At 51.6% G+C, this 252,379-nt stretch overlaps 85 protein-coding genes across 85 annotated transcripts in view; 34 read left to right on the top strand and 51 right to left on the bottom strand.

Annotated features, from left to right (window-relative positions):
• BDW74DRAFT_143179 (60S ribosomal eL27 domain-containing protein) overlaps nucleotides 1-120 on the top strand; it is a 1,094-nt gene extending 974 nt beyond the window's left edge. Inside the window, exon 4 of the mRNA XM_073722830.1 lies at nucleotides 1-120. This exon is cut by the window's left edge and continues 124 nt beyond it. The gene's annotated coding sequence lies outside the window, so the exon portion shown is untranslated.
• A 2,401-nt stretch (nucleotides 121-2,521) lies between these two features.
• On the bottom strand, nucleotides 2,522-3,419 carry BDW74DRAFT_143177 (uncharacterized protein). Its single transcript, XM_073722829.1, has one exon. It carries the CDS (start codon nucleotides 3,166-3,168, stop codon nucleotides 2,731-2,733), a length of 438 nt encoding a protein of 145 aa, XP_073590285.1. The 5' UTR covers nucleotides 3,169-3,419; the 3' UTR covers nucleotides 2,522-2,730.
• Nucleotides 3,420-4,197: 778 nt separating this feature from the next.
• Nucleotides 4,198-5,051, bottom strand: BDW74DRAFT_173017 (uncharacterized protein; the record flags this gene model as incomplete). Its single annotated transcript, XM_073727715.1, has 4 exons — nucleotides 4,198-4,314; nucleotides 4,601-4,727; nucleotides 4,787-4,871; nucleotides 4,919-5,051. The coding sequence occupies 4 exons, from the start codon at nucleotides 5,049-5,051 to the stop codon at nucleotides 4,198-4,200; spliced, it is 462 nt and encodes a 153-aa protein (XP_073590284.1).
• Nucleotides 5,052-5,622: 571 nt separating this feature from the next.
• BDW74DRAFT_143174 (uncharacterized protein) lies at nucleotides 5,623-6,983 on the bottom strand. Its single transcript, XM_073722828.1, has 2 exons — nucleotides 6,366-6,983; nucleotides 5,623-6,301 (listed from the first exon to the last, which is right to left on the bottom strand). The coding sequence occupies exons 1-2, from the start codon at nucleotides 6,528-6,530 to the stop codon at nucleotides 6,041-6,043; spliced, it is 426 nt and encodes a 141-aa protein (XP_073590283.1). The 5' UTR covers nucleotides 6,531-6,983; the 3' UTR covers nucleotides 5,623-6,040.
• Nucleotides 6,984-7,537: 554 nt separating this feature from the next.
• BDW74DRAFT_173015 (uncharacterized protein) lies at nucleotides 7,538-8,317 on the top strand (the record flags this gene model as incomplete). Its single annotated transcript, XM_073727714.1, has 1 exon — nucleotides 7,538-8,317. The coding sequence occupies one exon, from the start codon at nucleotides 7,538-7,540 to the stop codon at nucleotides 8,315-8,317; it is 780 nt and encodes a 259-aa protein (XP_073590282.1).
• A 230-nt stretch (nucleotides 8,318-8,547) lies between these two features.
• BDW74DRAFT_173014 (uncharacterized protein) lies at nucleotides 8,548-9,303 on the top strand (the record flags this gene model as incomplete). The annotated part of the gene is made up of 1 exon (XM_073727713.1): nucleotides 8,548-9,303. One exon carries the CDS (start codon nucleotides 8,548-8,550, stop codon nucleotides 9,301-9,303), a length of 756 nt encoding a protein of 251 aa, XP_073590281.1.
• Nucleotides 9,304-14,109: 4,806 nt separating this feature from the next.
• On the bottom strand, nucleotides 14,110-14,998 carry BDW74DRAFT_10010 (uncharacterized protein). Its single transcript, XM_073721455.1, has one exon. The coding sequence runs from the start codon at nucleotides 14,901-14,903 to the stop codon at nucleotides 14,274-14,276; it is 630 nt and encodes a 209-aa protein (XP_073590280.1). The 5' UTR covers nucleotides 14,904-14,998; the 3' UTR covers nucleotides 14,110-14,273.
• A 3,494-nt stretch (nucleotides 14,999-18,492) lies between these two features.
• On the top strand, nucleotides 18,493-22,889 carry BDW74DRAFT_173012 (DEAD/DEAH box helicase; the record flags this gene model as incomplete). The annotated part of the gene is made up of 2 exons (XM_073727712.1): nucleotides 18,493-18,746; nucleotides 18,806-22,889. 2 exons carry the CDS (start codon nucleotides 18,493-18,495, stop codon nucleotides 22,887-22,889), a joined length of 4,338 nt encoding a protein of 1,445 aa, XP_073590279.1.
• Nucleotides 22,890-34,048: 11,159 nt separating this feature from the next.
• On the bottom strand, nucleotides 34,049-36,166 carry BDW74DRAFT_9832 (uncharacterized protein). Its single transcript, XM_073734229.1, has one exon. The coding sequence runs from the start codon at nucleotides 36,013-36,015 to the stop codon at nucleotides 34,246-34,248; it is 1,770 nt and encodes a 589-aa protein (XP_073590278.1). The 5' UTR covers nucleotides 36,016-36,166; the 3' UTR covers nucleotides 34,049-34,245.
• Nucleotides 36,167-36,537: 371 nt separating this feature from the next.
• Nucleotides 36,538-39,119, bottom strand: BDW74DRAFT_143159 (translation elongation factor EF-1 alpha). Its single transcript, XM_073722827.1, has 6 exons — nucleotides 38,887-39,119; nucleotides 38,745-38,815; nucleotides 38,491-38,688; nucleotides 37,431-38,441; nucleotides 36,793-37,364; nucleotides 36,538-36,734 (listed from the first exon to the last, which is right to left on the bottom strand). The coding sequence occupies exons 1-5, from the start codon at nucleotides 38,889-38,891 to the stop codon at nucleotides 37,264-37,266; spliced, it is 1,386 nt and encodes a 461-aa protein (XP_073590277.1). The 5' UTR covers nucleotides 38,892-39,119; the 3' UTR covers nucleotides 36,538-36,734; nucleotides 36,793-37,263.
• A 15-nt stretch (nucleotides 39,120-39,134) lies between these two features.
• On the top strand, nucleotides 39,135-39,602 carry BDW74DRAFT_143155 (uncharacterized protein). Its single transcript, XM_073722826.1, has one exon. The coding sequence runs from the start codon at nucleotides 39,181-39,183 to the stop codon at nucleotides 39,427-39,429; it is 249 nt and encodes an 82-aa protein (XP_073590276.1). The 5' UTR covers nucleotides 39,135-39,180; the 3' UTR covers nucleotides 39,430-39,602.
• A 34-nt stretch (nucleotides 39,603-39,636) lies between these two features.
• BDW74DRAFT_143153 (DNA-directed RNA polymerase III core subunit RPC11) lies at nucleotides 39,637-40,839 on the bottom strand. The gene is made up of 4 exons (XM_073722825.1): nucleotides 40,629-40,839; nucleotides 40,362-40,571; nucleotides 40,193-40,287; nucleotides 39,637-40,132 (listed from the first exon to the last, which is right to left on the bottom strand). Exons 1-4 carry the CDS (start codon nucleotides 40,639-40,641, stop codon nucleotides 40,097-40,099), a joined length of 354 nt encoding a protein of 117 aa, XP_073590275.1. The 5' UTR covers nucleotides 40,642-40,839; the 3' UTR covers nucleotides 39,637-40,096.
• A 79-nt stretch (nucleotides 40,840-40,918) lies between these two features.
• On the top strand, nucleotides 40,919-42,156 carry BDW74DRAFT_143151 (ankyrin repeat-containing protein ANK1). The gene is made up of 3 exons (XM_073722824.1): nucleotides 40,919-41,308; nucleotides 41,359-41,536; nucleotides 41,605-42,156. The coding sequence occupies exons 1-3, from the start codon at nucleotides 41,297-41,299 to the stop codon at nucleotides 41,928-41,930; spliced, it is 516 nt and encodes a 171-aa protein (XP_073590274.1). The 5' UTR covers nucleotides 40,919-41,296; the 3' UTR covers nucleotides 41,931-42,156.
• Nucleotides 42,157-42,322: 166 nt separating this feature from the next.
• Nucleotides 42,323-44,574, bottom strand: BDW74DRAFT_164985 (uncharacterized protein; the record flags this gene model as incomplete). The annotated part of the gene is made up of 4 exons (XM_073726361.1): nucleotides 42,323-42,939; nucleotides 43,009-43,381; nucleotides 43,991-44,455; nucleotides 44,524-44,574. 4 exons carry the CDS (start codon nucleotides 44,572-44,574, stop codon nucleotides 42,323-42,325), a joined length of 1,506 nt encoding a protein of 501 aa, XP_073590273.1.
• A 7,302-nt stretch (nucleotides 44,575-51,876) lies between these two features.
• On the bottom strand, nucleotides 51,877-53,516 carry BDW74DRAFT_9662 (putative L-serine dehydratase). The gene is made up of 3 exons (XM_073734186.1): nucleotides 53,293-53,516; nucleotides 53,189-53,242; nucleotides 51,877-53,136 (listed from the first exon to the last, which is right to left on the bottom strand). The coding sequence occupies exons 1-3, from the start codon at nucleotides 53,367-53,369 to the stop codon at nucleotides 52,191-52,193; spliced, it is 1,077 nt and encodes a 358-aa protein (XP_073590272.1). The 5' UTR covers nucleotides 53,370-53,516; the 3' UTR covers nucleotides 51,877-52,190.
• Nucleotides 53,517-53,777: 261 nt separating this feature from the next.
• On the top strand, nucleotides 53,778-55,103 carry BDW74DRAFT_164984 (chalcone isomerase domain-containing protein; the record flags this gene model as incomplete). Its single annotated transcript, XM_073726360.1, has 1 exon — nucleotides 53,778-55,103. The coding sequence occupies one exon, from the start codon at nucleotides 53,778-53,780 to the stop codon at nucleotides 55,101-55,103; it is 1,326 nt and encodes a 441-aa protein (XP_073590271.1).
• A 209-nt stretch (nucleotides 55,104-55,312) lies between these two features.
• BDW74DRAFT_173002 (glutaredoxin) lies at nucleotides 55,313-55,766 on the bottom strand (the record flags this gene model as incomplete). Its single annotated transcript, XM_073727711.1, has 3 exons — nucleotides 55,313-55,470; nucleotides 55,555-55,653; nucleotides 55,715-55,766. The coding sequence occupies 3 exons, from the start codon at nucleotides 55,764-55,766 to the stop codon at nucleotides 55,313-55,315; spliced, it is 309 nt and encodes a 102-aa protein (XP_073590270.1).
• A 251-nt stretch (nucleotides 55,767-56,017) lies between these two features.
• On the bottom strand, nucleotides 56,018-58,457 carry BDW74DRAFT_9659 (uncharacterized protein). Its single transcript, XM_073734185.1, has 2 exons — nucleotides 58,003-58,457; nucleotides 56,018-57,930 (listed from the first exon to the last, which is right to left on the bottom strand). The coding sequence occupies exons 1-2, from the start codon at nucleotides 58,108-58,110 to the stop codon at nucleotides 56,458-56,460; spliced, it is 1,581 nt and encodes a 526-aa protein (XP_073590269.1). The 5' UTR covers nucleotides 58,111-58,457; the 3' UTR covers nucleotides 56,018-56,457.
• A 1,413-nt stretch (nucleotides 58,458-59,870) lies between these two features.
• BDW74DRAFT_173000 (uncharacterized protein) lies at nucleotides 59,871-61,220 on the bottom strand (the record flags this gene model as incomplete). Its single annotated transcript, XM_073727710.1, has 6 exons — nucleotides 59,871-60,199; nucleotides 60,255-60,322; nucleotides 60,374-60,577; nucleotides 60,627-60,805; nucleotides 60,856-60,960; nucleotides 61,014-61,220. The coding sequence occupies 6 exons, from the start codon at nucleotides 61,218-61,220 to the stop codon at nucleotides 59,871-59,873; spliced, it is 1,092 nt and encodes a 363-aa protein (XP_073590268.1).
• Nucleotides 61,221-62,509: 1,289 nt separating this feature from the next.
• On the top strand, nucleotides 62,510-64,800 carry BDW74DRAFT_9606 (GMC family oxidoreductase). The gene is made up of 3 exons (XM_073734168.1): nucleotides 62,510-63,055; nucleotides 63,117-63,199; nucleotides 63,249-64,800. The coding sequence occupies exons 1-3, from the start codon at nucleotides 62,732-62,734 to the stop codon at nucleotides 64,663-64,665; spliced, it is 1,824 nt and encodes a 607-aa protein (XP_073590267.1). The 5' UTR covers nucleotides 62,510-62,731; the 3' UTR covers nucleotides 64,666-64,800.
• A 348-nt stretch (nucleotides 64,801-65,148) lies between these two features.
• BDW74DRAFT_9608 (uncharacterized protein) lies at nucleotides 65,149-66,586 on the bottom strand. Its single transcript, XM_073734169.1, has one exon. It carries the CDS (start codon nucleotides 66,403-66,405, stop codon nucleotides 65,191-65,193), a length of 1,215 nt encoding a protein of 404 aa, XP_073590266.1. The 5' UTR covers nucleotides 66,406-66,586; the 3' UTR covers nucleotides 65,149-65,190.
• A 427-nt stretch (nucleotides 66,587-67,013) lies between these two features.
• BDW74DRAFT_143117 (LMBR1 domain-containing protein) lies at nucleotides 67,014-69,464 on the bottom strand. The gene is made up of 2 exons (XM_073722823.1): nucleotides 68,915-69,464; nucleotides 67,014-68,847 (listed from the first exon to the last, which is right to left on the bottom strand). The coding sequence occupies exons 1-2, from the start codon at nucleotides 69,214-69,216 to the stop codon at nucleotides 67,107-67,109; spliced, it is 2,043 nt and encodes a 680-aa protein (XP_073590265.1). The 5' UTR covers nucleotides 69,217-69,464; the 3' UTR covers nucleotides 67,014-67,106.
• A 1,755-nt stretch (nucleotides 69,465-71,219) lies between these two features.
• Nucleotides 71,220-76,166, top strand: BDW74DRAFT_9568 (uncharacterized protein). Its single transcript, XM_073734161.1, has 4 exons — nucleotides 71,220-71,577; nucleotides 71,640-71,742; nucleotides 71,802-74,612; nucleotides 74,672-76,166. The coding sequence occupies exons 1-4, from the start codon at nucleotides 71,384-71,386 to the stop codon at nucleotides 76,043-76,045; spliced, it is 4,482 nt and encodes a 1,493-aa protein (XP_073590264.1). The 5' UTR covers nucleotides 71,220-71,383; the 3' UTR covers nucleotides 76,046-76,166.
• Nucleotides 76,167-76,392: 226 nt separating this feature from the next.
• BDW74DRAFT_9533 (putative nucleotide-sugar transporter) lies at nucleotides 76,393-78,665 on the top strand. Its single transcript, XM_073734150.1, has 4 exons — nucleotides 76,393-76,823; nucleotides 76,887-76,963; nucleotides 77,025-77,906; nucleotides 77,967-78,665. Exons 1-4 carry the CDS (start codon nucleotides 76,740-76,742, stop codon nucleotides 78,235-78,237), a joined length of 1,314 nt encoding a protein of 437 aa, XP_073590263.1. The 5' UTR covers nucleotides 76,393-76,739; the 3' UTR covers nucleotides 78,238-78,665.
• On the bottom strand, nucleotides 78,553-80,819 carry BDW74DRAFT_9539 (putative sterol o-acyltransferase (APE2)). Its single transcript, XM_073734151.1, has 5 exons — nucleotides 80,580-80,819; nucleotides 79,373-80,518; nucleotides 79,054-79,309; nucleotides 78,950-78,991; nucleotides 78,553-78,894 (listed from the first exon to the last, which is right to left on the bottom strand). The coding sequence occupies exons 1-5, from the start codon at nucleotides 80,702-80,704 to the stop codon at nucleotides 78,868-78,870; spliced, it is 1,596 nt and encodes a 531-aa protein (XP_073590262.1). The 5' UTR covers nucleotides 80,705-80,819; the 3' UTR covers nucleotides 78,553-78,867.
• A 533-nt stretch (nucleotides 80,820-81,352) lies between these two features.
• Nucleotides 81,353-84,537, top strand: BDW74DRAFT_143097 (AP-1 complex subunit gamma). The gene is made up of 5 exons (XM_073722822.1): nucleotides 81,353-81,547; nucleotides 81,642-81,765; nucleotides 81,833-82,021; nucleotides 82,075-84,175; nucleotides 84,229-84,537. The coding sequence occupies exons 1-5, from the start codon at nucleotides 81,538-81,540 to the stop codon at nucleotides 84,322-84,324; spliced, it is 2,520 nt and encodes an 839-aa protein (XP_073590261.1). The 5' UTR covers nucleotides 81,353-81,537; the 3' UTR covers nucleotides 84,325-84,537.
• An 846-nt stretch (nucleotides 84,538-85,383) lies between these two features.
• BDW74DRAFT_172992 (uncharacterized protein) lies at nucleotides 85,384-86,947 on the bottom strand (the record flags this gene model as incomplete). Its single annotated transcript, XM_073727709.1, has 2 exons — nucleotides 85,384-85,493; nucleotides 85,540-86,947. The coding sequence occupies 2 exons, from the start codon at nucleotides 86,945-86,947 to the stop codon at nucleotides 85,384-85,386; spliced, it is 1,518 nt and encodes a 505-aa protein (XP_073590260.1).
• A 4,770-nt stretch (nucleotides 86,948-91,717) lies between these two features.
• Nucleotides 91,718-95,048, bottom strand: BDW74DRAFT_172991 (transcription factor domain-containing protein; the record flags this gene model as incomplete). The annotated part of the gene is made up of 6 exons (XM_073727708.1): nucleotides 91,718-92,724; nucleotides 92,806-92,898; nucleotides 93,288-93,421; nucleotides 93,473-94,185; nucleotides 94,234-94,881; nucleotides 94,947-95,048. The coding sequence occupies 6 exons, from the start codon at nucleotides 95,046-95,048 to the stop codon at nucleotides 91,718-91,720; spliced, it is 2,697 nt and encodes an 898-aa protein (XP_073590259.1).
• A 346-nt stretch (nucleotides 95,049-95,394) lies between these two features.
• On the top strand, nucleotides 95,395-96,973 carry BDW74DRAFT_143092 (intradiol ring-cleavage dioxygenase). The gene is made up of 2 exons (XM_073722821.1): nucleotides 95,395-95,671; nucleotides 95,728-96,973. Exon 2 carries the CDS (start codon nucleotides 95,773-95,775, stop codon nucleotides 96,859-96,861), a length of 1,089 nt encoding a protein of 362 aa, XP_073590258.1. The 5' UTR covers nucleotides 95,395-95,671; nucleotides 95,728-95,772; the 3' UTR covers nucleotides 96,862-96,973.
• A 461-nt stretch (nucleotides 96,974-97,434) lies between these two features.
• Nucleotides 97,435-99,434, top strand: BDW74DRAFT_184825 (uncharacterized protein; the record flags this gene model as incomplete). The annotated part of the gene is made up of 3 exons (XM_073730903.1): nucleotides 97,435-97,512; nucleotides 97,626-98,759; nucleotides 98,825-99,434. The coding sequence occupies 3 exons, from the start codon at nucleotides 97,435-97,437 to the stop codon at nucleotides 99,278-99,280; spliced, it is 1,668 nt and encodes a 555-aa protein (XP_073590257.1). The 3' UTR covers nucleotides 99,281-99,434.
• A 319-nt stretch (nucleotides 99,435-99,753) lies between these two features.
• BDW74DRAFT_184823 (putative AMP-binding domain protein) lies at nucleotides 99,754-104,182 on the top strand (the record flags this gene model as incomplete). The annotated part of the gene is made up of 8 exons (XM_073730902.1): nucleotides 99,754-99,774; nucleotides 99,884-100,019; nucleotides 100,206-100,518; nucleotides 100,595-100,688; nucleotides 102,261-102,456; nucleotides 102,516-102,962; nucleotides 103,019-103,648; nucleotides 103,702-104,182. The coding sequence occupies 8 exons, from the start codon at nucleotides 99,754-99,756 to the stop codon at nucleotides 104,007-104,009; spliced, it is 2,145 nt and encodes a 714-aa protein (XP_073590256.1). The 3' UTR covers nucleotides 104,010-104,182.
• Nucleotides 104,183-105,039: 857 nt separating this feature from the next.
• Nucleotides 105,040-110,346, top strand: BDW74DRAFT_164972 (uncharacterized protein; the record flags this gene model as incomplete). Its single annotated transcript, XM_073726359.1, has 7 exons — nucleotides 105,040-105,318; nucleotides 105,397-105,771; nucleotides 105,829-106,512; nucleotides 106,568-106,837; nucleotides 107,005-107,197; nucleotides 107,459-109,139; nucleotides 109,170-110,346. 7 exons carry the CDS (start codon nucleotides 105,040-105,042, stop codon nucleotides 110,344-110,346), a joined length of 4,659 nt encoding a protein of 1,552 aa, XP_073590255.1.
• Nucleotides 110,347-111,237: 891 nt separating this feature from the next.
• On the bottom strand, nucleotides 111,238-112,797 carry BDW74DRAFT_9311 (uncharacterized protein). Its single transcript, XM_073734102.1, has one exon. The coding sequence runs from the start codon at nucleotides 112,520-112,522 to the stop codon at nucleotides 111,422-111,424; it is 1,101 nt and encodes a 366-aa protein (XP_073590254.1). The 5' UTR covers nucleotides 112,523-112,797; the 3' UTR covers nucleotides 111,238-111,421.
• A 5,541-nt stretch (nucleotides 112,798-118,338) lies between these two features.
• Nucleotides 118,339-120,518, top strand: BDW74DRAFT_184819 (TauD/TfdA family dioxygenase; the record flags this gene model as incomplete). The annotated part of the gene is made up of 5 exons (XM_073730901.1): nucleotides 118,339-118,705; nucleotides 118,811-119,041; nucleotides 119,107-119,162; nucleotides 119,236-119,405; nucleotides 119,499-120,518. The coding sequence occupies 5 exons, from the start codon at nucleotides 118,339-118,341 to the stop codon at nucleotides 119,959-119,961; spliced, it is 1,287 nt and encodes a 428-aa protein (XP_073590253.1). The 3' UTR covers nucleotides 119,962-120,518.
• BDW74DRAFT_143075 (uncharacterized protein) lies at nucleotides 120,293-123,183 on the bottom strand. Its single transcript, XM_073722820.1, has 7 exons — nucleotides 123,065-123,183; nucleotides 122,050-123,008; nucleotides 121,817-121,984; nucleotides 121,250-121,759; nucleotides 120,828-121,196; nucleotides 120,556-120,769; nucleotides 120,293-120,498 (listed from the first exon to the last, which is right to left on the bottom strand). The coding sequence occupies exons 2-7, from the start codon at nucleotides 122,677-122,679 to the stop codon at nucleotides 120,395-120,397; spliced, it is 1,995 nt and encodes a 664-aa protein (XP_073590252.1). The 5' UTR covers nucleotides 122,680-123,008; nucleotides 123,065-123,183; the 3' UTR covers nucleotides 120,293-120,394.
• Nucleotides 123,184-123,378: 195 nt separating this feature from the next.
• On the top strand, nucleotides 123,379-125,673 carry BDW74DRAFT_9169 (uncharacterized protein). Its single transcript, XM_073734072.1, has 2 exons — nucleotides 123,379-123,513; nucleotides 123,586-125,673. The coding sequence occupies exon 2, from the start codon at nucleotides 123,618-123,620 to the stop codon at nucleotides 125,358-125,360; it is 1,743 nt and encodes a 580-aa protein (XP_073590251.1). The 5' UTR covers nucleotides 123,379-123,513; nucleotides 123,586-123,617; the 3' UTR covers nucleotides 125,361-125,673.
• Nucleotides 125,498-127,869, bottom strand: BDW74DRAFT_164967 (uncharacterized protein; the record flags this gene model as incomplete). Its single annotated transcript, XM_073726358.1, has 10 exons — nucleotides 125,498-125,634; nucleotides 125,684-125,818; nucleotides 125,877-125,951; nucleotides 126,001-126,214; nucleotides 126,270-126,317; nucleotides 126,362-126,646; nucleotides 126,703-126,851; nucleotides 126,922-127,003; nucleotides 127,152-127,427; nucleotides 127,483-127,869. 10 exons carry the CDS (start codon nucleotides 127,867-127,869, stop codon nucleotides 125,498-125,500), a joined length of 1,788 nt encoding a protein of 595 aa, XP_073590250.1.
• Nucleotides 127,870-129,181: 1,312 nt separating this feature from the next.
• On the bottom strand, nucleotides 129,182-130,251 carry nut2 (mediator complex subunit NUT2). The gene is made up of 3 exons (XM_073722819.1): nucleotides 130,108-130,251; nucleotides 129,949-130,045; nucleotides 129,182-129,870 (listed from the first exon to the last, which is right to left on the bottom strand). Exons 1-3 carry the CDS (start codon nucleotides 130,157-130,159, stop codon nucleotides 129,522-129,524), a joined length of 498 nt encoding a protein of 165 aa, XP_073590249.1. The 5' UTR covers nucleotides 130,160-130,251; the 3' UTR covers nucleotides 129,182-129,521.
• A 59-nt stretch (nucleotides 130,252-130,310) lies between these two features.
• BDW74DRAFT_143059 (putative serine/threonine protein kinase) lies at nucleotides 130,311-133,880 on the bottom strand. The gene is made up of 3 exons (XM_073722818.1): nucleotides 132,702-133,880; nucleotides 132,553-132,650; nucleotides 130,311-132,506 (listed from the first exon to the last, which is right to left on the bottom strand). Exons 1-3 carry the CDS (start codon nucleotides 133,600-133,602, stop codon nucleotides 130,542-130,544), a joined length of 2,964 nt encoding a protein of 987 aa, XP_073590248.1. The 5' UTR covers nucleotides 133,603-133,880; the 3' UTR covers nucleotides 130,311-130,541.
• A 23-nt stretch (nucleotides 133,881-133,903) lies between these two features.
• BDW74DRAFT_143058 (uncharacterized protein) lies at nucleotides 133,904-134,333 on the top strand (the record flags this gene model as incomplete). The annotated part of the gene is made up of 1 exon (XM_073722817.1): nucleotides 133,904-134,333. The coding sequence occupies exon 1, from the start codon at nucleotides 134,072-134,074 to the stop codon at nucleotides 134,330-134,332; it is 261 nt and encodes an 86-aa protein (XP_073590247.1). The 5' UTR covers nucleotides 133,904-134,071.
• Nucleotides 134,334-135,295: 962 nt separating this feature from the next.
• Nucleotides 135,296-137,716, top strand: BDW74DRAFT_9136 (uncharacterized protein). The gene has a single exon (XM_073734066.1). It carries the CDS (start codon nucleotides 135,402-135,404, stop codon nucleotides 137,634-137,636), a length of 2,235 nt encoding a protein of 744 aa, XP_073590246.1. The 5' UTR covers nucleotides 135,296-135,401; the 3' UTR covers nucleotides 137,637-137,716.
• Nucleotides 137,717-137,821: 105 nt separating this feature from the next.
• Nucleotides 137,822-138,906, bottom strand: BDW74DRAFT_9152 (uncharacterized protein). The gene has a single exon (XM_073734068.1). The coding sequence runs from the start codon at nucleotides 138,549-138,551 to the stop codon at nucleotides 138,006-138,008; it is 546 nt and encodes a 181-aa protein (XP_073590245.1). The 5' UTR covers nucleotides 138,552-138,906; the 3' UTR covers nucleotides 137,822-138,005.
• BDW74DRAFT_9143 (DnaJ and TPR domain protein) lies at nucleotides 138,476-140,806 on the bottom strand. The gene is made up of 3 exons (XM_073734067.1): nucleotides 140,181-140,806; nucleotides 138,963-140,124; nucleotides 138,476-138,906 (listed from the first exon to the last, which is right to left on the bottom strand). Exons 1-3 carry the CDS (start codon nucleotides 140,683-140,685, stop codon nucleotides 138,654-138,656), a joined length of 1,920 nt encoding a protein of 639 aa, XP_073590244.1. The 5' UTR covers nucleotides 140,686-140,806; the 3' UTR covers nucleotides 138,476-138,653.
• A 980-nt stretch (nucleotides 140,807-141,786) lies between these two features.
• Nucleotides 141,787-142,689, bottom strand: BDW74DRAFT_9130 (uncharacterized protein). Its single transcript, XM_073734065.1, has one exon. The coding sequence runs from the start codon at nucleotides 142,548-142,550 to the stop codon at nucleotides 141,831-141,833; it is 720 nt and encodes a 239-aa protein (XP_073590243.1). The 5' UTR covers nucleotides 142,551-142,689; the 3' UTR covers nucleotides 141,787-141,830.
• BDW74DRAFT_9129 (uncharacterized protein) lies at nucleotides 142,690-143,328 on the bottom strand. Its single transcript, XM_073734064.1, has one exon. It carries the CDS (start codon nucleotides 143,238-143,240, stop codon nucleotides 142,830-142,832), a length of 411 nt encoding a protein of 136 aa, XP_073590242.1. The 5' UTR covers nucleotides 143,241-143,328; the 3' UTR covers nucleotides 142,690-142,829.
• A 7-nt stretch (nucleotides 143,329-143,335) lies between these two features.
• Nucleotides 143,336-143,996, bottom strand: BDW74DRAFT_143051 (uncharacterized protein). The gene has a single exon (XM_073722816.1). It carries the CDS (start codon nucleotides 143,652-143,654, stop codon nucleotides 143,451-143,453), a length of 204 nt encoding a protein of 67 aa, XP_073590241.1. The 5' UTR covers nucleotides 143,655-143,996; the 3' UTR covers nucleotides 143,336-143,450.
• BDW74DRAFT_143050 (GPI anchored serine-rich protein) lies at nucleotides 143,966-145,087 on the bottom strand. The gene is made up of 2 exons (XM_073722815.1): nucleotides 144,459-145,087; nucleotides 143,966-144,406 (listed from the first exon to the last, which is right to left on the bottom strand). Exons 1-2 carry the CDS (start codon nucleotides 144,974-144,976, stop codon nucleotides 144,304-144,306), a joined length of 621 nt encoding a protein of 206 aa, XP_073590240.1. The 5' UTR covers nucleotides 144,977-145,087; the 3' UTR covers nucleotides 143,966-144,303.
• Nucleotides 145,088-145,180: 93 nt separating this feature from the next.
• BDW74DRAFT_9116 (uncharacterized protein) lies at nucleotides 145,181-145,943 on the bottom strand. Its single transcript, XM_073734055.1, has one exon. It carries the CDS (start codon nucleotides 145,838-145,840, stop codon nucleotides 145,385-145,387), a length of 456 nt encoding a protein of 151 aa, XP_073590239.1. The 5' UTR covers nucleotides 145,841-145,943; the 3' UTR covers nucleotides 145,181-145,384.
• A 2,943-nt stretch (nucleotides 145,944-148,886) lies between these two features.
• On the top strand, nucleotides 148,887-150,542 carry BDW74DRAFT_172973 (uncharacterized protein; the record flags this gene model as incomplete). Its single annotated transcript, XM_073727707.1, has 4 exons — nucleotides 148,887-149,594; nucleotides 149,648-149,939; nucleotides 149,987-150,356; nucleotides 150,413-150,542. 4 exons carry the CDS (start codon nucleotides 148,887-148,889, stop codon nucleotides 150,540-150,542), a joined length of 1,500 nt encoding a protein of 499 aa, XP_073590238.1.
• A 764-nt stretch (nucleotides 150,543-151,306) lies between these two features.
• On the bottom strand, nucleotides 151,307-154,420 carry BDW74DRAFT_9085 (secretory pathway Sec39 family protein). The gene is made up of 3 exons (XM_073734048.1): nucleotides 152,874-154,420; nucleotides 152,669-152,822; nucleotides 151,307-152,610 (listed from the first exon to the last, which is right to left on the bottom strand). Exons 1-3 carry the CDS (start codon nucleotides 154,390-154,392, stop codon nucleotides 151,443-151,445), a joined length of 2,841 nt encoding a protein of 946 aa, XP_073590237.1. The 5' UTR covers nucleotides 154,393-154,420; the 3' UTR covers nucleotides 151,307-151,442.
• A 129-nt stretch (nucleotides 154,421-154,549) lies between these two features.
• On the top strand, nucleotides 154,550-155,396 carry BDW74DRAFT_143043 (uncharacterized protein). Its single transcript, XM_073722814.1, has 3 exons — nucleotides 154,550-154,608; nucleotides 154,733-154,869; nucleotides 154,982-155,396. Exons 1-3 carry the CDS (start codon nucleotides 154,581-154,583, stop codon nucleotides 155,093-155,095), a joined length of 279 nt encoding a protein of 92 aa, XP_073590236.1. The 5' UTR covers nucleotides 154,550-154,580; the 3' UTR covers nucleotides 155,096-155,396.
• Nucleotides 155,397-156,350: 954 nt separating this feature from the next.
• On the top strand, nucleotides 156,351-162,408 carry BDW74DRAFT_9073 (DNA-binding ATPase). Its single transcript, XM_073734042.1, has 4 exons — nucleotides 156,351-156,462; nucleotides 156,514-156,531; nucleotides 156,589-161,976; nucleotides 162,024-162,408. The coding sequence occupies exons 1-4, from the start codon at nucleotides 156,452-156,454 to the stop codon at nucleotides 162,316-162,318; spliced, it is 5,712 nt and encodes a 1,903-aa protein (XP_073590235.1). The 5' UTR covers nucleotides 156,351-156,451; the 3' UTR covers nucleotides 162,319-162,408.
• Nucleotides 162,409-162,530: 122 nt separating this feature from the next.
• On the bottom strand, nucleotides 162,531-163,585 carry BDW74DRAFT_164955 (SDR family NAD(P)-dependent oxidoreductase; the record flags this gene model as incomplete). Its single annotated transcript, XM_073726356.1, has 4 exons — nucleotides 162,531-162,581; nucleotides 162,640-163,057; nucleotides 163,143-163,420; nucleotides 163,517-163,585. The coding sequence occupies 4 exons, from the start codon at nucleotides 163,583-163,585 to the stop codon at nucleotides 162,531-162,533; spliced, it is 816 nt and encodes a 271-aa protein (XP_073590234.1).
• A 264-nt stretch (nucleotides 163,586-163,849) lies between these two features.
• On the bottom strand, nucleotides 163,850-164,760 carry BDW74DRAFT_9067 (uncharacterized protein). Its single transcript, XM_073734039.1, has one exon. It carries the CDS (start codon nucleotides 164,669-164,671, stop codon nucleotides 163,946-163,948), a length of 726 nt encoding a protein of 241 aa, XP_073590233.1. The 5' UTR covers nucleotides 164,672-164,760; the 3' UTR covers nucleotides 163,850-163,945.
• An 80-nt stretch (nucleotides 164,761-164,840) lies between these two features.
• BDW74DRAFT_164954 (uncharacterized protein) lies at nucleotides 164,841-167,440 on the top strand (the record flags this gene model as incomplete). The annotated part of the gene is made up of 4 exons (XM_073726355.1): nucleotides 164,841-165,045; nucleotides 165,096-165,867; nucleotides 166,167-166,315; nucleotides 166,365-167,440. 4 exons carry the CDS (start codon nucleotides 164,841-164,843, stop codon nucleotides 167,438-167,440), a joined length of 2,202 nt encoding a protein of 733 aa, XP_073590232.1.
• Nucleotides 167,441-167,767: 327 nt separating this feature from the next.
• Nucleotides 167,768-169,249, top strand: BDW74DRAFT_172966 (fungal specific transcription factor domain-containing protein; the record flags this gene model as incomplete). Its single annotated transcript, XM_073727706.1, has 2 exons — nucleotides 167,768-169,024; nucleotides 169,076-169,249. The coding sequence occupies 2 exons, from the start codon at nucleotides 167,768-167,770 to the stop codon at nucleotides 169,247-169,249; spliced, it is 1,431 nt and encodes a 476-aa protein (XP_073590231.1).
• A 536-nt stretch (nucleotides 169,250-169,785) lies between these two features.
• Nucleotides 169,786-172,045, top strand: BDW74DRAFT_143035 (fungal specific transcription factor domain-containing protein). Its single transcript, XM_073722813.1, has 2 exons — nucleotides 169,786-171,493; nucleotides 171,582-172,045. The coding sequence occupies exons 1-2, from the start codon at nucleotides 170,180-170,182 to the stop codon at nucleotides 171,816-171,818; spliced, it is 1,551 nt and encodes a 516-aa protein (XP_073590230.1). The 5' UTR covers nucleotides 169,786-170,179; the 3' UTR covers nucleotides 171,819-172,045.
• A 314-nt stretch (nucleotides 172,046-172,359) lies between these two features.
• Nucleotides 172,360-174,638, bottom strand: BDW74DRAFT_184808 (Zn(II)2Cys6 transcription factor; the record flags this gene model as incomplete). Its single annotated transcript, XM_073730900.1, has 7 exons — nucleotides 172,360-172,469; nucleotides 172,515-173,010; nucleotides 173,060-173,527; nucleotides 173,591-174,067; nucleotides 174,116-174,143; nucleotides 174,200-174,544; nucleotides 174,628-174,638. 7 exons carry the CDS (start codon nucleotides 174,636-174,638, stop codon nucleotides 172,360-172,362), a joined length of 1,935 nt encoding a protein of 644 aa, XP_073590229.1.
• Nucleotides 174,639-175,001: 363 nt separating this feature from the next.
• On the bottom strand, nucleotides 175,002-177,475 carry BDW74DRAFT_184806 (Zn(II)2Cys6 transcription factor; the record flags this gene model as incomplete). Its single annotated transcript, XM_073730899.1, has 5 exons — nucleotides 175,002-176,157; nucleotides 176,204-176,340; nucleotides 176,385-176,594; nucleotides 176,646-177,362; nucleotides 177,413-177,475. 5 exons carry the CDS (start codon nucleotides 177,473-177,475, stop codon nucleotides 175,350-175,352), a joined length of 1,935 nt encoding a protein of 644 aa, XP_073590228.1. The 3' UTR covers nucleotides 175,002-175,349.
• Nucleotides 177,476-177,743: 268 nt separating this feature from the next.
• Nucleotides 177,744-182,526, bottom strand: BDW74DRAFT_164951 (calpain-like protein; the record flags this gene model as incomplete). Its single annotated transcript, XM_073726354.1, has 8 exons — nucleotides 177,744-179,166; nucleotides 179,728-180,773; nucleotides 180,824-181,015; nucleotides 181,064-181,169; nucleotides 181,216-181,476; nucleotides 181,527-181,791; nucleotides 181,838-182,024; nucleotides 182,080-182,526. The coding sequence occupies 8 exons, from the start codon at nucleotides 182,524-182,526 to the stop codon at nucleotides 177,744-177,746; spliced, it is 3,927 nt and encodes a 1,308-aa protein (XP_073590227.1).
• A 1,310-nt stretch (nucleotides 182,527-183,836) lies between these two features.
• On the bottom strand, nucleotides 183,837-185,782 carry nimX (cyclin-dependent serine/threonine-protein kinase CDC28). The gene is made up of 4 exons (XM_073734024.1): nucleotides 185,331-185,782; nucleotides 184,721-185,229; nucleotides 184,501-184,664; nucleotides 183,837-184,446 (listed from the first exon to the last, which is right to left on the bottom strand). The coding sequence occupies exons 1-4, from the start codon at nucleotides 185,365-185,367 to the stop codon at nucleotides 184,185-184,187; spliced, it is 972 nt and encodes a 323-aa protein (XP_073590226.1). The 5' UTR covers nucleotides 185,368-185,782; the 3' UTR covers nucleotides 183,837-184,184.
• Nucleotides 185,783-188,746: 2,964 nt separating this feature from the next.
• On the top strand, nucleotides 188,747-190,415 carry BDW74DRAFT_164949 (uncharacterized protein; the record flags this gene model as incomplete). The annotated part of the gene is made up of 3 exons (XM_073726353.1): nucleotides 188,747-189,421; nucleotides 189,470-189,604; nucleotides 189,717-190,415. The coding sequence occupies 3 exons, from the start codon at nucleotides 188,747-188,749 to the stop codon at nucleotides 190,413-190,415; spliced, it is 1,509 nt and encodes a 502-aa protein (XP_073590225.1).
• Nucleotides 190,416-190,570: 155 nt separating this feature from the next.
• Nucleotides 190,571-192,714, bottom strand: BDW74DRAFT_8931 (uncharacterized protein). Its single transcript, XM_073734010.1, has 3 exons — nucleotides 191,712-192,714; nucleotides 191,404-191,659; nucleotides 190,571-191,345 (listed from the first exon to the last, which is right to left on the bottom strand). The coding sequence occupies exons 1-3, from the start codon at nucleotides 192,544-192,546 to the stop codon at nucleotides 190,727-190,729; spliced, it is 1,710 nt and encodes a 569-aa protein (XP_073590224.1). The 5' UTR covers nucleotides 192,547-192,714; the 3' UTR covers nucleotides 190,571-190,726.
• An 842-nt stretch (nucleotides 192,715-193,556) lies between these two features.
• Nucleotides 193,557-196,882, top strand: BDW74DRAFT_164947 (putative alpha/beta hydrolase; the record flags this gene model as incomplete). The annotated part of the gene is made up of 4 exons (XM_073726352.1): nucleotides 193,557-193,718; nucleotides 193,766-194,710; nucleotides 194,760-194,888; nucleotides 195,281-196,882. 4 exons carry the CDS (start codon nucleotides 193,557-193,559, stop codon nucleotides 196,880-196,882), a joined length of 2,838 nt encoding a protein of 945 aa, XP_073590223.1.
• A 98-nt stretch (nucleotides 196,883-196,980) lies between these two features.
• Nucleotides 196,981-198,108, bottom strand: BDW74DRAFT_164946 (MYG1 family protein; the record flags this gene model as incomplete). Its single annotated transcript, XM_073726351.1, has 2 exons — nucleotides 196,981-197,986; nucleotides 198,047-198,108. 2 exons carry the CDS (start codon nucleotides 198,106-198,108, stop codon nucleotides 196,981-196,983), a joined length of 1,068 nt encoding a protein of 355 aa, XP_073590222.1.
• A 59-nt stretch (nucleotides 198,109-198,167) lies between these two features.
• On the bottom strand, nucleotides 198,168-200,455 carry BDW74DRAFT_143016 (SDR family oxidoreductase). Its single transcript, XM_073722812.1, has 2 exons — nucleotides 199,866-200,455; nucleotides 198,168-199,818 (listed from the first exon to the last, which is right to left on the bottom strand). The coding sequence occupies exons 1-2, from the start codon at nucleotides 199,894-199,896 to the stop codon at nucleotides 198,575-198,577; spliced, it is 1,275 nt and encodes a 424-aa protein (XP_073590221.1). The 5' UTR covers nucleotides 199,897-200,455; the 3' UTR covers nucleotides 198,168-198,574.
• A 347-nt stretch (nucleotides 200,456-200,802) lies between these two features.
• BDW74DRAFT_172955 (transcription factor domain-containing protein) lies at nucleotides 200,803-204,142 on the bottom strand (the record flags this gene model as incomplete). Its single annotated transcript, XM_073727705.1, has 8 exons — nucleotides 200,803-201,752; nucleotides 201,823-201,841; nucleotides 201,894-202,053; nucleotides 202,113-202,343; nucleotides 202,406-202,747; nucleotides 202,802-203,788; nucleotides 203,920-204,002; nucleotides 204,059-204,142. 8 exons carry the CDS (start codon nucleotides 204,140-204,142, stop codon nucleotides 200,803-200,805), a joined length of 2,856 nt encoding a protein of 951 aa, XP_073590220.1.
• A 289-nt stretch (nucleotides 204,143-204,431) lies between these two features.
• BDW74DRAFT_143013 (uncharacterized protein) lies at nucleotides 204,432-205,299 on the bottom strand. The gene is made up of 4 exons (XM_073722811.1): nucleotides 205,156-205,299; nucleotides 205,057-205,097; nucleotides 204,930-204,998; nucleotides 204,432-204,867 (listed from the first exon to the last, which is right to left on the bottom strand). Exons 1-4 carry the CDS (start codon nucleotides 205,168-205,170, stop codon nucleotides 204,774-204,776), a joined length of 219 nt encoding a protein of 72 aa, XP_073590219.1. The 5' UTR covers nucleotides 205,171-205,299; the 3' UTR covers nucleotides 204,432-204,773.
• A 292-nt stretch (nucleotides 205,300-205,591) lies between these two features.
• Nucleotides 205,592-206,730, bottom strand: BDW74DRAFT_172953 (lactoylglutathione lyase GLO1; the record flags this gene model as incomplete). The annotated part of the gene is made up of 4 exons (XM_073727704.1): nucleotides 205,592-205,767; nucleotides 205,817-206,527; nucleotides 206,595-206,630; nucleotides 206,697-206,730. 4 exons carry the CDS (start codon nucleotides 206,728-206,730, stop codon nucleotides 205,592-205,594), a joined length of 957 nt encoding a protein of 318 aa, XP_073590218.1.
• Nucleotides 206,731-207,082: 352 nt separating this feature from the next.
• On the bottom strand, nucleotides 207,083-208,392 carry BDW74DRAFT_172952 (TauD/TfdA dioxygenase family protein; the record flags this gene model as incomplete). Its single annotated transcript, XM_073727703.1, has 7 exons — nucleotides 207,083-207,436; nucleotides 207,482-207,553; nucleotides 207,617-207,702; nucleotides 207,749-207,867; nucleotides 207,915-207,973; nucleotides 208,023-208,097; nucleotides 208,147-208,392. 7 exons carry the CDS (start codon nucleotides 208,390-208,392, stop codon nucleotides 207,083-207,085), a joined length of 1,011 nt encoding a protein of 336 aa, XP_073590217.1.
• Nucleotides 208,393-209,045: 653 nt separating this feature from the next.
• BDW74DRAFT_164943 (MFS transporter) lies at nucleotides 209,046-210,697 on the top strand (the record flags this gene model as incomplete). Its single annotated transcript, XM_073726350.1, has 3 exons — nucleotides 209,046-209,270; nucleotides 209,324-209,565; nucleotides 209,614-210,697. The coding sequence occupies 3 exons, from the start codon at nucleotides 209,046-209,048 to the stop codon at nucleotides 210,695-210,697; spliced, it is 1,551 nt and encodes a 516-aa protein (XP_073590216.1).
• Nucleotides 210,698-213,222: 2,525 nt separating this feature from the next.
• On the top strand, nucleotides 213,223-214,914 carry BDW74DRAFT_8829 (uncharacterized protein). Its single transcript, XM_073733980.1, has 2 exons — nucleotides 213,223-213,859; nucleotides 213,911-214,914. Exons 1-2 carry the CDS (start codon nucleotides 213,471-213,473, stop codon nucleotides 214,614-214,616), a joined length of 1,095 nt encoding a protein of 364 aa, XP_073590215.1. The 5' UTR covers nucleotides 213,223-213,470; the 3' UTR covers nucleotides 214,617-214,914.
• A 26-nt stretch (nucleotides 214,915-214,940) lies between these two features.
• Nucleotides 214,941-217,436, bottom strand: BDW74DRAFT_143003 (PH domain protein). The gene is made up of 4 exons (XM_073722810.1): nucleotides 216,850-217,436; nucleotides 216,653-216,778; nucleotides 216,490-216,582; nucleotides 214,941-216,438 (listed from the first exon to the last, which is right to left on the bottom strand). The coding sequence occupies exons 1-4, from the start codon at nucleotides 216,982-216,984 to the stop codon at nucleotides 215,212-215,214; spliced, it is 1,581 nt and encodes a 526-aa protein (XP_073590214.1). The 5' UTR covers nucleotides 216,985-217,436; the 3' UTR covers nucleotides 214,941-215,211.
• Nucleotides 217,437-218,278: 842 nt separating this feature from the next.
• BDW74DRAFT_164957 (arrestin family protein) lies at nucleotides 218,279-220,276 on the bottom strand (the record flags this gene model as incomplete). The annotated part of the gene is made up of 4 exons (XM_073726357.1): nucleotides 218,279-219,562; nucleotides 219,619-219,937; nucleotides 219,999-220,142; nucleotides 220,215-220,276. 4 exons carry the CDS (start codon nucleotides 220,274-220,276, stop codon nucleotides 218,279-218,281), a joined length of 1,809 nt encoding a protein of 602 aa, XP_073590213.1.
• A 4,481-nt stretch (nucleotides 220,277-224,757) lies between these two features.
• BDW74DRAFT_172948 (SNARE domain- containing protein) lies at nucleotides 224,758-225,229 on the bottom strand (the record flags this gene model as incomplete). The annotated part of the gene is made up of 3 exons (XM_073727702.1): nucleotides 224,758-224,916; nucleotides 224,998-225,106; nucleotides 225,204-225,229. The coding sequence occupies 3 exons, from the start codon at nucleotides 225,227-225,229 to the stop codon at nucleotides 224,758-224,760; spliced, it is 294 nt and encodes a 97-aa protein (XP_073590212.1).
• An 802-nt stretch (nucleotides 225,230-226,031) lies between these two features.
• BDW74DRAFT_8692 (putative telomere silencing protein Zds1) lies at nucleotides 226,032-229,203 on the bottom strand. Its single transcript, XM_073733940.1, has 3 exons — nucleotides 228,914-229,203; nucleotides 226,410-228,683; nucleotides 226,032-226,357 (listed from the first exon to the last, which is right to left on the bottom strand). The coding sequence occupies exons 1-3, from the start codon at nucleotides 228,917-228,919 to the stop codon at nucleotides 226,145-226,147; spliced, it is 2,493 nt and encodes an 830-aa protein (XP_073590211.1). The 5' UTR covers nucleotides 228,920-229,203; the 3' UTR covers nucleotides 226,032-226,144.
• Nucleotides 229,204-230,470: 1,267 nt separating this feature from the next.
• Nucleotides 230,471-231,045, bottom strand: BDW74DRAFT_8704 (uncharacterized protein). Its single transcript, XM_073733946.1, has one exon. The coding sequence runs from the start codon at nucleotides 230,942-230,944 to the stop codon at nucleotides 230,636-230,638; it is 309 nt and encodes a 102-aa protein (XP_073590210.1). The 5' UTR covers nucleotides 230,945-231,045; the 3' UTR covers nucleotides 230,471-230,635.
• On the bottom strand, nucleotides 230,927-232,501 carry BDW74DRAFT_8688 (SYLF and SH3 domain-containing protein). The gene is made up of 4 exons (XM_073733939.1): nucleotides 232,367-232,501; nucleotides 232,183-232,286; nucleotides 231,058-232,121; nucleotides 230,927-231,001 (listed from the first exon to the last, which is right to left on the bottom strand). The coding sequence occupies exons 1-4, from the start codon at nucleotides 232,407-232,409 to the stop codon at nucleotides 230,980-230,982; spliced, it is 1,233 nt and encodes a 410-aa protein (XP_073590209.1). The 5' UTR covers nucleotides 232,410-232,501; the 3' UTR covers nucleotides 230,927-230,979.
• Nucleotides 232,502-232,859: 358 nt separating this feature from the next.
• On the top strand, nucleotides 232,860-235,274 carry gem1 (ERMES complex Ca(2+)-binding regulatory GTPase GEM1). Its single transcript, XM_073722809.1, has 2 exons — nucleotides 232,860-233,115; nucleotides 233,176-235,274. The coding sequence occupies exons 1-2, from the start codon at nucleotides 233,106-233,108 to the stop codon at nucleotides 235,065-235,067; spliced, it is 1,902 nt and encodes a 633-aa protein (XP_073590208.1). The 5' UTR covers nucleotides 232,860-233,105; the 3' UTR covers nucleotides 235,068-235,274.
• A 134-nt stretch (nucleotides 235,275-235,408) lies between these two features.
• Nucleotides 235,409-238,104, top strand: BDW74DRAFT_142970 (WD40 repeat domain-containing protein). Its single transcript, XM_073722808.1, has 7 exons — nucleotides 235,409-235,814; nucleotides 235,955-236,097; nucleotides 236,210-237,146; nucleotides 237,202-237,487; nucleotides 237,553-237,756; nucleotides 237,809-237,884; nucleotides 237,936-238,104. The coding sequence occupies exons 1-7, from the start codon at nucleotides 235,810-235,812 to the stop codon at nucleotides 238,040-238,042; spliced, it is 1,758 nt and encodes a 585-aa protein (XP_073590207.1). The 5' UTR covers nucleotides 235,409-235,809; the 3' UTR covers nucleotides 238,043-238,104.
• Nucleotides 238,105-238,491: 387 nt separating this feature from the next.
• On the top strand, nucleotides 238,492-242,699 carry BDW74DRAFT_164936 (uncharacterized protein; the record flags this gene model as incomplete). Its single annotated transcript, XM_073726349.1, has 10 exons — nucleotides 238,492-238,674; nucleotides 238,805-238,931; nucleotides 238,996-239,296; nucleotides 240,005-240,345; nucleotides 240,423-240,846; nucleotide 241,094; nucleotides 241,256-241,344; nucleotides 241,489-241,615; nucleotides 241,747-242,064; nucleotides 242,274-242,699. 10 exons carry the CDS (start codon nucleotides 238,492-238,494, stop codon nucleotides 242,697-242,699), a joined length of 2,337 nt encoding a protein of 778 aa, XP_073590206.1.
• Nucleotides 242,700-243,023: 324 nt separating this feature from the next.
• On the bottom strand, nucleotides 243,024-245,298 carry BDW74DRAFT_8611 (TPR domain protein). The gene is made up of 2 exons (XM_073733917.1): nucleotides 243,199-245,298; nucleotides 243,024-243,152 (listed from the first exon to the last, which is right to left on the bottom strand). Exon 1 carries the CDS (start codon nucleotides 244,932-244,934, stop codon nucleotides 243,384-243,386), a length of 1,551 nt encoding a protein of 516 aa, XP_073590205.1. The 5' UTR covers nucleotides 244,935-245,298; the 3' UTR covers nucleotides 243,024-243,152; nucleotides 243,199-243,383.
• BDW74DRAFT_8636 (SOS response-associated peptidase) lies at nucleotides 245,044-246,576 on the top strand. Its single transcript, XM_073733924.1, has 3 exons — nucleotides 245,044-245,270; nucleotides 245,316-245,835; nucleotides 245,886-246,576. The coding sequence occupies exons 1-3, from the start codon at nucleotides 245,244-245,246 to the stop codon at nucleotides 246,503-246,505; spliced, it is 1,167 nt and encodes a 388-aa protein (XP_073590204.1). The 5' UTR covers nucleotides 245,044-245,243; the 3' UTR covers nucleotides 246,506-246,576.
• On the bottom strand, nucleotides 246,322-247,588 carry BDW74DRAFT_8629 (uncharacterized protein). The gene is made up of 4 exons (XM_073733921.1): nucleotides 247,417-247,588; nucleotides 246,967-247,364; nucleotides 246,841-246,920; nucleotides 246,322-246,792 (listed from the first exon to the last, which is right to left on the bottom strand). Exons 1-4 carry the CDS (start codon nucleotides 247,504-247,506, stop codon nucleotides 246,758-246,760), a joined length of 603 nt encoding a protein of 200 aa, XP_073590203.1. The 5' UTR covers nucleotides 247,507-247,588; the 3' UTR covers nucleotides 246,322-246,757.
• A 31-nt stretch (nucleotides 247,589-247,619) lies between these two features.
• Nucleotides 247,620-250,890, top strand: BDW74DRAFT_142957 (RNA polymerase II mediator complex middle subunit MED1). Its single transcript, XM_073722807.1, has 2 exons — nucleotides 247,620-249,594; nucleotides 249,645-250,890. Exons 1-2 carry the CDS (start codon nucleotides 247,981-247,983, stop codon nucleotides 250,245-250,247), a joined length of 2,217 nt encoding a protein of 738 aa, XP_073590202.1. The 5' UTR covers nucleotides 247,620-247,980; the 3' UTR covers nucleotides 250,248-250,890.
• Nucleotides 250,891-252,379: the final 1,489 nt, after the last annotated feature.

Raw genomic sequence — 252,379 nt, 5'->3', positions numbered from 1 at the left:
TGGAGGAAGAATTGGAAATGTCTCGGTGTACAAGTCAAGGACTTGAGCATTTAATGCAGGGTGCCACCATGATCCGGCGTCCGTCTCGAAATGAAATGGAAAAATGAACAATTTCTTTTCACGTTTTATCGGTTCCATCTGCGACTCTTCAACAGCCACACGACGGCAACCACGTTTGAATACTGGACACGGCCGAAAGACAGACCCGTTCATCTGGATTTCCTCGGCGCTTTGCGGAGCCCATCCCATACGCGACAAATCGGCACGCCTTCTATTGCCATATCTCGGAACATTGAAGCGCCCAACGAGCCTTGTAGAACCACTCCTAAATTTTTGGGGCACCGCCAAACATTGCCCGGACATGAAATCTCCCCGCACAAACACTAAGCAACTTATTCCCCGCACTTTGCGCTGCAGGCTCCTCCAATGTCTAGGCCTAGACTGAATTCCGTTCGACAGCTCAGGCCAAACCAACGTCAGCGTAGATCACATGTGGTATTGAAACTCCTTGCGGTCCTAGCTCATGGTCTCCGAGTTCATGAGTTCTGCAGATAGAGTGCATGATTCTGATGGGTCCCCCGAGTATAGTCATACATCAGGGTCACGGCCCAAGTATTCTCGAAGGCGTTATGATTTTCGGCTCACGGTGTCTTTTTCACCCGTAAGTCCATCAAAACCGATGTTTCTTTTTCCACGGGCATACTATTATCATTATCATAACCATCAGCATCACTTTATCCTCTTGCTTTCCCGCCCTACTTATTACACGGTCACTCAACAACGCAAGCTCAGCCGTTTCCGCATCCCACAGCCGCAATTGAATCTACTCGCTAAGGTAAGTGAACAGATACCAGTCCTTCGTATCAGACCAGGCAGCAGCGAAGCTCGCCCCTTTCTGAGTGATTTCCTCTTCGAGAGACTTTTAAGACGACGTGAACGAGCTTTGGGTTAATGATCATGGCGTCAATATTATGACCATGGTCGGACTAGACCGTATACCGCTAGTATCAATGGCTGATCGACACGGCTACTTATCCAAAACGTGGTCTGTGACTTCTGGCCCTGTTACTTGCAGGCAAGAAAGTGTTTTGACTCTCGCATGAATCATGACCCTGATGCTTGATTCTCAGCCGCAGGGGTTTGCCCTATGCGGATGGCTTGCTTGTGTGCCTTGCTCGCTTGATGGGCCGATGATGGTGAAGTCCCGCCGGAACAAGAGTGCCGGGTGGATTGGAACCCTGATGCAACAGAACCCTCCGCTCTACTAGGACATGGTCAGGGCTCTAAATACTTGATGAGGTCTGGGCAAAATCATTGTTAAACCGTGGATGAGGTCCAGTGTCTTAGTGAAAAGAAAAGACAACTGCGAGTAACCGGGAGAGGCAGGCTCGCTAAGAACGAACACCACCGACTAACAAACTCCTCAACAGTTGCGACTAGGAAGCTCGGATACAGGACTTCCTCTACGCACCCACTATGAAAGTAAGTCTACAGCCCAGAAGTAAGCACTCTGTTTACTCCTCAGAAGGTCTGCTTCGACCAGCCAATAAAAACTCCTTCGACTTGCATCCGACCCACAACAGCCCTACCTACAATGTCCTTCCCAGTAAAATACGACACCGGTGTTGAATCGGATTCGAAGCAAGAGAAGAGATAACAAGCTGTTCATTCTTGCTTCCTCGTTGTGGAGCAGATACTTCCAAGTTGAGGTACTCCCCTGTTCACCTGCATCTCTGAGAAATTACCGAAAGGATCATGCTCGTCCATGAAATCGACCACGTCCACAGAAGATGAAACCACGAACTGATCACGGATTACTGTTGAGGATACATATGCCTTGGATTGGCATATGCCCAGAGAACAAGGGCACTAAAACTTGGACGCTGAGATGGTAAGCGTGCTGGAATTTCCGGACATGGCCCAGGCAGCTGAGATCCAGAGAAAAGATGGAAGCTGGCCACAAGCCAACCGCTTGCTGAGTAGATAGAAGCTTGAGGTGTGCTGCTCCCTTACTATGGCTATCGGCTAGGCATTAGGCTAAGGCCCCAGTGACAAAAAGATGAATCATCTTGTGCTCACAAGACAGAGATCCCAAGGCTATCTACCCAAGATAGGGCACGCATCTCAATGACTTTACTTCAATACAGCTAACCTCTCTAACCTGCAAGATCCGCACTCAATTTCAGGAAAGTCCTCCCTGGCCGGCCCTAAATCTAGGTATTCCCAAACAGACCGGCTAATCGTGACATACTAGCAAGAAATTTATATAGTCGTGATATATTAATGGACAAAAAATATACGACGCTTATGTATTGCAAGTTTAAGAGATATGCGAAGCTGTAGTGTGTAGTAAGTATATATTTAATCGCGCGATGTATATTTATCGCATATTCTTGCCATATTACGGACGGGTAGGCGGCGGGCGTTAGGGATACGGAGAACGCTAACTTCGAAGGCATCTAGCTCCAGCGGTCTACAAGATATACGTACAGAGGTTGATAATAGTTAGTTGGAATCGAACGGGAGCTTCCCGATGCTCATTGATAACTTGCAACATAGACATTGAACGTAAAAAAGACCTCGAACACAAGATAACACTGTACACCACTATACCCAGCCATTCTTACATGCTCCTGTAGTCTATCATAAATCAACAAACGCCGAACATGCACCGACAATATAAAACAATCAGTAGACATATAAATATACATAACAAAGTAGACTAGATAACTAGCGTCCGTCACGGAAGTAGTAGACATTGTCTGGAGCTCGACCGTCTCCAACAGTCAACATCCATTCGCGGATAAGAGGTGTAAGCATGATCTCCATGTTTGCGCGCGCGACCATCTCAATGCGTTCACCGTTTGCCTCACACGCTCCCCAGTACCGGCCACCAAACTGATCCATGCAGACTGCCACTGCGGCCAACGAAGATAGCCACACACCCTGCGGAGAGTGGGAAACATCCGCACCGATAATCATAGAGCGGCGCTTGAGAGCCACCTGTATCCGCAGATGGGGCAGGAGGGGTGGGGGGGTGTCGAGCGGCCAGGACTCTGCCTTTAAGAGAAAAGCCGGGCTTCTGCTTGGCCTTACGCTGTCTCTTCTCCGTGATTGACAACTCGGCAAAGCAATCCCCACTGACCTTTGACTCCTCGCAGATCTCATCTTCAGCCATATGATCAAAGTACGGCAAAATCTCCTTGTTCCAGTAACATAGACCGGCCCGGGGATCCTCTCGATCAATGTTCAGGTAGAGCTTCATCTCAGTGGCGTAGTTTACGTAGATCGCTGTAGTACAAGGCTGTGCTAGTGAACGTTCTAGCAGTAGGAGGATGCAGTAGGAGGATGCAGTAAGAGGATGCAGTAAGAGAATGCAGTAAGAGGATGCAGTAAGAGGATGCAGTAAGAGGCTGCAGTGAGAGGCTGCAGTGAGAGGATGGCAGTAAGAGGATGGCAGTAAGAGGATGGCAGTAGGAGGATGGCAGTAAGAGGATGGCAGTAAGAGGATGGCAGTAAGAGGATGGCAGTAAGAGGATGGCAGTAAGAGAGCAACAAAAGAGATGAAAGGTGCAATGAAAGAATGAAGTGAGAGGATGTAGCGGGAGGATGCAGCTCGAGAACAACAGGATTTTAAGATAATCTTGTTGCATTCAAGGATCCGGTACAACCGGCAATCATCCATGGCAAGGGAAGGACAGAGAGGATTGGAACTTTCTAGATACCATTTGCCTGAGTCCGACGAGTTTTCAATATCCAGTATATCTTTGCTCCAGGCAAAGATATCGTGGTACACTGTGGGCGAGTAGATGCCCGCAAAGAGCTCATATTCAACAGCGTCTTGCCAAAGGATGTTTTCAGCGGGGGGGTGACCACTCAAACTAAATGCTTCCGTAGGGAGATCGAAGATAGGGATGGTCCTTTGGAAACTTGTTGGTTAAGCCCATATTTTCGGTCTTCGAAGCAGTAATTCCCTAAGAGATGAGGTCCGCGTAGTACTAGTCAAGTCAGTAAGTGTTTATGGAATTGTAAGCATTGCTAAGAGTACTCACCTTGTGGATAGCCTCGTGAAAGTTAGGCTTGTTGGAGAGCGTGTCAAACGGGAACCACTTAGCCATGTCCGAAAGCTTGTTGATTCCCAATTCAATGCCTGAGTTAATACACAGGGTATACTTCTAGCGCTCAATCCAGGGCACTTCAGACCGGCCTGGAGTAGCTCTTGATGATATTCTCCCGATCCTTCGCTGGCGTCATAGGGTACAACGCCGTCGCGTCGGTGTCCGCCCATCTCTCGAATTGCTTCTCTACATGTGCCTACGTGAGTTACCAAACATGTTAGCATCCAGTCAAAGCAGTGCCAAACAGACAATAGCAAGTGTTAAGGTAGGTTAGATGGTGTAAGATGTGAATAGAAGAGAGATGCAAGTGCAGAGAGATAATGATGCGACGGCAGAGTGAGTGACATCGGACGAAGAAGAATACAAAGTATAGGGTAGTGTAGAGATCTCAAAGCCCAGGTAGAATACTCCATGATGGCAGACAGGAGTATCCAACCTCAGGAGAAAACTCCATGATGGCAGATATGGACAGATGTACTTACTTTCATTGCCTTGCCGGCAAGGCTCTTCCAGTTCCTCAGCAGTTCGATCGCGGGCTGGCGTATGTCGTCGAAGTGATGATCGGTATCGGCATATCCATAGACCTCCGTGATCAGCGGGTCCAGGATTCTAGTACTGTCGTCAAAGCGAACCGAATTCTAAGCTCCCGGTTAGATTTTCTATCTAACGGAGCTAGGTCTCTTGCCAGAGACTCGGCGGCGGTGTTCTTCTTCCGCTTGCGGTTCTTCTTGGGGGCAGCTGCCGTCTCCGCGTCTGGCGGGCGTCAGGGCAGACATGCGCTCGTCGCGCCTGATCATCACGCTCTTCACCCAGTAACGCCAGATCTATCATGCTCAGCTCTGTCGGCGTATCGGGAGGCGTGGCCTGGGTGTATGTAGCACGCTGGGCGGACGTTGGTGTCTCCGGCTCCGGCAGAGGGGTGTACTCTGGCATTGTACCGCTTTCAAACGACTCGCTGGCACCGCCAGCAGCAGACAGGGGACGGGGAGGGGGAGGGGCAACCGGCTGCAGACGAGGGGGCTCAAAGCCCGGCAGACGACGGCCGGAGAAACCATGTAAACCCTAGAGGCAGTATAATGTTAGCATATGGGCATAGAGACGGCTTGAAGCTTGCCAGCTTGCCAGCTTGAGAATCAGGCTCTCCTTGGTGGATTGCACCGATCTCCATGATACCGAGATGGCCGGGATTGTGAGATGCAGACGGGGGAGGGAGAGAGGAGCGACTTTCGGACGACCCGGACGCAGCAGAGGGCGGTATATTTTTAGTTAACTTATAGGCTCATGAACGAATGGATTCTTTTGATAAGATTGCGTATATAGAAAAATCTGTCGACGCTTGTGTGGAGATGGACGATGAGATGGTGGAGAAAAGATCGAGAGGGGCAGAGTGGGGTGAAGCTGAAGACCGATCTCAAGCTCGCTAGGCCAAGTCACGTGATGCTATATGCTCTCAGAAAACACCGCACCTTACTTTACGCACAACAAAACATCACCATTCTCAAATCTTTGGGCTACAAAGCGCAGAATCTGGACCTTTACATGGGTCTCAAACTCTAGACACAGTGTCTGCTGTACAAGCGTTTTGCTGTATCTGCACTATCATTGCATTTGTTAGAGACATAGTAAGTCTGTTATTTTTGCCAGGTGTTAGTGTGTTTGTGCTCCAATCTCAGGGACATAGACTTCTGTGTGGTCTTTCTTGTCTTTCTCCTGCTGTTATATGAGTGATTGCTTGTATTACGCCATCCTCAATATCAGACTGAAACGTCAAGTGAAGCCTCCAGCCATAAGGCCGCTCTGGTACAGTTCCTCTAAGATTCACCCGTTTTACTGCTGGGTCTCTACTTATTTCTTGGCATCTCCGTAGAACAATGGGTCTTCGAAATCGTTTGATGAGAATGGTAATGTAGTCATCTCAGTTGTCAAACTTGCCAGAGAGGATTACCCAACGTTGGAAGAGAGCAAGGCACGCCGAGCCCTCTGATGACGATGATGACAATGACGAAGGTGACAATCACGACGAAGATGAGGAAATGCCGTTGGCCGCTGCGGAGGAATCGCTTGGACGTGATGACACTACAGATTACGCAATGGAAGCAGACGTTGGGCAAGCTCATTCGGTTTCTGGATGGCTTCAGGGAGTAGAAACACCAGGTGTTTCTGGATTTCCTATGATACCTTTGGTCAGTTTGGCACCCCGCTTGCTTATCTTAATTTAAAATAATGGCTGACCCTGTTTACTTTTAGGACGCGAATGCGATGGTCGAGCAAGTGCTTCAGGATATTGAGGGCATGCCAGAGTCGGGTTTTGTGGGCTTTCAAGCTGAGGACTTGGTCCAAGAGAATGCCGCGTTCTTGATTGACCAGGCAATGGCTGATACGACTCTGTACAACGAATCTGCATTGGAGCATCTAGAACTGTGGCATGAAACCGAGCCTGATGAGCCCGAGCCAGTGTTGTTACCTTAAATGCCGCCTCCAACCCATCCTCGACTTCTACCAAGTGTTGAAGACCAATCCGAAGTCTTGCCTCACAAACGTTCCCCGTTTGCCCTGGAGAAGTTCCACATTCTGCTAGCAATGTGGTTGGAGCATACCAAATGTTCTCGTCAGGACTACGCATCATTGTTAGAGGCTTTGCGGACCCTTGAGGACACTGCCCCTATCAAGTCACTTCCTGAATCTGTTGATACCTTGAAAAAACACTTCAAAGGGCAATTCCCCTTGATAGCTTTGCGTCAGAAGAAGATCCCAGTTGTGTCTAGCAAGCTGCAGACACTGTCCCCTGTTCAGAAAGAAAGCAGCATCTGACACTGCAACCTACATGTATTTTATAGATCCTATCAATCTATTCTCTTCCTTTATGTGCTCTGAAAGATTTATGCGTCAAGTTCACACCGGCATGGCCCACTATGTTGATGCACCGTCTGAACTTTGGCATGGACAAGGATGAGGAAGCTCGATTAGAACAAGCTCGGGCGAATTTGCACTTTATGAAACTGGTCTTCCTGTATTCCCCTCGGACTTTGTTTTGTATTACTGTGGTAATTCTCAGTGTTCTTGTTCTTGTTCAGGCGTGAATGATCACTATGGAAGAGTCTTATGGGTTGGCAGAAACTTCTCCTCAAGGATCCCAATTCCGCAAGATGGTATCTTGTTGCAGGTCCAAAAAAAACAACACGGATAACTGACACGACTCAAGACATACGCAAGCTATTGGATGAGTCTTGTCCGCCCCTTGGGATGCGCAAGCTTCTTCTTAGAGAAGGCGACATTCTCTTTCTTACCGAGCATGAGATTCTTCAGCATGTACCACATGTGTTCCTGGATTACACTTTTCAAGACGGCTTACGCGACAGCAAGCTGCGCCAACTGATCCAATCTACGTGAGACGAATCTACAACCCCTCTCTGAACACCATGCGTTCGCTGAACTTACTGTCTCCTCTCCGAGGCGAGCTTGAGCTGAAGACATATGGTCGTCAGAACCTTATCAAGCTGTTCCACGAAGAGAAGCCTCTTTCGCTTCCTTATCAGTTATTTACTGATGGTTTTGGTATTCACCGGTCCATCTATCGAAGCTTAATGGGCGTTTACATGATTCCGGCCGGTATGACCGCCGAAGACCGCGCAAAACGAGAGAACGTCTTCACAATCACTGTCGGCCCTCACAGTAGCAATTGCGCCGATGTCATAGAGGCGCTCATTGGGCTCACTGCATTGAATCAGGGTGTCCAAGTAGGGAATAGGGCGGTCTTCGCGGTGCCATTTTGCTTCTTGGCGGATATTCTCCAGCAAAATGATAACACTGGTATCAAGCGACCTACTGCCATTCAATCATGCCGTATGTGTCTTATTCCGAAGAAGCAACGGGCAGATATCTACTACGAAATTGTCAAGATGGGCCGTTATCACTATCAGCTTCTTCTACATCGCAAGCTGGATGAGAAGCGATCTGCTGCCGCTAAAAACCGGGTTGCCCAGGAATACGGACTTTCAGTCACTCTAAGTCTCTTGACTAAGATAGCACCTAGTTTGAATCTTGTTACCTTCTTTCCTTCCGACCCCTGCCAGTCGGAGTACGCTGATATGAGTAAGAACTCTCACCATCTTCTTGTCACCTACATCCTAACAAGTGCTGCTGCCGAGCGTTATGTCTCTATACTGCAGCGGCTTCTCTTTCCCTTCGGGATGGGTTAGCTTCAATCGCCGATAGCACACTTGGGGAGCTACCAGCTGCAGGAGCACGCGCGTGCCTCTGTGATTTTACCACTACTTCTTCGCTGCTATCTGTCTAAGGATTGGATCCGACCCTCCTTCTACGAGGCAATCACTCAGCTCTTCCCTCCCTCTCAATATGTAGCCGAAGAGGTTATTGTGAATGTCTTTGCATCTATTGCGAAGAGTAACAGTGTCATCTCGAGCCGCGCATGCTGGATAAGGAACGAAATAGCCTTTCCGTGGATCTGTTTCTTGATGGTGCCCTCCATGATCCCTCCCCCGGCCAGAACATCTCGCCCAGCGCACTCCGAGATGTCGCTGTACAGTGCCCGCAATTGTTCAACTCTTTTCTTAAGATTCGGCCAGACAATGACGCCCTCCAAGAAGTCCTTGCTCCAAGCGTCCAGGTTCGCGATACCAAGCTTCATAAAAACGTCCAGCTCTCGGTGGCTTTGCTTGGGAACAAGACCTCAGAAGCACTTGGAATACCTCTTCGGCTGAACTCTCTCACAGTACGTGACTGGCAGCTAAAGGAACTGAGTCAGTCTTACGTATTAGACTATGGCCGTCCTTCAATCTTGACCAATTTTGGCTTGAAGCCAATCAAGTGGTTCCGGAAGCTCTCTTTCAACGGTCCGGACAGCAGAAGATGCACCTTTGCTGAAGGGGATTGCATCAAGTACCGCGATAACCAGAATGGAAAGGTCCTTGCGTTCTTTATTCACGAACTTACTGATCGTAGTCGGCGTGCGTTTGCAGTACTGTATCCGATGGACGCTCATACCCCTGATCGCGATCAAGTCTTGGATCTCCCTCTCCTCCGCATCAGCAAGAAGAGGGTCATTGTTGGACTTGGTGGACTTGCGGTTACGTCGAACTATCTTGTTCCGTTGGGAGGGACGCCACTGACGGCGACTCAACCGGGCTTGCAAATCACTGATGATGTGTTTATCCTGTGCGACTGACAGGTGGAGCTCTTCTAGGCCCACCAGCTAGCTACTGGCGATTGAATAGCTATCTCTTTGTACATCCTATGTCATGAACGCCGGGGCATCCTTATCCTGGGATCCCTCAAGAAAACCAATGACATTTGCAGATAAAATCCATGGGTTCCTCTAGGTAGTCAATAATCAAACACCTTTCAGTCTCCAGAATATTTCTTTACTTATAAATTTGACAAAGCAATGGCGTCACCAGTTATGGTGAGAACCTCCAGCTAATCTATCCAAGGCGCGTCTCCGGTGATGAAGTTCTCCCAACTTGAGCTCCGGAGCTCCTGCCTTCTGCATCTCACCCAGCCTCATCAACCTGTTGTCTATCCGTTCTATTTTATCCATTAAACTGCGAGTTTTTATTTCTTCTAATCGTCCAGATCTATTACCTCCAGAGAATGGCTTCAAATAGCGACAAATATCGACTTTCCGCGGGGTTCTTGTGGGAGACCTCCAGTCCAGTTGCGTTCTCCAAGGTATCACAGCAAAGTTACGGTGCTGCCTTATGGATCTTAAGGTACTGTTCCTATCCAACTCTGTTTCCATTCTTTAGACCAGAACTGACTGGCACTTTGCATACCATCCAGTAGCTTTGGGAACACCTCTCGAGACCGGTTCGCTAGTTATGGCCGCCGTTGGATCAAGTTGAACTCATACTCATGAAGCGTGAGGGATCTACTTTGAGTACTAGGGAGTACTAGAAGACACGCGAATGCGCGAAAGCTGTCATGTCCCTTGTAATTGCAGGTGGGCGAATTTTAGAACTACTACCTTGTTGGAGCCTGCACGCAGCCCTGCGTACAGTGTGCTAGCAGCACATTAGGCAGAGCATAAAGCTGGCGTAGATTTACATGGAGGATAGATAAACCACATCGTGAAAATCTATCGTTTTTGTCTATAACTGCTAAAGTAAGCTGCCACCGGACATGAATGAATGGACCCTGTCGCAGGGGTAGTGAACCTTAGATAGGTCTTCCCCGAAGAGTTGGAATAGGACCTAGTATAACAGCCCCCGGGTGCCGACAAGCTTCTTGTCGAAGCCCTCTAGAACAGGACTATTTGTGCTTAGTAAACAAGGGTTAGGTCTGCATTGGAGGGAAGCATGGAAAGAAGTTCCAAGGCAAAGTTACTAGTGGAACTAACCTAAACACGGCAAGCCGGAGACTTTCAAAAGTCTCAAGTCCATTCTTATCAATAGCGTCACAGTGAATCCACAATGCGTCTTCAAAGTTTGGTCATGAGGCCAAAAGCGCTGCTCTTTAAGCGGCCCTTGAGCCGGCAGACAAGGTTGTAAGTTTGGAGCCTTGGGAGCGTTGGATGCTGGCTCGAGGACCGCTTAGTGCTGTCGAACATGGCAGGTACAGATTAAGAACTCCAGAGGATTGGTCTGGCGGGTACGCGGATTTAAAGAGCCGGATATCGGCGTTTGTTGATTGACAAAGATATGACAGCAATAGGCATGTGCTCTGGAGACATTGGATGCTATCTTTAAAGGCCGCTCGGGGCTGTTAAGCCAGTATTTTCTTGCGCTGCAGTCATCGTTAAGAATCTGACAGCCCTGAGCAGCTAAAGTCTGCAGTCTTAGGGTGTGGCTTCATCTTCAGTATCTGGAAAATAGTTAGAAATGGCGCCAAAAAGATTAAAAACAAAAACGGGAAATTCGCAGGGGTAGAAGTGACACATAGTTGATTGTGGAACTTTCGCGTAGGAGCCAATTCAAGACGCCAAGGCCGGCTGCAAGCGGCTGGTCTTGTTTCGACGGGATATCCCCATGCCGAAGCTGAGATTTTAGAGGGAAACTCCTTTGCCTCCCTGGAGAGTGCAACGTGGACAGGAAGTCGAAATTGCTTTCTGGTAACGAAGATGTGGATACAGACTCCTCTGAAAGGATTTGTTGGTCTTCCGAGGCCGCTCGGCGCCGTTGTGTTAATGTTTTATTGAACGTTCCTGGTTGTAAAATGTGACAGCGCCGAGCGGCCTTCGAGTTAGTAGATGAGGTCGCAAGTTTCAAACGTTGGGAGCGATGGATGCTGGTCCGGCCGGAGCTGGCAGCAATAGGCATGTGCTAGAATCCGGGCGGGCGTATTAGCGAATGCATGGATAACGTGAAGAAATTAAAAGCAGGCAAGATTGCATACCTAGATACCAGAGGATATCGAATTATTATAAGAACCGGCGTGATTGCCAGAACAGTCTTGAAAACACCCCCTCTGCCAAGATTAAATGAAGATTTTCTGGGCAAGTAGCCCAAAACCGTCAGTCCTGTAGTTGTGTTAAGATTAACAGAATAAAGGAGAGTTGGTGGGGTCAAGCTTGGGTCATACTAACATGACTTGGCTAATACTGCCTCACAAACGTTGTCTGCTGGGGCGCCAAACTGCTGGTTTGTTAGAGCAGAATCTCGGTGTTGATCGGATTCTTTCAACCCGTGCCTAACCTCGGGAGGTATGAAGAATGCCACCGACTGCCCGTTCCCAAGCTCTCTCATTCTCTGACATGCTTTTGAAGTCAGTGGGGTTTTGTGAAGAACTGGAATTGGAGAGTACTTACCTTGTACAAGTCAATCCTTGGTTAGCCGCAGTCCCAGAGGGCTTGGGACGGGGCTTTAATAACAAGATGTTATTTATTTCCCCTGACGTGTCTTTCAAGTACTGGCATCATGGTGTCAGAGTTGCGATGAGCTCTAGTAGCCGGATTAGTTCGCAGTCTAGCGGGAAAGGGATCAGCGAAAATCTCCGGAAATGATCCAGAGAAGGCGACTGCGAGCAAGGACCGAAGATTACTCGGTGGTATTTTCGAACTGAAGGCGATCATGCCAAACACAAAAATCAAAGAATATGTGTCGGTCTCCCGTCTGGTCGAGCGACACTGGCTGTACAGTGAGGCTCACAGCTTCTGCATCGGCGAATCAGTAAGCGTATTATAGGTATACTGATTTGGCTGTCGAATCTGCGTATCGATGCTGCCCCAGCTCTTGACTGCTCGGAAAAAGTCTTCTCCCTTATTTGGTGGCCGATTTAAACCTTGTTGGCTTGCTGTTTGTAAAGGATTTTTATTAGAGCAGGCATCCAATATTGTTTTAGAGCATCCAGCTGCAACCCGGGGTGCGTGAGCGCTTACCATAAAGCCATGTCCCTCAGCGCTGTGTTGACGATTTCGATTTGCCCATCTCATATTGTCTCCGCCATTAAAATGCCAATGGGGCTTCTCCGAGCGGTTGCACTGTATTAACAAGAGCCGCAGTGTTAGCCAGGAACATGATTTAGAGATTCTGTCTCAAGACTGCAACGGAACGGTTTCCTCCATACCTAGTCAAGTGGCTTATCCCCATAGTATATCGACGGTGACGGGCCTGCTTGGTGTAGGATCCTAAAAGATCAATTCATGGGTGTCACCAAGCAGGCCCACCCGTCGCATGCCAACAGGTGCCACCGATTAAACGTCCAGTATTTGTAACCATATCAACTAGTGTTTAGGTCCCTTCGCATCATTGGTCTGTAAGCATGGCAGCTTGCGCATAGGTTAAATGCAGATAAGTGTTGGTGTCGTAGAAGTTTCGTCGGAATGGCTGGGGATGGATTTGTGGAGTCTCGTAGGGAGGCCGCGGCGGACAGTGGGACATTTCTGGCAACCAGAAGTTAGCAAAAATGCAATTGTAACGTGTTTCTTATCTTGAATTGTGCGTCCGTACCACTGGATGGGGATGATTGCGAGTTTATTGCGCTTCTTGGTGGTGAGCTGTGTAAGAGCTTTCATAGGGAGATGATCACATTCGTAGGTTGCCTCCGGAAGCTAACTACTGGCAGTGCGTCACGTTATGCTATGTACGTGACAGAATGACCGGCGAAGAAAAAAAACACGACCACCTGTTCGTCTAATGTACATGGTAAAGAACGATCCTAGCTACTTTTTCTTGGGGCGCAGCCTTTCCAACTCTCTAGCGTTTGCCTCTATACGACGAATTCGTTGAGGCGCTGCATCAGTTGCGGGTAAGGCCATAGGTATATCGGTCGGCGGATGAGTAGTTAGGATATGAGTAGTCTCGGTCGACAAGCGAACCGGTGTAGATGTAGGGAGAATAACCCCGGTCGCTGTAGTAGCTAAGCGGCGGCAAACATTCACGGTGACCTCACTGTCAGCTCTCCATTCCTCCGTCACGATTCCTTTTTTTAAAATTTTTCGTAAGGACGAAAAATTTTCCGCTGTGGATAGATAATAATAACAACTGGGATGCAGTAAGGTCTCAAACGACCTTTATCGCCTCGTGTAGAACCGAAAAGCACCATTCGTAAGAAATCAAAGAGTAAGAACACCAGCGCTCATGTTCATAAAGCAAAACGAAATGATACCGTTGCTCCTCGACAGCCATAGCGAAGATTACTTCATAACGGCATGCTCAGCAGAACGCAATAAAGAAACCAGAAAGAATAACAGTCATGGGCCCGTAAGCCTCCGTCGTGGAATGTGGGAATGGAACTCAGGTGTCCCCAAGGGGAGGGGGAGGATCAATGACATTCTGATGATTCGGGACGGTTGTCATGGGAGGAAGCGTTACCGCAGCATTGGTAGTCGCCATTGCCGTATGAAGTGCCAACAGCTGACGGGTGTTATGTAACTGCACCCTGAGGGAATCTCTTTCGGCTCGCAACCCGCGGATGTTTGTGTAGAGCTCTTGGAGAACTTGAGGGTCTGGACCAGCCGCGGCGGTAACTGGCATCGGACGTCTAAGGGCTTCAGCTAGTTGGGTTTGAGCTTGTTGGGTGAGCTCAGTCTGAACCTGCAACCCTGAGTTGCCTCCAATTCCTTGTGTACCTTGGTTGCCGTATACTCCCAGTCCTCTTTTTCCGTGCGCAGCTGCTGATCTTCGATTGTAAGTCTCTGAACTCCACGGTAAGTCGATCAACGTCCTGCTGGAGATGCTCTGCTTGGAGTCGCCGTAGATCTCACTCCTGCTCTGCCGCCCGTATTTGCCCAATTCGGCGGGCGGCTTTCACGGCCCACAATCCACATCTCCAGGCATGCTTCATACTAATTCGTAACGCGGCGTTCCTTTGTAGAACTAGGTGCTGAAATATGGCCAACGACGCGGCTTGGTTGTGTGCTATCTGAGCGTAGAGTTCCCGCCTCTCTTGCGGTACCTCTATAATATCTTGATCTCGATAGGTTTCGCGTTCGGGATCGGCGATTGGATTCACACCCATCATCATCGAAGCAGCGATAGCGCGCGCCGTCTGGTTCAAATCCCGTAGGTCCTTTGCCGCCCTATGGGCGTATTTGCCGTCTGAAGTCCTGTTGTCACGCAGTAGTTTCACTAGGCGTTCTCTTGTTCCTCCGTCCTTTCGAAACACAGTCGGGCAACGGAAGTGATTCTCCGCTGCCATCCAATCGTCCCAGATAACTGCCCTGAGAGCCTCAGGGCCAAATACATGCCGAAACTCTCTGTCGAGAGCGAATACCGTAACGTAGATGCATTTTCGTGCGAGCCCGTTCATTTGAAAGTACTGTTGGTACGCTTGCCGGACCTGCCTCGGTAGTCGTATGAGATCTCGTACGGTGCGGGAGTTTAGCTGCATGGTTCTGGAATCCTCGGGAACGGATACGGAAAGAAGTAGGAGGTTGAGCCGTCTGGTAACCGTAAGGTTCCGTCAGCATCTATCGTGACTCCCATCAGGTTGGCCACAGCGAAGTATTTCGGGTTATCGCCGCCGACGGGAACAAAGTCGGGTCCAGGTTCCCCCCAGATGATCGGAGGAAAGGCAGAGTTCACGAGGTCTTCGTCAGAGATGGTAGTGATGACTTCGGTAGTCCCCTCGATTTGCGTATGGTCGATGATTTCCAATTCAGGCTCCTCACCCAAAAGCAGCGGGTTCTGCCATCCACCTTGATTGCTTCGGAGGGCGTCAACTGCCTCGTTCCAACCAGGTTCCATAGTGGTCCCGGGGTCGCCATCGTGTGAAGAGAAGTTTGTTTTGAGGATGTAAGAAGGAGGGAAGTGAGAGGAGGTTCGTCGCGTCGATTCTTCCCGTAACACTGAGGGGATGGTTATCGTAACTTGTAAGGGAATGGAAAAAGGGGATGATCGATTGCTGAGTGAGGAGTTGAGGAGGTAAAAGGAGAGAAAGAGAGTTAAGAGAAGCGGGAAAGTAGACCGTAATGCTGTTCTCCCACTTGCTGTCGCGGTTAGAGACGCTTTCGCAGCACGCGACGAGTAGTAGATGGAGTGCAATCGCGAGATCAAAGTGAGAACACAAAGGAGGATTTGTAACAACGTCTTAGTAGAAGGAAAAGGAGTGTTCTGGTGAATGGTAAGTTAAAGGAAAAGGAGAGAAAGGGAGAGGGCGTGGAAAAGAGGAAGTTGAGGTTATCCCCGAAATGAGGTCAAGTGAGGTGAGTGACTTCATTCCGCAGCTTCTCCAAGTTGCTTACGATAGCTCTACATTCTCTACTCCCAAATCAACTCTTCCAACTCCAGCGGTTCGACGTCAGTATCAAATTCTTCGCCTGTATCAGGCTCCTCGTAACTTGGCGGAACGTGTTCCAGCTCACGTCTTCTCTGTTTGTACGCTGCGACAACCTCTCGACGTGTCCGTACTGCTTCTCTCAATTCTTCGGCCTCCTCCTGCCGCTGAGGGTATCGAGCAGCGAAGAGTTTCAAATAATCGATATGGAATTTTCCCGCAAGCATTCCTGTCGTGATGTCGCGGAGGTCAACGCTTCTCTTATGGCGTTAAACTCTGCTAACACGGAACGGCCCCAGCCAGCGAGGCTCCAGCTTCTTGCCTCGTTGTTGTTCACTCTGAGCATCCCAGCGCAAGACTAGATCTCCATTACAAAATGGGCACTCTTGCCGCTCACTCTCTTCCTTTTCCGATAACGTGGCGGTAGCTTGGTTGCGGATGTTCTTGTTCAACGGAGAAGATCATAGAAACAGATGTCTTGATGTTACCCGCGCATCGGCCTGCAAATAATCTCTAACTAAGCTCTGGAGAGTTACAAGGCCAGGCGTGAAAGTTAACAAACGATACTCAAGGTTTCAGGACCCAAATGGTGAGACCGTTGAGTAAAGTTAAGATAAAGTGGTGGACACCAAGCTCCTCGGGCCGGGCCGTGCCATGTGGTGCTAACTGTGCTGGACAGACTTTCACCAGTAACCAATCAGAAACAAAAAGATACAATCCCAGCAACTTCTAAAAAACGAATCAATGCTCGAGCATTATGATATCTATTCTAGTGGGCAGAATAACCTTTTGGTTGCAAAACTCGAGATTTTCCACGGATGATAGATGTCATAATAGAAAGTTGACAGACCTTCTATAGGTATACCCGCCAGTAGCATATGTAGATGACGTGGATCAAATTTACCAGCTTGAAATGCAATGAGGTATGGGAAAGCCATCACATCCATGATACTGTGATCAGGGTGCTAGACGTTGAATATAAAGCCGTCAGAAGTCTACAATATACCTTTTGCGGGTTCCTTGGCTTCCACAAGCGCTTGCTCGGTGGCGGTTTGTTACAAAGGCAAAAATAGGCCAAGCTCTTCCGCTCCGTCCTTTGGTGACTCGCACATTTTCAAGATAACTATACGACCAGGAATTTACTTCGATCGCTATTTCGCCTTGTCTCAGCGCACCTTATTGATCTGAACTTTTGCCTATGGGACATTTTAGCACTGAAACCAGCCAGTCTGTATTCATAATTTGCTTGTAGGTGCGCATCACTACATATCGTCGAGCGCAAGGGCTCTCCGAATCCTGCGTCCATCCCGATATTGATGGCGAGGTAATCCCAAGCGGAAGCCATCAATTTCTGACTGAGTCATTGTAGATAAATTTTCTGGTCAGCGTTCGGCTCTATACAAAAAATACATAAGTGCATGATGCTGGCCACTATCTACTAGAAGCAAATACACCCGAACTTGACTATCCTACCCCAGAGCTTTCAGAAAGCCATTTTTCAGGCGTGGGAGAACAGCCCCAAGAATTAGTCGACCTCATGTTCCAACAGTCCCTCTGTGTGCTTATGAGTTGGCACAGTGATCACCCGGTTAGTAGTACTCGCCGTCATACAAGGTGGATTCCAACAGATAGCGTATGCCATAGTTTATGGGCCTTTGCGCTGATACTGCCTATCCAGTGCCCATTGTACTGTAGCGCACCCAGCTACGCACTGGCAATAAAAGACAGTAAATTAAATAAACTTTCAGGCTATTCTAGCTATCTGGTTCTATTGTGGTGCCTTCCTTTCAAGCTGAATTAATAAACTGCCAGCCTGATAAATGCGAATAATTGGCATTAGGTTCCTTTGTGTTGTGAAAGCCCAGGTGACCACTAGTTGCAATCTAGAAACTTCCAGGTTGACACTGAGCTCTAACACATTCACCCGCCAGCCCTTTCGATTTCTTTTCTTCTTTTCCCCCTCCTTCTTCCCTCTCATCCCCCTTTCTCCTCTTTCTCTCTCACCCCCTCATGGAGAACAGCTAAGCTCTACCGGTACTCCGCGATAAAGAACAGAATTTAGCGCCGTTCATACACACCTTACACATTCCTACCACTTCATCCCCTCTTCTCTCTTCTCATCCCTCTTCTCCTTATGAAGAAACGTTAGAGTCTACCGGTACTCCGCGAAAAAGAACAGACTCTAACGCCATTCATACACATCTTACATAATTCTCCTGTATTATTCCCAACACCTAGTTGTCTCATCAAGTCTCTCCGGTACTTCCGCGAAGTTACGATTCTTGGTTCTACTTGCTGTGTTGGCTCAGAGAAAATTTCTCTCACTCTCCTCTCCTCGCTTACACCTCCCACAATCCCGCTTATTCTCAACGCCCTCTTTGCTCCTTTATCATCCAAGTTTTGAACAACGGTATGAGAATACAAAGAGTTTTCATTATACATTTGCTCGGATCTGACATTGTCTTAGCTCACTGCTTCGATTTGAGCAGTCACCAGCTTCAGCGAAGGTAAGTAATTCAAGCAGATTATCTGCTACTCTCTCGACTCAGGCCTTATGGTACGTGAAGCTGACATCCACCAGAAGAACAAGTTTTTCAACTCTCCACACGCTTAGTGTGTGCAGTGCTCAGTCAAAGTAAGTCCAATCACGAGTGTTATTCCCATATTTTGGAAGCTCCTAGCTAATGCTCTTGAAACCAGCAAGATGGCGGAAGGCACCGGCGAGGTCGATAAGCGTGTCGCTTTTGTTGATGATGAAGCCAACGTTTTCGCGGCCAACCTTCTCCGCCATGACGATGTGCCCACTACTGATGCATTTGATTGTGCGTTTGCTGTCATGGGCAAAAACGGATGCACTGGTGTACTGGGTATTCTCGAAGGGACCAAGGACACTTTGGGTGTCAAGCCTCGGTTTCAGCCGATTATTCAATCTGGAATAGCGTCGTATCTCCAGCTTAAGTAAGTTCTTTGCGTTCATTAATGGTAGTTACGACTCTAACGTCCATTTTGCGTGTTAGGTTCAGAGTACAATTCCAGCCAGTTGGAGATCCTCATCCTAAACAGGATGATGCATTCATCTATCTCGGCGAGAAGATACTCGAGCGCGTTGAGGTAAAGACACTTGTTGCTCACGACCTCACACCTACCAATGACGAGGTAGCTGCGCCGAAATTCCTCTCGGAACATCACAGTAAGCTTGGTGATCTCATTGAGCAACGCAAGGCATTTCAGGTCCGCATCTACCTGAAAAACCGCATGTACAATGCTCGTAACATGTTCACTGAGCGCGTGTATGGTGACGGCTCAGTGAATTTGACCCAGTTCAAAAAGTATCTTATCGCGAACAAGGTCTTAACGCTTTTCGTACTTGGTGACGGTTTTATCCAAACATTGAACATGGGCATGGATGTCATTCTCAACGACCGTGCCGTGTACAACCAGTGGTACCCCAAACATCCAGAAAGACACTACCTTCAACTGGGTGACTATCCTAAACCGGAAGAACGGCCCGTCACTGTGTGCCAGAAACCGAAAACTTCAACTCAGGACTTCAGCGAGTACGCCACAATCTATGGTTTCGGTGCGATATACGAACACGAACACCATAAACGCCAAGTCCAAGCACTCAAGAAGGCGCCCGTAACACTTCGTGCCATGCACATTCCGAATGCGGGTGATCGCAGGTACTACGCGTTCATAAAGATCGATGCAGAGAAGGAAAGTAATGTGGTTGATCTGTATCCGGGAGACCACTTGACTATAAACTGGGATCCCAATTTCTCGGAGGGACTCGAGGACGAAGCACCATCCTCGTCCTCCGAAGTTGACAAGCCAGTCCCTGAGGATGGCCAGGAAGAAGTTATTCTAGGGACAGACAGGGACGGGGACGGCAAAGATGACCCTAAATTTTGGCATGCCACTGTTGTTCACCCATTGCCAGTCACCCCCTTCGGTTATATCACACTCCTGATCACTCGAAGATGGTCCAGGAAGGAGCGAAAATGGGCTGAACTTAGTCCGCACGAGCTGAAGGCTATCGACTCTTCGGCTTTTCCAAGGCCTATCGACGCCGCCAAAGCTATTGTTGCGGCACCGGGGCGCGAGGTCCAACTCAATTTCATTGACTCGGCCGAGCCGTTTGCACAGAGCATCACGGCTCTTAGACATATGGCCGACAATGAGATCCATCCTCGCAGGCGTCTTCTACTTGGAAACGCTCCGATGAGGCTTGAGGCACGGGACATGTTCGAGGGTATCGATGTCCCTGTGAACTACAGCGAGACCGTCGGGTTCAATGCTGAGCAAGCGGAAGCATTCAAATCGCTCCGTAAGCTCGCTGGCGGTGTCGGTATCTTCCAAGGGCCACCCGGGACCGGAAAGACCCACTGGCTAATTCATTCAATTATGCCTATTCACGAACATGGGATCAAACACCCAGAACAACGTAAACAATCCCTGCTCATCGGACCCAACAATGCTGTAGTCGATGATCTAGCAAGAAAGGCAAACGAGGTCGTCAAGGAGGTGTTCCCCGGTCGCGACATCATTGTAGTGCGATGCCACTCCATGAGTACTGAAGAGGATCTAGTGCTGCAACGCGCCGCTTCCCATCGTGCCCCAGAAGCCGATGCTCGCCCACCTATCTTGGACGGCAATTCGATTGATATCTCGGACGGTAGTCTCGCACAGATGGTCACTTCATATATTCTCGCGTCGGCTTATGCAAATGAGACCGCAACTCAAGAAGGTGTGACGGACAAGCGACTAGCATTAGTCGAGCTCAGTCTCGGATGGCGTATGTTACAGTTGTGTGGCATCATTCCCGCCAGCTTTTCCGAGCCCGAAAAGTACGGACTCTTCGTGGCTGCGTTCAATAACTACATGAGCAACGTACAAATGAACGAAGATAGATGGAAAAACCTCAATCAGCGCCTGAGATTGCTACGAAACGACATGTTGGCCAGAGCAGACACTATCGTCTGCACGGCATTTGCAGCAAGCAGTACACCAATTCGAGAGAACGTCTTTCCTACGGTAATCGGTGTCGACGAAGCTGCCCGGCCCACTGAAAGCGAGCTCTGGGCTGTGCTAGCATATTTCAATCCTCCTGGGCTCTTACTCGTGGGTGATCACTGTCAACTCCGACCTCTAGTGTTCACGCATCCCGAGAACAATCCTTTTTCAGGTTACTCTCGTCTGTCACTGTTTGCGCGCCTGATCCTCGGAGGACATCCCTCAACGATGTTCTGCGAGCAGCGACGAATGATCCCCGGATTGTGTTCTGTGGTTAGCCAGATTTTCTATAACTGGCTATTGCGCACTGGTCCTCTGGAACAAATCGTCATTGATATTGCCGCTAGTGTACAAAAAGTGATGCGGCAAACGACCAAGTTCAAGTTATATCCCTTGACGTTTGTCGATGCTGGTGATACTGCCAGCATGAAGGATTCTCAAGACAAATCCACTCTGAACATGGGAAATGCGTCGGTCGTCAGCGCTATCGCGGGTTGGCTGATTGAGAACGGGATCTCGGCTGAAACCATCACCATTCTCACACCTTACCGCGCTCAGCAACAACTGCTGTATAGTATGGTTCGACAAGTCGAGAGCCTTCAACGAGTTCAAGTGGAAACCATTGACAGTTTCCAAGGCAGGGAGTCGTTCATTGTGATACTGGACCTCACAGCCACTGAAGATCTCCGATTCGTTGCAGACCCGAATCGATTATGTGTGGCACTGAGTCGGGCGCGCTCCCATATGTTCATTGTCAACAATTGGGAAAAGACGCATGGCTTTGAACCGCGAAAAGACAAAGATAAGCGGCTTCTCAAATGCCTTCGTAGCACTTGTGCCTTTGTGAAAGGTAAGGAGGTACACAGTGCCATCCCCGATTGTTTGACTCCTAGGATCAAACGCGCTGTGGAATTGTACAATCTCCTGCCAGATATGCCCATGTTCCCCAACAACCACGAAGAGTCGGATCAGGAAGAGCAGGAGACTCTGCCTCTGAATAATTCAACTAATACCCAGGGCAATTGGAACCCCGCTGGCACTCAAGCAGTTGAGCCTGCGCCTCCAAGCACTTTGCCTCTCTCTGGTGCTCAGGATCAGTTGAACTCCCCGGACACTCAAGCAGTTGATCCTGCAGCCTCAAACAATTTGCCTGCGTCTAGTGTTCAGGATAGATCGAACTCCTCGAACACCACAGCGACTCAGGATCACGGCGCAGCAGAGAACAACGGCGTTTGGGATTTCTCGAACCAATATGCGGAGATCGAGGCCAGAGCGGCTGCGAGCGCCGAAGAAAATGCTCAGACCGATAGCGCTAGCCACCCTGAGTCCGCCATTGCGGAGCATGTCGCTGCGAGCGGCGAACAAGATGCTCAGACCGATAGCGCTGGCCACCCTGAGTCCACCATTGCGGAGCATGTCGCTGCGAGCGGCGAACAAGATGCTCAGACCGATAGCGCTGGCCACCCTGAGTCCACCACTGCGGAGCATGTCGCTGCGAGCGCCGAAGCTGAGCCGGTCGATACTCAGTCTGGCGGTCATGCGATCAATGACCAGGCTTACGAGTCTGGTGCAAATGAAGAGATCTACCACAATGAGGAAGAAAATTCGGATCGCCGTTTCACTTCACCAGATATCGAAGACGGCTATGTCCCAACATTCCGTTTCGCTGTCGACTTTGACCTTAGCGCTGAAAAAAAAGACTTGTTGAAACATACCATCGAGGCAATGATGCGTCACATGGCTCGTATGGACGTTAGGGTCGAAGAGGAACTGCTCAACGACGTTGCCGATAACCACTCTCAGACAACATCATTCTTAGATAATGTCTATGCGACTCACCATGATCATGAAGACACGGATGCCCTTCTACGATCCCTAGAGCCAGGCATACTTTCTGATATCCAGCAGACATTCAACCAGGCTTTTTACCCCGTGCCAGTCCATCTTACAGCCGGACTAGATGATACCAACACCTCCGGTAATGAAGTACCTGCGAATATGTTGGGACCGCAGCCGACCACTGGGAACGACTTTGTTGACGATGAGGTGGACGATGATTTCCAGTGTCCGCCTAGAGACTTCTGGTAGCACCATTGATTACTGGCGGACTCGGCACAGGATATACCAATACGCTTGCACCTTTGTCCCTAGTTCTCTTTTTGTTTGCACTGAGCCATCCGGGCACGATCCCTTGATGTAATTTAGTTTCGTACTGGTATCAAATGGACTCTCATTCTAATCACCATTGTTCTATTTATCAGGCAACAAGTAGCGTAGATAGCAGTGCTGATGGCGTTGATATTCTGAAGGCACTCTCATTCTTGGTTAATTACATCGAGTACCAACTTATAACAAGGCTTGTTAGAGGATCACGGGAAGGGCCTCTGACTCGAGCGCCATACACAACGCCAGGCTCGTCTCGAAGATGAGCCATGCAATCGGCGGTGCATCCTGGCTCCATGATTAAGACATCATCACCGCTCCACTAGGTGAGGGTGTACAGGCCGCAGATTTCGAATGGGGTTTGGGGCTAACATCAAAACGTTCTTAACTAGGTAGGTGATAAGCGCGTCGGAAAATGCGTGAAACACCGTCTACAATGGATATATATGAGTAGGCTAAGCTGATGCAAATGGAGCCAATGAAGGAGGATATAGATTATATCTGGGAGATAACTTGATTTTGGACATTGAGGGGCGGGGGCGTGGCCCAGAAGCGTAGAGAACCAAGGGCGTCTCTATTTAGACTAATCCTATCATATCCAGCTATGGCAAGAGTAAATCCCGAGTTTCATCCTAATCCCGATTAACAACCGTATGCAACAGTATGAGGTCTGAGAGTAATTCATGACAATAGCGACTCGCGCGGATCAATATAGAGGATAGCTAAGGCGCCGAACGATTCGATAGCAGTAGTGCGGGAGACGATGGTGCAGCCAAGACAGACGAGGGAGAAAACGTGAAGGCCGTTACGTGAACCGGACACTTGGGATGGCAATGGCTGCGGTACGTGAAGCGTAGGATAGAGGCATGGTTCAGAACCTAAAATAATAAAACTGGTCAGGAGACACCCTTCTCGGTAGAGTTATCAGAGAAGACTCTTTGGAGTCTGGCACATACATGTCACTTTGTTATGGATTCCAAACAATAGGACCCAACGCTCAGTAGGGACCTGATGGCTTGAAAGCCCAACCCTATTGAATGGTACGCAATGCAGCAGAGCGCGTACGTTTTTGTCCAATGCTGGCAGCCAGTGCATTCATTACGTGGTCATTGTATACGACATCTCGCCCTAGAGCCGTAGATGTACCTCCCATAAGTGAGCATTCTTCGGGGACGAAATCGCCATCTCGGTATCCATCTCATCATCAAGTTCCTCATCTGCGCGGGTTCAAGCTTCCGTCCTCCTAATCAGCGTCGTGTCCGCTACCCTCTCCACCATTTGCAAGGCGCGGTCGCGTCTAGGCTGGAAGCCCGGAGCGCCGACGCTTCGTGCCAACAAGGTACGACAGAGCCGGGTCATTTTCCGCCACGGTAGCAGACTCGATAGTGCCAGCTCGACGAGTGCGATTAGCGCTGACCTGAAAATCCTCTAAGTCCTGCGTTCTCTTGAGAAGCCATCAGTTCGGTTCTATCTTGCGATTCGGTTCATTATGCCGATTGAGTCTTCCATGCTGCCGGTCAAAAGCCTAGGAAAAGAAGAGAAGTCAGCAATGTCCGTTGTTTGTAATATTTCACGTCAAAGACAATAATAGGGCAGCTCCCCTGGATGAAAGGAAAAGAGCGATGAAAAGAGGAAAAAACTTGGGCGGTATTCATAGCGCGGTTGCCTTGACAGAACGACATATTTAGGGATTGGTCTAGGCTTCCGAGCTCCGTGACCATCGAAGAAGCCCATAATATCATACATCTTCGAATCTTCTGGGAGCGGACCCTGGCCGGTTGAGATGGAATAATGATACTGCAAGTCACTGTCGCACCAGACCTAGATCCAGCGCGAGAGGTTCGTATTCTGTTTAACTCTGTAGCTTTGTGTAGTTAGCAACGAGTATCTGAGTCTTGGGATAACCTATCAAAGGCACTTGATCATTCTGCGTGCGTTGTTGTGGCTTCCCAGCTATAACAGACCATATTCGTTGCGGCCAGTCGCAGGTCGCATGCCGAGCGGCGCTCAATTGGGCGCCAGATGAAATGAGAGATGTTTTGACCAAAGCGTTGACGAGCGCACGTAGATACGGCCAGCCGAATGAGTAAGAGCCCAATTGGTCACTGAAGGTGGTTGAATGCATTGCGTTGTAGGTATTTATGTCGGAGGTGGAGTTTCGGAGAGGAGAATGATCTTCGCAGTTGATGTCAGGGATCTACCTACCTACTTCTAAGACCACTTTTTACCCGCTGTTCGACCTCACTTGACTTTCTCCTCGAACCACTACGATTTACTTTTCTACTCCGTGCGCGTTCCCAGGCATAAGCGCCTCGAATCTTGCATCTTGTGCAATTTGAAGCTGACTTTGCGTCATTCGTTCTGTCCTCTCCCCGATGATCTAGTCCTGGATCAACACACGCTGCTTTGATAGACCTCCGGAGTGTTGAGCGGGCCAGGGATGCAAGAGCCCATAGTTTGGTCGATGACTATGTGAGAACCTAGGCTTTATGCTATATCATACGTACTAATATGGTTTCTCCGGTCAGTGGGCCGCCGTCGGAGCCACCTTCTGACACATGGTCAGGAACCGGCAGCTGGAAGGATCGATGAGACGCGCATATACCGGGCTGCCGGTCCTTGCCCTGCTAAGGACGCCTCCAATTGGGACATCGACCCCGAAGTTAGATAGTCATGGCTGAAGGAGGGACGCGCTCATAGCAACGTCAATATCAGAGGCCATTCCCGGCATGTTCGAACTTCATCAGAGTCTGGGTTGGCTTCTAAAGACCACCTATGAGATCCGCAAACCTTGTGGCACCTAAACTGACCAGCTAGCAGAACACCTAGTCAAGAATGTCTATTCCGATCCAATGGCGCCTAGACATCACATTTCCCCAACAACCCTGCGTGATTCTCCATGAATCAGACCTTCATTTCCTCCGTTACCTATATGTGTCAGTGCTGCAAAAACCAATCCTCCGTGGTATCCTCTTGGCCACAACAATGTCCAGCTGTGATGGGCAATAGGTCTTGCTTCTACTACTCTCTAGGTAGTTTCCTAGAGCCTCCGCTCCGACAGCATCTTCAACCTCTTCAACAACTAAGAGCAGTTCAAACGCACGGGGGAAATTGCCCGCGGCGCAACCGTTCTGGATGGTGGTTGCTTCATCCCATCCTGTCGAGCCGGATTTTGTCTCAAGGAGCCGAAAAGCTGCTATGTATACTCGACGAGAATGGTCCTGTCACACTGGGGTCAGTGGTAATGTTTACAACTGGTGCATGATGTATAGACGCCCGCGTTGCTGAGATTGGGCTTGAGTATGATGTTACCCCCCTCAGCTTGTGACCCATGCTTTTTCTCCTCGAAATCCTCAACATAAACGCTATTGTCACAAGCGGAAGGACATGAAGCTTCAGCTGGTTTATAACTAGCACAGAAAAGGCACCATTCGCACTATGGATAGCCCTGTCCAAGCGCTACCGGTAATCCAAATCAAGTCGAGATGCATTCCCCACAATCCTGTTCTGGAGAACGTGAATCTCTTCCTTTTCATTTGTGCATGGATTTAATACGAATACTGGGGTGTCTGAGCTCTCATGCGGCAACAGCCTTGACAGATGCCTATCCAATTCATATACAGATGTACTTCCACTGACCTGGTGCAGCGGGACGCTCTAATATACGGGACCTAATCTTTGACGACAGCAGCAAGTCACATACTATTCTCCTGCTAAGCAACGCCCGCAGCCAAACCGTAGGCTTGTACGGATACTTTGTCACCTCAAGGATTAGGTGCATAGCTGTGTAATCAGTGGTCATTGATCATATTGTCAAAATTCGTTTCGTTCCTAGAATACCATTTTCCGTCCTACTCGGAGCCAAGGACAATTTCAGATGTTGACGGGAAGTTTATCAGTTCTCGATTGTGTTTAGATCGGAAAGTGAAAAGAATAGGGTAATAGAATGGCGCTTTGAATGGATCATGCAAAAGGGTAGCGAGACCCGGCGCAACTTTATCACTGCAACCTTAGAAGCAAACGCCGAAGCGGATGAGGCGGCTGTCGGCTTTGATGTCAAGGACCCAATGAGTCAGCACGCGATTTGGAAATGTTAACATATCCTTTCGTTCCGTATGACGGAGATCTTGAACCGCCCAATTCAACCGTCCTTCACTGAATGGTCCTGGGTCATTAAGAGAGAGTCCGCTTTTCCACAGAGACTTCGAAACGCATCGCGATACCTGATAAGCTATGTACACACTGGTGCAGAATGGACCTAGTAGGTCGAAGAATCTGAAGTCGTTTGGGAATGTAGGCAAATTATTCGGCATCGTCCGACATCACCCCGCAATGTACTCCGAGTCGCTGGGCTGACGCATTAACGCTAATGAAACCGATGAGACAGGCAGGTCCCTGGGCGCGACCATGTTAGGTTCGAACAACTCTGCATCCCTGTCGCTGCTATTTTGTCAAGAAGGGTTAGTCTGAAATGTTTCCCACGGGATCGTGAATGCATGTTATAACTTACCAAAGTGCCACGTGGACCACGATCAATCATCCTCGACTCAACAAGCTCAGAATCTGCGGGCGCCGCCGTCGAGGACGATGCTGTGCATGATGCGGATCGCATCTAATACAGCGTAGAAATAGAACCGGGCCACAAAGGACAACCACGCGTCGTGGTTGCTGGATGTCAGCGCATGCGTGCCGCGGACTTTAACAAGCGCGCGGATGCTGTTCTTCTTGTTGATGGTGACATTGGAGATCTTGCTCTTGAATTTAAGGTAATAAATCGTCGTGTTCGCGCGCGAGGCAACGTCCTCCGCAACGCCAGACTGCATGTACAAGACCAGCTATTCTTGCTGTGCGACCATCTGACCGGTCGAGGTCGTGATCGAACCTATGATGTTGCTACCGATCTTCGGACGCATGGGCTTCAATGCAATTCTCTGGTGAGCAGCTGGTAAACGCGGGATGTCCAATGGGCACGAGTCATCAGTTCGTGCCGATTACATCCCTGCCCTACGCGATGTGATTTACGCAGTTGCTCGTGTCGATGGGCGTATCCAGCTCTGAAAATGGAAACAGGTATGTTCGGCCAGTAAGCTGTAGCTAACAGTCGCAATGCAGAGGAGGTCGGAAAGAGGATTCTAAAAACCAGGAGTCCGCGTCTCTGACGATTGCCTTCGCCGCGCCCCTCATCGCGAAGCTCAGCTTCAAGACTTTCTTCGCTCTTCCCTTTACCTACCACTTTTTCAACGGCCTCCAACACTTGATGTGGAAGGCTGGTCGCGGTATCACCAACAAGTAGGTTATCCAGACTGGCTGGGCGGTTGTTGGTCTTAGCGTTGTCAGCACTCTTTGGTGTGCTTTGCTCTGATTGTACTTGGGGATTTTTCGTCTGGCATGCCTACCGGGTTCTGAGAAAGTGTGGTTGCACCCCTTGAAACAATGGAGCAGTGGGATTTCTGAATCTGCATCGAATAAGAGGTACAGGAACTTGGGCTTCAGTAAAATTCAGTTTGGTGTTATCCACTCATGCCGGGGCGTATCGTTTTATCCGCGCTAAGGACGGCGGACAAGAGCAGCGAGTAGCCGCAATGCGCCACATTACATAGGCAAAAGTCAAGACAGTTTCCCTGGCGACACAGTTCCGCCGGCGGAGGAGAAGGTGGATATGGGCGGCGATTGTCCCATATATGCCAGGGGTATACGTGCGTTCCCACCTCCACTCGCTTTCACTGCGCGCTCCATACTAAGATCTGTCTCAGGATCTGGGCGTAGCGAGTTCCCTCTATTGAAAGAGGATTGAGCCGCCATTGTGAGGCTTGACTTGTCTGCGACGGGCCAAAATACAGTGGTATGCGCTTAGCATATAATTCGGCGCTTTTGATCATCAACCAAATCCATAATCGTGCCCGCAAACTCCTCTTCTTCATCCCCTGCTTGAGCCTCTAGTTCGCTCCGGTCTATGTAAGCTCGAGTCAGACATGCCTCTGCAGGTGGTGGTAGTTGGGGGAGCACAAGCGCTGCTAACTGCAGTGGTACGGAACGATTCCAAACCCAAGAAACCCTATCCATCTCCAAGGATTGATGGACAACGGACCAGTCATTGTTGACTGATTCGTACCCAATGCAGAGAAGATTCCGAACCAGACATCCGTGTCTCACGGGAGCTTTTTATCTTCCGAATGAAGGTAGCTTCACTCCAATCACTTTCCTAAGAAGTACTTTGCTGACCAGAGCACGCATTTGGGTGTCATACCCAAGAAATCTCCAGATTCGCTGCGATATTATGTACTCAAAGCACGACACCTATCGAGTGATGGAAGTGCGCTCTGGCGTCCCGGCCTGAGTTTCTCAACCTTTACCATCAGCTCGTGCAATGAGGCCATGAGGAGGAACAGTTTCGAGAGCTGGGTGTGGTATTCAGGCGATCTCCAAGTACAACAGCCAGCCCTGCATCGTTACATATGAGTGTCTCGATGTCAAGCAAATCGCAACCCTGGTCAGACCCGATGGTGTTCATCCGCTAGGTTTTGCCAAAGGAGTGTACGGATAGCTCTGATGATGAATCCATTGGATGGCCGGGCCTCTTAGCAAACTGGCAATCGCGCCAATTCAAAACAAGTGCACGGCTCGACATTCTTCTGAGGTTTTCGGATGAAGCTTGGTGGAACATCCGAAGGCCATTAACGGCTTCTTCACAATTGATTATTGACCGATATTCCCATACTTCCAGCTCTGGTCGATACCACGGTGCAATATTGTCGTCCTTCCGATCATGATATCGCCAACGTCGTCGACCAGTGTGGTGTCGAGCGCTGAGTATCCGTTCAAGGCATAGTCATTGGCTATGCGTATCCGAAGAGAAGGGACTAAGCGGGAACAGTAAAGAACTCGACCAGACTCTGAAGCAGATTTGTTTCGAGCATGGCCAATACTGAGATGTTCGCTGTTGCCCCAAGTCCTCTCTTTAGTTCGATTTTATCTCACTACTTCCGGGTGAGGGCTGCTCTGACGGTGTCGCTTGAGAACGGCATCAACGTGGAGATGCGTTGGCTTTTAGACAAGACTATGGGGAGTCAGAATAGGTTCTCCGCCAATGATGGGACCACGAGAAGCAGAAGCAAAGCCACGCCCGGCAGCACTCCATCTGCATGACCCTTGTGTGCTTATGCCGTTACGCGAGCGTTGCTCCACGAGGAGTTTCGAAGCGCATATCAAGACCAAACCAGACCGTCCGAAAGGTGCCTGGACACGCGGCCGGGGCTCTACTCCCAGAGACTTTGAAACGATGGAGGATCCAATGACCAAACAGCTGAAAGACTACGGCGGACGCGATGCTTGCCAATCTCAAACGGCAGCGCCGAATGTTCATTACCCTCGTGTAACCACCACCGAGTGCGCTAGCCTAGCATGCTTCTGCAGCAAGCCTTGCGTTGAACGGCCTGCCGATAGGTCACGCCACTCAGGACGTCGGATGAGCTGCCAACTCTCAGGCTTCGAACGCATCGATTGGGGAAGCCACAATTCATTCCTCGATGCAAGGCGGTTGACGGCGGTGTGCATGTATCACTCTTCGTAGGTGTACCGGAAAACGACTCGGTGGGAGTTGACTATGACCATCTGCTCACTTGGGATTTGCCCGTTTCATTATCATAAGGTTGCATCGCGCAAGTGTCAATGGGGATGCTTCAGCATCAGCAAGTTTTATTGGTTATCAAACCAATGTTCTTCATCACACTAATTTACTTCTATACTCAATTAACGTGATCATATCGGCTTTTCAGAAATTTCAACTATGTCCACAAGAAAACTCGTATTAGAGAGAGCTTCCATGATATTTAGAAAGTGAGGGGTAGAACCCCTGCCTATTCTTGCGGCTGATGCTTTGTCTATTAGCGTTCGTCTGACCCAGAGACCTCAGAATTCTCCTCCTACCACGCAGTAGTCTTCATTTCCCAATTGCTCGAGCGTCACTGTATATTAGATGCTGAACAGTGTAGATGACAAAAAGACTGCAGTTCAATAGCATGAGTCTAGCGTAGGGCTGTTGTTCTTCTGTCTAGTTAGCTGCTCATGACTGTTGCTAATGATCTGAGCCCGTGGACCACGAGAACGAATGTTCCATTGAGAGGGACCATTGACTACGCCTGGTGGTCCTCATATCAAAGCAAAGATGTTGGCCGCCAACTAACAGGCTATACCTGCACCCGTCTCGATAATCACCATATTTCAGCCCTGGATGTTTCCCATTGCAACCTTGACCAGGACACTCTCGCCTTCTCAATCAAATCCTCAGCAACATCACAGAGGCAATGACTATGCAAAGTCCAACCACAGTTTGTTTCACGGGTATCGTAATGGTCTTCGTCGCGGTTCCGGAATTTATTGTCCACGGCGAGTTCCGCATGTAGATTGCGAAGAGGCTATCAACAACATCCGGGTTCACCTGGATTCGTTAGCAAGACAGCCTAATACAAACAGTTTACACAAGGCGCACTAACCGTGAAGAGCGAATCGCAGGCAATCCATACAAATCGCACAGTTTGCCCACGGGTCTTTCTCTTACTTATTACTAACCATCCCCATTTGACATTATAGGGCAAAGATCTTCTTCATCGCTGGAAGGGACCAGTGGGTGGATAGTCTGGGTTTTCCCATAATCGAGACGAATAATCGAGACGGGCAGTCTTCGGTATGGTTGCCGATATCGTCAGAGGTAACCCCTCCGCCTCGAAAGCAAGGGATACATCAGAGCACTGCACATGAATCCCACCTAGCGGCGTTGGAGGGCTGCAAAGTGCGAGTCCTTGTATATGGACTCCATAGTCCGCCTTATCTCAAATGACGTAGTCAACACTTGTGCGTCCGGAGACTGCGGATCAGAATCTTCTCCGGTGAATCAGGAGCGAGGAACAGACAAGGAACGGAGGACTGGATCGCGTCTATATAATATCCGCACCAAGACGGTTCAGCGGTTGGTAGCCTAGTGGGAGAATCTATCAGAGAACTCACCGGAATTGCGAATGCTAGGACAGGCACTCAAAAACCAAACATCTTGAAGAGATTGAGATTGTAACCTTCGAAAATCACCGTCCATGCAGCGCGTGTACTTGACGGATCTTGTTTCAAGCACTGAGCAATGTAGGGAAAGCTTTCAATGGCACGCCCTCGCCCAATTCCACAAACAATGAACGTCTTCATCTGAAGCCTAGCAGCACTATGGGACTTCACATAGCGAGCGCCATCGTAACAGTCAGGCCGACTCTAAAAAAGGGACGAGGGACAAGGTGAGCACAGCGACTGCGAAGAGCCCGCCGAAGTAGCCCACCGCAAATCAGGGCGGCTAAAGCGGGAAAGCGCGTAGTATGAAGTTGAAAGGGCATCAAAAAGTCCGTTGAAACCAAGATATCTTGAACGAATGCCGAGCGATGGAACGCAAGCACTATTTCCGAGAATAGCGGTTGAATAGGGGTTTGACCGCACAGCGAGCGAAAGCCATTAGGTGCTTGAGTAATGATAATAAGAGAGCAGAACGAGGAAATAATAGTGGTATTGGGACGCTGACAACTGATATTGGAGTACAAAGTCAGATTGGCTGATTATGCGGCTTGGGAACTTCAAGCTTATCGAGTCAGGTGCCGATTCGGTCTCCGAAGTCGCTGATTGTAGCTAGTCACGTGATTTGACGTGCTACGTTGACTTTGGGCGTCAAGAAGACGCTCCGAAAAGTAACAACAAAATCACAACCTCCAAAAGCTGCGCAATGAGTTTCCTCCCATTTAGTATTGAATATCATGTACTGACATACAGGAGAGATCATTCTGGTCTAGCTCAATACCCTTAGAACGCCCATCTTCGCAACGCGGGTCCGCCCTGGTCAACCCTCAATACCATGGTATGAGACGAATTCCATCCGCCGCCGCCTCTGTGGCTGGCAGTGCATGGAGCTCTCCGAACATTTTCATATACGGGGGTATTGAGGAAGCCTTCCAACTGTGAAACGTTCGAGAGCCCTTTCAAGGCGTCAGTTGGATAGCGTCCTTGATGACTTCATTGCTCGTCGAGTGACGGGCTTCTTCATGGGCTAGATCCGATAGCGCCCTCGACAACTTCATTTGTCGTTGAGCAAAGAGCTCCCGGGGAGAACCTAGCAGGTCCTGCGGAAGTCTTCCTAGATCCTGATAGCGTCTTCGACGATTTCCTAGTTTAACGAGCGGCAAATTTCCTCTATAGATCGGATAGGTTGTTCTCGGACACATGCCGTGGACACCTTTCAAACTGCTCTACAGGCGTATGAGGGATGAGTAATCTTGTCTTGGTCGAACTCCTTGGTTGTTCGCTTATACCGCATAGCTTCTTCCCGCTTTCACAGGAGCCTCAGAGGAACCCCAGAGCCTCAGTAGTCAATGTCGACAAGATTGCTTACCTACATAAAATGTCTATACCCCTACCCGCGCATGAGCTCGCTGCGTTTCACCACCGGCGCCGTCAGCAAGCTCCGAGGTCGATTTTCTCTGCAGGCGTTCGACGAACCTCTGCATTGGCGATTTCCTCAAGCCTAGACCGGATAGCCTAGTCATCATCCTCACCTGGATTGTGACAAGATTCCTCTTGACAAACCGTCCCTGAAAGCTGCTGCGGAAGCCTTCCCAGACTCATCGGTAGACGTGCCACGAGATGTACCGACCTCCTTGCGACGTAGCCTTCGTCGTCGAGGAACCTGAGCGAGTAGATCTTGGCCACGATCATACCGTGGAAGCCACAGGGATTCAAGGGGGAATTTCTCGTGGGCAACCGTTGGAGCAGCGTTGTTGTTGGCTATGAATTCGCACAGTCGCCGGACTCGAGCGACCTGGTTTTCCCTTAAACAAAAGGTAGAGGGTAAAGTCCGAGTCATACTGATCTAGAGGGCATCTATAAAGATAAAGTCCTGTACGTTGGAAGGCTGTCCCAGCATCTAAATGGGAAGCAAGGGTGGTGGAGGAGGCAAGCGAAGGATCAGATTGATCGAGTGGTATATTTAGATACATGATAGGCTAATATATTATCTATCTATACATTGCAATTGTTGATCCCTTGGAACAGACTCAGATGCTAGCCACATCCGAAGATAGACAGAAATAAGGGAAATCACAGAACAGAGAGGGAAAGAAATTAACTTCAAATCAGAATGAAACATTAAGACAGCTTGTCGAGCATAATGCGTAGGCTCGTGGCGCATATAGATGACGAAGAGAATAGAAGCGCCAATATCACGAGTAATGAGTTGAATGGCCAGCTCACACCAAGCTTACGATTTCTTGGTTTTCTTGGCGATTGAAAATCTGGCAAAAACCTGTAGAACGATGTCACGATTGCGACCTTGGTTCAGGAGCGCTATAGCTCCTTCGGTGCCTTCGTTCTCATGAGCGGCTGCAATGCGGGCGAAGACTGGTGGTGGCACCGACCTGTGACTCTTTACGTTATTTCGCAGATTCTCTCGATGGCGCTCGTGGTATCGAAGAAGCCACTCAACGACTCGATTATCATAGTTGCCGGGATCGTTCTTTAGTGCTAGGTTTACTTTTTTGGCGGCCTTACAGCACCTGTCGGAGAGTAAGTTGGTGTATTGGTTTAGGATCCTGCACCCGGCTTCCTTTGTCTTGAATGGCTCTCGAATGTGTCGAGATGCTCTATCCTTTTCGGTCTTGCGGTCACGCCAGGCCCGGTAGTCTTTTGGTGACTTTTTCTTTTCGGCTAAAGCAGCCTTTTCCCGGGCATTGTGCTTTTCTCGATTGCCTTCCCGTGCACGATACTCGCGGTTGTATTCCCTTTGGTTGGCCTGGTATGTGGGCGAGTTGATGCGATCGGCATTTGCTAAACGCCAGCGTCGACTTGAAAGCTTCCGAGCAACCTTCAGGGCCTGTTTTTGAGCGGGAGTCATGCGAGCGATCCAGTTCCGATATGCACGGCGGTTCCGTTCGGCAATCGTAGACTCTTTTCCAGTGGCGTGAAGTTTCAAGGGCCTCGTCCGGGCCTGAGACAGCTCGAGATGGTCGATAAGGCTGGCAGCTTCTTCGTCGACGTCCTCGGCAAGATCGGCCGCATCGAGGCCTTCCTCTTCCTCATCGTCATCCTCGTCTTCTTCCTCGTCCTCATCATCTTCGTCGCTGGCCTCTTCGTGACGGTCATTCAATTCGCCTTCGGCGTCTTCCTCGTCAGCATCCATGTCGAGGTCCATTATGAGGACGGAATTGGTCTGAGATGTAGCGGCTGGGGTGTTGAGAGAGAAGCTGGAGGAGGCATCGGGCGACAACGTAGTTGACGACACGTCTGTGGAAACAGTGCCTTTGTTCAGCCATTTAGACATAACTGCTTCAGAGCCATACTGATCGGGGATATGTGTGGGTGGTTTCCTCATGCCTTCGAGAAGACATAGATGCGTACAAGCACCGTACCACGAAAACACCTCGTCGGGATCTCCGTACACACATTCCATGCGGAGGGTTTTGTGAACAGACTGGGCGTAGACACCGAAGAAATCACTGTATATAGACTCGGCAAGGATCGCAGACTGGTAGGCACGATACACCTCCTGTTCTGTCCTAAGCATGCATCGGGGGATCCTGAGCATGGTGAAGAAGTGCGCCTTTAGCGGAGGTGGCCCGGTGACGAGGGAGCATTTGAGGGTACCTAGCTCCGCTGTCGAAGGATGATCATGAGAGTATTTGCGGCGGCGTCCCCCGCCACGGCCAGTTGCAGAACCTGTATACATAAAGTGCAGGCCGGTTGTTGGGTCAGATAGAGTTGAGTCGTAGATGAACTTGCCATACACTACGATGTCCTTGGTGTCGTGCCAGGGCTGACTTAGTATCTCTGGGACAGTAGGTGTCTCTTCTCTGTTCAGCATTCGCTTGATATTCAGCGGTGAGTAGCTAAGCATAGAAGCGATGACCTGTTCATCGCTCTGCTCCTTTAAGTAATCAGACCACGGCTGTGATTGACGTCCCTGCCTGCGGTTGCTGAGTGACACTTTAAGCCGCTCCGTATAGACGAGATACCGTCCAGCGAGAGTCGCCATTGCGCCCGAAGTCGTTGAAATATGTCATCATGATCAGAAACCCCGTTAACCCATGAAGTTGTCATTGCGTTGGTTTCAACAAAACGGAAGGTGCCACGGACACCTTGGGCGATAGGTGCAGGTGCTCAGACAAGGAAGGCACAACCATGTCCATACCGCTCGATGATGTGGTTTGACAAGACGAAGCAACCAAGCTGAGGATACGAACGGCAGGTACATAGGTTCGAGTAAGCTAAGCTGCATAAATGGTAGGAAATGTGTAATGAATTCGCGCCGCAGCGGAAGAATGCTGGGGAAGGCCAATGAAGGTCTGCAATGCCCGAACATCATATTTTCGCGGAAGTACCGGACTGAGCAGACACCACAGATCAATTAATGGCTATGGTATGGTTGTTTTCTGGATGGCTATCGCGCAAGTAGCGGAAAGAATAACCATAATGGTTAGATTGTGGGCGATGGCATTGACCAAGGACTACGATGACTGAATAGCATATTTTCGCGGAAGTACCGGACTAATCAGACATCACAATCAAGGTCAATATAATGCTCTTTCTGAAGGATGTCGCGCAAGTAGCGGACCATAAGGGATGGCGGATGGGTGGTGGGCGATGGATAAGCTTGGTGAGCACTCCTCGTCCGTGTGAGAGTGATCGTCACGAGCGGAAGGATGCTTATTGAGGAAACCGCGGAGTACCGGAAAGAATGAAGTTCTGTCTAATCTGTGGCTGTTATTTGGCCGCTCTCTTGGAGCATTAGGCAGTTGCTATGAGTGCGCACCTCGGATCTTAGAGAAACACAACATATTTCAGCCTGTCACTCCGCTGGCCCAAAGCAGCGGGCACAGCGGAGTGATAGATTCTTGGTGTCGAGGCTTTAGTATGGGACTACCAGTACTAGTGAGGATTCATAAGGGTGACGGTAAGTGTGAGTGTGAAGGACGGGGGATAGAAAAGTGGGAGAATAAGAGAAATGGAAGACTCGAAAACGGAGCGCGCATATGAAGCGCAGATTACCTAAGGGGAAGAAGGAAGAGGACCTATCATGACCTCCATCATGCGCACAAAATCAACTCCCGCCGTCTATCTCAGCGCGCCAACTGTACCTCAAGTTCCTATTCTCCTTTCCCTGCTTAATCAAGGCTAGACAAGCCTGAAGCTTCAGTGAAAGACATTTGGCTTAAAAGGAATTGTTTAATTCATCTACCATTTCTGTCATTAGGTTTTTTTGAGTCTCAGATCAATGGATCAATTATTTCTTTCCACCAGCCTTGGCAGCGGCCTTGGTGACCTTTCCGGCACCACCGACAGCCTTGTCGACCGATTTCACCACACCGACAGCAACTGTCTGGCCTGTAGAAGAAAAAAGAAGAGTTAGCAAGGACGTGGATGGTAGTAGAGAACAGCAGGAAGACTCACGCATATCGCGAACAGCGAAACGTCCAAGGGGAGGGTAGTCGGTGAAAGACTCGACACACATGGGCTTGGAAGGAATCATCTTGACGATGGCAGCGTCACCGGACTTGATGAACTTGGGGTTGGACTCGACAGACTTTCCGGTACGGCGGTCGATCTTCTCCTGGAGCTCGGCGAACTTGCAAGCAATGTGGGCAGTGTGGCAGTCGAGGACGGGAGCGTAACCGGCACCGACCTGACCGGGGTGGTTGAGAACGATGACCTGGGCGGTGAAAGAGGCAGCACCGGCAGGGGGGTCGTTCTTGGAGTCACCAGCGACGTTACCACGGCGGATTTCCTTGACGGAAACGTTCTTCACGTTGAAGCCAACGTTGTCACCGGGAACACCCTCCTTGAGCTGCTGGTGGTGCATCTCAACGGACTTGACTTCAGTGGTGACGTTGGCGGGGGCGAAGGTGACGACCATACCGGGGGAGATGATACCGGTCTCGACACGGCCAACGGGAACAGTTCCAATACCGGAGATCTTGTAGACATCCTGGAGGGGAAGACGAAGGGGCTTGTTGGAGGGACGGACAGGAGCCTCAATGGCGTCGATGGCCTCGAGGAGGGTCTTACCAGTGGCCTTACCGGCCTTGGTCTCCTTCTCCCAACCCTTGTACCAGGGGCAGTTGGGGGAGGGCTCGAGCATGTTGTCACCGTTGAAACCGGAGATGGGAACGAAGGCAACGGCCTTGGGGTTGTAGCCGACCTTCTTGATGAAACCGGAAGTCTCCTTGACGATTTCGTTGTAACGGGCCTCAGACCACTGGCAAGTGTCCATCTTGTTGAGGGCAACGATGAGCTGACGGACACCGAGAGTGAAAGCAAGCAGAGCGTGCTCACGGGTCTGGCCATCCTTGGAGATACCAGCCTCGAATTCACCAGTACCGGAAGCAATGATGAGGATAGCGCAGTCAGCCTGGGAGGTACCAGTGATCATGTTCTTGATGAAGTCACGGTGACCAGGGGCGTCTGGGATGCCATTAGACAAGTCGAGTAACACAAGTGCCAGAAGCCTTACCAATGACGGTGACCTCATACTTAGGGGTCTGGAACTTCCAGAGAGCGATATCGATGGTAATACCACGCTCACGCTCGGACTTGAGCTTGTCGAGAACCCAAGCGTACTTGAAGGAACCCTTACCGAGCTCGGCGGCCTCCTTCTCGAACTTCTCGATGGTACGCTGGTCAATACCACCGCACTTGTAGATCAAGTGACCTGTTGTGTTGTAAGCTTGTGTTGTGGACGGTCGGTTGAGAACGAGGGCCGCTTACCAGTAGTGGTGGACTTGCCGGAATCGACGTGGCCGATAACGACGATGTTGATGTGAGTCTTGTCCTCCTTACTGTTCGAGAAAACGCGGTCAGTCAAGTGTTCGTCCAAGTGTTGAGCAGGCAACAAGGCGCAGCGACTTACCCCATGGTGAAGGTTGTGATGTGGAATTTGTGAGATAGAAAAAGGGAGAATGCTCAGATACTACGGCTAGTAATGCGTAGAGGTGCTGAGCAGAAGAGTTAGCAAGAGGAGGATGAAAGAAGGATGGAGAATAGAAGCGAGGGAGGGGAAGATATACGTACTGAAGCGGACAAGGAGAGGAAGAGGAAAAATTTGTGGGAGGGGGAGGGGAAATCCTTTTATGGAGGGGCAAGCGAGAGACGACGACTAAGCGGGCGGGCTCAAACCCTTGGCTGGCCGCCTTTGTTATTGGGCATGGAGGGGCAATCTGCCCCACTGCCGATGCAAATTCTTCTCGCTTTTTTGGGCGCTTTGCGACCACCAGGCTCGGGACGACAGCACTCTGTCCTTGGTTCTGCTCCACCCATCCTCAAGATTCATGGTCTAGCAGCAGAAATTTTTTGTTTAGCTCGTCTTGACTTGCTATCGTCTCTACGGTGGATTCTCGGACTGAAATGCTGGGCATCAACGCAGTGGTGGCATGGCGGATTTCGCACTCTGTAGAGCACAACCCCGCGGCTGTAACAATTTGCCGCCCTCTAATTTGTCCGTGACCAAACCACGATGGAGCGACCGAGTGGCGTTGTTTGATCCACAGCGTCGAGGAGATCAACATACGTAGCAGGATAGACCGCAAGAATGATGTTCGATTGAGGAAGGTTTGATATCAACGTGCGAAAATTTCTTCTTTTTCTTGCCCCCTCATCTGTTGCCTGGGAGGCAAGTGGGATGTGTGTCAAGATTGCCCCTCATTAAACGGGCGGGCTCCTTTTTGCTTTTTCCCGAACTTGACCCGTTCGAGCGCATGATCATCACAAAGGCTTGACTTGGGCCTTGGGAGGTCTCGAAGGTCCGAACTCTGAAGGCTAAACCCAGAACCACGTTTCCCTGATATGCTGTACCGGTTTACTATACAATGGCGATTTTTCCGTCTTTGTTATCAAGGCATCACTGCGATCTAAGAGAACACTGTCCTTGCTCAAAGTATTGCTATCTGATAGCTACCGACGGGTATCTTTGCACGTGCGCTCAAGCAAGTCGCTAGTATATTACTCCGTAAACACCAAATATCAACAATTCCATCCCATGTTCGCCTCGCTTGAATATCGCAGTATATAGCCCAATTACAGCCCGATAAACTGTCCAAACGGCGATCGGTGCAACGCGCATATCAGTTCTCTCTCCACCGCGCACCACATGAAGTGCACTGCCAACTCCGTCAGTACACGACGCAACATGCAAGGTATCCGTCGAAGCAGGCACTCACCTTCAAGAATGTAGTCATCGGTTCGTCTGCACTTCGAATCTGCAGTTGGAAGAAGTATGCACGGTCGCCATTGCAGCCTTCCGCGGGGCATTGTGCTGCAAAGTAGAGCGTCGGGTCAGCATCCATTCATAGCCATGCTTCTCAGAATCTAAATGTTGTCCCAACTTACTAGCCATGCTATCTGCGTTCTCAAATTCGGCCTTGCCTCCAAATACAGCCTCCACTTCTTTCTGCTTCATGGGCGTCTTTTCAAACCAAGACTGCTCAAGCGCGTACTGGTACGGGCATGTACGGCATTCGAATCGGTTGATCCCGAGCGGATACTTTGGTGTGGGATCAGATCGTGAGATGGTCAGCGCATTGCTACAGTTTGGGCAGACTTGATTATCATTGTTAGCAAGCCAGTTACCTTATCGGGAGGGACATGAATGCGCACAAGTCAAAGGCATCTTGAAATCTCCGGACGAAACGCTGTTTGTATAATCGCAGTCTGCACTTGGTCGCTGAGTACCTATCAGTCGCGGGTTCGTGAGATTTTCGATATGACTGCTCGTATTATCCCGCACGTCGCAACGCGATATGAAGCCTTATCAGTTGGCGGGGAGAAATTTGTATACACCGCCTTGTCCAGTATTCCGCTGAGTGCCTTCAGGCCATGATCTTATTTTAGATCTGCGGCCAATTCAAGCTCGCCTATTGGACTCGGACTTTGGGCGGGGCGGAGAATGAGATTTTCCGTCATGTCGTTCCGCGGCGGGAGCGCAGAACGGCGGCATGCTAGCGGGGCAACCAAACACTGAGGCCTACTCTAGATCTCCCATTCAACACCATCTTAACTCTAATCGACAGCACCCCTGTACGCTTAATCTTTCTCTGCAAATGCTGATCTAGCTTTCGAGCCAGGCCAACGTCGATCCTCTCGCTTTCTTGCATCTTGCTTGTTCTGCCTAGCTGACTGCCCTCGGAGCAATAGCAGCTCACCCGGACCTCTGCGGCTATTTCTCTTCCAACAACGTGCATCCTTGCGTCTCTCCAGATTCAAGGCCGACTCAATACCCTTTTTCTCTATTCTCTGTCTCCCCTGTTTACCGCCAACTGCACAACATGTCAGACGAGGTACCCGCCAAGCCCCTATCCCGAATAACGGCCATCTAACTTGTGACTAGGGCGCTTCTCCACGCGAGCTTATTGTCGAGGCCTGCCGACGCGACCAGCCCCATCTCATAGAACAAGTGCTCGACTCATTTGAAGGGAAATCGAATGAGGAGGTTGCGGAGATCTTCAACAATGTTACCGACGCGATGGGCAACTATGCTCTCCACATCTGCGCGCAATACGGAAGCTGTATGTCTCTTCTGCGCCTCTTTTCGCTTTTCATGAAGGTAGACTGGTTTTACTAACGAAAATGTTAGATGACACAATGGACGCCCTCTTCGACATCCAATTCTTTGAATGCGACCCCCTCACCCGTCTCGATAACGACACCCCTCTGCACGTCGCTGTTCGCTATGCAATGGAGAAGGACGCCGAGTTAGGTACAGAGATGATCAAGATGATGTGCGAGGCCGGGTGTGATCCGCGAGTAAGGAATAAGCACAACCAGAAGCCGGCGGATCTGGTTTACAACAACCAGGAGATTAAGACAACGCTACAGCAGACGGAGTATGTCCTTGCTGAGGGGCTGAGAAACGATGATCTTGCCGATGGGGATGCGGGGAGTGCTAGTGATAGCGATTAGATGAGCGTGGATGCTACCCTGTACTTGTGGCTTTTTGTGTGTTTTGCTGCTATAGATATGCATAAACCTATGACTTACGATTCGTGCTGCTTTTTGTATTCTTATTTTGGATTATTTGGGGTGTTGCGCTTTGCGGTGTTATAGACTGCCTTCTCGATGGATATATATTGGGTGGGAGCATTGTATACAATATTCAGCGATCGATCTGCTGACCGGAAGGGAGATATATATATTTTCAGCCTGTTCATAATGTCTATTGAAACTTCTATCGGATTTCAATATAGAGAAAAGATATAATGGGTCTCGGAGTCAGTCGAAAACCAATTGGGAATCTCATACGTAGGTATCAATAACGCAAAGTAAACTAACAGTACAATCATACACACATCAAATCAGTTATCACTGTCATCGCTAGAATCAGCTTCACGCCGCCGCCGTTGCGTCGGTCTGTTCTCTCCATTATTTTCAGCATCAGGCTGCGCACCCCCGCCTGCCCCTCCATTCGGCTTCTTAATTCCAAGACTCCTCGCCAGCCGAAACTCGAATTCCTCTATCTTCTCCATCTCCGCAGGAGTGATATCGTCATCTTCAACCATTGCTTGTCGTCCATAGACTTCCCTCACAAGCCCGGCCACGCCCTTCGTCCCGACCTCGACCTTCCCCCGCGGCCCGACCATGTACTCGATGACCTCGTCACCCACGTCCATCTCCCTGTTCTTGACCAAGTAGCCTTCCTTACAGAGCCGCAGGAGTAAACGATCTGTCCGGTCGACGGGCGTGTAGCTGTCAGCGTTCATGCGGCTGAGGTACCGCTCGAGTTTCTGCTCCGGAAGCGCGCCCCCGTTTAGCAGGATCACAGCGATTATGAATGTATAAAGTCCAGTATAAGAGCTCTCGGCCGGTCCGCGTGTTGGGCGAAGGATGTCCTGTTTCCGGTACTTTGAAGGTAGTGTGCTTGTAAGGATCCACGACTTGCTCGTTGTCGAGGCTCGTTCGACTTTCTGCGCGGCTATTGTAATCGTATTAGGACAATGCTCATCGCGCCATCAAAAAGCCGCAAAGAAAATGAGATACTCACCCCTCCGCTGCTGAATCGTGACTTTTTCCTTTTGCGGCAACTCAGACAGCTGCATCCCAAAGGTCTCCGCGAGGACCTTCTGCGCGCCCTCGAAAACAACCTTAAACTGGCGGGACCCCTCCCCAAGAACTTTGTTCGTAACGTCCACTCTCCGAATTGGCTGTCGCGAGTATTCGCTCGAAAGCGCCAACCGCACCAGTTTCTTAACCATCACGTCTGTGCTGCTGGGAGGACGAAGATTCGATTCCCCGTCGCTGTCATCATCTTCGCTCTCGGAGGGAGATGCTCGGAGGCGATGCTGGCGCTGCGTATTTGTCTGGGTTGCGGGTTCGGGCGATGCAGACTCTTCATCGCTGGATTGGGGTTCTCGGGTCTGGTCGCATTATTAGGTTGGCTTGAGACCGGCCCATGGGGGTAACCTACCGCTGGCCGCTTGCGAGCGAGGGGCATTTGAGCGTGGGATTATTATGTGTCGTCTTAACGGCTGACCGAAACAGCACAGGTATCTGGCGTTGATGTGGAGTCGTGGAACGCGTGTTTGACGCGACGATAAGAGGTGGGTCGATACCTATTTAAATTGAGATCACATGCTCTGATGCGACTATCACATGTCAGCCCTATAGAAGACTAAATCACGAAGAACTAAATGCTCCTAGTTTTGGATGGTGAGGAAATCGAGGGACATTTGAGTCTGTGAGTTGCTACTTGACAGGGAAGGGAGCAGAGGCACCATTCAATGGTCAGACCAAGTGCGACGAAGAAAGTGTAAAATGAAGTGAGCTGTAATGTATATCCAACCGCACCTTGCAACAAAAAGAAAGCGAGAGGAGACAATGGATGGTACCAAGATCTTTGACAGAGAACAAAAGAGAATGGACAACGCTAGAACTTCGAATCTAAAGCAAGCCACCCCCAACCCAAATATAGAAGCGACATAAACAAGAACAAGAGATATCTTTTAATCCTGCTTTTGCTCGTTTACCATGTCTTTGACCTGTGCCTTCTTCTTCTGCAGCAGGGAGCTGATAAAGCCCAGCGACTCCTGAGAAAGAACAAGACTGGTAGTGATAATGGCCTTGCCGCTTGCGATGATTCCATCACCGCCACATTTCTTATACTCGTCCCCGTAAGTACTGAATACATGGCTCTTCGCATCGCCAACAAGTCGCAGTGGGAGATAAGCAGTGTCATAGATTGTGCTCTTGAGCGTTTTGGTGTCCTCTTTGATGATAGGGAAGGTCGCATCGACCTTGTACAATCCCTTGTCACCTAGAGAGTCTGCGCGAGTGACATATGGCGCAAAGTATCCGTAGGGCTTTGAGAGGTAAGCGAGGTAAGGTTTGGCAATGTCATAGCCATGGTCGGCGAACTCCAATGACTTGGCGCCGTATTTGTTGCCCTTGTAGTAGGTGATCGAGTCTGAGACGACAGGGTAGGAGGTCAAGTGCTACGCATGCAGCGTGTCAGCATTTGCTAAACAGCACGTAAATGAGCCTTGGTGACGACGAAGCTTACCTCCAAGAATTGGGACTGAGCCCGCTCGCCGTTGACTGCGTTTTCACCCATTGTGCCGTTTTCAAAATGAGGCATAGGTCTCGTATGAAAGTCAGTAGCTGTTTGAAATATAGAGTTGTTGAAGGTCTCTATATGTGTTTCCGAGGAAGAAGGGTCAAGCTCGGGACTGTGCTCCTTAAAGAGTACCGTATGATAAAGGACGGAGGGAGGGAAGGAAAGATGCTACCTAAGAGTGAGTCTGGGGGTTGGTGGGAGGACGGATCCGGAGGAAGGTAGGCGTGAAATGAACCACAGGTGAGGGCAGGTCGAGGAAAGTCAAAAAAAGAGGGTTTCCGGACGATAAATAGCTAATAGCTGCCATTGACGGCAATGATTGATATCTTACGAGATCAGAGAGCGCATGCTATCATGGTATGCTGGGAGCTGGTGTTGGCGCCGTTGACAGCATGTGATTGCGGGTCGCCAGTTCTTTTGCAGTCTGCAAGCACGTTTTTGGCACCCCTCCACCACCACCACCACCACCACCACCTCACTGTCATTATCATCACCTTATCGGGACTAACCAGACAGGGACCCTGGTCTCAATCAATTCGTTTCATTTATCCCCCGGGCGGCTGCCATGCATCTAAACTGACCAGGGGGCAAACATCGCGGCATCGTTGGATGAAATAATGGCGATGGCGAGGGGGCTGAGCACTGAGTCTTGCCGTCCCGTCGTCATTATCATATGGGTGTCCCTGTCCACCGACCTAGGTTGGAAAGGTTATCGGGTGGCAAAGGGAAACAAAGAAGAACAACCCGGGGATGATGCTATGACAGGCTTGAGTCAGATCCATCAGAACCTTGTGCTGGGATTGAGTTTGGATCTTGCTGACTTCGCTGGACAGTCGATATCACCCCGGGCGAATCCTGGATAGCTTCGCGGCTAAACTAGGTAGCTCTTCCAAGTCTAGACTTAAAAGCACCGGAATGCCTACACCGGCATGTGATTGCGGGTCTGACTGCCTGCCCAGGCCTTCCGAATCTTGGTTGCATCTCCATCATCCATCACCTCATCCAGTCCAACGAAACCGTCTTCGCCCCGGGACTCTCGGAATGTCCGATATGGTCTTTCCTGACGGACAGAATGTACACAAATCATCCCCGATTGTTTCACCATCGGGACACCTCGTTGAGCACCTGCTCTTCCGGGACTAATGCCATCCTCGTTATCGCCTGGAGCCGGCGGCCAAGACCGCGACAAGCAACGCTCCGAGCCTCCGACAACCCGAGTGGCATTCTAGGACAGCGCCATTGGGCTCTTTTTTTTCTTTGATTTTTGAATCTTCATTAATATTTGGATGTTCCTCAGAGTTGATCTCCCGCGTACAGTCGCACTGGTCCGTCGGGTTCTCTTACCAGTTCCAGCCCGCATTCCTAAACGCCACCGCTGCACGCTTCCAGACTTTTGATCCTCTTGACATAATCTCCCAGTTGGCCTAAGCGTTGCTCTCAGCCAACGGCAGGCGCCGTTACGACCATCTCGATGTACTTGGCCCCGACGATCGGATTTACCGCCGTCCTTGACCTAAGGTACTTGTCTATGACTCGCAGCGTACTTCTGCCACCGGGACTCGACGTTGTCGTACTACCCACCTATGCATAATGCATATGCTGCTTAGAAATTCAACGGCGCAGATCACGCATATCTATATCTGATTTACCAGGAAGCCAATCATACCTGCATAAGTTCAAGCATATGCTACCACATGTGAAGGTGTGCATATACCTGACATCTATGTACTAATCAAGCCATATCGTCAACTTCAGGTCCGTTGTCATGACTTCATAGACATGAAGGCACGGAGAGACGATCTCCGAGGGGAAATTGGGCTCTGGATGAAAAGTACGAGGCCTGAGCATAGACAGGGGTAAGTACTTGACGTGCTCACTGTGGGACTCACTAAAAATAGGAGAATCACTTGGTTCTTTGTTCGGAGTTAGGGCTGGCTGCGGCCCCTCCCCGCGACCCTGCTTAGAGTAGGCACTATCTATCGGAGTACTACTCTGTACTTCAGACGAACAACCTCTGGCCGTCCCAGTAGCTATCCTCTGCGCCCTTACAGCATTCGTCACCTCGACACCACCAGCTTCCTATTGAACTGGTATGCTTCTCGCGACATTTGTCTACTTATCTCACAGTGGCGATTCACACGAGCAGCTAATTATTTTTTGTTCTCCAGGTATCTCTCGTCTCGAGTACTAATTGTCTTACGGGTTTAAATAATCAAGAGCTGGTTCTAGGCCACAGCTATTCTGGCAAAATCCGTACCTGGCAGCGAGACTCGGACCACAAAGATGTATTAAGGATCCCGCAAATCCGGGCTCGTAGCGAATACTTCTGAGCGCCTCTTTGACAGAACTAGGGGAGAAGGCAGAATAGTACTTTGTCTGCTTAGTCTGAACTTTCGTCGTCCACGTCATGATTTACCTGCGAAGGAAGCGATCTCAATTGGCTAAGGCGGAAAGACTGCATTCCGTGCGCTCGCCCAGCCATCTCCAAATCGGCGATTTTGCACGATTCATACGTCACGCACATACTCTCGAAGATTCAGCTTCTCGGTGTAAGGTCTCGTTCGGCATCTAGATCCCGAGTGGCCTGGACGCTTGGAGTAGCCGGCCGGACCTATGGCAGCTTCTCCACGCCGCAGCGTTAGATTATGCTGAAGATCATGTCTCCACTCGCGGGATCACACAAAGATCTACTCTACGCCATGGTCGATCATGGTCTCGAATTTCCCGTTCGTTGCGGCCACCTCTAACTTTCATTCAAAAGAGTCACTACTAGAACGTTAAGTAGGTTTGGAGTGCGAGTTACAGAGAAGGGGTGAAGAGCTCTTCCAGATAGGGAGTTGCGCTTCGCTGGCGAAAGACTAGTCTGACGTATGGTCCTGCATGGCCATGAAATGGGTAAGAAATACTCAGATAAACCTGCCAGCAGATTACCAGCGAACCTAAAATCCAGGATAATCCTCGTGATGATCGATCATGGTGGTGCATGCTTACCCAGGCCGCGAGATTAGAGCCACCTTCTTCCAATCCATTGATCTCCTTTAACGCCTTGCTGTCAGCGATTGATGTCATTGAGAGAGGCTATTGATGATTCGCTGAAGTTCTCGAATTACGCTTGGTTAGAGGTCAGAGCTCGCGAATTAGGGCTTTAAGATTCCAACGTTGAGGAGGTTGGTTTCACCAGAACCTTATCTTCTGGACATGCCCTAAGCACAGGATGGATCATGAACCTGGACTGTACAGCGCACCTTTTCCTTTTGTGTCTAGACGATCTACAAGGCGCCTCCATATCCCGGATGAATCAATCAGCATACCTGCTTGGAGGGCAATTATCAGGCAGCGTCTTGCGGGCATCGGAAAAGCATTGCGAGGAAGGCATCGAGAGTTAAGTGCGCACACTACAGAGCAACTTTGAGTAGCCTGCTCACATTCCCTAGTGGTAATGGACGCCAGATGAATGAGGGAATAAATAGATCGCTTTTACTTTACTCAAGCAGCGGCGTTTCATGACCGTTTGGTCTAGGTATGCAGGCCGTGGTAAACCATAATGCCCACCCCGGTAATCGCGATTTATGCTACCAAGATAAGCTAGGCGATTCGGCGGAAAAAGCTTGGAGGTCAGTGCTACCAGGGGTTTTGAGTTTCTCACATGTCCTCTAGGCTCTGGGCGAACGGCTTGTCGTATTTCCCGATAACCCTAATGCTCCGTGACCGATGGCCATTTCGGGAGTCATAGATTTCGGCCATGGTCGAAGACAGGAACAAGCTGATACCGGAGAATAGGTCCAAATTGAGCAGTGCCAGAGACCCTTTGATTCTTCCGTTGCTTTCGGCATACATCCCAGGTCACGGCAGCTTTAGAGCTTTGGCTCAATAATAGGGCCAATTCCCCCTCTGAGTTTGCGAATCCTGCGATCTCCACCCCATGCACGTCGGCCTTGGTGGAAACGCCATCCTTCATAGTTAAACGCCGTTTAGTCTGTGCTAGCCACGTCCAGAACCGCGACTGGATGACAACGGCCAAGAGGAAAGATTAACCGGCATGAGCGACATGAAACATCGCGGATAACGGGAAGGAATGAGCCACTTCAGGTGCTGACAGGCTAAACAGTCTTGGAACAACCTTGGAAGATTCAGTGGCCGGGGATAAATGTTCTTGTCCCTAGAATGGCTTCTGGGCAGTGCCGAGCATTGTAACTGGTGAACAAGTCCCTGGTCCGAGGCCGTGAGGTCCAATTAGTGATAGACACTACGTTTTAGCGAGATTTGTTACGTACCAGAAAGGATAAAGAGTCTTGAGCATCTCCAGTCAGCCCTGTGCGTGTTTGAGGAGTTTGAAACTGTGAAGCTTGGTCCTGATCGTCCTTGGTCACAAATTGTATTTACCATGGCGTTTAGGGCGAACCTCATCATTTGCAATCCCGATTCCAGATGTTATTGTGACGACTGCTCTGAGATAATAGCTGGTACACGGGCTTGGATGTTGCGGAAGACATGGTGTTTCAGATTGCTCTAACATTTCCTCCTCTGGACGGTGGCGAGCGATTGACCTCAGTGTCAGTCATGGTTTAATTGAACAGGTTGACCATGATGCATCGTTCCCTGTGAGATGAAAAGTCAGTCTGCAATCCCAAATGATGTATTGATAACTGCTGCTCTTTCAAGCCTTTGCATATTGCTTGATTCAAGCAATTCATCCCTGCTTTGAGAAAAGCATTTGTAAGCTAGAGACGCTGTGTTCGTCACTGCACCCACAGCCTCGCCCAGTGGACTGGCAAGGTGAACTTCTCAACACTCTGAGCTCTGGCTGAAGCCCATTAGCTTTATGAATCCTGTTGTGTCCGTCATTCACAAGCACTGGGATAGAACACCTCGTTTCATTTTAGGCCATGGTCGATAATTCAGACATGGTCGTTAAAAGCAGATGTCTGGAAGCCCTGTAGGTAGGTGGGTAATATGGCAGGGTGCTGATGAATCAAGCTCGTGCCCGCGAGATTGAGCAAGCAATGAAGGCGGGCTCTTACTTTTACAAATATCTAATGGGAAAATATCATGGTCTGGCCAGATCTGGACTTTCTTGAATTGAGTGCTTTAACAAGCCAACAAAGAGATAGTGCTCAGGATATGCTTCCGTTGTCCAATGCAATAGATTCTGTCTGATCATGCCGTAGCTTATCCCTCTGGGCCTTTAGTATTCGTCAGTGGCTTTTAGAAATGAGTAAAACGCGCTATTGGTGCTGACCATGGCCATCCTGGTTAGAATCAGTATCTTCTGTTGTTGTGCTTAGCACGGCCTTGGGATTGAACGGCGTGCCCTTCGCTAAGCAGAGTCTTAGACCTTCTCCAGTAAACCATGTATGTCTATCGGGAAAGGGACGATTTTAGTCCATGGCCGGGCTTTTGCTTTTTGTGGCTTAAAGTAAGGCTGGCTGGTGCGTGGTTTAGGTAGCCAGAACACAGCCAGCTCCTGGCAACATCCCAGATCCCCTGGGCAACCTTCTATCTCCCTCGTCCTCTTTACTCCATCTCTCCCCAACCTCCCTCACTCTTCCACTTCTTCACCTTTCCCTCAACCTCTCTTGCTCGTCTACCTCTATCAACTCTGTACTATCTGGTACTCTCAAAGGTCTGACGCCGAGTATTCGTCACTCCGCTGAGCCTGTAGTCATGGGCCAGCGGAGTGACGAGTCCGAGAATGCACGCTGTGTTTATCTGTTGTCCCTGTACGTACTCATAGCGGCTAATCATGACTTCGAGAGTCCAGATGCTAACCTGACGGCCCAGATCAAACGAAGCACTCTGTTACTCCGGTACTCCGCGGTTGCTTTTTCGATATCTTCCCTCGACTCACTGCTGAGTGGTTTCTCCCACCATGCCAACGCCCGATCCCACAGAACAGCCTCTCAGACTCGCCATCCGTGTTCTACACTCCCCTGAACTCGCTTTTCTCACCAGCTTCGAACGCTTATTGCCGGTCCTGAGGGCCACATTCTCACGAGCCCTATCTCATAGCGACAACTCGTGATGTTCCCTTGCCTGGTCGGATGAGGAGTGCTCAACAAACCACCTTCCCAGTAGGTGAAGGCTCATGTCTTTATGTACAAACGGAATATCCTGACTCATAGCCCTCAGCAGATATCCTCATGTCCTGTTTCTCAATTTCCTCTGGACTTGCTTGTTGTTCCTAGCGATACCATAAGATGCAGCGCCGGTCTTACAGATTTGCTCGCGTCTGCGTCCATGCCAACTGATTTTTCGCCATAATTACGCATACAACTCATGCAGACTTGCTCGCGGCTCTTGTCTGTATCAGCTCATTACCCGCCGCCCATATATCAACCATTGCGGTTATTCAATCCGCTACTTGCGCGACATACCTCTGAAGACCACTATCAGACATGCCATTGACTTCTGATGCTTGATCAGTCCGCTACTTGCGCGAAAATATGCTGTTCAACCATCATAGTTCTTGATAATCGTCCGTATCAGCTCACCCTCTACGCCCATAAGCCAACCATTGTGGTTATTCATTTCGGTACTTCCGCGACATACCTCCGAAAGAACACTATCTGTTTATCCATGCCATGGACTTTTGATGCTTGATCAGTCCGCTACTTGCGCGATATGCTCCAATCTATGACAACTGATTCTCTGGGATGAATTGACACCGCTTGAACTGCCCGCGGCTTTTCTTTCCAGCATTGAAATCCTTCAAGGAACAAGTTAGGCAGACTTGCTCTCGGGTCTTGCCTGTCTTAATATGCTCTACAGCCCATGAGCCGACTATCATGGCTAACTACCCTGCCTCGGCGAGGTAATAACAAATAACACTCCACTTCTGCGTCATTTCGGTCATGGCCTTCAATGTTCAACTGGTCCACTACTGCAAGGATATAGCCTCCTGAACATTTGAGCCCTTGCCATTCCATAGCCGTTCTTTTTGCTGTTGCTGGGTAACACTGCTAGCAATTGCGCAACGTCCGCTTCCCCAAACTCAAGTCATAACGCTTCAGAATTCTCTTTGAAATGTCTCTTGTTATCTGCCTTGTCGTTTTACAAGCTGACCATGGTCGCATCTTTCCCTGTCCCAACCGGCTTGCCTATTTGTCCAAAATCTGACCTTTGGTTTAGACCTTCGGCAATCGCATCCGGTCTTCTCATAGGGCACGGCCATGGGCTTTCCCGCGCCACGCTATGCGGCTACTCTCAATAGTTTAATTTCGCGGATTGCCCTATACAGCCTTCCATCACACCACCCCTTCATTGACCTTTTCTGTTTCTTGTTGAGCGTTTTCAACCGGTCGAAGCCCCCTTGATCTCGCTCACCTAGAATCTTTCCGCTTACTCTTCCTGGTTGCTCCACCAATTATCGAGCATTTATTGCCGTCCGCATCCTTCTTCTGGGTCATCTTTCACAATGCTCAGCTTGGAGACGATGATTTGCTTGAGTAGGCCGCTTGGGAGAGTTGTTGGTTTCAATGAGAAGTCGTTCAATATCATTCTAATCTATGGCAAAAATACGAAAGTGGATCCTGACCATGTCCGGATATGGTGACAAGTTTGAAGGCAAAGGTATCAACTATTCTGGGGTGCTAGGCCAGCAAGCTTCAGACATTTCAACTATCCCAACCATCATGAAGCCTCTTTCTATAGTCTGCCACCATCTCCGCAGTGATGTTGCTCCCTCCACAGACAACGATGACAACGCGACTATCAGGCGTCAATCCAGGCACGTACTCCCTCAGATTTGCCGAAGCGCCAACCTCGACGCTGATTCCACAAGCCAACTCGACCTGCAGCCTGTGTTCGTCCGCCAGCCGGATCACACCATTCGCAGCTTCTGCATCAGAGCCGACAACGCTGACAACTTCCACCCCAGCAGGTGGAGACTGGGCATACTCCAGGGTCTGCGGCGCAACTTGGAGTGCTCCTAAGGATGTAGCAAGAGAGGTGATGGCTGGAAGTGATTGCAGGGTGCCGCTTCGAAGTGACAGAGCCAGGGAATCAGCACCCTTGGTTTCGACAGCCAAGACGTGGACTTTACTCTCAGGAGCGTTGTTCTCTCGAGACTCTAGATGTCGAGCCAACCCCTCAACCGCGCCATTGAAAAGCCCACCGCCACCAACACTGCAGACCACAGCATCCGCGGGAAATGTGCCCTTGCCATCCCCCCTAGGCGGCATCTGCTTTGCAATCTCGTCAACCATGGTACTAGCACCCGTCCAAATCTCCGGATGATCAAACGGTGGAACATAGACATTTCGCTTCGTCGCGGCGGCACCTTCGTCCTGGTTCTCAATGAACGTCTGCCGAAGATACGTATCAGCATGGAACCAACTGTCCCCGTGTTGAATCACATCAGAGGCACCGGCCTCCCGCAGCTTCGTGACCATCATGGGCTTGGTCGAGTGTGGGACGACAACAGTGCAACCGCAGCCAAGATCCCGCGCTGCGACGACGGCTGCCAGACCAGCATTTCCACCTGAGGAGCTGAAGAAATGGAGCTCTTTTCCTTTGTTGACTGGGTTTATGAGGGCGTTGCGGATGAGGTTTCCGATTCCTCTGGGGACTGTGAGCGTCGGATGGCGGATGGCACTTAGAGAAGATGACTTACCTAGTCTTGAAAGAGCCGGATGGTTGAAGCAGATCTAGTTTGAGGAATACTCTGCTGCATATACGTTAGTATGGATGCTGGCTGCCAGTGGAGCTGAGGCTTACCATCCTGCCGTCTTTGATAAGGAAGCAGACTCGATTAGAGGCGTTTCGATCCAGGGTTTTTTCTCTACAGCCGGCATTTTGATCTATTGTTCTCGAGCAAGAAGTAATAATGTATGTGCGACAGGATCTTTCGTGGTATTTCAGCTGGTTATGTACCAGTTGGAGAAATCGGTCTTCCACAAAGTTTGGGTGGAGAGCGCGCCGTATGGCGCCCTGCGACATGTAATTACATGCTACCGAATGGCTTCGAAGATAATCGATCAATTAGTCGGGCTCACCATCTCCATGATTCCCTAAGCCACAGCCGACGTAGATTGAATAGATTACGACCATGGTCCATGAGTAATTAGCGAAAGTCAAGAGGCCAATGCATGCTCCTGAAGCAAAAGTCACGTGAATCCCCAGATCTGTGGCGTCATCCCAATCAGATCAGCCCATCCCGTATTCTTCGAGCTCGAACAAAAAAGCTATCAATCCCCAGCACAATGGCCATGAAGGCTTATTTCTCAATGTCAAAATCTTTACCACTCCGTCATTGCGGCCAATGTATGCGCCACCGATACCTCCGTCCTACCGCAACATCCCGATACCTCTCTACGACCTCTCCGCTCCGCAACACCAACCCCCTCCGCGCGCACGCCAATGCAAATGTAAACACGCGGGAGCAGGATGTCGCCAAGTACCGCCGGTCAATGTCTCTATCCGCAGCTGGGATAGTGGCGTGCGCGGTGACCATGTTCGGCGTGATCAAGCTAGATTTATTCGGGTTAGAGCAACAGCAGCAGCAACAAAAGACCCAGGAGGACGCGGAGAAGAAAAAGAACAACGGCACAACTCGCATGGACGGGCCGGAGGGATTCCCGAGTAGTCCTTCCGTCATCCGAATCCAGGGCCAGGACGGCGTAGAGCAGGTTGCGACAGGCACAAGCTCGGTGCCGCATTTCCCGTCTACGATCCGGCTGCCGAAGTACCAGGGCGACGGAAGCTCGGCTGCGTCAAAGCTCGCGCCGTGGGATGAAGTTACCGGCGACGGCGAAGAGCAGGAGGAGTACCAGCTCCTGGGTCTTGGAATCCGGACCGTTTCGTTCCTGAAGATCCAGGTCTACGTCGTGGGACTGTACGTCGCTAAATCGGACATCTCAGAGCTCCAACAGCGCCTCGTGCATATGGCCGCCCACCCTCCAAGCGATAAGCAGGTAATTGCGAACCCGGTTGGCGCTACCTCCGCTACCTCGTTGGTGTCTACCGAGCGCCAAAGGCTGAAGGACCTCCTGCTTGACGGCGAGCAGGGTGAAGAGGCCTGGAACGCGATTCTCAAGGACGACGGCCTCCGAACTGCCGTCCGTATCGTCCCAACCCGCAACACGGACTTCGGGCATCTGCGCGATAGCTGGGTGCGTGGTATCACGACGCGCGCGCAAAAGGCCAGCGCCAAGGCCAAGGCCGCTGCTGCTGAGGCTGGCGCGGGCGCCGCTGCACTTGAGGAGTTCCAGGATGATGCGTTCGGCAACGCGGTGAACGACTTCAAGACCCTGTTCGGTGGCGGTCAACGCAAGCATGTGCCCAAGGGCCAGACGCTGCTGCTGCTGCGCAATGCCCGTGGCGAGCTGGATGCGCTGTTCCAGCCCGATGCGGCGAAGCCGTTCCGGTTTATGGGTCGCGTGTCTGATGAGCGCATTAGTAGGTTGGTGTGGTTGTTGTACCTCGGTGGAAAGAATGTATCCAGTGAAGAGGCGCGACGAAGTGTCGTGGACGGCGTGATGGGCATTGTCGAGCGGCCCATTGGGACGGTCGTCCAGAAGATTTTGTAATAGTTTACCCGTGTATACCAGTCATCTCCAATCAATATGAGCTCAATACAGAGCAGACCAAACACTCTCCCCGCAGGAAAACTACATATGTCTAAATATGACGTCACGCCATCAAAAATGAGAAGTAGAGTGTATATATGCAGATTAAATTATCAACGAGCCATTATCACGCTGTCCTGAAACACGCATCCGCCGAGCCGAGGTTACATTTACAGAGCACCAGCATCCTTCAGCAACTCGGGCAGTTTAGCCTTGAGACCCTGGAGGTCCGAGTTTCCACCGATGTGGTTCTGCTTGATGAAGATGTTGGGCACGGTGCGCTGGCCGCTGATCTGCTGCAGGGCGTTCTGCAGGTCATCTCCGTCTTCTACACGTAGGACAAGCATTAGCAGGTGATCCAATCAAAACAACTAAACACGAAATAAATGCAACGGAGAAAATGCGAACGTACCGATGTTATCCAGCTCAAGGGCGTAGTACTTCGCGCCGAGCTCGTTGAGCAGGTTCTTGCTGGCCTTGCAGTAGGGGCAGTATGACTTAGAGAAGACGACTGCGGAACCGTGTGTTAGCATCGCTCTAACGAGATAACCGGATAGGGGTTCAAAACATACCAACGCCGTTCTCGTCGATGATTTGCTGGGCCTTGACCTTTGCGGAAGACATTGTGGCTGGTGAGGCGGGGGCGAAAGACCCGAAGAGACGGCGGAAGATGAAAGAAATGGTGGGCAACTGGCTGGGGTATCCCAGAAATATGGATATGAGGAAGAGGGAGGAGGGGAAGTAGGGGGATTTATTTAGTTGGAGAGATCAGAGATGACGAAAGAGGGGTTGGTAATCGCAGATGAGGAGCACGCAATGGATTGTTCCAGAGCGAGGAGAGGCTGCGTTTGACCTCGGCGGAGGCGGTGTTGATGACAAAGGTCACATGACTTCTATACACACTACGAGTTATCGAATATAGAAATCATAGCCTAAAGTTCATTGACTAAAGGATCAAGTTAGAAGACAGTAACGTTGCACATCGCAAAGCCTGAAAAGGCCCACGGATTGCAGACTTTCGGATCATCGCCGCGGGGATGCCGCTCAAACATTCTGATCGAGCAGTGACAAGGTATCAAGCGCAGAAAACCGTGCAAGGAACGATATGGCTGCAACGCCGTGATAGATCAAGTAGGAGATGGTAAAAGAGGGCAACATATAAAGAGAAAGGAAATGATCTAGGACGCAGAAAATGGCTGGCGAACACACAACACCATCCCTTAACGCTGAACAAACAAGCGACAAAAAGTGTGAAGAAAAAAAAAGAATATTTGCGAGAGCAGAGGTATAAATGCTTTTTGTACGGGTTTCAGAATCACATCACGATGCAGCATCCACACCCCTTGTCCACCTTGTCGTCCTCTGGGGGCGGCCCTTGAGCTGTGGCTGTTACAACAGTTTGGCTGTTGAACCTTGGGGTTAGTCCTGCGGGAGGCGTGTCCTGCACCTTTGGCATTGGGCTGTATCCTGTGCTTGTGCCAGGTCGACTCGGCTCAGGACTCTTTGGCGGCGGTTGCAGACCCAGACCCTCTGGTTTTAACGGCTTGGGTTGCTCGCTTTGCTTCTCGACCTCTTTCTCCGCCTTTTTTACCGGCACGGACTGATCGGGTACGATTGCGAGCGGTGCAAATTCCCGATCATACATCGTAGGTGTCTTGCCTTCCTTTTCCCATTGTTCTTGTTGCATCTTTCGCGCGTGCGTGGGCAATATTTGCTGGTCTGGCGGTAGCCGCGGGTCTGGCTTATACATCGTCGCTAGCCATGGCGGATCTCCTTCTGGGCGATTGATGGCCGTAGGCGGACGCGGCTCGCCTGATCTAGTTGTGGGACGCTGGTTGGCGTTACTCGACGTAGCCCGGCTTCGGGGTGACGGCTTTTTCGGGTTCGGAGCGGACGTCTTCCTGCCAGTCGCACCAGTTTTCGCAGCAGTCTTTTTAGCGGCTGTAGTCTGTGACGATGGCCAGCCTCGGCTTCCGGGCCGGCTCTCACTAGCGGGGTCGGAATTCGAGGCAGAATCTACTGTTAATGGCTCGCTAGCTCTACGAGGCATCCCTCTCGATGCGGCCTCTTCGTCCTCATCCGTCGGAGCCCGTGAGCGAGACGAGAAGTATTCGCGCTCGTTGTTCTGCGGTGATCGGGACGCGGGGCTTGACAATGGGATTGGAATACGCGAAGAACTCTTCCTCAGCCCGGGATTGCGGTACATGCTTGATGCACTAGATTCCCTTTCCGCCGCGATCTCCTCAGGTCGGCGGAGATCCCAGCATTGGCGTTCTTCCTCTGGGATGTCATCACCATTCGCAGGGGCCGAACGGGCGCTATTGTTCTGTTGGTCTTCTTGAAGGTCCGGCCACGGTTCCAGTGGTTCATGGTGCGTGGCAGTGGCTACAGCAGCTCCGCTAACACTGCCGTGATGCTGGTCTCTACTCCTTCCACGGCCTTTTGTGCTGCCAGTACCTGGTCGACGTTGAAACAAAATAGCGGCCTGTTGCAGCTCCTCACTTTCAATACGGGCTAGTTTATCGCGGTGGATCCATTTCTCGTCGTTTTGTTCACCCTCCGTCACATCACTTTTTCTAGTTCCATTGATATGGGGCGATGCCGCCGTGTCCTGCACGCCTCCATTCTCGCTCTCTCTGCGGTTGAGGCTTGCATCTTGTCGACCTCGGGGCGCGTGGTGAGATTGTTCGTAACTGTACACTTGTTTGGATAGCGAGGAGCTGCGGGAACCTTTCGAGCCACGGTCTCGGGACTTGCGGGATGTTCGAGATTTGGAACGGCGTCGGCTCTATAAAATCATAAGTCAGTTATGACTAGGCCGCCGGGAGCCGTACATTGGCTCCATTACGGATGTACGTACCTCCCCGTTAATCGGGACAGAGAATTCCCATTGCTGCTGACTCGCGTCTATAGTGCTATTTGGGGTCCAAACATCGGAGCCATACGTCGCCGTAGCTGTACCCGCCATACCAGCAGCCGATAAAAGGATATATTATGAACACGAAGAGGCCAGACCAGCTGGGCCCGGGTCCGGAGTATAAGTGCGAATGAGGTATGTGTGGTTAAGAAGTTGTAAAGCGCGGTTGCCCCTGGGTCCCCTCCACGAAATCAGGCCATCCTAGTAAACGCAGCAATACCGGTAAAGGTCGCAATGGGAGTTCCCGGCCAAATTGTCGATTTTTGGAAGTGGCGGTTATGTATTATGCGAGGGCGGGGTGAATAAAGGAGGCTGTACAGCTCTCTCCAGCGACGTCCTGGGTAAGGAGTTCGAAAGGTTGAAGAAGACGACACCCGAAGATGTGGTCGCCAGGAACAGGAAATTGTAAATAGGAGGAATTGTGGAGACTTCGGATCTCTTTGGGACTGCAGGAGATGATGGCGTGTGATTCGGTTCAAGTTAAGAGGGACCGACGGGTCGTACCGTGGATATGGCTAAGGCAAAGGAATATTAGAGGCAGACGACGAATACCACGAGACGACGGACTGTGAGTAGAAAATATTATACTAAAAAGGTTGAGAAGAAACTCGAGAGAAAAAGACAGAGGAAGCAAACGCTGGGAAAGAGGAGAGTGACAGAGAAGAGGGGGTGAAAAAGAAACGGGGAAAAGGAGTGAGGCAGGAGGCGGGACCGGTCTGGCTGGGTGGTTTCGTCGGCCAGTTGGGTCAACCAGATGCTATATTGAAAACATGAAAGAAAGAAAGAAAGACTGAGGAGGGCCACTGAGAGTGGATCAAACTGGATTGCCAGGAAATCTTATGCGGTCCTGTGGTTGACCAGCGCAATGAAGGTTCAAGGGGAGAAGGAGGCGAGAAGGAGAAAAGCCGGCGGGCGAAAAGCATGGAGCATCACTCACTTGGCCCCGAGGACGACTATCACGAACTAACCCAGCGCCTTTACTGCGTTGAGTCTAGCGAGCAGCTAGTCTCAACAGCCTCTTTTCCCCGGCTACGACAGCCTAGAACTTCAGGGCCTCTGCAAGCCAATTGCAGCCGGCAATTGCAGGCAGATCGCACTTCCATGATCTTGGGACAACCCGATCGCCCATATGCTGCCAAATATTGGTCAACACTGTGAGCGATGCCTGACAAATCAGCTGTTTCCACGAAACTCCCAGGGTTTCAGTCGCTTCAGGGCCAAAGTGACAGGTCCATAACTTGCAGCTGATGTCAGTCCGGACGGGTAGTTGGGTCGCGCTATGAAGATGGACAAGGCGTAGGTTGGGAACCGAACCGTTAGCAGCGAATGACGATCTGCAACCGCAATGAGAACAACCCACCGTGCTATTTAACTTCAACCGCTCAAGGGTTCAAATAGTCCGAGATTCTGGACTTTGAAGTCTGGATCCCGAGGTCGTAGGGGATGCATTATTCTGAACATGAACAAGCAACATTTTGGATATTACGTGTGCTGGTGCCATCTTGAGGTTTTTGATTCTTCCTCTTAGCATGCAGCAGAGAAATCCCTCTTGCTGCAGATAGCAAACGACCTGGCTCAAGCCAAGCTTGTCTTTCACATTATGGTATCCCATGTCTACTCCGCTACCATTTCGTCTCCCTGCTAACTTCTGGACTCCTTCAGATGCCGCTTCAAGAAATCACAAACAAAATATCTAAATGACCTGTCCTCGACTCGACAAGCTCAGGTCACCCAGTTGTCAATTAACTCGAATTTATGACAGCGTACATACAAAAACCAGAGTGACTGACGGTAATCCCCTTCAACTACGATCAAGGCCGGAAAATCCACTCCTCACTGTCACTTCTGTCAGTCGGATAGCGTGGTCGGTTCCACGTCATATCATTGACAGGCCTGTTCACAATCGATAGCTCCACATCCTTTCTGACATGAATCGAATGCGCGTCATAGTAACCGCCGCCGGATTTGTGGTTGGAGCTGACCTGTGCATGGCTATTCTTCCCTCGACCGGAGTTATGAGTTGTACTGGTCAGGCCGGGGAAGATCTTGGACATCAGAGGCCGAACCCCCGGGAGACAGCCGCAGACGACGCCAAGGTTCGTCTCTACCGCTACAATGACAAAGATAATGGCTCCGTTGTCTAGATGCGGCATCAACAAGTGCACATACAAGATCTGAGGATTAAGAGAACTCACAAGTTTGGTCCCATGAGTTCGCAAACTTGACCTGCCAGGTAATACGAAACACGCCTGCGATGCAGATCCTTTGCCCGGAGTTAGCACTGTTAAGAATGACTCGCAAGATCTCGCCTTACAAAACTCCGACACCGAAGCAGATGATCAATCCCGCCCTCTTCGGCAAGCTCAGCTTCACTTTCCAGAGGTAATGGATTGGCCAGAGATAAACCATGAAATCTGTTATACTGTTGATGGCAGCTGCGGCGATGTAGAATTTCTCGGAATCAATGCATTGTTTCTCCGACATTGGTTTGAAGACTTCCCAGAGGTCGGACAGCGGTCTAAGCTGCGTCAGTATACGGCGTCATGAATATGGTCGGCAATACCGACATGCATTGCAGCAACATAGTGGCGGTTGTCGATATTCCAAACGCAGCTAGAATGACCATTGAGATATAGTTGAACCACTTGTTGGTCCTTGATGGAAAAAGACGGAGGTAGGTCAAACATATTGAAATTTTCGTTATGGCGGAGCATGGCGCGAAGATGGCTTGTATCGCAACGGTCAACTTCCTAGAGGTTAGTCTCTATACTTGACCACCCGTGCCCGGATACTAACTTTTCCAAGTGCAGGATACCATTCGTACCTGACGTCGTATAGGTGACGACCAATTCCATATCTGGGTTCGACTAGCTGACATGCCGACAAACCCATTGCCAGAACCTTCACTTAGGATTAGCTAGATCGTTCGCCGACCCCCCCAGCTTGGTACCTACATAAGCAAAAAGCATCGTCCAGTCATCTACTCCCAGCGCATTCCGCACAAGGAACGTTCGTGATACGAACCGGCCGACCACAAAGACGGTCATCAGAACCATGAGAGGGATATTGACGCCATAAATGATAGCATCCAAAGGTTCGTGAGGGTCATCATAATTTGGCGTTGGCCAGCTCAGCATCTCCTCGAGGGTGGGAGTCGACATTGTAGCGGCCGGTGCTTTCTCGGACAGACAAGACAGAGAAGAAAGGTGTCCGGTAGGGTAAGACTCCTTATCGTGTGAGTTCGCCTGTGGGGAAGTCCCAGCCTAAGTAAGGCTGCTCTGCCTCTGAGAAGGAACAGCCTTTGAAGTTGCGGGGAAGGACTGCCATGTGCACGGTTGCATGCACGTCAAATCTAATGTACGTCAACCCCTGCCCGGCGACGGACCGTGGTCGGTGTCGTCTTGTCAGCGTCAGGAACGCATTGTCTGTGCAGACATACTATGCGCTTGCCCACCAATACTGGCGCTGGCTACAAGCCCTAGATCAAGGGGAATTTAGGGATATTTTACCGATACGCTATCTACGCATGAGGGGGTTGCAATGGTGGCCACCCTTCATCCTTTAGGCCAAAGTCTAGAGGGCGAGACACAATTCCGTGCTTGGCGTATTCCTACTTATGGCGATATCGATATCAATCCTTGCCTGCTTCCATACAAGCACCCCTCAATGCCACAGTGACAATGGCCATTGACGTGCGGATTAAGTGGCGTCGAAGGAATTACAAGCCGATTCCGCCTTCAAAATAAAGCTGTTTCAGCCTAGGGCAACCCCTCATTCCTCCCGGATAACGCCATCTCCTGCGAATGAGACTGAAAACAGCGTTCATACAATTTCTGGGGTTAGTTGTTCTCCGGGGGGTGGAAAGAACCATGGCCCTAAACTAACCCGACTTGGAAGAGACTGAGTCAGGCTCCATGACCACAGCCAACTCATTTCATTTTATTCTCCACTCCGACCCCATGAGATCCCTACATCTGGACTTCCATCGCGTGGAAAGAGTAGCAAGGGAATCATCTCAAGAGTCAGACAACTCGACACGACATGTCTCAAAGAGTAACGTCCTCCGAAGCACGAAGTATAGCGACTACGCCACATAAGTCCTGGCATCCTCGCTACATGCAGGCTGTAGAGCCTGGTCTTCTATATTTTCCATATGGCAAGGGCGGTCATGGTATTCCATGGAGGCATGAATCGAATATGCAACCGATCGAAACTCTGCTCAGCTAGGTTCTGGAGCTCTGGCGCAATGGATCCCATGAAGCAATGGATCGCTCCACGCCCTTTTAAGAAGGAAGCCATTGCCGATCTACCGGTACAGTAAGCATTGGCCAAAGTTAAATTGTGAAAGACCGAGGATGGTCCGGATATTCGATCCTGGGCCCAAAGAGCCAATTTCTATGCCTCTGGACTGACTCGTCCGTAGACAGGGGCTAGCGGCTGATACGACGTATAACTATAGGGCATGCCGTGAACTTCTTCTGTCTCTTTCCTCATCAATTGAGTTTTGATTTCTTGCTTCCAACATTCATTTTTGGCTTCTGCTGTTTTATTTCGCTCTCTAATGCTTAGGGCTTGATCAAGCCTGCCACTCTTTTGATATTATTCTTGTCACTCATTTGACCGAAATTTGCTTATGCTTTTGTGAAGGTGCCTAATTAGACTGTATACCATAATGGCTGTTCTTAAGAGCACTCTTCTATCACTCGTTTATCTTACTTCTCTATCTCTGGCTCTGTTCAATCTAGGTGTCCCAGGTATCAATTGGTCCTACGATTATGTTGTGGTGGGTGGTGGCACTTCAGGCCTCGCCATTGCAGCCAGGCTAGCTGAGGATCCTGGGGTGACGGTGGCCGTAGTGGAGGCTGGTGGACACTACGAGATCGAAGGTGGTATCGAGAGCATTATTCCTGGCTTCGCTGCCGCAGCGAATACTGGCACTGACCCTTCCGACGATTCGCTGTTGATTGACTGGAACTTCGATACTTTGCCCTTGACAGTGCGTGGCTTGCATCAGAGTACAATATATGCTTTGTTGAACCTATCTGACTTGGTCCCAGGCTGCAAATGATCGAGTCCTTCGGTACGCAAGAGGAAAATGCTTGGGTGGCACTTCTGCGCGCAACTTGATGGTCTACCACCGGTATGGTCCGCAAGATTTTCTTGTATCAATTGAGACTAACCATTGACAGAGGAACCAAAGAAACGTATGATCAGTGGGCAGACCTTACGAGCGACGCTTCGTGGGACTGGGACTCGGTGCTGCCCTACTTCAAGAAAAGCTGCACATTGACAGCACCGGATATGACCAAGCGCAACGCGAATGCAAGCGTGACGTATAACGCAGACGCATTTGACAACAGCTTAAATGGCCCCCTCCAAGTTAGTTGGCCTAACTATGGTTCCCCATTCTCCACGTACGTCGAGGTTGGTCTGGAAGAGATTGGTATTCTTCCTGGGCAGGATACAAACAGCGGCTACCTCAACGGCTCTGGTTGGGCGCCTTCCACTATTGATCCCAGCTCGGAAACACGAAGCTCTTCGAAAACGAGCTTCCTGCCTCAATTTACGCTGAACTTCAACGTCTATGCGCACACTTTGGCTAAGAAAATCAACTTCAGCGGAACCAAGGCTCAAAGCGTGAAAGTCGAAACCCTCGGCATCTCCTACACCCTCACAGCAAAGAAGGAAATCATCCTATCTGCTGGTTCCTTCCAGTCCCCCCAACTCCTAATGGTCTCTGGCATCGGATCCAAGTCCACCCTACAAGACCTCGGAATCAAAGTGATCAAGGACCTTCCCGGTGTCGGCCAGAACCTCTGGGACCACGCACTCTTCGGCGTCGTCAACAGAGTCAATGTCGTGACGGCAAGCCGCCTCGTGAACGACGCCCTCGCGGCAGCCGAAGCCCTAGCGCAATACGCCTTCCAAAAGGGCCCCCTCACAGCCCCCGGCTTCGGTGTCCTAGGCTTTGAGAGATTCCCCGACAGTATCCGCAAGCACTTCACAAACAGCACGCGTGAAGCCCTCTCAACCTTCCCATCCGACTGGCCAGAAGTCGAATACCTCAGCCTCGACGGGATCCTAGACGGCTGGCACAGCGCCGACGACCAAGATCTCGGAGACGGTCACGAGTACGGCACCATCGCAGCAGCCCTAGTCTCCCCCCTCTCCCGCGGCTCCATCTCAATAAGCAGCGCCGACACCGCTGACCCTCCGCTCATCGACCTCGGCTACCTCACCCACCCAGCAGACCAAGAAGTCGCCGTCGCCGCCCTAAAGCGCGCGCGGCAGGCCTTTAATGCATCAGGCGTTACGATCGACGGCGTGGCCGAGCACCGCCCCGGCCTGGACGTGCAAACCGACGAGGAAATCCTGGAGTTCATCCGCTCGACCATCGTGCCGGTGTGGCATGCCGCGGGGACATGTGCAATGGGCAACGCCAGTAACCCCGATGCCGTTGTCGACTCAACCGGCAAGGTCTACGGCGTGCAGAACCTGCGTGTTGTTGATGCAAGTATCTTCCCGACTTTGCCGCCGGGTCACCCGCAGAGTACGTGCTACATGGTTGCGGAGAAGATTGCGGATGATATCAAGAATGGGAACTAATATTGGCTGGGTAATCGTGGTTGAGTTTCTGACTGATATTTCGAATTCGGGCTTTATTTACCCTACCTTATAATGGGCTGACGACTTTGGTGACTAAATAATTTATGTATATATTGAGAGGTCTATGTTTGATCTAATCCCTTTCTTCTGCCATTTCATGTAATTGTCTAGGTGGAGTAATTTCGACTCCAGGTTACTGGAGAATAATTCAAAGGGGTAAAATAGATACGTGCAAACTTTGGCCATCCACTTCAGCTAACGCATGGCCGGATGGGCATTGTGATCACAAATGAAACATGGTCTAATATCGAAACTGAAATCTATCTGTTCTCCTTATTCCTACCAATGTCAAACACAAGAGAAATGCTTGATTTGAATGCGCCAGAGAAGAGACCCTTGTCCCAAACAGACCCAGAGAGCAAAACCAAGAGATGCAGATGAGACGTACGGGTATATACATACATTGTTTCAAAGAGAAGCGATGAATGGGTAGCAAAATGAATTTCAAGTGCGTAGCTAGGTATATCAATTCCTCGCCACCGCATCAACCTGATTAAGCGCAGACTGGGCCTCTTTGATCAAGGCCCTCCGCGCATTGCGGGTCTCATCATTGACGACTTCAATGGAGTCCGCCTTGATCATGACCTGGGCCAGAATGAACTCGCCGAGCTTCTTGTGTTCGAAATCGCGAGCCTTCTCGTCCTGCGGCGGGTCTGTGATGTACCGGTTACAGAGCGGGAGGATCTCTTTGCGGAAGTATGCGGTCAGGCCATAGACCTGCTCCAGCGGTGTGGGGAAGGTGTTTAGATTGGGAGCTGGAGGTGGGAGGACGCTGCGGCTGGCGCCGCCTGCGGAGGAGGTAGGTCGTGGGGGCTGGGTGGGAGGTGTTGGTAACTCATCATCGTCAGAGTCGGTTGCCGACGTCTTCTTCTTCTTGCCCTTCTTGCTCTTCTTGCGTTTGTTCTTTTTGCTGCTTTCTGATTTCGGTGTAATCTCAGTGATATTTAGTGACGATTGGCGAGGGGCTTCTTCGCTCGTTCGTCCAATAGAGGATACATCGCTAGGTGTTCTGGTGCCGGGCTGCACTTCTGAGACAACGCACAGGATTTCAGACTGTTGTTTGAGGCCCTCCGCGCGGCATTGCAGCGAGTCATTGTCGAGGAGCTTGCCCTTGTAGAGCAGCTTGATGCGGTTCGGGTCAGCAGTGCGCGTGACCTCTGCGGCGGCCTGCCTCAGCTGGCCAATACTCAGGGTGCCATCATTTATAGAGTATGGCGGGAAATGCAGCTCGTAAGTCACCTTGCGGTGGTTCAGGACGAGTTTGTCCGGTTCGTTGTCGTCTTCTCCTCTATACGAACGCGCCGGCGGATCGACAATATCGTCCGGCGTAAGGTAAGAGTAAGGCCGCTCGCTGGTATTCGCCGGATGGTAAGACGGAGCGGGACGGCGCCAAAGGTTGCGCCAAGACATGACAACGAGGGCAATCGCGCAAGCGACAAGTGTGAGGACGGCGGGTGCTTTGTTGGTATTGGTACTGGTGTATTGTGAAGCCCAGTCGAGCGGGGAGAAGGCGCGCAGCAAGGGCGTTGTTGATGAGGCGGGGCGTGAGATGAGGGGCAAGAGGAATTTATGGTGGAGAGAGTGTAACGAAGAGGGCAGGCTGGCGGTGATGTAATCCAGGTAGAAAGCACACGTCTCGCCCAGAGAGGTCTGGGAAACGTGTGGAAGCAGCTGGGTCATGGATTTATAAAAGTGAGAAACCGGGGAAGGGAGCTGCTGGGAGCTGAGGTCATGGGAAGAATGCTCCTTTGATCTGCTTCTTCACTTTGGGGCGGAGGCAGCCTCAGCCTTGAGAACGTCGACCTGGACTCTGACTCTGGAGATACTGGCACAGCGCGAGCGACAGGGTCTTGTTTGCGGAGACTTGCAGTCAGATCCGTATGACAAGCCGCAGGAGTGTGGCTCGGGTCACCAGCCACGAGTACTTAGCCACACTCGGGATGGAGGTCTGACCCCGGTAACCTACTCCGTACGTAGCATATGTTGGAAGGGAAAAGTTAGAGCCGTGATAGACGTCATTGAGTCATTCTTGATTGGAATTTCAATGAATGATTAGTTCTATATTGTGGTCCACCAAATTGGTATCATGGTTAGTAGCCGCGATATATATATATAATTGGAGTAGGCACTTGGTGATCCTTGTACATACTTAACCTCACAGTCTAAACCGACCATGTCCGTGCTTCCCAGAGATTTAGAAAACTGTTTATCAATCTACTTCGTTTTATGAAAAGCCACAAATATATTGCCGGAACCTAGGATATACGATTGCCCGCCAAAAGCTATTGTAGTAAACATATTATGTATTATTATAAGATATCATACAGCTAAATCATGTCTAATAAACGCCGCTGCAATGCACGGATATCATACAGACTTGTCTATAACCTTACTCCACCATTGGCAGGACGGCCGCCGAACCATCGGGCAAGACCGCTATTGCCATCGCTACCATCATTGCCCATCCATCGAGGCAACTGGAACGAATCATTCTGGAGCCACTGTGGCCGACTTGCGGTCTCAATAGTGTTCCTGACACGATGTGCGAAGGACTGGAAAAAGTTCTCTTCCTCGTCCTCTTCTGGAACGGTCGACGTGCTAGCGACAGCGCCCCGGGCAGACCTCGATGGCCGCGACGCGTCGGCCAAGGGCGTGCGCGAGGATGAGTACGCCTGCGTGTTCGCATCCACGTTGGTTGACTGCCGGGGAGATCGTTCATTGCGTGTGGAGAGTCCGAGGGAGCCAAGACCGTTTAGCTCCCTTTCAATCAGCTCGCGACCTTCTCGCCAGCCGCCAATCCCATATCCACTGGGATTATTCTCTAGATCATCATCATCCTCTTCAATGAGGCCAAAGCCGCAAATGTTCTTGACGCGGCCGTAGAGGTTAAAAAGAGTGGCCGCAATGGGGATAAGGATAGCAACCGGAAAGAAATAGTCGAATCCTTTCCCAAGCGGCGTTAAATCAATCCACTGGCCAAGAAAGCGATAGAACGTTGTGCTCTCTCGAGCGCTTTTGGGTAAGAATGTCAAGAAGTTATACGCGATTGGAACAGTAAGTCGAGCGACCAAACTCGCATACCAACATGCACTTTCGCCATATGTATTTCGACGGACCAGCGCTCGGTTACCCCATACTTTTGCGTCGTTAACCCCAACCAAAGCCGCGGAGCACATATACAGTAGCCACATAGAGGCAACGACCTGCCGTCCGAATCCGACTGGAGTGGGGCGTTCATGGTACGAAACGATGGATATAGTCACCACAGACAGCCGTGGTGCTATGGATTTAATCAACTCGGACCAAACGACACATATCGAGGCCACCGCAAAAAGCGCACCAAGGACCAGTCGTAGATTCGGGTAAACCTTCGTATATAATTGATATCGCATATAAGGCGTGAGGATCTTCCATTGCGGGAAGAAGCTAGAGCGTTGAGAGTGATGGCCGAACTCTAATCTCTTCGACGCGGACGAGTTGATGACTGCTTGCAGGTCGGCAGCCGTGTAGATCAAACGATCCCATGTATCAACAAACCGAGCTTTCTGATGCCTGGCTCGCTGAAGGCGCCTTGTTAGGTCTGCTAGATATCGCTCTGTAATCACAGCTGGGACCGTGCCGGAACTACTGGCGGGCTCTAGGAGCCCTGACCGAAGTTCTGGAGGAGTTGAAGTTTCGGCTAGTTCTTCTATCCAGTCCTGGAAATCGCGGGCAGTCCCAGTCTTTCGTGACTGTAGCTGCGATACTTGGGCCTCAAGGGTTTCGAGATCATTAATCGCATCCATTAGGCGGTCGTGCATCAACGGCGCCTGGGACTGAAGCCGCCGTAATCTGCCACTGGCACTGACATTGCGGAATAGAGTACGAGGTATAGAAACCAGACCATGGCCCATCAAGTAAATCGCAAGGACAAGACCCCAGACATAAGCCAGGGCCATGGCGAGGGCTTTGATACTGGAGAACTCGAACCCATTCTGGACGGAAATGTAGATAAGGCCCACTGTTGCACACCCCAGAACTATCATTTGATACCGGGCGTTGGAACGGACGGAGTATTGTATGCGGGCTTTGGCATCGCGGTGTCCGGAGTCGATATATTCACCTAGTAACGGAAGAATGGCCCTGATAGTTCAAAAGATATTAGATGCGGAGTCTCCTCAAGACCAAAGTCATAATGCTAGCCACATACCATGTGAGGACGAAGATCAACCAGTAGGCGATGCGCCAGGACACCAGAAGAAGACGCCCAGGTAGCCATATCGCGTTGGGACCGCCCTCATCACGCGAGCTCGATGCTAGGTCAATTGGAACTAGGAGGACTACACTGGCAGGAAGAGCGAGCGCAAGGAAGACAGGAATGGATAAATATGCCGGCGTGGCTCGCAGTGTCAGAAACCGGCGGAGCAGCAGCAGCACAAGCACGGAAATTATGAGGAGGGCTAAGGTGAAGAAGATACTGGAGCCCACGGAGATGGTAGCTATCGTGATCATGATGCCAGGAACGATTAGCGCAGGAGAGGCATGTATGGACCGAAAAAGGGGAGAGGTTTGATTTGATCGATCAACAATAATTGATCATGTCGGGTTGCGCAATCGGCTAACGGCAACTATTGATCAGGGACCAGGGGAAGAAGATATAGAGAGGTAGAGAACGCGGGGATAGGCGCAAGGGGAGAAAATGAAATTCGTTAGGACGGTTCCGACCTGTTCCAGAGAAGAGATTCTGGGCTCTGGCACACTCTCTTCTAAGGCTGACGACGATGGGCGATGGAAGGCAACCGAAAGTGCCAATCACAATATCCCATCGGACGGGCGACCCCAGGGCCCGCGGGAGTGACGACAGCAGATGCGACACCATCACGTGACATAAACTGCCGTTTCCGGAAAAGAGCCCTCTCTGATTGGCTGCTTTAATTATACAATCCACGACTTCAATCCAAGGGAATATTCAAGCTCCCAACTTTGAGCAGTAAGAATGGAGTAGCACAAACTGTTGCTTTTTGATGGCTTCAGGTACCTTGCTTGTGATTGTGATAATAACGGTATTTTGATGCCGACCAAAGTCCTGTCGCAGAGTCGCCATCCACTTGTACTACTCCGTGCTAGCTCCCTATACATAGGAGCAGTCTACGCTGCATACAGAGTAGAGGATCTGCCCTAGTTCACTCGTGATAGCAAGGCTCTAATGGAGGCATGAGAGTTTAAAACAGCTAACAAGCGGCGAATCAATTCTTTACTCTCCATGAATTAAGGCAGACAGACTCCAGCGATTCATGTATAAATACAGCAGGTGAAGCTACACAAGGCTTGGCCGTCAGACCTTGCGTCTTTGCAGCCAGTCATCGGGCTAATTGCCGTCCAACTGACTTGGTCCAGAGGAACCTTGAAGGAGGTACCGATCTCCAGTCTTCATGCTAGACTCCATTCTGCTGTCACTACAGCCACTAAAGCGTCCATCTTAGACCAGAAGCAGATCAAGAGTTGTCCAGGCCTAGCTCTGGCTGGTCCCGCACCACATCATCTCCATTATTCATTCACTCTTCACCTCTCCCTCCAGCATCACCAACTCACCGTCTTCAATTCCTCCCTTGTTGCCATTCCTTTTGGGCACCGTCACTCGTCCCCCGAGTCTTTATTCCCTTCCCTTCTCTTCTAGCCCTCCTCTTTCGTCTCGTACTTTCCACCCAGCTGACTGACAGACTGACGCTTTCGTTGCCCGCCACATCACTGGGCAGCAACTTGTTTTATCCTCTTTTTGGTAGGCTTGCTAATTATCTCTTCCAACTCAACCCCATTGCCCTCGCCTCTCTTTGCCCCAACTTCCTCCGACCGGGCTCTCTTAACACTGCGTTTTCTCTCCGGCGCGCAAGTCTCCTCCGTTTCCTCCCCGTGCTGTGTTCTGGATGTCCCGTTCTCCCGCCGAACTCGTTTCAGGCCTTCCCCTTCTCATATTACGATCAACCTGACACCTGCTCTACCTTTAGCTTTTCAGAAACCGTTTCTTTTTCGGTTTTACTTTTTCTTTCTGACCCCCTGCGTTCCTGGAACCTGTTTCGATATTCCACTCGATCGATAAATCCCCGTCGTTCATGAGCCTTCAGGTCGATTCAAATTATTCTGCAGCCACTTGGGTTCCGTGTAACTGCAAACATCCCTGCCAGTGATCCAACCCTCGCCTGTGCAATTCTCAGGAGCGTCTTCCTCCCCCCCAATTTCCAAGCCATTCGCCCGCCTCTGCCAACGGACTCGCCTTGACTAGACGCTGCTGCCCGAACGCCTTGTTTTCCTCTGTTGTGCTGGTCCCTTCGCTGCCAACACATTTTCACCATCTTGCTGCACACTCTGTTACATTTTACACCTCTTGGAACACCAGCGATACCGGCCTCCCACTCGCGAAATTCATTTGGTCCCTCGTCCGATTTCGAATCGCGTATTTTGGCTTCCTCGGCACTGCGACTTTGATTCCCTTTTGATACTGGGATCTAACCTTATTGCTGATCCTGCTGATACCGCCTTGTTTCTCCACCCCTCTGGAATTTCGAATATCTCGAGCGGACCAACTTCAACACTACGGGGTGCTCTCTCGTTCGGCGGATGCTGATTTCACCAAGAGGCTTGCGCGGACTTATCCTCGATCCCCGCTGAGGGGGTTGTTGACATGAACCCCGCAAACTTCCCCAATGTGAATGGGGCAATGAGCGCCGGAGTGAAGCCATCGGGCCAGATGCAATCCAAAAACGAGATGCAGCACATCCTCACCAATGTCGCGCAGGTGCTACAAAATCAAGGTCCTTGGAGTGATTGGAGAGCGGAGGTTCAGCCCAGAGACCGGACGTTCAAAGTACATCAGATGTGAGCACAGTCTCTCCACCAGCTAGCACCACAAATACTAATGACGTCTCCTCGACTTCCAGGATTACCTCTCTCCGCCTAATACAGCCCCAAATCGAGTTACGAAGTGCTGCTTCCGCAGCCATGAGTTTCGAGAACAGGGCATTCAATGAAGCCGCCACCAAGGTATGCTTGGTTCTGGTTCCGCCTTTCTTAGTCATTATCTCTAAACAAACCTTACCCAGGCCGATTACGACAGAGAGTTCAATGATAAACTCGTCCATATTCGTGACACAAGAGCCAGACACGCAGCGGCGATGCAGGGAGGCATGATACAGCAAGGGCCGCCGACCGGCATGACCGGCGTCGGACAATCCCCTTTCCCACAGCAAATGCCGAGATCGATGCAGCCGTCACCAATGCCTGGTCAGCAGCAGATGCAGATGGGTATGAATAACCCGAGCCAACAGGCTGTCGTGCAACAGCAACAGCGCCAGCAACAGTCACAACAGCCACAAGGGATGCTTCAGCAACAGCGTCCACCGCAACGGGCCGGGGGCGCCGCAGCCCTGAACGACGATCTAAACTCCTTGACGCCTCAGGAATATGACAACGTTTGTCGTATAGCGAATCAGATTCTCCAGAAGACCTCCCCGGATGACATGAACAAGATCAAAGTGAACTTGCAGAATATGAGTCCCGAGCAGAAGGTCTACCTCTCCAAGAAAGGCATGGACCCAATCACGTATTTCTTTCGATGCCAAGCAATGAATCACATTCGTAGGGTCAAACGCTCTCGCCTCGAGATGACTCGCAATAATCAGAACAATGGAGGAGACTCTGCAAACGCTTTGATGGGCGAACCTATGATCAACCCTCAGCAACAACGTCAGATGTTTCAAAATATGGTGAATATGCAGCAAAGGAATCCCTCGTTTTCAATGGGTAATCAACAAACGCTTGATCCCTCGGCGTTCATCGGTAACGTCGAAAACATTCAAGGTCAACAGGCTGACGGATTACGCTCTCAAGAGGCTGGCCAACTTGTCGTTCCTGCTAGCTCGTCCCAGATGAATCAACAGCCATTCAACGCCAGCCAAAATATGTTCCCGGTCGGGCAACAAATGAATCAGGGCAATCAGGTCAACATGAATAATTCCGGGATTAGTCCTCAATTTCTGGCGCAACAGCACCTACCGAATTCTCAACCCGGTCCGCAGGACCGATCTCAACAAGTAGCCCAATTTCAATCACAGTCTCAAAACGCACAGGCTCAACGTGCACAAGCGGCTCAAAAAGCGCAAATGGCTATGTCGCAAGCGAATATGCAGCAGTCGATACCTCAGAGCCCAGCGATGCCCATGTTGAATCGCCCAATCGCAGCTCCGGGGCAAATGTCTCCTGCACAGGCTGCAGCTCAAGTACAACCGCCCTCAAGGCAACCAAGTACAAAACAGCACCCAGCTAATGTTCCGCCTATGGGCACACAGCAAGGATTGCAAAACCGCCCGTCGCTGCCCGCAAATATTCCACCCCACCTTCAGGAACAGCTGAATCGAATGTCCCCCGAACAGCGCAATGCTTTTTTTATCACCCAACAACGTCGTATGATGGCAAATAACCAAGCTCTAGCTAGACCGAATGCCACTCAACCGAAAATGGCAATGCAGCAGGGTATACCACAATCCAACCAAGGCCAGCATTTAATCAATGGTCAATTGGTTAACCCCCAGAATATGCGGGCTTCATTGGATTTGCAGCAGCAGATCGCGTCAATGGGCGGCGCCCAACAAGCGAATCAGATGATGACCGGACAGCAAATGGCTGTTCAACAACGGCAGCAGCAGCTTCAACAACAGCAACTTCATCAACTTCAAGTTCTTCGTCAACAGGCCGGAGCGAATATGGAGATGACTCCCGAAGAGATTAGTCGCATGGACAATATGCCATTCCCCCCGCAGATCACAAATAATAATCCAAATGCAGCATCAATACCGAAAAATATCAAATCCTGGGGTCAATTGAAACAGCTGGCAGCAACAAACCCGCAACTTCTAGGTATCGACCCACAAAAACTCATGACTTACCAGAAGTATCACCTGTCTCAGCTTGTCAATGAGACCAAGAATCGGAACACTGAGCAGAGTGGCCAGGCTTCTTGGGCTCCTGTGAATTTCCAGGGTCAGCCTCAGCCTTTCATGAACCCTCAGCAGTTCCAGCCTGGTCAGCAACCAGCACAATTCCCAATGCCTCAGATACGGCAGATCACACCGCAAGATCTCCAAATGGCTCGTCAGCGCTTTGGTGCCCAAGTACAGAACTATACTGACGATCAACTGCGCGACATCCTTCGGCAAAAGCATATACATGCAGCCCAAGCTCGAGCCGCTCAAGCTCTCGCGAATCAGCATAATCAACAATCACAAGCACAAGCGCCATCCGTTTCTTTACCGCCTGCCACATCTCATATTAAGACGGAGCATCAAGCGCAGCAACAGGTACCGCAACAGATTAACCCAGCTCAGGCTGTTAAGGGCCAGAATGTATCTCCTGCGAAGCCCGCGAAAAGCTCGGCTACGAAACAGACACCGCCAACGTCGAAGAGAAAGTTGCAAGGTGAAGAGACGACCGCTGTTCAGACTTCGCCTGTTCAGGTGTCGACCCAGCCTGCGACTTCCCAGGGTTTGCCGGCGACGGTGCCTTCCAGGCCGACCATGCCGATTACTAAAGAACAGTTGGCCTCAATGACTCCTCAACAGCGCCTGCACTTGGAGAATCAGGTTCGTCAAAAGCAGGGTCAGCCACGTGGTGCACCCAACAGAGCTGCTGCGGAGAAAGCGTGGAGTAACCTCCCGGAGAATATACAACAACTTTACAATGAGCTCGTCAAAACCACCCCCGCGGGAAAAGTGGTTGCTGTTACGCCGGAACAAAGGAACATAATGAATAGACAACTACGGGAATGTATAGACTATCTGGGTAGGCTGGATGCGCTGGTTCCGATCATGGCAAAATCCCCTGCTCATGATAAGAATTTGCGGAACTTATTTACAATGGTATGTTGCGATCGTTCTTTCCCATTTATTGCTAGTACCCTTGTGCTGACCCCCATTAGCGAATCCAATTGATGCGCCAATTCAAACCAAGCGCAGAATGGGCCTTGACCGACCATGTCACGGTCACCCCCGAATACTTGACAGGCACCACCAATTTTATTAAAAAACTGTTCCATCATATCGCACGCGTCAACCACCAGAGCCAAGCACTCAGTCAGCGTGCCGGCACCTCCCAAGTATCTTCCGTACAACAGTCGAATCAAAGCATGGTACCGCTCAACGCCAGCAATCTCCAGCAACTTCAGCAGCAAGAAGAGGCCCTCCAGCGGGCCCGCAGAGCTTCGAGCCAGACCGCAGCCTCGGGGCCTTCTGCCCTTCCACCCGCACCTTTTGGTGCTCCATCGCCGCAAGGTGTTCCGCATGCTTATGGACCAGGAAGTATGCCGCCCTCGGAACTCAAACTCCCCCCTAACAAGAGGAGAAAGCAGTCGCAACCAACCACCACCCCCGTTTCCGGACCGTCAGGGGTCAAGGCAACAGGAAACAAGCAAATGGCGACAGAAGCCAGACCAAGTCTTGGCGCTTTCAGATGTTCTGTTACCGATTGTCATTACCACTACCAAGGGTTCGCCACTCAGGATGATCTTGACAAGCATGTCGAAGAAAACCACAAGGCCGAGGAGCCCATTGAAGATGCTCTCCAGTTTGCACTTCAGAGCTTTAATACCCTCGTGAAGGATGACCAAAAGCCGGAGTCTCAAGGCCTTGCAAAGGGATTCGCCTTTGCTGCTACATCATTACCAGCGAAACAAGAGGTGAAAACCGAAGGAGCAACTCCTGTTAACGGGCCTACGCCGATGGGACGAGTCTCCAGTCAGCTGGTCACGAAGCCTGCATCGCCAGCGCCCAATCAACTGCTCACCCCGATTCGGGGAGCGGCTAAAGTTCCTGCTTCTTCATCGGCCAAGCCGACATCAAGCCGTGACGGCGAAAAGGAACTGAGGAAATCGGCAGAGCATGATCTGTCCGTGGCGAAGGATCTATGGTTGGACAGTGCCATCTCTTTTGACGCGATTCGCGATGGATTTGACGGCCTGAATGAAGTTGCCGACCCAGATTTTGGTGTAATGGATGAATTTCTCAACACTGAAATGTTCAATGGCACCCAAGATACCCCGGACTCCGTGGAGACCGGTGTCGCTACCCAGACTCCTAAGGATAGTGATGTCCTGAAGACCGATGAAATGATCAGCAAGGACCCAGTCGTCACAGTGGGTAGCTGGCTCCCTGCGGATTGGAGCCGTCTTCCTACTCAATTCGAAGATGCTCTATTGAAAAATGAGGCGTGTGAGGAGATCGACTGGGACATGATCGACCTCAAAGGCGGAACGATGGGCGCTGACGACAACGGCATTGCCATTTTTGCCATGTAAACATGACATCGTGACGGTTTGAATGGGCAGGCCTGGACTCACGTCGGTCATTTAGATGGACTACTCACTTACTCGACAGTTTTGGCATAAGCATGCAAGATTTATGTATCATATGCTGCAGGGGCGTTTATTGGCTTATCTTTTCGTGATTATCGTGGGTCAATTAGCAACGGCGTTAGGCGGGTGTGAGCGAAAAATGGGATTATAAGGGGTCAAGTCTCGAGTGGACTGGAGCATTTGGGATGGTACTATTCAGCTTAATGATCGGAATGTCATATTTATGTCTTCAATATTATCGCATTCACCGTGGATGCTTCCCTAATCGCCTTATCGGTATCTTATGTCATATCGTCATTGGACCCGCAGGTCACGGGAGATCCGCGGCCGATAAGACAAAGACAGGCCCATTCAACTTCAACTCCATCCCGCCTCCATCTCCAACCAACCCCAACTCCAACTTCTCTTCTAATCACCCTCGAGAATGCGTGGTGAATAAAACTTGGTGCTCTTTTTGGTTATTTCTTCCTTTTCTTCACGAAATCCACCGTACTAGACTCTCGATAGCATTTGCGCGATTTCCCGTCAATAAGGTCCCCGAGGACGAGCCTCGACTCACTTTGGAGCCCACGACAGACTGAGACAGCCCTCTGTCTGTTTGCGCTTTATATCGCAAAGCACTTATCAACCAAACAATATGGAGAATAAGGCTCTTATACCATTTCTTGTCACAATGATGCTTGTGACAGGAGTGTGCAATACTCTCCTCAACAAGTACCAGGTGAGAGCGGGATGATGCTGCTTCTCCACTCAGTGGATGTAGCTCACGCACTGAGGCTCATAGGACATGCAATGTGTGAGAAACTGCGACTCGCCAAACCCTAAAGACCATCATCTCTTTGAGCAGCCGGTTATCCAAACGTAAGTTTGAAATGCTATTGAATACCTGGCAACATCAAATGCTTATTCTCTACCACAAAAGTATTCAGATGTTTATCGGGGAGATGGGCTGCTGGCTCGTCGTTTTTATGTCCCACCTGTACAAACGTCATCTCGCTCCTCGTTTGTTCCAGAACCAGTCGCCTCTACTAGCTGGTGGTTACCGCCCAGTGAACGACGTTGATGGAGACTTGGAGGATGAAGATCAGACTATCGACGGACCCAACGTCGATAACGATGACCCCTCAAAGCATTTGCGCTTGCCCGATGGCCGTATTAAGCTCCGTGGGCTCAGAACATTTCTCCTCGCAGCACCCGCCTGCTGTGATATCGCAGGCACCACTCTTATGAATGTCGGTCTGCTGTTTGTCGCTGCCAGTATCTACCAGATGACGCGCGGAGCCCTGGTACTATTTGTGGGGCTGTTCAGCGTTCTCTTCCTCCGCCGTAAGCTGTATCTGTACCAGTGGCTGGCGCTCTTTGTGGTGGTTCTTGGCGTCGCGCTAGTTGGTCTTGCGGGTGCCCTTTTTGGCGACAACCAGGGGCACGATATCACCCAGGAAGATGTGGTAGCGGCCGTTCATTCTGCCACTTTGGAAATCCGAGCAGTTGCACGGACCCCGGAAGCCGTGAGAGCTGTTGTTGGTGTTCTCCTTATCGCTGCCGCTCAGATCTTCACTGCCTCGCAGTTCGTCCTCGAGGAATGGATTTTGGAGAACTATGCCATGGAGCCGCTCCAGGTAGTTGGCTGGGAAGGTATTTTTGGATTCTGCGTGACTGTTCTTGGATCTATTATCCTATACTTGGGCGTGGGACGCACTGAAGCAGGGCGGTACGGATACTTTGACGCAAAGGAGGGCTGGCACCAGGTCTTCACCCACAAGGCTGTGGCCATCTCAAGTTTCATGATCATGATCAGCATTGGGTACGAGATCTCCGATTCCGTGCTACACCCTGAACCACTCATTGCTAACCTATTTCCCAGTGGCTTCAACTTCTTTGGCCTCTCAGTGACCCGAACCGTTTCCGCGACTTCTCGCAGCACGATCGACACCTGCCGTACCCTCTTCATTTGGCTCGTGTCTCTCGGTCTAGGCTGGGAAACGTTCAAATGGCTGCAGGTTGCTGGTTTTGCTCTGCTTGTTTACGGAACCTTTTTGTTTAACGATATCGTCCGCCCACCGCTCAAAGCTTGCCTTCCTAGAGAAGACAGGGAGAGGGTGCTTTTGCCAGAGGAACCTATCGAGCATAATTAGTTCGCTCTAGATTGGTGCTCTTACCTATCATTTTCGGGCCTCGAATCTCGATTATATTGCTCTGGCTAGATACGCTACTTTACGACTCGTCCTCTGTTTGTTGATTGTTTTTTCTGTATAGGGCTTCAAGAAGGCATTTCTGGCGTTTTGGATACACGATTCGGGTTCTTATAGTTATTGCTTACTTGATCTCGGGTTCTTGCATTCAGGTTAGCTAAGATTTGTTTTCTCTCATAAATGATATACGATACTTATCAGTAGTGGTGGCTCATATTGACGTTAGCGCTCAATATTGTTCTGAAAGACACGCTTTCAGAATGACCTTCTACATAATCAGATAGTATAAGAGAAGATGGGGAGAATGTAGGGTTATATGACACGAATAGAAACGCTTTCAATTTAAAATCCACAAGAAAGCAAGATTTCAGAACAACCTCGCGCAACAAGTCGATAACACATTCTAAAGATACAAGGGGTTAATGATGAGGGGAGGTGTGTGTAATAACGATGCAAGTCGGGTATATTGCTTGTAGGAAAGGAAACCCAAAGAGAGAAGAAGAGAAGGAGGTAAGGTGGGAGGTAGGTCTGACGTATAGGTGCAAGGACAGGCAAGCTGCTAAATGGGCAGCTTTAGACCAGAACGTATAGTGTACACATCTAGCCCGGATGTCAGTAGGGATCTAATCTCAAGACCAAAAAGTGTATCGCTTACCAGGGAAAGACCAAAAATCATCGAGAGCCAGAAGAAGACATTCTAGGCGGAAAATATTGTCAGCTGGTCCTCATTAGAGACATGCGGAACTGATGATTGCTTACATTGAGAGTCGTCTTGTGGCGGAGATACCTTGATTTCTGGATGGCGATGATGGGCAGCTGGAGCATCATGGCCAGGAACCCGTACCCGCGCAGCTTCTTGGTGATGCAGCTCATCACAAGCTCGTGGAAGATGGAGCTGACGAGGAAGGTGATGAACATGGCGACGGGCTTGGAGAAGTGCGAGAGGGACGAGAAGTAGACATGACGGCGGAGGAAGTGATGGACGGGAACGTTCCACTCGCGGGAAAATTCTAGCCTAATTCAGATATCTATTAGTAAAACCAGCGATCTAACAAAGCTGAGATCTGGATCGGCATACCAGTCGCATGAGTTCCACCAGTCCGAGTAGAAATGGCGATCAGCAAAGCAAGTGAGCTCTGCGAATGCGCCCAAGACATACTCGAAGATGACAAGGAAGACAAGCAGGAAGGTGATCATGAAGGGAAAGAGGAGCATGCTGATTGCTTCCGCCATGATGAGAGACTTGTCTGCGAGGGTTTGCGCAGCGTGCAAGTGGAAACCTGCCTCCGTGAGGACGGGAAGAATGAATTCTTCGCTGACGAGTGTTAGGAGAAAGATGCATCCGAACACTGCGGCAGTCTTCGATCCGACCTCCATCCAGGACCTCTCTGGACTGCGAGGATACTCAAGCTCATAGCAGAGAGTGGGGCAAAATAGGAAGTCAATGTAATTGTAGAGCGTGAGATTCTGGGGGTACGTGACATTGCCCATGGGCGATGTCAACTCAGTGGCCAGGTCGTCGCGCAGCTGCGCAATCGAGTTCGACCGTCCGTGTGTACTAGGTCGGCGCAGGGGCTGCTTGGGCGTCGGTACCTCAGGATACCGCACAGCCTCGCCCGTTGGTCGCGAACCAGGCTTATCCAATGCTGAGAGTTGACGCTCTGTTGCGCTAAGATGGCCGTTGTAGAAGGCGTAAGAGTGAATCTTCATGAGGATAGTCAGGGTATGCAGCGTGAAGAAAACCTGCGCAGTCCACGTCCAGCGCAGCGTAAATGGCCACTTGATCCACACGGCGAGCCAGAGCGCTTCAAAAATACTTTGCAGCACAATGCCACCCCTTTCCCACCGGAACAGGCCGTTGGTTCTGGCGAGGTACTGGAGGGGGATAACGAGCCCACTGGTACAGACCATGGCAACATCGCTGAAGCCCATGGACCATACATTTGCGGTCAGAAGGCTCCATACCCTGACCCTCAAGGGGTAGCCGGTATCCTTGACATTCCGCAACCCCGTTGTTACCACCATGATAAACAATGCTATCCAGAAGAGCGTGAAAAAGCCTCGAAAGTTATGGTAGTCGCTTCGCGGATCAAAGTGCGATACTCGGGGAACATAATGAATGGTGTAGAAGAGCCGGTTCCGTGCCCGGGCCTGTTTCCTTGCGGTCGATATCGAATGCGCGGACGGGGGGGCATCTTCAGGAATAGGGGTCGAGTGGCCACTACTTATCCAACATTAACGACGAATCTGATTGAAACACCCTGCTTCAAGGAAGGGGCACATACCTTGACTCGGCGTCCAGCTTATCAATCTGAGAGGAGAGCAGAACATCTTCAACTTTCCTTGCGTCAGGAACAGCACGTGGCCGTAACACCGCGGAGCCGTCCTGGTGTGAGACGGCGGAGGACATCCTGTTGAGTTTGAGGGTTGGACGAAGTATGAATGCGAATAATGATACAGCTCACATCGATCCGGAGAATCCTGCACAGGACAGAAGGCCGACAGCTCGAGTAAGCTTGTTTATTATAAATACCTGGGGTGGACACGGTACCAGTGACGGCAGGGCTGAGGTCTTAAGTAGAAGTGGGCCCGGAGGCATCATCATCCTAGTCATCGTCAGGGCTGCCCTGGACAGGATTCATGTTGAGCTCGGCCACTCAAGAGTCGCCAATTGGAATCCTCCGGATCGCCTGGGCTCTGCTCCATGCGGGCATACGACCGGACGAACCGTTGCTAGAATGTCCGGGATGTAGAGCCGTGAAGGAACAACGCCCGAAGCCGCGGTCTCCTGCGCCATGTTCATGTGCATTAATTAATAATTAATTTAATTATCATTTTTATACTCTGTACTTGAGTCTTACGGAGCACTTGCGGATCGCCCGGCGCGGTAATCATTACGTAGGGCTCCGGCCGCCGGGGCAGCTGACACCGCCCAGCTGACACCGCCCAGCTGACACAGAGTTTCTGCCTGATTCAGCGGGTGTCAATAGCGCACGTGATGTACCCTGAGCTAGCCCCGAACAGGAAGGGGCGCCAAGAGCTGGACAGCCAGATCGCAATCAATAATGCAGCAGCACGGCCAGGCTCATCTGTGCTCCGTATCTCCATTGCTTCAACTTTCTTACTGCCCGGGATTGCGTGGACTGGTTTCGTCGCATCCCTCTTACTTCCGCAGGTCGACTCTTCTCCCATCTCCCTTTTCCGCCTCTTCAACCTGTCCCGTGGGGGATCCTTGTGGCCGCCATGGCATCCCGTGAGTTTCTGCCCATGCTCAATCCCCCACACTCCTATTCCTGGCCTCAGCTGCAGTTCATTTTCGCTCACAACAGCCCCGGGTGTCAATTCAGTCAAACAATTTATCCGCAATGTTCGGTCGGCCAAGACAATTGCAGACGAACGAGCAGTTATCCAAAAAGAAAGTGCCGCCATCCGTGCGTCGTTCAGGGAAGAGAGCCATGATTCGGGCATCCGGTCAGCACCCATAGCTACAGCTGTCCTCTATATCTCGCGTGAACCTGTATCTCATATACTCGGACAGGAGAAACAATGTGGCTAAGCTGCTTTACCTATTCACACTCGGCGAACGTACACATTTCGGCCAAATCGAATGTCTGAAATTATTAGCGTCTCATCGGTTCGCCGATAAACGGTTGGGTTATCTGGGCACCATGTTGTTGCTGGACGAGAACCAAGAGGTCTTGACCCTAGTAACAAACTCCTTGAAGAAGTGAGTGGCCTCCGAGTAGCCTTCGTTCACGTGGTTGACATCTTGTCATTTAGTGATCTTAACCACTCCAACCAATATATCGTCGGTCTTTCCCTTTGCACTCTAGGCAACATCGCCTCCGTAGAGATGTCGCGAGACCTGTTCACCGAAGTCGAATCTCTTCTTTCCACTGCCAATCCTTATATACGAAGAAAAGCAGCTTTATGTGCTATGCGCATTTGTCGCAAAGTTCCCGACCTGCAGGAGCACTTTTTGGAGAAGGCAAAGAACTTGCTGTCAGACAGAAATCATGGCGTTTTACTGTGCGGTCTCACCCTGGTTATCGATATGTGCGAAGCGGAGGAGGCAGAGGAAGGCCAAGAAGGAGTGATTGAGATGTTCCGGCCCCTTGCGGGTAATCTCGTGCGCGCTTTGAAGGGCCTGACTACTTCAGGATACGCTCCAGAGCATGATGTATCTGGCATCACGGACCCCTTCGTGCAAGTCAAGATCCTACGTCTGCTGAGGGTTCTGGCCCGGGGTGATACCGCTACCAGTGAGCTGATCAACGACATCCTCGCGCAAGTGGCGACCAATACCGACTCTTCCAAGAACGTTGGAAACTCGATTCTCTACGAAGCCGTCCTGACTATTCTTGACATTGAAGCCGACTCGGGTCTAAGGGTGCTGGGTGTCAACATTCTTGGAAAGTTCTTGACCAACAAGGACAACAACATCCGTTACGTCGCCCTCAACACGCTGAACAAGGTTGTCGCAATCGAGCCGAACGCGGTACAGCGACACCGCAACACCATTCTGGAGTGTCTCCGCGACCCCGATATTAGTATTAGAAGGCGAGCTCTCGACCTGAGTTTCATGCTAATCAACGAGAGCAATGTACGGGTCTTGGTCAGGGAGCTGCTAGCATTTTTGGAAGTGGCCGACAACGAATTCAAACCCGTGATGACGACACAAATTGGAATAGCTGCGGACCGTTACGCCCCTAACAAACGGTGGCACGCCGACACGGTCCTCCGAGTCCTCAAGCTGGCCGGTGCCTACGTTAAGGAACAGATCTTGTCATCCTTCGTGCGCCTCATTGCAACAACTCCGGAACTACAGACCTACTCTGTACAAAAACTATACGTATCATTGAAGGAGGACATCTCGCAAGAAGGCCTTACCCTTGCTGCCACTTGGCTCATCGGTGAATATGGCGACAACCTACTCCGCGGTGGCCAATATGAGGAAGAAGAGCTCGTTGGAGAGATCAAGGAGAGCGACATTGTTGACCTTTTTGACAATATACTCAACAGCACATACGCTACGCAGACAGTGGTTGAATACATCACCACAGCTTCGATGAAGCTTACCGTGCGTATGTCTGATGCGTCACAGATTGAGCGGCTCCGTCGGGCACTGAGCGGTCGTACCGCCGACCTGAGTGTTGAGATTCAGCAGCGTGCTGTGGAGTACGATAACCTATTTGGTTATGACCAGATTCGACGTGGTGTTCTGGAGCGAATGCCTCCGCCTGAAATTCGCGAAGAGCAACGAGTCCTGGGACCATCGACCAAGAAGCGGCAGAGTAAGTTGCTCAAGGACAAGACACGAAAGCCGGTCAAAATGGCCGAGCAGGATATGCTTCTCGACCTCATTGGAGGCTCCGATGTCCCAGCAGCCAGCCCAACTGCGAACGGTTCGCAGAACACTGCCGATCTATTGGCGGATATCCTCGGTGGCGATTCGGGCCTCTCATCGCCTGCTCCTCAACCCGCTCAACAGCCAGTTTCGAACACAGCCGCCATCATGGACTTGTTCGGTTCCAATGGCGGCACACCGTCTCCCCAACCAGCTCCTGCCTCCGCATCTCTTGACCTCCTAGGAGGCGGTGGCGCTCCTGTCTCAACACCTTCACCATCGACACCCGCTGCGTACACAGCGTATAACAAGAACGAATTAGTGCTTTCTCTGCAGGTCCAGCGAGGCAACAACAACACAGCACAGATCCAAGCTCGATTCAAGAACGACTCGAGCTTCAGCCAGTTTACCAGCGTCGGACTCCAGGCCGCAGTGCCCAAAAGCCAGCGCCTGCAACTCAGCGCCATCAACAAAGCAGAGCTTGAAGCGGGAGATGAAGGTGTCCAGATGCTGAAAGTCACTGGTCTCAATGGGGTAGGCCCTCCGCTTTTTCTATCTATACATATATATCAACTGACAAGCTGCAGCCCCTCCCACCCAAACTCCGCCTTCGTCTTCGCGTCACATACGCAAAGGACGGCACCGAACCAACAACGGACCAAGTCGACTGGTCCGAATCGTAAATAATGACCTAACCTACCTAACTTACTTCAACCTCGTACATTCATGTTCTAGAAGTGGCAAAATGGCTGTGTCTGCATAGGTGCTCTGGTCATCGGACCCCATCACATAGTCTTCATAATACCATATCATATCATATTGATCTACGTTACTTTGTACTACGAAGCGAATGATGAGATGACGGCGCCAGGTTTTGGCCGCCCAAGCACGGAGTACTTGCACTTGGTTTGCCTCAAATGGCAAATGTTCCGTAGTACCGCTGAATATCCACCCCGTGAGTCATGAAGAGTAGAGTGGCTATGGACTTGGTTGGGAAGGAGGAAGGCTATCTAGATGCCCAAGGCGCCTTGACTCAGGTGTCCATTTACCCGGCGTCGAGCCCCATCTACGAGGTTAGGCATGACCGCCATGACACCAAGATTAACACTGTAAACTACGTCACAAGGTAAAGCCTACATACTTGATTACTGTATACTATGGGAAGAGAGGAGATTATGTATGGATTTTTCATTTCCAGACTATTTCATGTGATGGATGCTATGATCATTGCATAGATGGACAGATAGGATAGACTGCTCCTAACTTTGTCCGTGTAGATTCATTACTGTCGTCAATAGGGTACCATGTGGTAGTGGTAATGGTAGCAGTGATAAAAGATATTATAAACAGACAAACCATGCTGTAGAAGGAAACGGTACTCCTGGTCCTGGATCCCAAGGCACCACCGAGTAATCAACCCGCCCCGTAAAGAAAAACGCACCGAAAAGATGAATCGCAATAACAACAGAGGACCATGTATTTATCCGGAGTGAACCGATTATGCGCCGATATGTATGTGTTCATGTTTCATAAGTAGGTAGACGCTGGGGGAAAGAATTGTGAGGGAAATAAACAAATATTGATGATAGATCTCTATGAACGAGATGATGTCTGTGCAGACGGAATATCTAGAAAGGAAATGGCCTGAAAATGCAACCGGGTAAATGCGATATCGTAGAGTCATGAGGAGGTGAGAGGAAAACGTAGATGATCGTAACACATAGGGTTGGGGGAGTTCTATTTCACGTAAGTTGATGACCTTCGGCTAGGCCGAGGGTAATCGGATTGAGAGTGTAGGCCATGCGTTGGGCGGATATATTGGACTTCAGGCTTATCCATTGCGCTTGCGCGCCTGGCCTCTCTTAATTTCATGCGCGCCTCGACCGGATCCGACTCACCAAAGAGACGACGAGAGGACGACTCTGGATGGTAGGTGCGGGAAGACGGCTCTGGGTGATAAGTGTAGGTGGTGCTCCGCGAGATCGTTGGGCGCTCGCGCTCAGCACGAGGTGGCGAGAATGTCCTGGTGTGCTTCAGAGGCGGTGCTGGCTCGCCACCCTTGTAGCGCGAAGCCTTGGGTGAGACTTCGGGGATCTCCGGCGTTGGGCTTGAGCTCGCGTATCCTGAGTCGGACCTTTCTGTTCGCAGCTTTGTCGTTCTCGATGGCTCAGCGTAGTAGACGTGCTCTGCCCGACGACTTCGGGATTCAGAGCGTACATGTCCTGTGGATCGATGCGAGGTTCGTGGAGATGACGATGCTTTGGGACTGGGGAATGTTGCGGCGGTTGGCATCGAAGGAACAGGGCGAGATGGAGCGTGGTCAAGATGCTCGAAAGAGCTGTGGTGAGAAGTAAGAGGTCGGGTAGATCGTCTTGACCGACCTGAACGCTCCCCAGAATCGTGATCATGCGGAGAGCGAGACGAACGGTGGCGTCGCTCAGTCTCGGGAATGTTCTCCTTTGAGCGGCGAATGTAGTCGGCTGCGCGGGAGTACTGCATGTCACTTTTGTCGTGTTTATGCTCTTCAGAAAAATAGTCCTCATCATCTCGATAGTGAGCTTTGGACGAACGGCGAGTGGGCTCGGCGGGTTTGTTTTTTGACTCGCGATGTCGCCGTTCTGCTGTCGGGCGCCTGACGGGGATGGGTATGTAGTACACCGAGTTATCTGAATCGGAATCGGAGTCAGAATCAACCTCGACATGGACATATTTATCACGGTTGCCATATTTATCGTAGGTTTGCTGTCTTCGTTCCTTGGTTCGGGTCCTGTCCCGATCCGCCCGGCTCGTTTTGGTGGATTCGCGTTCCCTGGCCGATGACGGTGCGGCCTTGGAGGACTTCCGTTTCTCATCGGTGTTGGTCCTTGAGCGCGGCCGCGAACCATACTCCTCGTACTTTCGAGATGTCGGCCGCGGCGATTCGGTATAGCGACCTTCCTCCTCGAAGAAACCCTCAGAGGAGGATCGAGCGTCGGCGGGGACTCGCTCTTCGTAGATGCGTCCATCACGGTACTCTCGCGTAGTGCGGGTGAACGAGGCGCCACGCGACGCCATCTCGCGCTTCAGCTCGGCCAGTTTGACTTTGTTGTCATATTTGGCTCTACTCGTCTCGTCGGACAGGCACTCGTAAGCTTGCTGTACTTTCTGGAATTGGTCCTGGGCCTCGCCCCGCAGGGACTCGTCCTTGATCTTGTCGGGGTGACATTTCAGAACCAATTTGCGATGTGAAGCTTTGATCTCAGCCAACGTTGCCTCCTTGGACACTCCCAGCGCCTCATATGGGTCAAAGTCGGGTACCACCGTCATGTTGTCGAAGTTGACAAAGCGGTGGTTTGGGCTTGAATGTTTGTCAGATTTGAGAGTCGAAGAATAGTTCTGGGACAGGCGCAGGAATATTTAAAGGGCGGCAAACGCTTGGATAGCAAGCCAGGCAACCTGACAGATCGGGAGATATGGAGCAATGCGGGATGTGGCAATCCGATGCAGATGTGGATGGAGACCAAACCTTTCCGGAAGGGGAAAGATTGGGGGTTTTGTAATCAGCCTGGAAGGGCACGGAATAAAGACGAAGAAGGAAGGCAGGGATAAAGCGGGCATTAACTGGGAGGATACTAATAAAGAGATGAACCAGGACAATAATCGCCCATTCCAGGTCCCCAATAATAAAGGCGCAGATGATGCAACAAACCCCGGGGACACTGCGATTCCCCTGGCGTATCGTAAGATACACGATGGTGGGTGGTTGGCCAATGAGAAAGGAGACTCAAAGGCAGGCACGGTATTGTGGTACCACGTAATTCTGAGTCGCTGCTGACCGAGAGGGGCAAAACCGGAACCTGAAGGGACAACGCAATAATAGAGCGACTGCGCCACACTCTTGGGGGTCTTTCTTTACTCCGACTAGTCTTTGCGATCGATGCGAAAAATAAAGCCAAGTGGCCAAAGCGAGCAAGACAATAGTCAAGAGTGGGCAATGAAAGAACGAAAGAAGCGAAAAGACTGCCAAAGACGTCGAAAGAATTCGGGTATCAAGGGAGTGGTACCACGTCAATGGTCAAAGAGCCAGTCTCAGTCGAATGGATTGGATGCAGTTGGATGATCAATAAGGCACTGCTAGCTAGAATGCTGAAAGATGCTTGATGATGCTCGATGATGCCACGGACAGCAGGGCAGAGGCCTGGGAGGCTGCATGCGACTGGAGAGGGAGAGAGAGAGCGAGCGAACGGGCAGTGTTTTGCTTGGGCTTTGCATGATTTCAGTTCAGTTCAGTTCAGTTCAGGCCAATTTATCGAGACCCTTCCCAAGACACCCGTACCTGAAGACGCAGAGAGCGGCGGTGAAACCAACCAGATTGGGCGTTGGTGTGGTCGAAGGAGCGGTCAATCATCGACTGGAAGCTGAATTGCAGTGTCTGCCCGGAGCTGAGCAGTCTTTAGGAGAAGTTGAATAAGAGCTGAGAAGAGACAGAGTTAAACTAGACTACGGGGTCCAGGACGGCCAGCAGGGGCCAGGAAGTGATACAAATACGTTCGGCCTCCATCTGGTCTCTACAGCAATAAGCGGAGCCGATGGAGACTCTACAAGCTGGAAGCTCCATTCGTCACGTTGGCAGCAGCCCTGAACCTAGCACGGTCTTCTTCCTGGTCATTCTTGCCAGCTCCGGTGACAAGAGGCGCACCTCAGCAGCGAATTGACCGTCGTCCTGTTGGTTGGCCGCCAGCCATTAAATGCACTCCTATCAATCACATCTTTGAGTTTCAGCATTTTGCCATTTCATTGAGCGACGCCGGTGTCATCGACTCATCGTCAACCCCGCACTATCCTGCAACTGGCAAGCCTGCTCTTTTGCCTGTTCAGGGAGAGAGGGGCGTCTCCCTGCATCCAATCATCCAGTCTGGTCCAGCACGACTTGCTCGTTTGTCCCGCCTCACCGAAGAGGTGCGTTGGTCTCTGCAGCTCGGACTGGATCAAGCCCCTCTGCTCTCGCCCTCCACATCCTACCCATATCTTCCAATCAGGATGTCCGATTTTAGCGCCGTGGATGGCTTCACCTGAGAAGACTCAAAATTCCAGAGCAGGGACTCCTGAGCGTTTCTGCCAGGCCGTTTTGTTAGCCGAAGCACGGAGCCCGCCACTCTCACTCGATCCGCTCTCGGCCTCTTGCAGTGCCATGGTTGTCGCCGGCAGCTCCCGTACATCGAACCACTGTTACCCTCAGGCACAGAGTCAACCCATCTTTCAGTGTCTGTTACAAGGTGCTGGCACGATCAAACCGCGGGGGAAATACTCGGACTATAGCTACGTCAGGTCACTCGTTGACCGATTTCTCCAGCCAACGGAAGATCTCTCCAAAAGCAGATACCCGAGGGGGGTTGACCGACGTAATACCGGTGGATGACCTGCTGTTCCACGAGCCGGACAAAGTAGAGCATGACATGCTCCGTGTTGGCAAGCAGCAAGCTCCTGAAACCGAATGGCTTTCCTCGTGGAACAAAGCTCCCCTTTCTCAAAGGCGCATTAGCCCTGACTCCTCTGCACGCGGGGGCGTCCAGAGAAAAGGTACGTACCTAGTCAACCAACCCACGCGTCCCATCCAGAGCTTTCATGCAATGCAATGATTGTCAAGGCATCGAGCTAGTATAGTTCCGATGCTGTGCTTCACAATCTGAGCACCTTTATCCAATAATAGGTTCACATCAACCAGTCTTTGTAGCAGACAACCCTCCTTGATGAAAAGGGCCCTACTACAAATCAAGAAAGACAGAGTCTAGACGCCGATACTCATGCACCCCATGATCATCGAGCCTCTTGTCTTCTTTTCGACCATCCATGTTCCCCAGAGCCCCTCCATCAAAGTCCTGCTCTTCTTCACGGGTCAACCTAACCTTGGCCGGTATTTTCTCCGCTGCGTCATGAGGCTTCATTCCTAACCTCTACTGACCCTTTCTACTACCTCGCTACAATCTGATTCCATCTTCCGCCGGACCGAGATACGTACAGTATACGGCCCCATGCACAATATCTCACCACTTCCACATCCCAGGACAAAAGATAAAATTAAAAATAAGTAAGCGCGCGATGCTTCTCACCTCGCTGCCACGCCTTGCCTCACCCTCAACGCCATAGTTCGCAGAAACGATATGCAGCCCCACGCACGTTTAGCAAGGGCGGACAGGGCAAGAAGCTGTGCACTTCCATATGGCCAGCTAGCCAGGTAGGCACGTAAGCAGCAATCTACGAGGCCCCTTCGAGAACCTTACCTGACCCAGGTCGACTCGCACGCCTCAAACTCTATAATCCCACGCAACCAGCCCATTGGGCGCCCCGTTGTGAGCGGACGGCAATTACTCCGTATACCCGCGGCCTTGGACCTGGGCATAAGCACTTCTGCAGCAGGCTGATCAGATCTGCGCACGTTTGGGTGAGACTCAAACAGCTGGGGCCGTGAGCATGGCAGTTGGAGCAGGGCTGAAACTGAGCCGGTGGCCTGGAGGGAACGCCCTGGAAGCGCACACGATGTGTCAGTATGCGTAATTAGCGCCGTTTCCATGTTGTGGCTGGCACGGGTGCGAGTACTCATACCGACTCATAGTAGTCGGCCGTAGTAGTTCGCCTATTAGGCTATTATGAGGTATATATTTGTGAGTACACGCTCGCTTAAGTCCTATACCCGGAACGTCGAAGCGCGGGCTCCAGCTCGAATCAGCCCAGCTCCAGCATACAGTTCTTGATGCGCTATGTCTGAATTGAGACAATGATTTCTTCTTAGCCTTGAAATGTCGGCCTATATGCCGGGCATAATGGTATGAATTTAAAGAGCAGGAACACAGCCAGAGCTTCGGCCGGATCATATACATAAGCAAACACGGCATAGTGCATCATAATGCGCACCGCAAGAATCACGATACGATGAGGGATATACTTAGCTATCTATCTTAACCCACGGCTTGCAACCACCGTAACAAGCCGTCTCCGAGCTTACGTACTAGAGATGTACCTAGTAACTAGTTAGGCTACACACTTAGACAAGGACCACGGTTCTAGCGCGCTTACCCTGCCATTGGACACCGGACTGGATATAGAACAGTGAGCACAATCAATTCCTTTGCAGAATGCAACAGACTAAGCACTTGTTGTCTTACATACATCCTCTAGTACAAGACCCAGCCTATCGGAACATCAACGGTAGATAGTGAACAGTCGGTAAGGCAAGGTAAGAAATGCATCAGCCTGGCTTACTTCTTACTTACTCATTTATCTTAAGACATATGATATATGATTATATCCACGAGTTGATCACCGCATAAAGGCCCCTCGGCCCCTCGGCCCCCTCCGTCCGTCCCCTTGTCCAGCTGGGGGCCACGTTCCATTGCAGCTTGCCATGCTCCATGCCGTGCTCAGCCTTGCACTGCACTGTCAGCACTACGCACCAGCACAACACGGTGCAAATGTTTCAGGTGGGTGTACAAGATGGGATCCCGGTACGCTTGCGAGCGCTTATACTACTAGCACAAAAGCACGTGCAGCGAAAAATTCTGCTCGGGGCTGCAAGCCTGAAACTAGTAGATTGAAGGATTGACTGATGATCTGCAAACGGTTCTACTCCGTGGGAGGGATTGCTTGCTTTTTTTGCTCGTTCTTTCAAGTCGGGTCATTTGACGGGATGGTTCTTCGTTCTTCTCCACGCTCGTGCTGGAGTGGGAGTGGGGTGTGGGAGTGTACGATGATGTCATGGATCCCTTGCAGGTGCCCAGGTGCCCAGGTGCAGCGTTGACGCTATCGTATGCGGCTATACAAACCAGGATGGATGTCTAGAATCTTGGAGGTGGACGGACGGGGAAGGGCACGGAGAGGTCTAGGTCATGGATCATGGATCATCTACTATGACAGAGCAAGGGTAGACGATCGATGGCTGGGCAGATGATCGCTGATCGCATTGGTATAGAATGGCGCTCTATAACATAGTCCTCAAGCAGGTTTTTACAACGAGCATCCAGATCCGCACGTCTACGTCAAGCAAGGTCAAAGCGTAGGGATTTGCAAAGGGTTGGAAATCGTCACTAGCTTATGCTGTGTCTAAGCGCGATTGCCGATACAATCTGAAGAACTGCGATATTCGCGAGTAGCTATGGTTTCGGGACGATCATTCGTCCAGACCGGCAGCTCCAGATCAACAACTATAGGACCAGGATGGAACTTCCTGCCTCCATGGTGCGGCCAGTTTGTGGCCGTGATTGCGGCATTGACGATACATGTCTCGCGTCTTTGGGCGGGGATTTGCTCTCCGTCGGCACTTTCAGCTTCGGGCTCGGTATCGGCTTCGACTGCGTTTGCGCGCGAGCCTTCTGTCCCATCTAGAGGTGCGCCGGGTCGCCTCGACGGAAGTACCACGACATCTGGCGGATTGGACGACGGGAAAAGCGAGTTCGCGCGAGAGAAGCCAAGGCCATCATTTTCGAGGCGCGGGGCTCGTTTGCCTGTTAGATCGACGAGGCTCTGTTTCTTGCTTTCTTGAGGCGGGAGAACACCTCCGACAATCTGATCCTCGGTGTGTTTGGGTTCACCCTCATCGCCCTCGCTAGCTGCAGCTACATGTACAGACGAACCCCATCGAATTCGTTCATAGCCTCGCGCCCCATGGACATGTCCACAAACAGCAACACACGGTCTCACAGTTCGCAGCCTCTCCCGCAACCCAGCACAGCCCGTAACGGCCAGCCCAGAGCTTTCTGTGGGCGGCTCGTTATCAAGCTCGCACCGCAAATGAGGCGGCATATGTGTGACGACAACATCCGCATCCAATGGGATGTCGCGCCATAGCTGCTCAGCCTCGTGGGCCTCGTATAGAAACGCCCAGTTCCCGTCGCATTGAGAATACGGCGAGCCGAAGACCTTAAAGATCGTGTTTGGGCCAACAGCCTTGCGGAGCCGCACTAGTGCTGACTGGTGCTGGAGGAATACCACAGATGGCGAGGCGTTCGTGATGATTTCCAAGCATTCTCGTGGGCTTTCAGGGTGTTTGCTGTGGAAGTTTATGCTGTTGCTGTAATAGAACGGGGCGTCTAGGGTCACGTCGTGGTTTCCTGCTTGCCTCTACTTTAGTAGCTGATATTTGAGGTGTAAGGATCAAGCTGTGCCGGTGGGCGACGAATGAGATTACTAACCGCAGATCACTATCTTGACATCGAAATCTGCAGCGGCAATCCATGCCATCGTCTTGCGAAGCTCCGATGCGCTTCCCTGGTTTGTGAGGTCTCCTGCGTGGATCAGAACATCGCCTGCGGGGAGTCTAAATCCCGCTTCTGAGGGTGTATAGCCGTGCGTATCAGAGACGCAAACGAAGCGTGTTTTCCGGGGCATACTATACTGTGTAGGCGTCCCAGCAATTTGCCAGCAAATGATTACCCCGGCGCCTTGTAGTGTTGCTTGGTAGGTAGCTGCACAACGGGAAACTGAGCCTGGATGGACTCAGTGTTGCCGCTTTAAGAAGTTATGTAATCAGACGGTGGCCACTGGCGACTTTCCACGGGGCGATCCTGTCTGCTTGTGGCCTGCTTCAAAGATTGCTTCGCAAGAAAGATCAATTTTCTCGTGAAGCAAGTGGTGAAAAAGAACGGTGCAAAGCGACGCGTGGTACGCGACTCACGATCAAGTTCGGAAAAGATGTCCGCTATAGTCTCCAGGATCTGAATGTCGCTGTCGAAGGTCTCTGCCGTCGGAAAGGCAATAATGAATCGGAAAAGGGACACCACAGCGGTCAAGATATACTGAGCCCAGATCCTGCAGGAAAGTATGAAAACTAGTCGAAATCAAAGCACGAAAGTCACCTACCAAAACGTGTGCCAATTTAGCGCATGGCGCACGCGATACACATAGAGAAGTATAATGCGTGACTCCTGGTAGAACAGCTCTGCGCTAGAAGGAAGAAAAGACCAGCTCTGTGAGGAGGACCCATATGCGCTGCTGGCTCCGTGGATTTTGCCCAGGCAAAAGTAATAATCGAGGTGCAAGTTAACTCCGCGTAGGCTCAGATCATGAAAAGTGTAGTCAGGCGTTGGTCCAGTGGCAAATACATCAGGCCAACAGCTGTCCGGGAAGCTGGATTTGAGAGCATTTAGTTCTTCGTCCAATTCGCGGATATACTGAAGTCGTTTGGCACCAGGTTGAGCCCGGCCATGGTCGGAGTAAAGAAGAGTATGAATCTTGGACTTGATCAAGTTCATGCGGAGGTCGGACGGGTGTATAACATGTTGAGAGGACAGAGGCCGCATGAAAAAATGGTCGTCTGAACAGGATGAAACGTAGCCGTCCGGTAGCCTCAAGTCCAAGTCAACGTCGTTGAACAGCGGCGGTCGACCAAAGCGAATGGCCAGGGTTTTGTCGAAGCCATAGATATACCAAAATATGTTGCGGAGATGCTCACCCTCCTCCGCCTCGATAACAACGCTCGGTCGGTGGGCTCCTAAGCTGTAAATCATTCGAACGGCGACTGCTAGTAATGAGTCTACTGTTGTCGTATGGCCGAGGGGGCCAAGGTACGTGGCCTGGCAGCAAATAAGCTTCCATCTAAAGGATAAGAACCGTGCACTCACAATGCTAGTGAACGCCTCTAAGCTCCTCACGCTAGGTTCTTCAATCAACAATCGGGGTACCAGTGACAGTACAGCACGTAGATAAGCATCCGGGTCGGAACCAGAGAAGGCGGATTCTAGGCGATGCATTACCGTGACTTGAGCAGTAAAAGCGACTAAACAGGCCAAATTTGCAACGTGGTTTGTCAGGGTATGGGTCTCGAGGGTGTTTTCATCGAGCAACGCCTGTAATGCCTTCACATTGGCAACAGGATGGACGGAATACAGCCCTATTTTAGCATACTGGTGTATACAAAGTTGAACCAAGTGCCGTGGCGGCCACTTTTGTGTTCTCGCCTTCTCCAAATCTCGAGGGTCTCGAGTGCCGAACGCTTTGGGTAGACCTTGTACAAATTGATCGACATCAAAATGAGAGCCTGTCCTTTCAAGCACAGCGGAGCAAAATGATTCTCTCTCCGTTGACCCAGGCGTCCCAACGCCACAGAATGTAATCTCTCTCTGAAACATTGTCAAAGCAATTTCAAGATCACGAGGATCTTGTAGATACCCGACAAACAGACTGTTATCAACGGCGACCGGGTTTGGCGAGTTTCGCTGTGCCGTAACCAAGGCTTCCAGCTCCCGAATCCGCACTTTGGCCTCGGCAAGCTGTCTGAGAAGTATTAGCAATAGCAGGGTTACAGCAGGTATCAATCGACCTCACTCTTTAGTACTATTCCGTAGTGGAGGTGATCTCCGCGTGACGGTGCAACGAGCACCAGCAGTGCGACAAGGCTCACAGACAGGCTTGCCTCCATCACATCGAATCTGTCCATATTCCGTGGTAAGGGGGGTTATCCTTGCACCTGCAGCGGACTGCCAAGCTATCCACGTACTTTTCGTTGCTGGCAAAGGTCGCAAGCGCGTCGTAGCCTACCACCGCGCCGAGTTGGAGACGGTGCACTCATCCTGGACCAACTAAGCGCACAAAATTGACAATGGGTGGAGCTGTTCCTGCGGATAGATGAAGAGAAATGGAGGGACGCCGTTGAGATATACCTGCAGCTGACTCAGCGGGAATCGACTTGCTCCGGGCGCACGTGCATCTCTTCCCCAGACTGGCATTTCGTCCTGCAGATCGCTGGGTGATCGACAGGTTGGCTCCTGGCCCCGTTTCTTCTCCGTTCTTTATCTGTTTCTTCGGTGTTCTTCAACTCCTTTGTCCATCAATCAGATCGATGCAATTCATCAGCTGCGTCCCCATCCACCGTCAACATGACTCTCCAAGCATCACCTATTCGCTTCCTTTACTCTTGGCATCCAGTGGAACTTGCCCTCTGTTGCAACCTTTTGTAATTTGCTGACGACGGCAATAACGGATTATACTAGATGATGGAAAAATGGTTGCAACTAATGCAAGGACCCTCGGAGTTAGGTCCTCATCTGGCTGAAGGCAGAGGTATAAAGATTCCTGCGCTCACAGGGAATCTCATTTTCAATCTCTCATTCATCAAGCATCTCACAGCTTCCAAGTCCTCGCCTTCTTTGATTCTTCCGAAAATGCATCTTCTCCAAGCTTGCAAGCTGGCTGTCATTGCCACAGCTGGGCTTACCCTTGCCCACCCTGGTGCTCATGAGCCTAGCTCTTACACTGCCATGAGCAAGCGGAACTTCTTGCACAACGCCCGAAGCTCCCTTGACAAGTGCGCCGACAAGCTCGAAGCACGTGGAGTCAAGGCCCGTGCCGATGCCCGCCGTACAGCTCTACTTGAAAAACACAGGAAGCGGTCAATCCCCATTGAAGCTCGTGACACCGACAAGGTCGTGAACACTTCTCATCACTCCGACCTCCACGTCACCCCAAATACCTCCGCGGACGAGCTTTTCGACGAGGATCCAGTTTGCATCCTTGCGCCGGAGGGAGAAATTGGCCCCTTCTGGGTCAAAGGCGAGCTTATTCGCTATGATATCGCCGATGGGGAGCCCGGTATCCCGATCTACATTGATGGACAATTTATTGACATCAACACCTGCGAGCCCATTCCAGATCTATACTGGGATGTATGGAACTGCAACTCGACCGGTGTTTACTCTGGCGTGCAAAGTAGCTCGAACGGCAACGGCGACGATGACTCTAACCTGGATAATACAGCCCTCCGTGGTATCCAGAAGACCGATGAGGATGGAGTTGCGGGCTTCAAGACTGTTTTCCCCGGTCACTACTCTGGCCGTGCTACGCATGTCCACGTTGTCGCTCACTTTAATGCAACGCTCTTGCCGAACAACACCCTCACTGGTGGTTACGTTCCCCATATTGGACAACTGTTCTTTGATCAAGACCTGATTACTGAGGTTGAGGCAACCTACCCATATAACACTAGCACTGTGGCCATTACAGAGAACGCAGTAGACCATGTTGTCATCGATGAGACCGAGAACAGCGACTCCGATCCTTTCTTCCAATACGCACTCCTTGGCGACTCCATTGAGGATGGTATCTTTGCCTGGATTACTCTGGGCGTCAACTCGTCCGTTAGTCATGACTCGGCTGTTTCGTACGCTGCGACTTTGACCGCCGACGGAGGTGTCTCGAACTCCAACTTAGGTGCAGGTGGCCCCCCTGGTGGTGCAGGTAGCCCCCCTTTCTGAGCTAGCATTACATAATTGAATCCCGACGTCAGAGGCTGATTAACCTTGTCGGATGGATGTTTACTTCTGGTAGCCATGTTTTGTTGGTGTTTGTTTATTAGCTAGGTAGTCTTCCTTCAATCTCACCTAACTCGCTTGTTATATTACCAAGTCCTGTGCGCCTCGAAATAGCCATGGCTGTACTAGCTGACCTACCGTCAGCTTGTCTGTACCTAGCTAGGTAAGGATAGTGTATCTTTACAACGTGCGGACTAGCACATTGCAGCACCTGCACCTATTGTAATTAGGGCCCGTGTCGGTTTGGCGCCAAGACAGGCCAGTCGGAGCCCACTAAAAGTTGATCAGCCAATCATCGCAGCAAATAGGCGACAACCCCTACCTTCCTATTTAGGTTGACGGGATGAGACCAGCCGGAAGGTATCAGCAGCGTCCACTCCTTTAGAAGCATCATATATATTATACCCTCGAAGAAACAGTCTCTGGAATATAAGAAGGTTGCAATCTTGTATTAGGTATTTCTTCACCACACTTGGCCGAACATCCACACCTCTTTCCGAGTTTCCGAGTTTCGCAATGCCGCCATGGAGACGCAAGGAAAGGCCACGCCTAAACAAAGACCATGCCAGCTCTACGCAGCCTGACGGCTCTCAAGTACTCCAAGAGATCAAACATCGGCCATATCATCTCTTCGCGCAGTGACAAGATGCTTCAACGATGCGAGCCCTACCTCTACAGCTACCGACCTGGCCACAGATCCCGCTGAGGACTTAGCTAAGAAGCACGCAGAATTCGGTCCACTAGGTGATCGGTCCCATCTTTATACCAGCGCGGTTTCCGGAGGAGAAATGTCCGACCAGGTGGTGGATGATCCGCCGTACTTCATCATTTTGACAACCTATATAAGTTACCTCGTTGTGATATTCCTCGGCCACTTCCAAGACTTTGTCGCTAGATGGTTGAAGCCAGATACTTTTCAGCATCTTAAGGCTCGGGATGGGTATGTCTCGTTATATGACACTTTCGAAATTTTCTATACCCGGCGCATGAAGCAAAGGATCAATGACTGCTTTGAACGACCTACCACTGGCGTTCCTGGCAGACATGTTGTTCTGCTGGACCGAACCACAAAAGACAATGTTCGTTTTCAACTTACCGGCACCGCCGCAACTACCTTGAATCTGAGCTTGTATAATTATCTTGATTTTGCGCAGTCGGAGGGCTCTTGCGCTGACGCGGTGGGGGAGACCATTCGCCGAGACGGAATCAGTATGACGGGGCCATATTCAGTTTCTACAAAGCTACTCGCCGAGATGGAAGGTCAGGTTGCACGGTTGGTTGGAAAGGATGCGGCTCTTGTATTCTCGATGGGCTTTGCGACGAACTCCACGATATTTCCAGCGCTTGTGGAACAGGGATGTCTGATCTTATCAGACGAATTCAACCACGCTTCTATTCGATTGGGCGCCAGGCTTTCAGATGCGGCCATAGAGGTCTTTGCACACAATAGCATGGCTAGTCTCGAACAAAAGCTAAGGCAAGCCATTTCCCAAGGCCAGTCGCGAACGCATCGACCGTGGAAGAAGATTATGGTCACCGTTGAAGGGTTATACTCAATGGAGGGAACTATGTGCAATCTCCCCAAACTCTTAGAGCTAAAGAGGAAATATAAATTCTACCTCTTCGTCGACGAGGCATATTCAATTGGAGCAATTAGCAGTCAAGGGGGTAGGGTATGTGACTACTTTAAGGCCGACCCTGCTGAAGTCGATATCTTGATGAGTACGTTCACCAAGTCATTTGGAGCCAATGGCGGCTACATCGCTGCGGATAAAGCAATAATCGATACGCTACGCTGCACCAATGCTGGCCAGGTGTACAGCGAGGGACCAGCGCTTCCGGTTCTTGCGCAGATTTCTTCTTCACTTCGATTGATCGCGGATGATAACACCGTTCACCTGGTCAGGGTCTCGAGCGAGTTCAGCGCCTAACGTTTAACTCAAGATATCTTAGGCTGGGTTTGAAACGGCTCGGTTTCATCGTATACGGTCATGATGACTCTCCCATTGTGCCCCTAATGCTGTACCATCCAGCAAAGATGCCGGCTTTCTCTCGAGAAATGTTGCGGCGCAAGATATCAGTGGTCGTTGTTACCTACCCTGCTACACAATTGGAGCTCTCCCGGGCACGGTTGTGCGTCTCCGCGGCGCATACCAAGGACGACCTTGACAGGGTCTTGGAAGCATGCGATGAAGTTGGGGAAGCATTGCACTTGAAATTCTCATCTGGGATAGCGGGAGGATTGAAAGAGCCAAGGGCAGGTGGTGCAAGTTCACCAGAGAGATTGCCCGAGCCTCCACGCTGGACATTGTCCGAAATCATCGAAAATGGAGTCATAGATGCCAAACTCACTTTCTACTAAACGTAGCGGCATATCACTTGTTGTTGTAGAGGCGTTTCTTGGTTGTTTCAGACATTGGTGGTTCAGCGAATGTTTCAAGATTCTTAGGGTATATTAGGTATCAGCGCATTGTATACAAAATAGTGGCTGTTATCCATCTTTCTGGAGAATGGAACCTTATTGATAAGAGATAGATGACGAGTGGAGTAGAATCGCCACTCTGAAAGACACTTGGAAGGGAGGGAGGCTGTCTAGAGCGGGGCACGTGACCGGGCGCGGACAAAGATTAGGGCTGTGGCCCTCTGGGATTACCCGCACAAAAGTATCGCCGCCCTCGCTTAACGACCGCCGTCCTGCGAACCACATCCGACTCCGTTGTGTGCGTTGAACCTGCCCACAACGACAACAACCGCCGACAACATACATCCCCAGGGAGTATCCTAGAGCAGTGCTCTTCCTTTCGCTGGATATTTTCCTTTTGAACCGGTGACAGGATGTCCTCTATCGATCCAGTGGTGCGTACCGCCGCCTCTCCGATTTTCCGACCGTTTCGAGATCTATGCAACAGGGCAGAACGCCCCAATGAGAAAGACAGTCGCTGACTTGTGTTGGATGAACTTATAGGTCGTCATTGACGGCAAGGGACACCTCCTTGGTCGCCTGGCCAGCACTGTTGCCAAGCAGCTGCTCAACGGCCAGAAGATCGTCGTCGTGAGATGTGAGGCCCTCAACATCTCTGGCGAGTTCTTCCGTGCGAAGCGTACGTTCTATCCGACCCTCTCGCGTTTTGTTTCAGTCTTTCGTTTGTTTTGGGAATGGGAAATGGCAGAATCGGATAAGAGGCGGAAGATTCGACATTAGTTGGAATGGATTAGTGAATTGATAGCGCTGGGATGATGGTGCATATGGACAACAGACGGCTGACATGGGATGTTCGCGACAACAGTCAAGTACCACGCCTACCTCCGCAAGATTACCCGTTACAACCCTACCCGTGGTGGTCCCTTCCACTTCCGCGCTCCTTCTCGCATCTTCTACAAGGCCGTCCGCGGAATGATCCCTCACAAGACCGCCCGCGGTGCTGCTGCCCTTGAGCGCCTCAAGGTCTTCGAGGGTGTCCCCCCTCCCTACGACAAGAAGAAGCGCGTCGTCGTTCCCCAAGCTCTTCGCGTCCTTCGCCTCCGCCCCGGCCGCAAGTACTGCACCGTCGGTCGTCTCAGCCACGAGGTCGGCTGGAAGTACCAGGACGTCGTTGCCCGGTACGTATTCTTTGATACCCGCGTGATAGGATAATGAGTGTTGCTGGAATTCTGGCTAATGGTATTTTTTACACAGACTTGAGGAGAGGAGAAAGGTTAAGAGCAGCGCCTATTACGAGCGCAAGAAGGCTGCCCGCCGTCAGCTTGCCCACGCGCAGAAGTCGGCGACCGTCAATGAGAACACCAAGAGCCAGCTCGCTCAATACGGATTCTAGATTATACCTGGTTGCGCGGCTGGTTGCTTGTGTCTTTGATGGGATGGGTTGGGATCGCGAGCGGTTACGACTTTCAGCGAAGTGTGGCAGGGAGGCTGACCGACGACCTTTTTTCTCACTTATCCTTCCTTGTCATGGGATCCAGCAGTGCTATGCTAGGATGCACATGTGAGGCTGGAGAGACCAGTGTCGTCTTTAAAACAAAAGTACAATACAGGAGTCACTTGGGATGAAAAGGTTGTTCAAAATAGCTGACCCATTATTTCGCGCCGTGGCGGTTTAATCCAAGAAATTTTCAAGAGTTCATGACCTGCAATTTGCCGATACACATTCAATCCATTTTTATGTTCTACTTCCATTTGAGCCTCCTATCCTGAGTATTTTGTTCATTCCATCAAACAAGCGCCAACTCGTTCAGTGAACCCTTACCCAAATATAGAACGTGATCCTCGGCTTACTAGCATTGAAGGTGATCATCATTGAATTATCCTCGGCTGATTCTCCACAAGCTGGACTTATGAGGTCATACTGGCCGTATTCTTAGGCCTTCTCTTCGTTAGGAGTAGCCACGCCAGGCTGTCCACTGATATAGGGTGAAGCTGCCTAGTATTCTGAACGGCCCTCTCATCCGTTGAAACAGTTAGACTTTGATCCCACAGTGCAGACGAAAGCACCGTCATTCTGCAATGATTTCCTACTGCCAGAAGCGCGGTCAATCCAGTTTATGGGCAAATTAAAATTAGCCTCGGATTGTGACGGAGACCTAGCGGCCGAAGGTAACTGTATTGTCGTCTGTACTCGGTAACCAAGTAGAGATTCGATCAGGCACGGAGTGTACCTCGGTGAGACCCAAAAAAAAGGACGCGGAGAAGATGCGGAAAGTGAGCGGAATATCAAAATCATTGACGATCATGCCAGGCCAGCTCATCTCAATACATTGTTGTTCGATTTAACAGTAAGATTCTTGAGAGCTCAAACTATCTGCTTGCTATTAACACCTTCATACAGAATAGCTGCTGGTTATTGCCAATGACCACGGTGATTACCAGGGCCCGGAGCGAGTCCCTCGCCCCGGGAGGGTTCCGTCTCCGCAGTGATCAGTTTCCCCGCACTTTGGCACTCCACCGCGCCCGCTCCCGCCTGGACTGGGGCTTCTTCAGGCCAGGGCTTACGACTCGGCTCTTGCGACTCCAACCACAACACTCCGTGCTAATCCCTGCGCCCCCTCTCATATGTTTTTCAACAGTAAACCCCCCCTCTCCTCTTTACTTTCAACGCAACGCGTCATATAATGTCCGCCGCAAAGTCTCGCCTTGCCAGCCTCCTCGGCCACTTCAAACAGCCCCTTGATGCCAATGGCACAGCCGCCCCCGCCCCGGTAAACAGCTTCCAACATAATGTCAATTTCCACACGCTATCTCCGACATTTTTCCTGCCAAGGGCTGCCGCGATAGAGCCGGATGTGAGTGACGCATTGCTCAGTGTATAAGACTTGTTACAGCCATTAACTACCCCTCTTATCGCAAGGCCGAGGCAATCTACCACATTACCGCGAATAATCAAGTGCTGCGCAGAACGTACCGAGAGGCTGCGGACCGGGCTAGGGGTCTCGCATACTTTCTGAAGAAGCACGGATTCAAGAAAGTTGGAATCCTGTGTCCGAATACGCCGGCATTCCTAGAGTCAATTTTCGGCATTGCCGCTGCGGGGGCTGTCAATGTTGGTATGAACTTTGAGGGACTCGAGCGGTATAGGCGGGGTAGGCTGATGAAATCGATATAGCCGTGAACTATCGACTCAAAGAAGATGACATCGCTTATATATTTGCGCACTCTGATGCCGAGGTGATCATTGCCGACCAGGAATACTTGCCGCTGCTGGCGTCGTTCAGGGCGTCGAAGCCGAATGTCCGTATTATTGTGGATACTGATACCGATGCGACAGAAGGTCAGCTTGCGGGGCCCTTTGACGAGGCCATTCTAGAAGGCCTGGTATATGATCGGGATACTGGCGCAAGGGGCTGGAGTGCGCTTGAGAGTCAGGCTGCATCTGAAGATGATATAGTTGCGCTGGCATACACTAGCGGGACTACGGCGCGGCCGAAGGGTGTGGAATATACTCATCGTGGATGCTACTTGGCTGCTATGGCTAACATAATTGAGTCGGGGCTCAACTTTCATGGGCGGCGCTGTGGGTATTTGTGGATTCTGCCCATGTTTCATGCTATGGGTGGGTGTTCGCAATAGAGCTCGCCTGGTTTGACTTCACTGACATTGGAATTCTAGGCTGGACGTTTCCTTGGGCCGTTACTGCAGTGCGCGGGACTCACTACTGTCTCCGCAAAGTCGACTATCCGCAGATATGGAGACTTCTCAAGGAGGAAAGCATCACCCATTTTAATGCGGCTCCAACAGTGAACACTATCCTCTGTAGCTCCCCTGAAGCTGAGCCTCTTCAAGAGCCAGTCCACGTTACTGTCGCAGCGAGTCCACCAACACCTCATCTGTTCGAACAAATGACAGGCTTGAATTTGCATCCGGTCCATGTCTATGGTATGACGGAGACATACGGGCCAATTACTAAAGGATACCACATGCCCGCCTGGGAGAGCTTCCCCCGCAAGGAAAAGTTTGGGCGAATGGCACGGCAGGGTCATGGCTTCCTGACCAGCCTCCCTGCACGAGTGGTCCAGACTGAGGTGCCCGAGGGCATGATTATCGACGTCAAGCAAGACGGAAAGGAGATTGGAGAGATTGTGTTCGTTGGGAATATCTGTGCCAGAGGTTACTATAAGGACCCCGAAGCCACGCGGAAACTTTTCGTTGGCGGAGTCCTCCATTCAGGAGATTTGGCTGTTTGGCATCCAGATGGAGCAATCCAAATCCTCGACAGAGCCAAGGATATTATTATTAGCGGTGGGTCACCTTTTTGCTTCTCTCTCTTTCCTTTCACACTGACGTTGGTATAGGCGGCGAGAACATCTCGTCGGTAGCGCTTGAGTCAATGCTGGTCACTCATCCTGATATTCTGGAGGCTGGTGTCGTGGCTGTTCCAGACAGCCACTGGGGTGAACGGCCCAAAGCTTTTGTGACTGTCAAAGCGGGAAGGCATCTAGAGGGCAAAGATGTCGTCACCTGGGCCAGGAACACCAGCGGAATCAGCAAATTCATGGTCCCACGGGAAGTGGAGGTTGTCGCGGAGCTTCCCAAGACCAGCACGGGCAAGGTCCGAAAGAACGTCCTTCGCGACTGGGCGAAGGGAGGGAGTCTGTCATAACAAATCTGCGCTTGGATGCAAGGTAGATAGAACAAGATAGTATGGGAATAGACGCAAAGCTTTATTCACTATGTCCACTAGTATGGTTTGGGCAACGACCCCGCGGATTGGGCGGAGGATCAGTGAATGGACAAGTGAAGCAGACCACGCAGAACTGCAATGAGGATGTCGCATGAGGATCCCGGAACAGCTCATAAACCAGCTCGACCTCTTATATTTCCATACCACGATCAGGCCCAAATCAAAGCTGAGAACGCGACCAACGGATCCTGTTGCTTGATCATCTGCTCTAAGACCATGCTTTCATGCTTAAAGTCTTAGTCTCCCGCAGTCTATCCAGCCATCGCCCTTTGATCCCCCACTCAATGAATCTTTCTTCTCTCGCACCTCTTCGACCTTATCCTTGTCAACCAATCACTTCTCTGAGCAGTCATCGCTATCGACCTCTGGCGAGGCCTTGTTGGATTCCTGTAAGCCTGAATCCTGAAAGAGCAGGTGATTTCATTTGTTCCCCCTCTCCCGCCTTGGATTGCAGCCGCCGCCTTCCCCATCCTGTTCCCGTCACAATCACATTCCATCACCTTAGCCTGGGCTAATAATAACTTCTTTCAACCCCTCCTAGACCGATTGCTACTTTGAGCTGTGGTAAATCCGACTGGAGAGCTTAGGCACCTTTTTCTCCGACATCTTGTCCTCGCCCCTCGCTTCAACCGAAGTCGCTGTCCTCAAGCCTCCTTGCCGTCGCTATTCCTGCAGTCACCGCAGGCACGCCCAACGCGCATCCCCTTCATAAAGACTTCCATCCTCCTACCGGCTCCTTTGCTTCCTCAACGACTCGAGTCGCCGGCGACACCGCTTGATTCAGCGAAGGTTTTACTCCGCACAGATCAACAGGATTCTCTGTGCAATCAAGTGACGTACGCATACGCAATATCTGCTCATGTCTACTTGCTTTTTACTGTAAGATTGAGAAAAGTGGTCAGTCAGGATAATTATCAACCGCAACGCAAACCAAACCCACGTCGCCATTATGGCTCGCTCTCGGCAGCCGGCTCGACTCTCGAGCGAAGCTCCCTCTGAATCCTCGTCGTCAACCTCACCGGAACGTGCTGCTGACGATGATACCGATTTCTTCACACTTCAAGCAAACGACTCCCAGTCCTCGATCGGTGCCGGGAACGTTCGTGATTCACATATCCAGACTGACCCCGAAATTGTCCTGCCACCGATCGCATACCTTCCGCCGGAGATTCTGATCTCTATTTTCTCGAAGCTGAACTCTCCTAAAGATCTGTTGAGTTGCTTGCTGGTGTGTCGTATCTGGGCGGTGAACTGTGTTGGACTCCTTTGGCATCGGCCATCGTGCAACAACTGGGACAACTTGAAGAGAATCACGGCCGCCGTTGGGGAAGAAGACAGCTTCTTTCTTTATTCAGCGCTCATTAAGAGGCTGAATCTTTCTGCACTCACTGAAGACGTCAGTGATGGGACCGTCGTGCCTTTTGCCCAGTGCAACCGAATCGAGCGCCTTACATTGACGAACTGCCGTAAACTGACCGACAACGGGGTATCCGATTTAATTGTCGGTAGTCGGCACTTGCAGGCTCTTGACGTCTCGGAGCTGCGGGCTCTTACGGACCATACTCTCTTCAACGTGGCGGAAAATTGCAATCGACTGCAGGGTCTCAACATCACCGGATGTACGAATGTAACGGATGAATCTTTGATTGCCATTTCTCAGAAATGCCGCTTGTTGAAAAGAGTAAGTTCTTCATAAGGTCTATCCATGAATATAGGGTTTTGTCCTAATTTTTTACAGTTGAAACTGAATGGTGTTACCCAAGTCACCGATAGGGCGATCTTGTCTTTCGCCCAGAACTGCGCGTCCATCCTCGAGATCGATCTCCAAGAATGCAAGCTCGTCACAAACCAGTCAGTGACGGCACTTATGGCCACACTACAAAACTTGCGTGAACTTAGACTGGCTCATTGTGAGAAGGTTGACGATTCAGCATTTTTGGATCTTCCCAGGCACGTCACAATGAGCAGTCTCCGTATCCTGGATCTGACCGCGTGTGAAAACATAAGAGATGATGCTGTCGAGCGTATCGTCAATGCGGCGCCGCGCTTGCGAAACCTTGTGCTCGCGAAGTGCAAATTCATCACTGACCGTTCTGTCTGGACCATCTGCAAACTAGGCAAGAACCTGCACTATGTTCACTTAGGACACTGCTCCAACATCACAGACAACGCGGTGATCCAGCTTGTCAAGTCCTGCAACCGAATTCGATATATTGATCTCGCTTGTTGCAGCCGCCTGACGGACCGAAGTGTTCAGCAGCTGGCCACTCTGCCTAAGCTGAGAAGGATCGGTCTGGTCAAATGTCAATTGATCACAGACGCTAGTATCCTAGCACTTGCCCGACCAACCCAAGATCGCTCGGTTTCGTTCAGCAGTCTGGAACGAGTACACCTGAGCTACTGTATCAACCTTACCATGCTTGTAAGTTTTGATTCTCTTCTAGTGCCGAAAGATGATTTTGACTGGAATCATTTAGGGCATCCATGCTTTGCTTAACAGCTGTCCCCGCTTAACCCATCTGAGTCTCACCGGAGTCGCATCATTCTTGCGTGAAGAACTTACGGTATTCTGTCGCGAGGCTCCCCAAGAGTTCACACGCCAGCAGCGCGACGTCTTTTGTGTTTTTAGTGGCGAGGGTGTCAACCTTCTCCGTGACCATCTCAACCGTGAAGCCGCTCCCCAGCGGGACATGAACGAGGCCACCATGTACGACGATGAAGACGAACTGGACGAGGATGAGGGCCAAGTCACGGGCCTCATGCACGCCGCCGCGATTAACGATGACGACTACATTGACATCACACCTCCTCACACATGATACCCCTGCAAATTGCTTCAGCGTGTGGTTTTCGTCGGTATTATTTCTTTCGCCCGTTCTCTCTAGCATGATTTATCTTTCCCAAGTCGGTTCAGCATGTCTTACTATCATGGATGTTATTACTATGTCGTGTTGATTTTGGGGTCACGGAACAAGCATCGCCTTCTTCAACGGGGCTTTCGATTTTATCTGGGTTTTGCATTTGTAGCGGTTACATGGGATCTCCAATCACTCTTAGCTATCTGTTATCGGCCATGGGTGTATTGTTGGCGATTGGCACATATGAAGGTTTTCTATCAGGAGCAGGCCAGCCATCAAGAGGCGGTCGTAAGTAGATATTCATTGATATCCCACTCAATTATAAACATTTCTTTATTCTTAATTAATCAACAGTAGCATTCTGTATGGCGTAATGTGGTATCCGTTCTTAGTCCCGTACTCGGCCCCGCCGCAGCTTCCCGTCTCAGCTTCTTATCTCCTCATCTCCGCACCTGCACCAGCTCAAGCTCTTCGTCCAAGAGTCCTTGCTCGCCAGTTGGAACTTCCCAGGGGTCGTGATGATGGACCCCCCGAAGGCACCTCGGGCGAACCCGATAGCTTTCACGCCTTGGCCTGTCACCCTAATCACCGCGGTCGTGTACCTTGCCTTCGTGATTCCTCTGCTGGTTGTTCACCATGTCGTACCACCCGCGCCCAGCTCGAGTCCTGACGGCCTCAATATTACCGAAGCCTGGAGCGACCTCCAAATCCTGACATCGGGGTACCGTCCTTACAACTCACGCCAAAATGATAAGATCCACGAATGGTTGTTGCAGCGCATTGACGAGATCTTGGACGCCGCGCCGGCCGCGACCGACGAGAAGAAACCGGACGTTTTCGTCTTCGACGACATGCGCTCGAACCTGACGTTCACCCGTGAAAACCTCGCTGTGTACTTTGAAGGAACCAACATACTGGTGTATATTCGTGGCGAGGACGATGACCTAGAACACTGGTGGGAGCTGCCGGAGGGAACTCCTAAGGGCAAAGGAGGCGTGCTGGTGAACGCCCATTACGATAGCGTCTCGACAGGATATGGCGCGACGGACGATGGAGTCGGAGTTGTGACTTGCTTGCAGCTTGTTAAATATTTCACGACTCCAGGACATGCACCTCGGAAAGGACTAGTGGTGTTGTTCAACAATGGCGAGGAAGACTTCTTGAATGGCGCGCGCGTGTATAGTCAACACCCGTTATCGAGATTGCCGCATACATTCCTAAACCTAGAAGGCGCGGGCGCTGGCGGTCGCGCGGTGCTCTTCCGCAGTTCCGATGCAGAGGTTTCTGCGTTTTACATGCGATCGCAGCATCCTTTTGGGTCTGTGCTGGGTTCAGATGGTTTTAAAGCGGGACTTATCCGAAGCCAGACCGATTATGTCGTGTTTGATGGCGATCTGGGACTTCGTGGGCTTGATGTCGCATTTATGGAGCCGAGAGCTCGATACCATACCGACCAGGACGATACTAGGCACACCAGCAAAGACTCCCTGTGGCACATGTTGTCAACAGCAGTCGCAACTACAGAGGGTCTTGTGTCTGACTCGAGTGATCGGTTTGATGGACCATCGAGGGACGATCACAAGATAGCGAGCGGAACAGGCAATTCGGCTGTTTGGTTTGACCTTTATGGAAGCACGTTTGTGCTCTTCCGCTTGCATACTCTGTTTGCATTGTCGGTCACCCTTTTAGTGGTCGCGCCGCTAGTCCTTCTCTTGACGAGCATAATTCTCACCAAATTCGACAAGATGTACCTCTTTAGGACTTCTGTCCGGCCGGAGGGCAGTCTCGAGACACTCCCTCTTTACGGTGACCGGGGGCTCATTAGATATCCATTCTTGCTGGGAGTTCCCACCGCTGTCACTGTGGGCCTGGCGTACTTACTTGCCAAAGTCAACCCCTACATCGTCCACAGCAGCCAATACGCGGTGTGGAGTATGATGGTGTCCGCCTGGACGTTCCTGGCTTGGTTTGTCTCTCGCGTGGCTGACTTTGCGCGCCCGTCTGCGTTCCACCGCGTCTACACCTTGACCTGGACCTTTGTTTTCATGTGGGTTCTCCAAGTCATCGCAACTGTCTATCAAGACCGCTGGGGCTTGGGAGGCAGTTACTTTATCTTCTTTGGATTTGCAGGAACATTTCTAGCTACGTGGATATCGTATCTCGAGCTTTTTTCCCTGCCGCGGAAATCCGAGTATGCTAACCAGTATCGGCCGGCCTCGAGACGAGCCAGCAGCCATGGCAGCCGGCTCGGGGCACTGTCTGACGAGGATGGGGAAGATGACGAAGAAGGCGATGAGCCGCCGACGGAATCAACATCGCTGCTTGGTAGTAACAGTCGGCAACGAACTACATTCGCAAACTACGTTCGAGTGAGCGCAGACCCTGCAGACCACTCAGATACCGAGGAACGTTCGCAAGATGTCAACGTGTATGGTCTCGAGCAACGATGGAGTGCTTCTCTACCTAAATGGTTATGGGTGCTGCAATTCCTGCTCGTAGCGCCGATTGTCCTGATCTTGGTTGGACCCATATCGTTGCTTCTGACTAGTTCGCTTCACCAGACTGGACAGGATGGGAGCTCTTCGTTATTCATCTACATTGCCATTGTTGTTCTCACGACTTTGTTGCTGGCTCCGATTCTTCCGTTTGTTCATCGATACACCTACCACATCCCAATTTTCTTGCTAGCTGTCTTCGTGGGCACCCTGATCTACAACCTCGTTGCTTTCCCATTCTCCGACTCCAGCCGGCTCAAGCTATTCTTTATCCAGGAGGTGGATCTTGACACTGGCTTGAATACTGTCTCACTGACGGGAGCTCAACCTTTTGTCCATGACGTTGCGGTTGGTTTACCAAGCGCGGCGGGCCAGAATGTCACCTGTGATCCCCTCGGTGACAGATTCCAATGCTCCTGGACTGGAATTCCTCCACATGTCCTCACAGAAGAGAAGCCTTATGAGGATTGGCTCTCATTCGAGATTTCTCGGTCTACTGACAAACCGCGTCAAGCTCAGCTCCAGATTACCGGCCAAAATACCCGCGCATGCAAGGTCCTCTTCGATACCCCAATCAAGAACTTTCATGTTGCCGACTCCGCGTACGATCCTCGCTTCCCTCATACATATGCCAAGGGGATCAAAGAGATCCGACTTTGGAGTCGTACGTGGGACAACACGTGGACGGTTGATGTGGAGTGGTTCAACCCGGACAGCTCGTCAGACCACAGTAATAACTCTGGTGCGCTCACCGGGCAAGTTATTTGTATATGGAGCGACTATAACCAGCCGGGGGCCATTCCGGCTCTTGAAGAAGTGCGACAGTACGGTCCCGCCTGGATAGGCGTGAGTAAATTGGCCGATGGGCTTGTGGCGGGTCACAAAGCCTTTGAAATCGCCTAACTTTCCGAAGTATCTGTCTACATTTACTGTACTGTCAGCTCGTCAATTGAGGAGAAGGATCGGCCCCTTGTGGTTACTATCTCGGCATTCGGGTTACGAGTTTATGATTTCGTCTAGTTTTGTGTTTCTATAGGATGACGCTCGTCGGCTCTTTTGCATGTTTTTTTAGTCCGGTCTTCTATTAAGGATCTCATATTATATCAATGTACGGGTTATATTGTATGTTACGTTCGTATGTTTGAGTACGAATATTGCCCGGTGTTGAGTTATTTGGGGGCGGTTGTTGGTGATATATATCTTACCCCTGGTAGTACCAAACTTCGGGTCCATAAAAGTATCCAGTGAGAATGAGCTGGGTTAGTTTAAGCAGAGTAATAGGTAATACTCTGCACGTGCTAAGTCAAACGGTAATTCAGCTAGATTTTCAGTATTTTTTTTTTATCTGATTTCTCATTTTATATATTCAATCACATGTTATGAGGCTGGGGGTCCCGGTTCCGGTTCCGTCCCTTCCAATTCCTCTCACTGGGTTTCTTCAGGAGTAAGCCTAGTCCCTCCCATCTGGACTGTGAAGGTAAGATATATGGAGATAAATATCTGGCGCAAATATATGAGCGCTCAGATTTTGGTATGGCTGCTTTTGTTTGTGAGTTAAACCTGCAGCATGGGGTCTCCCCGTTGGCGCGAGCCTGGTGCTGCTTTCCCATTGCCGTTCCTGTTTCAAGGTGGCGAGGTAGGGTTAATGAAATACAGTTGTAATGTATGCATAAAGGCGGCCGATTAGCTGATGTACGGAGAGTACAGTTGTTCTGTTATACTCCTCACATTGCTGTGCTGCTGAGGTGAAGAATGTCCGACTTTGCGGCGATATTATGAGGTCTCGACTTTGATTTCCTAAAAATTGATTCTCTCAAAGGGTATAAGATGGATGATGTTGATTTCGTGGCTATTATCTGACCGTAATATCGTCGCTCATTATTCGTGCCGTCAGTAAACGGAGATTAGGGTGTCAATATGAATCGGAAGATGAAAATGTGCATAGTTGAGGGAGAGGAACAAGTAGGTAGGCATGTGATCACCCTGGGCTCGCCGGTCCCTTGGTATGTAGCATTGGCAAGCGCTGTGGTGATTCGGTAAAGTCTCGCTCGGTACATGGGGGGTTGTTCGTCTGCGTTTCGCTACTTAGGGCATGCGAGATCTCCGAATGGCCTGTTCCTGATTCGCGCGGAGGACCAGAGTGTTCAAACATGGCGATATGGACGTCGTCCTCGTCCATGAATGGATGGGAGCGTTGTCTGGTAGTCGGAGTTGCGTACGTGAGATCCGAAGTAACTCTTGTGGCATCGACGAAATCTGGGAAGTCCGGGGGAGGGCCGCTCACAGATTCCTGTTTCCAAATGTGGCTGCGGACGAGGAAGACGAGTTTACCGAGGACCGCGAACTCGAGCTTCAGTTTGACGCTGTAAACAACGCCCTTGATCATTGTTTCCATAATGTAGTAGTCCATGTATTCAACCACCAAAAGGCCAATGTCCATCACAATGATGATGAAGTTGATTGCGACGAGCTGATACATGATCTTGCGTTTCCCCTTGTCCGGGTCGAGACGGAGCATGCGAATCGTTTCCCATATGTACAAGGCGGACAGTACAAATTCCTGGATACAGAAGCCGGTCATCTGAATCTTCTCCATGACGTTATAGCCTCTAATGTAGCCGTGTCGTCCTGCCGCTAGGTTGGAGCCGAAAGTGAGGACGGTGGTGGGGACATGTAGAATGAAAACATTGATGATGATCATGGCTAGCACTCGGCGAAGGGTGCGCTGATTAGGAACGACGAGGTGTAGCCGCGAGTATAGAACGATGGCCTGGCCAGTAACCATGCAGTACCAGCCGACGGTGATGAAGGTGACTGATAGCCATGTTGCAGATGTCAGGTTGAAGAACTTGAGCAGAAATCCAAGCGAATACGGTATGAGTCCCACTGCCGACGAGACCAGCAAGCTCCAGAAGTACAAGCCTCGATAGTCACTGAATGTGACAAACACCAGGGCAATGAGTTCGACGGCGTTGTACCAAGTGATTCCCGTAAGCGTCGCAATGGTGATCTGGATTCCTAGACTCTCACCCGAATAACCTCCCGTGATGCCATTGCCAGGGGAGCTGCTGGAGACCATGTCGCTAAGTTTGAGAAAGCTGCTCCTGATTGTGGGATGCGGTGACCGGATTCATGGTGTGCCTGAGGTGGAGGAGAGGCGATGAGGGGAGCTTGGGAGGGGCGAGAACGGAGAGGAGCAGAAGAGAAGAGGAGCGAAGACTGGACAGTAACACAAGATGACAAAAAGCAGAGAGAATGACTGGAAGAGCAGGAGATGGAGTGTTGAGACGAGATGAGCTGAGATTATCTCTGTCAGGTGGGAAGGCCAATGCAGTCAGGGCGAGAAAATACCCCGGATTGTCACACCTCCAGCAACCAACACCACTGCGCCAACCCAATAATCAGTCGCAGAAGCGCCACTGGCCGGACTGCCAGCTAGCTTGACAGCCAAGATGAAATCACTAATAAAAGATCAACTCAAGAACAAGAAAAACAGCCCGATGCCCCAGGGCCCAGCGCTAAGCACCCAAGCGAAAATGAATCACAGCCCCCAGATCGGCTCTAACACCAAGCGAGTAAGCCGGTAACCTTGAGGCTTGAGCAGGGGCACGCTATGATGAAAGACACCGATGATGTGCAGCTCTTTTTCCGATGGCTTCTCAAATCCAACCTTCAAGCTCCAGCCCCCCAGGCCAAGATCGATAAGTTCCCTTCCCTCCCTGTTTGCTGAAATTAAAGTCCGTCCCAAAATCCAGACGAGACTGGCCTTCCAAAATCAACCGTTACGTTGCTCAGCCAAGCGGCTTTCGCTGACATGGTCCGTGAACATTTCCCCAGGTCTTTCCCCTTGTGCCTCCCCCTCTCTTCAAAGCTCGACTGGTTCGTGCAATCAGAATCGGCCTCGCCTGGGCCTACGTACCCAGAACGGCAAATCCCAGTCATGGCCACCCCAGATGGATCGCACAAGTGGGCCCAATCAAGAGCCCCAGATCCAATAATGAATCTCATTGCAGGAGTCTGACAGTGACCAGTGGACCACAAGCAACGCCGCCGGAATTAGGAATCTTGCCGACGCTGGTAATTCGCGATGCTCTTGGCGCGATCTATACGCCGAAGTCCGCCCGTCGTTGAGATGGAGTGCAGATAAAGGAGCTTAAAGAAGGGATAATCTCCGGACACTAAGAAAATGAAGTTGGAACGGCTCAGGTTCGTCGCGTGGCTCGGGCCACCGTTGTGGAAGGGCTGTGGCGTGGTATGGTCGGTCCGTCCTTGCCGCAGTCGGGTGCTCTTCGCCTTGTTCTTTCTCCTCCCCTTCTTTGATAATAATGAGTCTCCTTCCCGCTCTCTTTGTCCTACGCCGTCACTCATCCCTAGCAAGTTACTCTGGGGAGATGCCAACCAGTTACTACTAAGCCATTTGATCCCTGGTCGGTGCTGACTCTGGTGTTGCATTGAAGAAAGTGACCGCGCCGGTGCCCGCCCGGGCAACAATGACTTCCCCTGCACATCGGACCAGGATAACATTCAAACCGCCATGCGACGTTGATACGAGGAGCTTGGAACAAACCCGGAGTAAGGAGTACGTCATTTCCTGTTAGGACCTAAGGAAGCCGCGCCGGTCCTGTCCCGGGTTACTGGAAAGCTCGACGTCAATCGTTTGGGGCGGAAAAATATAGTAGTGAACTATCAGTACGCACCGATCAAAAGCCGCGGATAGAGAAGCTGCTGGAGAGGGAGAGTCCACGGAATTGTTGCAAGTCATCACTCACGAAAATTGAACTCACGAAAATTGAGGACTAGTGCTGCTAGAGTTGGCCACGCCACTGCTACAATGACAAGACTGGTAGGAGTTGTGCTTATTTATTCGTTTGACCTAGTCACTTAGCAGGGATTTGTCGCCCCGTTCCCGCAGCGAATTCCTAGCCCCAGCGAGACCGAGGAGTAGTTTCAGACGACATTGCTCTAGAATCATGTTTACGACGAATACGTGCTCCAGTTTCAGTTCTCCAACTCTCTCGAGAGACCGAATTCTAATTCCTGCCGCGTCGTGTCGACTACGCCAATTTTCCCTCACGAGCTTAAATTTTCCGACCTGTCGACAAGGGATCGCGAACTTTACCTTGGCTCCATAAACTACCAATCGATAATCATCCGCGGCGGAGGATCCGAAATTCGAGAGTGGTGTCCCAACGTGATGGATATAGTCCACGGGCTCTCAGGCTGATAATTTCAGCTCAATTGCCATATTCATCGACGGCTCATAATACGGATCACAATCTCTGCCATACGGTGGCTTCCCGTGGCCTACCCAGGCGACCATAGGATTACTGCCATCCATTTCGTACTTTTTTTTCGCAGTCATTCAGCACTTCCGTACCGTCAACCATGAAGCACCGTAGAACTACGGCTGCATCACCTCCAGCACTAACGAATTGATGCATCTTCGTTGGCTTTGCTCTCGTTGGTCTGCAATAAATTGCGGACAGCCTCCCCCTGTTGCTACTCACCACCAATCATTGATCCAAAACCTGGCCCGGAAATGTCATCCCGATAGCTTTGCCTGATAGTCGGTGAAGCTGAAGAGTTCGAGATGCGAGCCTTACAATTATTATTCTAACTTCCAAGGCCCGCTGCTGCAGCAGCACCTAAAACTTCCAAACCTGGAATTAGCTTTGACTCGACAGACTGGGTCACCCTTGCCTAGCACGTTCTGAGCACTCGGAATCGGGTCGCACGAAGCGCCATCATGTGCACATCCTTGGCCTAGACTGATCTTGGAGTTCCTCCCCAACCATGACAGCGGACTCGGCCATCGGGAAGCGATTGTTGACGGCAACGGCAGGGTACAGACACTGCAGCAAGAGCACAGTGTCTGCCGTTGTACTCCACCTGTCACCGGGCAAGCGCACAGTGATCGCGGATGATCACCCGGCTAGTGCAGGCTGGGCCGCTGGGCAGACAGCTCCCGCGGTGTCCAGGGCCAATTCCGCAAACTTCAACGTCACGCGACCATCAAGTGACAGTCCATATAGAAATGCTGTAGAATTGTACGAGGTAGATTATATTTGATTTCGTGTACTGACCAGGGTGACGGAGCTTGCCACATGCTCCTCCCCTTTGTGTGTACTCACCGCCACGATGTTCTTCGAGTTGCATTGATTGATCGCGAATGATATTGTCCCATTATACTTGCCCGAGCAGGGTTGCCCTTATTACGCGCTTTGGGCCAAACAGCCCCTTGGTCAATAGTTCATACTGTTGACTGCGCATCAGCGAACAACGGTCTATCCGACGAGTACCCGCATCATTCATCAAATTTGCAGAAACTCGGAAAGTGGAAAGTGGGAACTGGGATCCCCATGCCAGTGGACCGGTTAGTAGTAGTGTGTCCGCCGTCCGGAGAGTAGGCTCAACTTCCGCGTAGTAAATGTCATCTGTTATTGCATGCATCCTTCAAGAAGAAAAAGTAGTGCCTGAGGCCACTGATTCGTCCCGATCGTAAAACTTGCAGGTGGCTTTTACGGGTCAGCAGTACTGTTATGCTTTAGTGGCTTACGGAGCAGCTCGGTTGAGGATGTCTTGCGCCCTCGTCTGAACACCCACATCCTTGAGGCCTTGGACATTGACCTCTTCTTTGAAAAGCAGTCAGCCATTTACGATGCCGGTGTAAGCTCAGGCCATAATCTCCTCGCGATTGGAGGACAAAAGGCCCGCGAATAATGCTGGACGTCTGGTGATGTTGTCGATCTGGTCCGAGCATAAGTATATGTGGCTACCCAGGAACTGGATCGCTTCGCCCAGTTCGAAACCCGGCGATCCAGGATGTTCGACGTAACAACGGCTCTGTCAACCCTGGAAACAGTAGCTCTGCTCTGAAATCTCGATAGAAATGTACGGCACGGTTGGAATGATGGGCTGATTCCTGAATCATGAGATCTTTCAAGTTACGACTTTGACCACAGCGGCGTAACGCATGGACTAGAGGAACCTGCCCGTACCCGGAGGAATTGAACACGGTCCTGTCGCTCGGGAGTGTCGGAATGCGGCGTCTACCGTGATTGCGCATACGGCTCAGCTGCCTTTGACCGACATCTTATCGCCAGCTAGGAGAGTAGCCCGTTAACGGAGTGTAGTAGACTGGCCAGAAAAGATGACAGCTTAGCGAGCGCGCTTAAAGTATTGCAGCAAGCACGTGAATAGTCCAAGTTTACACTTCATCGATGCTCACCCCAGATGTCATATAGCAGGCGGGCCTTTGCAGTAGACGGAGTTGTGAAAAGGCCAGGCACGAAGTTGTAATGTATTGAGAGGAGTGTATTCTGGATAGTACGTCATCAAACGTCAGAAAGTGGTTGACTGGGAAATTTCCATTGACTGAACGTCGGAAGAACCTCTCGAGTCTGCTTGAAGACGGCGACCTGCCAGACGTAGGAGGAGCGATATCGGCGTGATGTTGAGGAAATTGCTTCAGCACCTAATGCAGAATTCTTCGACGCAAAGAACAGAATCAGCCGCCAGTTAGAGTCTTTGTTTCGGTGAGAGTTCATTGAGCAATCACTTATTTTCAACGTGGTTGATCAGACCATACATGAGAAGGCATGGGACGCTGTCGGACACAGACGATGCCGAATGGCATTGGAATATTGTAGGCTTGACCCAATGAGAGAAATAGAAGCAGATAAAGACTTGGGATCTAGCCTGTCGAATGCATTTCCGAAGCAGTTTGCCGCCCTGACGAAAGGGCACAAAAGAGTGACATGAAGAAACTAGGCACAGGTTTCAACCACGATGGACCTTGCGACCCTGAATAGGTACTTCGGAAGACGCAAGTCCCAATCTCCGTGTCGCCTCCCCGAATCTCTTCAAGTGGGTCTGATGCACGGTGGAAATGCAACCACCAGCGGTACTGGCAAAGCGGGTTCCCTTCGCACTAGGTTCTTTGCAAAAAGCGCCATGTTCAAATTCCAAGCGGACTCTGCAGTATAATAGCTCAAGTTATCATAAAGTCGAATACTGCTGCCTCAATGGGCGCCTCCAGTCTTCAGGCAAGGTTTCGTGTAATCGTGGTTCTGTGGCGTCAAAAAGACAAGCGGAGTTCTACCACCAAAAAAAAGCAAATAAGTCTGGACTGGGATTCTGCAGCCGACAAGCGTTTAGCTCATCGACAGAATTCATCACTGAGGCAGTGGCGGCATCATAGTGAAGGAATGCTGCAGCTCTGCAGCGCGGAACGCGGACAAGAACCCAATGAAGAGCGAACTATGTCGAGCGAGAGGTCATAGGATCGGAGTCTGGAAGCGCGATCGTCTTCACAGCAACTGTAGAAGTGGATATGGGTGACAGATGATGATCGGACTTTTGTATGGATCAACATTTAGTTTATCTCCATTTGGGAGACATCCGAGTCGCCTACCTGTCGGAACGATGTTAAATGTGGGTTGTTTGTCATCACGCACTGCAAGTCTTCTGCCTCCTGCATTTGCTAGAAATCGAGCATTTCAAATCATATGGTTTCATGAAACATCTCGAAGAGTGCTTGCTACAAGAGCCAGCGTAGACAAATCAAGTCCAGATCCTTGCAAGTTACCGAAGGCTGCCCGGGCAGGTAGGCTTCCAGCGAGTGGAGATCAAGAACCTGAGTGGTACGGCTTCATTTTTGATGTATTGCAGCCACGATTGATGCAGGTTTGATCCCTATCTTGCCAATTCGCAAAGTGCGTCTCGATTGAACTCCACTTTCTTTGTTGAGGCCGTTGTGAGAGACTTTGCCAAAAGTCCACACTCTTTCCAGGCCCCTATAAGAAGGCGATGAACTGCTCCGTACCATGAATTGTAGAGCATTATTGAGTCCGAGGAAAGGTTCTCTTGACACGTTATCATTCATATTCGCCAATCATGGCTCCTTCAGCTGTTAGCTTCCCCCCTTCCACAGAATTCATGGTTGCCCCCGAAGCCTACTATTCGTCTGGCCTGCGTGCGCGCTTCCTCCTCGATGCGGACCGATCCGCTGGGAAAACTCAGAGTAATCCTGAGAACTATGCCAAAATCGGGTACGAAGTCGACGAAATAGCCTATAAGAAGCGAGTGCAGGCTAGTCTCGCAGCGGGCAACTTGCCTAGACAAGTGCCTGCCGGCTGGCCCACTCAATTGTCTGGCCCCTTAGTCTGGGACCGAGGTGACTTTTCCGACGAAACCGAATATGTATATTACTTGACCGACAAGGACAAGCTTGAGATATCCAACGCTTTGGAAACCTTCAAAGGTGTGTCCCCCTTGTCAACGGAGTGGCGGCGAGATGCCGCGCTCTGGCGGTCTTATCACAAAAATCAGCGGTGAAAGCACACGGAGGCTAACAAAACACGACCAGGCTATGACCTTGGAGGCCACGAGGTCTCACAGGCAACGTTTCCTCTCCCGTCGCTCGGAAAAGAACTTGTCAAGGTGCGCAATGATGTATATGAGGGCCGTGGATTTGCAATTGTGCGTGGACTAGACCCGGATGCATACGCAATGGAGGACCTCACGGTGGTGTATCTGGGAATATCGAGTTACATCGGCGAGCGACGCGGAAAACAAGACCAGCGCGGTTCAATGTTGAGTACGGTTTCGTGAGACGATACCTGCAAAAGAGCCCATTTCTGATGAATTTTTTCTTGTCAACAGTGCACGTCATCAAGCGAGGCGACCAGGAACGAGACGTCCAATATAGTGAGGACAAGGTAAGGACTTCTTATGTATTCATAAGAATTGTCTCATTCATATGGGCCAGATTGCTGAATAATGTGTGCATAGCCATTCCACACCGACACTGTTACCGACTGTCTGTGCCTGTTCACACGAAGCTTGTCTGAAAAAGGTGGACGTAGCATTCTCGCTTCCGCCTGGACAGTGTACAACGAGATCGCAGCAACTCGACCGGACATCATCCACGTTTTGGCAAAGTCTAACTGGCCGTTCGACACGTAAGTATCCGCTGGTTTGTCCCACAAGCTAATGACTTCGTTTCTCAAGCAAAACCACATTGTTCGTGCCACAGATGGCTGACCGGTGATTAGATTTGGGCGTTCCCCTCCGTATTACACCCGCCCAGTCCTTTATTACCATGACGACAAGCTTATCACATCCTTTTCGCGCCGGTTGCTGGTCGGACATGTCCCGTTCGACAAGCGAAGTCCCGGCATCCCTGGACTCACAGAGGCGCAGGCTGAGGCGCTCGATATGATCCATTTTGTTGCACGCAAGCATGAAATCAATCCTCGGATAGAACGCGGCGATCTCCGCTTCATCAATAACATGGCCGTTTTGCACCGACGTGAGGCTTTCGAGAACAGTGCTGGAAAGGCCCGACACTTGATCCGGATATGGCTGAACAACGAGCAGATGTGCTGGAAGCTGCCTCGGACGCTACAACTCTCGTGGGCCCGTATCTTCGAAGACAATGAACGCCAGGAACACTGGGATCTGGAACCCCCTCGCCGAGACGGCAAGATCCTGAGAGTCGCAGGATCATGTGATTAAACATGCCTTTGTCTTGGATGGAGGCTTGCAGGCGGGAGTTAGTCTGGGAGCAGTTTTGCCGGCGGGGGACGAGATCGAACGAGGGGTAAGAGGACGAAGTGGAGAGGCAGCGAGGAGGATGGGGTTGGCCGTTGGACGGTTGGAGTGTGTGTGGAACTGGAGGTGGAAGGGGCAAAGCAAAAGTTTGGTTCAGACACGACTGCCCGTGCCCAATTTTCACCGGACACGGCAGCAGAGTTGCTTCCTCGAGTTTTCGTCTATAAAAAGTCTTTCGTCTTCGGTGTTCTTCGGGGTTTCTCTGGGTGTTTCTTGTGCTTCTGCTTTTCTTTGTCATGAAGGTCATGTCATTCATTACGCTTTCTATCTATCCGAATCACGGTATCCTTCCCATAATACGACAGGCGGCTATTATACTAGATGATATACCCAGGAGCTAAACAGTCGGTCCTGGCGACCATTCAACGTCATATAACTGTGAAATCCAATACAGATCATCCCCGTATTTCCTATTTGTCCGAATATCGGCCATGTGTGCGGCTATGGTGCAGGTCAGACCAGTGACGTCCGACAACTGAGAGTAAAGAGCGCACTTACCTCGAGTAGGGTGATTGATGTGCTGGGAGGTCTCTTTGACGAACTCGAGCTCCTCGCTGTCCAGATCAGCGGCGGTCGCCAAGTGGCGGAGCGATTTTTCGTCATATGTTAGATGGAACGGGAGAACGCCTTTGTTCAGGTAGTGAAAGTGGGCCAACGCAGTTTGCATGCCCTTCTGCATGCCTTCAATGCTCAGACGATTAGCATACACGCTCTGTGGGATTGAACGCCAAGTCAGTGTTGTGAGCGAATCTGTCTAGGATGAGACGAACCTGAAGGCCGAATTCACGAGCTGTCTCCCAGTCCCGTCTTGTCAGCATCGCACAACTGTGAAGCAGGACGAATAAGGTCAGGTATATTGTCAGCCAATGCTCGCGCTTGTTCTCGGTGATCAGGTCTTTCAGCCCCGTCAACACCCTGCCGCAGAGAGGGCGGAGGACCCTGGTGTACATGATACATTCCATTTGAGCAATCATGATACCGGGCATCGGGACCTTCTCATGATAAGGGCTAGCAGGGTCATCCACCGGCGTGCCCCCAACGGCGTCGTAGTAATACCGGATGTATTCTGGATTGCTGATTTTACGACACCCGACCCAGAACTGCAGGCAGTCTCTGATCAGGGCCCTTTCTCGCGGAGGCTGCAGCGCATACTAAGCAACGTCGCAATTTTCGGGGGTATCATGGAAGTTACCTTGGCTTTTTGTTGATAAGTGAAGGCGAAATAGTAGGTGCGCCAGATCAAGAGGTCCAGATTGCCGACTTCGTACTTGATGTACGCACCCACATAGTTGGCCGTCAACCACTTCAGTGTCTCGGCGGCACCCTCCATGTCAGCGAGCGCATATTGTGGCATTGGATGGCGTCTGACATAATGCCCCGATGACCACGTCGATTCCAGCATATCGCCCTCTATAGGTATAAACTTTCTCACCTGCACATTATATGGGGCATCGACGTGGATTTGGGATAACGTTATCGTCTTGATCTCGGAAGATGCCCAATCTGTAATGTCGACAATCTCCATGCTCTGCCATCGTCTGCTGAAAAGTTGACACGGCATTTCTTGCTCTCGGTATAACGACACATCGGTGATGATCATCCGGAGACAGGGGAGTTTTCGGATACTGGGAGCCTTTGAATGATGTGCTTTTTGGCAGGTGAGACAATCGTTAGTGTAAGGGTCGTTATGATCTGGTTCACACTGCAGAGTGGTTCGTTAGCGAGGATTCGGAAAACAACCGAAACAATTGCTCCTTACCCTTATCCGCATCATGCGACATCGGACGCAGCCCTTCAGATTCCTTGTAAGGGCTGTTTCGGTGCGTTTGCTTTCATCCTTAAACGGACCGCGACGGCGGGTGCTTGATTTTCGATGCTTTTTCTTCGACGAGTCTTCTGGCGTGCTCTTTCTTTTCCGTCGAGTCCTCTGGAGGAATGCGCACCGCGAGTTAGCCATCAGCAACCTTGGTTGGCGCTGTGAATGCAACATACCGGAGGAAGAGACCAGGCTTTGCTACAGGGCCCGGCTGGGGGCGCATTTACGACGCTTGAGCTTCGCTCGTTTAGTCCTGGCGAATTATCCTGCTGTTCTTCATCCGACGCGATCGACGAATCACTATCCGAACCGGCAACCGACATGGCCCACGACGAGGATGTGTGGGATGGCGACCTGGTCGGACGACCATAGTCGAACGGCATCGTGATCAAGTCGCCACGCCCGTTCGACAACGAGATAGAAGATAAATCGTGCGTTTTCAGTGACGGAGCACTGTGTTGATTAATGAAGGCGCTTGGGGCGCCGTACAGAGGGGCATTCCATGATTCCGTATAATAAGACCAAGATAGCGACATGGCAGTGTCGGTTTCTTGACCAGAATCTTGCAATACAAGCTTCTGATCGTCCACGACTTCTTTCACATCGCTCGCTGCATCGAGGGTCGAGGCTAGTCCATGCAAACCAGACGCTGCAGATGGACGAAGTCGCGAGTCCGACCAGTGTCGTCCAACTTCCCTGGTAATCATCAGGCTGGGTAGTGGGGGCGGCGGGTTCAGCGCGTCTACAGCAGCCGGATTATTCCTTGTATCCCTGCTCGCTTTAGTTGGCGACAATATTGCGGCCATGAGCTCATCCAGCAGTCGCGGATCCAATGCAGGGTCGGCAATCAACGCTGGGGGGGAGGGAGGGACAACGCAGGTAGACAATCAGCAGAAAGATCGTCTCCGGCTCGTGCCACGACGACCGGAAGAGAAAAGAGCGAGCAGTCCGCTGTCAAGAGGGAGAAAATTCTTTGGCGTGTTGGGGTCTGGGAGACACCATACCATGTTGATCTGTCAGTGCAGGGATGGGCCGCGCTGGCGTCAAGGCAAGATGGGTAGGCGCAATTTAATCCTTTTGAGGAGCGCTGGGTGAGCTTTTATCGCTTAGGGGGCTCGGCAACACTATCGAAAGTCTATTGTTCAACTGTCAGTCCGCGGTAAAGACCATCGCTGTCAGAGATTAATGGACCTGTCGATTCCTGTGCTCAAGGAAGGAATCGTCTCGAGTCACAAGCCGTCTTAGCCTGCGCTGATGCGATCGTAGACTGCGCTGCGCAGGATTACCAATTGAAGAGCAGTCTACTGCCGCGATTTGATAGGTACCCTTTTTTTTATTTATTTTTTTCTTCACTGCGTCGGGGTTATCATCCTTGCTGGTTTGTTTGAGCTTATCCGCTCCCCGTCATTGCTGTCTTTTTATTGCATGCATGAGGGGTAAATCCATCCATCCATTGTCCAGCGGAAGTCTGACTTCCTTCCTTCTCTCACTCCCCCGTCTCTCAGCCTCGTCTGAGCGTCCTCCAATCCTCCGCGCCACTCCATCACTTTTATCGATATTAACCTCCTATTTGCTTCCTTGAGCCACTTGGCCTTGGCTAGGCGTTTTTGGCGTCCCTGGTGCTGACGACGGTCCACTCGGTAAGTGACTCTCAGCCCTCATGGGCCACATGGCCACCCTCAGTCAGGACTCCAGAGCCAACACGGTCATAGCCTAGAACGAGGCATTGATACCCAATTTCTCCATGGAGCTTAGCCATCTCATTGTTGACGCCGTATGGCGCCCAAGCTTCCTGTTAAAGTACCACGAACTACAAGATCACCTACAGTCCTCTTCCGGTCGAATTGGCCCTCCTTCGTGGGACTATTCTTTTCTCAATCCTCGCAACCGAGTTGAGACTCTTGACATCGCTTCTTCTCGCTGGAGAATCGATGGAGCTACAATATGTGGCACTTGCGTCTATGCTATCCCCCTAGATCTCCTCCCGGATCTACCGCCTCTGCGTATCCTGCTTTACCTCTCTGATCAGACGGAATACCCGGCCGCGCTGCGTCAAAGCCTCGACGCCTCTATTGGTGTACCTCTACGAGACGGAACTGCTATTTCTCGGCTTGGCTTAGCAAAGCATCTCTGTCGGGCACTGGACCATCACTGTGCCCAGAACCCGGGTTTCCTTCAGGAATATCTCAAATTACCATTTGGCTCGAGACTTATCTTTGAGGACATAACTCAAGATGTTGCGAACATGAAGCTAGAAGTTGAGCGGGATTATCAAGTTGAATCAGAAATGAAAACGCTTCATACCCTTCAACAATCGTGGTCTGATGTTGCCAGCGTCGCCTGGCCGCCGGCGGTGGACATCAACAACTTGCGTTTAGTCAAGCAGCTTAACGAAGCTGTGAGCCTGGTGGAGGTTCCCGGTCAACCTCCTGCTATCTTCAAGGCGGCAAGTGACTCTTTGCATCATACGTACCATGAACTTCATTTTCTCCTGAGCTGCCCCCCACATCCCCACATTATGCCTCGGCCTCTGGCTGTTGTGACTAAGAAGAGTGCATTTGGTGGCAAAAATGGTGTAGTTGGCTTTCTTCTCCAGCATTTCCAGGGCGGTTCACTCCGTGAAATCCTCCCGGTTCGACAGCGCTCCACTATTCTGTCCGACTCGGTCAAGCTTCGATGGTGTCGCCAGGTAGCGTCAGCACTGTCACATTTACACGAGGTTGGCGCGTTTTATTCCGACTTGCGACCCGACAATGTGTTGTTAGATGCCGAGGAGAATGCTGTTCTCTGCGATTTCGAGCAGCGGGGCAACTGGTATGAGTGGTCTGCTCCTGAGATCCGTTATCGACAGTACGCCGAGAACATCCGCGCCCGTCTTCCTGATCGCATTATTAACTCGCCCTACGACCGTTTACTCAGAGGATATGCATGCTCACACTCATTATCTACATCAGCGTGCTACACGGCTGCGGAAAGCCCAATTGAGGGGCGAAATCGCGCTTGGTTTGCTCTGCCGCCGTCTGCGCGTGAGAAAGCAACCGTGTATAGCCTTGGCTTGTTCATATACTGTGTTTTTGAGGGCCTCAGCAGCGTTCAGCGCAACGTTGCTAATCAATTTCCCTTTGAGCCAGAGGTGGAGTTTCCAACTTACCGACGGACACCAGAGGAAGTGCGGAAGATCATTCAGCATTGCATGGGTGTTACACCAGTTTGGCACACAATAGGGAAGCAGTCCGAGTCAACGCGAGTGGTGAGAGTAAATGGCTTGCTATATCCCGAAACGCAGACCGATCTCGAACCCGACACGCGTGCAAGTTTCAATGTTGTCATGGAGACTTTAGTCAACTTTTGGGGCACGGAGCTGATGCAGGCAGAGAAGTTCCTCGACGACCTCAGGTGGGAGACGGGTGATTTTGGAAGAGAAAGAGCGTCACTACGCGATGTAGTGGATGCTCTTGGGAGCCGATTGAACGATCTATGCCAGTGAACCAACGCGGATTAGAGTCAGTCGCCACACAGAGAAGCAGACAGCAGACAAAATGGGTCTTGGGGCTCTATTAGCGGTACATCATAAGAAGCGTGTGCGTTATTCTAACAGTTTAACTTGCCGAAACTAGCTCAGCTCTACTCGCCAAATTCTGATTTGTAGTCATTCAACGCTTCGACTACAAGCTGGGCCAACGATAGCAATCTCTCTTCGTCCAATCTGCGACCTATAAGCTGCACAGCTGCTGGGGCGCCATGGTATTTTTCTGGGTCATCTATCGTGTGTCAGGAACGGTTCTTGAGAGCTAAGAGAGGGAGCCTCACAGAACTTCATGTTCATCTGATCCTCCTCGTTTAGGGCCGTGAAGTTAGGGCTAACAACGTCTATGCTCTTGTCTGCAAGAGTTACTGGAATAACAACAGAGGCGTAATCCAATACGTTGACGGCACTGGTATACGCTTGACGCGGTCAGTCAAACCACAGCTCCAATTTGCTTTCATGCCGTCTGTCACTCACTGGAAGGGTAGAATTTCCCGGGCAGTACACCTGCATATGGCGTCACCGGAGAAAGGAGAGCCTCCACGGGGCGATCTGACAACACTTTCAGTGATTTTCTCTGGCATTTCATGGAAGTACTTACCGCCGGTTCGCTCTGCAGTGGATGTCCAGTAGTCAAGATACCGTTTTCGGTAGTCCTTCATTTGCCTTACTACCTCCTCGTACTCCGGCAGGGGCAAAGGAGCCCTTGGTTTGCCATTGGGGAACAGATTTCTGATCTCGGGCACAAAAGGCTCGCCCGAAAGGTGGACTGCGTCATATACATCGTGACAACCATCGCCTCGAGCTATCGAACACTGGTATGCCTGTTACGAAAACCCTACAGGAAATGCTTCTGAGTGCTATGCTTACGTGGATATCAATGGTCTCCTTGTGGTGAGGCCACTCCCAATCTACCAACTGCATCCATTAGCGAGTGAAACCCAATGTCGCGTATCACAAACCTGGTGTCCTTTAGTTTGCAAAGCTTCTTTCACTATCTCCATAGCGCGCGAAATGGGTGGATGAGGCGTGATCACACCGTCATTGGCCAAGAACCCAAAGGCTGGTTTGTAGGTTCGTTCGTTCAGGGACTTATACTCCATTTCGGACCTCCAGGGAATCGGAAGTGTGTAGGGGTCGTTGAGCCACGGTTCCAGGGAAAGAAGAGATTTGAGTATCAGTTGGAGCGCACCCACTGAGTGACCCATGACTCCAACCACTGTCGGCATCACTTCCTGTCCTTTACCCTTGTCAGGAAAGGTCAGCACGATTTGCAATTTAAAAAAGGCACTTTAGCCCGTACAGTGTTTGCTGCATCCTTGAAGGATATACGCCCCGCCGAGGGTTTGATGCTGAAGACACCCTGAAAGGACGCCGGCATCGATACGGAACCGCCGATATCAGTACCAATTCCGAATGCGCTTCCTCTCAATGCCTGCATGGCACCCTCGCCTACGAAGCGTCAGCTTAGCAAAGCCGGCAGCGTATGCGAAAAGAACAAAAGAAATCGTTTCTGTCAGACCTCCTGATGACCCGCCCGTTGAGAGATTCTGATTGCACGGATTGAACGCATACCCGAGTATGTTGTTGTTGGTTTCGGGGGCCTTGATCGTCAGCGCAACTGGAGTGTGGCGGGTTGACAAGCTACCCCTCTCGACTTACCCACAGGCTTTGCATCAGTGTCGTCTATCACACCGTACTTTTGTTCAGCTGTTTGCTCTGTAGGTAAGTGGCGATCTCTGTGTGACTTACCTTTCCAATAGGAACCGCGCCGAGCATGTGGAATTCTCGGACTAGCTCGCTGTCGACATTCCTGTCCTTTCCCGTACCTATTTCTCCCTCGAAAGTACCGATCCACCCAATGAAGCCCATAGAGGTATCTAGACCCTTGATGTGAAACTGGTCCTTGAGGGTGAGAGGGACCCCATGGAGTGGCCCAACAAGCTGTTTATGTTCTCGGAAGTAGTTGTCGAGCTCTCGAGCTCGCTTGATGGCTTCGTCGAATCTAATCTCGAGCAGGAGGTTGCTCTGCAAAGAAGAAGTTTCAGAGGTGTTTTCCTTCAACGGTCTGGACCGAACTCACCAATTGGTGAGCATATGCGGCTCTCTTGCAGAATGCCATGACCACTTCCACCGCTGAGAGGGTCCCGTTCCTCATGCTGGCGACAAGCTCAGGGACATCCATGCCAGTGACATATTGAGATTTGTGGTCGAGCAACCCGTCCATGTAATCGCCGACAATGCTGTTTTGAGACCTGCCGTCTTCTAGCACCTGAGGCTCTAAGATCCATTCCCGTGGGATTTTGGCGAGGTTGGCTTCGCGCTTCGCGCTCGCAATCTGCTGCCACCGAGCTGGGCGACTGGAAAAGATTTCCGATATTTTCCACATCTCATATGTCCAATCCAACAGTGTCAAGGCTGACACGAAAAGGGCGACCGTGAGGATGAGGGTGCGGAATTTGGCTGCCATCGTCGCTGGTCTTTATATCAGTCGAAACTCTCCTTTATTTATGGAGACGGGTCTTTCAAGGCTCCCGCCGCCTCTTTGAATGAATGCATCCTACGACAGTCAGGGCGCGCTGAAATGCCCCGATCCACAGAGCCACAGTGAAATGAGCGGCGAATAAAGTACTCGGACCTCTGGTCCCAAGCACGCGAGCCTTTCCGTGAAAGTTTGAGAAATGTCTGTATAGCTCCTTTTTCCCGGAAAAATATTGGGCCAATGACCTGCGCCTCTTAATCTCGACCGATGAAAGATTACTTTTCCATTGGTACGGCAACCAATCAGCGGTCAGTCTTACGATATCCGTACGTCGGCTCGCACGAGCATTCGGGCTCCAGGGACAACATTCCCAAAGAGATCACGATAGTCGGTGACTTGTCTTCCAGCCGCTGCTGAACTTCGACCAGGCGTAGAGCGAATCCACGTATCACGCCTCTCCTATCATCCTTCAGCTCTACCGGCGGCCGGTGAATGAGTTGCGGTGTGCGACTCTCTCCTCAGCTTGAACCTGGTCAGAAGACAGCCGTTACAGGATTTTGGGGCGTCGAGGCCGGGGAGGCCGCTTGTTCCGCATACGTAACGAGCCCTATATTTTGTAGACGGATGTATGGACAGACATCCGGTTCCGATACGCACCAATTACTACTGCAGGGTACTTTGTCCTAGTAGATTAGAGAAATCGCTTCGAGCTCTCCTTAGTCCGAATCAAAATACCTCAGAGGCAGCTGGACTCGACAGGAAAGCGCCGCACTTCTCAACGGCGGCCGATAACCCTTACTGGCAGGGGGTGCTGTATAATATCGGCAAGATCACGGCTCCCGTCACGCCTTAGCAAACAATACACTGGGACAAACAGCCTCACCAAGGCACCCTCGTCATATTACGATTTGCAAAACAGGCAGCGCCAGACTCTCATGCGAGTCTCGAAAGCCACTTGACTATAAAGAGTGTGATCACGGGCTGAGGTTATGCATGCATGCTTGCAGCATGCACAGTTCCACGACTCAAGCACTAAAATTGATCCTATAGGCTATGGGAAGGTACGAACCTGAATGAAAACGCAGCTAAGCAAGGCTCTAATGCCGAAGATCCACGGCAAACATCTTCTAGTCCTATGGCCTAATATCTCAGAGACAAGGGGTCGCATTAGCTGATGTCTCTGGGAGGTAGTGTGAAGAATCAATCGCAAACCCCAAGGAGATAGATCGTTCCTGGGATGGAGAAAGGTACCTAGTACTTTGTGACATGGTTAGATTAGATTAAGTACTCATTCCAGTAGGTAAGGAGTAGATCAGGCAGGCAAATAATCCTTCCACTCCTTTCTGAATGATCAGGATGAGACAACCAGACGCCAGACCCGCAGAAAATACCCCGACTAACCCAATTTCCCTGAAGAAAAAAAAAGACCATTATTGAAATCCGATACCCGCCCGAGACTCCGCAGTCCGCGGCCGCCGGCTTCTAAACACGGAGTAGAGAAACAATTTATTCGGGAATCGAGAAAGGCCCAGCCTCTCTCTTGACCCGACGCCCCATTTCAATCCCAGCCATGCCATCCCATGATTGCCATCCCCTTCCCCATTCCCATCCAACCCGAGCCATCAGAATCGCACCGTCCATCACCGCTCCCTCTCACCCCCCGTAGCCTGAATAACCCTGTCAACCTCCCCCCGAGCCTCAGGCATCGCGCTCCTCATCTCCCTCGCTAGGACATCGCGAAAGTCCGCAAAAGCCTCTTTCTTCCCCTTGAGATCCTGGTTCCCGCGCTGCACGAGCTCGACGAACTCACGAGTGTAGATGTCCGGGTTGCGCGAGGCGTCCACGTAGTCGATTATCTCGGGCGGGAGCGCAATGGAGTGTAACAAGGGGTCCGCGGGGTTCGAGTCCGTGTTGTCCGGCGGGTTTGGGGCGTTTGGGCCGTCGCGCGTGTGTTCGTTCAGGGTTGAGAGGGCGATTGTGAGGTTTTTTCTGGAGAAGCCAACGAGTCAGATTATGGATGGTGCTGGGAGAGACGAGAGGGTTTGGATGGGTTTTGAGGGAAGGTACATTTTCCGAACGAGCTCTGCCTGCGTCTGTGGGCCGAGATACCCATGCACGGCGGATTGGATTTCGAACAGGTGCTGGATTATCTCTTTGAGTTCGGCTTGGGAGGCGCGCGCGTTAGTATGTTGGCTGACATGGGCAGAGGGAGAATAGAGCACTGACTGTCAACTGTGCTTAGTGTTATGGGTGCCATGATGAAGACTGAAGTTGGCATGAATGATCGGAGGGAATCACAGATGAATGTGAGAGCTCCGCGGGCGATAAGCTTCACATGGGCCTGGGGTATCAGAGGTCTAACCCGATTGGGTAATGTACTTCAGAGGGCCCGGCGCGGGCTTATTATAGAAGGTTACGCACAGTAGAGATTATGACTCGCGGATCAATTCAACTCGATGGATATATATACGTAAATATGCTATAAGGTACATGTACACCGCGGGCATTAAGAGCTAGTCAATCTATAGGACCAGCATCAACAGCAGATATGGTCGATTCCTGCGATATGCAACCCCGCTCCGAGCACCAAGAGTCCAAGTGGCTGAGAATCAAACGATGTATGGCTAATCTAAACAGAAGGATGGGAATTATATGCAGGGTTATACCTCCTTCGTCCGAACGGCTGGGAATTTGGGGGCCTCAATCTCCGTCTCGACCATTTCCAGCCCGGACAGACTAGGGAACCGGCGGCTAAAGTTCGTCTCCCAGTCTTCACCCGGGCTCGTGGGGTTTGCTTGCGTGTGCTGATTTTGGAGACGGTCAAAGCTGTTGGGCTCGGTGGGGTCTGTGCCAGTACTACCGCCGCGAAGGCTCTGCGGCTTTGGTGGTGCTGCGGGTCGCGGCCCTGTACGCTGCGTGGCTGCATATCCGGCTGAGGATGTTTCTTGCCTTGGTACTGAAGGAGGCGCTGCGCCCCGCGTGCTCGGTCGGGGTTGTACCTCCGGCTGCTTCGCCTGCAAAGCAGGATCGGAAGTTTCTGTAAACCTCCCATACCCCGTAGCTGTCTTTGGAGGTGGAGGCTTGCTGGCATCGCTGAGCAGAGTCTGTACCCTATTAAGGATTGCAGGGGATCGGGTCGCATCAGTCGGCGCTCTCCGGCCTCCCTCCCCCCGTTCGGCTACGCGGCGGCGATATTCTGCGGCAGCATTTGCCACGCGTTTTTCTTCCTGTGAGAGACGGCGGCGTTCGAGCTCACGGCGCATCTCGGGTGAGATGTCATCATCATTATCATCACCTGAATAGACGGAGGGTTCACCAGCTGTTTCAGACCCCGGTACTGGAGACAGTAACGGCCTGGGAAAATCTTCCTTGGCCGGGGACTGAGCTTTGTTGTCCTGGCTACCCTCGAAGCGTCGGAAGGCGTCACCGAACCGACCGGCCAGCAGTGTCTTGGTACCGGAAAGAGACAATGTTGAGAGACTGGAGCGTTTTGTATGTTTCGACGAGCTACCGCTATAACGCTTCTCGCGTTTCCGATTAGATTCTTCCTCTTTGGCCCGTAGATAATCCACATCCGATGAAATGTTACTGCGGTCATAGTCTACTTCAGTTCGTGCATGCTGCAGCGGCGATCCACCATCATAGGGTGATCTTGGCAAATCAAGTGACGACCGAGCGCTATCCGCAGTCCGCGGGGGAAGCTCAAACTTGGTGCCTGCATGAATCGACACGGGACGAGACCGATTGTTGGCAGATCTCGACCGATGCAAGGAATCGTCAACTTCCGGTCGAAGAGCCTCCATTGAGGGTTGCGGGGACGCTGATAGATTAGAGAGTCTGTCTGATGACTTTCTCGGATCCAGTTCCAACTTTGAAGACATGACAGGAGATACGCCGGGCCTGGTTTGCTTCTTCTCATCGTCTGCGATTTGCTGCTGTTGTTCAGACGATGGGAATCTGTAGATTGGACGGCTGGGCGGTTTGAACTCCGACAGTCCTGGGCTTTGCGGCGGTGAGGTCATGGTGCCAGTGGAGACCATGGCTGGCCTTTGCGGTGCCGGTTGGTAGAGCGGTGCTTGCCGTGAGGGGTCATCGCGATATTGACTGTATTCTACTGGCGACGAAGCCTTGGCCGCCGGCGGCTGTGGACGGCCACTAACAGGTTCCGAAGCAGTTTCCCGCGGTAGCGGCGAGCGCTTCGCAAACGCCTCGTCGGCGAGGGCGTTAGTGAGCCTTTGCGCAAGGCCTTCGTCCTCGTTCTGATCTGCAACAGTTGGCTCGAAATCAAATTTGCCTTTCGACTCATGCAAAATATTGAATTGGTCGAGTGAGGGGAACCTGTCCGCAAACTCGTCGGCCGATTCTCGTGGTTTTCCGCCATCCAGCGCAGCGAACGGATCTGTGGATGCACCGCGAAAGGGCGACGGACTTGGGCGAGCGGAGTTGTGCTGAGAAGTATCGGGTCTCGTTGGTCGTCCACGGCGCATCGGAGCAATTTCGGGGATGTTTATTTGAGTTTCCTGGATTGGCGGGGAGAAGACGGCTCCAAGCTGCGGGGCTTCTGTTGGAGATGGCGGAAGCTCCTGGTATCGACGCGCTTCCGATGTCGAACGATGGGCATAGATCTAATATTGTCAGTCTGCATCGTATAATAATAGGTGGTAGCCGTACGTCTTTGATTGGAACTTCTCTTCCTTGCATTTGACAGACTTCAAGGAGTACCTGGTATATGTTCGGGCGCTTTTGCGCGCTCTCCTTGAGCATCGACGCTGCAGGAGATTAGCGAACACTTGAAATTGACAAGGACATTAAGTACTCACAAATGAGCATTTTCAGCCGGCTGGAGAATGGAGGATACGAGGGAAACTTGTAGGTGGCATTGAGAATAGCCATCTGTCCAACCTCTTCGAACGGTGTAGTGTAGTAGCAGAGCTTGTACAAGAGGACTCCCAGCGCCCATATATCGCTCTTCTCATCAATCGGCTGTTTGCGATACACGTCAATCATCTCCGGACTTCGGTATTGCAAGGTCGTATGCCGTTGTACATCGTCCTCGATCAGGCGCCCTTCTGCAGCCGAAGTAGCGGCAGGGCGTGGCGGAGCAGCAGACCCAAAATCACAGACCTTGTAGATGACGGAATTGCCATGTTGAGAAATGAGAACGTTCTCCACCTTCAGATCTCGGTGCAGTAGGGGAGGCTTGAGGTAATGCATACAAGCAACACCTTCGGCGACATCGGAGAAGATCTTAATAATCTCCGGCTCCGTCAGGCGGTTTTGCAATCGCGTATTCATAAAATCAATCAATCCACCACCCGCACAGTATTCCATCAGAAGAAACACCTCGTATCCACCGGCTTTGAGTTGGGACGCATGAGAGTCGATGTACTTAACAATATGGCGGTGGCCCTTGAGCTTTTTCATCGTCTCGACCTCGGTGCGCATGTTGGCAAGCGCAGATTTATCCGGAACGGCCACCCGCTTCAGGACTGCCTTGTCGGAGCCATCCACGGGTTGCGAAAGGCGTACGACGTAGACATGGGCGAATCCTCCTTCAGAGAGGTATTTCTCGACGACCACTCGGTGGCTACCAACCTGGACTTTGGTATTCGGTAGGAAGGTGCCAGCGGGGGCATTCAACGCGGCAACCGGATTGTATGAAGGAACTGTCCGGGGCTGGGCGGCATGGCTCTGATATGGCTGAGAATGATAGGAGGCCATGGTGGGGAGGGAGGAAAGGGTTGAACCCCGTGGGGTAGAGTGTCGAGATTAAAATGGGCGCGAGCGTGACCACCGTTGCTGCATAGAGAAGACGAACAAGATATTCTGACCCAAACGAGGGATATTGGGGCACTCCGGAGCAGGCAAATAGAAGAAAGGCCAGTTGTCGGCGGGGGGGTGGGCTCAACGGGGGTGAGGCGGTGACGTTGGGGCGGTGCCTGACAGCTCCCAGGGGTCAGTCAATGGGCGAGAGGTGGTATATAGTAAGCGAAAGCAAAAGCGGAGGAATCAGGACGGTGACTCCTGACGCCGAAACCGAGGAGATGCGCAGAATCTCAGTCCTGGTCGGAGCGGTGTTTGCGGTTCAGCCTCCGATGCGGTGCCTCAGGTACAGAGGTACGGTGGTCATGTGACTCGCCCCTGGCCGGAGGGTTCTCTTTTGTTCCACAATAGGGAGATCCCTTGGGATATGCTACGGAGTACCGCGATGCTTTTGTCTACGGAGTATAGGTTTGTACTCTGCCCCTGCGAACCGGGTCATAGCATCGACGTATCAGTGTACAATAATTTGAGACAGCGTCCAGCCCCAGTCATGGGATGTCTCGGAATGATGTCACAAATCACAGGCCCGAGTCATGCAAGGATTCTACTAAAGGCACTCTTCCAAAGACTATCATACATCAATATCACGAGATATCTTTGTTATATACAGAGTATTGTCATTGTGTAAGAGCCTCAACTCCCACTCCCTGACTCATTGGCGATCACCCGCCAGACAACAGCCTGGGGCATAAAGATTATGTCAGGAAGTGAGGGCCAATCATGGCGCAGCACGCTAGACTGGAAACAAATAAACCAAAACAAATAACTCCATAGAAACCGTCAGAAGCGTTTGCTCTCTTCCAGGGCTCTGTGTTCGTGTAAACGCGTTGTAGGACAGAGTTACAGAGACTGTTACAACTTGGAGAGTCAGTGCGAGCTGTAATCCGCGCTTTGACCCGTGATCAGGATCGGCCAGTTTACTACTGGGTGGAATGCGTAGTCGAAACAAGGCCGGAATGGGGGCATCATGAAAGCTATACTATACGGAGTAGATCGATAAGATGCGGAAAAAATATTCAGAGCTGGTCGCAATGCATTGTCTCAGATTATCAATGGTACCGAGTAAGCATGCGCGATTCATCCTCGAGGAACAAAGGCGGGTGTTGATAAACAGTGTTGCATGGTTATTCTGTGAGATGGGCCGTCTGCAGCTATCCGAAAAACAAAACATGGCCAGATCGAGTCGTTGCCAATTGGAGAACAGGATCCTTCTGCCACCTGTTCCTCCAGCAGGCCAACGGCTTTGGCTGCTTTCGTGGCCACTTGAGCGTTAGCGCTGATCCTGCATCTGCGCTCGCAACTGCTGTTGTTGCCGCCTTCCTTCAACTTCTCTCCCATCCCACTTTGTTTTCCTCTCTCTCCGTGTGTTCATCCGCCCCCATCTCTTCTCCACCTTCCCCCTCATTATTCCTTCTTAGATATCTATCCCTAGCATATCATTATTGCTATCCTTACGATAGAAAACTGACTCCTTGTCCGTGCTGACGCCGCTCAAAACAAGCGCTGAGACACGACTCAGTGCCAATCCTATGCCACAACGAACATGAACGCTTCTTTATCCGTTACGTGCCAGATCCTGTCGATTACACAATAGTCGCGGTGGGCAGAAGTCGGGTTACGGTCTGCTCCATTGGACCGTATCGCGAGGTCAACGCTGGACAAATCAATTCGCTTGCTACATCCCAATACTGTGAAGAATGGACGGCGAAGGTCCGCCGCCTCCGCCGCCTCCCCATGGCGAGAAGCCAAACACCACACACGGCGAGTACCGAAAGGCATCAGATCTACCCCAAGGAAATTACGATATCTTCATAATACCTCCACATTCTGCGGGCTCTGGATTCCTTTACCTCCCATCGTTACAATGCCAGCGAAATAGCTTTATCGCCGGCGCTGCCTGCGCGCTGGTGGCGGTCTATGTATGGATGACCTTGGCTCCGGTGGTGAAGCTATGGTATGCGACGACCGTGGCCAGCGGCGGAGGGACTGGCATTGCTATCCTCGCTGTTGGCGTTGTAGGGCTGGGAGGATGGGCATTCGGCAACTATCAAGCGGGCACCGGTGGAACCCCTCGACCAGGACCTGGATTTGGGTCCAACTGGTCTGGACCTGGTGGACCGGGTGCATCGGGTGCGAATGGTGCAGCGGGTGGCGGAGCAAACTACTCAAGAGGAGGAACCTTCGGGGGTCGAGCTGGAGGATCACATCAACAGGGTAATTACAGCGGAAACTTCGCTGGTGGGCCCCCACCAGACAACCAGTATTCGGGGAATCAGTATAGGGCTAATGATGAGCCGCCACCGCAGACTACTCCTGGTCCAAATCCGAACACCACCAAACCTGATCCTGGTCCACCCCCAGGTCCCAATCCGGGTGGCACTGGTACCAAGCCGACGGATTCTGGCCCTCAGAGCGAAAGTAAACCACAAACTGCGGAAGACTGGGAGAAGGCTCGGGAGGAAACAAGACGGAAGGAGGATCTACGACGAAAGATGGAAGAGTTTAAGAGAAAACGGGAAGCAGAAGCGCGAGAGAAAGAGAGACAGCGAGAAAGAGAGAAAATGGAAAAAGAGCTGCGTGAGCGCAGAGAACAATTGGAGAGAGAAATGGCGGCCGCGAGAGAAGCAGCTGCCAGGGAAGCGAAGATGCAAGCAGAAAAGGAAGCAGCGGAGCATCGCGCACGGTTGGAGCGTGAGGCTGCCGAAGCAAAAGCCAAGGCTGAGAAAATCGCTGCCGAAGCTCGCAAAAGAGAAGTAGAGGCTCGAATGCGAGCTGCACGAGAGGCAGCAGAAGCAAGAGCCAAGCAGAGAAAGGAGGAAGCCGAGGCAAAAGCGAAGAAGGAAAAGGAGGAGGCGGAAGCAAAGGCCAAGAGAGAACAGGAAGAAGCAGAAGCAAAGGCCAAGGCGGAGAAGGAGGCCGCAGAGAAGGAAGCGGCTGCGAAGGCTGCTGCAAAGAAGGAAGCTGATGCTAAATTTGCGGCCCTCAAGGAGGCTGCTGCAAAGAAATATGCGGAGAAGAAGGCTCGCGATGCACAGGAAGCGGCCGCGAGAGAAGCTGCAGCGACAGCCTCCAAGGTATCCAGTGCATCGGCACCACCACCCCGGACTCCTTCACCAAAGAAACCGACAGCGCCTCCGTCAAAGGCTAGCGCACCTGCGGCAGAGGAAGATGCATACTCATTTCGCCCCTACGATCGACCTCGGCGACCATACGGTGCCTCTCAAGGATCCGTATACTCAGAATCGTCTTACGCACCATCGCAGTCGACGGCGCGCACAACACCACCGCCATCTACCAGAGGTGTTTATGAGACCAAGGATCCGGATAAAATTGTCATCAGGGGTGTGTACGCCTTCAACCAAGCATTCCTGCGCACTCCCGTTGCCCAACTTGTCTCAGGTCAGAACATGGTGACAGATGGTCTCGTCCTCCGCATCACAACAGAAGGTCTGTTTATTGACGACGACGTTCGTGGCGTCCCGCAGAGAGAATGGGACGTCAAAGCATGGACAATGAAACTAGTCGAAGTGTGGTGCCCACAAGTTGGGCCTCCAAAGGCAAAAGACAAGAAAGCAAACCAGTCGTTCTTCGGCCGCAGTACCAACGACGCACCATCATCAGAGGAGTCCGACGCATACCTGGCCAACTTCCTCAAAGTATGCAAGAATACCTGCCGCCTCGCATCGCCAGGCTTCAAAGGAAGCAACACGAACAACAAAGAAAGCCATCTCTACGGCGGACTTCATGTTCTCCGCGCCACGATCCGCGATCAAGAGGGCCGTCGATACGTCTTTGTCCTTCAAGAAACGGAGGGCTGGAAGGTGGCCCTCGGACTGCAGCGGCTCCGCAAAGGTAGCCAGGTCCGAGCCCTAGGCGTATGCGGGATGGCTCTTGCAGAGACAAGGACCATCCTTTCTGGCCTTGGATACTGATTTCTTCTTACTATCATTTCCTTCTCTTATGACATGTTGACGCTCGATAATAATGATTTGGTATTTCTTGCCTTGCTATTACAACCCAGCCGATTGACACATCTCTTGATATTTTCACATGAATTTGCATGTATATATCCCCTCCTGTACCTATTTTGCCTTTATATAATCGTGTATATCCCCAACCGTAAGAAACAAACTATATTTGGGGACCGCATAGAAGATTTATATAGAAACTCATATCTCATGTACTGGTCGGTTCGTTGAATTGCGTATTGTAATCCATCTAAGTAACCATCATAATGATTCATATTCATATTCATCCATATGACAATCATCAACCGCATTCCCAACCTATTCTTCAATAGATTAAAAACGAAAAAGAGGAAGACCCAGGTATATAACAAACGCCGAAAACGAGCCCTCAGCCCATCCGATTTCGGACGGATGGGGGTGGGGAAAAACAAAAACCAGTTCTTCAAGTTCTTGCTTGTCCGGATCCAAGACCTGACCGCGACAACTCGAGATAAGAAAAGTAAGAAGACAGATATGAAAGGAAAGGAAAGAAAGAGAAGACAGTCTATCTGGATCATGCAAGCAAGCAAGTAGCGCCGGTATATAGCAAGCAAGGTAAGACAAGACAAGACAAGACAAGCAAGCATGATATTGGCGAACGGATGAAGATGGATAGGTAGTCGAGAGATGACAGGACACCGTGGGATGCAGATGCGGATGCGGATGCAGAGAAAAGAAGTTCGTTGTGGCTAGGCTAGGGATCATCCCTTGCCCGGTCTCATGTATGAATGCATGCTTTGCTTTTTTCGACTTGACTTTTGTGTAGAGGTGGATATACCCAGTGTGGCGTCGTTTCAATTCGTTCATCGAGCATCGCTTCGTGTGACATGACTGAGACATGGCAGTGTGATCGAGGGATATGGAAGGATAATCATGGCGAGGATGCGGATAGGTCAGTCCAGATCTGAACGACGCTCGTGAGGCTAGGCCGGGACGGATGACTTAGAACGGGAATCCGCCGGGGAATCCGCGTGCCTGACCGCCGCCGAACGGGTTGCCGCCGCCGGCAGAGGCGAAACCACCACCGCCACCGCCGTTCATCATATTGAAGAGGACGCTGGGGTCGATGTTAATGTGGGTGCCTCCCATTCCGCCCATACCTCCCATACCACCCATGCCACCGAAGCCACCGCCGCCGCCGAACATGTCGGCGGGGTCCATCAGGTCATCACCGTTGTCGTAAGCGGCGCGCTTCCTGTAATAGTATATTAGTACTGTGGAATTTAAGATTTGGGTAAAGGAAACACATACTGAGGATCAATGAGAGTCTCGTAAGCCTCGCCGATCTCCTTGAACTTCTCATCACCGGCCTCACCCTCACGGTTCTTGTCCGGATGGTACTTAATGGCCAGCTTGCGGTACGCCTTCTTGAGTTCGGTTTCCGACGCGTCCTTAGAAACCCCAAGAATCTTGTAGTAGTCTTTCCGTTGCGCCTTCTTAAGCTCAAATTCGGCACGGCGAATTTCCTCCCGGATACCCTTCTCGCCAGGGTTAGCCTCAGCAACGGCCTTGTAGTCTGAGACAGCCTCCTGCCAGTTCCCGGCACCACCGTGGGCCTTGGCGCGCATCTTCTGCGCTTTGAGGTAAGTGGGGTCAAGCCGCAGAGCCTCCGTGCAGTCATTGATCGCCGCGTCGTAGTCCTTCAGGTTGATGTACGCCTGAGCACGGTTCTGAAGAATCTTGGCGTTCATGTCCTTGTTCGTCTCGTCTACGCTGAGCGCTTCTGTGTATAGTTCGATCGCCTTGTTGTAGTCCTTGGCCTTGAAAGCATTGTTACCGTCTTCCTTTGTGCGGGTAAGCTTCTGGAGCATGCGAAGAAGCTTGATGGCCGGCTTCATATCAGGGTCCAATCCGATACAGATCTTGAGAGACTTGAGCGCCTGTTCAGTCTCGCCCAGGCCGTAGTAGGCCCGCGCGCGAATCAAAAGCGCATCAGGGTCCTGGTTGTTTTCTCGGAGCATGTCAATGGCAATGTCCTGGGCCTTCCCGAAGGAGTTGCCTGTCGCCATCTTCAATTGCGCCTCTGCCGTCAACAGCTTCCAAGCACGAGGTTCCTTTACGCCATGCCCAAGGAGTTGCCGAGCCTGATCAATGCAGAACACCACCATCGACACACCACGGTTCTCGGCCAGAGTCTCCTTCGCCTGGTTAAGGAAGCGGAGCATCTTCTCTGCGTTCTGTCGGTCTGCCGCTGAAGCGGGGGGTTGCATCCGGTCGAGAACCTCCAGGGCCTCGGCCGGGCGACCCAGCGCAGTCAGAGTGCGGCTTAACCTATGCAGAATCTTGTTGTTGCCGGGGTCCAACTCGTCCGCTCGTTCCGCATCCTCAAGGGCGTCCAGGTACTTATGGGCGGCCAAGTTCGCCGCAGCGCGGTTTGATCGGTAGATGGAGTTGTTGGGGTTTAATTCAATTGCTGCTGGTGGTTAACGTCCCGATTCTGCAACAGGCGGGGTATGACTCAGAACCAACCCTTTGTGAACTCTTCAATAGCGCGGTTGTAGTTTCCGTCTTTGAAAAACTTGTTGCCCGCCAACTTGAACGAGTCGGCCTCGTCTGTGTTACCAGTGGACCGATGCGGTGGCGGGGTCGGACTCTGCTCGTGAGTTTGCTCGCCGTTGGTCTGGGGGGCTTCGGACGAGGTCAGACGGGGATCATTGCTGTCAATGTCCATAGAGCTGCGGGGATCGGCGGCGGCGGCGGCCATGGCTGACAGGCGACGAAGCTCGTCGGGCGGAAGATTGAGCGGGTGAGAGTCGGGGTCGTGAGAGCGCCGATGAGAATTACGCGGGCGCGCGGTGAAAGCAGAGCCGGAGGTGAAGGAGGAGGAGCGAGAGTGGGATTTGGAGGGGGACGAAGCAGATTTCGAGGGGGGCTTGGAGGAGGAAGTAGAAGAGGAGGAGGAAGACTTCTGCTTCTGGGTATTGGGAGTAGAGTGAGAGCGAGAGAAGCCGAAGAAACTCTTAGAATGGACCATTTTCAACGGGGGGAGGGACGCCGCTGATTGGCTGGCGGCGATCGAAGATGAACGAAGGCGGTGGAATTTATCTCGCTCGATCCAGATATCTACAAGTAACTCAACAAAGGGAGAGAAGAGGAAGAAGAAGAGAAGGGACAGGGACAGGGACAGGAACAGGAACAGGAACAGGAACAAAGAGCACGCAGATATCTAAAAGCAGGCCCGCTTCTCTGAGCTGTCAGAGAAACTCATCGAACTCCGATAGTTGTCCGGCCGGCGTCGTTGACAGGACAAGAATTCTGGAGGCTGGCGCTTAGCGTGTGTGCTCTCACCAACTGCACGAGCACGCCCATACGCACTTCCGCTCGTGCCTATCATCCTGGACACCTGCAGAAGCGTGCCTCATATCTGCCGAATGAGCTTCTTTCCTTGTGCGCCTGATTTGTGGGCAGTGGACTCTTCAGCATAAGGTTGGCTGGCTGGACGCTGAAAGACGTTGCAAACCCCAGCGGTTCGGATTGTTCGCTGGTGGAGTATAAGACAAGGTGCATCAATGGGCCTTTGTCTTGTTCTTAGGTATATTTGCTTTTGGATATTATAACACATTGGTGTTAAATGAGATTATGAGGCTGTGTTCGTCCTGAAACATTGTAGCACGGCATATATACCCCGATTCCGAGTCCGAGTCCGATGTTTTATATATTGTGTACCCAAGATGTCAGACCAACACAGAAATTGAAGACAAATGATGAATCACACCCAATAATTGGTGCAATCGAGGTATCTTAATCTAAACCTGTACGCCAACACCGAGAGTAAAACCAAATATCCTCTCCATACGCTCGCTAATATAAACAAAAATCGTACATTGTGTACGTAGTATATGCCTCAGGCATCTAGACCAGATGAGGTCATTCCCATAAAACCCAACCTCCAAAGATCAATCGCACTCATTGCCATTCCTGCTGAATGTGCGTGGCGATTCGGCCGGACGCAGATCCTGATCTCGGTGGTGGCAAGCTCGGAAGTGCCTGGGCTAGCCAGACTTCCCGGACCACGGCTCGTATTGACTTGATGCGGCGGAGAGCGGGTTCATTTTCTTTCGCAAATGTCCAAGCAATGGGCCTCTCAATATCCCACACCCTGGCTTTCAGTGCAGGGCTTCATGTAACTCTTCGTCCGATGGCCGCCCACCGAGATCCTCGATGAGGCAATTCCTCAGGACGTACTCTCGTAACAGCGGGTAATATAGGCCCTAAGGGTTGGTCGAAGACATGCTGCTCATAAGGAGGAGGGAGATCGTCAAGATCGGTATCCGTCAGAAAATCAGCCGAAGAGTATCGGTTCATGTGTCGGGAACGAGATAACGAGGACGTTCCTCCACTTGGCCCTGGGTTAGACGACGAAGACCGGGGTCGTTCATGCAGCGCAGGTGTAGGGCTCGTTGTCCGCGCTGTCACAATCCATATCTGCTCGCTTTCCACCCAAACCAGCTGGTGGGGAGTTGATACGCTGTTCGAATGAGGTCGCGAAGACCGCGGTGTTGGCGATAGGGTAGTTGTAGTAGTAAAGTGGGAGACTCCTCGGGATAACTCAGGGTTAAGGGTCTGGTTCGGAGGCGTACGGAACCTTCTTTCGGTAACGTTGGGATGCATGCTTTGCCAGAATTCATTGGACGACGTATTCGAGTACTTGTTGCGGGGGGGAATGGCGCTGGTGGAGGCGGGCCGCGGGGGAAGGTCCCAGCTATTGTTCGGTCCCAGCGGGCTCACAGGACTGAATGTGGTATCGAACCGAATCTGAGGGATATTGGCGGCGCTTTGAGCGGGATTGGAGAACCTGGCGTCCGCAATTGGAGGGCCTTCTAGCGAGGAGAGATCCATTGTTGCGGTACATGCGAGAGGAGAAGGCGAAAGGACAAAGGCCAGCAAGAGAGAGCAGAGACCACCTCTGTTATGGGTATGAAGACGCGAACCAAGCGGAGTAGCTTGTTTGAATGGAACCGGGCACCAGACGAGTACGAGAACGAACCAAGAATATAGACAGGAATACGATCACGAGTGGATCGCCACACGAAGTGTATCACTTGATCCGATCGTCTTTAGAAAAATAAAGATGGAGAACTCCTAGCTTATCCCGTAAGGCGTGACAAGGGTTCATATTTATCGAAGGGTGCCTGACTTCCGAGGCGGTGCTGCGGTCTTTGAGCATGAGGCCAACAAAGGAGCGATGGAGCACACCCCATACAACAGCCGCCAGACGCTGCGCCGCCCTATCCGGGGCCGAATTCCATGATCGATTGGGAGACAATGGGCCAAGGAACCCTCGGAGATTTGATGTTGGTTTCGGGGAACGCGCGACTGGGGCCCTTCGGAATTGAGAGTCAACACATCGCCCGTGAACAGCGGACAAGTACCCCGTACCGTAGCATGAGAAGGCGAAGCGAAGTGGTGACACTGGGAAAGTTGCCCCGCTGGATACACTTGGCCCCCGAATCCTTTGATCTGGGTCGGAAGCCGGAAGATTATCAACTGCAATTCCATTATTGTCGTCTTTGTTGCCATCGTATGCATATCATAGGGCAGAGGATCCGTTAGACAGAAAGCTGGTCCACAAGGCCAATAGCATGCAGCTCGATCGAAGCATCAAGCGCCGAGTCTGGATTGTGCGCATGCGAGGTGGTGTTTGGACAAAGAGGGGACCAGAGACCGCAGCAACACTGCCACCGCTACCTCTGCCTTGACTTCTTTGTCAGCGCAACCGCGCCATGTTGCTGTTTCTGGTTAATTTCTGTCGCATAAGAGGATCAGACTTATCATCTCTCCCTGCTCATGATTTGAGATTATTGTATGACGTCGCCGAGATCCATGAAAAAACATAAAGACCCTGTAACCCAGGTTCCCGGATGCAGTAATCGATAGCGAGACAATGGCGGTGATATATATAGGCCTGACGGGCCCCCAAGCTCCATAAAAAGGTTCTTTCATGAACTCATCTGCGAACGATCGTTGGGCAACTCCGACAAACACGAAAAACAAGCCTTTCCTGCTAACCAGACAAAGTGAAAACGGCCGAAGCTTCGACTACTGGGGATAGGGTAGCAATTTAAGCTTGGGCGCAGGGGCATGAATAAATCCTCAGCTGAAAACAGCCAGGTCTTCAGTAAGGGAAGTTGTGGGAGGATAACTGAGATGAATCGCTGATTGTAAGCGCAAGGATTATCAGATAAGCAAGTGCCTTTGCTTCTACATGGTCGGAAGCCGAGGAAAAGTCTACAAATGTCTCTAAATTCAACAAATCAGTTCAATGAATTATGATTAAGATTACCTATAGTATTACTTCGAAGAATTGACCCGATGTGAAGGACGTTCATGGTTTACATTAAGTCGTATCCAGCCACCAAGACTGAGCTTCACAAACTCCGAAGCAATCCGGCAAGCCAAAGAGAAGATCAAGAAATCAAAGAGATAGTAATATAAGACTGAAGAATCAGATTACTCTCCCCAAACCACAACTAGAAAAATTTGAACGACGCCCCGGACTCTGCACCCCCATGCATCACCAGCCACGGAAAACCATGACCGCTCGATTCACGAGTCACCCAGGGCTAGACTATTGACATGAAGTGAAGGGAATCTAAGCCAGGAAGAAAGCAGCGACGGCAGCGGCACCAGCGAAGCCGAAGGAGTTGGTGACAGCGCTAGCGGCACCGGTGAAGGTGGGGGGAGAAGGAGAGGGACTGTTATACGTTAAAATGCGGCTCGCAACAGAATATGGGGTAGGGAACTCACGTAGAGCTGCCGCCGGCCTCAACGGGGGAGGTGCCAGTGGGGACAGCGGGGATGACAGGCTTGGAGGTGGTAGCGGCACCGGTGGGGGTGACGGTGACGGTAGAGTAGGTAACGGTGGGAATGCAGGTGGTCACAGCGATGACGGAGGTAGAGGGCTGCTCGGGCTGCTCAGGAGCGGGCTGCGAAGGAACAGCAGGCTGCTCAGGGACGCTGGGGGTCTCAGCAGGGGGAACAACGCTGCTGGAGGCCTCGACGGGGGATTCGCCAGTGGGAACAGCAGGAGTCTCAGACTCGGAAGCAGTCTCAGTGGGGACAGAGGCGGTCTCAGTGCCGGTAGGGACAACGGTGGTCTCGACAGGGACGGGAGTGGTGGTGGTGCGTCCGGGGCAGTCGGTGACGGTGGGAGCGCAGGAGGTGATGGTGACCTCCTCGGTCTGGTAGATAGTCTCGATGTCACCACCGGGGAGAGCAACGGTCAGACCGGCGAAGAGAGCAACAGCAGCAGCGGAGAAACGCATAGTGATTGATTTGGGTCGTTCAACGAAAAAACCGTCAAGGTAGTTGTTGTGGAGGTGGGGTTGTAAAGAATGTGGTTAGTTGGTTGTAAAAAGACTGGACGACCGAAGTCAAGTGGTTGTGATTGCTTCAAGCAGGGACGAAGTCTGGACTTGGGGAAGAAAGAAGGATAGAAACGAACGAGAGGACAGGGGAGCCGGGGGCCTTTGTATCGTGTGGGAGATTAAGCCTGGGAGATCCTTCCAGGGACAGCAATCGGCAAAGGGGAGCCCGGGTGGGGAGCAGGTCACAGCGGTGTGCCCCTGAATAAACGAGGCCGTCGCAGCTGGTTGGCTGTTGCTCCATGACTACCGGGCTGCTAGGCGACTAGTCGCCTATGAGAGTGTTAGTCGCGCTTTGTTGTCTCTCTCCTATTCCCACGAACCAGACAATCCCGTGTTGATCGTGTCTATCAGTTCCTTCCTTGGGGTGCTGAATGCCGTTTGGAGCGGGTATTCAACCATGACGAATTCACCTGAGATGGCTCTGTATTCCCTCTGCCTTATCTTTCTTTCGTAGGTTGGTACACGACGACTGTATCGTGAGCATGCTGTTACAGATTCTGATTTGTTCAGCCTTACTCCATGTTCCGAACCTGACCGTCTCATCTCAGGAGAGAAGCGTTGTGCGTGCGGGCTTGGCGTGTGTTTCATCGCTGTAACTTGGCCAATCACCTTGCTTGGCCTGGATGTTGAAACTCCGTTCCTGACGCCATTGATTACTCCCGCCCCCACAGCAGTCCACTCTTGATTTTGCCATCTTCCTGTCTGGCCAATCGCACCGAGACAGCCACTTGCCTCCGCTTTCCCCTGGCTCTGTGCTGCCATTTTTATCACATCTGAATGGGGGCACCACAACAATTGAATCTTCCCTTGCAAGATTATCACAGCGCAAGAGGTTAGACACCACGCAGGACTGACTAAACAGGTAATTCGTGATTCGGAATGACCGCCGAAGCACCGTCATGTCCGTTGGAGGAGCCCACACGGAAGAGGGTTTGCAACGGGGCAGCAGAAACATGGAGCCCAGGCCATGTTCCAGGTTGACCCCCGCTTCAACCGCTGCAGTGAAGTTTTGAATCAAGGCATCAGTGTGAGCAATATTGAAACCGAATTCAAAACAGTAAAAGGTCCTGCGTATGCAGCGAACTGCGGCCCTCGGTATCAGGAGTTATTCTCTCAGTTTCGACCGTCGAATCCTATACAGAGGGCACACCGCGGACACGGAGTGACAATGACTCGAGTTGAGCGTAAATGAACAATAATGAGGTTTCATATTTTAGGCTGCCATCGAGCTTGGCGATTGGTCAGACAGGCCTTGGTGCGCTTCTTTCCTATATTGATTGCTTAATTAAAGCTTAGTGGAAAAGTCGTGCTGGGTCGCTGCTACGGAGTATGCCGACTATCATTAGATTACTCCGTATTCGAGTTCCTGCTGCACGCTGGAGGTGATAGGCCAGCATAGGCCATCGCGGCTACTATCTTCTGAGTCGGGACGACCTCGGAGCCCGAAGGCTTCACCGAATTTTCGTCTAGCTGCTGAGTTTGGACTTTGGATGTCATCTATTCATTCTTGGCAGACGCCCCTGGCGGCGCGCCATAAAAGTAAGGAACGATCTGGGCCATGAAGTCGACCCCAACGGGTGGTACCTCGTTACGCGAATCAAGGCTGAGGGCTCATGGTTCATGAAGACCGCATATGTTCGCGATAAACGAAGGAAGAATGTCCAAGCTCCACCGATCATCAGGGGAGCGGTTCGCAACTTCACTCTGATCGAATTGCGCTGTGGCTAGGGAGCTAAAGTGAGAATGCCGTCAACTCTGCGAAGTGTCAGGAATAGACAAGGGTGTGGCAGTGAGTGGCTTGTAAGTTGTTATTCTTAGTAACCGTCAATATATCGCCAACTCTTAAGTGCCATCGTGGAGTCCAGATCCGAGGACTCGCGAGAACCACGAGTCGAGTCCATGCTCGCATGTCAATCAGGGGTTGATGGCTTGCAGTTAGGATTCTGAAGAGGAAGGTTCAAAGGGTTCTGTTCGACTCCTGAGCACTGATCACCCCTAGGTTGGGAAGTTGGTTTCTGCCGTTATCTCGTCGTCTATTCTGAGGACCATAACAAATTCTAGTGTGGTTGCTGGATGGCGACGGCCTGAATCCCATGATTTTTTTCTCATGGTGCCACTACTCTACCGAGGTGCTTGCTCAACTTCAAGACCAGAGGTCACGTGGAAGACTACTCGTCAGAGCCGATTGACAACGACTGATCGGATCGTGTGGAGATCAGCGCAGGAGGATCGTCCTTCGCCGCGCGTCTACTCCTGCAGTTCTATGCCCAATTGCTCACGAGTTCCGAATAATCAGCAAGCAGCGAGCACGAGCTATGGAATCGAAGGCCAAGATGTAGAGGGCACAGTGAAGTATCTGGCAGAGGATGTGCGGCGAGGTTATAGCAAGTCGCGTGATCTTCAGGTACGAATAATTCGGAGCCAGAATGGGCCCTGCTCGATCATTCAGCGCCGCAGTTGATATTCTTCATTGGGGGACGAGATCGGGAGAGTGAGGCTGGCCATCATCATCGATGACGGTATCCCTGCGCGATGATGGAGTGCCGACTGCCGGTATCCGTGTCTCAGATGTCAACTAGCGATGGTTATTGACCTGGGTAGACTCCGTAATGATATCACCTGTTGTTGTAGTTCGCAGGAGTGACTAGTGAGGAGTAGGACAAAGGCACAGACCGATCAGCTGGAGCCAGGGAATGCTTGGCCTCACAAGGCTGACCATCGCAGTCCAGGTGCCTCGTGCTCGATCCAGTATTATCACTCCAGGATTACTATTGTTAGGCCACTTAGACTACTTTCCCTGCAATGACTGCCTTCAACAAGGTACGCTGCAAATAGAGCCTGCGGGTTATTCATGTATCTATTATTATTCCTGACTACTCCATAGCTGTTTACTCTATACTAATTTTGACGTGTTTGATCACCGTCGTGCTGGAGATTGAGGCGCAGTCAGTGGGGGGAAAGAGAGTAAAGCCACAATTGCGACTCCAGCAGTGAAACAAGTTCCTCTGAGCTCTGGCTTGGTGTCTCAGCTTTGCTGTCATAAATTGTCAAGCGCGAGCTGTCAAGAGATGATTTAATGTCAGAGTTTTGATGGATGCCTAGCGCCTACTAAAGACCGACCAGAGAGGCCTCAGGAATTGACCAAGAGTCATCCTCTTCACTACAACAACTAAAGTCTACAAATACGATCGACAGATCTCAATTAAGCGCCCAGCTGAGCCAGTTGGTCGTCTTGCATATTATTCCATACGGCCTGCAGCCAACGTGGACGCCGAATTAACCGCCTGACTGAACGGCCCCCGACCCTCGTCCTCGCCTCACCTCTCGCCCTCCTCGTCTCTTCCTCTCCCTCTCTGGGCTCTCTCCGATCGTTTCTTCCATCGATCGCTTCGACGGTCTCTCGCCGTCGTCGCTGCCGTCATTTGCTTACTTTGTGCTATCATATAAATCTTTCTCTTCGGTCATTCGCTCCCGGGGATTTGTTACCTTCTTTGATCCCTCTCTTGTTGGCCTGACCCTTGTCGTTTCACTTCCGATCCCCTCCTCTCGCCCCTCATCCTTATCTGGACTGTTCGCATTTTGTCTCGTGCTTTGTGCATAATAAGCCTTTACCTTGCCCTGCGTCCTTCACCGACCCCTCGCTGCCAGCAACCGCTGTCTGGCGCCACGCTTCTTTGATCCGACTCCTCCCCGCTCCGCTTCCCTTCCCAAGCCAATCCTCAGCTCCAGCGAACAAACCGCCGATCTGGCTACCATCACGGATCCAAACGAGTTGTTCTTGCCCGGTGAGAGGCAAAACAGTCTCGCAATGTCATCCTCGCCAGTTCCCCTCCTCAAGGCTCCGGTCCCGGGCAATCGCGGGAACTCGAATAGCCCCCGGCCCCCCAAGCTTACACTGGGCATTCCGCCCTCCGCTACAAGTCGTCCTGTCGCCGGCAATGGCGTCCCTATCGCTTCAGATGCGCCCCAGCCTCAACGTCCCTCTGGCCGCCCCGCTCCTCCCCAGCTACGCCTCGCAACTCCCATGGGCAGCACCCAAGACGTTCCACCCCAGAGAAGCGTTCGACCTATGCCCCCACCGTTGGCGACGACGGGACTGAACGATTCAAATGGTCATTCGCGGTCAAGCAGCTCTACTCACCTGGATGGAAAAGGCAGTGGCCCTGCATCCGCTTCGTCGTCGAATTATTCCAACCTGTCATTCGCTATGGGAGGTCTTCGACAACCACACGGTGGAACGCCAGACCCTTCATCGGCGATCAGTTCTGTATATTCCGATCGCGAGGGTGGCGTGCAGATGGAACGGGAGAACAGCGTCAACAGCATGATCCCTGACTTGGACAAGCTAAGCCTGGAGAAGGGTCGGGCTTTAGATGTTGAGGACTTGGATGACCAAGCATGGTTGGCTGCTAGCGAGCAGAAGAAAATCGTTGAATTAGGCAGTTTGGGTGAAGGAGCAGGAGGAGCAGTTACACGATGCAAACTGAAGGAGGGGAAGACCGTATTTGCCTTGAAGGTGAGTTGCGAAATGGCTTTCAATGGCGGCTGGGCTGACTTGCGTTTTAAAAGATCATCACGACAGATCCGAACCCCGATGTGAAAAAGCAAATCATTCGAGAGCTCAATTTTAACAAAGATTGCGCCTCAGAGCACATTTGCCGATACTACGGTGCATTTATGGATAAATCAACTGGGACTATTTCCATCGCGATGGAGTTCTGCGAAGGTGGCAGTCTGGACAGTATCTACAAGGAAGTCAAGAAACTTGGTGGACGAACAGGGGAGAAGGTGCTTGGCAAAGTAGCGGAAGGAGTCTTAAACGGATTGACATATCTCCATGGCAGAAAGATCATCCATCGAGGTTCGTTCACTTCATCCAGCCAACACTACGTCGCTAATAATGTGCAGATATCAAGCCTTCCAATATCCTCCTTTGCCGGAACGGCCAGGTGAAACTCTGTGACTTCGGTGTTAGCGGAGAGTTCGGTACTAAAGGGGACGCGAATACGTTTATCGGCACTTCATATTACATGGCCCCAGAGAGAATTACTGGACAATCATACACCATCACGTCAGATGTCTGGTCCCTTGGTGTCACGTTGCTGGAAGTTGCGCAACATCGCTTCCCGTTCCCTGCCGATGGAACTGAGATGCAACCTCGTGCTGGGTTGATTGATCTGCTGACATATATCGTGCGACAGCCGATTCCCAAGCTAAAAGACGAACCCCAGAACGGGATCAAGTGGTCCAACAACTTCAAGTACTTTATCGAATGCTGGTACGTTCGCACCCTTTACACTGACCCTCAACACTGCTGATTATGGTTATCATTAGCCTTGAGAAAGAACCCCCACGAAGAGCAACACCATGGCGGATGCTGGAACATCCCTGGGTACTGGACATGAAGAATAAAAAAGTGAATATGGCAAACTTCGTGAAGCAGGTGTGGGGCTGGAACGAATGAATCCCTACACCGTCGGCTTTGAACTTCTATAATACCAATCCCTCTTACATATAACGGTCTTTTGACGCAACGGTCCTCTAACGCTTTACAAGTGGCTGGTCCCTGATTGACCCGGATGTCAAAAAGCATACGATCTTATTTGTGACTACGACGCTCCCTTTGTCTCTGCACGTTCTTGATCTACGGAGTCGGAATTCATTCATCATTTGCCGCATGACTGTCTGTCTTTCATTGATATCACTCGCATCAGCGTTCGTCCGGCTTTTCTATCTCGGTTTGCTTACCATTTCATTTCGTCTATCGCTGTTCGTTTAGCTACTGTTTCACTTATATCTATCGTTGCCTAGCCTGGATCAACTGCACTTGCAGTGCCGTGGTATCGCTTTTTTTCTCTGTCTAGCCTACCTACACAGCTCGACAGCCCTTTGGCTTTTTGTTTTCTCCTCGGTATGGGTTAATGGATGGACTTCATTTCTACGAGTTTAGTGACCCGAGGTTGGTAGCTACTTATTTACCAACCCATGCGTCAATCCTCCGGGCACATATATATTGGCACCTGCATATAAGCATGTGATGTGATTCAAGAGATTGAAGAGAGATTTTATTTGAAGAAAGAGTATATTCAATATGATTTTGTGGCTTTGGCAGAAACATATTTCTTGACTTTCTGCCTCTTTTTCAAGCTCACAGTGAGTACGGTAATGGGGTGGTAAAGATAATGAGGATTATACACATCTATGCATTAACATGAATTCATAACTTCATTTCCTGGTAACAATTACACAGTAACCTCGTATGTACTGGACAATCAATAAGAAACAACCTCGACCAATATTTCGAGAGCACCAACCACCAAAAACAAACGCTAAAGATACAACCAACGCTGAATGATCTACGTGCCTACTGCCTATTATTCATATTAACCGGCTGCGCGCCCAGAACCCAGCCTATGCCGCTCGCCAGACCACCCGTAACCATATTACTAACAACATCCCGCTTGCGCACTCTCTCCGCATGATTGTCATCGTTGCCGTTCGGATTCTCGTCATCGTCTTCGGAAGCGCGATCGACGAGAGACATTGAAGACGAAGCAGACACCGACGCAGACGCCGATAACGGGAAGGTAGCATTGACGTTCTTGTGCAGCGCCCTTGCAGCGCCGCGTGCAACCTCAAAGAGACCCATTGGTGCCTCGCCCGAGTCAAGACGGTTGTGGTTAGCGGCGCGGGCGGCGCGTCGGGCGTGCTGCTGTTTCGTTTCGAAGACGTCCTGTTCGGTGTCTGGTTGGTTGAAGCCGCCGGGGAGGAGGGTAGTTGCTGCTGTTCGATCGCCCTTTGTGTCCCAGGCGTCTTCTTCCTCGTTTTCGCGCGCGCGGAGGAGAGAGAGTTCTTCGTCTGCGCGGCGCCAGGCGCCGAGGATCTCGGGGAGTGGATCGGGGGTTGGTGCGAGGATGAGCGAGAGGGAGAGGAGTTCCATGCGTTGGGAGAGGTGGATGATTTGAGTGTGTAAGGTTGGCGGGGTGGATGACGGAGAGTGCGTGGGGCGGTAGCGGCCCGCGTTGTAGACGGCGCGCCAGGTGATGTCGTCTTTTAAGACGGGAGAAGTGGTAAGGGAGGACGTGGCGGAGGAGTTTTGTGGGGTGAGGCGGGTGAGGATATAGGAATAGGCGGTGCCGAAGTCGTCTGATGATAGGGCGGATGAGATGGCGAGAGACATGATGCGGCGTTCGGCCGTGATGAGGGCGTCTTCATGGGAGAGGGCCGGGCGGCGTGTATAATGGGAGTGAGAGTCGGTGTCATCGGCCGGGCGTGGGGGGTAGCCGGCTAAGACTAGGTTTCGCCCGATGAAGAGGAGGTCGTCAAGTTTAGTATAGCTTCTGGGGTTTTGATCGAGGACCTTCTCGATCAGGGAGAGGGGGTCTGGGTGGACGCGGATGCTGACAGGTTGGAAAGGAACACCGTGCTGCAGCGTTAGAGAATAAAAGGATAGAGCGTGGGTTGCGGAGATTAGGGCCTGGATATGCTTCAAGGAGGTAGATTCCGGGAAGTGAGGCTGGAAAGCTTGTAGGCTGTGCGGGATCTTGTTAATTATCCAGTAAACTTGATTTGGGTGTGATGAAAACTTACACCTCGTATGCTTTTTGCATCTTGCCCCGTGATCTATTACCGTTGCTCGCGTTGTCATACGCTGCGAATATGGATTCTTTTACTGCTTCCTCTACCAGGGTTGTGTTGAGAGCAGAACCAAACTTGACATAGATATCGACAGCAAGCTCGTACTCTGGAATCATTAGCGCTGCATAAAGGGTAGATATATTGCTGGGGACTGTACCTTTGACCTCTAGCAAGACCTTCAAAATCTCTGCTTCTACCGTATCCAGTGGAACCCTGTAGAAGAGACCGTGGCAGCTCGAGCCGGTTGACGCCGTCCTTTCCTTCTCTGACTTCCAATCCCTCAACCATAATAGCTTCTGACGGACTGTTCTCCAGTCTCTTCCGGATTTCGAGTGGGAAATGGATGTCATCATACTGCGCAACTCGAACAGTTGCATGTCTTCGTTGCTATGAAGGCAGATACTTGTCGCTGTCCTACACGAAATGGGATGTCCCAACTCTTTAAGAACGCGCAGTGAATGAAGAAGGCCACCGAGGAACGTGATTGAGGATGGCGAGGGATAAGTTAGCGGATTTATAGGGGTAAGGAGAGCGTTTTGGAATAGCGTGGCCCTCGAGGCGGACTGGATTGGGTTGGCATCGAATTCAACTGAGGGGAGAACTGCAATATCGGATGCGATAGATAGTGACCCTTCCAAGCCTAATAGGCTGGCAACCCGCTCAAGCACACGGATCGATCCATCCAGGGACACTTCTTGACTCTGATAAATAACAGCTAGGCCTGCCTGTCCATATCGAGACCGTAGCTGCTTTGATTGATCGCCTGATAATCTCTCCTCTTCGCCAACGTATCCCCCTAGATCAACATCTTCCGGGCCATCCCAGTTGATAAAGGCACTGACTACTACTTCCGGGTCCGTAGAGCTGCGAGATAATAGCCACTCGTTCACATACTCCCACCCAGATGTTCCATCATCTTCATCAACATTGATTTGCGACAGAGGAATTGAGTTTCGACGCGCTGTCTGACTGAAACGTTGTCGCCTAGGCCGGTTACTGCCGTACATCCATGGTCCAACCAGTCCACGCAGGTTCTTGATCAAGTCCGTATCATTCTTCCGTGTCCCAGTCATGGAAAGAAGGATGTTTGTTGCAGTCTGGTCATCCAACGAGCTTAGTGTTTCCACGGAGCATGATTTGCCTTGGTTAGGGTAGTATTCGTAATTCAATCGGAGAAGCGGCAGGAGACAAGAGACGAGCCATGTCCGTAGGATGGAGGATTGCTGGTAGAACGGCAGGAGAAGGTCGAGGATGAGCGGTTGAAGAGAGGTTTCTGAGTCGATACGGTGGGCTCGGTGTATCAAGAAAATGGTCAACAAATCCGTTGGGTCTTGACTGTCCTCGTCCCCAGGATATTTCAACGGTAACAAGCGGAGCTTCCGTACACGTTTCCTTGCGGCAGCTTCAGAGAGACCGTTGATCGGGGATACGTCAACATCATTACTGTCCGAGCGAGATGTTGACCCGTCCACTATAGTTTGGAGTACAGCGACGTAGCTATTTGGCTCCGCGCTCTCAGGAAGAAATGTGAGAATGATACGCAGCAGTCGCTCTGCTGTCAAAGTGGCCGGAAACCGGGCCTGTAATTGCGGGAGGAAGGAGGGATTGCCCGTAGCACAGAGATGGATCGCTAAGAGAATGGCGTGCGCCCCGGAGAGCGAGGTAGAGTCAGCCATTGCATCGCAGTCGGCAAGCTGGACTATGAAGGCGAGGTGTTGCTGGCAGTGGACGTATTGGTGATGGCAACGGAGTGCACGTGCCAAGCTGGGCAGCCGGGAAGTGACTAAATGCGCAGAACCTCATCGCATCCGCTCCTCCACCCTCTCCTTACAGTTCCCCGCCTTCTCTCCCCTCAAAACACACAATGGCGTCTGGTTTCGGTCTCAATGGCGGTATGTTACCTCTCAAACTTCTTATGGGAACACTACGAAGCCTCAATGGGCTGCCATGCTGGACTTTCCCGTGGTCAAGGTGCAAAAGACGGAGCTCTCGGCTAACGCTCATGGTCCTACGTAGGTCCTTCCCGCTGCTACAACTTCTGGCAGGAAGTCCTTGGCTGCTATGTCGTCAACGCTGGAGAGGGCGAATCCGGCAAAAGAAAGTGCCTGCCCGCCCTGGAGGATTACCACGAGTGCCTACATCACCGGAAAGAGGTACGCGCCCCAAGAGTTGCACTGGAATGATACGAGAGAAATATTCGTGACGATGAAATCGAGACTTCTGCGGTCACTCAGGCTACATATAAAATAACTAATGGGTCGTTAGGCTCTGCGGACGATGAAAATGCAGGCTGCCTACCGCAGGGCCGAAGCCGCACACCCCCGAGAAGCCGAAGCACAAGCAGAGCAAATGCGGAGCCTGGGGCTGCTGAATCGGTGAGAGCTGGAAGTTGGAAGTGATGAGAGTTGAGGTGCACATGTTCGAGCTTTCGCGAGGCTTGGGGAAGAGCAAATGGGTCAGCTCTCGGCTCGAGTGAGCTTCGGATAGGCCAACTATCTGTCGAATGCCAGAACCAAAGAGAACGGTGCTGAGCGCGATTCTCGTTGATTTGTTTTACTACTTCCAAGGTTATGCTGTTTTTATTCCCTGTTGCTGTATAGAAATCGAACCCAAATTTGAGAGAGACGGCTGAGACATGCTAACAGCGACGGATGCCTGAATGCATACAGTTTAGATTGAGTGAGCTATCTCGCGGGGAAGATAAAGCCCTTTCATAGCTAGCGGTCCAGTTCCATGGACGTAGCCATTAGAGTTCTATGTAAGTTGGGCAGGTCATCAACGTCACTGAAGACAAGCCTATTCCTCATAACTTCTGAGACGTGTGAGCTGGTCAGAGTAATACAGAGGTAAGACACCGCATATGAAGCAGTAGACAGTTGGTGTGGCTTGCGTTGTCAAAGAATCCGTCTTACTTAATCTGCCTTAAGCTTACTGAGGCCATCTGGCAGATCTTGGCGGATTGCCGTACTTCACGTGACTGCAGCGAAAACCTTTCGCAGAGTGGGGCCGGCCATTCCCGGCTGGGCCTAGCGCACCAGGCCCAAGCATGGGTAGGCGCGCCCAGCCAAAGATGTCCCAATGATATAAACAGGCTGCGTGACCTCGACCGTCCGCAGACCAAAACCATCCTGACGCCGCTCTGAAGCCGTGCTGCCCTGTTTACTTGAACCTCACCCGGCGGCCCCCGTGCAGTTATTGCTGTACACCACGCTCCCAGTCCGCGCCGGAGTCACCACCAACTGAGACCTCTGCCATCTGGTGTTTTGTCTCATTTCGAGCATCTCCACTTATTTATTTCATCGCAACGTCTTTGCTTCGTCTCATTATCTTTTCTATACCTTCGGGTAATTTAATTTACGCGCCTTTTCAGCGTAATTTTCGATATACTCCATCAATGGGCCTGGTGCTCGGCCTTCCAGAGCCTCTCAACACCTACATCTCCACTACGGTCTTAATCGCCTTAAGTTTACTTTTTGACTATTTAATTTGCGCTCTCTCTCCAGTGTCCTCAATGGCTGCGACGTGCAAGTGATCGATCGGTATACCTTACGTTCCCGTTGCCTCATCCTTGCGCTTCCGACCTGCTAGTATTTCACCAATACTAGGCAGTACTTCTCTTTATCTGAGGCGCGTCGCGGAAAAGTGGCTTCCCTTTGATTCTATTTGCGTCTACGTTTACTTAATACTCTGGCCCCTACCTACTTTTATTAATCTCCTCCCAATCTTACGACCGCCATGACCTCCAGGTGAGTGCCCTGTGTGGCTTGCAATATAATCAAGACACTAACGGCCACTAGACTAGATCGTCTCGTCACGTGAGTACATCCATCGGCGACCTGCCGGCAAGCGCGCTAACTGGATCGGAACTACAGGTTACTCGAGACTGGCAGTTCTACTCTCATCCGTAACACAGCCGCCCAGCAGCTGGCAGATGTGCAAAAGCAACATCCAGATGAACTCTTCAATCTTCTTGGGCGCATCCTACCCTACCTCAAGTCCAAGTCATGGGACACACGAACCGCTGCCGCCAAGGCAATGGGCCTAATTGTCGCAAATGCTGACACATTCGATCCTAACCAGGACGATGGTGAGGAAATCAAGAAAGATGAAGAAGACGAGGGCGATGTTAAAGTCAAGTCGGAAGAAGAGCCAATTTCAGCAGCGGCAGATGAGTTACTGCGACTTGAGACTCTCGATCTTGTCTCTATCCTCAAATATGGTAGGCGCCTGTTAGGCAGCGGGGGCAAGAACCAGGAATATCTCTTGGCTGCCATGGACCCTGCGGCTAGACTGCAGCACCAGAAGAAGTCACTAAATGGGCGGCTCGGTCTTGAAGGAGAATATCACGATGATGATTCGCTAAATGAGAGCGAAATGCCTCCGAAGACTCCAGGTTTGAAAGAAAGTGCATCAAATTTCTTCGCTTCGAAAGAGAACAATCACATCAATTCCAACGCCCACCCATTGCCATCTCCCATGGAGCCTGCTAACGGCGAAGAATCTGGACTCAGCAAAAGGCAGCTAAACCAATTGAAGCGCAAAAGTAAAAAGGATGCGAGAATGGGCGCGAACAAAGTCCGAGTAGTCGACCTGGCCGGCCGGCGCGCGTCCGAGAATGTCACCACCCCTTCGATAAGCACTCCTCACCCTGTGAAATCAGAGAATGGCGACGGGCAGAATGGCGATGCAAAGCCGGATTATTTCTCTCTTGACAGACCGGTAGGTGACGATGACGAATCCAAGATCGTATCGGAATTCAAGGGAGCAGTGCTTCCAGACAAGTCTATCATTCAGCCTGAACTTGCGGAAGATACCGAGAACGTCGCGTGGCCTTATGAACGCATGTGCGAGTTTCTCATGGTGGATATCTTTGATTCTAACTGGGAAGTTCGACATGGTGCCGCAATGGCCCTTCGAGAAGTGGTCCGTATTCAAGGGGTTGGGGCGGGACGCTTGCATGGAAAGTCCAGGTCTGAGAACAATATATTGAACCGGAAATGGCTAGATGATCTTGCTTGTCGATTACTTTGCGTTTTGATGCTGGACCGCTTCGGTGATTACATTTCCGACAATGTTGTCGCACCCATCCGGGAAACAGTGGGCCAGACGTTGGGTGCACTTTTGTCGCATCTGCCTACTCGATCTGTCGTGGGTGTCTATAGATGTCTTTATCGGCTCATCATGCAGAACGACTTGGCTCTTGAGCGCCCAATCTGGGAGGTCTGCCACGGAGGTATGATAGGTTTGAGGTACTTGGTCGCAGTTCGCAAAGATCTTCTGGTCAAGGATTCCCTGTTGATGGACGGTGTCTTGGAAGCAGTTATGCACGGACTGGGTAATTTTGATGATGACGTTCGTGCCGTCAGTGCTGCAACGCTTGTGCCTATCGCCGAAGAGTTCGTCAACTCCAGAAAGTCCACACTGGGCCCACTCATGAACATAGTGTGGGACTGTCTTTCCAACCTTCAGGATGACCTGAGTGCTAGTACCGGCTCGGTCATGGACCTCCTGGCGAAGCTCTGCACTTTCCAGCCGGTGCTCAACGCCATGAAAGAAAATGCGGCCGAGAATTCGGAGTCATCCTTTGCTAATCTTGTTCCTCGCCTTTATCCGTTCCTGCGCCATACGATCACCAGTGTACGTTCTGCGGTGCTCCGGGCCCTCACAACGTTTTTGCAGCTTGAAGGTGAGGGCACCAACGACTGGGTAGACGGTAAAGGAATGCGGCTGGTCTTCCAAAACCTACTGGTCGAGCGAAATGAAGGTGTTTTGAAACTTTCCCTTCAGGTTTGGTCAGAGTTGCTGAAGTCCTTGGACAACCGTGGCGTAATCAAATCTGATCCAGATCTGCAGACCCATATTCAGCCACTGATTAAGCTGACCATGGTGCCCTTTGGTGTTCCCCTTTACCCTATCCCTATGAATACTTGTCTTTTCATCAAACCATCTGGCTTACCCTTTTCCATGATTAACTCGACTCCCGCCAAGCCGTCGCCTACTTCCACAACAAGCTCGACAGATGGACCTAAGAAGCGAGGCCGCAAACCAGAGAAGAAGGAAGCTCCCGCTCCTAGTTCCACGCACGATGTCGATGCTCACATGCTCAAGGGTGATATTGACATGGTCGGCGCGGATACGATGTTGCGATCGAAGATTTACGCCGCCAGGGCTCTCGGCGAACTCCTCTCAACCTGGGATAGAAACGGGGTTGACAGCTTATGGGTGCCGATCATGGACGGCCTCAGTCATCACGCGTCTTCATCTCAGCTTTCGACAGCCATGATAGTAGAGGAATATGCCAAGCTTGCTGGGTCGGATAGCAAGTATGCACCTGCTTTGTGCGAGAAGCTTCAACCGATCATCGAAGGCGACCGCCCGCCTTGGTATAGTGACATCTCATGCTACTTGAGAGTCGCTCGTGCTCAATGCCATTCATTACTTAATACTTTCCGAGAAACTGCGCCGAACCTCAAGTCTGAAAGACTGACTTCTCTTGCCGTCGTTGTACAGGGAGACCCGGATGCGGGTCCAAATGCTTTCTCCCTGGCAAAAGCTTACCAGGTCATTGGGCCAGATTTCGAGAAGCTAAAGAGTCAACTATCACCTGCGCAACGGATTACCTCTACTAAAGTTCTTACCGAGACCAGAGCTACGGCCGAAAGTGCGGTTAACCATGCCAAGGAAGCAAGAGAGGCAAGGGACATGCGAATCAAAGCTGCAGCTGCAGGGGCGCTGGTCAACTTCCATGCAATTCCCAAGAAACCTGGTAATCTTATCAAGGGGATTATGGAGAGCGTCAAGACGGAGGAAAGCGCAGAGCTTCAGCAGCGCTCTGCAACCGCCGTCGCAGCTCTGGTGGAACACTACACGGGTGCGGCCAAGAGAGGGCCGGTCGATAAGGTCATTGGCAACTTGGTCAAGTATTGTTGCGTCGATACGTCCGAGACGCCAGAGTTTGACCGTAATAAGGAACACGAGGAATTGATCCTATCTCTTCGGAAGGAGGAGGACCGACGCGAACATGCTGACGCTGCCACCTTCGAGAGGGAGGCCAAGGAAGCAAGAATCATGCGCCGCGGTGCCAAAGACGCGCTGGAACAGCTGGCTGTGAAATTCGGAGCACAACTCACCGAGAAGGTTCCGAACCTCGCATCATTAGTTGAGCGACCACTCAAGCAAGCGCTGTCTGGTGACCTACCGGCAAACATCGTTGACCCGGACAACGTCTTGGGCCAGGAGGTTGTGGATGGATTGTCGACGCTGAGGGCTCTGCTCCCCAAGTTCGATCCTGGGTTATATCCGTGGGTCGTCTCCCTTATGCCGCTTGTTGTCAAGGCCCTCCAATGCCGGTTATCTGTTATCAGGTACGCAGCAGCCAAGTGCTTCGCTACGATCTGTAGCGTTGTGACCGTGGAAGGTATGACGATGCTCGTGGAGAAAGTGCTGCCAACCATCAGCAATGCGTTGGACGTCCATCATCGCCAGGGAGCTATCGAGTGTATCTACCATCTCATTCACGTCATGGAAGACGGCATCTTACCATATGTTATCTTCCTTGTTGTGCCAGTTCTTGGAAGGATGAGTGACTCGGACAACGATGTCAGGCTGCTTGCCACGACCTCATTCGCGACATTGGTCAAACTTGTGCCGCTGGAGGCGGGAATACCAGACCCGCCTGGTCTTTCGGAGAAACTGCTTGAAGGACGTGACCGGGAGAGGAAGTTCATGTCTCAAATGCTGGACTCGCGCAAAGTCGAAGAGTTCAAGTTGCCGGTTGCAATCAAGGCAGAGCTGCGCCCTTACCAGCAAGACGGTGTCAACTGGCTTGCGTTCCTCAACCGCTACAATCTCCACGGAATTCTTTGCGACGATATGGGCCTCGGAAAAACGTTGCAGACCATCTGCATTGTCGCTAGCGACCACCACATGCGGGCTGAAGATTTTGCTAAGACCCAGAAGCCCGAGTCCCGCAAGGTTCCATCTCTCATCGTCTGCCCTCCATCGCTCTCTGGTCATTGGCAACAGGAAGTCAAACAATATGCGCCGTTCCTCAATTGCGTTGCTTATGTTGGGCCGCCCGCGGAGCGTTCAAAGCTGCAGGCATCACTTGCAGATGCGGACATTGTCGTCACGTCTTATGACATCTGCCGCAACGACAACGATACTCTTCGACCGATTAGCTGGAATTACTGCGTTTTGGATGAAGGTCATCTTATCAAAAACCCCAAGGCCAAAGTCACGCAGGCGGTCAAACGCATCCACAGTAATCATCGTCTGATTTTGTCGGGTACCCCGATTCAAAACAACGTGTTGGAGCTGTGGTCTCTGTTTGACTTTTTGATGCCAGGCTTCCTCGGTACGGAGAAGGTATTCTTGGACAGGTTCGCGAAGCCGATCGCCACCAGTCGTTTCAGCAAGTCCTCAAAGGAACAGGAGGCAGGAGCCCTGGCAATCGAGGCGCTTCACAAGCAAGTGCTTCCATTCCTCCTTCGCCGGTTGAAGGAAGAAGTCTTGAATGACCTTCCGCCCAAGATCATTCAAAACTACTATTGCGACCCAAGTGACCTGCAGAAGAAGCTGTTCGAGGACTTTACGAAGAAAGAGCAGAAGGCTCTGCAGGACAAGATGGGAAGCTCGGAGAAGACTGACAAGGAGCATATCTTCCAGGCTCTGCAATACATGCGCCGTCTCTGCAACTCGCCTGCCCTTGTAGTCAAAGACGGACACAAGCAGTACAACGAGGTCCAAGAATATCTGCAGAAGAAGAAATCTTATATCCGCGACGTGGCGCACGCGCCTAAGCTTAGCGCTCTCAGGGACCTGCTTCTGGATTGTGGAATCGGTGTTGAGCCCACCGAAGGCAACTTGGCGCCGGGCGCTAGCTACGTTAGCCCGCACCGAGCTCTGGTGTTCTGCCAAATGAAGGAAATGTTGGACATTGTGCAAAGCGAGGTGCTTCGAAAGCTCCTTCCGTCTGTGCAGTTCCTACGCCTCGATGGTGGCGTTGAAGCCACCCGACGCCAGGATATCGTCAATCGGTTCAACTCGGATCCTAGTTATGATGTTCTCCTTCTCACGACTAGCGTCGGTGGTCTTGGTCTCAACCTTACTGGTGCAGACACCGTCATATTTGTGGAGCATGACTGGAACCCGCAGAAGGATATCCAAGCCATGGACCGAGCGCACCGTATCGGACAGAAGAAGGTGGTAAACGTCTACCGATTGATTACCCGAGGAACCTTGGAGGAGAAGATCTTAAAGTAAGCCAATCTTCTCTACCTTTGATAACAACTACTAACCTGTCTAGTCTGCAACGATTCAAGATCGATGTGGCTTCAACGGTAGTCAATCAGCAGAACGCCGGGCTGAACACGATGGACACAGACCAACTGCTGGATCTATTCAATCTCGGCGAAACAGCGGAGAATGCAGAGAAACCAACAGAAACAGGCGGCAAAGAAGTCGATATGGTCGACATAGATGGCGAACTAAAGGAGAAGGGCAAGAAGGGCTGGCTCGACGATCTAGGCGAGCTCTGGGACGACCGACAGTACCAGGAAGAGTACAACCTGGACTCGTTCTTGTCTACCATGAAGGGATAGTCTTTGATTCTGACATTTGCCATGTAGCAAGGCGTTGGCGCGGTTGGTTCTCGGTTCCGGAGTTGGTGGATACTCTGATTTGATACTATTTGCAAAAGACCAAGATAGACGCTTGGTTACGCGACCTCCTGTATTTTATGTACATTTAACCTCAAGCCTCGAACTCAAGTCATTTAGCGCATGCAAAAAGCCGTCTGGTGCGCCATCATTTATCACTGCAGATTTACAAACAACCCTCCATCCACTAAGATTTGTGCGCCCGTCTGCAGTCATTCATCAGCATCTCCCTTTTCTCTAGGAAACAGGGGGACCAAAACTCACCACATAACCACTCAACCCCTCACAAGCCAGGAAAACCGCCGGCCCCGCCAAATCCGGCGGCTGCCCCAGCCTCCCCAGCGGAATCCTCCCCTCCATATAACTCCTCTTCGCGGGGTCGCTCATATCCTCGTCATTCAGCTGCGTGCGGATCGTCCCGGGCAGGAGCGCATTGCACCGGATGCCGTACTTGCCCAGCGCTACGGCCGTCGACTGCATCAGGGACAAGACACCCGCCTTCGTGGGCGTGTAGTGCGTCTGCTGCCCGCCGCCCACGAGCGCCGAGATAGACGAGATGCCGATTATTGAGCCGCCCGGTGGAGACTGCGCGTAGGCCATTTGTCGGGCGGCGGCTTGCACGGCGTAGAACGCGCCTGTGAGGTTTGTGGTTATTGTGGCGTTGAGGAGTTGCGGCGTTACACTTGTTTCGCAATTAGCTCCGCACTCACTCACTCACTTACTGTAGAGTATGTAAACTGGAATTGGGTCGGAGTGGTAGGACGTACTCAAGAAAATCCTCAAACCGGCACACGCCCGCATTACTAACGAAGACGTCAAGCCGCCCGAAGGCCTTGACCGTCTTCTCGATGAAATCTGTCCCTGTCTCGGGCCTCGAGACGTCGCCGGATACCGTGATGAAGCGTTCCCTGTCATTCTGAGAGGTTTCCTGCAGGAGCGAGGAGACGTCCTTGTTCATTGCCGCCAGGAGCGGCTCGTCGGTGCTCCCGCCGAGATGGTTCACGGCAACGTAGGCGCCGTGTCGCAGGTATTCGAGGGCGATTGCCTGGCATGTTAGTTAGTTATGTTTTGTTGTGTTGGAGAAATGGATGGTTTGCGGGGTAGAGGGGTAGCTGGGCTATGCTGGGGTTCTTCTACGTACGCGGCCGATTCCTGTTAGCCCGCCGGTTATGGCGGCGACTTTGCCGGTTAGGAGTTGTGGGAGGGACATTTCGTCTGAGTATATGAGTGGTATGAAGGTGAGCGCAAAGGGAAGAAGGAAAAATGATTGGGATGTCTGGAGAATAAGAGTGGAGGTGGGGATGCTCGGGATCTCGTGGTGATGTTAGCCCGAGGTGGAGGGGCCAGATGGAGTAGTAGTACTGCTTAGCTGCTTAGTACTATACAGGCTGCAGGCACAGTTGAGGCTAATCAGAAAGAGACAAGGAACAACAGGGGATATGTATTGGGTATGTGGCTTATTATAGATGATATGGCATAACTCCACGTATTCAGGAGACCTGATTGAAACGAACACGCTACCACCACCAAACAATCAAGGCAGAGTCATGAAGTCCATAAAAATCACCAGTTAGCTGTGTTCACACATTACGGTCCACCTCTCTTCAGGTTTCTTATGATAATCAAAGCTTGGATAACTCCGCTCAAAGAGCAGAGATTCCAATCTGTCAAACCGGCCAAGCATCCTCCGCGACGACCATCTGTGAGAGTAATGTAATCGTGTGCTCCATTCAAAAGAGCGAAGGTCCGGGTCCCGTGCCACTCTTATCTCACCCCAAGGCTGATCCGCGAACCTCCACCTCTCGCGCGGCTGCAACATCATGCACGCATAGCAGGGTGCCCACCTGGCGTCTTCAAGCCGCAGAAGCAATGGGAAGCGCAGCTCGTGGTCGCGATTGAATTCTCGCCGCCAGGTACTGGCTGAGAACTCCGCTATCATCTCGTGCCCTATTTTGTACCTTGTTTTCATGTCACGGCGCGGTGGACGCGGGTAGCGGAGTTCTCGGCGCTTTAGGACTGTGCCGAAGAGGGTGTGGAAGAGCTTGCAGGTTACGGAGAGACAGGCTTTGTCGAGGAGCGGGAGGTATGAGTAGACTGCGCGGTGGAGGCATTCTGGGAGGTAGAAAATGGGGGCTTCGCTGGCTTCATTGGCTTCACTGCCTGGGTCGGAGGGGGTGTAGATGGACGAGAACGGGAATTGTGGTTCTGACTGGGGATGCATTTGATTGAGTTGAATGGTGGTCTTTGTATGGCAGGTCATGATGTGCGGAAGACAACAATGATATAGCTTGTACATCGTGTCGAGCTTGGATCAGGCGATTGAGTTTGTGTAGATGTTTGAAATGTAAATTGAGGTTGTTAGGACCGGGATTGTTGACAGAAATAAAGTCGTGGAAGTCCACTCTATCCCATTTTAATCCTTGCAACAATCATCCAAGGATCAAGATAACCACTTACTGTCCACCATGTATCACCACCATCCCGTCCAGTCCTTGCAAGACATCCTCGGGTTCAGTGGCCTCATCTCCCATGCAATCCAGCACCCCCTGGACTTCTACAACAGCGTCGGACCCTCACTCAACGAACTCACCGGTGGTTTCTTGGGCCCATCTTTCAATCCAGAGCGGGATCTCCCTGATAAGTCAGGAAAGGTTATCTTGGTCACCGGTGGTCAGTTTGGAAGTCAAAATCCTTCGCACAGATCTTAATTTTGTGGACAGGAAACACGGGCCTCGGCAAAGAGACGATCCTTCAGCTCGCCCGACACCGTCCAGCACGCATCTATCTTGCGGCAAGGACCGCGACAAAAGCACAAGATGCGATCGCATCGATCCAAATCGCTCTCCGGCACCCCGCGGACATCCGACATATCCCGTTAGATCTGGCGTCCTTCGCGTCCATCCGCGCGGCAGCAAAGCAATTTCTGTCAGAATGCGACCGTCTCGACACTCTCATCCTCAATGCAGGCATCATGGCACACCCGCCATCCCTCACGGAAGAAGGATACGAGATCCATCTCGGCACGAACCACATCGGCCACTTTCTCCTCACGCAGCTGCTCCTCCCCACTCTCCGCAGTACCGCAGCCCGCCCCGACTCCCCGGACGTGCGCGTCGTCACACTAAGCTCGCTAGCGGGCAACACCGCACCATCATACGATGTCATCACATCCACCCCCGCGCTGCTGGCTCTCGGCTGGGGTTCGCGGTATGGGGCGTCCAAGGCGGCCAATACCCTCTTTGCTGCGGAGCTGGCTCGGCGGTGCCCCGAGATTTTGTCGGTCTCTGTCCATCCCGGTGCGGTGGTGACGGACTTGTATCAGCAGTCTAGAAAAACGGGATTTCTCTACGAGCTGGGTGTGTCGCTGTCGATGAAGTTCTTTCGTAGTATACGCACTGGGGCTCTGACCCAGATTTGGGCTGCCGGGGCGCCGAGGGAGCAGCTGGTCAATGGCGGATACTATGTTCCGATCGCGGTCAAGGGAGTATCGCGGTACGAGGGGGATGTGGAGATGGCACGAGCGCTTTGGGAGTGGACTGAGAGTGAAATCGCGAAGCATAACTGACTGACATCTATTATTCTGTAGACCTTTGGATACTGCTGCTAACTGGAAATCCCAGGCTCTGTGACTCGGATATTCCGTTTGCCGCTCTCCACGTGGGGATTGTGGGGAGCATCTATACCTGCTATAAGTCCCTCGGATTTCCCAGCTCTCTTTGCTCTCTGTAACCTGTAGATCTGCCATCTCAATTGCACAAAATGACATACCACCAATATCTTCCCGACCTGAGCCTTCCGCGCTTTCAGGTGATGCGCAATCAGGATGCGCATGAATACGCGGAGGCCTTCAAGACCGGCGGGAACCCGCCATGGCTGCACGGCCTGTACATGCATTGGAAGGATCTGGCGCAGGAGCCTTTCAAGGGAGTGACAACTGACGGTGCGTATCAATCCAGATTGTTGAAGATGAAGAATGCTAATGAAACCAGGAAACGTCCGCCCAAACCTCTTCACACTTCAAGACGAGCAGATTCCCATTGAGACCATCGTCTCAAAAACAACACACCTTTCGTCTTTGCTATCACCAGAGCAGCAAAAAGCACTCAGCTACCATATCGACTCGCCTGAATGGCGCACCTGGTCAAACCCAGAGTTCCTCCTCAGCCACAAAGGCCTGCGTCTTGACGAAGTCGCCCCGGAAATCCGCGACGCCATTCTCGCCGTTCTCCAAGCTACCCTCTCACCAGAGGGCTATGACAAGGCCATCAAAGCCATGCGCATCAACCACTTCCTCGGCGAGCTCGTCGAATCGCCCCGCGTCATGAACGAGTACTCCTACAACTTCGTCCTCTTCGGCACCCCCTCCACAACCAGACCCTGGGGCTGGTCCTTCTACGGGCACCACCTCTGTTTGAACATCTTCCTCTACAAGAACCAGATCGTCGCCTCGCCGTGGTTCACGGGCGCCGAGCCCAACGAAATTGACACAGGCCCCTACGCTGGCACCCGCATCCTGCAAGTCGAAGAAGACCTGGGTCTACAACTCATGCAATCGCTCGCCCCGCATTTCCAGCAAAAGGCCCAGACCTACAAGCTCATGAAAGACCCGGCCATGCCCCCCGGCCGCTGGAACCGCGATGACCAGCGCCACGTCTGCGGCGCCTACCGCGACAACCGCATTGTGCCGAACGAGGGTATCCCCGTCTCGGTCTTCAATGACAGCCAGAAGAACATGCTCTACGAAATCCTGAACCAGTACCTCTTATATCTCCCCGCGTATGCGCGTGCGCTAAGGATCGCCCATATCAAGGAGTTCGAGAGTGAGACGTATTTCTCGTGGATTGGCGGGTATGAGGACCATGATCCGTTTTACTTCAGGATTCAGTCGCCTGTTGTACTTGTTGAGTTTGATCATCATTCCGGTGTGTTTTTGAATAATGAGGAGCCGAAGAAGTTTCATATTCATACGTTGCTGAGGACGCCGAATGCGGGGGATTATGGGATGGCGTTGAGGCCGCTTGTGCCGCCGATTGAGGATGCAAATGGGAAGGAGATTGTGTGGTGAAGCTCATGACGCTTGTATATAAGGTGCGAAGATTGAGAATTAGCAGTTCATGCATAGAGATTTGTTAGCCGGCTAAATTCTCCCTCCAAATCCGTATTTAAGCGCCAGGAAAGAACAAAGAAAGACCAACGCCGAGGCCACTCCAAGCAAACAAAAATCAATCACAAGAATCACAATCCAGCAAACTGCATTCTAGACTTTGTTTTCTAAGGAGTACTTTTGCCGGGTTCTCCTTTGCTTCTTCCCAGTCCTGTTATTTCTCGACAACCTGGCTGCCTTTCCCGCCTCCCCCGTCCCGCATTATTTCTTCCACCACATGCTCTCGCCATGGACCAGCCTCACCCGCTGCCACCGGAGTCTGTCATGCATTCGCTCATCGATACCTTCTTCGGTTGTAAAGAACGTGCTTACTCAGGGATCCCCGAATCGTTCTTCAGACAGATGCTGGAGGATGGCACGCTACCCCGCTACATGCTTCTGGCTGTCCTTGCGGCCGCAGTACCTTTAACGACGGAACCATTCTACGACGACACCAAGAACGAAGCGGCAGCATCATATGCACAACAGTCCTGGTTGTCCATTATAGCGGATGGCGTCACGGCAGATGCTCTGAGGATAGAGGCGGTACGAACGCTCAGTGTGCTCGTTATATTAGACATGGGGGCTGGCATGGTGAAAGCTGCGTTGCAGAAAGCAGAAATGATGGTGGAGGCCGCCCAGAAAATGAAGCTTCTGACTGAGGGTCCGAGCTGCCTTTCATTTGTAGAGCAAGAAGAGCGGCGCCGGTTCGCCTGGACCCTCTTCATTGAGGATAGTATGTTTACGCTCGGCAAGTCGCGGCCCGTCCCTGCCCTTCAGAGCGATCAATTTACCCTACAGTTGCCCTGTGATGAAGAGGTCTTCCTGGCTGGGGAGTGGCAGGATACGCTTACTCTGAACGACCTTTTGATATGGGATTTCCCGGCCGGCGAGGAGTTGAATCCATTTTGCCGCTTGGTTCTGGCATGTTCTGTCCTTGGGCGCTGTACGCACTATGTCTATGAAGGAGACCGAGATCAAGTCCCTCCCTGGGATGAGGACTCTGGGTATTCCCGAATGTTCGCGCTGTTACTCGAGACGAAGCCTCACTTTCGAAACAGCCAACGCGCGATCATGAAGACATTTCAGAGCAGCGTTGCTACTACCAAGGTAGACGCGGGCTTTGACCTCTTCAGCTACATGATCTTTCATCTGTGCCATTGCCTGACAAGTCATCCTTTCATTGCACGACAACACTTGAAACCGTTCGGACTAAAGCGCATGCCTGAGACGTTTACGGCGTGTCTCCTCGACAGGGCTAATGACCATGCCCGGCAGCTGCTGGACCTTCTTGACCCAGTGTCAAGCATCGAAGTCAAAGATTTCAAGGTTAGAATACACCATGCCCCCTACTTCACTGCCGTCGCCGGAGGGATTTTGTCCCTGGTTGCAAATATCCGAACGGTAGAAGGACATGACGACGCGTCAGACGCCGCAGAATATTTCAGCCGAAGCCTCGAGATCCTGCAAAAGTTTGGACGCGTCCTGCCAGCCGCCGTGAACATAGTAAGTCAAGCCTTTGAGACAGTTCGGATGTCCCTGCTAAAGAAGCCATAGCTATCCCGACTCCGCGAGTTTCATGCCCATCATTCCCGTATATTTGCCGCATCGCTCGATCCGGCCCGCGACTCCTATGAAATTGACTCGGATACAGAGCAGGTTTTGTCCATAATGCTTGACCAGGAATTGGTCGTCGAACCTATTCCTCAGTCAGGTAGTGTCTTCGAGTAGCTGCCTGCGCCATAGCCTTGTTGCTCCTTGGTTTTGAACTCAGATTCCTTGTCCTCTCATGTCCACCATGGTTGGATAAGCCAAGAATTGCGATCTTTATCTCTTTTATCTGATACAGTTGGTTCTCACCCCTTTCTCGCCTTTCTGATATACTTGACCATTGTAGCCTAAGTGTCTGAGCAGATACCGTTTTGGGCTGCATGCACCGACTAGGCTTTGGCTTCGATATTGAGGATCCTTAGGTAGGTACCTATTGGCGTTAGCGGGTTCGAAGTCTGGCGGCATGATTTGCTTTTGTAAAGCAAGATCAGGCCAAGAAACAGACGACTTGAAGGAACCACTAGCATTCGAATTTAACCTATCGAAGCACGGATCAGCTATCGCCCATTTGAGTCCATGGCCTGTTCTTCTTCTCTTGTGGCCGTCTAACCTTCCCGATGAAGCTCACTAGACTACCGACGGAAGATCTGGTTCTGAAGCAGCCAGGGTCCCGAGGCTGCACCTTTCGTGAGTTTCGAGTACACAGCAGCAACCACAATCACACAATTTTTCTGTTGAGGGTCTAGGCTTCCCTGAAATTGATGGATCAGCCGCGGCATTCAGCTCAGGAAATCCCGGCGATCCTTCGGGCAATGACGCTCGGACTGCGTGTGACAAAGCGGACAGAGAACAAAGAACTCGACAGTGGCGAGGCCAACCACCATTTACCAAGACGAATCACAATAATGGTCTGCTTGTTATACTTTGTTGGCTCATTGTGCGTCCTTGTCTCAACATCAGAGCGCCCAATCCCCGCTGTCCGGATTTGTACGACTTTTCTCCGACGTGCCTCGTACGTAGCCTTGTACTTTCTGCATCCATCCCAAATGGCTATCTTTTCGGGATGCAAGTACCCCTGCGCTCGCTTCCTGTATCGCTGTACATCTCGCTATGGACCAGTCCAAATCGCTACCACACACGCATGTCCAGCTCTCCATCATCGACGCCTGTCAGCAGAATGCCTATGGCCCCGCGGATCCGTTTAGGGAGGCACTCGATTCAGAGTCGCTACCACGCTACTACATCCTGGCTATGTTTGGGCTCGCAGCCCCCTCTGTGTGGGAGCCTTATTTCGATCGGATCGAGGATGCACTGAAAATTGCGGTCGAAGCCGCAAAAGAGTCTTGGTCGCTCATCCTGGCCTCACACGGGCCCGAAGGGATCGACAATCCGACGATAAAACTTAACCAGTCTTTGGTTGCGCTAGGTCTGATTCATTATAGGGCTGGCTGCTTGCGCTCGGCATTTGAGATGACAACAGCATCTGTCAAAGTTGCGCGCGCCATGCGTCTAAATGTTGAGCCAGGTAGCTCCCTGACATTCAAAGAGCAGGAGGAGCGCCGTCGCATGTTCTGGCACACCTATATGCAAGACTCGATCTGGCTATGTGCCAGGTCGCGACCACGGCCAGCCTTCAATGACGATGAATGCGTCGTCCAGGTACCAATGGCGGAAGAGGTTTTTCGTGCCGGGGAATGGGAAAGCATGCTTACAGGAACCGACCTCATCAAATGGGATTTTCGGACTGACGGGGATATACCTCCATTAACTATCACTCAATACTTGGTAACAATACTGGCGCGTGGTTCCAAGCACATATATGGCGACAATTGCAACGACAGTGAGGGTGACAACCAAAATCCTCGCAGCCACCAAGAGCCACAGCCCCCGTGGTCCTCAGAGTCTGAATTCGCGAAAATGAATTCCTCACTGGCCGGGGCAAAATCTTCCATCGACCAAAGCGCCCTCTTGCCTGCCATCAGAACCTTCTGCAACGGCGTCGGCATAAGCCGAGAAACCTCGAGATACATTATTCTCAACACCCTCTTCTTCGATATGTGCCAATGTCTAGTAAACCACCCCTTTGCGGTGCTGATGGAATCCAAACGGTTTGGAGAAAGAAAGCTGTCTATAGATTTCACGTTGCGCGTCCTATCCAAACGTGCAAGTCCCCACGCCCGGCAGTTGGTGGAAATCGTGGACCAGATTCATAAGCGTGGTGACGTCCACCGCACCACAATGTCCTTCCCATTCTGGATAGTTCTCGCTGGTGGTATCCTCTCCATAGAGTTCCACGTCGAAGCGCAGAATGGCCGTATGCACGCCCAGACGAGCGGCGAGATGCCCGCTTCTCATCAGTATTTCGTCCGGGCCGTCAAGGTGCTGGAGAGATTAGCGTTGGATTTCCCTGCCGCTGCGAACATGGTACGTTCCGGGAGAACCAACCCTCATCCAATGAGAATAATAGATTTCATTGCCCCCTGGTACTTGGTCAGTGCTGAGTATGGTATAGGCAATCCGACTCCGCGACTTCCACATTCACCATGCCCAAGTCTTCGCGGCCTTTCTCAGTCCAACAAGCTCGTCCAGATCAGAAGATGAAGAACTCGACCCCGCTACCGAGCAAACCCTCTGGACATTAATCGACCATGAGCTGGTGGGCGAGCCTATCCCGCCACCTGTACCGCGTCTATCTGATACCTCGACTTGTCCATCTATGGATCTTGGGTCGGAGCACTCCTTTTACTGAATTGAGCTTTGGGACAGTGCAGTTCTTCACAGTGGCGAGTTCCTACCTGGTCTGTTTTCAGTCCAGGTAGCCGTACCCTTCGCTCTCGTATATCAGTGCTTATTGATCGGTGGCTATTGTGATTAGAATGTTTGGGCGGATATACCCGTGATGCTCGTCTGTGTTTTCGGGCTCGGTTCGCTGTACGTATGATATAATGATAATGACAGAATGAGTGTCTCATGGCATACCCTTTTTCTATCCACACAGTGCGTCTTTTCCGTTAGATCCCCTAGGTTAAGTACTCTGGGTACATGTGATATAGATGCAGACTTTATATGCTGTAGATGGACTCCAAGCAAATGATCACCTTCGGGAATTTCTCAGCTTAGTCTACACATGCAGGATTCCCGCCAGAAGACCGATGTATTAGGCAGCTAAGTAGGGTCCAAACTGGCAGATAGACCAATGAATCAGAAACGAGAACATACGTCACGCTTCGCCCAGGTATAAGGTGAGAACAAGCGGCATGTATATTCGGAGACGCGGTTCTTTGACCATCTCAGAAAGTGACATTCACCATGGGGAAGTCAGACAAGAAATCCTGCTGCGTCAAGTCTAATGGTACCGCGCCGAACAATGCACTCAGATCCGGCGAGTGGAGCGGACCATCTGCACTGCTGGCATTAGCATGAACACTGGCAATGACCGGGTTACCGGTGGTTCCAGCCAGCCACTCTTTCACGGCACGCACTATATCCGGCACCGTGGGCGTCTCCCCTCTCTGCAAGAATGCCACCTCACAAGCGCCCCAAGCCTGCAGCGCCAGTTTGGTAAACGTCCCGAATATAGGGCCCGACGCCGCTTGAAGCGCTGGTGAGCGAACGGCCAGATTGCTGCTGAGGACGTCCCATGCTTCCTCCGCGCGTTGACAGGACGGTCGCCGGGTGAGGGTTTGAAAGATGTGCACGTATGCGGGGAAGGGCAGGTGGAAGTCCAGTAACCAGCGATAACCATGGGTTAAGGGGGAGGAGAGAAGGGTGGTATCACATTGGAGACGGCGGATTGCGAGGAGAATTGTGGCATCGGAGGTGGCTTCAGGTTCCTGGTGGTTCTTGTGATCGGTGCTGGCGTTCTTTGCGTGGTGCTCCATGAGGAGGAACTTCGCTAGATAGCCGCGCGCCATCCAGGTTGCTGTGAAGTGGAGGGGATTCTCGCGTTGTGTTAGGGTTATGCATTTTTGCTCTATCATTTTGCTCAACGGGCTTTAGCTCGTTGTGTCCAGTTGAGTGCGTTTGTATCAGTGGTTGCTGGAGACTTGTTACGACGGATTTGAGGATTGGATATGTAAAATCCAAATAGAATGACGAACGGCGAACAACATCTGCTATCTCGCTGCGAGTGACAACGAAAAGAGATTCTGTTACTGGGGCTTGGGCTGCTGGCGAGGTCTTCATATCTGGCCGGAGATCGATATCGTTCACATTCGCGGGTGGCTTAGCATCCCAGAGCGGAGCCAGCGTGGTGGACTTGTGGTCTGCAGCCATCTCGCCAATACGGGTGTCGAACAAAACCAGCGACCACCAGAGTCGGCGGCGCATTTCGGCCTCAAATAGTGTGTGCTGGGAGCATGAAGCCTCGCTGTGGATGCCCATGCGTTGGGCGACACGGACCGCGACACCGAGCATGGGCGATAAGGAGCGGGGGTCCATAAATGGTCGAAGTGAGATCTAAGAAATGAGTTAGATGATGAATCAATGGCCAAAGATATCCCCGCTAGCGGTTGAATCTACCAGATATAGGAAATAAGCAAGGAGGCAGTTGCGATCATCCGAGCGCAAGAACCCATAATTAACTAGGGCTTGCTGACAGGCAGACTGGTATCTTGCAAGGAGAGCCTGCTTGGGCAATCCGAGTCTAGTCTCACACTCCTCAGAAGCAAGAGACGAAATGCCCATGCAATAAATGCTGAACATCAGAGCTTCTAGGTCGGGGTTGATGTTGTCTAAGTGGCTGACGGCATCGACAATCTGAGCCTGCAGGGTAGGCGTGTGGGTGACTTTGAGCAGCGGGTCAACATTGTCTAGATAGATTTGCCATAACTGAAATATTTGGCAGAGTTCAGGATATAAGAATATGAGATCAACGGCCGTCTGACAGGCACTGAAGATGGGGTCAATGTTTCCATAGGCTTGGTCCCATGCCTTTTTGACCAGGTTTTCGTCCATGTGAGGCGTTGCCTCACTGTCGTCAGAATCGGGAGAGTGAGGCTAGATCAGTCAGCACAAGAAGCTCTAAGTGTGGGATACACAGCTTACCACTTGATTGATTGCTTGCCAGATATCACTAGAAATGCATCCATTAGTGTGCTGGGCGGCCTCCACGGAGAAGAGAAGAGGTACCTCGCATCATAAGGCGACTCTGACTTGACGACATCTGGCGAGGATTCGCCACAGTCCTCTATACCACTCGCAGGCTGACTCGGCAAGACTTGTAAGGCAGTATAATGACCATTCGTGTAGTCACTATGCAGCGGAACGAATCGAACATTGCTCTGTCTGAGCAAACTCTTGTACTCACGCAGCCGTTGCAACAACTCCCTCTCTGGAAACCTACGCTTTCGGCGCTGGGCATATTGATGTGCTGGAATACATTGAGCCTGCGACTTGAGGCAATTCGCGCAGGGAACGTTGCGATCACACTTGACCTTGCGGCGCTGACAAACGATACAGGCAGACGCACGGTGTCTCGGTTCGAAGGCTTCCAACAGTACATGGACACGAAGCTGCTCCCTATGATGTTTGCTGCTCGACTTGCGGATCAATACGACCCAAGCGACATCATAATCAATGTATGCAACCCCGGCATGACGTATGGGACGAACCTGGGACAAGAGGCCCGCAAGACTGGATTTGCACGGTACATCATCCGCCTTTTGTCAAGGCCATTGGTCGACCGTTGGAGACGGGCACGAGTGTGTACATACATGCGTTGTTGATGGAAGACCAGGAAAGCCACGGTTCTTTCGTGAGCGACTGGGAAGTGAAGCCGTAAGTGTCTAACACGTCCTTTCCGCGGTTCAATAAGCTCTAACCCAGTTCCCCTCAGGTATGCGGCATTAATGTACACCGAAGACGGTCAGAGTATGATGGATAACTTGTGGCGAGAGACGATGGAAGAATTCAAAAGCATTCCAGCACTGAGCGATAGGTTGCCAATTCCGTACGTGGAAGCTGGGCAGTCCACCAATGGTCATTGATTGTTTCATTATATTCTTGTCCAAAATGTCATTCCTCATCCTATCGTATGCATGAGGGTGCAGCGGCATTAATCTTACTGGCGCCCTCCAATGGCAATTGCATGAAAGTCATAGGTAGGAGTGTCGGAGACCATGGATACCTGGCGCTATGAAGCCGCCATAGCCTCGAATGCAGGTAATAGCATGGTAGCACCTTCCTGCGGATCGACATGGGTGAAAGTTTTGTGCCTGTCGGGGTCCGGAACATGCCAGGGCAGTCGCAACAGCCTCTATATGACGAGTTTGAGGGTATACTACCACATCCTACCCCATGTGGCATCATTCAGTATATCAAAGAACCCATAGTCGACGGGTAGCGAGTCCGAAGTCATAGACAGTTCCCAAGGATTCGGTACTGTATCCATCTGATTTACCTGCAATACTTCCTGTTCAGGCAGCTGGGCAGCATTGTAAAGCAATTCCGCATCGATATTAAAGTTCAGCGGAGGTCCTGCGTCCAGATCACTCTTCATAACAGCCGTAGACTGCGGCGCCATCGAGAAAATATCATCAGAGGTGGTCGAAAGACAAAGTTTCCGCAGATTATGCGCAATGTGTTTCGCTGGACTCCACGACGAGGACAGTTCGTCCAACACCGTCAGGCAAAGCTGCAATTGCCTTTTGAGCGAAGTCATAGCAGGAGAAACCAAACTAGTTTTGGCTTCAGCTTCGGTCTCGGTTAGCAATACCAGGGCAGCCGATAATGTGCAATGTGTTGGTGGAATCGGACTTTGTTGGTAGCCGCCAAAGGTCCGTCGATACTTCTGAGCAACGAGACAGATTGCTCGGGCTGACTCGCGGCTCGCAGTGAAAGCGAGTTTGACGACTTCGCAATCTGTCTTTGTATCGGAACGCCTTTTTGTAATGAAGGGCTTTGCTAGGAGGATCCTTGTCGTGTGGTAGATCATGTGGAGGGTGTAGACGTGAGGATAGGTGTTCGGAGCTGGGCGGTCGATTCGGAGTTCGGCGGGCAGGTCATAGAGCCATGATTTGAGATCGAGTAGGCATGAGTTGAGGAAGGAAGGACGTTGGTGCTCTTTTAGACGTAGCTTCGGCGCCCATCTGGATGTGTCAGGGTACTGCACGAGGAGCTCGGTGATGTACTTACAGCGAAAGTATGATTTTTTCCTGGATCTGACTTAGACAAATCATGGCTCGCTGCAGTAGTTTGAATGGATTTCGTGCAGGACTATCCGTACTGACTACTTCGTCGTCCTCAGGCACTTGGACGGCTGCTTGGGAGTCCTGTCTAGATTAGGGCTGACCATATGAGCGATCGGAGACCGTACCAGCATGGAGCAAATACGCCCAGTGTAATGTGAGAATAGTTTGTCATGGCAGTATAATGACCAATATATCTGCCTTCGTAGCTGGATCTCTCGGTGCGATAGACCCTCCGACTCTGGAAACCCAGCGGGGTCCAGATTCAGACCCATATCGAGGCACAGCCGGTTTGCCATACCGTGATGTAGCCACGACGCAGCGTCGGCACCAGTCGCCTGTTCGTCTAAGTACGTTGGCTATTGTTATACAACGAGGGGAAAGCTCACGAGATAAAACGTGCCCATTATAACTAGGGCTTGTATGGTCGTCAAACCAGGCTTTTCCATCTCCTGGTGGAGATAATTCTTTGCATGTTCGAGTAATGTTTTTCCAGCTGTGTTGGAGTCACTCGAATCTGTCTGAATATCAATCCGATCTGAAAACCGCGATCCCAATGCAAGGATACTAATATGTAATAACGGGCTCCAATAGCGGCCGCCAGAGCTCATACTTTCGCGAAAGAGTTCTTCGTCAACCACAGCAAAGCATGGTTGCTCCCAGGTAAAGTACAACTCGATCAGATGGTCCTGTATACTCTCGGAAAGCCCGATCTTAGCTGTAACGGCATCGACACGGTCAGAGCTCGTAGTCCGAGAATTCGTCTCTTTAGCGTCCAGAGAAGACGTACTCTGAAACTGGAGGCGTCCGCTCGTTGGCCCGAAGTAGCGCAGCTCGCCATCCTTGTCGAAGTTCAGCGAATCGTCAAATGCAAGTCTACCCTCGAAGCTCTCGGTGAGCTCGTTAATTGCCTGCTCGTCTTCGTCATGCTTTTCCCGAGGGTCAAATCCATGTTTCTCTAACAGGCGCTCCAAGGACTCGATCTTCTGCCGGAGCGAGAGGACGTATGCCTTGGATGCTGGCTTCCGGTTATCTTCAGCTGTGGAGTACTGGCACGAGACCTGCCATTGAAGGCATCTAGAGCACTCGGGTTTCTTCCCATCGCACTGTTGAACGTTAACTTGATCTATAATGCTGTCATGAAAAGTGCAAGTACCTTTACTCGGCGGCGCCGACACTCTTCACAGGCTCTAGTTGTATATTTTCCGCGGTTAGGCATTGAACGATGTAGTTGGAGAGGAACAAGCCTCAAGGTGATCCGAGACCGGCCTACTGATTATAAGCTGCTGACTAATGTCTACTATCGCCGAGCCAAGTTTCACTCGGCCAATTATTTCGCCTCAACCAGGAAAATGGAGTCGCACCATCACATTTCCGGATTTCCGGTACATATTTCCGATAGACTCATTGAGCAGAGTGCCAGAGTAGCGAAGACCCCTCGATTCTTGTACAATTTTGAAGTAGATGTAAGATATATCAAGGATTGCTCATCCATGTGTATGGCCGTGATCAGCATCCCTATCCGCATCGGCCTCCGAATCCGAGTCCGCCTTCACATCTAGACCGAACGTCTCCGTAAGCCAGCTTCCAGCAAGTGCCGTTGCCTCCTTGGAGCCGTATTCAGAATTCGCATGGCTGCTAGATACAGCCGACGCAGAAGCGTCCGAGCTGGGAACGGCGATATGAGAAAGCGTGACTTTCTCCATAGCGAACCCCCTCTCCCGCCCAAAGAAACAAGCACGGCGCATGACATCAACCATCTCGGTAGCTTGGTGGAAGAGTACAGTGTCGTTGCGCGTCCGTCTGCGTTTCACCGGTTCTTTGTGTTCGAATGCATCCTGTCTCTCGCTTTCTTCAGACGGCGTTGGCGGTGGTGTAGGTAGGTTATTCATGCCTGGGTTTGCGCTTCCATTGGACTGCTGCTCTGTAAATATGAAGATACGGACCCAGGGGAGGGTGACATCGAGCCGTTCAATAGGTTGGCGGCTATATCTCTCAGGTGGCCCGCCGGCACCATAATCCAAGCCGTAGGGAGGCCATCGGGAGAGGGTTTTGCGGCGGCGGGCTGGCGCTTGATCTTCGTCAATATAATTGGAACCTAAGGCTCGATCTTCTGGCGATTTTATCTCATCGTGTAAAGCATAAGGGTCCCATATCTCGAGCTCCTCTTCAGGGTCCTCTTGGCCCACCACGCGCACAGGGACCGGATGCTCGGGGCCAGTTTGATACCGCGGAAAGACCTTCGGCGTGTCCTTCCCAGGGGATCTTAGAAACAATATCGGTGAAGCAAAGGAGTCAAAATACCGCTCAAGATTCGCAAAGAATTTATCGCGGGCTTCCAGCAGCGGAACTAAGTCCTTCGGGGCATGTCTTCTCCTGCGATTGCTGACGGGAATACTGGACGAAGTGCAGTACTCGTCTAGTGCAGTCCAGTCACAAACAGGTTCCAACGCAGCAACAGCATGTACAGAACGCGGTTCTGTAAGAGCTAACATGAGGGCCAGAGAGCCGCCAATATGCGTGCCGATGACGCCCAGACGGGCTGGTTGGAGGTTCTCCACAACCCAGTCGAATCCAGTTAGAGTATCATGAACCGGGGTTGGGTAGCGGTAGTAAAGGTTTTCAGGTTGCTTTTCACCACACTGTGTTTGTAGTCGCGCGTGCAGTGGAAGTTGGTGCTCGTCGAATGGCATCTCCCCTAGACGGTAGTTGACTGTAACGACTGTTGAAGACGTTAGGTCTGCCAGCGCCCGGGCGGAGATCGCATCCCCTGAGCGGCGACTACTAATAGCCTCGGACTCATGATTCTGGGGCTGGTCCTTGACATTTTGATCTTGAAAAAGAGGTCCTTGGGGAAGGTTAATGATCACATCTGTGGAGACCAGATTTGCTGGTTTTGGTTTAACCACGCTGCCGCTTAGTTAGCACATGATTTTTTGCACAAATCCTTGAGTAAGAACCTTAGTGTTATGAATCCATTACCCCCAACAGGTACATCATAGACGCCCTCGACGCTTGTGGACGCGGATCGTACGGGTCCAAACAGAGCTCGACGCCAGAGTCCTGGAGTGCGTGGGATGCTCCGACAGATAGCCAGGGAGCTTCCATGAACATGCAGTCGAGACAGTGAAATAAGTCTTGAAGGACGGAAGCGCTGCATATCACCGTACTATTGTCATCGTGCTGAGTTTGGCTTGAGGACTGGGGGCGAGACGCGGAAGATGCGCTACGGCGCTAAACCGGTTTGATACTTTATAGCCATATTTCTCAGGCAGCACTGCCCTAGGTACTCATCTACTGCTAGATGGCTTAGACTGGATAAAGGAGGAAAAGAATTGAGCTAATAAATGATATTATTGCAAACAATGATAAAATTGCACGCCAAAATGCAAGACAGAAGGAGATATCCGAGATTGTACATATCACACTCTGCGCCAATTCACAGCCTAGGATTGGACGCTGCACATTTACTCAAACTGCATCGCAAAAAGGCGCGACCCCTTCTCGGAAGTTGCACTAAGAGCCGGGTCGTCGATGTCGAGCGCAGCCTCAGTTTCAGTGTCAGGGATGGGACGGACCACTTCGAGAGATAACATCTCATCCTTCGAGTACACGCGTAGCCCGACCACGCACACCGCATTCCAAGGGTCAGTCGTGCTGTCCGCCTCGCTGAACGATGTCTGTGTGCTGGGCGGTCTGATAACAAGAGGCTCGTCAAGGGGCATGTCAATGTCCGAGTCAAACTCGAATCCCTCCAACCAGTCTTGGTCACGGTGGTGGGTGCTCCGGCGACGACGGCTAAGGGAGTTGGTGGAGCGGTGGCGGTTGGTTCGCGAGTATGTATCATGCGAAGACTGAGGCGTGAGCTCTGAGTGTGACTCGTCGAACCTGATGCTTGGGACTGAGCCGTTGGCAGCATGCTTTGGCATAATGCCATTTGCGTGGCCGTTGATGTCAGAGGGCGATTCCACGGGGCTGTCGGCGAGGACTCGCTCAGACTCGGTTTCAGTTTGCTGGTCGGAGATCTGAAGTTTGGCCGCTTTCGCTGCGAGTACTCGTTCTTGCTTCCGTTGATCGCGCGCTTTGATCTTCTGATTGCGGATCCACTCGCGTTGGCGCTTCTTCTGCACCTCATCGCGCAACTTCTTTCGTTCCGCGGCCTTGCGACGGTGCTCGCGCTCCTCTCGTTCTCTCCGTTCAGCGTTAGTCTCGTGGACAATGCCTTTGGCATGTGCGAGATCGTATGAGAGGCCAATTTGCACCAGCTTCTCACGTTGCTCCGGTGCAAGGCGTCTGACCGTTTCCTCAGTGGACACATTGCCATACCGGTATGCTGTAATTTTCATGAGAACGTGGTAGTTTCCGGGTTCAAGGTCGACCTCCGCATTGGTGGAGCGCGAGATAAGGGAGTTGTTGACGCTTCGGACAATATAATCCTCTTCACCCTCTTTCTCAAGTCGGAATTTTAGAACAAAGGTATATTCACCAATGAGGCCCTTGAAATAGCGTGTGTCCAACTGTTCCAGGTCAGCAAATGTCTACAGTGAGATCTGGCTAGAAAACCAACCTGAGATAAAACAATGACTGCAGGACCAGCCTTAGTCACGTTCAGCTTGAATTTAGTCGTATGGTAGTCCGCAGACCAGGGTACGTTGAGACTTGTCCACTTCTGCGTAATCGTCCATTCATCCCCAAACAACCGGGTGCGATCAAAATGCTGATACTTCTTGAGCAGGTCCTCGTACGAGATCCAGAAGAACTGAGGACATGTTAGTACATGCCAGTCTGCTGGAGCCTTAATACGTACGCCATCGTTGCCAAATTTGTGGTTTAGCTTCTGCATCCACTCAGGTGTCCACTGCTCAGATCCGTCACTCCAGGCACCACTCCATTCTTTCTTTCCCCATGGATTCCTGGCCCTGTTAGCGTATGTGCGGTGCAATTCGTAGCTGTACTTACCGTAGTTTCACCAAGCGCACACCATCAATCTCCTTAACATCCATGATGGAATAGGAGTGGCCTTCGGCAATGCCCTTCCTGTCTTTTGGAGGCCCGCGATGATTTGGAGTAAGCCAGTTCGAGTATAGGCCAGTGCCACAGCCAAACAGGAACTCTTTGTTGACTTTCATAAGCTCTTCATTCCAGAATCTGTCTTTGTCCAGTATGTTGTTGGTGAGGAAATCAGATGTCACACCACCAGTCAAATCTTCAACTGCCTCACTATAAGATATTAGCTGAGTCCGAGTGCCAAATTTACAAGAGTGACCTACCCGACAAAACCTCCTTCGATAGCAGTGTAGTCACCATGTGCCTTGGCATACGCCTTCTCCAGTAGTGGGAGCCAGGTCTCGTTTTCGTCCACACATTGTGCGAATTCCAAAGCCCGCGATCCTGTCTGGAAGGCTTTGCGATATTCTTCCTCGCCATCTTTGCGGATGATGTTATCCCAAGCGGGGCGCTCCTCAACCGACTCGTCGTAGTCAGCAGCCCGTAAATAAAGCTTGTCATCCACAATGCATTGCTGCCAATCGCCGTCTGCAGGGCGTTAGATCGCTTCAATAATTCTAGGGAAAGTACTAACCTCTGTAGAACACGAACCCATATACACCGACCTGCTCGTCCCGATGAACGCAGACTTTTTCAATCAAATCCTCCTTATTTCCCATTGTACAAAGAGCAGCCATGAACCAGCAATCGCCGTCGCGGCCCTGGCGTACATCTGAGGCTGTCGGGCCGTTAACATAGAACTGGGGGTTTTCGAAGATCTCCTGTAGGCGGACGGCAAATTAGCTTTATGTATGGGTTTAGAACAAAGTGGCTTACAGTGACTCTCTTGACACCTTGTGGGCGCATCGCATTATTTCGCTTATCAAGCCCATCCAAGCAATTCCGCGTTCCCTCCTTCAAATCCATTTCAATATCGAAATGTGGATCTGAATACTTCTGGTTAAGGCGTCTGCATTCCTTCGCGATACGAGTGACGGCCCGCTTGCACTCTTCTCGAGCTTCATCATAGGACTTGCGGGCAGCTTGTCCCGTAACCTTGCCTTTGGGGACTCGCGCCGCCTTCGAGCGGGCATACGGATTGTCAGGCAGGACTGTGTACACCTTTCCAGGAAAACTGGAGTTAAACTGCTCCCAGAATTGCTTAAGCTCTGCCTGTGGTGGCTGCTGGGGCCTTCGCAACCTGCTGTTTGAGCGAGAGCGAGTCGAGAGGGGAGGAGTGTAAACCATATCTGTGTAGTCGTCCTCGGGATCTAGATTCGCCATCGCCGTGGAATTATTGCGCGTGAAGAGAAACCACAGAACTTGCTAGTAATGAAGAGGACTGGAATATAGAAGAGGAGATGAAGCTTGTGGACAGAAAGGAAGGATTGCAGTGCGAATCCTTCGATATATAAGTTTTCAGCCGTTGTAAGGAGCCCCGCATGCCCGCTAGTATGGCGGCTGAGCAAAAATGGTTCTTGGAAGGAGGGATCTTCTCAGACTCCAATAACGTTAAATGTCGCATTCCATGATCAGACCAATCGGCATGCGAAACACGGCTTTGGGCCCCCAGTCAGCACTCGACAGTCGGTACAGAGGTCGGTCCATGTTTCAGATGCAGAGATGCTTGACCTGTGCAGTGCATGGGCTGCCAGAGAACGCATGCTGATCAGCCGGGGCTGAGCACGGATAGAAAAAATAGTACGGGCACTATAACCATGATTGAAATGCGAGCAAGCTGAGTTCCTTGAAATCAGCACTCGTTTTCCAATAAACTTCTTGGATTGCTGCTGACGGGCTTCTATGTCTCGGAGGCTAAGATAAGGGGCCAAAAACACGTCGTGCCAGAGATTCTTCAGATGAAGAAGAACCGCGCCGCGAGTAATATAACTCGCTGCATGGCATTGTAGGACAGCATGGGGACCAAGATTCGACAAGAATAGTCACAGTGATCCCCAAATGACGATACGAGCTCAGCACTGGGATCCATGCAGGTGCTCAGACGCAGCGGACCATGAAGCCGCTCTCAGCTCAGCCGGTGACTGGTCCCTGGTCGGAGCAGAATTTCCCAAGTCGAACTCGAATAACTAGCGTTGCATTCCTTAACGACCATGCCTGAAATTGTTAGTCGCCTGAGGCTGTGTCGGCCATCGAGACTCGAGCTGATGGTCTCGCAGGGCTGAATGGGCAATCCACCAATGGCTATGCCCGCCGGTCGGTCTTGACCGAGCCGCTTCTCATGTCTCCAAGGATGTCCTTGCAGATGGCAGAAGGATTATTAGAGTCGTCTGGCGCGCTTCGACTTTTTGAATCGCGGTCAAGACTGTCAGCGACGCCGTAGAGATATCATGATGCTCGAGGATGAACACTAAAATCCAAAAGCTTGGAAAGAGTAGGAGGTTAGGAGCGTGGTCTGGAGCGGGAACCACACGTGCTAAGATGGGGCCATAACCGACGCATGATACGCACGGTCGTCTAGTCGTCGCCAACAGACTCAGAGACCAAAAAACGGCCCCTGGCTGATGGGCTGTGCATGAAGCTGCAGTCATCACCCCGATCGACACGGGCGCATCCATTTCATCATCACTTTTTTTTTTTTTTTCACCACTTCGCTCTTCTTGCATTTATGTGCTGCTTACAACTTCAATCGCGAAGGTAGCATAGAATATAAAATGCAATCCTTGAAATATCATAACCTAGTTGTTCCCTGCCAGATCACTCCATGACAACGCCTTTGACAAAAGAAATACAAGAAGTAGCGACCGGGCAAGGCAATGTACCAAGACACCGGGAATGAGGTATAAGACGGGCGGGCGTCGGGAACCGAATCACCCCCTGTACCACCTGCAAGAGCATCGGTCCAACCTCGATCCAATCCTTGGCCAGCCATTGGTATACGTACGGTAGATTACATGTAAGCGGGAAACTCATCAGTCATCGAATCAGTGAAAGCCATTGCGGCGAGTGCGCCCAGAATAGTACGAGCTGCCGTGCTGGAAGTATGGATGCATGCAAGCCTGCTTGGCTGAGATGCGCCGGGCGGGATCGTATTCGAGCAAGGCTTCTAGAAGGTCAAGGCCATCATCTTCGAGACCGGAAACCACGGTGCTGATGTCCTCGCGCTTCCACTTAGGGAAGGTCGGTTTGAAATCGGGGAAGGAAGTGACGCCGGGCCAGATGCTCTCGTCCGGAGTTCCGAGGAGCCTAGGCCATAATAGTTAGAACATGTATACAGGGGTTGATGTATGGATTGCATACCGGAAGATCTTGAAGATTTCATCGATTTCCGAGTCACCGGGGAACAACGGCTTGCGAGTGCACATTTCCGCGAAAATGGCACCACAAGACCACATGTCGACACCCGTAGAGTACTGACGGCCACCCAACAGAATCTCAGGGGAGCGGTACCACAGAGTTACAACCTGGAGCAAATCAGTGACCAATTCCATGCCATGAAGTGTCAAAGGAATGCAAATACCTCGTGCGTATAGGTTCTGAGCGGAACACCAAACGCCCTGGCCAAACCAAAATCGGCCAACTTGAGATTGCCATCGCGGTCAATTAGGAGGTTCTGAGGTTTTAGGTCGCGGTGTAGAACCCTGTGGCTGTGACAGAAACGAATACCCTCAATCAATTGTGCCATGAACTTCTTGACCATCGCATCACCCAACCCCAGGTTCCGGCTAAGAGAAGAGCCATCCGGTAGAGCCCTACCGCGTCCACCTTCACTGACCGGCAGTGCCTCCATGTACTTCTTCAAATCGAGGTCGAGATATTCGAAAACGAGGTAGAGCTTGTGTCCGTCCGCATGCACGATATTCAGGAGTCGTACAATGTTGGGATCGTTCATTTCTTTGAGCAGAGAGATCTCGCGGATCGCAGTGCTGGGTACGCCTTCATCTTCAGCCTCGAGTCGGATTTTCTTCAACGCAACGATACGGTTCGGGTGGGTGAGTTCGCGGGCCTTGTAGACAACTCCATACGTTCCTATAGGAAACCATTGTTAGGATCAGTTGTATTCCCGGGACCGACCAGCGCAGTTAAATTGTGGTAGAAGAGCCGCAGATGAATATGGATTGGTCACCCACCCTCGCCGATTTTCTCAATCTTCTGGTAATTGTCCATGCTGATCACCAAGCAGCCACCGCTTTATCGATATGATACGGAACGGTAGAATATGCCGGGTTTAGATGCAGTTGGGACGACGTAAATGTAAGGCAGAGTCCACCAAGGCGATGTTGCCGGGGGACAGAGGTGCAGAAAAACCGTTGCCGGGCAAGGTTCGGGCGTTCTGCGAGGGGCTCGAACAGGGGCTTATCGAGCGGCGAGCAAGGGACAAAGACCCAATTCCCAGTCAAGGGCTATCGATATCCGACGATAGCTGAACTTATCTTACCTGTTGAACTTGCCGGTCGAGTGAGCGATTTCTTGAGTGGTTTTTCTATCTGGCGGGGAAACAAACAATGGTCCACGCGTTTTTGGAAAGGCGGTAGGCGCTACCGTAGGTACCGGAGGGCATCCAAACCATGGCCAGGTCCTGTCAACGACTCAACTACGTATCATGATCTGCTATCAATTGCCGCAAAGGACATGTAGAATTCTGAGGTAATCAGATATACAGATCTGTCAAATGCTCTTCAACAACAGATTTCATAAAACACACTCCTGGCTGACACCCGCCTCCTGACATCCGAGCCGCTTTCGCTTCTTGGCTAATACTACGCTGCTTGGACCATGGCCCATGACTGTTGTTGCCCAAGTACGGGTATCAAGCTTATTCTGTCGAACAAGCACTCAGCATCTCTTGAGCGCCATGTATACTATCCAAGAATGGACTGTATTCTCGGCATGTCATCACGCGGTAAGATTGGAGACGCGAACCTTGTACTTCGTTTGAGGAATTACGACAGAGGACTATCCGAGTCCAAGCATATCGCTGACCGCCAGAAAAGTTGCCGTAGGCAATGGTCTGGGGTTGAAGAAGACCATCCGGACCAAAGGCCCATTCTGCGAAGGCCGATAGTCTATCCATTTCGGTTCTTGCGGGGTCTTTCGAGTGCAATAATTGTGAAATTAGGCCGCAGGGGGAATTTTCAAAGCCGGTAAAAGCAGCCCGCAGGTGAATCAGCCTGAGAGTGTGCCCGACGTTCGTGAATTGCAACCTGGGTTTCTAATAACTGTGAATGATTTGTCCGAGAAGGAATTGGTAAGGTGATGAAGATTTTAGAAGGAACTGTACCGGGAGCCTGAAGCTGCGACACCTGCTAATACCAACAAGTTCTAGAGGCAGTCCCTCGAGACTATACTGTGCATAGTCAAGACAACGCTGGGGTGCAACAACTGTAAGGTCTCGGTTGAAGATCATGAAATGATAAACCAAACATTTGACCGTCAGAGGGGTTGATTTGAAACATATCGAGGTGCGCTTCGAGAGGTATAGCTCTTGCAGACTGTCACACAACTTCAAAAAAGTCTCAATAGGGTAATTCTCATCTTCATCAATGGGAAGGACACATTCGAAATGTCAAAGGTGGAAGGCCTTACCCGAGCCCACTAATCCCATCAGGAACTGTACAGTTCCGAAACAGTGTCGAAGCGTTAAACTCTTCAGTTCGTGTAGGCGGAGCGAAGCATTCACATCCTTGTATACCGCTTTAGGCGTACTATATCTGAGCGCCACATTTGACAAAGATAGATGCCGCAAGTAGCCAAAGTTGGCTTTCTCTTTGCCTGACTCGCAACCGCGAAGGCCCGTCAATTCGCTAATGTGCATCTCGCTGTCGTCTAACCAACTCAAATCGGATTCGCCAAGGTTCCTGGCAACGACGCGCAACTTTAGATGTTTGAGATGCATAGAGTTTGCTAGCAGGCAAGCCAGAAGGCTTCCATGATCGCCATCTGGGTCTATGCCTTCCCATGTGAGAGACCGTAAGTTGTTCAACAGAGGAAGGCCAGCCATATCAGTTGAACTTTGGCATGTACCGTCAGTGTTCAACAATAGGGATTGGATACGGTTCTGGTTCAGCGGTATGTATCCGGTGGGAGCAATGATCTCGTCAGGAACACAGCATCCCAAATGCCAACTAATCACAGGATCTGTCAGTGTAGTCATGCTCGAATTAACTGCGTACGAACCACATACGAGAAACTCTGTATAGTTGCCTCGCTGAAATGATGCATCAGGCTCCGGTAATTTTCCACCCAAGTTATTCATGTCCGATCATCAAAACTTTCCTTTCTCAAGGATGTGTCGGTAAACTCTTATATGTCAAATACAGACAGAACTCTCTGCATGCCTGATGGGGCACCTTGGCGGATTATCTTCATCGTCATGCAGAGCACAGTCGCTTTGGGACATTACCTACAGCGCAGTTGAGGACTGCTGATTGAACTGCTACCTCGTTGATGGCAAAGCATTTCCAACGACTCAAACCTACCCTGGTTATCACCCAAATGGCTTGAAAGATATTTCCACAGTCACTCTCGATCTCATTACTAGTCCAGTCTTGACCATGGCCAATTTCTGGATGGCACGTAAGTCCATCCTTGAGAGCAGTATAACGACGGGCCGTGGCCATCAAAGTGTTGCTCAGAGTTTGCTTTCTGGAGACAGACTATACTGACACTTACCCCCGTCATCGCATGTTGAATCTCTTGTAATGACCCTCGCAAAACGCACGCGCTCATTTCATGCCTTCATCAACCTCTTTCTTTGTCCAGCTGTCCAGTCCTAGACTAGACCAAATATAAATGGACAATCAGGACTCAGACTGCACCAAAGCGCCAAGCTCCGACTATTAATTAGGTACTGGGTGCAGGGGTATAGACCTTTATGGCACAGCTTTTACCCTATCCGGACGTCTCTCAGCCTTGCGTCCTCAGCCTTGCATGCAGTCAACCTCCACATACCCAATCACACAATGCAGGGCTTTCTCTAGCGGATGCTACTCAGGGAACGGAAGCCGTCTCTGATCATTTCGAAATCCTATAAATTATCGGCGTTGGCCCAGACTTTTGGTGGTACGGGCTCATGAATACAACATACTGTCACCGGCATCTCTCATACAACCGTCCTGCAATTTTCCATATTACTGACAGGTTTCCCACCGCCGTAATGTCTCACGGCCACAACTTTTGACGGATACGCAGTCCCATCGATATCGAAATCGACCAATGTGTTGAACTTCCTCGTTGTTCAGCAGCTCGCCGACGGGTTCTTAGCGGAATTAGCTGTCCTTCGTATCATGGAGCTAATTTCAGTAAATCAATGATCGGACAAAGAGATGAAATATTGGGACTTGAACATCATGGAAATTCGTTCTATGCCATCCTGACAGCCTGACATCAATACCAAAATGTCAGGCGTCAACAGTTGGAGTGATTGGTTTAGTCAGCGCCACTTCCCCAAGCCATTTTGGGGGCCATGGTCGAAGCCAATGCAGACTCTTGATCATGTGCAACTCCACCCCCTCAAGCAGGCTTTCGACGCCGAACCGCATCCCAGATGCAACCAAAGTTGCCTTTCCGAAAGCCTCGATCTCGCGCCAAAGCTGGGCCGGCCTTTGTTTTTGTGGATGCTGCCGAGGGGCTTGCGGGTGGGTCGCGGGATGAAGAGGCTAGGATTCTAATCAGACGGCAGGCTGCACGGTCAGGTCGCAAACATCAACGGACGCAGAGCGCGAAGCTGAGCCAGTCGAGTACACCAGGAGATGCAGGAGCATTGGTTGTTCCAGGCGAATCTCCCGATGAACCAGAAGACGATGACAGCGTCGATCACTGCATTGCCCCGCAGCCCTCATTCACGGGTTACGAAGCGCTGAGGGCAACTTACAACTTCGACATCACCTATCTCGCGAGCTTTACCGACGTAGACCTAGGGAAAGCAGCTGCTCTTCCTCTACAAAGCCAACCAACTCTTCTCTCCAGCCTCCTGCAGCAACGATCAACATCCTTCCTCAGCTACCTTCCTAGCCGATATGGCTCGAGCCGCTGCCTCGATGATGCTATACACTGCGTTGCTGCAAGAGCCGGGCAGATGTTTGGTTACTCGGCGAGGGCTGCGATGATCTCAAGACTCTACGGCAAAGCTTTAAGGAGCCTACAACATGCGCTCAGTGATCCGAAATTGTGCATGGGTGTGGACGTTTACTGCGCGACGCGGCTGTTGACACTTTATGAGGTAGATTTTATTCTATCTGTTCAAGACGTCGGTTATAACAGGCCTTAGTTCATCAGTCCTCCTGAAGAGAATCACTGGGTCCTTCACAACCGGGGTGGGATTAAGCTGCTGGAGTTGAGAGGACCTGAGAACCACAAAACGAAGTTTGACTGGATGCTTCTCAAAAGTGTTGCACCATCTATCGTGAGTTCTCCTTTCGACTACGTCCGTTGAAGCTTTGCTGGTCGCGGCAGTCCCAATGGAAAACAGGCAGCTTCAGATGCGAACACAGGATCTCTAGACTAATAACCTCTAGCTCTTAGACGAGATGTACAGATTGCGAAGCGTGGGCATCTTCGAAGCACCGGCATGGCAAGATCTCTTTGCATATGCATCCGAAAGCGAAATGGACCGCGACGCAAGTCTCTGGTGGGAGTTCTTCAGGCTGACCTGCCACGTTACAGGTGTGGTATCTAGTATGCGAGACACATTTACTACGTCAACAGACCCATCCGAGTATTGTGACAGGACTACAAGCATCCTCGAGAGAGCAAGGTGGGTACGTCAAATGCTTCACGACGGCCACGTCCGCTACCAAACTCGAGAACCGTATCCGTCCTCTCTTTTCGATCTCCCTTCCACCCCCGAATCACCGGACAGAATCAGACTCCGCGGTTTTTACTTTCATCCGCGCATGCAAATCTGCCGCGTCATTACAACTCTGTCGCCAGACGAGATGGAGCGCGCATCTGCGGAGGTCGAGGCACAAACCCTAGCTGCGCAGGCGCTGCTGATCCAACAGGCGACTGTTAAGCTGGACCCAGCTATGTCGTGGTACTTTGAGCAAAAGAACCCGTTCGCGCATTCTATCATACGCACAAGGGAGGAATGGGTCTCGCAGAGCGAGTTGCCATGGGAGGAGCTGCGTGATGGCCTGGCGCAGCGGTGGTTGAAGTGGCATTATTCTTGGAGGGGGTCGCATCTTTCGGAGTCCTTAGAGGAGAAGTCTAGTTAACGCTTTAGGAAACGATCTAATGATTTAATGTAGATTATGAACGTGGCCAGCAAGCGAAATAGGCTTTACTATAGGGCGCTGCTTCATACACAAGTCTTCTTTTGCGCCGTCAGGATTAAGTGCCAAACCTATCCTTGGAAACCGAGAATGTTGGCTAGATATTGCCTAAGACTAGTCGCACGAAGTAGAAGTGCGTATCTTCGAGTCGCCTATTACTTACGGATATCTTTTTGAAATGACCTGTCATGCTAATGCAATAATAAAACGCCCCCAAAGCTAGCAATGCAAAAGAAAGAATCTTGCCGTTTACTTCAAACCTCCTCCCTCCCCTTCTCACTACCACTTTCATTTCCAATCCCAATCCCCCTCTCAACAGAACGCCTCTCCGGCGTCAAAACCTGACTCGTCGTCTCCGACGACTCCGCACTCTTCTCCTTCGCATCAATCTCCCTCCTCCTCCTCTCCTCCTCCAACTCCGCCGCATCCTTCGGCCTCTCCAACCCATGATCCCTAATCAACAAGCAAGCCAAAAAGCAAACCCCAATTAGCGGCACCTGCAAAATAAACACCGCCCTGCTCGCAGCCGTATACGCATCCACGATTCCTCCCCACACAGCCTCGGGCACCGACGACTGCGACGGCAACGAGTACGTCGAGTCAGATAGATTCTCGTACCCAGCTGGCAGATGCGAGCGGAGCGTTGCTTGCAATACAGCGCCGGAAATTGCAAGACCACACGCACCGCCCATGCAGCGGAAGAAGTTCCGGTCTGAGATTACGACGGCGCGCTGGCGCTTTGTGCAGTGTGCTTGGAAGGCGACGAGGGTTGGTTGGAAGGTGCAGCCTACGCCGGTGCCGGTTATGGCGACGATTACTGCGATTGCGGCGGGGTGGGTTGTTGTGTTGAAGAGGAGGGTTAGGCCGGCGCCGCTGGGGTGGGATTGTCAGTTTATACGGTTACTGTGCGTGTCGTGTTGGGGGTGCTTACAGTGTCCACATGCCGAAGCCGAACCAGATGACTTCGCCGTATCGTTTTTGCCGTGAGATATATTGGCCTGAGAGGACGGATGAGATGGATTGGCAGGCGACCATTGGGCATGTTAGGGCTGCTGAGACGATGGGCGACCAGCCGCGGGCGTTTTGATAGTAGAGGGGGAGGTAGTAGAGGTATGCTTGGTATACTGCTCCTAGCAGGAAGCTTTGCAGGAAGAGGGCGACGATGACTTTGTTCTTGAAGAACTCCACTGCTGAATGTTAGTATCACTGCTGACATATTAGGGCTTGGGATAGACGTACTCGGCAACATCGGCAACACCGCGATCTTCCATTCGATGAAAAAGAAGGTGATCAACGACAATCCCCCAATGACAAGCATGCTGATGACCATGGGCGAATCCCATACGAAGTACGAGCCACCCCCGGAGATCGGGATTAACAAGAAGATAATGCCAATTGAGGATGCAATGATGCCGAAGTAGTCGATCTTCTTCAGATTCGTCCGGAAACTGTCCTTGGCCGCGGTGTCAGGGATGAGGAAGTATCCCACGACAATTGAGCATGCGGCAAGCGGTGCAAGCATCCAGAAGAACCCACGCCATGTCGCCCGGAGGATAAACGCGGCCGCGATGAAGGGGCCAACAACATTGGCAATTCCCAGCGAGGCTCCCAGAATCCCCTGGTACTTCCCCCTCTGCTCGAGGGTCACAACATCCGACACGATGATCATAGCCAGGGAGCTAATACCACCTCCTGCAACACCAGCCAGACCACGGAACACATAAAACATGGCTGCATTTTGAGATAATCCGCAGAGCAGGTCCGCAATGCACAGCAAGGCTAATGCACACAGGTACACGATCTTCCGCCCAAAGATATCTGATAACCGCCCGTACAGCACACTAAACATGGTGTTGGCGATCAGAGATGATGTGCCCGCCCAGGAGATCGTGTCTTTCCCGTTCAGATCCTCCGCGATTGTCGGCAATGTCACGGTGATACCATTTTGGTCGACGAACGAGATGAACAGCGAGATCGCGAGACCGGCAAAGACGACGAGGAGCCGGCCTCGTGGGAGTATATTCGTTTGATCATGCAGGGCTTTCTCTGCTGCTTGTTGCCGATTACCTGCCATGCCCAATATACCTTGTCCTGAACCTATACCCTAACTGACAATGACCCAGCGATACAGAAACAAAATTCATCGAATTGAATTGAATATACTTCAGCACATTCAGATCAATTTAACACGGCATGAACATTGACCTTGTTTTGCGCACTGACTATCAAACGTATGCGTAAGCGACTTGCGACAACATCACCAACAACATTTTTCATGACATGGCTGTGGAAATTTTTCCTGCTTTTATCTATAACAAGCACTTTACGGAGAAAAAAGTACTTCGGAAACGGTGCCGACGCAATCCTCCAAAGGGCCCATATTATGGACCCTGTTATTGGCGGCAGCGCACTTAGCTATGGCCGCTGTCGAGCATGACTGGATGACGTGGACGGAATGGATCTCTTGCTGAACGATCAAAATCTGCAGTCATTGTGGCGATCCGTAGTGCTGTGGAGCTGGCATGTCGGACCTCCGATGGCTTCGGAGGTGCTCCGGTGCTCCGATGGGGCTTTGATAATGGAAGATAAATGTGCTTTATAATCGATAAGATGGAGTGCTACGATGCATCATGTGCTCGACATTTGTTATCATTTATGAGGCCCGCTCGATTTTAAGCCATTTTCCACATAGAGACGCAGGTTGGCGGATCAAACGACATATGCGAAATGTTGGATAGACCGGAGAGCTGGCCTGTTCAAGCAGTGGTCAAAATACTGCCAGATCTCTGCTTATATATACATACAAAGAAGATTCATTACATTTTCACCAATTTCTTTCTTCAATTCTATATCAACTCTTGCTCTGTATCTGTCCCTATTAGGGCTATGGCTGGCCGTGGTCATGTGACAACAGCCTCGGCAGATGCGGAGGGGCGGTTAACGGCGGCACCATTTCCGGGGAAATGGATCTGAGGAGATCATCAACGGAGCTTCTTCAACGTCTCTCTTCATCTTTCTAACAATCAAGATACCCTGGACTCTTATCGCCAGTCCATCTCTAATTTCCCTACATTCTATTCAAACATGGCCATTCAGACACCCTCTGGGCTCACTGCCCGCCTCCTCAAGCGCTCAGCCTTCCCCGCGTCTCACCAGTGGCGGAGGCAATTTAGCGCTGCTCGCCCGGCATTCAAGGAGATTCAGGATGCGTACATTATCAGTGCGGCTCGAACGCCGACTGCGAAGGTATTCCAGGTTTACTTGTCTACAATTCTTTGTTCTAACAATAGTAGTTCAACGGCTCCTTCGTCTCCGTAACCGCTCCCCAGCTCGGCGCCGTCGCTATCAAGTCCGCTATCGAAAAGTCCAGCATCCCCCTCGAGAAAATCACAGATGTCTACATGGGCAATGTGCTGCAAGGATCAGTCGGGCAGGCACCGGCTCGCCAAGCCTCGATTTTTGCCGGACTGTCGCCAAATGTCGAGTCCGTGACGGTGAACAAGGTCTGCGCGTCTGGCCTCAAGGCTGTCGTATTCGCGGCCCAGAACATCCAGCTCGGTCTTGCCGAGGCCCAAATTGCGGGTGGAATGGAAAGCATGTCTCGCGTGCCCTACTACCTCCCACGTTCCAGCCAGCTGCCTCCGTTCGGAGAGATCAAGCTGGAAGACGGACTTATCAAGGACGGTCTGTGGGATGTATACAACCAGTTTCACATGGGTATCTGCGCGGAGACTACCGCTAAGAAGCATGAGATTTCGCGGGAGGCGCAGGATGAGTATGCCATTGCGTCATACGAGCGGGCACAAAAGGCATGGAAGGAGAACAAGTTTGCGGAGGAGATTGCACCCGTGACTGTGAAGAGCAAGAAGGGCGATACCGTTGTTGAGCGTGACGAGGGCTACGAGAACCTGCGGGCCGATAAGCTGAGGACTCTCAAGCCTGCGTTCCTGAGGGACGGCACTGGTACTGTTACGGCTGGAAATGCTTCGACTATGAACGATGGCGCATCGGCTGTGGTTCTGGCGAACCGTGACCTCGCCCGCGAGTTTGGTGCTGGAAAGCGCGCCCTCGCTCGCATTGTCTCCTCTGCCGATGCTGCTGTCGACCCGGTTGACTTCCCTGTCGCTCCCGCCAAGGCTGTTCCCATTGCTCTCGAGCGGGCAGGTATCACCAAGGACCAGGTTGCTGTGTGGGAGTTCAACGAGGCGTTTGCTGCCGTCATTGAGGCCAACAAGAAGGTTAGACTCAACCTCATCAAACTTATTGAATGCTTGCTAACAATTTCAGATCCTCGGCCTGGAAGGGGCTCGCGTCAACGAGCTCGGAGGTGCCATTTCTCTCGGTCATGCTCTCGGTAGCTCAGGCTCTCGTATCCTGACGACACTTCTACACCAGCTGCAGCCCGGCGAGTATGGTGTTGCTGCTATCTGCAATGGTGGCGGCGCTGCGACCGCTGTTGTCGTGCAGAAATTGGACCGTGTCGATTAATTGATGAGTATCTAAGCGTTAGCACCTATTAGCATGGGTGTATTGTATATATTTATGAAGCATTATTGAATAATCGCATACCCTTGTCCTTCTCGTTGTATAGAGCGGGGATCCCCGCATCCATGCTAAGCGTTTATCCGGACCCGCGTCGGCTTCAAAGTCGGCAGTCGTTGCCACAACCATTCCCGTTCCCCGATGACTTCAAGAAGACCATGGAGGGGCATACCCTTCAACAACTTCAGTTCATCCTTCTCTACAGTTGACCTTACCAACAAACCTGCAAGATGGCGACCCCCGGCCTCCTGTACGTGACGATGCAGCCTCGTCCCTCCCTCCCGGCTGCCCAGTTCCACGACTGGTACAACTCCGAACACGGTCCTCTGCGTCTTCGTCTCCCGTTCGTCACAAATGGCTTCCGCTACCGAGCTGTGGACGGCGCCGAGCCCGAATGGGTGGCCCTCTACGACATCACGGACATGGACGAGCTCACGCGCGAGACGTACCTGTCCCTCCGCGGGGACACCATCAAGACCCCGCGCGAAAAGGCGACCATGGCCCAGATCGATGTGGGCCGGAAACTCTACGACCTCCTGCAGGACGAGAAAGCGTCCGATTTCGAACCGCTCGAAGATCAAGCCGATACCACTGCCGCCGGCCACATCCTCATCTCAAACACCTCGACCCTCCCCGCCGACAAGGAAGACGATCTGAAGGCTTGGTACAAGGAGGAGCACATCCCCATGCTCTCGCGCGTGCCGGGCTGGCGCCGCAGCCGGCTCTTCGTCACGGCATCAATTGACCCCAAGGCCTCTCGGGAATTCGTTGCCCTGCACGAATTCACACCCCAGAATGGCCTCGGCGGACCCGAGCACAAGGCCTCCATGGAGACACCCTGGCGCGCCCGCGTTTCCGAGTACCTGACCTCCAAAACCCGCCGCGTCTACAATTGGGCATACACATTCGGCCCGGCACCTCGCGAGCTCTCGTCCCTTGCATCGCCCGACACCATCGGCCCTTGGTCCTCAAACGACGGCCGCACCCGCACCCTCCCCGACCAAGCCAACCCCGCCGTCGAATCCTACATCACGACCCCCGACGGCGTCGAGATCCCGTACCGCCTTGAAGGCTCAACGGACCCTCACGCTCCCGTCATTGTCCTCAGCAACTCCATTCTAGTCGACTACACGATCTGGGACTCCTTCGTGAAGACCTTCCTGACCGACGAGCGCAACAAACAATTCCGCATCCTCCGCTACAACACGCGCGGCCGGTCCGCAGCCGCCGGCGAAACACCCATCAACATCGACGTCCTGGCCGGCGACATCATCGCGCTCCTCGACGCCCTGCGCATCCCGCAAGCCATCCTGATCGGCGTGTCGCTCGGCGGCGTCACAGTCCTCAACACCTCGCTCCTCTACCCCAACCGCGTAAAGACCTTCATCTCCTGCGATACGAACAGCTCCGCCCCCGAGACGAACAGGAAAGCGTGGAACGACCGCGCGGCCATCGCGGAGTCCGAGGGCGCCACGCACCCCGAGACCAAGGAGCCCGTTATCGGCGAGGAGTTGTCTGAGGTTACGGTGCGCCGGTGGTTCACGGAGAAGTCGTACGAGACGCAGCCGGATGTTCCGGCTAAGGTGAAGGAGGTTGTGCGTGCTAATAGCCTTGTTGGGTTTAAGAAGGCGATGCAGGCGCTTTGCGCGTATGATGTGCGCGAGAGGATGCAGAAGGCTACTGTTAAGGGACTATTTGTCGCGGGTGATAGTGATGGTGTTCTGCCGAAGACTATGAAGCAGATGGCGGAGGACCTGAAGGTTGAGGGCGGTGCTGAGTTGAAGCTCGTCCCTGGGGCTGGGCATCTGCCCATGGTTGAGCAGCCAGAGGCGTTCAAGGGGATTGTTAATGACTTCTTGCATCAGTAGATGTATTATGCCGTGATGTACATAGATAGACTTTACTAGAGTCTCATGATTTGATTGTCATTTAAGATGTTGTTCCTTGACCAACTTTTGTAACAAAACTACTCCAAAGCCTTAGCAGCCATAGCATACGCCCCCTCCCGCGTCTTATGCCCACCAATAAACCCACTAGCATGAACAAACACAGCGCCCTCCGGAATCCCCGCATTCTCACCCGCAAGAACCCCATCCAGATCCGCATCGCGCACACCACGCCACTTCTCAGGCAACGGCTTGCGCGAGACAAAGCTCCCTTCGTTCACAGAGACAGCCTGCACACGCCACTTGGACCCCTCGGTCGCGCTCTCGGGGTACAGCACATAGCTGACCTCGGCGTCCTCCGCCCCCGCCGCCTTGGCCTCCTTCTCAAAGTTGTACAGGTGCTCCTTCCAGGGGACACCGCCCTGCGGCAGAACCATGATCTTCCCGCTGGGGTGGACGGCCTTGCGCTCGGTATAGGCAGCCTGGACCGTCTCGCGCGCCGGAAGCCACGAGTTCACAGCGGCGCGGAGCTTGCGGGAAAACACAGATCCAACAAACTGGCTCGCCTGGCTGAAAAGCCCGTCCTCATCGAGATTCGCGCTCTCGTCTTCGGGCGTGGGGTAATTCATATCGTTGACAATCGACGCAATCGTCACACCGCCATCCTTGAAGCGCTTCTCGATTCCGGCTTCCGAAATTTTCTCTGGATCATACGCGCCAATCCCGTTATCGTTTGCGTCGATCGCCTCGATGAAGTCTGCGTACAGCTTGTTGAAGATCAGGGAGACGTTGCTGTGCTCGATCGGGAGCGAGGCCTGGTTCGCTATGATGTTCTGTCCGAAGTGGAGGTAGACTAGGCCTGCGGAGGAGAGCTTCGTCTTGTAGCCCGGGAATGTGCTGTTGAAGGTGCGCTGATGGTGGTCGTAGCGGTTTGTGGACGCGTCGTATTCGCCGCCGACGTCGACCACTGTGTGGCAGGTTTGCAGGAGGGCGGGGTCGCGGGTGCGGATTAGGGGAGATTGAGAGTAGGTTGGGAGGAGGCGGAGGAGGTACACGGCTAGGGCTTCGTCGGCGTGGAAGTGGCCGCTGGAGATTTGTTTGTGTTAGTTGGGGTGGTGGTGATGGGTGGTATGGGGGTAGACGTACTTGTGAGTCCCGATGGATGGGGAGTCGATGCGGGGCTTCTTGGAGACGGATTCGGAGGCCATTTTGAAGAATTGGCGGAACATGCAAGAGGGTTGTTTTCTGGGTGATGCTAAAGTTGGGATTGGAGTGCCTGGATTCCAGAACTTCTCGTGGAGTTTTTTGACGGTGTGGGGTGTTTGGCTTGTTTGCGGGAGAGGGACAGATCGATTTGCAAGCGGCGACTGCTGATTGGATGATGAACAACTATATCTCGAAGCTTGGAGTTGAGCAGCATTTTACTAGGATTTTCCATAAGAAACAGATTATTAACTGTGTTTTTGAGCCTTTATCTGGACTCTTAATACTCGATCATGTGTGGGCTGTGATACAGCGACCTCGGTCGCGAGCGCATGGCGCACGAAATACCTCGGATTCTAATCAGAATTTTGACTGAGGGCACCAGAGGGGGCGTTTGGCATGAACAAATCATTGCATCATCATTAAAGTCATAGCTTGGAATATGGACAAAAGTCTCTTAGCTGCTTGCAATCAAAAGTCACCCTTCAACCGCTCAGCAGGTGGAAGAATACCCTCCTTCTCAAGCGTCTCGAAGACCTCCACCAATTCATCCCAAGTATCCGCATACCCAGTCCACCCCAGCTTCCTAGCTTTACTCATAGTCCCCACACAGCTCCAATCCCTTCCCAGAGCAAAAGTCAAGAAGTCCCAGGTCGCCTTCTCCCAAGCCTTCTGGTCAAGGCCATACTTGTCCCGTACTTGAGCCCAGGTCTTATTGACATCATCCCGCGCAGCCCACTTCTCCGGGTTAATTTGGCAGAAGAGTGTCGGAGATTCTTCCTTTGAGGGGTCGGAGGAGACACCCAGGTCTGTGGTACGGGTGGTTAGAGGGTGCTTGTTGGGCATGCGCGTGGTAGATGGCTCGAAATCCTGGTAGCCTTTCGTATCTGCGGTCCCGCCGTTAGGGAACATAGGGTTGGGAATTTTGCAGCCAAAACGTTTAGCGAGGCGTGGCCAGAGATCCTGCCAGGACTCTGTGTCGCCGTTGATGACGTTGAAGATGTTGTTTCCTGCGCTCTTTGCTGTTGCAGCCCAGCGACAGAACTTGGCGTGCAGGTTTGCGGATGTCCATGTGTTGAATGCGAAGTAGGCTGCCTTACATCCGGGGAATGGGAGCTCGGAGCCTGGAAAAGCCTTCGAGACCGTACAATACAGGCCCAGAGCGGTGGCTTCATTCATGAAGTTTCCACGGGCGAATCCCAAAACGTCTTGCGGGAGGGTGACAACCCAGTCCCATCGGTTCTTGCTGCGGGTTGCAGCCTTAGCGAGAATTTGCTGTTGGGTGAGATAGAAGTTTGGAGGCCAGGTTTCGCCGCCAACTTCACCCTCGAGAACGGGGTCATCTTCGAGGAATGGCTGCTTAGCATTGCCGAGGTGCACGCTGTACTGCTTAAAGCCACAAGTCAAGATGAACCGTTTGAGGTTGTTGATGGCGCCTGTCTTTTCTAGAGCCTCGATGAAATTCGAGATCATGGCTCCGTTCATGCGGCATAGTTCCTGGGGGTCGTCGTGCGCCATGTAGGCGCAGAAATAGACATGTTCAGCAGAGATCCCTGACAGGGTTTTTGCCATATCGTTTGCGGAGCCCTGGAGGTCAATTGCTGCATGTTGAAGCTTAGGATCCTTGTAGCCAGGGTCGCTCCTGGAAAGCGCATAAACTTTCTTATACGAGGAGTCCTTCTGGAGGTGATGCACAATAGCACTGCCAGTGATGCCTAAAAAGTAAGCCGGGCACGAGGCAGACAAATGCGGGAACAATCACCTGTGGCGCCTGTAACAATCGCGGAAGCCATGTTTGGTATTCCAATTCAAGTCTGTCTGGATATTGGATGTTGACATGGAGCAGCGATGGGGGTGATATATAATAGGGTCCACGGGAGACGTCTGGATAACGTCATGACAGCTCTCCTCATCTAGGTCCAGAACCTTCGGATCGTGGAACGGTCCACAAGGCCATAAACAAAGAAATCAGAGTTGGAACAGTATCAGCAAGGATCGGTCAGGTTTGGAGGTTGGACGCAGTACACACATACCCATGTCCTTCGGCCCATAGATCGGTGGCCGACGCCGATGCCGATTGGAGTCCAACCAATTCCATGCTCTAGCTCTTGCATCGGCTGGCCGACCCCGCTCTCTTAGTGTATTTCCTCAGGGTCTGGGGCACTGGGAGAGAGAGAGCTGCAGTGCAAGGTCGATGCTAAGGGAGGACCGTGAGGCAGTGAGGAGAGAGCTGATGTGGGGAAGTTGCAACTGTTAAACACCAGTTATCTGAGTGACCACAATCACCTTCCCCCTCCGCTTGAAACTCTCATCCTGACATGTGAGCACACTGACTCCGTGCATAGACCCAGCATCTACGCCTTCTCCCACTCGGCCAAATCATGCCACGTAGGTAGCATCAAGCAGCACCCGCTCCCGCAAGGTCCAGATTCACGTTGGGAATCGACGGAGCCTGGACAGCGACTCGAGGGAAATACTATCAGATCCTTGCACAGAGCTTCACTTTGGATGTGTGCAGAGGCTCATAATCCATGGAAAATTTCATCGTTTTGGGAGAAAGTCGGAACAGCTACCTCAATGCCGGCTGCGCCGAGGAAAGCGTATAGAGATTATTGTCCCGAGGACTTGCTTGATATACTCGAGTCGCGGGTTGGGGATCTCATTTGAACCAACACAAGTACTATTACTTGGCCCGCCATCTACAATTCACCTCTGTATGCACTCGTACCGGCAACATCCCCCGTCTCGTGTCCGTCCGCATGGCTGGTCCCTTCTATCCTAGGGTCCCACCAAGGCTCTATATCCACGAGACTCGGTAGCCCAATCTCCACATCATCTACCTCACCAGTCGGGTTAGGGTTCGGATTTGCCCCGCTCATTCGGAAGGCCGATGCAGCGGCGGTCGTCGTGTCGGTGATATTGTCAGGGAGGATACCCAGATCTGAGTCCCGGATCCAGGTGTCGATGTCGTTTGGTTGGGCGTGGGATTGGTTTTGATTTCGGCCGTCCACATTCACGGGCTTGGGGTCGAGAGAAGGGAGGAATGTACTAGTTGCGCTTGGGGCTTGGCCTGTTCCTGCTCCGGCTCCTGCTGTTTGATGTTGATGTGCATGCGTATGCGGCGGCGACGAGGCCAGTGAAAAGAGCGACGAGGTATGAGCGTGCGCCTGCGGCTGCGTGGATATACTCGTCCGACTCTTCTTCCGCGTCGACTCGCCATGCATCGTCGATCCTTTATTACCTCCAGCATCCATCTTCGAACCCACCGGCAACCGCTGACTACTCTGCGCCCTCTTCAAAGCACCAGACCTCCTCATCCGCGCCTGCCACCGTCTCTGCAAACTAACCAAGAAGTCCCTAGTCCGCTTCGCATTCTCAAAGCTCTGCCCCAGCTCATCCAGCGCCCTGAAGCAGAGATTCAAGTACGCCGTCATCTCACTCCTATTCCCCTCGAGAGTTTCAAGACCTGTCCGGCTCGCTAGTGGCGTCGTTGAGATAGTCACGTATAGCAGTATCAGTGCGGCGCTGAAGATCATCGATACGACTTGGTTGTTCATGCGTCGGAATGTGTAGTGTTTTTCGTAGATGCGGAGGAGTCGCGCGATGGCGATGGACGACTCGATGCACATTTTGCGTGCGTGGTGGTAGCCTGCTCCTTGTCGTGGAGCGCGGGGTTGGATGTAGGACTTTGAGACCCAGGGACGGTGCGTGAAGATCACGATTTGGTGGTATTGTAGGCTGTATCATGTTAGTCCATGTCGCTGAAGGATGTTGAACAGAGTTGAATGACATACTGGAGCATCAAGAGGTGAGGGAGTCGCGGCGTTGTGTCGTCTGCGAGGTCGATGTCGAGGATCGAGGGCAGGTTCGCTTTCCACGCGAAGAGGTCATCAGTGATTCTGCTGGAGTAGCGCTGGAGTTCGTGGCGTGGAATATCAGAGCACCCGTATCTACAGTATATGTTAGTTGTTTTCTGTTGTCGTTCCAGAGTGTTGTTGTATAGACATACAGAACATGGCCGAGGGGCGAGATAATCTCCCACAGCACGGCGAATTGCCTGCTTATCAGTTCATTGGGATTCTTCAACGCGCCACTAAATGCCTCTTGGTTTGCGTTTGCTGGAAGGCCATAGGGCCGCCATGTCCCTTCTTTGCCGACAGTCAGATCAGACGCAGGTTTTGGAACCGTGATATCGCCCGCATTCATCCTGAACGGGCGTCCGAGGTAGAAGCCCCAGAAACTAGATACCACTGTCAGAGCCCGTATCCACAAGCAATGCCGGGAAAAGAAAGAGTAACGTACTGATCCGCCACATAGCTCCCCCAAAACGCAATCCTTCGCACATCCGCCTCAAACGCACTCATATCACCTCTCTCAACATAAGGCGTCATATCAAGGTGCAGACCCAGATCAAATGCCAGACGCATGCTCATCCCACTATACAGCCACCCGCGGGCATCGCGATTCGACGCGCCCTCGTGGCAGCTCAGTATGACGAGAGCCTGCACGGTCGCGACGCAGGGACTATCGAGCTCGATTTCGAGGAGTGCCTTTGCGCGATCGGAGAAGAATTCACTGAGAGATTTGGGGAACGTTATGAATGTGGAGTGGTAGCGGGCTTCGAAAGCAGAGCCGATGGAGCACCTGCATCACGTCAGTTGGTAGGTTGAATGTTGGTAGGGCGTATTCGGGGCATACATGGCGTTCGTAAGGACTTCAGAGTAGAAAGGTGTGTCGTCAAACTCCTCGCGCCATTTCTGGCGTGCGGTGTAGTACATTTCCTTGTCCACGACGTAGGTGCTGGTGTTCTGCCACGTGAAGTATAGCTCTAGCAAATGGTCTTCGAGAGCATGGTCGACCGGTTGTCCGACGCGTAGGTGGTTGAGAATATCCTGGCCGTCGTGGCGCACGGTTCGTGCATCGGGACGTTGACGCTGCTGTGTTGCAGAGACATCGACGAGATTGAGATTTGAGGTTGCGCCGAAGAAACGCAGATGGCCGTCGCCTGCGATCTTTAGGGTCCCAATTCGGTGAGAGATTTGCTCGATTACGTCCTTCTCGGCCTCATCCTCTTCACCGCTGTCACTATCGTTGTCTTCATACTTGGTATTGAGGGCCTGTGCCTGCTCGAGGAGAACGCCGGGTTGCTGCGCTATGTCTTGCGATAGCTGAAGACTGTCTGGACTGCAGCTGGTCCCGTTCTCCGGGGATGCTTGATAACCACCATTAAGGTTTGCGTAGAGAGAGTCTAGACTTTCTGCGGTCGGGAGAGCGAACTCCCAGTTTGTAGATGGGAAGTGGAAGCCAAACGGGCTGAAAGAGTCCTGGCTGTTTGCTCCGGAGCTGGTGGAATGCGAGGTGGGGAGATTATTCTGTGATGGCAGGCCTGCAGAGTCAGAATTCGCACTTGTCGCTGTATTCCCGTTGTATAGAGGGATCGGGAGCGGACTCTGAGGTGGTTGTGATGGAGGCGATGACTGCGTATGTGCATTTAGCCCTTCAGACGACGGTGAGTCCTTCCTCTTTTGTACACCACGGGGAATCTGTAGGGTATCAAGAACGCGGTTAATGCCAGCTTCGTCCTCGGGCTTCATAGATGGAGGCTCGAGGCCATGATCGTAGATGAATTGAATAAGCTGGTCGATCCGGGCAGAGAACAGCTCTGTCGCTGCGCGCAAGGAGACCCTGGTAGAGGTCAGCCCTGACACGTTTTATCGGCATCTCGATAATTCGGTGAGATCATGCGATCGAGCTCTCTCAAGCAGATGCCGTGCGTTGTATGAGCTCCTCAGCAAGAATAGAAAGAGTTGACATACTTCCGTTTATCGTCTCCATGCTGGTACTTGCACTGTCTCTTCTTCCTCTCGCAATTCTTGCAATGCGGGGAAGCGCCGTCGCACTGGAACTCATGATATCAGATATAATTCTCCTAATTATCATGACCAAAAAGCGTACCCTAATCTTACTCTCCCGGCAGGGCACACAAGCAGTCGTGACGTGCTTCCTAGGGGGCCGTTTCGACTTTTCCGACGCGGACATCGCGAAAATCAACTGAACCGAAGTCCTCCCGACAATTCCAAATAAGCAAAGCAAAAGGCGATTCAAGAATCACTCAGCCAAAGTCAACAGAGCACTGATCGAACGCAAGCATGTCCGGGGTCGTAGTCATGGATAACGACAGGTTTACAACTCCACGTTGGAGAATGTTGTAAACGGTGCAAGGCCGAGGCGGGGGAGGTCCGGGGAAGAAATTATATAAAGAAACACTCGGAATGGACGCTACAAAAGCAAAAGCGAAAGATCGGTCCGACCGGGGGAATCTTGCCCTGCTCGATAAGCTCCACACTCTCGCCCAATTAGCGGGGATGCAACCCCTCCCCCACGTCTTGAACTGGGCAATAAACCCCGCTGCTGCGTCACCTGACGCTGTCATGCTGGACAATGGCTTTGCATCATACTTCACTGGGCAGTTTCTAGGGATTCTAGACCCTTGTCAAGGTTGTGGATTGGAATGCCGGATTCTGAAGTATATCTGCGTTGGCGATGGGTACACCGGCTGTTTACTAGGATGCATGTAGAAATCTGGAGGGAGTACAGTACTTGTGATAATCCATCTCAATTTAGAAAGTTTAAGAGCAAGAGATAATGCTCATATGATACACAGTCAGACTCAGAGCTTGATCGTCTGGTCCAGCTCAACATGTTCAACATGGGGATGTTCCTCGACAAACGACATCGAAGTGACCTGTTCCGGCATTTTGACTCTGCAAAACATGGCTGCATCAGTATGCTTTCGTCAACAGGTTCAAGAGATCGGAGCACATACGCGAATCCCCTAATCAATTTGTACTCGTGGGTGATGGTGCCTCCTTTGGACACGGCGTTGTCCTTGACACTGGAAAGGTGTCAGCGTAATGACCTCTAATATTCTTTACCGGGGCTGCAATGCATACGCCTTGATGTCCTCTTCTGTCGCGGTGGGCTTGCACTTAATCTAAATATCATGGACTATTAGCGTCCGAGTTTGTCATAAAAGTAGGTTGTCATTGTACCATGTAGGTCGGCATGATGCTTGTGATGGATGGTATTTGTATGCTGATGGATAAGGTAAAGTGGATGGGGTTATGCAAAAAAGTTGGATCTCTGGGGCAACGACGCTGCTTAAATATCACAGACTTTCCCGAAAAAATGGTCTTGTTGAGAGTCAGATGAGGGTGCACTTGTCGGGTACAAGTATGCGGGTGCCTAGTACGTCATTCTGCATGCCCCAGATAGCGTTTCTTTAGCCTGATCGGAGGATGATCCCGCACCAGCCTTGGGCAGGAATGAACTCTGATGGGTCTATAGATGGCTTTTAACTATGTCATTGTCTTCTTGTTTGTTTATTGAAAGGGAAGCCAATGCCCGCTCTACAGTCGTAAAACCGCGTTGATTGGCTACAGCCAGATATTGTATATATTTATGTATTTATGTAATGACATACAGCCCTCACCAGTTGCTGGTGCGCTTCAGTGCCTCGTTCTGAATGACCTCAATCCAGTATCCATCAGGGTCAAGGACAAAGGCAACGTTCTTCATTCGGCCATCCGTCAGACGCTTCTTCCAGTTGACGTTTAGGGACTCGAATCGCTCGCAGGCGGCGTTCAGGTCGTCCACAGAGACACCTATTCTTGTTAGTACGAATCGAGAGATAATGGAAAGGTGGAAACATACAGATATGGCCAAAGCCCTGCGGCTCATCGTTGCCGTTGTGGTAGACCTTACCCTCCTGCTTCTCAGTGCCGTAGTTCCACGTCAACTCAAGCAGGCCCTCCCACTCAGCAACCGGGTTCCTGGCCCCCTCAGCCGCCTGCGGGTTCGACGCGGGGTAGCCAAGGAAGTAAAGGTTAAAGCCCGAGTCCTTGTTCTCAATCGTCCTGACAAGCTTCATACCCATAACCTCCTGGTAGTACTTAAGACTCGCCTCGGCGTCCTTAACACGCAGCATAGTGTGGTTCAGACGGTACGATGCGGGATCCGTAGTCGTGCTGATAGCCTCATCCTGGCGCTTGATGATCTCAACCCAGTATCCATCGGGGTCCTTGACGAAAGCAATGTGCTTCATGCGGCCCTCTGTGAGCTTCTTCTGGAAAGCATATCCGGCATCTTCGAGGCGCTGGCAGGCGGCCTCGATGTTGTCGACAGAGATGGCGATGTGGCCGTAGCCGCGGTGCGGCTCGGTGTTACCGTTTGTGATGCTGTAGTTGGGGTCGTTCTCGGTGCCGTGGTTGTGGGTGAGTTCGAGGACGGCGTTGCGGTCGGTCCAGTGGCGGTCGCCCTGGAGGGAGTGCGGGCCGTTGTAGGCGAGGAAGTAGAGGGAGAACTTGTTATCGGGGAAATCGAGCTGTTGGATTTGGTTTAAACCGAGGAATTTGTAGAACTCAACTGCGTAGCGATTATTGGTTAGCTTGCCCTAGCCAGCTATTGAAGTTGACCCTCGGTTTGAGCTTACCCGATTTCTTCGGGTCTTTGACCCGAATCATGGTATCTGGAAGACGGAGCCATTGTCAGTTGAGCCAGATATAGTAGCAGGTGATACCAAGGCGTCACTAACGGTTGAGCTTGTAGGTAGAGGTGTCGGTCGCCATTGTCGCGAAAGATCTACTAGCTGTGCCATTTGTCAGCTGCAAACGGTTTCGAGCGGGGGTTATGACGCATGAAGGATGGCTGACGGACCTGGTAGGATGGAATATCTGGGGTTGAAGACCCTGAGGAAGACAGGAGAGAAGAGAGATCCCTTTCCCAACATGGAGGGGTAGGTTGGGGTTTTAGTGAGAGGTTGCAGACCAGTTGGAGAAAAGCCGTGGTGGAAGAAAAGGTGGGGTGCACAAGCTATGACGCTATTCCGCCCATAGCAATCAGCTCCGACCAGGGCTCGAGACGAGGTGCATTATTAATGATTTGGAGATCATCGACAACTATTTAAAGACGCTGCTAAAATCAGTCGATGCCGTTTTTTACAGCTATCTTATCTGTCGAGCCTCCAGCCCTAAGAGTCTTCGCATTCGGATTCCAGAACGGCTTCTCTCCAAAAACCGCCGTCCGCTTCCCCTCTCTTTCTTCCGTATTGTATCCGCCGGGAATCGCACGGTGTGCGACAATACGGTTATCCCAGAATGCGACACTGTCAGCTTCCCAATGCCATCGGACGCTCAGATCATCGGCTGTATGGAGGTGGTCGCGGAGAAAGTTGAGAATGTACAGTGCTTCGCTGCCTTTGAGCTCTCTGATGTTGATCACAAAGGCTGGGTTGTAGAAGAGAGACTGCGCGCCAGTAACTGGATGGGTTCGGACCTAGGGCTGTCAATATATGGCCATCCGTCAGGCTCAGAAGCATACAAGAGGATGCTCTCTTCGTACTGGGGGTCTAAACGTCGTGCCTCCTCTGTTGATGGTGTTGATATAGGCGTGCTGCGAGCATTAGCCAGAATTCTTCGCCTGTCTGACCGCGCGCCATGCCTCAGAGCTATGAACCCCATGAAGTCCCTGCAGAGTGCTTTGGAAGGTCGGGCTCAGTTTATCGAACAGCGCGGTTTGGCTGGTAAAAATTGTATCACCACCTGAGGCGATAAGCTTCTGCAATCTCTAACGGCCGAACGAGAATACCATATTCCGGTGTCTTCGCCATTCTAAGCATGGTATAAGATGGTGGGTTCACCTCATACGAATGATCAGAGTGGAACTCCGCAAAGACACTGCTAGAGTGCTCGAAGGAGCGGGTATCACTGGGAGAATCAACCTATGAGAAGACTCCAAGTATCCAAGGTCTTACCCTCCACGTCCCAGAATGGTTACATGACGGGGATTGACTTGATCTGGATCTCGATCTTGCTAAGGTACCAAGTCAGTCACTGCCGGAGCAACGATGAGAAGAACATACAATTCCGTAATGTCGCGTAAACTCATACTGTCCTTCGAGGGTGAGGTCCTGGTTTCGAAAGAAGACAACACCCCTCTACCACTCTTGGTCTCAGTTGATTTCTGCCAAATGGGGACGATCGTACTTCAGCAACCAACAATGCCAGCTCATCCTTCTGCCTCTCATCAAGTTCACTGAGTTGGATCCCATGCAACTCGGTCCCGGTGTAAGGCGTCAAGTGCTTCGCTTTCGAGGCAGCTGATAACAGCGATTTCTTCGCAGGATCAGCAAAGAATGCACGATCTTTAGGGGGCTGAATCTCCCCCACGGGAGAATCAATATGTTTGTAGGAGAGGACCTTCTCCGTGAGGCCTGTATGAGCACCAAACATCTTGCTGCTTGTTGAGTATGATCTGTGTCCTCTGGATATGCCTTCGGTAGTTGCATAATTTATGTCGACTTTACCATGGCTATTGAAGTGACTGAGTTTTCCCTCCTTTCCCCGCCTCCTTTGTACGAAAGATCACGACTGTTACTCAAAGATGGCGTTATCTGGGAACCATTGAAGGCGTGTCAGCAACCTCAATTATGCTTTTGAGGTTCGGGCCATGCAGCTTCTGCTCGACAGTGCGATTGGTGTACGGTAGGCTTGGTGTAGGGTATATAAAGGCAAGAGAGTCCATCGCTCCTTCCCCATCAGAATCCACATGGACGATCTCTCAACCAGCTGTAATGATGGATGGAATCAAACATCAAACCACTTATCCCGATTCTCTCGCTAAACCTATTCAAAATGCCCGATAACTTTAATCGTCAGATCCAGATCCCTTGCCAAATCCCCCTCATGATCGTCTACGCCTTTATCTACGGTTTGTTTGCCATGCTGAGGGACATCCTATCGCTCATGACAGGGATTGGATTCGTCATATTCGAGCAATGAACGCCCATTCGACGCATGCGAACGGCGGACCCTTGACTTATCTATCTCAAATTCCTTCTTTTTGTCCCACTTTACACTCACTTTCTATATCACCTCACTTCACTATGTCGTTCGTTCCTAAAAATCCAGGAGTCACCGAGTCGGGCGCGGGGGATAACCATGCGCCGACAGCAGAGGTTGAGACTGGCTTGCAGAAGGAGTTGGCGACAATAGACGAAGTGTTGGCCCGGAAGATGGCTCTGGTCAATGGCGCAATCGACGAGATTGGAATGACGCCGTTTCAGTGGAAACTATTCTTTTTGAATGGCTTTGGGTATGCGGTAGACTCGGTATATCTCGCATTCCGAAAGACCAAACAGTTGAATATTGACATTCTATGTAGCTGCTTGTCGTCTGCCAGTCTATTTCTCAGCCCGCCGTGACCCAGGAGTTCGGTAACCCAAGCAAGCAAATCGCCGGAGTAGCCCTTGCATCGCAGATCGGTCTTTTAGTCGGCGCTGCAGTCTGGGGTTTCTCAGCCGATGTCATTGGCCGGAAGCTGGCGTTCAACTCAAGTCTGTTCATTTGTGCGACGTTCGTGCTCATCGCTGCTGGAATGCCGAACTACATCTCTTTCTGTGCCATGTTTGTCAAACCCGCACCATTATTGATGATCACCGGCTAATAGTTTAGGGTTGCAATCTACTCAGCCGGAGCAGGAGGTAACTACGTCTTGGATGCAACAAACTTCCTTGAGTTTCTCCCAGTATCTCATGCCTGGCTCGTTACTTTCTTGGCCGTTTGGTGGGCCGTTGGATATACGATCACCGGCCTTTTGGCTTGGGCATTTATGAGCAACTACAGCTGTGATCCTGACGCCACTGTCGCCGAGTGCAGCCGCTCGGACAATATGGGCTGGCGGTACCTCCATATTACTTGCGGTGGTCTTGTTCTTGTTGCAAGTATTCTGCGTCTCGTTTTGATCCGCATGGCAGAAACGCCGAAATGGCTAGTGAGCCAGAATCGAGACCAGGAATTACTCGAAATCCTATCGAATATATCCAAGAGATACAATCGGCCATTCAATCTTACTCTGGAGGCTTTAACCTCCCAAGGCCGCGTTCAGGGCACAGAGAATTCGGTTTTTTCAGCACTTCGCCTGGCAAGCCATTTCACCGGCCTGTTTAGTACCAAAAGACTGACATACTCGACTATAATGATCATTATCAATTGGCTGCTTATTGGAACTGTGTCACCACTATACACCATATTTCTTCCTTACTATCTCCAATCGCGCGGTGCAGATACTGGTGACAACTCCAACTACACTACCTGGAGGAACTATGCCATTAACCAGGTCGCGGGCCTCGTCGGGCCTGTGATTGCGGCTGTTCTCGTCGAGCATCGGCTACTTGGGCGCCGAGGAACCCTAGCTATTGGCGCAGCCATCACCACGGCACTGCAGTTTGGATATACTCAGATCAAAACGCCAGCACAGAACGTCGGCGTCTCGGCCGCCATTACGGCAGCGTCAAACATCTATTACGGGACCATATATGCTTATACGCCGGAGATCCTGCCTAGTGCTCATCGAGCAACAGGCTATGGACTCTGTGTTGTTCTCAATAGAGTTGGCGGGATTGTGGGTGTGCTGGTTGGAAGTTATGCAAATGTACGCACGACCGTGCCGTTGTTTATATGTGCTGGATTGTATGCCGCCTTGATTGTCACGAGTCTATTGTTACCTTTTGAAAGCAGGGGGAAACGGACTGTTTAGTTAGAGGTAGTCATTTAACTGGTCACTTTTAAGATGTCGTGCTGTACAGTTGTTCAGAAACACCAGTACAGAAAGCAGTACAGAGTTCGACCTCCAATGACTTGCGGCAGGTTTCGTCGCCTGGCATTCCTTTCATAATGATCCTCGTATAACGGTGGCAGCTATGATGTAGCCGAGGCCCCTAGTTCGCTATGCAATCTTGACCATAAAGTGGTTCATACGAGAGGTTACGACAAGTCTACTCCTGATTGTAGACACTCCAGGCACAGTACTTTGTTGACTTGAAAGGAAGGTCCTATTTGAGCTCTGCAAGCGCGCGAACGTGATGAATCGCAAGAAGAAGGCACATAAACGAGTAAGAAAAGCTTCAGCCGAACTAGCAAATCATTGTTGAGCGTAGCCCTATCCTACTTTAGGAGTGGCTTGTTTTTCTTGATGTTCGCTGCATGTGTCTATAGCCAGCTGTTGTGTTGAGCTTCGTGACGGCTCTGAGCAGTTGGGCCGCTCATGAGCCAGCAGGACTGACCCGTCAGTATCAATGAGTCACGCATGATGGCATCACGCACCAGACTGCTCCTGTCTGAAAGCTGTATGCTCGGGTCAGCTAGTCACTGCGCTGATCACTCGCTCCGTAAGCAGTTGATGCGGATTTGGGAGCTAGGGCAAATCTACATCTGGCAACGACAATGACATTGGCATTGACGCCGCTTGACAGGCAGTGCGCCCTTGCTGTATGTAGGAGGCACAGCATATGATTCTAGGCCCTAGGGCTAGTGGCCAACTTAGCCTGTAGATACATCACTAAGTGCGTCGTATGTGACTGAGTCACTTCGTAACGATGTCGTCTCTCCTTGAGCTCACGTGCGCCCAGATCGGCCGAAAAGGGAAATGGAGGTGGGGTGATAACAAGCGTTCGGCTTGCAGCCTTGCAGGATCGGGGTCCATAGGTACCCCTCGCACGCTTTCCCAGATCGAGAAACTTATAAGAGAGAGAGATTCGTTGAGCTTTTTAGACAATACTCGCTTCTGCGCCGCCGGTCGGTCTGGACTCTGTAGACTACTGTTTCTGTGAGTCAGGGGGGACGGGATACGAAAACCGTTATCACCACTGCCGCCTGCAAGGAGCACAGCGCATTGTCAAATTCCAGCTTCAGCTGGATGCAAGCTAAGGGTTCTCCCGAGTCCTGTCGGGTGACGTCCCGCATAGTCCCATCACGAATCCTTGAACGGCCTTGCATGGTGCAGATGGCGATGCTCAACGGATTGCAGGATGACTGCAGACTTGAGACCGCTAATGCCTGGGATTTGCCGGACTGACAACTGATCGAGGACTCTGATCGAGCAGCGCGATTTTCTGGAAGAGCTGTCAGCGAAATAACATCGCCCTCGCATTCCGGGCCCCGGATCCTTCAGCAAGCCAAGTAAGTCTCTTAGGCGCCAAGATCCATGGTCCATGGTCCATCGTGCATGCCGAAATCTGACTTCTCCGCGCGCGGGGACAAGCTATCCCAGGCTGGAAAAGGACTGGCGTGACAGTCCTGGGCCTGGCCGTTGACGGGAGACGGGAGACGGGAGACGGCAGGGGGGCCGGCGAGTTGAGATGTCCGAATCGCGAGTAACGAGTCAATAAAGCAAGGCAGGAGAAAAAGAAAACATAGCGCCTGGCGACTGAGAAAAATGTCTCACGGGGATCGTCTCCGCATCTGACATCCGACCTGCAACAGTTTCTTCGCCTTGTCGGTCGCGAGTGGTAGTAGGCCTCATTGGACGAAGAATGTTCCGGGCAAGACAACAGTCATCGGGCTTCGCTCAGTGAGTAATACGACGCTTAGCTCGGCTGTTGCAAAAAATGTTTTCAACTTGGCCGAGGGTCCCAAGCACAGAAAACAGATCGTGGTATGGCAACTGAGGCGATCATATGATGACTTGTTGGATGTTCATGCATAGAGAGGAGCAGGGTCGAAGGTTGCTGGAGATACGATTGGGCTGAGGGAGTGGAAGACCTGGGGAGGAGTAAAAGCGGCACTACTCTAGGCCCAGGAAGACTAGCGGATTCCAGACAGCTCCAGGAGCCGACGAGCCAGTCTGACTCCAAACAGCTTCAGCCTTCCAGTAACAATCTTAGACAGCTCAACGCACATACGTACACTTTTCTGACCCGACATTGCCATCGCTGCAGCCGCCTGCAATAACTCCGTCTGTATTGCTGCGCAGGTCTGGTTCTGACAGGTTGCAAGGTTCGTGGATCTTTCTCTGCTCTTCCATTCCACCCTCATGCCTGACTGCACATCACTTTGGCCCTTTTAACTTTCGCATTGGCTGTCTAACTCTGGCGCGTCTTTTCTTTTTCTGCTCCTGGCGCCCGGATCTGCCCCTTTCTTTCCTTTCATTCGGTGCCTCCAGGCATGATGCTGCGACAATTGTATGTGGCCTTCGGCTTCCTAGCTTCGCCCCCCACTCGGGCTCTCCCCACGTTCTTTAAACAACTCACTTTGACTCTGCCTTTCACCCCAGTCAGCCTCGACTGGCAGTTCTGACTGGGAGATCATGAGCCCCGTTCTGCATGGTGTCTCCTGCTCGTTCTCGGCTGGGAGGAGAGAAAAAGGCCATGTTTCCCCTTCTTGTGTACCCTTCAGGCCACTGTCCACTGTTGACTCCCATCAACTCTCTGAGGCTCTATTCCTGCCTATCTTCAATGTCAAGCTTTATATTATCCTAGTGATTCCCTTGTACCATCTTCTTTTGCACTTTTGCTACAATACTTTACGACAATATGGCTGAGTTCAAGCATCCAGTTCATACTGGTTTCTCTAAACCTGGGGCCTTCGCCAACTCCCACCCTCGTCCCTTTTGGGCGCGCAGTCAGGTCAAATACGCTCAGGACCTTCTCGACTACTCGCCAGATCCCATAGAGTACGAGCACGACGACGAAGACTACTGGGACAATCACTTTTTCTTCCCAGAAGACTGCTCTTGGTCCCCATCCAAAGATTGGGCTTTGGACGACGACGACAACTCTGAAGAAGACATCGCAGTCGGCGAGTGCTACGACCACGACAACACCATGATACCCGGGCTACCCGACATCAAGATGCTGGACGCGGAGGCCCTCTCCGATCTCCTAGAGGACAACCTCTCGCCACCAGAGATCACTTCCATCTTGTACGTCCCCTTGCATGTATCCTTCAAATTAGCTACTGACAGCACATGCAGCGTATTCGCCACAAACGGCGCCATCTTCGCCTACGCCTCCTCCCTCCCATCCCGCCAGCTACGTAATCTGAGCGCGACCTACGGCGCCGCGTATACATGCTACGCCAAAAACGCCTCCAGCGGCAATCTCACCGGCGTCAACCCCGCCAGTCATCCATCGTCATATGTCACAGCCCAATCCGTCTCCCTGGGCGACGTCGGCTCGATCGTCTTCGAGCTCGACGATCTCGTTGCCGTCGTAACCAGAATCGCAGACAAGGTCCTCCTTGCCGCCGTCGGACCCTCAAAGATCGCCGACGTCGCTCCGGATAGTCACATCCCCGAAACGTCCGCTTCTAAACCCGAGTCCCCGCGATCCGCAGCCTCATCACATACCGAGCCCGCGCAAGCACCAGGCACAGCAAACAGCAGCACAACACCGACCGTGGCATCAACGCCCCGGCCCCAATCCGCCGCCAACACCAAGGGCACAACATCTCACAACTCCAACAACTCCACCCCCGTGCCCGACCCAAGCGCTTACATGACCGACGCCCAACTCGCATCACAATACGAGATCGACCGCACCCGGGACCTCGAGCGCCTCGCAAGTCTCAACCTCTCAACCCCACCTCCCATCCTCCTGGCCCTAGAGTCCAAATCCGCAGCACTAGGCCGGTTCCTATCGCAGAAGCTAGAGGATCTAGAGAGCCCGGAGGATTTCTAGACTATTACCGCTGATTTACACCATAGTGCCTGGCTGATTGTGTCTGGTTAGGAGATAGCGCATTAGTGTATACTGTATATCCCTGCTTGATAGCGTATTAGTATCCCCTGCTATACCACTACCCCAAGTAAATACGAGATTTCATCCTTCCACTTACGTCACCTTACGTGAGACTAGACGCTACTCGGGGAACTTAGTATACGGAGTAGACTAATTTCCCCGCATTTCTATCAATCAATCCATCATGTGGACGGGCTATATCTGCATAGTACTGTAAGGGTCTACAGATTGGCTACGAATCAGCGTTCCATGGCGACGCATATTCTATCTCTTTGCTATTCAAAGGTAGGGTAACCGAATGATCATTAACTAGCCAAGGCACGATCAAGACAAATCAAATGACTATCCAAAGGTGATTACATCTTGATACTTATAGCGGGAGAAAAGATAAGACCAGAAGGAGAAGAGAACCAAATCCAGAGTCCAATCAGGACCAACGAAATAAAATCGTATATACAATATGTCAAAAAGAGAAAAGTAGATTTGCGTTTTAGATCATTAACCGTAGATGGATGGAAGAATTCGAACAGGATCTCTAGGCGAAATCCTTCTCAGCCGCGGCTGCTGATGCCGGCCCAGCGCCAGCGCCAGTGGCACTAGCCTCCGTCTTCTCGGCAACAGGTGAAGTCACCTTCTCACCTAGGCTGCCTGTCGTGGTGGTGGTGTTGGTGCGGCTCACGGCTGGGGGGCTGCCAGCGGAAGATTCCTTCTCGTATGCCGGGGGTTGAGCAGTACCAGCAGCGGCACCGGTTGCGGATGAAGCGCCAGGGCTAGTTGGGGAGGTAGCGGTGGATGGGCTAGTGGCAGCGGCAGCAGCGGTGGTGGTAGCGATAGGTGAGTTCGCAGCCTCCTTGAGGATGTTCACCCATTCCTTCGCGTCGGCTGCAGAGCTGGCCTTGAAGACGAATTCGGAGTTCGTGTGGAAGGCATTGCCGACAGCATTGCTAGATACGTCCTTGCCCTTGATGGTAAAGGTATTCTTGACTTCGTCGATGGAGACAATGTGGCTGTCTGGGAGGAAAAGGGAAATTTCAGGGGTGGGGTCCCGGTTGAAGTCGTCATTATCCTTGAACTCGTGCAGGTATCGGGCAGGGGTAACGACATAGAAGAAGCTGCTGAAGCCCTTGAGCGCCATGCGGGACTTGCGTTGCAGCGATCCTGAAATCAGTGGCTGCGTTGTGGGGTGGTCCTGGTTGGCAAAGGAGATGTTTGAGATCGACCTCGGGGGCGCGTCTGGGTCCACAAGCGCGGCCGCGTTCCTGGTCATGAAGTTGACCCATTCGAACTCGGCAGGGATCCTTTGCAGATTGCCAAGTATATCGCTGTACATGGCCCGGTGGCGCTCGGACTGTCCCGTGATAAAGACGACCAACTGTTCCATGGCGGCCTGGATGGTCTGTAGCACATGGGCTTCGAACTGCTGGAAGTTGTTTTGCACCGTGATAGTTTCCTGTCGGTTGTTGTTCTCTTCAATTACCTGCTTATTGAGGCGGTGGATAATGCCCCGACGAACAATGTAGGGATCATGAGAGGTGTTGAGCTTGTTCCCGGCAGCCGAGTCCAGCGCGGCAGTCTGCTGAGCGAGAAGGTCGATGTGTTTTTGAGTAACATTCCGAGCCTTCTCCACGGCTTTTGCGCCCTTCGAGGCACCAGTTTGCAGCTCCTTCGTCTTGGCCTTGATCTCCTTGTGCAATTTCTCCAATGTAGGGAGCACAGAGCCCTTGAGATTCTTCTCTCCTTCAGCATACAAGTTGATCATTCCCTAGCATGCGTCTTAGCGCCCGTTATGCCAGCACTCAAAAACGCATCATACCTGGGTATTGGCGCGAATGTTCTCGAAGAACGACGATACACCGCCGGCACTCTGAGAGAAATGGTGGCCCTCCTTCAGCGGCTCGTTGACCGTCTACAAGTCCTCCTAATCAGTATCCTCGAAGGACAAAGATATACCATAAATCACTGACGGATCAGCAGACCTTCAAGACTTTCTCATAATCCTTCGACATTCCTCTCTGCACCTTGGCGGTAACAGAGACATAGTCCTCCAGGTATCCGCACATGTGCTTCCAGGCGCGAAGTCGCTCGACGAGGAGGTTAGTCGTCTATTTGTTCTCATTGTTAGTCCTTCATCAAGGAAGCGAAAATTAAGACACATTCGCGGTACAGTTCGTACTTCATTGCTGTCGCCGCCGGGAATGGCCTCGTCATCGCTCACAGATGCCCGGCGCTCGGTGCCCGTGCTCACGGTCCGCATGGTGTTGGACCGGGTCGGAAGCCTGGCCTCCACCGGACTAGACGTAGCCGACATTTTGCGAAATTATCGACGAAGCGTGACTGTCGCGAGGAGGTCGATCGGTATTCGAGAAGCAAAAGGTGGTAAGAATTAAGCCACACTCAATGGCTAGTAACGGATCGGTGGTGCCTGGGGAAAAGGGGGAAGCGCCGGAGTCCGAGCCACAGCAAACTAGCTAGCAGCTAAGCAGGTCGAGGTCTGGCCGGGACGCGGGTCAAGGCTTCTTATGATGGCACAGCCAAGTGGACTGGTGGGTCTGAAACCCAGCTAGGAAATGTGAGGGGTACAAGGACGAATAATACAGCAAGTAGGAAGAACACCAAGAAGCTCAAAATCGCAGGAGATAGATATCTATCTGGCCGGAACAATGCAATATTCAGCTCGAAGCCACGTCGTCGAGGGCATCTTAAGAGATTCCGAATGATGATGCAAACGGTCGAGATTGTGGTCAGGAGGGGCAGTTCACCGCCTGCGCCGGTGACGACATGATCGCCGTTATTTTGCCAAATCAGGCGCTGATACAGCTGGGAACTTGGCATTGGCCAATACCCCTTCTCCAGGGTCCATCTAGTGTGGCTGTGTCGTCTGATCGACGCTCTATTGCTTCGGAAATCGAGTCTTCAGGTACGAGGATCTGGATCGTTTGGTTCTAGAAGCTGGATCAGGTATTTCGGGCCAAGAGATGTGGCTTCGCAGAATGAACCGTGCGGAGATTTTCAGATCTGCTGAACATTGCCAATAATAACAGCCAAGGGGTGTCCAGGGAGGACTGTTTGTAAGGATGGTTCAACAAGGGGGAGTTGACTCACAGAGAACTTTACAGCAATCTCGGCTCTGGAGTGCTCTATCAGAAGCTACGAATCAATCCAGTTACTACTTGGAAGCAGATTAAGCTGAAAAGCAAGGGGTCATTATTATCTATGTCATCGCTTTTGTTGTCATGATTCCATGTCTGTAGCCCAATCCGTCTATGTGAAACGCCAGTCGACCTTCCCTGGTCTCAGAGCATTCGCCTTTGCAGAGCGATGCTAGTATAAAATACAAAGATATATAGCCACAAGGCTAGATTGCTTAACAAAGAAGATTAGGAGATGCTATAATCAGATGCAAACAGCGTCCTGCGCTGATATATATGTCGTTCGAATAGATATATGGGGAGAAATCTCGGCTTCGGTTGAAACAGTGGTGGAATGGCTTCAATAACGGGCCGCGGAAGAGAAAATGCGGCGGGTATATATCGCTGAGGTGCGTAGTATCGTGAAAAGTATTGTAGTCGTTCACCATGATGAATCGAGGAAAGGAAGAATGTCTAGGCTCTGCCGCGCGCTTGATTCAGGCGGACCCTGCGCTCGTCATCGGCATGGCTGTGGGAGCGGGAGTGGAGGAAAGCAGGTCGGTGGAAGAAGTCCATGGGCGCACTGAAATAAGAGTCGGTTCCGCGACCAGTGCCGGTCCCTCGGATATGTGCTTGTTGCGGAGACTGGGGTGCTGACATGCTAACAGTTTCGGCAACCACAGCGTCATAGTTAGGCAGCCCGCTATCGTGCGGGCGCACGGATGAGCGAACAGCGGTGGAATAACTGGGGACGCGACTGAGGGTCTCCAGCTCGGCGGAGTGTGGGTGAAAGGGTGTTGCCATTCCAGAGGGAATGCGGTCATGGACATCTTCATCAGAGGCCCGTCGGGAAAGATCAGGGCTTCCGGGCGCGTGGGTGTTCGTGCCATGAGTGTTGGAGCCGTGGGTGTTAGACCCCGAGGGGGGACCGTGGTCTGGAGTGACAGCTTGATGATCATGTTCCGACGGCGAGAGACGACTGGGCCCGCGCATATCAAGGTTGATCAAACGGTGGTGTAACGCGGAAGCAGAAATATCGGTGTTGGCCATTGCATTCATGGACGCGAGATTCTCGGTGGAGAGGTTGCGGCTGAGTGTGCCAAAGGGTGTTCCCGGGCCACTTCCAGGGCCAGGAGTGCGGTAACCGGACGGATCGACTTCACTGTACAGCTGATCGAATTGGTGTTCTCCATACAAAGGAGGCGCTTGCTGAGCAAGATCGTTAACTGCTCTTTGGGTCGTTTGAGGGCTGCTGTCGACAAGGTTGTTGTTGTCATCAATCGCAAGGTTCGGGGAGATGAAGATCGAGACCGGGAGCGTCGCTCGTAACTCACTGATGTGACCATCAGGGTTGAGCAGCTGTACTCGGAACTTCAACTTGTGTCGCACTTTAATTCCCCTTGTGTCCGTATCCTGCAGACATCTCGTCAAGGTCTTGGGCAAATCAAGCGTGCGCGAGAACTGATATCCCTCCGCCGCCTCGTCTATGATCTCTAAACCGTTATCCTCGTCTATTGAGTGTTCGTCATTGATGATCGTGCGGGTGGTTTTGTACGTGTTGCGAATGGCATCCGGGTCTTCGGGGTTAAGGGTGAGGTCGTGGGTTTCAACGAGTTGCGAGATAATCTGACCAATCCCGAGCCCCTTCAGGAGAGGGATCAGCTTGAAATCGACTCGGATACTCGTGCCGAAGATAACGGCTTTCGTAGGCGTGCTAATAGAGTACTCGATTTTGTTTGGCCAAATGTTCTCGACCGACTGTGAGTTGTCATGTCAGCGCATGTGATCAACATACCGGGGATCATTCCACATACCATAGCGTGGGAAAGCTCTAGCGCGCTAGACTCCAGGGTGCGGATAATGCGGAGAGGCCTCCGGACGATGATGTCCTTCGCATACTTGCGGCCTATTTCAGCCTTGAAGCGGTAAGTGACGTACGTGTCCGAAAGGCCCTCGACGCTCTCCGGCATGGAGCCCTCTAGGATGACGTCGAAAGGGTATTCATAGTTGCCCGCAGGGAGAATCTCGGTCTTGCTCTTGCCCGCGTCTCTGAATCTCCATGTCTTCTCGTAGAAGACGCGCTCCCTCCAATTCTTTCGCCCGCCGCCAGCCGAGCTCGAAGGAAGATGCCAACTAGTGGAATTCATTGTCAGCGGGCTGTGCCCCGATTGCCCCGCCAAGGATGAGCACTCACCAGACGCGCGAAATGCCAGTAAGATGCAGGCGAATATGCTTGATAGAAATCGGCTCCGACACACAGAGAATGAGTTTCCCACTCAAGTGGGCACTGGCAGACTCTTGTTCACCACCACGGAAAACGATGTAGTCCTCGTCGAGTCTGGCGCAGAGGGGGTGCCGGTTTAGCAGAGTTCGGACAAAGGGCCGAGATCCCGGAGCGGCAGAAACTCACCGGATATCAAAGTACTTTGCGTGACTTGCACTGCCGCCTCCACTGAAAAAACTGAGCGCCATGGCGGACTCGAGGCAGCGACAAGGATTGGAGTATGAGCACCAGCAGGAAAGGTGCAAAGAAAGCGATGGCAGTCGCAATCCAGGGGGGTGGACCAGCTAAAATATAAAAACCAAGGCCGAGCGGGAAAAAAACGAAAAAAAGGGAAAAAGTATGACACAGAAGATAGGGCACTCAGCACCGATCTTCGGGTCCCACTTGTATGTGAGTTAAGTGGGGAGGGTCCAAAACAGCCGTTTTCGTCACTCTGCGATGGGCCTTTTATCGGTGGGCTGTGGCGATTGGCATGGACTGAGAATGCTCGCTGGCGGGGCTGGGAATGATGTGATTCAGTTGACTAAGCTGCGATCGAGAAGTCAAAGAGATAAATGTTTCTGCGGTGGAATCATCAGCCGATGTCCTGAAGATATAGACCGAGTGGTCCGACTGCGCAAAGCACGGCGCTGAAAGAAAGCGGCACAATGACGAACCTTGCCAAAGCAAAGCCTCAAGCGGACAGGGGTGACAAGCAGGAACAAGACGCTGGGCACGGAGACCAGAGTACTCGGCAACGGTCTTCCGAAGGGTATAAAACAACTGAAAGTGGCTGTAATCAGGAACCAAATGCGAAATGGAACTGAAGAATGATCGAGGGCAGGGCAATATATTTATCTATCTGATTGATTGCGAATTATTTGGCGATGGTCTTAGTCCTGGATATTATTTTCCCGGTCATGGATCGTCCGGCTTTATCTTCCACGTTCTCGTGCGCCTAGTCTAGATCGGCTGGCCCTACGGGAACACCGCTGCCACTACTTCCAGCCTGGGGCTGCTTATCACGATGGCTTGATATCGATGCGCTGTCATGAGACTGCGCCATATATCCCATCCTCACCCGGCGCCTGATTCAGTCTGGTCTCAGCTCGGGAATATCGTCTGTTTGATCTACTGAGGGGGCTACTATACTCGTAGTAGGAGTACTAAATGTAAACACATAGTTGGTGACTTCAACATAAGGTCAGTGGCAAGCAAGCTGTCAGGCAACATTGTGTGCATATGCAGGCGGGTAATTCCTGTGCGACTCCCCCATATCTCAGGTTACACCAGCCCCAGTTCAAACTTTTTACTGATATCTCTAAGATTGTCTCCAAATATAATACTCTTTGAGAACAACGGTCCTGCTTCCGTGGCAGTACAACCTTAACTGGCACATGTCTACACTTCATGCCGCGTCTGCAGAATTGCCTGATGATCGACTGGCGTGGCCTGATCTTTATGTTGGAAAGTACCAAACCTCACATGAAACAACACATCCATACAGCTTATGCATGATCAAGATGGTTAACTGGATCACGGAGTACGGAGAATTATTCTGATGGTCAAAGCTAAGCTCCTCTCTGCAAGACCACGGTGGGGAGCCCGTAGATCATTCGGTGCTCGGTGAACCTACCTGACTGACTTCTGACCCCTTGAAGTCCTAGACTCGTCATCGTCTCGATCTCCACCTGCTATACATGCAATGATCTTCTAGATATCGATCAATGCATTTGAGCCTGACGAAACTGCCTTCACGCCGGGCCATGAGCCGAGGCATTGAGATGACAGGGATAGCGAAACACCTGAAGGCCTGGAACTGCATTTGCAGGGATTTGACTTATTCCTATGAACTATGAGGACTAAGCGACCAGGGCTAGGATCGTTTTTCTAGTGGTGGTGCGGTTGATCGACGCCATGTCAATCAGCTCTGACCTCCGGTGTAGTTACGCAATAACTCCTGTATCACAGAGCACTGCTGCTCCTGGCAACGAAGAGTCAAGACTCGAGCTAGATCAGTCTCGCATCGCTAGTTCACTCGCTAGGAATATCACATTGTTAGCACGATCTTAATTTCCGATCATTATCGTCGAGACCCCTTATGGCCATATCTATAAGATCGGGATCTTTCGGAACGCAACATGTGATCCGGAGCCATGTCACATTTCCGGCACCGCAGCCGACCGCAGGGACCATCACATATGGCATCAACCACTCAGAGAATTCCAGTCTAGGAGCTACGGTGTATCAAACAAACAACTTGACCGGATAGGTAACCATGACGCTTGACCCAACCTTCGGAGCGCTGTCAACCATCGCCGCATCCACTACTAGCGGATTCTTCACGTTCATATCTCATGTCTGACGCAAATCATGATATCATGATAAATATCCAACAAATGACAAAGAAGCATTCGAATCCTATTGTCTATAGACCAACTAAATATAGAGCGCTTCAGTGAGCCGCGCAATCATGATCAATCATGATCTCAACCAAGGTGTCAGTGTCAGCCACCTATCCTTCCAGAACAAGGCTCGGTTCTTGACCAAGGTTCATGCTGCAGGGTCAACCAGCCTTGAGCAGTCCAATCACCGGGTAAACCCGCCATGCAAGTGGGCCGCAGGAAGGGACTTCAACACTGCGTGGCTGGGTGGAGCTGTCATGGCGCGATTGCGATAGCCAAGGTGTTGGACCTTCCTATCTTCAGGAGGGTGGTTAACTGAGCACATTTTGACTTTTTCGCTGAGTTGACTGTGTGACAGCTACAGCCTATGAGATAGCCACAAGGTTGCGATATCAAAGCTCAACGTCAAAACTTGCAGCTCTGTCCCACTTTCATGGGACAGTCGTACGCAAGACGAACCGGGCCTAGATCGCCTCCGGAGCACGGATTGCCGGCCGCGCTCGGCATGCCGAACCTTGAACCTTGACTCAACACCAACAACTCTCGTCACCCTCACAAGAAAATATCTGCAGACCAGGCACGGCGTCCCCATCCCGAACCCGCCCGAGCTGGGAATTCCAAGAGGCGTGCCTTGAGCCCGCGATCCCGTTGGGCGGCGCACAAAAAGCCAGTTTCAGGTTTCAGGTCTCAACTCAACCCACGAGTCACGGCTCCCGAATATGATGCGATTTTGCGATAAGGAGAGCCGCGTTGGCAATTGCATGCAAAAAATAGTGGATAGGCTTAGTTACCCGCGCTTATCGGTCGGTTTCTTGCGGCGGATTCTACCGTGGTCCCACTTGGCGTTCAGGTTTTTCTACGGTGTATACCCGCCGGGTCCTCACCTCCTTATCCCTGACCGTCAGGTTAGACCTTGAGCAGGATTTCTGATCTTGGGCAGGGGCTGGATGCGAAAAACACATTCCGGTTAACCGTCACCGGCGGCCAGAAATGGCGGAAGGTTGGAATTGGATAATGGCGCTCGGGTTCATTTCGGGTTCCTGAATCAGAACCTGGCAGAGCTGCAGATCGTGGATTTTAGTAGAGTGTAGTGTTTCTGCTGAAGTCTGGAACTCCGAACGACAATCCACTTTTTTCTCGGGTATTTCATCCCTTATCGACATATCAGTTATCAGCTCTTGGGCACAGATCCCTACCGGCATCAGCTTCAGTCTACCATGTCGGGTTTCCCGAGTTTCGGCATACATACATTGTACTCCGAGATATCCTGCAAAAGGCTACCAATGGCGTGACAGAAGCTCTCGTCTGCATCTCGCTTCACCCAGTAGCTATACGCGTACTGTGCAAAGCAGAATCTGCTCGTGCCGATGTCCGCGGTCCAAGTCGGAGTTGGCCCGATCTCATGATACCGATATCTCGGTCAGCCCGATTGTCTGAGTATAGGGCTCAGGACTTGGCATTCAGGATTGGGGTGACCGGTTCATCTCTTTTCCCTTATATCTCTACTCCAACAGTTATACTGTCTTGCTAATCGGTAAATCTGGCTTCGGTCGACCTGCGCTCTGCGTAAACCTGTATTATAGGTGGCGGCGGGTGCTGAGGGGGAAGATATGTATATACCTCCCTGAGCCTCAGATGCGGGTCGTTATTAAATCGACGTTTATACTGGCCGTTTACCAAAAGTTCTTCTCAATCTACAGCCATATTGAGGGATAGGCGACGGGCAAAGGTCGAGACTACAGCTACAAGTATAGATGTGATGGGTTTAGGGATACTTCTATACAAGTAGTCTCTAATGCAGCTAACCGGCAAAACAATGCTCGCTTCAAATAACAGCAAAGAGCCAATTGAAGTACAGATCTAGTCTTAACATGACCATAGAGAGAAAGACCAGCGATCTTTAGCTAATAATAATGATGATGATACCTTAATATGTGCAAGTGCAACCAACCATACCCCAGTCCGGGGCGGGAGCTCGACGCGTCACCCTAGATAACGCTCCGAAGTATGAACACAACCAAGTTCCAAGTCGAGTCTTCGCAAGATCGAAGCTAAACCAAGCCAAACTCCCCTGACAAACTTATTAACGACGACCGGGGACCCATATTAGGATGCGTAGCACGAGGCTCTAACGGCACCAACCTCGCCCGCAAGATCGGTGCTGCCCGCCCCGGTCATCCAGTCTTTTCCCCAACACGTCATCCCGTACTCCGTATATACGTGGCCGATTCATCCCATCTCGCCTCTCAATGTCCTCAACACCAAACCACCATCTCGCGACTCATTCAAAAGATCCACCCAAGCAGCAACCAAAGAAATATTCCCACGCAAATCACAATCCCTGCAACCTTCAGCACAGCAACTGTATCACCCTGGCGCGCCATCCGCGTAAGCCGGCTCGCGCTTCCTTTCAGATTCGTGGAGAGGGAGGAGAAGACTTGGTTCTAGTGTCCAGTCAAGAGGTCAGCACGAATTTGTATACGGAGCTATATCGCCGACGGGCATAGAGAACGGGGGTAGCCTACCGAGTGGTCAAGCGTATCCTGGTCCCGGGCATTATCGTAGATATCGATCGTGACGTTCTTGAGGGCGGAGACTTTGCCGGAGAGGGAGTTTAGGAGGTCGTTGTTTTGTCTATTGAGATAAAGACGAATTAGCGAGACTGAAGCATGACAATTTCCTCGACTAGCGAGCGTAAGTTTATTCGGAAGGACCGGGTTCAGAATCATACTGTTCGCGTTCGTAGGCGTCGGCCATTTTTGAGCTCCGGTGACGATGATGTCGCCCGGTTTCGTGATGGGCGAGAAGGGGTAGTTTGGCGTTAGCCTGGGATAGATCTAATGTCACTTTGAAAGTAAAGGAGCTCGTAAGAAGCGTTGGTTCAAAGTCGAGATTAGGTATAGAAAAGGAAGCGTTATGTTTAGGAGTTCTGTTTGCCGTCTGGGGTTGGCGATCAACCCCAGGCCAATGACGATAAATCGAAGTCACGTGATAGCACAGCCACACTTCAATATCAGAGTGCCGAGATGACAGCAGGCTCCATATGCTGCGAGAATGATATGATATGGCAATAAAAAGCAGGCATGCGACGAAGAACGTTTTAGTATTCTCACTGTTATCATGAGCTGTCAATACAACAACATCTCAAGAGCAAGGAATTAAGAAGATAATTACTGTATTAGTGATCCTGTCTTCTATTATACAGCCTTCTACCATGGCCAACATCAAGAGACCGCCGTACCTCAGGTATGCTACCTGAAAAAGAAAAGACAGCGCTGAGCGAGAGTCGCGGACCACGTGATGCTTCAACCGGCAGTCCGATAACGATGTTTGAAAGCGCAAATGAAAACGAGAGAACAAAACCAATGAAGAATGAAGAAAACCCCAGACGCTATGCGAACAAATCAAACCAAGTAACAGGTCATGTCGTGCGCTGCCTTTTGTGATAAAACACTAGACAAAGCGCTATATAGTCACAGAATAGAGTATAGGCACCAGGCAGCCCATTCCGTGATGATGTTACCCCATGCAAGAAGAGCATAGCCAATCAGCCCCAGAAGCAAGGACGAATATGAACGGATTCATAGAAGACGAAGATAAAGAAGGAAGCAGCGAGAAGAGGGTATTGGTAAGCTGTGGAAAGGATATTAGTAAACAGACGGGGTATAAATGTCACCACATCTCATCATCCTCATCTTCCAACTGTACATCTTCACCAAACGACATATGCCCATATTGGTTGTGTCCTGGGCCGTAAACATTTCCGTTGTTGTAGGCCTGTTGCTTGTTGGTACTTGGATATCGCTGATGGTGAGGTTGGTCGTCCCCGTAATCGTACATTTGCGGATCATCGTATGAGTTATCATCGTAGTGTTGATCCTGGGACTGTGAAGAGTTAGATAGTGAAAAGTAAGTGTTTGTAGGGAGGAAGGTATACCTCTTGGTACATCTGGTACTGCGAGTACTCATCTGGTTGATCCCTGCTCCTTTGCTGACGATGTGACGGTGATGACTGCATCATCATCGGATGCATCTGCTGGACTTTGGCGAGGTATGAATACATGAAATTGCTCAGAAGGACCTGGGAATATAGAGCACGTCGAGGATTTGCAAGCTTGATATGAGCCATTCTGTAGATGGCTCGCTCTTCCAGTATCGAAAATCTGGTCCACGGATAATCGACATCTGGTCGAAGTATGCGAGCTGGAGGATCCGGAGACAACGTTCTCGAAAGGCTCTTCTTGTGATGATGTTCCGTGTTCTTCTTCCTACCACCGCCGAATATCGAAGAGAACAAGCCCGACTCTTTCTCCTTTTTCGTTTCAGCTGACGATCGTCGAGCATTGTCCTTCTTGCGTTCCTCCTCGAGTTTCGCATCGTGTCGATCAAAGACGGCGCTCTCACGCCGTTCGCTGCTTTCCGTGGAAACCGGAGGAACATTTGCTGTGTCATGCACTTTGTCGACAACCTTCGTCTTGGTCTTTTTGGAATCTCCGTCTTTTTTCTTGTCCTTGTCTTTATCCTCTGATCCCAGAAACCAATGCCAGCTCGATTTGCGGCCACCTTCGGAATCCTTTTTGTCCTTGGATTTTTTAGGCTCGGATTTCCGGTCATCCGGCAAAGTCGGAATGAAGGAAAGGTTGTCCGTCCGCGTGGTGTTGCCCGGAAGTGCCTGGGGATTACTAGCAAGTTCGCTCAGTGTCGACGCGGACTCTTTGTGATGCGACGGGTGTGTTCGAGAAACGTGAGGACGTTTGTCATGTTTGGGAGGGTCATGGCTTGAGACACGAATCGGGATGTTGCCCTTATGTGAACTTTGTGACGGAGTTGCAAGAATCTCAGGAGGAGTTTCAACAATCTCTGGAACCTTCTGGTCCTGTACCGAACGGATCGACTGACCGTTCGAATCAGTGCGTGAGCTCCACTGGCGAGGTTGCTGAGAGGCGTTGACGCGGTTTCCAGAGTCTGTCAACGGCTGCCCTGTATGTTGTGAGTCTTCCAGTAACGAGTCAAATGCAGCGCCCGCATCCAAGCCATGAGACTTAGCCATGGCTTGAGAGCGCGTAGCGCTTGGTGTTGGGTCAGTTGACACTCGGGTTAATCCTGAGATCGGTTCCTTGCTAGACGGACCAACAAGCGAGTCTGCCGCATCCTTCGATTCGGAGGCTCGACCAGTTCTCCTCGCATAGGATGGCCGTTCACCCTTCCTTAAGCTACCTGCTTTTCGATATTGGGTCCTCGTGGAACGTCGGAGACTGTGACCTGGCGGCGCGGGGGGTAGAATCGGCCGATCATCTTCCGGCGAGATGTTGAGGGCCTTAACGGTTTCCAGTAGAGAGGCAGCGCTCGGAGTTTTTGGCGCTGACTCGCCCACTATATGCTCAATTTCTTGCAGGTTCGGACCCTGGGGGTCTCGATTCTGGGACCGCTTCCGCTCTAGCCGCTCCGCACCATCTGTGTACCCTTGTCCGCTGTCGATCTGCTTGGATAGCATAGACCGTTTCCGAGTAAGCGAGCTGCTCGAGTTCTGACGTTCCGGGCTCAACGACGAGAATTCACCTGATCTCCGCTTTATGTGTTCTGATTTGCTCTCCAGAAATGATTTGAACTCTTTCGGAGCCAGCTCCGGGTGTAGGCGGGCGGGAACCCAAAACAATCGCGATGTATCGTTTTCATCAGCAGACGGTGAGGGCGCCATCGACGGAACAGGGAAGTTGAAACTCGGGAGGTCCGGATCGCCGGTAGCAGTAACGTCCATTGACATCCGCCGGAGAGCGGCAAGGTTGTTAAGTTCCTGCGCCACCGCTGCCGGGTCGGACTCATAATCAATATCGTTAAGGGGAAATGATGTAGTTGCGGTTTCTGTAGCTCCTGGGGACGTTGGGCTTTCATCCAATGATTTCGTCCGGGCCAATGAAGCCGAGTGGCCATTGGGCAGCCGGGGACTACCACCTTCGGAATCATTTGGTACCTGCAATGACTGCGGAGATGTTGGTTCGCCTGCCCTGTTCTGGGGAACAATCGATATAGCTTCGCTCAAGGGGGAAGTGATGTAACTGAGACGTCTGGATTCCCGTTTATCGTAATCGTCCTCGTACATATGGCCGATAGCCTCCGTGACATGGTGGCTCGGATCGCTAATCGACAACTGAGGCACATGGCCCCGTCGGGCCGCAAATCCACTGCCAGCCTCCTGAGGGCTCACTGAAGCCTATGATGCATACGCGACCAACATTAGAACAGCTCCATGTTGTAGGAAAACGAAACACAAAGGCATAAACCTCGCCGCCCCCCATTGACTGAGGGGTAAAATTTCCCCGGCCTTGGACAAGGCGGGAGGACCAGACAAAGGTTACAACAGGCTTGGTAGCGCAGAGAGACAACAACAGGGGCGATAGGATCCCCGACAGAAGAGGAACAAGAACACGAAGTATGACATACCTGCATGGGACCGGATTATCGGGGAGTTCGATAATTCAAACCAGAAATCGGCGTAGACCAGGAGGCGACGGGTGTTTCGCCTGGTGGAAGTGAAGTCAGAGTACCACCACGGCCGAGAAGCAGCAAAGGTTGTTGGCGGTCATGGACACATAGACGCGGGGGTTAACCATTCGGCGAGGTGATTGCGATTAACGAGTGGACGGGTACGGCTGATCACCCGGCGACCGAAGGTGTTGTTGTAAGTTATGAGAGAAAAAGAGTTGTAGCGATATGGCGACAGAAAGCGAAGACGAAGGGGACGGACGAGAGGATATGGCGGGAAAACAGGTGAGGGAGGGTCGAGCAAAGTTGGCAAGAGCAAAGAGTCGATGGTTGCTGCCGGTGGAAGCAAAGAGCGGACGAAGAATCGCGGCCGGAAATAACAAGATGGTCCAGGCTGGGGGGCTGTGGTTGGCCAGTTGGTCCCAGCGGAGACGAGCTCTGCTCTTTTATTCTGTAACGGCCAGGTGTTTATTCGTTTCAATGAACCAGGAGTAAAGCTGCAACACGGAAATATATGGAGTAAGGATCCAGTGATGCAAGGTCGATATTCTGGAGTTGAGGGAGCGATCGACAGAATCTCCGTCCTCCATCCCTCATGCTACAGGGCACTACTACTCTCCGCGTGCTCACCCCAAACCACCCACTTCCCTGTCCGCAACATCAGACTTTTCTCATCACAGCAGCACCAGCCAGATTTCAGGAATAAGCAACTAGTTGAAACTTCCGCGTTCCTTTTTCGTCTGACGATCGCTGCGATCATCACCATCCTCATCACGTATCGAGGCTTAGACTGCCTGCCAAGGCTCTTTTACGACAAGGGACACTGGGCGGATGAGGTCATGATGCGGTTCAGGTCGAGGAACTAAACGGCTGAATGTCGATGCGGTTTCAGATTATACACACCAGAGTACGGTATCTACTCCTAATGTTTGGAAGACCCCCGTTGGCCCTGATCCCACTTGGACATACTGGGACTATACGACCTAGTTCAAGCCCAAGAACTTCAGTGCCCAGCACTATTCATACGGTATAGCAGGTGACTCAACGCCTTTTACGCTCTGACTCTCGACTATCAGTAGTTAGTCCTTCATCCGTCTCCAATTCACGCGAACCTGGGATAAACGAGTTGATGGACCATGAACTCATAGAGAGCTACCCAACCCAGCCCAGTTCATCGGCTGGAATGCTACCATGTTTGGTACTTCATCGTGCGTCTCTCAAAGGCCCAACCTCCCCATCTGCTAACCGCTCATCGGAACATTTCTTGTTTTCGTGCCCCTTGATTAGTGATCTTCATTGGTGCGGACTTGCGGAGACTCTTAGGCTGCAGGGTCATCATCTTATCACTTAACAAGTTGGATTAGTGGGATGCTTCTGACTAAGGGCTCTTTTGAGTTTGGAACTCAGCTCGGGTTCATTGTAGCTGCCGGAGGTGCTGCAGTTTTAACGTGGAGTGCCTGATTGTTGTGTCTCGTATACCTTTTGAAAAGGATGCGCGGTTGTATAGACCTTTGCAAGGTCTCTTCTGCTTTGTGCAATGATCAAATCTCGGCTAGCTGAAGCTTCAATCTCGCCTTCCCTTGCAGCTCTCCCGGCCGCGACAGACGCAGCGATACTCATGTAGGCGCTTGTTTGCATATTTGACGTCTATTCTTTCGAAGACAACACCCTGAGCGGACACTATAAAACCCTATGTATTGGACAGTAAGGATAGCCACATGATGGATAAGGAGGTACTAGTAAGACGAAGAATAAGTGACAAGGAAAGAGATCTGAGCTTATATTGCCCAATGCGCCGAATTCTCTTTCACCTGAACGTGCCGGCAAAACCACCTTCAAACTCCGATGCTTACGCGAGAGCTGAAAAGAGAATCTCGGGCCAAATGAAAGAAAATGCCCAAGGACCCAAACGCAACTGAAACGCATTCGATTCGGTATAAATAGATACGGCCAAAGAAAAGGTATAAATGAGGAATGGGTCGAGGTCATGAATTTCGTTGCACGTAAACCAATGTCTCCGGCTCTTAAGCAGCGTCGACGTAGTTACTAATGCCACCAAGTTAGCAAGCAGCTCATCTCTCTGAGCATCAGAAATAACTTACGCAGGGAAGATGCCGACACGGTCACCGATCCGCCCTGTCCACCAATCCTCTTTCTTCTCGGTGCGCTTCACAATTGTAATAACCTCTCCCTTCTTGAAGCCCAAATCGCCGTCCTGGTCCGCATCGAATGTGTACAGCGCGATAGCCTGGTCCTCGCGTAGTGGGGCGGCCTGCCCAGTGCGCTGCCCGAAAACGGGCTTGGGTGCTGTAGGACGACTAGGCTTACGGTCAGAGTACACGTAGTCATCGTCGTAGGTGTTGCTCCGAGGGCGATTGTAGGTATCAAAGGTGTCGTTGCGGCTGCTGAAGCGACCGGTGGACGAGCGGCTCAGGCCTCCAGGAGGCCGGTCATATACATCATCGGCCCATGTGGTCGCACGGCGTGGTCGGTCACGGTATTCGTACTCGTCTGGAGGCCCATTGTACCCGGTGCGATCACGTCTGATTCCCTCACCATATGCGTCCCCTCGGCGGCCCTCCCAGACCACGTCGTCATGACGATCGTCATAAACGGGGATATCGTTGTACATGGAGTCGCCATTTGCGCGTACGCCGTAGAAAGCGCGGGAGTTCAGCACGCGCATGAGCGGCTCCGCGGCAGGCGGAGGCGGGATTGTACCACTGAGAAGCTGACGAGCAGACACTCGGCTGTTGTAGAGCTTCTCATTGGCGTCCCTACGTTCAACGAGCATGCTTCCTTCTAAACTAACACCAGCAAAGAGACCCTTGGTTTTGGAGTATGAAAAGACAGCCGCCACACCCTTCGTACTAGCTGCGCCAGCAGCTTCGGCGTTTCGACCAACCGGTCCAGCGGCGATCGAAACGTTACCTCCCAGCGTCAGCGTTCCAGCTTGAGAAAATGTGCGAACAGCGGCGGCATCGTTCAGGATGAAGACGAAATCGGTCAACTCAAACCCAATTTGACCTCCGAATCCCGCGCCTGCGGTTGCGATCGCGGATGGCGCGGACCATGACCCATCGCCCAGTCTAGCGACAACGACGCCGGAACCAAATCGCCCGGAACCTAAGAAGCCTGCTTTTAGGACGGTCAAGATAGCGAGACCCTAAATACCAGACAGTCAGCCATAAGTCCGCCATGGGTTCCACGAGTAGCCTTGTTTGTACCTTAGCGCCAGCTAATACCTCGGGCGGGATAACTTTGTCCGGACCGAATGCTTGTCGTGGATCAACAAACGATGCGAGGATCTTGCCAGCCTTCTTGCATTCGCCTATCGAGGGGGGTGAGATTAGCACGATGTCGCCTGCGGGTAACTGCGGGGAAGCCTGGCTGGAGACGGCAAAGACTCACTGGACATAGACGAAGGCAGGGGGTTGTGAATTCCGAGAGGCATCTTGGGCACGCTCGTCGGATGCCTGAGGGAGGGGTTGTTGAGAGAGGTGAAGATGGCTGGGGAGAGAAGTTGAACGTTGTCGTAATATATTCGACGAGACCTTCGTCAAATGGGAGGGTCCGGAAGTGGAGCTAGTGATGGGCTGGGCTGAGCCGCTGTCTTCCCCGATCACTTAGTTCTGCGTTTTAGAATCGTAGGTGACACTCAGCAGTCTTCGAACAACTAGTAAATAGGGGCAGGAAAGAAGCGTGCTGTATACGAGGCTTTCGACATGGCTCTTGTAAAATGCTGAGTTGCCCAGGCTGTGGCTGAGTCGTTCGGTACTGACTGTCTCCCGTTACATCATCTTTGAACAGGTCCATATGGTAGAGGTGCTTTCTCAGGACTTATCCTATGCTTCGCGACTAGCTTAACGATATATACCCCGATCCATATATAGAATGCGATCAACTTGGCCTGGCCATACTGCCGGGATTGGCTATTATTGGAAGCCTGAGGCTGAGAAAATCGATAGCCACGGGACCGCGGCCGATCGCCCAAGCTTCCGCCGGACTCGCAGGCAGTTCCGGTCCCTAAACTGTGACGTGCCAGCCTTTTGGCCTCCTGGCGGTGTGAGCTGTTCTCCAAATCCACCAGCAATGATTTGAGAGGGGCCTCGGGCCGTTTTTTCTTCAAAGTGCCTCTATTGTTGCTCAGATGGCTACAGGTTAGAATACCCCTCGATAGGCCGCCCTCCCAAAAGGCAGAAAAAATTGACGTCTTCCAGTCCGGATTTGCGTTTGCGGGGATGAGGGAACGGGGAAATCCAGCCTCATCACCTCCCTCGTGAAGGGTGTCTTCGTGACGAACAAGATCCAACCCATTCTACCTCAAATCACCATACCTCCTACGATCGGGACCCCGGAAAATGTCACGACAACGACGGTGGTAGATACCTCTGCGGTGCCGCAGGAAAGGAGCAACTTGGCCAGGGAGATTCGGAAATCGAATGTGATACTGCTTGTCTACTCAGACCACTATAGCTATGAGAGAGTGGCTCTCTTCTGGCTCCCGTACTTCCGCTCTCTCGGCGTGAATGTACCAGTCGTACTTTGTGCTAACAAATCCGATCTTGCTGCCGAACACACTGAGACTCAAGTCATCGAGGACGAGATGTTGCCGTTGATGTCGGAGTTCAAGGAGATTGACTCGTGCATTCGGACCAGCGCCCGCGACCATCGTAATGTCAACGAGGCATTCTTTCTCTGCCAGAAAGCGGTTACACACCCGATTGCGCCTCTGTTCGATGCAAAGGAGTCAGCCCTAAAACCGGCGGCTGTCGCGGCGCTACAGCGCATCTTCTACCTCAGTGATAAAGACCGGGACGGCTATCTATCGGATAAAGAAATAAAAGATTTCCAGATGAGGTGTTTCGAGAAACCGCTGAGCGGCGAGGACCTGGTTCATATCAAAGAGACCATACAGAAAACCCACCCCCACTCTGTGACGCCGTCTGGGATAGATTGCCGGGGATTCATCCACTTGAACAAAATGTATGCCGAGAAAGGACGCCACGAAACGGTCTGGATTATACTCCGCGCATTTCAGTACACCGACAGCCTTTCCTTGCAGGAGAGCTATCTTCACCCAAGGTTTGAGGTACCCCCGTTTGCTTCTGCGGAGCTGTCGCCTGAAGGTTATCGGTTCTTTGTCAATCTCTTCCTTCTCTCAGACAAGGACAACGATGGTGGGCTTAACGATGCCGAGTTAGCATCACTGTTTGCTCCGACCCCGGGTTTGCCTTCCTCTTGGGCTGACGGCTCCTTCCCTTCCTGCACTGTCCGAAATGAAGCCGGCCACGTCACTCTTCAGGGATGGTTGGCACAGTGGAGTATGACAACCTTTACCTCCCCCAAAACAACGTTAGAGTATCTAGCGTACCTCGGATTCGAGTCTTCAGATCGAAGCAACCCCTCCACAACCGCGGCTCTCAAGGTCACACGTCCCCGAAAGCGAAGAAAGCGCCCTGGGCGCGTGGGCCGCAATGTGGTCCTCGGTCACATAGTTGGAGCCCCAGGGTCAGGCAAGTCTGCGCTGCTTGATGCTTTCCTGTCACGCGGATTTAGCACCACCTACCATCCAACAATCCAACCGCGCACCGCGGTCAACACTGTCGAGCTTCCGGGTGGTAAGCAATGTTATTTGATAATGGACGAGCTTGGAGAGCTAGAGCCTGCCATTCTCGAGAACCAAGCAAAGCTACTTGATCAGTGCGATGTGGTTGTATACACGTATGATTCGTCAGACCCCGATTCATTTGCATATATTCCCTCTCTCAGGGCGAAATATCCGCATCTAGAAGAACTTCCGAGTGTGTACATCGCACTCAAGGCCGATCTAGATCGCACAACCCAGCGTGCTGAACATCAACCCCACGAGTACACGGCGCTCTTGAACATGTCTGGCCCACCACTCCACGTGAGCGTCACCTGGAATTCGATTCAGGAAGTGTTTGTTCATATCGCGGAAGCCGCCATGGAGCCGAGTACGGCATTTCCGCGAAGCGAAGAAGACGTCGAGGGCAAATGGATGTCCTGGGGAATTGCCCTAGGAGCGGTGGTCTGTGCCGGAGCTGCGGCAGTCATGATCTGGCGACGAGTAAGCGGTAGTGGAGCCTGACACCGGCCGGAGGCACGAATGCTGGTTTAATAATGGAGTTCGATACCCGGAAAATTATTCCTTGCGTTGCTTTGAATAGATTTGTTTCCATTACGCGAGCATTGTATATGAATCATTCGCAGTGCTGAGCTGCATGTATTCTGTTTATATAGGATGGCCATCATGCTCAAGTTAACCTTAAACAGTCATCGAATTGACGTAGAAGACAGGATTATGTTCTCCAATGTAAATGTATAAGCCTCGTGTACTGACAGCCTGTCATGTCGGTGTACTCCATCGGCGCCTCGGTAGCTCGCCTCACGCCCAAGTTCCACCAACCAGCCACACCAAAGTTCCCCGGAATTCCACCGGCCGTTGGCTTGGATCTCGATAGGACGCTCCTCTCCGGTTTCTGTCGTCTCAATTTCCTCTCGCTCCTTGCCCCCTCTCCCGCAGCTGTTCTGTCTTCTTCTGGCTTCTCAACAGTATCGCATTCATATTTAGCGCTTCCATCCATTTTCAAAGCTCACCCTGAGCCTCTCGCGTGCCGTTTCGCGAACAGTCGGCGAACTCAACAGGCCCGGCCACCGCCTGTCCTCCGCTCGCCAGCGGAACGCTGTCGCATTTGCTCAATACATCGAGAACGAGTTCTTCTTGCCCAAAGGCAGCGGGTCCCGAAAAGGCTTGCTCCTCGGCAACTACGGCCAGCTCAAATAGTCCGGTCTATTTAATCTACGCGAATTTGGACGCCTTTCACGCCACGATGTTGTAAGTACCTAGTGACGAGGAATGCTTATCTTGCAGAACCGTCAGCGCTACGATACAGAGCATGTGCTCGTTGGACTGGCCGCTTTATCGCGAATTCCCTGCAACTTTCAACTAGCTGTCTGCTGACGCAGTGCCTATAGCGTCCTCCCCCCACCTCCCCCTCGCTACACGGTCCCAGTTGCATATGCAGCTGGGGCATCGAATGGCATGGCAGTTCCTATCGTGGAGACCAACAATATTATCAGCCATCCGGAGAAGGGCTGTCCTCTTCAAGTCGGAGAAGGTACGTTTGGACTTGGGATAGACCGCAGGTTTAGGTCCGCGTTGACTGCCGCTTGCAATCATGAATTCGCCGAAGTCTCTGGTGCCTTTGCTTATCCTTGATACGTTGATAGGTACATATCAGCTGCAAGACGACCTGCATCTAGCTACCCCTCCCCCGCATCCCTCTGAAGCGCCGATCATAAATCCGAACCCACTCGCAACCGTTCCTAATCCTCCCACCTCCGGCGTCAAGCTGTCGTTAGTTAGCCTTGGACCTCGAAACAAGACTATTTTTCCATCCAAGTTGAAAGTTACCGCACGGCCTTTTGGGGATGGGAATAGTGCTTTGGCAGCCCCTCCTGTCAAGGACCCCTCGAAAAAACGGAAACCGAAGAACAACATCATCAAGAGCAGTTCATCATTTGTATCACGGGTGATTATCCACGAGGCTACGACGAAGCGACTAAACGACCGCGAACCGGAAGGACTTTTTGCATTTGCCAATATCAATCGCGCCTTCCAATGGCTAGATCTAAGTTCGAAGCATAAAGACGAGCCATTGTCCAAAATTCTCTTTACTAAGGCCCACATGATAAGCCACGATGTCAACGAAGCGACCAAGAGCGCGGCGCATATTGATGTCGTTATGGGATCATCCGCCGGAGACATCTTCTGGTACGAGCCCATATCGCAAAAGTATGCGCGCATCAACAAAAATGGTATCATCAACAACTCCCCAGTCACGCATACCAAATGGATTCCGGGCTCAGAAGGTCTGTTCATCGCAGCGCATGGAAATGGGCAGCTGGTGGTTTACGATAAGGAAAAGGAGGACGGTCCCTTTACCCCCGAGCTCCCTGAACAGTCAACAGAATCTGTCAAACCATCGAGCTGGTCCCTGCAGGTGTTGAAGTCGGTCAACTCGAAAAATCAGAAAACAAATCCAGTTGCAGTCTGGCGGTTGGCTAATCAGAAGGTTACACAATTTGCGTTTTCTCCGGACCAAAAGCATCTTGCTGTAGTGTTGGAGGATGGAACGTTGCGTCTGATGGATTATCTCCAAGAAGAGTACGTCATCTAGCGTCTATTCTCATGCGCTCTACGAGGCTAACGGGGTGTTTAGAGTCTTGGATGTCTTCCGAAGCTATTACGGCGGTTTTACCTGCGTTTGCTGGTCACCGGATGGAAAATATATCGTTACTGGTGGGCAAGACGACTTGGTAACTATATGGTCCTTGCCGGAGCGCAAGATCGTTGCACGGTGTCAAGGCCACGATTCGTGGGTCTCTGCCGTCGCATTTGATCCATGGAGATGTGATGAGCGGACATACAGGATTGGCAGTGTCGGCGATGATTGCAACCTGTTGCTCTGGGACTTCAGCGTGGGCATGCTGCACCGACCGAAAGTGGTATGTTCTAAAGTCTGCATCTTCCAGAGAAGTATTCGGTCATCTAACCTCACTGGCTTCTATAGCATCATCAAGGCAGTGCACGCCATCGGACAAGTCTGATTGCGTCGAGTTCACAACAACTTAGCCGTCATAGAGCCGACAGTGCAGGAAACCGAATGAGGTCGGATTCTCAACGAACTGCTGCTGATAGCGAAGCCCCACCTGATCAACCTGTCCAACATTCGGTTGAATCTAGGGCACGCACGGCCCTGTTGCCACCGATCTTGGTTTGTCTCCGCCTTTGGTGGCTGTTACGCAAATGGACTGACATTGGTGTAGTCAAAAGCTGTGGGTGAAGACCCTATCTGCTGGCTAGGCTTCCAGGAGGATACAATCATGACATCCTCGCTAGAAGGTATGTTAGTTCGTCGAGTTGACGCCACGGTTACTAATGAGACACATAAAGGCCACATTCGCACCTGGGACCGTCCTCGAGAAAACATCAGTGACAACTATGGTGATCAGAAATCGTCCGAGGCGGGCAACCCCACCTCGTCTACGGGGTCATTGTGATAGTTGGTACACAGCCAATCAGCGACATAATGTAATTGTGTACATACTTGTTTCAATCATACCCAATCAAGCGCCTAGAGACTGCATGGAAGTATAGTGTCGTAGGTCGTCCTGATTCTTTTCCCTTTGTTGACAGGTTCGTGTGCGGGAGCGGAAATATGGTATGATTGAGAGGTACTTCTCACTCAGCATATTTAGTAAAGCCACCCAGCAATAAAAATCATTAGAGAATGAGCATCTTAGTCAGTTGCCGAAATAATTAATGCCAGTATGTTTGATGTAGATACGACTCGGAATATTATTGTGCCGGCCCCCAGGACGCGGCGTGGCATCAATTATCGGACCGCCGCCATGTGTACGGACAGCTTTCAATCGGACTCAGCTATCCTAGACCCGTCGGCCAACCAACCACCAATTCCCTCTCCACAATGGGGTCCTCTCAACTGACAATGAGGTCGGCCCTTGGGCTTCTTTTCCTCCTTTTCGTGCAAATCTCCTCCGCGCTCAAGTTCGATATCGTTGCTGGAAAGGGCGAGCGATGTATCCGCAACTTTGTCCTCAAGGACCAGCTTGTCGTCGTGACGGCCATTGTGAGCGGCGAGAAGGGTGATGGTCAAATGGTCAACATGCATGTACGTGATTTGTCGACAACGGCGATAAAGAATTGGATCCGGCGGATCAGATGCGGACCTTGTCCTCGATAACTTTATGGGCCGCACCACGGTGTCTCGAGCAGCAATGCTGACGGTCATTTCTCAACAGATCAAGGACTCTATGGGCAACGACCACGGAAGGCCCAAGGACATTGTTGGCGAGACTCGCCAGGCATTCACTTCCGCTGGCGACACTACCTTCGACGTTTGCTTCGAGAACATGCTTGTTTCCCGCCGTACGTTCACCATCCGGCTCTCGAACCTCCAGGTTCTCTCCCGTGCTAATATTCGTCAATCTAGGTGGCGTCTCTAACCCTCACCGATCTATCGAGTTGGACGTTGATATTGGTGCCGACGCGCGTGACTGGTCAAGCATCCAGGCCCAGGAGAAGCTCAAGCCGATCGAGACCGACCTCCGCCGCATTGAAGAGATCGTTGCTGAAGTCGTTAGTGAGATGGAATACCTCCGCGCCCGTGAGCAGAAGCTTCGGGACACCAACGAGAGCACGAACGAGCGTGTGAAGTGGTTCGCTTTCGGCACCATGGGCATGCTGGTTGGTCTTGGTGTGTGGCAGGTTATCTACCTGAGGGCCTACTTCCGGTATGTGTTTCGATTACGTTGTTTCCATTTAACCCATGCTAATGCCTCTTTACTTTAGTTCCAAGCATCTCATTTAGTCTTTCTTCAGCGTACATCGTTATGGTAGGAAACAGGCGTGACGTATGGTTTCGTTATCTTATGACAAACACGGAGTCTCAATGCATTTGTTGCGTGCTTTCCACCTTACGCAGCCTCGGATATTTCATTGTTCAGATACTCATGATCATTATTATGACCCGATATATATGGAGATTGTAGGTTTATCCTAGTCCGCCTACTTTTATAGCTCCCAAGCATGGTACATAGTAGCCACGACCGCCTCATAATCCTGTACAATCAACCCATCCTACCTTAACACCTTCTACCTGTCACCGGAGCGTACCTTATAAACTGTCTAGGTCTGAGCAATGTTTTGAAATCCGCCTCTGTGGTTGGACCTCGAATGCTGCAAACACGGCAAACTGAACGAAGCGGGTGCCTCGGATGATGTCAATCCGCATAATTGTCTAGCTCATAGCTCGACCCCATCGACCCCATACTCCTCACTTTTTCCTTACAGACTGCTCATACGGTCGTACCATACCATAGACTCACAATGTCTACAATTCGCTTTGTTCAGCGCCTTGCGCGGCCCTCGACGGCGCCGCTCTCATTCACGAGGCTCGCGACTCGTTCATTTGGAAGCTCGGCAGTTCGCCCGCAAGACAGCAAGAAGGATGGAGTTCACTCGACAACACCGCGGCACCGTGCACACCAGACGGAGAAGTCGGCCAACCCAGCTCTATCGCACGATAGCTCAACGTTGACCAAGGGCTTCCCCAAGGTTGGGAAGGACAACGCGCCGCCGGACCTCCTGCACTCGGTGGACCCGAACTACAAGCCTGAGGGTACATACCCCGGAAAGGTAGAGCATTACACAGGAGGCAGACAGCAGCCTGGCGCGCAGAAACCAGAGCTTGAGGTCGGTGAGATGGAAGGCATTACGTTCAAGGTCGAGCCGCTGAAGCGAACTGGGGAGGATGTGTCGACTATGAGGGCTCGGTTGCTATGTTAGTTTTCCTCGGCTCCCTTCCCTGCCATAGTTGTTCGAGACATTATTGGTTTGGAGGCTAACTCCTTCATATAGACCAGAGCCGGAAACGGGGTATTCTCGAGTCCGACCTGCTGCTGTCTACTTTCGCCGATGTCTATCTGCGCGACATGAACAAAGAGCAGCTGCAGGAGTACGACCGGTTCCTGGACGAGAATGACTGGGACATTTACTACTGGGCAACCCAGGACCCTCCTACTGAAGGAGAAGCCAAGTCGGATGTCTCCAAGGACACCCCAACCGAAACATGGCAACGCACTGGTGCAAAGAGCGGCGAGTGGGTGCAGACGGTTGGCGCCTTCAAGGCTGCGTACCGGCCAGTGCCATCGCGATGGGCCGACTCCGATGTCCTGAAACTGTTGAGACAGCACGTCCGAGATAACAGTGCGAACGGCTTCCACGCGGCAAAGAACAAGAAGACCGGTGCAGGCGGCCTGAACAGGATGCCCAACATCCAAACGTTCAACAACTAAGCCGTCGGTCCTGGTGACTAGCGGTTGAGCTTGATACATGTATGATATAGTTCCCTATTTTGCGACAACGCGGCATCGTAAAGTGCCTGCGTTTGAAAAGCGTTGTATAAAAGAGCTTGTAGATTTGACCATAATATCCTAGACAAGCAAATTAAGGTTCAGCGCATTGTCTGGTAGATCTGTATAGATTGTTTAGTTGCTTGTATATATAGTCACGTGACTCGCTTATTTTAGGGTTTGCGGCCCACACAGCCCAGCGGCGGTAAGCTCGTTACGTTAGGGCTCTCCTCCATCTTCGAACGCCGTGATTTTATCTCCAGCGCAGAGTCTACGACAATTGCTCCGCCCGCGTTCATTCTCACCTCTCCTCTCGCGGTCCCCTTATCGTCCTCCCAGACTCCGACAATGGCTGAGCAGCTGGTCCTCCGCGGCACCCTTGAGGGTCACAATGGCTGGGTTACTTCCCTGGCTACCTCTCTTGAGAAGTAAGGGCACCGAATCGCACATGGATGAAATACGTATATGGATCTACATGCGGCCCCGTGTGTGTATCCGTATATCTATCGCAGACATGTATTGTCTTGGTTGAAAATGAAAAACGGTTCTGACTTGAGATCTTTTTCCGATAGCCCCAACATGCTGCTCTCTGGCAGTCGCGACAAGACCCTGATCATCTGGAACCTTACCCGCGACGAGCAGGCCTACGGTTACCCCAAGCGCAGCCTTGAGGGCCACTCCCACATCGTCTCCGACTGTGTATGCCTCCGATATCCCCAATCTCCGAAACTCGAGTCTCGAAGAATGTGCGAAAGCGGGTTCTAAATGGAACGGAAGAAAAAAGTGATGATTAGGATCAGTTTGGCTGATGCGAGTGCTTGGATTTATAGGTGATCTCCTCCGACGGTGCCTACGCTCTGTCCGCCTCTTGGGACAAGTCTCTCCGCCTCTGGGAGCTTTCCTCTGGCCAGACCACCCGCACTTTCGTCGGCCACACCAACGATGTCCTCTCCGTTTCCTTCTCCGCCGACAACCGCCAGATCGTCTCCGGTTCTCGTGACCGTACCATCAAGCTCTGGAACACTCTCGGCGACTGCAAGTACACCATCACCGACAAGGGCCACACCGAGTGGGTTTCCTGCGTCCGCTTCAGCCCCAACCCCCAGAACCCCGTCATCGTTTCCGCTGGCTGGGACAAGCTCGTCAAGGTACGTTTTCGACACTTTTTCGTTACCTTGCTGCTTTCAGTCGGTCCAATGATGTTTGCATTTTACACGTATTTGCTACTTCAGAGCCTTATGGCCATGAGACAAAAATTCACCCTATGCCTGATGGACACGCCAATCATGATTTCGCTATCCCTTTCTACTATAGCATCGCTAGGAATGTTGAAGGGCGAAACTAACGAATTCAATAGGTTTGGGAGCTCGCTTCCTGCCGCCTCCAGACCGACCACATCGGTCACTCCGGTTACATCAACACCGTCACCATTTCCCCCGATGGATCCCTCTGCGCCTCCGGTGGCAAGGACGGTGTCACCATGCTCTGGGACCTCAACGAGTCCAAGCACCTCTACTCCCTCCACGCCGGTGACGAGATCCACGCCCTTGTCTTCTCCCCCAACCGCTACTGGCTGTGCGCTGCCACCGCCAGCAGCATCACCATCTTCGACCTCGAGAAGAAGAGTAAGGTCGACGAGCTCAAGCCCGAGTACATCGAGAAGGGCAAGAAGAGCCGCGAGCCCGAGTGTGTCTCTCTCGCCTGGTCCGCTGATGGCCAGACTCTCTTCGCTGGTTACACTGACAACAAGATCCGCGCTTGGGGTGTCATGTCGAGGGCGTAGATTGGTGTGAGTGAGCATGGAGAGGGGAATGAAACAAAATAATAGCGAATTGAGTGGGTTGAGTTTGGCAGCCAAACGAAACGAAACAAGATTAAAGCCTAAAGCTTTTGTTTGATATCAAATCTTTTTTATCATCTTCACCTATTATCTCTCATCTCTTCCTTCGGGGAAGAGACCCTTCCTCATTCGCAAAAATCGGGCAGGCATTTGGATGGGATTGTATGAGCCATGAGCAATGAAGCACCTCACGCTATGCAGGTTCCCTTGTAGAACGACCCATTTGGTGGTTCGCGATCTTGTATTCTCCACCTTGAATCCGCAATTCTTGTAGTCCGGGGTGCTGCGAAGGCAGCACCGGGTGTTCTAGAATATCTCAGAGATTACCCGTATTATGTATGTTAGGGTGTGGGGTTAACCGCTGCGGCTGTTGCGTTCCCATATACGGCGTAGGGCCTTACTTGTTATTAGTAAGAGCATGTTAAAGCAATAAGATACTAACTAGTTAATTAGATAGAGTACGGGGATAACAATGTTTCGATCATCGTTGATGCGGCAATCTGGTTCTTCACAAAAAAGTCGTCTCCGAAAGCAAAGGCAAGTGGGGACGTGTATATATATTGGTTTAATGTACAAGGCCTACAAGACCAGCGCCAGAGCCTCCAGATCAGTCTGCCTCACCCCATCTTATTTCTTGGACATGCCCTCCATCTCCTCGACTGCCTCTTTCATCTCCTTAATAATGTCTTCCCGGCTTTCCCCGAAGAAGGTACTAACAGCAGTTAGCGCCGCCTTGTAGTGTTTTCCAGCCTCATCAAATTTGCCCTGGTACTGTGCCAAATGGCCCAGACTAGCCTTTAAAGAAACACAGGCTACGTCGCATTCTGGGGTCCTCTTGTTCGCAGGAACGTTGCTCTGGACCTTATCACCCATCATCGCCCATTCTTTTGCATGGCTTATCAAGTGGTCGCTCGCGGCCTCTCCAGTGTCTCCACCCTCGTTCTTCATCATATCCTGCCTTACTAGCTGTTGCATCCCGAGCGCGCCCACAATATGGCTTATAATTAGCGCCTGGCCGCAGGTAGGTACAGGGCCTTCCTCCGCGCGCAGCAGATCCAGACCACGCATGAAGCACGGGAGGGCAAGCTCATATCTGCCACTCCCGTGGTATAGTTGGCCCAGATTGGAAAGAGCCATTGCTGCCTCTTTTTGGGTTAGATAGGGCGTTTTACTGTTTGCCACGTCAGGATCGACCTGGCTGATGGGTAGCCCAGCGTTCCCCCGATACTTGAGCTCTTTCATACTCAGATCGACGGCGGCTTCGGCGGCTTCCTCCGATTTCTTTGGGTCCTGCATGTGGTCGCTACCGTACATCACGGCGAGCTTCAGTGAAATCCCAACAGCTCTCTTGATGCACTTGGCCTGTTGTTTCTGGAGAAACTCCGCATCCGCTTTCATCTGATCAATCCTATCAAGGGTCTGAGGGTCGTCGATTTCAAGTTTCGTGTCCAATTTGGTGCGGCTCTTCTGGGCTTCCTTCTCGGCCTTTTTAATCTGCTCATCCAGTACCTTCTCCCTTTCCGCTGTCGCAGCCCGCCCTTTTTCAACCCACTCCAACATCTCCTTCTTTGTCATCTCGAGCACCTGGATTGCCGGTTTGATGTTGCGGGAGCGCTCTAGCACATCCGCCACCTGTAGTTTGATTCCGATCACCTCATCCGACATCGGATTCATGCCAACTGCAGCCGCGGCTTTCAAGGCCTCCTTGTAATATTTGACCGCGAGTTGCGGCTGGAGCGTCACATCGGTGTAGTATACCGCCTGGCGTAGAGGTTTTACGACCTCCGGGGGGAATTTGTGGTACTGGGGCGCGTTGTGGAACAGCTCGACGTAAACGATAAATCCGAAGGCTATCGTAGAACCAATAACACCAAGGATCGCGAAAGGCAGCAGAAATGGATACTTGCGCCATATCCCCTTTGATGCTTGTTTGAGGCCTAGCCGAGTGCGGTCGAGGTAGGAGAGGGATCGCGTTTGATGTGAGAAGCTAGGGGCATGGCGGAGGAATGGAGATAGTGAGGGTCGAAGGTCGTTGTGCGGAGACGATGCGTATGTTTTCGGCAAGTGTTGCAATGGTCGTGGGTGGGAGAATGCGATGGTTCGAGAGAGCGTGGCGGGTGTTCGGTTACGAACGAAGGCGCAGCTTGTACGGCGAGCTGCTGCTGCGCTGAGCATCATTGAGGAAACGGGCAGTAATCTGCAATTGTAGATCTGCTCATTAGAATTTCCGACGTGGGCTTGAGAGTAGCAATTCGAGTTGTGGTCAATGGATGGTTGAAGAATAAGTGGTGTTGAGGAAAGAATTTATGTGAGCGGAGCCGATTGCTTATGACGTTCTAGGCACCTGAAGCTCTACCTTATACAAGCATCTTAGCTCTCCAGCTTCTTTTGCTTACAACTCTCGAATCATTTCCATTTATTAGTGCTTTACCATCTCCAGTCAGCTTCTACGGATCCTCAACTCTTCTCTCCATCGGACCTGGGATTATGTGTGGTCGGTACGCCCTAGGCGTAGTATGTTCCCCGAAACTTCTCAAAATCATCAACTAACGAAGGCAGCGAATGATTTTCATCCGTCGTCGGCTTCAAGAACAAGGCATGCCAGTCGATGAAGCGTCTGAAGACGATGAAATAAGAGAGACCTACAACTTTGCGCCGGGGAATATCGGTGCTATTTATCGCGCCGACATTCCCCACCACAACCACGACACAGAGCGTTCAACGGATCAGGAACAAACTGACCCAGTTGAGCCTGCTTCAATAGAGTCGGAGGCGAGCGTTCCGGTTACTTACAAGCTTCAAGGCATGAAATGGGGCCTGGTACCCTTCTGGACGAAGCGACAACCGGACTACGGATCGCTGATGAAAACCATCAACTGCCGGGAGGATTCGCTGATTGAAGACCGCGGAATGTGGACGTCCATGAAACGGAAGAAGCGCTGTGTAGTTGTTTGTCAGGGATATTATGAGTGGCTGAAACGGGGGACCGGAGGTAAGGACAGGATCCCGCATTTTACGCGGCGCAAGGATGGGGATTTGATGTATTTCGCCGGACTTTGGGACTGCGTCACCTATGAGGGTGGGTATATGCCTTGTTTGCTCCTGAGAGCCGCTACTGACCAAAGGTAGGATCCGAGGAGAAGCTCTATACGTTTACCGTTATCACCACCTCGGCGCGTCCATCATTGAGCTGGCTTCATGATCGGATGCCGGTAATCCTGGAACCGAACACCGACGCCTGGAATGCCTGGCTTGATCCGAAGCGGACGACCTGGTCAAAGGAGCTTCAAGCAGCCTTGAAGCATTACGAGGGCGAACTCGATTGTTATCAGGTTTCGAAGGAGATGAATAAGGTTGGCAACAACTCACCGGACTTCATAGTTCCTGTCGACAGCAAAGAGAATAAAAGCAATATCGCGAATTTCTTTGCGACTGCGAAGAAGAAAAGCGAGCCGATAGAGAACGAAGGCAAAGATGCTGTCGCGGTGAAAGAAGAGGATGCTGCGCAATCCGCGTCAGGGATCAAGAGAGAACATCCGGACAGTGAGAATGATGACGCAGGGGAGAACGCAAAGAAACGCAAGACACTTTCACCTGCCCCTTCTCCAGTCAAGCCGCCGCCACCGGGCTCTGCCGTCAAGTCAAAGCAAATGCGCAGCGCGACGCACAACAAGAAACCGCTTAAGAAACTAGAACCAAAGAAGGCCAGTGATGGGACTCCACGGATAACCAATTTCTTCTCCAGGTAGGAGTTAAATTATATGAGAAATGATATGATGATGTGCCAATGTCTGTGGGAAGGGAGTTTGCTGTATTTATTTCCAACTGTCCAGCAGCGTGGAATATGGTACATTTTGTAATAGTGTACAAGTGCCGATCCTGATAGCTGTTTCATTGCGACTCTTTTTCGCGGAGTTTCTGGACCAGCTTTTCCCTTAAGAAAGGGCTCAGGCCGAGACCGCAAGTTGTTAGCGTTAAGCAAGTCAAAAGATGGGGGCTGCCTACATTCCATCGCGCGTGACGATTCGATAAGTCCCTGTCCAGGTCAGTATTGAAGTCCATTCGTCCAGAGTCGAGTTCATACCGCTTGGTGAGTAATTGCCAGTACCTCCCACAAACTTCCCTTCTCCGTCGACTTCTAAGCTTCCGAAAATGTCCTCGGGCCTGCTACATTAGCGCTCTTCCTCGTTCGGGTCACTGGGGGGTTCACCATGCAATTCTCCCGTACTCCGGCGGCCGCCGGTTGTCTGAGATATGTATCCAACCCCCTCTCCCAGCAGATCCAGCACCCCCCTGACCGCTAGCTCCGCTGGTCATGTCAACATCACGGCGTCGTCGTCGACTGCGCGAGCCGGGCATGAGCACGCCGCCCGAAGCAATGTTAGCGCCAGACGTAGATACCATCACCTGGGCTTGTGATATTGCGTCGGGGTCTTCGTGCCCATGCTTCGCCACGACTTCTTGCAGAGCTTCAAGAAACCTGGGGTTCTCGCGGAAAGAGTCAGTGGTGGGAGGGAGCTTCGAGGTGACTCCAATTGATAGGTCGACGTTCGGAGGCTCTGTCGGTAGAAGTGACAAGATATGCGCTCCGTTGTGTGGAATGACATACTGGAGCTCTATCAGCACGAAAACAGTTTGTCCGTACTAGCTAGCTACTTACGATATGAGGATGTTTGTCCAATGTTGATAAAGATCGTATTTGAGTCCATTTGGAAGAATGACGTGTAGAAGCTCTGATAGACCACATCATGGGCCGAATTGACTTGCGAGACCTGTCTATCAACGATTTGTAGAATTAATGAACAATTGCGGAGTATGTTCTGGAGCTCAACTATTTTCTGATGACGTAGAATCAAACAGGACAAACTCCGGCTCATGTGACTCCGCTTTCTTTTCGGCTTCGGCATCAGGATGGGATTGTTTCATTCATTGATTTGAGACGACGAGCGGTCTCCTCGATTTAAACAGGCGCCATGTGCTTTGTAGGCTTTATTTTGCTTTAGTCTGCATACAGCGCGTTCTACGGGCGTTCTTGCCTATTGTCAAGAGCTTCGGCTGGTGTTTACTCCTCTCCGCTCGGCGGCACCTGAGATGTGCTCGTCCTGCCCCAAATAGTGAGGTCCTTGCTAGTGGGATCTTTCGCTATCATTATCCTTCGTACTTTGAACCGTTAGGGTTGCTATCCAATTACATACCCCAGTTCGAGACTGCATATTCCAGCGCAATGGCAACTCCATCTTCCAAACCGAACCCAGGAGCAACTCCGACACACCCGACCTCCTCACCTCGCCCGTCTGGCGGACCTATGCATCGAACGATCTCGCTCAAGTCCCCGTCTACGAGAACACCCTCGGTTTCAGGCCACGGCCATCCGAACCAGCCCCCCTCGACGCAACAGTACGCCACGCCGCTAGCCGTCACCGCGGAGAACGATAACGCCATTTCCTTTAGTTCACCCTCTGCTCTACTACTCGGAGCCTATCCCGGGATCAGCCCTTCCCCCGCCGTCCACGATGCACTGGTTGGTACAGGTATGAATGATAGCGACATTCAGGCTCTAGGAATGTCTGGCTTGAAGCTAGGGACGGCTCGGGACAATGACGAGGAGCGCCGAAGGCATATTATTGAGGTAGTCCAGAAGCTGCGAGAACGGGTAGCAGGACGCGGCGTGAGTAGGGAAGGCATTGAGCGGTTAAGCCATCTCGAGCGCTTCGAGTCAATCTGGCAAGACGATAATCTGAACATTGCGGGCAACTTTGTCGACCTTGAGATCGATTTTTATCGCGGACAAAACGTGGTCAGGAATGTTAGTTTGGCCTATGTGACGCCGGATGCCGCCGACGGAGGACGCCGGGAGGAGGCTACGGCTGTTTTGAAGCAAGACCTTGTACAGACGCCGGAGGATGGTGCGCGGGGCACGTGGAAGAGCCTGGACAACTTTCACAGAAATCTACAATGGCTTGCCCGACATGACAAGCTTAGCGAAGAGGTGAATTGCTTTGAGGCTATTGAGGGTCTCCACGAAAGTTTGAAACGACTGTGGAATGAAGAGAGCTCTCAGCGCAAGTTCAGAGGCGACTATGAACATCTCTGCAGCGGCGGAATTGGCAGGCCGAGCCTCCACAAAGGTAGTCGAGTCGGTCTCTGGTTAGACTACTGGGTGCCGCGCGCTCGGGTCATGGATGCGAAGCAGCGCAGATCGCCGGATGCAATTGTCATTGATCAGCCTGAACATTCTACCGCTGATGAACCGACCGAGGCAGATGGCAACTGGAGGGTTGCGATCGAGTGTGAAGAGGGCTACCCGTCGCTTCGTGTGTCAAAAGACTGGCTTGGGTCCGAGGCCTTCACAACGGTCGAGAATGACGCAGAGGCGCCAGCACCAGACGAACAGCCATCCACTGTCACAATAATCAACTGGGCTGAGCCGCCGCCCACTCTGAACGGGAACCAAGGGTCTTCGGAAAACATGGATCTTAACTCAGGCATGCTGGGCTCGACTTCTCCCAATCGACGGTTCGTTGCTAGATTGGAACCGGCTCTCGATATCCCGTTCCTGGTAGCCACCGAGATATACCGACACCTAGGTATCCAAATGCCACAGGACTTTAGAGCCTCAACTTACGATGGACTGCTGGCGCCGGGATGGGCTTTGGGTCCGGAAGACTCCCATATTGACAGGAAGAGAAGCAAGATAACTGTCGAAGCATTTGATGAAGAGGATAAACCGTGCATCAAGCAGCACAGTTACACCTTTCAAACCTTTGAACCTACCAGTGGGAAAACGATCAAGGACCTTCCCTTCTCCCACCCCCGGCAGCTTGCAGATATGCTTCCGGTAAGACGGAGTTTCCCCCGCTCCTTCACCGGCTGACCGTGTTTCTGTAGACTCTCCGCCAGTACGCCTTCCTAACGAACATGATCCGCAGTACATTTCCTCTCCAGGATAAGACGAAACCAGAAGAAGAAAGCCCAAAGTCGGTTGAACAATTGCAAGACAACCCGAACACGAAGAGCACTGTAACCATTTTGACCAATGAGAACCCTAACGAGAAGAAACTCAACATGCTACTTGGTCTGAATGATGCAGACGCGATGAAACCCGAAGACGAGGCTCAAGAGTCGGCCAGTGATGAGCTCAAAGTAGATGTGACGTTGCGGACGCAACTGGGACAGGCCCCTATGATCATGCTGCTATTCACTGTGAACCGCGCTAAGCCGTCGAGGCAGACCCTCGAGGATCTCGTTACTAAGGTCTCAATCAGTTTCGAAATCGGACTGAACGGTCGTGTTTTGGTGGTGGACGTGACCGGATTGCTGGATGACGAGAACAGCTCTACCGATGACGCTAGCTCGGACACGACGACGCCAGAAGATCCGACTCGCGCGCTGCAAACCAAGTTGGCCCAAGTGCTTGAGACATCGCAAGACATTGGCATCCTAGTGGAATGGGTCCTTCGATGGGTACGGCAGCGGAAGAGCCGCGGATGAACGTTGTCCGGGGTATCCCGTTTGCCCCGGCATTGGTGCAGAGACCCTTGCAGAGCTGCGCCGGAGTGGGGAGACCCAGCTGGCCAGCCTCTCGGTTGACGGCCGGTCTAAATGGTATCAGTTTCTCAAGGCAGGGCTTGTGATACGCCCGTGGCGCACGTGGGGGTTGTTGTCGTACTTGAGCTTGCCAGCTTGGACGGCAAGTCCTGGCGGCGAGGGTCCAGATGATCAGCGCACCCTCGGTACCTGCATGAAGTCGGACAGGGTCTCGAATATGAGATACACGGTAACGTTAGGACTGTGGCACAAAGTCATGTCCAGCTATCACAGGGCCATGAATGTCTTTTTTGCTGGTTTCTTCCTCAAATGTTCCGTGCTCTCTACAGCTGAGGCCATCTGAATCGATGGGAGCAGCAACAGTGGAACTATGAAACAGCAAAGCATAGCCATGATACAGCGATACCTCTATTGATACAGCTAAATTTTACTCCGTGGATCTCAATGAAACCGCACATTCCAGGCGTAGAACAACAATATCCCTCATCAAGAAATTGAGCATGAGATGTTTACCCAGCGAGTCGTAGCATGAAGATCAGGAACAAATATTGAAGCTTGCAAGGGGGCCCGGGCCGGTCAATTCCCCGGGCGTTCCAATTCCTCACAGAAAAGCCGCGGGCGGACAAAGTCTCATAAAACCCGCATATTTCATGGGCCAGATCAGCTGCGCGAATTACTCTTCTGCGCCTTGATGAATTCGGGCATCTATCGATGCCGTTTTCTACACCGTACTTGCTCTCCCTGAGGTCTAGATACTCAGGAGGCGCGGCGCCATGCATGCTTCCTTTTCCTGCGTGCGGTATTTTCTCTAACCCGTGACTCAAGGCGACTCCATATGCGGTGCTATTTTTACGTGAGACCTTGCCCCTGCCCTGCCACGGCCCTGTGAGAATTGGAGCTCAGGTCCACGGTTTCCCCAGGGATTGCCTAGTAGCGTATTTTACGAGCGTGAAATTTGCATTTAGCCATTTTTATCAGTGATCCTGCTGATAAGGACTGACTTTAATGGAGTTTGGACTTTGAACTTCGAAGCGCTGCTTCTGCCACCGATAGCTCTAACCAGTAACCGATCACTCGGACCGGGACCGGTCGACGACCGCGACTAAATCAAACCCACTGGCAATTTCTGCTATCTATCGTTGCAATCTAATTCTATCGATGCTCTGAATTTGGACTTCGTCGAATATCGCGGTCGTATGACTTCCCCTATCTATCTCGCCCTTCTACCACTCCAACAACTGTCTTCCCAGACCAACTCCAATCACCGCCATCGCGCGAATCTAAAAACCTCTCCACGCCCATTGATCCGGTTGCAGTCAGCGCGGTTTGTCATGAAGACCGGCAATCGGCCAATGAAGGAGCGCTGATAAGGGATCGGGAGATCTGCCTATCAGAGGCGTTAGGTGGGGCCTGATAATCTGGATGCAGTCCAATTTCGTCTGGAGTTATCCACGGCGACGCGTCTTGGCTCGCTGGCCACTGGATGACGGCGGTTTGTAAAGTTGGATCTGTGAGTGAGCGATTTGAGTGATTTATGCAGGATCTTCGACGAGTTTTCTGTGAGGCGCGACGGAGTTGGCTCGGTGACTTGGTGTGGTTGTGGTTGAGTCTTGCAGAGTAACTATACGTTCTGAGCTCAGACTGATATCATTACATCAGTACGGAGACTCCGTAGGTAACAAGGCCAAGGCACGCAACGCCGAGGAGTCACCGCAACAAAAACAAGAGGATAATAAGAATGACGGAGCAATTATTCCAGTATTCAGATGACTTCAAGCGTCAAAGGATGCCGACGATATATCGTCTCGTCCATGGGCATGATGCTTATCCGGCAGCCTTAGTGTTGCGTAGTGCTCTTGGCGGGCTGGATATCTGACGCTCTATGAGTCCATTCAAAGCCTCGATATCTGATGGTCGTCTTCTAGATTCCAGATGCTGTGCTCCGTTACACAAAGCCATGCCGCTCAGCTAGCCTTCAGCCCTCGATTCCGGCATCAGCTCGAAGCCTGGCACTGGCCTCAGCGCCTCAGTATGGGGTAGAGTATAGGTAAAAACCGGGGAAGCGGAAGGTGTGC

Source organism: Aspergillus multicolor (assembly GCF_047715735.1).
Source record: "Aspergillus multicolor strain CBS 133.54 unplaced genomic scaffold BDW74scaffold_1, whole genome shotgun sequence".
Taxonomy (NCBI): domain Eukaryota; kingdom Fungi; phylum Ascomycota; class Eurotiomycetes; order Eurotiales; family Aspergillaceae; genus Aspergillus; species Aspergillus multicolor.
This window is presented reverse-complemented; position numbering and strand designations above follow the sequence as displayed.

Bases quoted from the DNA above. Each gene is read 5' to 3' on its own strand.
- BDW74DRAFT_143050 (XM_073722815.1), bottom strand. From the start codon at position 144,976: ATGCGTTTCTCCGCTGCTGCTGTTGCTCTCTTCGCCGGTCTGACCGTT. The intron at 144,407-144,458 runs GTGAGTTCCCTA...AACGTATAACAG, and splicing joins GAGGCCGGCGGCAGCTCTAC to TCCCTCTCCTTCTCCCCCCA.
- BDW74DRAFT_9568 (XM_073734161.1), top strand. From the start codon at position 71,384: ATGAACCCCGCAAACTTCCCCAATGTGAATGGGGCAATGAGCGCCGGA. The intron at 71,743-71,801 runs GTATGCTTGGTT...AACCTTACCCAG, and splicing joins TCAATGAAGCCGCCACCAAG to GCCGATTACGACAGAGAGTT. The intron at 74,613-74,671 runs GTATGTTGCGAT...GACCCCCATTAG, and splicing joins TGCGGAACTTATTTACAATG to CGAATCCAATTGATGCGCCA.
- BDW74DRAFT_8636 (XM_073733924.1), top strand. From the start codon at position 245,244: ATGTGTGGTCGGTACGCCCTAGGCGTA. The intron at 245,271-245,315 runs GTATGTTCCCCG...TAACGAAGGCAG, and splicing joins GTCGGTACGCCCTAGGCGTA to CGAATGATTTTCATCCGTCG. The intron at 245,836-245,885 runs GTGGGTATATGC...GACCAAAGGTAG, and splicing joins GGACTGCGTCACCTATGAGG to GATCCGAGGAGAAGCTCTAT.
- nimX (XM_073734024.1), bottom strand. From the start codon at position 185,367: ATGGACAATTACCAGAAGATTGAGAAAATCGGCGAGG. The intron at 185,230-185,330 runs GTGGGTGACCAA...GGTTTCCTATAG, and splicing joins GATTGAGAAAATCGGCGAGG to GAACGTATGGAGTTGTCTAC. The intron at 184,665-184,720 runs GTATTTGCATTC...GATTTGCTCCAG, and splicing joins TCAGAACCTATACGCACGAG to GTTGTAACTCTGTGGTACCG.
- BDW74DRAFT_8829 (XM_073733980.1), top strand. From the start codon at position 213,471: ATGGCTGAGTTCAAGCATCCAGTTCATACTGGTTTCTCTAAACCTGGG. The intron at 213,860-213,910 runs GTACGTCCCCTT...CAGCACATGCAG, and splicing joins CCAGAGATCACTTCCATCTT to CGTATTCGCCACAAACGGCG.
- BDW74DRAFT_143177 (XM_073722829.1), bottom strand. From the start codon at position 3,168: ATGAGATCTGCGAGGAGTCAAAGGTCAGTGGGGATTGCTTTGCCGAGT.
- BDW74DRAFT_143075 (XM_073722820.1), bottom strand. From the start codon at position 122,679: ATGGCCGCAATATTGTCGCCAACTAAAGCGAGCAGGGATACAAGGAAT. The intron at 120,770-120,827 runs GTTCGTCTCATC...TCAATCCCACAG, and splicing joins CTCGTGAATTCGGCCTTCAG to AGCGTGTATGCTAATCGTCT. The intron at 120,499-120,555 runs GTAAGTGCGCTC...CCTGCACCATAG, and splicing joins CATCAATCACCCTACTCGAG to CCGCACACATGGCCGATATT.
- BDW74DRAFT_143174 (XM_073722828.1), bottom strand. From the start codon at position 6,530: ATGCTCCAATGCAGATTCGTTGTACAGAGTCGTATCAGCCATTGCCTG. The intron at 6,302-6,365 runs CTAAAAGTAAAC...TGCCAAACTGAC, and splicing joins TCGACCATCGCATTCGCGTC to CAAAGGTATCATAGGAAATC.
- BDW74DRAFT_143051 (XM_073722816.1), bottom strand. From the start codon at position 143,654: ATGAAAGAACCTTTTTATGGAGCTTGGGGGCCCGTCAGGCCTATATAT.
- BDW74DRAFT_143043 (XM_073722814.1), top strand. From the start codon at position 154,581: ATGGCGTCTGGTTTCGGTCTCAATGGCG. The intron at 154,609-154,732 runs GTATGTTACCTC...GGTCCTACGTAG, and splicing joins TGGTTTCGGTCTCAATGGCG to GTCCTTCCCGCTGCTACAAC. The intron at 154,870-154,981 runs GTACGCGCCCCA...ATGGGTCGTTAG, and splicing joins GCCTACATCACCGGAAAGAG to GCTCTGCGGACGATGAAAAT.
- BDW74DRAFT_9085 (XM_073734048.1), bottom strand. From the start codon at position 154,392: ATGGCTGACTCTACCTCGCTCTCCGGGGCGCACGCCATTCTCTTAGCG. The intron at 152,823-152,873 runs GTACAGTCCCCA...TAATGATTCCAG, and splicing joins GGTCTTGCTAGAGGTCAAAG to AGTACGAGCTTGCTGTCGAT. The intron at 152,611-152,668 runs GTAAGTTTTCAT...GATCCCGCACAG, and splicing joins ATGCAAAAAGCATACGAGGT to CCTACAAGCTTTCCAGCCTC.
- BDW74DRAFT_143016 (XM_073722812.1), bottom strand. From the start codon at position 199,896: ATGGCTTCCGCGATTGTTACAGGCGCCACAG. The intron at 199,819-199,865 runs GTGATTGTTCCC...CTTACTTTTTAG, and splicing joins GATTGTTACAGGCGCCACAG to GCATCACTGGCAGTGCTATT.
- BDW74DRAFT_9533 (XM_073734150.1), top strand. From the start codon at position 76,740: ATGGAGAATAAGGCTCTTATACCATTTCTTGTCACAATGATGCTTGTG. The intron at 76,824-76,886 runs GTGAGAGCGGGA...TGAGGCTCATAG, and splicing joins CTCTCCTCAACAAGTACCAG to GACATGCAATGTGTGAGAAA. The intron at 76,964-77,024 runs GTAAGTTTGAAA...CTACCACAAAAG, and splicing joins GAGCAGCCGGTTATCCAAAC to TATTCAGATGTTTATCGGGG.
- BDW74DRAFT_8931 (XM_073734010.1), bottom strand. From the start codon at position 192,546: ATGGCAGGTAATCGGCAACAAGCAGCAGAGAAAGCCCTGCATGATCAA. The intron at 191,660-191,711 runs GTACGTCTATCC...AACATTCAGCAG, and splicing joins GGTGTTGCCGATGTTGCCGA to TGGAGTTCTTCAAGAACAAA. The intron at 191,346-191,403 runs GTAAGCACCCCC...ATCCCACCCCAG, and splicing joins GGCTTCGGCATGTGGACACT to CGGCGCCGGCCTAACCCTCC.
- BDW74DRAFT_9073 (XM_073734042.1), top strand. The intron at 161,977-162,023 runs GTAAGCCAATCT...TAACCTGTCTAG, and splicing joins TTGGAGGAGAAGATCTTAAA to TCTGCAACGATTCAAGATCG.
- BDW74DRAFT_9130 (XM_073734065.1), bottom strand. From the start codon at position 142,550: ATGGATCTCTCCTCGCTAGAAGGCCCTCCAATTGCGGACGCCAGGTTC.
- BDW74DRAFT_143059 (XM_073722818.1), bottom strand. From the start codon at position 133,602: ATGGCCTCCTATCATTCTCAGCCATATCAGAGCCATGCCGCCCAGCCC. The intron at 132,651-132,701 runs GTGAGTACTTAA...AATCTCCTGCAG, and splicing joins CCGGCTGAAAATGCTCATTT to CGTCGATGCTCAAGGAGAGC. The intron at 132,507-132,552 runs GTACGGCTACCA...TGACAATATTAG, and splicing joins GAGAAGTTCCAATCAAAGAC to ATCTATGCCCATCGTTCGAC.
- BDW74DRAFT_9659 (XM_073734185.1), bottom strand. From the start codon at position 58,110: ATGGCGGGTACAGCTACGGCGACGTATGGCTCCGATGTTTGGACCCCA. The intron at 57,931-58,002 runs GTACGTACATCC...ATGATTTTATAG, and splicing joins CTGTCCCGATTAACGGGGAG to AGCCGACGCCGTTCCAAATC.
- BDW74DRAFT_9143 (XM_073734067.1), bottom strand. From the start codon at position 140,685: ATGGTCCATTCTAAGAGTTTCTTCGGCTTCTCTCGCTCTCACTCTACT. The intron at 140,125-140,180 runs GTTGGTTCTGAG...AACCACCAGCAG, and splicing joins TATTGAAGAGTTCACAAAGG to CAATTGAATTAAACCCCAAC. The intron at 138,907-138,962 runs GTATGTGTTTCC...ATACTATTACAG, and splicing joins GAGACTCTCATTGATCCTCA to GAAGCGCGCCGCTTACGACA.
- BDW74DRAFT_143097 (XM_073722822.1), top strand. The intron at 82,022-82,074 runs GTGAGTGGCCTC...CTTGTCATTTAG, and splicing joins GTAACAAACTCCTTGAAGAA to TGATCTTAACCACTCCAACC. The intron at 84,176-84,228 runs GTAGGCCCTCCG...GACAAGCTGCAG, and splicing joins AAGTCACTGGTCTCAATGGG to CCCCTCCCACCCAAACTCCG.
- BDW74DRAFT_142957 (XM_073722807.1), top strand. From the start codon at position 247,981: ATGGCAACTCCATCTTCCAAACCGAACCCAGGAGCAACTCCGACACAC. The intron at 249,595-249,644 runs GTAAGACGGAGT...GTGTTTCTGTAG, and splicing joins AGCTTGCAGATATGCTTCCG to ACTCTCCGCCAGTACGCCTT.
- BDW74DRAFT_9136 (XM_073734066.1), top strand. From the start codon at position 135,402: ATGGACGGCGAAGGTCCGCCGCCTCCGCCGCCTCCCCATGGCGAGAAG.
- BDW74DRAFT_9067 (XM_073734039.1), bottom strand. From the start codon at position 164,671: ATGTACAAGCTATATCATTGTTGTCTTCCGCACATCATGACCTGCCAT.
- BDW74DRAFT_9608 (XM_073734169.1), bottom strand. From the start codon at position 66,405: ATGACCCAGCTGCTTCCACACGTTTCCCAGACCTCTCTGGGCGAGACG.
- BDW74DRAFT_143153 (XM_073722825.1), bottom strand. The intron at 40,288-40,361 runs GTAAGTTGGGAC...TCTACTTTGCAG, and splicing joins GAACGCAGATAGCATGGCTA to CACAATGCCCCGCGGAAGGC. The intron at 40,133-40,192 runs GTGAGTGCCTGC...CGGAGTTGGCAG, and splicing joins CGATGACTACATTCTTGAAG to TGCACTTCATGTGGTGCGCG.
- BDW74DRAFT_143003 (XM_073722810.1), bottom strand. From the start codon at position 216,984: ATGTCGGCTACGTCTAGTCCGGTGGAGGCCAGGCTTCCGACCCGGTCC. The intron at 216,779-216,849 runs GTACGAACTGTA...GAGAACAAATAG, and splicing joins CCGGCGGCGACAGCAATGAA to ACGACTAACCTCCTCGTCGA. The intron at 216,583-216,652 runs GTCTGCTGATCC...GAGGACTTGTAG, and splicing joins ATTATGAGAAAGTCTTGAAG to ACGGTCAACGAGCCGCTGAA.
- BDW74DRAFT_143151 (XM_073722824.1), top strand. The intron at 41,537-41,604 runs GTATGTCTCTTC...CGAAAATGTTAG, and splicing joins CTGCGCGCAATACGGAAGCT to ATGACACAATGGACGCCCTC.
- BDW74DRAFT_143013 (XM_073722811.1), bottom strand. The intron at 204,999-205,056 runs GTATGCATTGCA...ACACCTTTCCAG, and splicing joins ACAGAAGAGGACATCAAGGC to TGTCAAGGACAACGCCGTGT. The intron at 204,868-204,929 runs GTATGTGCTCCG...CATGTTTTGCAG, and splicing joins AAATTGATTAGGGGATTCGC to AGTCAAAATGCCGGAACAGG.
- BDW74DRAFT_10010 (XM_073721455.1), bottom strand. From the start codon at position 14,903: ATGCAGCTAAACTCCCGCACCGTACGAGATCTCATACGACTACCGAGG.
- BDW74DRAFT_9169 (XM_073734072.1), top strand. From the start codon at position 123,618: ATGGAGCTTAGCCATCTCATTGTTGACGCCGTATGGCGCCCAAGCTTC.
- BDW74DRAFT_9662 (XM_073734186.1), bottom strand. From the start codon at position 53,369: ATGCCGGCTGTAGAGAAAAAACCCTGGATCGAAACGCCTCTAATCGAG. The intron at 53,243-53,292 runs GTAAGCCTCAGC...ACGTATATGCAG, and splicing joins TTATCAAAGACGGCAGGATG to CAGAGTATTCCTCAAACTAG. The intron at 53,137-53,188 runs GTAAGTCATCTT...CACAGTCCCCAG, and splicing joins TCCGGCTCTTTCAAGACTAG to AGGAATCGGAAACCTCATCC.
- BDW74DRAFT_8692 (XM_073733940.1), bottom strand. The intron at 226,358-226,409 runs GTATACCTTCCT...AACTCTTCACAG, and splicing joins AGTACCAGATGTACCAAGAG to TCCCAGGATCAACACTACGA.
- BDW74DRAFT_142970 (XM_073722808.1), top strand. The intron at 237,488-237,552 runs GTATGTTCTAAA...TGGCTTCTATAG, and splicing joins TGCTGCACCGACCGAAAGTG to CATCATCAAGGCAGTGCACG. The intron at 237,757-237,808 runs GTTTGTCTCCGC...ACATTGGTGTAG, and splicing joins CCCTGTTGCCACCGATCTTG to TCAAAAGCTGTGGGTGAAGA.
- nut2 (XM_073722819.1), bottom strand. From the start codon at position 130,159: ATGCCAACTTCAGTCTTCATCATGGCACCCATAACACTAAGCACAGTT. The intron at 130,046-130,107 runs GTCAGTGCTCTA...GCGCCTCCCAAG, and splicing joins AACACTAAGCACAGTTGACA to CCGAACTCAAAGAGATAATC. The intron at 129,871-129,948 runs GTACCTTCCCTC...TGGCTTCTCCAG, and splicing joins GCAGAGCTCGTTCGGAAAAT to AAAAAACCTCACAATCGCCC.
- BDW74DRAFT_8704 (XM_073733946.1), bottom strand. From the start codon at position 230,944: ATGACCTCGACCCATTCCTCATTTATACCTTTTCTTTGGCCGTATCTA.
- BDW74DRAFT_8629 (XM_073733921.1), bottom strand. From the start codon at position 247,506: ATGATGTGGTCTATCAGAGCTTCTACACGTCATTCTTCCAAATGGACT. The intron at 246,921-246,966 runs GTGAACCCCCCA...CTAATGTAGCAG, and splicing joins GAGTACGGGAGAATTGCATG to GCCCGAGGACATTTTCGGAA. The intron at 246,793-246,840 runs GTATGAACTCGA...TGACCTGGACAG, and splicing joins TGGCAATTACTCACCAAGCG to GGACTTATCGAATCGTCACG.
- BDW74DRAFT_9606 (XM_073734168.1), top strand. From the start codon at position 62,732: ATGGCTGTTCTTAAGAGCACTCTTCTATCACTCGTTTATCTTACTTCT. The intron at 63,056-63,116 runs GTGCGTGGCTTG...ACTTGGTCCCAG, and splicing joins TCGATACTTTGCCCTTGACA to GCTGCAAATGATCGAGTCCT. The intron at 63,200-63,248 runs GTATGGTCCGCA...AACCATTGACAG, and splicing joins AACTTGATGGTCTACCACCG to AGGAACCAAAGAAACGTATG.
- BDW74DRAFT_143155 (XM_073722826.1), top strand. From the start codon at position 39,181: ATGGAGGGGCAATCTGCCCCACTGCCGATGCAAATTCTTCTCGCTTTT.
- BDW74DRAFT_8688 (XM_073733939.1), bottom strand. From the start codon at position 232,409: ATGCCTCTCGGAATTCACAACCCCCTGCCTTCGTCTATGTCCA. The intron at 232,287-232,366 runs GTGAGTCTTTGC...CCCCCTCGATAG, and splicing joins CCTGCCTTCGTCTATGTCCA to GCGAATGCAAGAAGGCTGGC. The intron at 232,122-232,182 runs GTACAAACAAGG...TCTGGTATTTAG, and splicing joins AGGTATTAGCTGGCGCTAAG to GGTCTCGCTATCTTGACCGT.
- BDW74DRAFT_9832 (XM_073734229.1), bottom strand. From the start codon at position 36,015: ATGGCGACTCTCGCTGGACGGTATCTCGTCTATACGGAGCGGCTTAAA.
- BDW74DRAFT_143117 (XM_073722823.1), bottom strand. From the start codon at position 69,216: ATGATCACGATAGCTACCATCTCCGTGGGCTCCAGTATCTTCTTCACC. The intron at 68,848-68,914 runs GTATGTGGCTAG...TTGAACTATCAG, and splicing joins TTGATCTTCGTCCTCACATG to GGCCATTCTTCCGTTACTAG.
- BDW74DRAFT_143092 (XM_073722821.1), top strand. From the start codon at position 95,773: ATGCATCTTCTCCAAGCTTGCAAGCTGGCTGTCATTGCCACAGCTGGG.
- BDW74DRAFT_9116 (XM_073734055.1), bottom strand. From the start codon at position 145,840: ATGGCAGCACAGAGCCAGGGGAAAGCGGAGGCAAGTGGCTGTCTCGGT.
- BDW74DRAFT_8611 (XM_073733917.1), bottom strand. From the start codon at position 244,934: ATGATGCTCAGCGCAGCAGCAGCTCGCCGTACAAGCTGCGCCTTCGTT.
- BDW74DRAFT_9152 (XM_073734068.1), bottom strand. From the start codon at position 138,551: ATGTCTCAGTCATGTCACACGAAGCGATGCTCGATGAACGAATTGAAA.
- BDW74DRAFT_9311 (XM_073734102.1), bottom strand. From the start codon at position 112,522: ATGGTCTCCAGCAGCTCCCCTGGCAATGGCATCACGGGAGGTTATTCG.
- BDW74DRAFT_9539 (XM_073734151.1), bottom strand. From the start codon at position 80,704: ATGTCCTCCGCCGTCTCACACCAGGACGGCTCCGCGGTGTTACGGCCA. The intron at 80,519-80,579 runs GTATGTGCCCCT...ATGTTGGATAAG, and splicing joins AAGCTGGACGCCGAGTCAAG to TAGTGGCCACTCGACCCCTA. The intron at 78,895-78,949 runs GTAAGCGATACA...CATCCGGGCTAG, and splicing joins TGATTTTTGGTCTTTCCCTG to ATGTGTACACTATACGTTCT.
- BDW74DRAFT_9129 (XM_073734064.1), bottom strand. From the start codon at position 143,240: ATGCATACGATGGCAACAAAGACGACAATAATGGAATTGCAGTTGATA.
- BDW74DRAFT_143035 (XM_073722813.1), top strand. From the start codon at position 170,180: ATGGACCAGTCCAAATCGCTACCACACACGCATGTCCAGCTCTCCATC. The intron at 171,494-171,581 runs GTACGTTCCGGG...AGTATGGTATAG, and splicing joins TCCCTGCCGCTGCGAACATG to GCAATCCGACTCCGCGACTT.
- BDW74DRAFT_143159 (XM_073722827.1), bottom strand. The intron at 38,689-38,744 runs GTAAGCGGCCCT...ACAACACAACAG, and splicing joins CGGCAAGTCCACCACTACTG to GTCACTTGATCTACAAGTGC. The intron at 38,442-38,490 runs GTAAGGCTTCTG...ATGGCATCCCAG, and splicing joins GTATGAGGTCACCGTCATTG to ACGCCCCTGGTCACCGTGAC.